The 277,339-nt window shown below is 41.1% G+C and overlaps 6 protein-coding genes and 1 long non-coding RNA gene across 9 annotated transcripts; 4 read left to right on the top strand and 3 right to left on the bottom strand.

Annotated features, from left to right (window-relative positions):
* Nucleotides 1–9,128: 9,128 nt before the first annotated feature.
* LOC149313381 (uncharacterized) lies at nucleotides 9,129–18,413 on the bottom strand. Of its 3 annotated transcripts, none has more exons than XR_016281068.1 (4): nucleotides 18,226–18,413; nucleotides 16,386–16,469; nucleotides 11,842–11,922; nucleotides 9,129–9,589 (listed from the first exon to the last, which is right to left on the bottom strand). It is a non-coding gene; the product is annotated as an uncharacterized LOC149313381 (long non-coding RNA). The 3 variants fall into 3 exon arrangements; XR_016281066.1 differs by lacking the exon at nucleotides 18,226–18,413 and adding an exon at nucleotides 17,850–18,212; XR_016281067.1 differs by lacking the exon at nucleotides 18,226–18,413 and adding an exon at nucleotides 17,875–18,211.
* Nucleotides 18,414–22,788: 4,375 nt separating this feature from the next.
* Nucleotides 22,789–28,385, top strand: LOC149313380 (frizzled-7). Its single transcript, XM_089519011.1, has one exon. The coding sequence runs from the start codon at nucleotides 22,789–22,791 to the stop codon at nucleotides 23,785–23,787; it is 999 nt and encodes a 332-aa protein (XP_089375137.1). The 3' UTR covers nucleotides 23,788–28,385.
* Nucleotides 28,386–63,366: 34,981 nt separating this feature from the next.
* LOC149313379 (double-stranded RNA-specific editase 1-like) lies at nucleotides 63,367–96,157 on the top strand. The gene is made up of 8 exons (XM_089521555.1): nucleotides 63,367–63,500; nucleotides 67,916–67,983; nucleotides 75,975–76,143; nucleotides 85,123–85,271; nucleotides 85,907–86,075; nucleotides 88,421–88,602; nucleotides 93,547–93,725; nucleotides 94,963–96,157. Exons 1-8 carry the CDS (start codon nucleotides 63,367–63,369, stop codon nucleotides 95,137–95,139), a joined length of 1,227 nt encoding a protein of 408 aa, XP_089377681.1. The 3' UTR covers nucleotides 95,140–96,157.
* Nucleotides 96,158–98,295: 2,138 nt separating this feature from the next.
* LOC149313378 (uncharacterized) lies at nucleotides 98,296–160,671 on the top strand. The gene is made up of 10 exons (XM_089521541.1): nucleotides 98,296–98,389; nucleotides 101,192–101,437; nucleotides 104,381–104,512; nucleotides 115,655–115,743; nucleotides 123,310–123,384; nucleotides 125,107–125,170; nucleotides 125,262–125,423; nucleotides 139,248–139,341; nucleotides 154,276–154,339; nucleotides 159,798–160,671. Exons 1-10 carry the CDS (start codon nucleotides 98,296–98,298, stop codon nucleotides 159,867–159,869), a joined length of 1,092 nt encoding a protein of 363 aa, XP_089377667.1. The 3' UTR covers nucleotides 159,870–160,671.
* Nucleotides 160,351–168,252, bottom strand: LOC149313377 (MAGUK p55 subfamily member 4-like). Its single transcript, XM_089519010.1, has 5 exons — nucleotides 168,146–168,252; nucleotides 167,258–167,351; nucleotides 164,215–164,323; nucleotides 163,359–163,493; nucleotides 160,351–161,662 (listed from the first exon to the last, which is right to left on the bottom strand). The coding sequence occupies exons 1-5, from the start codon at nucleotides 168,231–168,233 to the stop codon at nucleotides 161,471–161,473; spliced, it is 618 nt and encodes a 205-aa protein (XP_089375136.1). The 5' UTR covers nucleotides 168,234–168,252; the 3' UTR covers nucleotides 160,351–161,470.
* Nucleotides 168,253–168,487: 235 nt separating this feature from the next.
* Nucleotides 168,488–219,260, bottom strand: LOC149313376 (uncharacterized). Its single transcript, XM_089519009.1, has 18 exons — nucleotides 219,243–219,260; nucleotides 217,780–217,863; nucleotides 211,712–211,792; nucleotides 209,817–209,868; nucleotides 208,240–208,388; nucleotides 206,591–206,713; nucleotides 205,009–205,053; nucleotides 202,806–202,874; nucleotides 196,723–196,814; nucleotides 195,736–195,888; nucleotides 192,611–192,725; nucleotides 181,645–181,711; nucleotides 178,854–179,074; nucleotides 177,470–177,874; nucleotides 176,019–176,091; nucleotides 175,395–175,441; nucleotides 171,210–173,858; nucleotides 168,488–168,913 (listed from the first exon to the last, which is right to left on the bottom strand). Exons 3-18 carry the CDS (start codon nucleotides 211,790–211,792, stop codon nucleotides 168,821–168,823), a joined length of 4,434 nt encoding a protein of 1,477 aa, XP_089375135.1. The 5' UTR covers nucleotides 217,780–217,863; nucleotides 219,243–219,260; the 3' UTR covers nucleotides 168,488–168,820.
* A 36,768-nt stretch (nucleotides 219,261–256,028) lies between these two features.
* LOC149313375 (double-stranded RNA-specific editase 1-like) lies at nucleotides 256,029–275,742 on the top strand. Its single transcript, XM_089521530.1, has 7 exons — nucleotides 256,029–256,041; nucleotides 256,196–256,364; nucleotides 265,333–265,481; nucleotides 266,117–266,285; nucleotides 268,628–268,809; nucleotides 273,800–273,978; nucleotides 275,216–275,742. The coding sequence occupies exons 1-7, from the start codon at nucleotides 256,029–256,031 to the stop codon at nucleotides 275,390–275,392; spliced, it is 1,038 nt and encodes a 345-aa protein (XP_089377656.1). The 3' UTR covers nucleotides 275,393–275,742.
* Nucleotides 275,743–277,339: the final 1,597 nt, after the last annotated feature.

Raw genomic sequence — 277,339 nt, 5'->3', positions numbered from 1 at the left:
GGGCATCGAGACCTCTGGTTCATGGAGTGAAGCCCAAGATGGAGGGGGGGGGGTAAAGTGCCTTGGGAGGGGGCTATGGGCAAAGGTGTTTGTTTGGTAGGTTGGCGGGGGGCAGAGTTTGACAGACGATCCGTTGATTCTTGTTAAAATATATGTAGTTTAAAATGGGTGGTGAGAATCAGCTCAAGCAGAAAATCAATGGAATAACTTTGCCCTTTGGTTCCCTGGATGCTGGCTCAAAAGCATAACAAAAAAAATAATAGTTGGGCTATTATTGATTGATAGCCCTAATTGTGAACCTTCCTATGATTCTCGCTGTCGTGGTTTAACAGGCAAAATGCACTGAAGTGTGAAAACAGCACAATATTGGACTGGATGGCCCTTGCAGTCTCTTCCAACTCTATGATTCTGTGAATGTGTAGCTTAGAACATGTTGCACGCTTTTATTAGAGTGGTCAGTTTAGGACATAATGCTGAACCATATTTTTGTGTGGTGTGAATCAGCAGAATCAAGCTGTGGGCTCACCACCTGCTCTCCTATGCATGGTTACAAGGAGATCAGAAGTATATGCTTGTCTCTTCACCTAACCAGAGTTTACTACAGGGGTGGGCAAATTGTAGTCCTCCAGATGTTCTTGGACTCCAGTTCCTATCACCCATAACCAGAATAGTTAATGGCATGAGAAGATGGACCTTGCAGTTCATGACATCTGGAGGGCCAGCCTTTGCCCACCCACTTTTTTATTGTTATATCAGAACTGAAGTAAACTGTGGTTAGTTTAAACTTTGTTTAAGGATCCTGGTTTGATAACAGATCATAGTTCAAACTACTCATTTTTTTAAAAAAAAAAAAATCTGGACACAGCAATGAATGTTTGGATCAAAATATTAGTTGAAATAAAATCGTTTTTTAAAAATGTTTTTAAAAAGGCATTTCGCCGATGTCTATGCCATTCACATTGCACTAAGAATAATTTGGTGGTAAATCCAAAACAGTTCCTTGCCTCCTCTCTGCCAGTGTTTGGTATTAAGTTCACAGCCCATTCCTGTACCTCACAGCCCTGTACTGTCATAGGCAATAAAAATGTGACATGACAAATTGAAATTTAATGAATGCATAATGCATTATGACTGATGCCACGGCCATGTCACAATAAATGTCCTACGTAGATCAAAGCATGACAGTGCATGGTAGAAATAAAAATTCCAAGATAGCAACAGCCAGCGTCAGTATTCCTGTTCCATACCAGTTATTAAATGTGTTGATTTAGGCTAGCCCATTGCTCTCATTTTATTTTGAGACAGTTTCTTCTTTTGCATGCTGATATTTCTAGCTGGGATAATGTGTTATGCTGCGGCCCAGTTTATATGAATAGTGTGAGCAAAATGTTAATTTATTGTATGGTTCACTGCAACAGGACTGGGAATTAAGCACCTATATTTGTAAAGAGAAGCCAGCATGGTTTGAATGTTGGATTACAGTGGAGACCAGGGTTTGAATCCATGCTCAGCCGTAGAAACCTTCTGGGGCAAGTAACACTATCTCAGCCTCAGAGGAAGGTAATGACAAACCAACTCTGAGTGAATTTACCCAAGAAAACCTGTGGTAGGATCAACTTGAAGGCATAGAACAGCAAACCTGTAAAGAAAGGAATTCAGGAGGTAATGTCTACTGAAAGGTCCTTTCAAATAGATTCTTATATAAGCCCAATGCCTTTGTGAATTGGTTGAATGACTCCTCTAAGTGTACCTGCTTTCTATTTTGATTTCCCTGTAACTGACAAGATAAATCTCAGTATCACTACGAGGTGCTTTTTACATCACAGGCAGAAGAGAACAGAATTCTTTTGCTTCTCTGCCCCTAAAATCCTAGTTCTTTCCTCCTACAATGAAGACTGAATGACTGGACATACTTAGTTAAGGATGTTGCTATAAAAGTGGAGGTTTATTTTTAGTTTATTTTTTTTAAAAAACTTCTCCAGATTTTGGAAAATCTCCGCCTTCCCTCAAGGGAAGCTCCTTTTATGTCTTTGCAGATTAAGCACAAATGGTTGGTTGTAAAAAAAGATAACAACAATCTCCTGATATTGTTTGAGAAGAAAGATATGTGGTTGAAATCCAAATGTTTCAATGAAGTGGGTCCTCCAATAAAATGGATACAACTATCCTTGGAGCCTGGCTATTGTGTTTTAAATATAAAAGGCATTCTAAAACATCAGCAGGATAATTGTAAGTGTGTGTGAGGCCACTAGCACTCCAGTGAGGTACTGTTATTGAAAGCAGCTTTGTAACTTTCCTCTTGTGCATTACAGTATTTGAGTTTTCAAAATGACTGGTGGCCGTTCAGCTTCTGCTTGACTGTCTCCAGTGAAGATAAGAGCTTCCCTTGCAACTTCAGAATGATTCTGTTCCATTTTTGTACTAACTTAGGACATCTGTGATAATGTCGAGTTGAAAATTGCTTCCCTGCAATTCCCACCCAAGTTCTATCCAGTGAAAAAGTCTGAAAGCTGAAATCAGAAAAGCTTCTTTGAGCTCTTCTGATCTGTGAAACCTGCTGTTATCTCTCCCCTTAATCTTCACGTCAGATCTAAACACCCCTCACATTTTCAACTGTTCATCAACGTTGTTTCCTCAACCCTCACCATCCTGATTTCCCTCACTGGCACATGTTCTGATTTATTAACATTTTCCTTGCCACCCAAAATTGGGCAGTACTCCACATACATCATGACCAGCATAGTACAGAATCGAAGGTATGCCATAATACCCCAGCCCCCAGGGGCAGAAAATACTTTCAAATGAACTGACAGACCTCTTTGCTGCTGCTGTTGGGATTAACCACCATAAATGCAATAGCTTTGGTAAGATCACTTTTATTCCTGTCTTTTTTCGTGTGCCCAACCCCCTCAACTGAATAACAAAAAACCCATTACATGGGACGTGGCTGAAGCTTGTTTATAACTTTTTAGAAGATCCTAATAAGTGCTATAGGAGAGTGCTTTACCCATGTGTCTCTGACTGGGTGTTCAAACTTTTAACATATAAAAGTTTGAGAAAGTCTCTGTCTCAGACACTCATTCAGCAGCACTGTTCTAATACATCTGAGGGCACCAGGTTGGAGAAGGCTTCTATCCATATTTACCCACTGAATTTACTGGGGCTGAACTTGGAGTAGATACACACAGAATTGCTCTACATGTGAAGTAAAGCAGTCTTCTCTTGTTTGGTGAGGTTTCAATAACAAGATTATCCACACAAGCTTCTGAAAAGGCCCTCTTTAGCCATTGTAGGAGAAGAAACTCTTTTCAGATGGAAAAAATGTTCATTAGTTAACTCATGTGATTTTTCTCGCTCACTTTTCAGGAACCTATTGTAATGAACCACAAACTGAGACTGATGCCTGTAATAAAGACTTGACCCCTTTGCCAAATGATCTCATTTTGGAATCAGACCATAAAAGGGAACAAGAACATGTGACCAGCAGTCGTACTACAGATTCTTCCCAAGTCAGTTTCTGCTTACCTCCAATAGGTAACCAAGAGTACGTTCTTAGTAGGAGGAAGACAAGGAAGGCAGAGGTGTGTGCTGAAAACAGCAAGTATGAAAGAGGTCAGTTACTCAAGATAGGCAAAATCCTTCTTTGAGGGAGGCCACAAGTTAGTAGTGGATGGAAAACTTGCCTCATGGGGAGCCAAGTCCCTGGGGCCCGTTACAGACGGGCCTAATAGTACGGCCTGGGTCCAAACTAGGGTTAGAAAGGGTCGTCACTTCTTGACACCCCTAACCCTAGTACGGACCTGGTCCGTACAAAATGGCGGCACCCGTTCTACACGGGGGCTGCCATTACGACGTCACCACTGTGCTGCCTCCAAACAAGGTGGTGCGGTTGTGATGTGCCGTGTGAGGGCACCTAGAGCGCCCTTGCTGCGGCATGGGAAGGAGCTCCGAAACGGAGCTCCTTCTGAGGTTTGCGTCCCTGGCACAACCTTTAGATGGCTGCACCAGGGACGCAAGGGAGACCTTTTCTCCTCCCTGCCGCCATCAGGTGTCCTTGGGGCATGAAGCCCCAAGGACACCCCTTTCCAGGCCGTGGGGAAGCGGCCTTTTGCTGCTTCCCCACAGCCTGGAAAGTGGCAGATCGGGGCCTCAGAGGCTGCCGTTCTGGCAGCTGAGGCCCCGATACAGCGGGGAAAGGGCCGCTTACAGGCCGCCCCAAACGGTCTGTAACGCTCCAGAATCACATGACCATTGGCCATTTTGGTTGGCACACTGTGGGAGCTATACTCAACCACAGATTTTTATCATTTTATGTAAAGGAAACCATTTTACTATGCCACTGTATATAATGGAACTTAAGCACCCACAGATTTTGGTATCCACAGCGGGTCCTGGAACCAAACCACAAACCCCAGCAGATTCCAAGGGCCTACTGTAATTTGTCCAAGCTCTGGAAGTAGAACACATGCTGTAGATGTTGGATGTCCCAGGTTCAGTCTTCTCCAGTGTCACAGGGATGGGAAAGATGTAGGGCTGGAAAGGACAGCTATAAGACTAAACTATTTAAGATGGTTTCCATAGGGGAGATGTAGTGTTCAGATCACCCTATATTTGGGGAGGGGGGAGGAAATTATTTCTTTCTATATAAATTGCAAAGAAAGTAGCAACATCGACTTGAATTTTTAGGAACTGAAGTGAAGTTTGTATATTTTATGATCTGTTGGTGAATAAACAATTAGCTTGGGTTCATAATGTAGATGTATTTAATTTTGCTGTGCAACATTATGAACAGGATAAAATCATGGCATGTTTTCTACAGGTACACAAAAGTATTTGCGAAAATACATATGTATTGTAAACTTAAAAATTGTTTTAATTATAATGGTATCTTTCTCCCCAAGGATCCATAGAAAGTATCATTTTGTCATAGCCTGAAACTTTCCGGTGTCAACAAACTAAAAAACTTGTGTCTTCAAGTCATTTCTTACTTACGGCAATCCAAAGGTGACCCTATCATGGGGTTTTCTTGGCAAGATTTATGCAGAGGGGGTTTACCCTTGCCTTCCTCTAATGGTTGTACCACATGAGCCCTGTAGCTGCAGCACTTGCACTTGCCAGTGAAACCAGAATTATACATGTTTGTACTCACCGTATCACCACACATTTTCATAGTCGTGTAACTGCCAGCATTGCACTCTCTTCCTGACTCCCACTTAACCTTGCCTCTCTTAACTTCACCTCTCTATGACCTATCCTGTGCCCTTTATTTTATTTTTATTTTCACCTTTTCACACAATTCCAGAGCTCTGCTACTGTGATTTAATTTGGTTTTTTTAATAGAAAAGAAAAGAAACAAGGGAAGGAAAAAGTAACCAGTAAGCTTGGGAATAGTGAGGAGCGGGCAAAGAGGAGAGGACACTGACCTGACATAACTGCCAATAACATGACTGCCCCAACTGTGACATTTCCCACCTAGGGACTTGTGCTATTGAGAGCTCATTGACAGGGTTTCCCTATCAATAAAAAGGGAGACCCAGCATGGTTGGGTGACACAGCAGGTCAGCTATAGGTTGGAGGCAGTATCGTGTGACAAGTATAAGCCAATTTTCCCAGACCTAATTACAGTTTAAAAGGGTGTAACTCACCCAAGATGACCCAATGAGTTTCCATGGCTGAGTCGGGATTCGAATCGTGGTCTCCAGAGTCATTGTGCAATGCTCAAACCACTACACTACACTGGCTCAAAAGCACAAACTGGAGGATGTGAGCATTGATGCCACTACCTGTCACATGCTAAGCAAGTGCTGTACCATTTGAGCTAATTTCCCTCCCCTACAATTCCAGAATTACCTAGAGAAAGCTGCAGATGTTAAAATTTATTTGTTGTGTGTGTGTGATGTATATATTTTATTTTATTTTATTTATTGAGAACCAGCTTGGTGTAGTGGTTTGAGTATTAGACTAAAGTTCTATGAGACTAGAATTCAGTTTTGCACTTAGCCATGGAACTCCATTGGGCAGCCTCAGCCACAGATGAAGGCAAAGGCAAACCCCTCTGAACAAATCTTGTCAAGGAAACTCCTGTGATAGTGTCACCTTAGGATCACCATAGGTCAGAAATGACTTGAAGGCACACAACAACAATATTTATTTATTACATCTATATTCCACCTTTTTTAAGGGGGTGGAGACCATGAATGTGGAGAATGAAGATAGTGCCGAAAGAAAGCTTGGAAAAGTTATTATGATTTTTAGACAGTTCCTTCTAGAATCTCCCAGCTAGCATGGCCTTGAGAGCTGTGTTCCAAACATTTGATTTTTCAAAGTTCAGCTATGAACATAAACACTAAATGCAAGTAAAATAATTTAAGTGGGTATTCATCAGAAAGAAGTAACAAGAGGTATAGAACCATTTTGGAGTTTGGAAAAGTTGCAGTTCCCATTTCATTAGTGAGATCGGAGACTGTCTCATAGGCAGAGAATTGTTTCTAGGCAGTACATTTTGATAACATTATTCTCTGTGTCCCCTCTTCCCTTTCCCCCCTTGTTCTAAAGAATGCCATAAAGGCACTTCACTCAGCAGTTTCATCAAGTGTCCTGATAGAGAAATAATCTGTCCATCGGTCTTGGGATCCATCCAAACTACTGATGATCCCCGGCAATTTGGACTGATTCCAGATGAAGAAGGTAAGGACAGAAAACTTACTGTAGTCTCTTGTCCAAAAGAAACAGATCACACGTATAACTTAAACATCAGACAGCCCAGATAAGTAGGTTGGCCAGATCAGTGTGCTTTGCTTAGACAATACTACTTGTGTTAATACAGACACAACTGCAAGAATGTGTGCGTTTGTATGTTTTGTTGGAACTTGCCCAATACAAGCAGTGTATTTTCATCTTCATTTTAGCAAGTCTCTAAAAGGAGAAAGCAGCTCATTTATAATCTGGTCAGGTCTTTCTACTGAGTTTCAGCCAGCCAATATGAGTCACCCAAGCTTCGGAGATGTGCTTTGATGCAATCCCCAGAATCTGACTGACATGTTTTTGGTTTATAAGCAGGAATGGCGCTCTGACTCTCCCTCCTCTCCCCTTGTACATGCATATACACACACAATGGACAGAGCATTTCTGTGCTTTGGCTGACAATGACAGGCACCAACACTGCCCTGCAGGAGCAAAGTGAACGGCAGAACACATGCCAAGAACTACAGATGCTCCCTGGGAACATATCAACTCCAATCATGGCATTGCTTGCTGGCAATTATCTCTCACTTTATCAATGTGCAGATGGAGCCAAACAATGTGGAATCACGGCAGAGTATCATATGGAGTCCTTTTATCCCGCACATAGACAGAACACTAGCCAGCAGATATGAATGCATCACAATGTCATTGCCTGTGCAAACCCAAACACAACAAGGAAACAAAAGTCTAACATCTGATGTGCCAAGATTTCTTGGAAACAAGAGATGAAGTTTTATTGTAGCACAAGCAGTAGTGCCATCAACAGTCACCTTCTGAATGGGGAAACAAATAGCCTGCACAAAAGAGACATTCCCATCACTACTCCCAGAGCTTGGAGGAGTTACTTTTCAGAGTATAATTCATCCAGATCCTCCTGGTGGATTCTGGAGCATATAGTCCAAAATGTAGCTTTTCCAAGCTCTGCTAACTACAGCCAGTTCTACAGTTTTGTCAGGCTGTGGGCATCCAATAAGAAGTGTTAGGATTCTCCCAAATAAGAAGTAAGATTACCAAACATAATAAGGGACGGGGCTGCTGTACCTTTAATGGTTGTGTAGAAGAGTGAATTTCAGTTGGTGCTGTTTGTAATGCAATGACACCCATATCATTAAAGAACCATTAAATGTGCAGGAGCCCTGTCCCTTATTTACCTGACAATCCTAATTAGGAAAAGAGGGGTATCACATTGGCTGTATAAACACATATTTTTATCATGGCAAAACTGCTCACGTAGTTAAATACATAGCATGCAACTGAGCTTTGTTTTCTTGCTTTACCAAAGGAAAAACCTGTGGCATTATTTAGAACGTGGTCACTGTACACAGTCTGCAGAGGCCTTGAACCTTTTCTCTGCAGGCATTTCACCTAAATTAGTCCTATTCCTGTGCAAGGGCTAAAAGAAGAAAAGAGGGAGGGGGGTAGTTTCTTATCCCAAAGATATGATGCTTTCAGGGATCCACAGCACAACTGGTAAAGGATAGTGTTGAGATGATTGCAGATCAGTAGAAGAAATCAGATGGAAGCCTGTCTCTGCTTTGACTCAGTTCCCATTCTTGGCAGTTATTGAACCACAATGTCCAGCATAGCTCACGGTGAGGAATGCTGGAGTGGCAGTACAACATCTGGGGGGCTGCATGGTTGACAGCCATGCTTTAAATTGAAGTTTTCATTAACTGTCAGTTCACAAATACTCCCTCTCCTATCTGCCATACTTTGGCTACAAAGTAGGTTGCCTACAGGCTAGGAGATAATTCAGCAGCACTGAATAAAGGTCTTGCTCCCTTTCCCCCAACTCCTTGGTTGTTTTCCTTTGTGCAGGAACTCAGGAGAAGAGGCAAGACTGAGAAAAGTGCTTCCATCTGCTAGCAGAGCTGATGGGCTTGGCTGGGAGGCCTAGTAGTGGGCTGAGGTTTCTTCATTGCTGCCTGAAAACATATCTACATTTTAGAAAAAAAGCTCTTCCATGTGGGACTTTTTGACAGCAGCAGACGTTTGTAAAACAAAGGTTGGGTGTGTCTACTGTACAATTTAAACACAAATTAAACAGCTTCGTACCTGTTTAATGGAAATGGAGCCCAACCAAGGGATGCACAAAACTAGAGTGTTGTGTGGGAGCCAACATTCAATTATCCATGAATGTTTTGTGCAGGAGCCAAAGGACTTTGTAGGCAAGGAGGCTACATATGCCTGCCACCACAAAACCTGAACTTCTAGAGGGCCCCAGGGGAAAGCAATGACAAACCAATGACTTTCAGACTCCTTGCGTCCTTGTTCTCTTCAGTTGTTCCACTTCACTCTATCTCATTTGCACATGTATTGCCTTGCATTCTTACAGCTACAGTGAAGTCTGTGTGGTGATACATTTGAGACATCTCTCTATCATCATTCTGCTAATTTTATTATTAGTATTTTAAAAACTGGCTTACATTTGTAATATAGATCCAGGATCAGAGTCAAGCTCTCTGGATGAGAAAAGATAAATTCCAGATCTTAATGTTCATATCATGGAGTTTCGCTTTTATTGTTGTTATGAGCCTTCAAGTAGATGTCAACTTAATAGGGAAGTTGAGTTTTTTTAAATACCTTAATATGTTTTATTTTACAAGATCATAAAACTGTTTGGAAATATATGGGCAGTTGGTTTTGGACCACAACTCCTGGTACCCCCCAGTCAACGTGGCCAATGGCTGTGTTAACTCCAGGATTCTGGGAGTAGTAGCCTTGGGCCTGGTTTCCATCTTAGCAACATAGAAAACTCCCTCATTCCAGGTTAACTATTAGTGCAGTCATATCTGACTGGCAGCAGCTGCCTGGCTTCTTGGGCAGAGAAGGGACTTCCCATCACCTGCATCAAAAAAACAAAGCAAAACTTAATTGAAGTAGATAGAACAGATAAAATATTCAAGTGATTAATGAGTGTGTTTTCATTGCAACAGACAAGGCATGTGGACAAACAATTCACCAAGACAGTGCTTTGCAATTGCCAGGAACATTTTTCCCCTTCATAAAACAAGTTTTTCTGGTATTTCAAGTATTGAGGATCATGGGTTGTTGTTTTTGTTGTTGTTGTTGTTTTGTTTTTGCAAGTAAATGTGATCAAAGGACACCGTGTAGCTTCACATTTATCTCTGTTACCATTGTCTTCTTCTTCCACACTACACAGATAGAACAATGTGATCCAACTTTGACCACCATGACTGAATGCTGTGGAAGCCTGGACTTTGTGGTTTGGTCAGAGGTATCAGATAAGCTCTCTAGGAGATCATTTTAAAGGCCCTTCACTCAGATGCCAATCCCAAGACTTCATAGATTGGGAAAATAATCATTATAGCAGAATCATGGTGCTATGGCTGTGCAGTATGTCAGTTTCTCTGAAACTGTCATTGGCCAGATCCTACTTAACCAGGGTCTGAGAGAAATATCTTCTGATACCTCCCATTTTTGGCAATTTCTGTTCATGTCACTTTGTAAGACACTGCAGGTTTTCTTAGAAATAAGCACCTGTGTCCAATGAGGTTTTCTTTCAGAATTGCAGTCTTCTGAGTGTGGTTATTCAAGAACACACACACATGAATCATTTTGTGCCTGTGCTGAACAGGTTCAGTATTAGGTACTGCAGAATAATGCCTGTTTTCAAGAGCTCTGCCCCTGTCAAATGTTTGTGCTGAAGCAGGGCTCCTGTCTTTTCTTCCAGTTCCATCAACGGACCCCATTACCAAAAGGAAAAAACAACCACCCATGACCCCATGAGAAAGAAGGTGGGTGGATTTTCTAAGTCCTCAAATAAATATTAAAAGAACCATAACTACATCTCTCTGCTAAATAGTCCCTCCAAGCTCTTAGCCAATACCTATATCAGTATACCAATACTGATATGTTGCCATTCACCAACAGACCAACACAGAGATTAACATATAAATCACTTCCTCTCAACCAAGGGTCACACAGTATATATACCCCACTCACTTCCATGCCAGCATTCTCTGAAGATGCCAACCACAGATGCTGACAAAACATCAGGAATAACAATTGCATAGCCTGAAAAACCCACAGAAAACTAACCATAACTACAGTTAGGTAGCCTGTCCTTCTCTTTGTGATCTCTCATACATATGGGTGATAAGGAAGCTAATTTTACCAGGAGGAGGTAAGCAGGGTCAATGTGTCCCAGAAGAAAGGACAACAAACCCAAGACAGTATCTTGTCAAGCCTGGACATCTAGTTATTTAACTATCATTATAAATGGAAGATTGGGCCTATGTGCTGCCCTGCATCCTGCAGTGAGCATCCACTTAAAAATGTACCGTAGTTGATGCCACCATTGCTTGACTGGAAGGAGCAAAAAGCTCCACGGGTAATAGCTTACAATCCACTTCCAATGCCGATTAGGTGGTTTCTATGACCTACTGAATAGAGCCTGGAAGGCTGGCCTCAATAATACTTTATTCCAATGGAACTGAAGGTAAATTGGATAGCAAACGGCATATAGTACACCTGCTATCCTTGGTGATAACACAGTATTGTAACTAGAAATGTAGTCTTAAAGGGCAAAGCCCAAGTTCAGATACTGCCATATGCTGAAATAGCTTTCCCATAAGACTAGCCAGTACCAGCAGAAGGCTTCTTGAAATTGTCAGTGGAACATGAGGTAGTTGGACATGCTAAGCCTTTGCAGAAATAAATTAAGACTGGGGTGTCTGCACCAAGAAGGAGCCCCTTTGGGGGGCAGCATATACTCAAACGAAAAATGCTGGGGATGGGAAGAGAGTGAAAGAGACCTAACTTCGGCAAAGGAAGGGAAGGACCTGGGGGCAGAGAATGGATCATGGTATTCTCTCTCTTATTTCCTATTATGTGACCTTTGCCTAGCCTGGCAGGAGATAACTGTCCCCTTCATTGCATACAAAGGCCTTGTAACCCAAGTGACTTCAGAAAATCAAGAACATAAAGATTAATAAAGACCAAGATAAAGTGTCTCAAAGTTAATCACATCCCCATCCTTCAACATTTCATTTGTTGTCCCATAGTACCTGTTTAACAACAAGTAAAACGCCTGGCATTGAAAAATAGCATTAAGAACATACTTAGTCTACATACCACATCACCGCAAGGAATTAAATTATGGATGTCACTGGACGCAAATGAATCTTCAGAGGTCTTCTGACTTCTCAACAACATCTATAAAAAGTGTGGGGGGGGGGAACAGGTTTTGCAACTGATTACAAATAATAAATATTGCAACCTGAAATAACCTAACCTCTGAAGAAAAAAAATACAGTAATGGAGCCAAAAAATCAAAAAAATAAACATAGTAACTGTTTCACGGGATTGGCCCCAAGTCCAGAATCCTGCTTCAGCATGGAAGGACAAGTGTGATGTTGCACTTTGTGCTGAGAGGGCTGGGCCAACTCCTTTATGAGTAAAATTATATCTGGGGCTAGTTTGTTTTTTTAAATTGCAAGTAAGAGGAGACACTACTTAAGTGCAAAAAAAGTATATCTGGTATAGGAAAAAGTGGACAATCTAGTGCCTTCCAGATGCAAGACACTAAAGGGCACACCATGCCCAGCCATCCACTCTGATGTATTTATTTACTGATTTTTAACCTTCTACCTTGACCTTCTGCCAACAAATTATTCCAATAGCAGAATACAATGTAAACCTTAAAAAAATAATTAAAACACTTCAGTGAAATTAAAATATCCAGCCTGTCCAAGTCCCAACCAGTTTCTGGAATTAATAAAAAAATATTAAAATTGATTATACATAACTTTAGTCTGACCTTCCCAGAATGGTGCTTTCCAGGTGTTTTGGATTACAAATCCCAGCACTCTTAACCAGTGGCTATGCTTGCTGGTACTAATGAGAGTCGCACAGTGCATGTATGTATTGTTAGAGAAGTGTTTTGAAGTTTTGATTGAAGAAGCAAATTAATTTTCATTTGAAACTATAGGATGTTGGTTTTGTTGGGTGAACAGATTCAGCACCAACATTATTATTATTATTATTATTATTATTATTATTATTATTTTATATCCCGTCTTTCTTCCAATATAGGGACTCAAGCCAGTGAAGATTTAAAACAATACAATTTAAAAACTGTACAACATTAAAATGTATAAATATAAAATTTTAAAAACAATTAAACCATTTTAAAAGTTAAAACAGATATGCATTAAAATTGAATGTTATAATACAACATAAAATTTAAAGAGCACAACATTCCCAGACCTTATCAATTTGTCAAGGCCTGCCAACACAAGAACGTCTTTACCTGCCGCCGAAAGGACACCAGGGATGGAGCCATACTCGCCTCCCTAGGGAGGGAGTTCCAAAGCTTGGGAGCAGCCACTGAGAAGGGAGATACAATCCTTCAAATAGCCTAGACCCAAGCCTGTTTGGTTGTACAGTGGGACCTCAGTATTCGCAGACTTGCCATCTACAGATTTAGGCACATGCACATTGTGGTGCTGCCATTAGGGACAGCCCCATTGTCCCCATTGGCGGTGCATGTATGTGGCTGTGCTGCCATTAGGCAATATTGGAAGTCCCATTGTCCCTAATGGCAGTGCGGTCACACGCACGCACTGCCATTGGGGAGAACAGAACTTGACAATCTGTGGATTTTGGTATCCATGGGGAGCGGGGGTGGAATGGATCCCCCATGGATGCTGAGGGCCCAATATAGGTAGACTACACTTCTCCTGTGTGTGCATAATGGCTGTGTAGGACTGGGGTTGATGCTAGCTGCTTCTGTGCTTTCAAAATTAAGGTTGAAAATATGCAGTAATATCAAATGGATAGCTGCTTTGATCCTGAGGTTCATAGCAGGTTTAGAAGCTCTGGGTTGACATTTTATTGCTTGCCAAATCCAGTTAAAAGGGAGGGGGGGGGGGGGAAATCAAGTTGGAAAGCTGCATTATGGATCTAGGGCCAAAATAAATGTTCCTGATGAGAAATCTACACGTAGGACAAGAGGCCACTGTCAGGTTGAAATATGGAGAAACAGAATGATGCCCATTTGGCAAGGGTGCAAGGCTGCATTCTGTCACCCTGTCTGTTCAACCTGTATGAAGAAAACATCATCTGAAGAGGCTTGGACACAGAAGAAGGAGAAGTAAAGATAGAAAGAAGGAATATAAAAACCCTAAGATATTTGGACAACACCACACTACTAACTAGCAGAAAACATTGCAGACCTAGAGCAACTCCTAAGGAAGATCAAGGGGGAAAAGTGTAAAGGCAGGCTTAATGCTGAACATAAAGAAAACAAAAATAATGACCAAAGAAGATCTACATAAATTCAATCTAGGCCTTACATTGCAGAATGAGACCAGTTCAGCATTTTTTATGCAGTTCTTCCCCATCTGAAACAGTGTCATACAAAAGGATGTAGCTGTCCAAAAACATTTTGCTATAGGGTTGCCTATTCAGATAAGGCAAGGCAGTCTAAACATGGCTTCAAAACCTGTCTTTTGCATGAAGATGGCATGATACTAGATTGGATATTGCTGCCTTTGAGCTAATTTTGGCCTAGGATGATCTCTCAGAAACACTCAGGAAAAACCAGAAAGATCAGAAGAACAGAATGTTAACAAGATGACACCAGAGTAAAGAAGCCGGAGAGGCAGGATGGGGAAGAGATGACTGTAGGGCCTGCCAACTGATTCCAGCCTCTTTGCCAGATGGAGAGAAAGCTTCCTACCATCATTTGCCTGACCAAGAACAGCTGTGCATTTATTGTATTGAAGGATACAGTAGGCAGATTCACTGAAAGACAGACATTGCTATGCTAGATGCAGATGCCAACAACATACTGCACTTAGAAGTCAGCATGACAGAACTCAGTGGGACTTCTTTTTGTGTCGGCATGTATCTAGTATAAGACTATACTGATAATATCATTTTCTTGTCTTCTGAAAAATCCTAATTGACTTGCCAATTTAACAGCTAAATTGTGAGTTGATCAGTCTTTCCCAGAGGTTGAAAAAAAAAGTTTAGGGACCACAACCTAGTGTGAACAATTCTAGCTGTTGTAGTCCAAAAAGTAGTTTTGCTAAGCTCTGCCCTTTTCTACCTCCACTGAATTTTAGCACATAGAGCATCAGTGGCAAGCCTCACAAAAACAGCTATATAAAGAAACTTACACAATATTTGCCATGTTCATATCCAGTGATTCAGCTAGGCTAGGCACTTTTATTTTACTCTTCACTCTGGAGTAAAAATAGTAAAGAGATACATGAGCTTGTCCCTCTTAACTATGGGGACTCAAATAGAGGAAGGAAGGAACCCCATGGTTTGCTCAGAGTGGAGTGAATCTATCTGTCTCTTGGCATAAGTTGTACTCAGGCTTTGAGATTGTATAAATGTGTCACAGAATCATCCTAGCCTGTGCATAGCAGCTGCAGGGGATGGGGAAACAATTTGAAACACAAAAGGGGTAGAAGTCAGAAAGGACTGTGTACATAACCAGCAGCGCTGCTGCAGTAGGTTTGTAATCACATGGCAGAGGTTGGAGAAAAGGAATCTGAAGCAGAGCAGTGGTAGTAGGTCATACCCTCCAACATTTCACAGATGAAAACCAAGGCACGTGTGGCCAAGTGTATATCAGAATGTGGTCAAGATGACAAATGTTCCTAATGAGGAAGAATACACAAACCAGGAGAGGCTGCAGCAGTTTGCTTTCACCTGACTCTACTAGAAAGGGCAAGATTCTGTTTTGCTCTCTCCCTCTGCTGAGTTAATTGAATGTAAATTACTTTTGTGCTTTGAAATAAGTATGCTGCAACTGAAATAAGCTGAGGCCAAATGGGGGAAAGTGGGAGGATGAGAGAGAAAGTGGGACATTTAAAAAGTGGAACCATTAAGGATTAATTGGGACTGTTCTTTCCAAACTGGGACAGTTGGAGGGTATTCAGCACCTCCTCCATCACCCTTTATACCCCTGCCCCTGCACACACACTTTTCTTAAGATAAAACAGTCTAACAGTTCTGGTACATAAACATTCACATGCACTGGAGCACTTTTTTGGTGTGCTCGTGTGGATTACCATTATCTAGGGACAACAAAGATGGTTCTTGAACTGAAACCCACTATTCACTTGAACTGGCAGTTAGTTACAACAAGAGTTCCTACCCATAATTTGATTCTTTGATTTTTTTTCCCCTTTGAAAACTACTTTTGCAAGGCATAGAAAGATAAAAGACAGTATTTGGTGCTTTATTTTCTCTTTGTTGTTGTTGTTGTTGTTGTTGTGTGCCTTCAAGTCATTTCCAACTTATGATGACTCTATGGCAAACTGATCATGGGGTTTTCTTGGCAAAATTCGTTCAGATGAGGTTTGTCATTGCATTCTCCTTCCTCTGAGGCTGAGAGAGTGTGATTTGCCCGAGGTCAAACCCTGATCTCCAGAGTCATAGTCTGATGATCAAACCACTACACCATGCTGGCTCTCTTTATTTTATCTAAAGGTAAAGGTAGTCCTTTGACATGAATGTCTAGTCGTAACCGACTGTAGGGAGCAGTGCTCATCTTCTTTACTAAGTCAAAGAGCCAGCGTTGTCTGAGGACTGCCCTGGTGGTCACGTGGCCAACATGACTGCACCAAATGCTGTTATCTTCCCACCAAAGTGGTACCTACCTATTTGCATTCCCATGCCTTTGAACTGCTACGTTCTAGTGATGTAGGGTTGCCATAAGTCAGGACCTCCAAACCGGGACAAATCTAGGACAAGAGTAGGACAAGATTTTCAAATGTAGGACAACATTTCTAAAATGGAGGACACGCAAAAAATTGGGTCGTTTTTTTTTTTTAATCTTAATCTAAATGCATGTTTCTTAGGCATGATCAAAATGGAGGACATTTTGACATTATTCCTGGACAGATGTCAGGAATGTAATTCCCTTTCTGGCCACATACACACCCAATTCTAAAACACACACACACATAGCACATTTACACTATCATTTTTTCTTTCTTGCTTGCTTGTGTTGGATTTTTAATACTTTTGCCTGATGAAGATGTCAGTGGAGCTTTGAAAGCTTGCATGATATATTTTGTGCATTTGGGTTGGTACTATACAGGTATCACTGCATAGTAGGTTTTGGCTGTTACTGTACTTGTGTGTCCAATCTGTTAGCATAGAATATTTTAATGTGTGTGAACATTCTTGATAAGCGTAATCCTGAAAGGTAGACCATGTGAAGAATCATAATGACAATACTAGAAGGTCCAAAAGGTTGGAGTTAACAAAGAGAGTATGGGCAAGTCCTACTCTCCACTCTCTCAGCCTCAAGGAGAGATGAGAGGTCTGGCAGCAAACCTCTTCAGAATACAATCTTGCCAAGAAACCCCAGGATAGCTTTGCCTTATTATGGTCTCAAAGTGCTTTTCAGTTCTAAGTCTCTGGTGCCACAGCCATTCTGCAAACTACAATTTCCACATCCTGGCAGGGCTGCCATAAGTCAGAAAGGAGTTGAAGGCACACAATAGCAATAACAATAACAACAGAAGAGGAGGAAGAGGAAAGAAAAGAAGGAGGAGGGAAGAAGAGGGGGCTGGCTTGGTGGCTAGAGAATTGGAGGAGCCAGAATGGCCCTGCAAACCCAGTGGGAGACCTTGGGCAAGTCACACTCTCTCAGCCTCTTCTTAGGAGAAAGTAAATGTAATCCTCTCCTCCTTTGAAGAAACTGTGCCAAGGGAACTCTACACAGTTACAACAGAAGAGGAGGAGGAAGAAGAGGAGGAAATAATAATAATAAGAAGAATAACTTTATTAGGGCCCTTTGGCCAGCACAATGACACAATCCCAATTTAAAACACATGATAGGTTCATGTAGAGGCAGATTGGAGAGTATAAACAAATGACAGTCTATCAAAAGCAAGGATAGGGCTGCAGGATCAGGCAAAGACACAACAAGCCCTGGGTCCTCCAGGGAAAAGAGGAGGAAAGGAAAGAAGAAGGGGGAAGAAAAGGAGGAATAAGAGGAGGCTGCCTTAGATGGAGGAGACAGACGCCTGGGGCTTTTTCTCCCTCCTCTCCCCAGAAGCCATAGCCACCCACAAAGCAGAGAGGAGCCCCAAAGGAAAGGCAAAGCAAGGAACCTTAAAGGGAGTCTCTAGTGCCTGCCTTTGTGCTGAGCTCTTGGTGACGGAGGAGGGAGGCTGCCAGACCAGGAAGCCCCTGCCATGCTCCTTCTCCTTCTCCCTGGAGGCATCCATCTTGGCTGAGGAGGAGGAGGAGGCGTTGCCATGGCAACCCCCGCCATTGGCAGGACGGAGTAGGCCCCACTGGAGGCCTACCCTGAGGAGGGAGCGGGCCTTCTCGCCCTTGAGCTTCTCGGCGGGGGTGACTGACGGGGGCCAAGCTGCTTTTGCTGGCCATGTGCTTCAGGCCTCGGGGGTAGGCCGCGGCGGGCGAAGAGAGGCCCTCAGACGGCCGCAGCCTCCACAGTTCTGTCTACGTATGAAGCCACCATACCTGAGGAGTATGAGTTTCGGTTTGGGCCCTGGATCGGTTGTAATTAAGTAGAACAATAATTAAAAATGCAAAGCAGAAAGCAAGGATGATGTTAATGGGCTCCATGGGATCATAGTGTCCTTGCACCTCCGGACTCCTTCAGCCCTCACAAGCTTATAAACTCACAAACGGGCAGGACGACTACATGGTAAGTTAGGTAAGCAGAGTAGCTCTATGACCGTTGAGAAAGGGGGCGTGGTCAAGAGCCACGCGCTCTCCCGCGTGATTGGGGGAGGGAGGGAGGGGCGTGGCCTGCTCTCGACCAATCAGATCCCTCGTCTCTGAACACACTCCCCAGAGGACTGGGATGCCAAGGAAAGAAATGGGGCAAGACTAGGCTACAGAAGCTGGTCCAACCGACGGGGTTTCAAACCGGCCCCCCCAGGGGCGCGAGCCCAACCGTCTTCTGGACAGTTGGCCTGGGGACCTAGGAGGGGTCAAGGGCTGGAAAAACAGGTTCATCCCTGCTCTACAGGTTGCTGGACTCAAACTCCCCCATCAGTGCCATGACTAGGGATCAGAGATGATGGGAGCAGACATCCAGCAGTATCTGGGAGCCCAAACATGCATTTGGAGGAAGGAAGCTCAAATCCGCTCATGATTCCAACTTCTGAGTCTCAAAGGTGCTGCAAGATCCCTTTGCAGACTGATTTTCCAGACTAACAGGGCTAGGTCTTTGAACATCTGGGAGAGTTATAGGTTCGCCTCGTCACCCCTGTTGCATTGGGCCAAAGAGGAACATCTCTGCTCTCTCCATAAGGAAGGACTTTTCCTCCAACCTAGAAAAGTGAATGGAGTATGTATGTGCCTTCATGTTGCCTGTTGACTTATGGCAACCCCATGGATTTCATAGGGTTTTCTTAAAGAAAAATCAGAGGTGGTTTTGCCAGTTCCTTCCTCTGCAATACAGAGCCTGTAGTACCTGGGACTCCTTGGTCTCCCATCCAAGGACTATCCAGGGCTGGGCCTGCTTAGCTTCCAAGATCAAACCGGATTTGGTGCCTTTATTTATGCTTTGCTATAAAAGGACCTTTCTAGAAGCTAGGATGCCTAAGGAGGTTAAGCATGTTTGTGTGAGCAATCCAGTTTTCTTTTTCTTTTTTTAAAGGAGCTGCTGCTCAAGGTTAACATTTATTTATCTATTTGACATTGAGAGCACAGCTCTGCGCTATGGATCAATGCGTTCTTCAAGGAATAATTGTTCTTCCAGACAAAATCCAATACATAATTTTTAAAAAACTGTTTTAAGCCTCACCCCATTCACTCTTCAGCATGCTTTTTTCTTGTTTGTTGTTGTTGTTGTTGTTGTTGTTGTGTGCCTTCAAGTAGTTTCTGACTTAAGTTGACCCGAAGGCGAACTTATCATGGGGCCTATTAATTCTTAATATTTTCCTTGCCCTTCTTCTTTCTACCTGTTCAAAGTGCATCCTATTCTTTTGCCTATACCCCAGTCTCAGGTCTGTTTCTGTCTCATTAACAATTTGTAAGCTGCCCTGAGAGCACTTCTAAACAGCATTGTATAAATACAACTGATGATGATGATGATGATGTGTAAGCCATAGGGAAGCATTTCTAAAGAGCAGAGTATAAAAACAATTAATAATAATAATAATAATAATAATGTGTAAGCCACAATGAGAGCATTTCTAAAGAGCAGGGTATAAATACAACAACAACAATAATAATAATTTCCTATCCGTGATGGGAGTGGGGAGGGCGAAACAGAATGACCAGGAACTTCATGGATGCATTTACCCAAGAGATGAATACAGGATCCACAGCCTTTTGGAAAGAGTGGCCAGATGATGCCCTCCCTGCAAAAGGAGGGACCAGGCCCCTGAAATGTAGGACAGTTAAAGAAAAATGGAGGACGTGACCGCATAAAACACTCCTAGAAATATATCATCATGCTTCTTGGTCATGCTAAAAAATGGAGGATGTTGTGGAATTCCTCCTGGGAGACAAAGAGTCTGGGAAAAGGAGGACACGCCTGGTCCCCCTGCTTTGGCATTCCCCTGAGTGTAGATCCAGATCAGCTGTTGCTGTGCCAAGTCCTTTCCCTCTCATTGCCCCTCTTCAGGGGCAGGGGAACCAGAGCCGTCCTCCTTTCCCAGGACATGTCCTCCATTCCAGCCTTGTGTCTGGGAGGACTTCCAAAAAAGTCCTCCATTTGGAGCAGTACTAAGAGAGGCATGAGTTGATATTAATTAGTGTTTGTTTGTTTAGCTTGCATTTGGCTATGTCCTCCATTTTGCTCTGAGTATCCTCCATTTTGGTCCTCTATGGCGATGAAGACATCTGGCCACAATACCCAGAGGAGGTCGGCCCTTGCCTTCTTGCTCTGACTTTTCTGTGGTTTGAGCGTTGGGATTGTGACTCTGGAGACTAGGGTTCGAATCCCCGCTCGGCTCCAAAATTGTGGAACGACCTGCCGGAAGAGATCTGCCTCATTACCATCTCAGACGCCTTTAAGAAAGCAGTCAAGATGGATCTCTTCCTCCCTCGATCTGCAGGGAGAGGCAGGAAATATAAATATATTATTATTATTATTGTTATTATTATTATCATCATCATCATCATATGAAACCCACTGGGTGACCTTGGGCCAGAAGTCACACTCTCTCAGCCTCAGAGGCAAAAATCTGAACAAATCTTGCCAAGAAAACCCCATGATAGGAGTGGCCATAAGTCAGAAACAGCTTGAAGGCACACAACAACAATAACAGCAACAACAAGTGTGTGGTTGTGTGTCTCCCTCCCTTCCCTGCCTTCACCAAAGTTTTCTAGTTTCAACTTTTCCAGCCTAGGAGTCCCACCTCCCCAAGCCCCGCCCACACTCCTCCCCCTCCCCTCCTTTCATCTCCGCAGCCAATCCCGAGCGGAGCTGCGGAGACAACAGAGCTCGCTATTGGCTGGAGCCCCGCGTTCTCCGCCACGCCCCCTGTTTGTTTTGTGAATGGGGCAGGGGCGAAGTGGGCGGGGTTTGTGGAACGCTCAGCCATAAAGGCGCCTTCCGCTGCGCCCTGGCCTCTCTTTCTCAATGGGGGGCACGTAATGCATGCGCCTTTTTTGCTGCAGACCCAGCGAAACCGGCTCCGCCGCCGCCGCCGCTGCTGCTGCTGCTGCCTCCTCCGCCGGCGCTTTTCTTGCCTTCCTATTTAACTGGGAGCCTCCTCGTCCAGCGGGGGAAGGACTAATTCTTTGGAGTTATATTTTCAAGCCATTTCCCTCCCACCTTTGGAAAGAGGCTGAGAGAGGCAGAGCCGGGGGAGTTTGCCCCAGAGGAGGAGGAGGAAGAGGAAGAGGAAGAGGAAGAGGAGGATTTCCGTCTGGCTGTGGATTTCCTGCGCACCCTGGAAACTTTTTTTGGAGGGGTGAGTTAAACTGCCCTCCTCTGCCTGGGTCAGAAGAGGAGGAAGGTCGGATCCCCATTTGGGGAGGAAGGGGCCCTGTGTGCCTGGAAGGAGACAGAGGAGGAGAGACACCCACCAACCCTCCCTCTCTCTGTGTGTGTCTGCCTGGGATCGCCCTTGAGCTGCTTCCCACCAGCCTCCCTCGGGCAGCCACCAAGTAGAGCTGCAGAAGAGCCAGCCAGCCAGCCACCGGAGGGTCCAGCAGCCCTTGAGCCGGCCCCTTTCCGCGGCCCCAGCCCGAGAGCAGCCAGCCAGCCAGCCAGCCAGCCAGCCGGGAGAGCCGGGGAGTCTGGCCTGGCCTTGCTGCCGGACCCTCGGCAAAGAAGAGAGCCCTCTCTCGCCTCCAGCATCGGCTGGGAAGGGGCTGAGAAGCCGCCGCTGGTCGCCTGCCTTGACCTACCTCCTCCTTTTCCTCCTCTTTTAATTCCTCTCCCCTTTTCTCCTCCTTTTCCTTCCTTCTTTCCACTCTCCTCCGCTTCCTCCCTTCTTCTTCTTCCTCCTCCTCCTCCTTTCTTCTTCATCCTACCCCTCCTCCTCCTCCTCTTCTTTTTCTCCCTCTTCTTCCATTGCCTCTTCTTCCTCCTCCTCTTCTTTTCCTTCCTCTTCCATTGCCTCCTCCTCCTCCTCGCTCTCTCTTCTTCCTCCCCTTCTTCTTCCAGGATGGGGCTGGGCCAGGTAGGCCCCCTGGCGGTGGTCTTTCTGTCCTGCCTGCTGGTATCTGGGCCTGGCATACAACCAGGCCATCCCTCCCTGCCGCTCCCTCTGCGCCAGGGCCAGGCAGGGCTGCGAGGCCCTCATGAACAAGTTTGGCTTCCAGTGGCCCGAGAGGCTCCGATGTGAGAACTTCCCCATCCATGGGGCCGGTGAGATCTGCGTGGGCCAGAACACCTCGGACAGCTCCAGTGGGGCAGGAGGGGGGCCAGGCGTCGGGGGTCCTGTGGCGGCCGCACCCACTGCTTCCCCGACAGCCCACCCTTGGCACCCTCTGCCCCCCACCGGCTACACCTTCACCTGCCCCCGCCAGCTCCAGGTGCCCCCTTACCTGGGCTACCGCTTCCTGGGCCAGCGCGACTGTGGGGCCCCCTGCCAGCCAGAGCTGCCCCAGGGGCTGATGTACTTCAAGGCGGCCGAGGTGCGCTTTGCCCGCCTTTTGGTGGGCATCTGGTCCATGCTGTGCTGTGCCTCCACCCTCTTCACCGTCCTGACCTACCTGGTGGACATGCGGCGCTTCAGCTACCCAGAGCGGCCCATCATCTTCCTCTCGGGCTGCTACTTCATGGTGGCCCTGGCCTATGTGGCCGGCTTCCTCCTGGAGGATCGGGTGGCCTGCGGGGAGCGCTTCTCCAATGAGGGCTACCGGACAGTGGTCCAGGGAACCAAGAAGGAAGGCTGTACCGTCCTCTTCATGGTCCTCTACTTCTTTGGCATGGCCAGCTCCATCTGGTGGGTCATCCTCTCGCTCACCTGGTTCCTGGCTGCGGGCATGAAGTGGGGCCATGAGGCCATCGAGGCCAACTCCCAGTACTTCCACCTGGCTGCCTGGGCCGTGCCAGCTGTCAAGACCATCACCGTCCTGGCCATGGGGCAGGTGGACGGGGATGTCCTCAGCGGGGTCTGTTATGTGGGTCTTTACAGCGTGGATGCCCTGCGGGGCTTCGTCCTGGCCCCGCTCTTCCTCTACCTCTTCCTGGGCACCTCCTTCCTCCTGGCCGGCTTTGTTTCCCTCTTCCGCATCAGGACCATCATGAAGCACGATGGCACCAAGACCGAGAAGCTGGAGAAGCTGATGGTGTGGATCGGGGTCTTCAGCGTCCTCTACACCGTGCCGGCCACCATTGTCTTGGCCTGCTACTTCTATGAGCAGGCCTTCCGGGACACCTGGGAGAAGACCTGGCTCCTGCAGAGCTGCAAGAGCTATGCCGTGGCCTGCCCCACTGCCAACTTTGCTCCCATGAGCCCCGACTTCACTGTCTTCCTCATCAAGTACCTCATGACCATGATTGTGGGCATCACCACCGGCTTCTGGATCTGGACTGGCAAGACCCTCCAGTCTTGGCGGCGCTTCTACCACAGACTCAGCACTGGGAGCAAAGGGGAGACAGCAGTATGAGGTTTAGGCCTGTCCACCTGACCCTGTCTGGGCCCTGTCCCACACTGCTGCTCTTCCTGCTCCTTGTGGAGAAGACATTACCTGAGGGAGGAGGGTGTCTGGGCAGTGGGTCTGTGGGCTTGCATGGAAGCGAAGGGATTGCTTCTTCCTTCAAACTCTTGCCTCTTCTTCTTTCCAAGGGATGGTGATTTTGTACATGCAGCAAGCATTCCAGCTTGGTTTCTCTCTCCCAACCACACACTCTCTATTTTTTTTTCTTTTTTACCTTGATAGCCAAGTTGAAGAGGGTTGAAGAAAGTGTCCTTAAGAATGATCAGTTTCTGATCCTGAGAGAAGTTCTTTACTTCTCTTTGCCTGTTCCCCACTGTACCCCAGCTGCTTTTAGGAAGGAAAGAAGAAAGAGAACTGTGGGATCTGTTCAAAGAGAAATGCTGGAATTGGGCCCAGGATGCAAAATGCAGGTGTGGGGATTAAAGTAGAGAATTATTATTATTTGTAAAATCCCTAAAACAGAAAGTCAGTCACATTTGTGTGCTTTGGGGTGGCAAGTTGAAACTCAAATAGGTCATTCCCTCTTCCTCCCAAAAATAAGTTCCAATTCACTATCTTTGTAGTCACATCCAAGAGGCACTGAGTCTCTCCCTCAACCCCTAGTACAGGCCAGAGTTGAGATGGCAAAATAGAACAGCAGTTCCCAGATTTTCCCAGTCAGCATGACCAGCACTATGATGGTTGGGATTGTGGATGTTACAGTGGGGACAGAGTGTGGAGTCATTTTTGGACTACAGCTCCCCGAATCCCATGATGGTTGGGGGACTCTGGGAGCTATAGCTAGAATAATTAGCTTTTTGGGTGGCAGTTTCCAGGATCCCCCAAACCAGTGGACATGGGATTCTGGGAATTCTCATCCAGTAAACCACTATTCCAAGCTCTGAGACAATCAAGGGGTAGCCAAGAGGCAGACAGAGAAACAGCTGAAAGTCACTTGCAGGACTACAGGGAGCAGCAAGAGTGGCCAATATCTCCAGAGAGCAAAAATGAGTAGATGTGAAACAGTGTTCCAGCAACCAAGAGGGAAGACTTTTAGGAGGAGCTGCCAGAGTCCCATGCAAGGGCCAGCCATGGTGCATTAGAGGCTTCTGGAATGAAATCCTCCTAGGGAAAAGATCTGCTTAAAGCTGAGGGATCCTTTCCTCCTAAGGAGAGGAGATGCATCTTCTGCTTGCAGCCATCCATTGTGGGCTTGATAGTTCTGGGCTACTATTTTAGGTGCCATACATTGCTGCCTGGGGTGCTTAGGATAGTTTTGCACATCTGTGTCTGTTACAAGAGCTCCAGCTTCCCCGAGGAAGGTGGACCCCTAGCCATCAGTCTTGAGGGCTCAGGCAATTTCTGTGATAGTCACTGTTGTGTGCCTTCAAGACATTTTGATTTCCGGGGAACCTAAGGTGAATTTATCATGGTTTTCTGGGCTGAGAATATTTGACTCACCTATAGTCACTCCATGGGTTTCCGTGGCTGAGTCGGGAATTGAATCCTGGTCTTTAAAGGCCCGATGCTCAAACCACTACATCATGCAGGTTCCTACAGTAGTCATTAGTTGCTGCCAGTTTGAGACTTTGACTCCTCCAGCAGACACAAAGTGACACATGGAGTGTTTCTCCTTTTTTTAGAAGATAGCATCATTGATAAAAATCTTATTTGAGTCTCCTGTAAAATTTGCCACAACAATTTTGCAAATATATAGATAGATAGACCTAGTTCCCTTTTCATCAAGTTCAGACTGCCATACATAAATGTGGGCAGTCTCTTGAGGTGCACCGCACTCTTGGTGCAAACAAGCCAACATGGCTACTGCTGCAAACATCCCATCTCCACATCTATGTTAGACCCACTGAATTTAATGGGATTTAGTCCCAAGTCGGTGCATAGGACTGCAAGCTAAGCACTCTTGCCTTGAGGGAGTAAAGACATGCAGTATTTGTTGAACTCAGTGTGGCTTAAACTTCCAAGTCAACATGCCTACTCAGGCTGCTGTGGCGGGGGAGTTTCCTCCATTCATTTTAGGGTTTCTTTTCTGTTTGAATCCTCCTTTGGCAAAAGGGTCTTGCTGGGGCTTTGGGGAGGGGAAGGGTGCAGGGCTAAGTAAGGAGCACTCTGAAAAAGAAGTGACATGTTGATTTTCTGGAGAATGCGTTTTACTCTCCTCTCTTTTGTTAGAAGGGACAAAAGAGAAACAAAAGTGTGTTTCTTTGAGGCAAGGCAGAAGCATGGGATCAGTTTTTATGGGGGGAAGGTAACAAAGCATTTGTTGAGGTCCAACTACGTGGCTGCTATATGAAAATGGAGGGAAAGGAAAGGAAATTTCGCTAAGGTCTCTTGTTTAACTCTGAGGAAATCTGAGAAACTACCCTCCTCCTCCTCTCTCTTTATTTGTAATGGAGTTTTAATTCAGAACATCTGACAAAACAGCCAGCACTGAAATATGTAAAACAGGCAAATATAATCTCTCTTTTCTTTCCCCCAAAGTTGTGATTTCCCCTGAGGAAAAAGACATCTATGTCTGTGTTCACCTTCGGAGGCTGTGTAAAGGGAAAGCTGTAGGAACTGACCAGTTTTCCCCTCCACGTCTGTAGCATTCTCAGTTCGATGGTGTTCACAGCAAGATTTTAAAATGTCTTGGGAAAGGAAGAGGTTGCTCGAGTGCTTCTAAGGCTGTCCAGGGTTGGGGCCATTCTTCTTTTTGAAACAAGAAGATAGTTCTGGCCATGTTTGCTCAGAGGAAGTGCATGGCATTTCTCGATCTTTTAGGAAAGGTGTATAAGATTGCAAGCTCTAGTTTTGTGTGCTTGACACAGTCGGTTGCAAAGTTGTCCCAATTAAATCTGCAAAAGTGGTATACCTGGAATATGTTCTGCTCAGGAATACTTTGGAACTAACATGCATAGGATCAGCTCTTGTATTCTATGGGGAATCAGTGGGATGATATGGGCACTCATTTAACATTTAATTGGTGGAGCATGGCCACACAACTCACATTTTATGCATTCTGCCCATATGTTGTGCAGTGGAGGTGTGTGTGTTTTCTCTGAAGTAGGATTTACTTCCCAGTTGTGTGTAAGGTTGCATTCTAAGAAGTGGAGAACTAATGTTACCTAGTATGCCTCGTTCCTAAAATGTGCACTTCTTTTTTTAAAAAATAATAATCCACCAATATCCAGCAAAGTTCTCCATCTTTTTTTGTACGGTTGTTTTATTAAACATGCCTCTGAAATGAAACCAAACAAAATGTTCTGCATCACCGTAGATAAAAATCTTCCTCAGCGAGGGGCCCCTGATTCAATGAAATGCCTTTTCGCTTCCAAGGGGTTTCATATTTCTTCCCGAAATTCCATTTCCCTTTCTCTTGGAATTGTTTTAAACTACTTTTTAAAAAAACTTTTTGAAAAAGGTTCTTTTAAGAAATGATGTGAACCTAAGGGGTTTGGCTTGCTTTGGCCTGAAAGATTATTTGGAGAACTGTGGGTTTTAATGAGTCCTTTTTTGTTCTTCCTTCCTTCCTTCTTTCCTAGACAATAATCATTCCCCCCTCTCTTTTTTTAAATGAATGGAGATGAAGTTCTTTAAAAACAAAACGCCATCTCTTCACAGAGGAGCATTGGTAAGGGAGAAAGAAAAGCCATCAAAGGGGAATGGTGTGGGTGTACTGTTTTGGGATAAAATGCAGAGAGAAGCACCCCACTCATTCTGCAGTGTATTTGATCTCCTTAGTGCTGAGGTCCTTAGTTTTAAAGTGTGCACCAGACAAGCTGAAAGTGCAGTGTGTGTATATTTTGTAAATCTGACATTTTTGTAAGAAATATATATGTATTTATGTTTTTACTGCCTTTTTTGGTTTTTGCTTTTGGAAGGTCTGTGTAAGACTCCATCTCTTTATGTACAGAACACAACAAATAAATGGATTTTTAATACAATGGGTTTTTCAAAAGAGCTATTTTAACAGTACATATTCTTTTCCCCTATACTGTTTTGTTGAATCACTGAGTTTCTTAAACATTTGTTAATTCTAGGTGGCCTCAAGCTAACTGTTCCCTTTGAAGATTTGCAACTATTCAACTGAATGGAACCTCTGAATAAATATGCATAGGATTATTATTTTGTGGAATAAGACCTGATCCTAAGTGTCTACCCAAAAGGAAGTCCAAATGAATTCCAAGAGGGCATGCTTCTAAGATAGTATTGTTAGAACTGCCTTGCTTACTGAGAATGATGGGGCTTGTAGAGACCAATGCATCTGGAGGTCACCAGGTTGAAGAAGAGTGGCTTAGTGCATAATAGTCATATGTTGCTTATACAAAGTAGGTCAGCCACCATCTTGGGGGGAGAGAGGCAGGCACGCTCCAACTGCCTGCCTGAAGAAGAAAAGCCCTCCCTTCAGCCACCATCTTGGGGGGGAGAGAGGCAGGCACGCTCCAACTGCCTGCCTGAAGAAGAAAAGCCCTCCCTTCAGCCACCATCTTGGGGGGAGAGAGGCAGGCAAGCTCCAACTGCCTGCCTGAAGAAGAAAAGCCCTCCCTTCAGCCACCATCTTGGGGGGAGAGAGGCAGGCACGCTCCAACTGCCTGCCTGAAGAAGAAAAGCCCTCCCTTCAGCCACCATCTTGGGGGGAGAGAGGCAGGCACGCTCCAACTGCCTGCCTGAAGAAGAAAAGCCCTCCCTTCAGCCACCATCTTGGGGGGAGAGAGGCAGGCAAGCTCCAACTGCCTGCCTGAAGAAGAAAAGCCCTCCCTTCAGCCACCATCTTGGGGGGAGAGAGGCAGGCAAGCTCCAACTGCCTGCCTGAAGAAGAAAAGCCCTCCCTTCAGCCACCATCTTGGGGGGAGAGAGGCAGGCAAGCTCCAACTGCCTGCCTGAAGAAGAAAAGCCCTCCCTTCAGCCACCATCTTGGGGGGAGAGAGGCAGGCAAGCTCCAACTGCCTGCCTGAAGAAGAAAAGCCCTCCCTTCAGCCACCATCTTGGGGGGAGAGAGGCAGGCAAGCTCCAACTGCCTGCCTGAAGAAGAAAAGCCCTCCCTTCAGCCACCATCTTGGGGGGAGAGGCAGGCTAGCTCCAACTGCCTGCCTGAAAGACTAAGAGCCCTCTTCCGACCACCATCTTGAGGGGGAGAGAGGCCTGTTATGTTTGTTTGTTTGTTTGTTTTACTTTGTATTGTACTTCCTGTTGTACACCGCTTTGATCTAATTTGGAAAAGCGGTATATAAATAAACATTATTATTATTATTATTGCTGAAACCATCCTTCCTTTTCGTAGGATTTCATGGTAGTCTTTCTGTTGGTGTCTGTATTTATTTACTGCATTTGAATCCTGTCTTTGGTCCATAACAGTGTTTTCCAAACATTGGTGCTCCAGATGTTTTGGACTCCAACTCACACAGTTCCCGTCTGTTGGCCAAACTGCTGAGGCTTCTGATGAGTTAAACACCTGAAGGACCAAATTTTGGGAGTCACAGGTCTATAAGAATACTGTATCTGTAGAAGTTTGCCGCATCAAACTAAAGGACTTTATACTGCAGTATTTTCTTCATGCAGTGGATAAGCAGGGGCTCTTTCATACTGCACAATTCTAGCACTATCATCCCACTTTAACTGCCATGGCAACATCTTATAGCATCTTGCAATTTTGTTAGATGCATCAAAGGAAGATATTCCAGCTGGTTATCCCAAAGGCCCCTCCCCTGTCAACCCCAGGATTATAATAGATGGAACCATGGCAGTTAAAGTGGAATCATAGTGCTATAATTGTGCTGTGTGAAAGGGCCCTAGAAGACTACAAGTGAACCCCTTGTAGTCCTGTTTCTGAGTAGCTGGTACTGAGAGGAAGCATAGAGTTATGACAAAGAGCCATAGGCAGCCTTCTCTCTGAATTTGTCTTATCCTCACCCAAGGAGTTCAAAATGGAGTGTGTGGCCCTTCCGTCTTTATTCTCAAACCAACCCTCTGAGGCAGATTGGGCTGAGAGGGAATGGGTCTGGTTTGTCTCTGAACCACAGCCTGGAGAAGGTGCTTTTTGGACTATGGCTCCCAAAATGCCCCAGATAACACTGCCATTGGGGATTTTGGGAACTGTGGTCTAAAGGAGAACCTTTTCTAGCCTGTCCTCTAACTTGGAAGTGCAGCCTTGCCCCACAACCACAGTTTGGAGCTTGAGGAGCACATGGCCTTTCAGATATAGTTGTCTCACATTACTGGGCATCCATATAAAAGGAAAGCAGATTTTCCAGAAACACTTGTTAAAATATGGCTATCTTGTTTTTCAACACTTTGTTCCATGCTTTGCTTTTCTGACTTTTAAGGAAGTTGCTCAATGCAGGGTTTTTTACTCCTCTCTCCAAGAGGGGAAGGTGGTGGTCATGTTATTACATCCTGACTCTTGTCTGCTAGTAATATTGTTAGCACATAGGATTAAGTGTGGGACTTAACTTTCGTATGGACGTAGAAGATTGTACTCTTAATCTCACTGAACGAGGGTGGGTTTTTGAGTAAACAGGCCTTAATTTGGGCTGCACCCACTTATTAAAGTTGACATTTCAAATACTTGTTATTCTTAGTAACAGTGGGCTTGTGACACTGGTTCTTAATTTCTTTTTAAACATTATAAACAGAACAATTAGCTTCAAGCAAAACGTTGTTTTACTGGGACTTGACAATTTTAACAGAGGGGTGTTAACATTATGAATCTTGCTCAGCAACAAACGTTAGAAGTCCAGTCCCAAAATGGACTATGACCGAGTAACATTTTGCAAATAGATTCTTCTGTTGCTCTTACTTGAATGTCCTTCAGAACAGAACTTCTTAAAGCAGGATAACAATAATCTTTAAACCAGAAGTGAGCAGCCTGTGGCCTCCCAAGTGTTATGGGACTGCAACTTCCATAGTTCCTCTCCTTGGCATCCACCTATAATGAGAGTTGGGAGTCAATATCTGGAGGGCCACATCCCCATCCTTGCTTCACATATTGGCGTACGGGGGTTGTGGCCCTGTAGAGGTTGCTAGACTCCAACATCCATCTACCCCCTTTAATTACTGTTAGTTTGGGCGGAAAGGAATTGCAGTCCCACAATCTGATCTAGATACATAAATACAGCTTTTGTCAAATAATTCAACATAGACGTTTTCTCCCCTCAAATATCTCTGGTTCTTTGCATTCATGTTTCTCTTTAAAGGTACTGTAGGAGGGAGATTATACAGCATATTAGATTTTAACCCCACTTTTTGAGTGCATTATCAGGATGTTTTGTCTGCCTTCAATTAGTTTCCAACTTAAGGTGATTCCAACTTACAGTGATCCTGAGGCACATCTATCTTGGGGTTTTCTTGGCAAGAATTGTTCAGATGGGGGGTGCTTTTGCCTTCCTTTGAGACTGGGAGAGTGTGACTTGACCAGAATCATCCAGCGTGTTTCCATGGCCGAGCAGGGATTCAGACCCTGGTTTCTAGAGTGCTAGTACAGTACAAAACTCAAACTACTACACCATACTGGCTGTATGTTTAAGCAACTATGAAAAGCAACTATGAAAAGCTGTGGAGATAAAAAGGCTGCAGGCCTGCACCATGAATTTGCTTCTGTTCATTGGGATGGATCCAAAATTTGTAATGCTTGGACTACAGAAGAGACAGAAGTAAGTCATGATTTCTGTTACATCCAGTTGATTTCTATAGGTTTACTCTAACAATAGGTAAGTCTGTATCCATCTTATCCCCAGGAATATCTAAATATGGTGGCATAGTGTTAAAATGCTGAACAGGAACTTGGGAAGCATACACCGTGGTTTGAGCTATGACTCTGGAGACCTGGGTTCGATTCTTGATGGTCATGAAACCCACTGCGTGACCTTGGGCAAGTCACATGCTCTCAACCTCAAAGGAAGGCAAGAGAAAACCTTTGAACAAATCTTGCAAAAAAAAAAAAAAATGACAGCTCACCCTGAGTTGGAAACACAACTTTCCTCACAAAACACACACACACATAGTCCCTACCCAGCCACAAAACTTGATGGGTAAATCTTGGACCACTTATTCTCTCTTTGACATGCTTCACAGGGCTGTTGTGAAGTTAAACTTGGGAGAAAAAGCCATCTGTGCTACTTTCAGCTCAGGCTAAAAATATAACAAATACTGAAAACTCTAGGTTTGGACTACACTACTACAGTGTTAACAGGAATAAGAAAATGTCCTACTGACCTCATTGGGACTGCTGGATGAATAATACAGTGGACCCTTGTTATATGCTGGGGTTTGGTTCCAAGATCCCCCGTGTATAACAAAATCCGTGTATGCTCAAGTCCCATTAAATATAATGACATAGCAAAATGGTGTCCCTTATAAAAAATGGAAAATCAAGGTAAATTTATACTTTTTTGGAACATTTTCAAACCGTGTATGCTTGAATCCGTGTATAAAAAATCCGTGTATAAGAAGGGCTGACTGTATATGCTTAGGATTGGGCTGCACATTTTATCAAATGCAGCTTTTTTAATGCTGAGTATGGTCTGGATAATGGGCACAGAAGGAATCTCTGCCAAAGGAATATCTCTGTCAGCGAAGTACCAAGCTAGTCTTCTGGATGGCAACACCCACAGTCCCATACTTGTTCCCTTTCTTATTTCATCTTGGAGAAGGCAATTTTATGGGCAGAAATCCAGCTTGTTTCCCTTCCTCTGGTGTAAATCATACCAGAGAACTGATTGTATTCATTTAATTATAGAAAGAAATCTGAGGTAGCTAGGGCCTAGAGCCTGGCTTTTGAGCAGCGTTGGCCAACCTGTTTTGGTATTAGGAAACTCTGACTTGCAACAACTTGTCCATGCAGGGTGCCAAAGCCATGCCACAACTTGGGTTGATTAGAAGTAAGCTTTTTATTTGGTATAGGCATGGCTTTAACATCCCACTTGTTGTAGAGTGGGAAAGTATAGCTTGCAAAATAAATCTTAGTTTAGCATATTTATGTAGAGACAATAGAGTGTCCCACCTCATTCTATGGACTGGTTGTAACCCGTTGTTCTTCCACAGATCCAAAACCACATGCTTACAAATAAGCAAAGGTGCTGAGCCACTTACTGCTGGTATAAAAGTGGGCAGAAAAATGGAAGACCTTAAATGTCCTACATTTTGGGCTAAATTTTATACTACAATTGTCCTATATTTTGGTCTACATTTTGTCCTACATTTTGTCCCAGTTTTTAGTAGAGAATTGTGGCAACCCTACTTGTGCCATGATTTATGGCTCCTCTTGAAAGCTATGCAGATGACTAAATAATATATACAAATGTGTTGTGGGCAGAATCCTCAGATTGGTTCCCCGGAATGGTGCCAAATTACCCAGAAAGAGGGCAGCAGGACTTCCGGTTTGGGGGTGCAAGGCACTATGGGAAGGTCTAAAGGGGATGGGACTGGTAGTTTTTCATCTGGACTTGCTGATCAGTTTCTATTGGCCACTGTTTGGGCAGGAAGGTTGAAATTCCCTGGAAACGCCCCAGAAATTTTGCAACCAAGGAAAGAAATTAAATCCCCCTGTTTCTGGGGAATTCCCAGGAAATTGGCAACCCTGCTCATGGCCACAAATTGCCATACAGCTAAAGAGCAAATTGTATCATCCACATAAAATGATTGCCCATTTACTGGGTAATTACATAATATTTTTTTGTTGTTGTGAACCTTCAAGTCCTTACTGATTTATGCCCACCCTAAGGGAAACCTATCATGGGGGTTTCTTGGCAAATTTCTTCTGAGGGGGTTTGGTATTGCAATGCCCTGAGGCTGAGAAAGTGTGACTTGCCCTAGGTCACCCAATGGGTTTCCATGGCCAAGCCAGGATTCAAACCCTGGTCTCCAGAGCCATAGTTAAACCACTACACCATGCTCGCTTCCTAAACCATGAAATCCAACATCTCGCAACTGTACTTATGACTAAGTTATGGGATTTCAACCTTGTTTCTTCCTCCCTGGAGCAGAATCTAAGGGCTGGTGGAAGTTTTAATGGGGCTTGGGACTAAGCCATCTGGACACAAGCCCATACATTCAGGATCAGTTCTTAAGAGACCTAATCTGTTCTCCAAGTGAACCATTGAAATATGGAATGTGATTAATTGAAGAAAGGAAGAAGACCAGCACTTGACAAATATCCAGCTTTGGGATGAAAACTTCCAGAAGGCCTCAGCCAATATAGCCAGGGGATGTTGTTGTTGGTGGTGGTGGTGGTGTTGTGTGCCTTCAAGTCATTTCTCATTTATGGCAACCCTAATAAGGAGAACCTATCATGGGGTTTTCTTGGCAAGATGTGATCAGAGGAGGTTTGCCATTGTCTTCCCCTGGGGCGGAGAGAGTGTGACATGTTCAAGGCCACCCCAGCGGGTTTCATGGCTAAGCTAGGAGCCAAACCCTAGTCTCTAGAATCATAATTCAAAACTCAAACCCACTACACCACACTGGCTCTTAGGCAGGGGCCATGTAGGCTGGGAATTCTGGGAAATGTAGTCCAGAAAAGTAACTTCTCCCAAGCTCTGGACATGCTCTGTGCACATGGTGACACTCTCTCATGAGGAAAAGCTTGCCTCACATACAATACAACTCCCAGGATTCCCTAGCACTGAGCCAGGGCAGTTAAAGCAGTCTCAAAACTGGATTATTTCAACAGTGTATTCTGGGTGATGGGCACAATCTGATAGATAGCAGACTGTCTTCTTAAGGGCCTGCCTTACCTTGTCACCTAGGCTGACAAAAAAAATGCATTTCAAGCCAAAGCAAACAAATTTGGGCCAATGTTCCATCACATCCAGCACTTTGCGTTGGATGGATACAGACTTATTGCATGCTTAGAGTAGACACATTAGTCATAACTGCATTCAGTTCTATGTAGATCGTCTCTCTCACCATGACATACCGTAAGTCTGAATACAATCCTTTCTCTCCAGCAGTAATAATTACAAATTCTAAGTCAGCTCAAAATATTTGAACCCAAACTTGAAATCATGGCACTTTGGACTACAGCTTTCAGAATCCCTCAGACAGCATGGCTAATGGTTAGGGGATTCTGGGGATTATAATCCAAAAAAGTAAAATTTCAACGTTCTGATTGGAACTCTCTGTGCTTTTAAAGCATGTTACAAACTCACACCACCTTGTGAAGTTGAAGGCTTTCATGGCCGGCATCCAGAGTTTTTTGTGGCTTTTTCGGGCTATGTAGCTGTGTTCTAGAAGAGTTTCTTCCTGACGTTTCGCCAGCATCTGTGGCTGGCATCAAGATGCCAGCCACAGATGCTGGCGAAACGTCAGGAAGAAACTCTTCTAGAACATGGCCACATAGCCCCAAAAACCCACAAAAAACTACTCACACCACCTTGATTCCATTATTATTATTATTCTACCTTGCAATGGACAAAAGTGTGTACTGCTAGCTATGTTAGCAGTACGCCTGTTGTCTCTGCTGTGGTTCAGAGAGTTTTCTTTTTCACTCAGGGATCCAGCCATGAAAGCGCTGTCTTAACACATTCTTTTACTCTGAGGTTATCCTGTGTGTGTATCTGAATGTTAGGATGAGCCCGATGAACACGAAGCTTGCGACATATAATAATAAATATGACTAAGCTGTCCAATGTAAAAATGTGCACATTCTTTTTGAAGCTTATGCCACCCACACTTCGCTAGACTTCTGTCAATAGTTCCCCCTCGCCTTTTTTTTCTCTTTTTCCATACACATCAAAGCATGTTCCTGGCCCAAAATCATCATCTTGTTTTTAATAGCGTCTGTACTGGAGACAGTCAAATTGAACAGCTTCCCAAATGTTTATCTAAACTATGAACCAGATCGAGTGTCTTCCATGGCCTCTTTCCAAGAATGTCTTGCACACCCTGTTTCCCCACCCACCCACCTACAAACATGGCTGTGCTTGGGAACAGGTTTTTAAAGAAAATCAAGAACGCATAGCAAAGGCATGGATTTAAAATGCCCCTTCCACAGTGTAGCTGGCCACTAATTAAACACTGGCGCTAATTGCCATCAGTTATTTGCATCTCGCTGTTTTGAGCCCACTTTTGAGTGCCTGGCTTTCCTCAGAACCTTTTCATGTTCTCTCTCCAAATGAAAAGAAAAGAAACTGTCTCTGAAAGAAATAAAAGACAATGTGTGTGTATGTGTGTGTGTGTGTGTGTGCAGTTATTTTTTAAAAGGAAAAAAGTGTTTGCATGCACGCATACACGCACACACATTCAAAGACAGCTTTGATTATCTCAAGAAAAAGTCAGACTTCAGAAAACAAACCCTCCTAAATGCAAAGACAGATTTTTTTTAAAAATCGTATCCATTATGAAAACGGATTTTTCAAGTTTTAATTTTTAAAAGGTTTGGTAATACTTTAAATACTGATTCTTTCTTTCTTTCTTTCTTTCTTTCTTTCTTTCTTTCTTTCGGCAACAACCCATAGAAATTTCAACCAGCGTTTCCTGTTCTTGTTTTATGAGCTGTGCATAGCAGTATTCCATTGGGAATGGCAGCCAGTAAAATCAATGCCATTTGACACCCTTCCACATGAACACATAACAGTCTGGAACCGAACAGCGTTATGTGGGTGGATGGAAAAACCACTTTAGAACTCATTTTTCTTTGTGCTTCCTCTCATTTCAGTGTACACCTGGAATTCTCCCTAAGGTTAGACAATAAACTATGTCCCTCCGTGTTCATAACTTGGACATACTCAGAAGCAGAGAACACAAACACAGGCCAGCACTCAGCAACGGTATAGCTGCTGCAAGGAGACCAATCTAGACCCAACTGTTGCTTTTTCCATCCTTTCATCCTAACTCCCAGATGCATTTCAGGAGCACTGGGATAAAGGATTGACTGCACCAAACCTTGCTGCATTTGAAGGGCCATCCACCGGCCCTACAAAAGTATAGAATGTATAGATTTTACAGTCGTGTGTGTCTTGGCAGAAAGGTCATTATCACACAAGCCCCATTCTCACTGCAATCGCATCAGTTTAAAAAAATTCGGAAACATATAGGATTCAGAGCAGCCACTGCTGCATGTCTTCACAGTTGCGCCACTGGGGCTGCTGCTGCCATTGTACACTCTTTCTGACTCCTCCTTAACCCCATCTTCCTACTTAACCAGCATGCCTTTCATTTATTTTATTTTTATTTATTATTATTTTAACTTTTTCAAGCAATACCAGAGCTCTGCTACTGCGATGTATATTAAAAAGAAAGAAAGGAAAGAAATAGAAAAAAAAAATAAAGGCAATCAAGCTGCTTGGGAATAGCGAGGAGGTGGAGGGACAGGAGGAGAGGAGGACACTATGATACCATGTGCCTGGCATTATTGCAACTGCCCCAACAGTGGCATTTTGCACCTGGGGACCAGCATGATTGGGAGGCCATTAATGGGTTTCCCCCATCAATTAAAAGGGATGCCCTAACCCCACATCAGGGACACACCAGCTATGGGCTGGAGGTGGTGTTGTGAAGGAGGATTTTCTGGTTGAGGATCATAAAGGTCCCACCCCCCTCAAGTGCCAATCTCAGGATTTCATAGGATGTTGCCATGGCAATTACAGAGGAATCATAGTGGTATAATTGTCTAGTGTGAAAGGGCCCTTGGAATCAACAGTCAAACAACATCTCGGAGTCCACGCACACCTCATCTACTAAACACTATTTTTAACCTCAATTAGACTCACCCAGAAAAAAACAGTGAGTAGTTATCTCTAAAGATGAAGTATGCGTGGACTCCAAGATGTTATTCAACAGCAGATTCCAAAGACCCTATCACATTATCACACTAGACAACTGCAGCACTATGATTCCTCTGTAACTGCCATGGCAAGCAAGATCCTATGAAATCCTGGGGTTGGCAGTTGAACGGAGGGACCTTTATGATCCTCAGCCATAAAATTCTCCTCTGGTGTCTTCAGGAGGATTGCATTGTATATTTCCATTATAGTTAACGGATGATGACAATGATGAACTGTAATGGAAATACAGTTTATGTCTTGAAATGGCAGCAAAATGTTCCTTATGGTATGAGGTCACTGAGGTACCCTTGGCTTAGAAACCTAAATTCAGTTCCTAGTCCTCAGCTATTGGAGATTGAGTTGCAAGTCAACATTATGTAATACTCTAGTTGCACTAGCAACAAACAAAAATACCAGGAGCGTGGTGTAGTGATTTGAGTGTGACTGTGGCTCCAAACACCAGGATATGAATCCCTACCTTTATGCCGGCTGCATGGAAGACTTTGGTCCAAAACCCACTGCAGAAATAATTCAATTTGAGACTACTTTAACTGCCCAGGTTCAATGCTAGGGAATTCTGGGATCTGTAGTTTTGTCAGACATTTAGCCTTCTTTGTCAGAGAATTTTGGTACCACAATAAATTACCCTGGGCTTGGGCCCAGGGTATCTGATGGACCGCCTCTCCCCATATATTCCGCCCCGCACCCTCAGATCATCGGGGCAGCAACTTCTAAGAGTTCCGGAGGCTAGATTAGTTTCTACCTCCAGGAGGGCCTTTACGATCTCGGCCCCCAGCCTCTGGAACTCGCTGCCAATGGAGCTCCGCGCAACCACCTCCCTACCCCAATTTAAGAAGGGGTTGAAAACTTATTTATTCAAACAAGCCTACCTGAATCCTTCCCCCTGAATATGTACTCTCCTCCCCCCTTCCCTCTGCCAGTATTAGACTGGCATGAGGCCTGTAATACGTTTTTTGTTTTTTTGTTTACTATGTTAGGTCTTATTGTGACATGGTTTTAATATTGTATTTGTATTGCTGACCTTGTTGTACACCGCCTTGATTGAAGAAGGGCGGTATAAAAACAAAACTTTATTTATTATTTATTACAATTCCCAGGATCCCCTAGCACTGAGCCAGAGCAGTTAAAGCAGTCTTGAACTGTTTGCTTGTTTGCTCCAAATGGCCAATTACACTGTCTAGGCGTGCAAATGGCCATTTCTCTCACTCCTCCTGATCTATTTTAAGACCATTCAGTTATTTAACAAATGTCTGACTTCTTCTGAGTACAATTCAGAGGTATTTCACTGTGTTTTCCCTGAGTAATCTGAGAAAATAGGCTCACATCTATGAAAGCTCATGCTGCCAACTTCTTTCTTTTAGTTAGTCTCAAAAGGTGCTAAAAGTATGCTTTGCATACTGATTTTCCTGACTAACATGGCTATAGTTTTGAATAACCAAGTCAAGTTAAAGGCCCACTGGGAGAAAAAATGTCTCTGGACATTGGGATTCCAGATTATCACTCCAAAATGCTGTAACCTGGCACCAGGACCCTTTCATCCAACCCATTTATAACACTGTGATTCCACTTTAAATACTGTGGCAACATCCAATAGAGTTCTGGAGACTGGCAGTTTGCTCAGAGGCACCAGTATGGCATAATGTTTTGAGTGCTGGACTATGACTCTGGCAATCAGGGTTCAATTCACAGCTTGGCCATGAAATCCACTGGATGATCTAGGGCAAGTCACAGGCTCTCAGCCTCAGGGGAAGGCAATGGCAAACCTCCTCTGAACAACTCTTAACCAAGAAAATTTCATGATAGATTTGTCTTAGGTTCACCACAAATCAGAAACGACTTAAAGGCACACAACAACAACAAACCAGGGAAGCTCCCTCAGTGGGCCCTTTCCTCCGCTGCTAATCCCAAGATCCCATAAGATGTTGCCTTGGAGGTTGAAGTGGAATCATTGTGCTTCACTTTTGTGTTGTGAAAGGACCCTTAATTGTTGCAAAAGGTGATGCATTCAGAATGTGAAATGTCTTCACACTTGCACATATGGCCAGGAAAGGCCCTGCTCCCACTGCTCCAGAGAGCCTCAGAGGTTGCTCTTGAGTCTTGAGCTATTTCTCCTTGCATTGTAAAGCAAAGGTGACCCTAGGTAGCACTTCCCTTTCTCCACATGCAGACATACGTGACCATCAACAGGGCAGACAGGAGCAGTGTGGGCGGCTGGGGATGGGGAAGGACAGTTTGGTTGCAGACAGAAATCTGTGGGGAAACAGTGGGAAAGACTGAGTGGGATGGGGTGAGGAGGGTTTGAGCAAGAGAGCAGATGGAAGAGCAAGAGGGCAGACAAGACAGGCTTTTAAAACTAGGTGAGGTGTGAGAGGTAGCCGATATCTCGGGATGGCTAATGCCTGAGGTGAGAAGAGGAAATTACTGAGGAGGATGTTGGCTCTGCCATTTTCCAACACTTTCCCAGAGCTGCAGCTGGATCCTGGCAGGCAAGGGGGGACTCGCTCAACCCCTCCACATTCCCTGGATCGCCCTTTCTCTGGCCAAAAATGTGGAAGAGTAAATTAGCACTTTTAGGAGCCTTCAGGAAAGTTACCTTTTAAATGGGTTGCAGGACCCCATTGCACTTTGTAACATTTAAAAAAGAATACAAGTTTTTCAGTACCAAAATGGACTGAACCACTTTTTGATTTTGGTTTGGGGGCCTGCTTTAGGTGCTCTATGCATTCCAGGGACAGAAAACCATGTCAGGGATGATGGGAGTTGTAGCTCTTCACCTCTGGCTCGAACTCACCACCTTGTTGTGCACCGCGCTGACCAGTTTTGGCCAGTGGTTAAAGCTTAGCAGAGTTACAGAGAATAGGCTGAAGACCCTGACAAACTCTCCAAGCCTTCTCACTCTTGCTTCCACAGAAGTCTTCACCCTTCTTCAGGATCCAGCTGGTTCTTGTAGCTTGACCCAAGACACCAGACAACTCAGTAGTCTTAAATAAAAGATCTACTTTATTCTACTATATACAGCACAAAACTATCCAACACAACAATACTCTACTCCTCACTACTACTACTACTACTACAACCCACTACTACAACCCACAAAATACATTGGGATCTATAGTCATTATTATAGTCAATGCATGGTACCACCCACTGTTGTCTGTTTCCACCCAGTAGGCGTGTACATCATTCTCATTGGTTCTCTCGGTTCATCCTACAATTAATGATTTCATCATCTCAGCCTTGACCACTTAACAATTGTCAGGTGTGTCCAATTATCCACTTTACATTTCTTGTCCTTGGCATTCAGGACTTGTTAATTGTATTACCATTTACACCTGTGTGGTTCTCAATTGGCTTCTGCTGAGTCACCCTGATTCTCACATACATGTTTTATTTCATTTACTGTATATCCCATGTTGCTTTTTTCTTAACAAACCAGACCATGGACCTGCTGCAGTTGCCCACTGGTTTTAGGCTTGGGATTTAATGGCCTGATGGGGCCCAGATAGTCAGGTTCAGTATATTATCTTGGTTGTGAACACTGTTTAGGCCGGGGGTTCCTCTGCCTTTAATGGTGGAGAATTAAGTAAGTAAAGCCCTACATGGCTTGGGCCCGGAGTACTTGAGGGAACGCCTTCTTCCCTATTGTCCGTCCCGCACACTAAGGTCCTCTGGAAGAAATCTACTACAGCCAAAAAAATCTAGGCTAATATCTGTCTCCCAGAGGGCCTTTTCTACTACTGCTCCTAAACTATGGAATGACCTGCCGGAGGAGATCCGTCACATTTCCACTCTGGTAGCTTTTAGGAAAGCACTCAAGGCGGATCTCTTCCGGCAGGCCTTTCCAACTTAGTTACCCTCCCCAGATAGGGTTGCCATAAGTCAGGACCTCCAAACTGGGACAAATATAGGACAAATGTAGGACAAAATTTTCAAATGGAGGACACATTTTGAAAAAATGGAGGACACTCAAAAAATGATGCTTTTTTAAAAAAAAATTCATATAAATGCATGTTTCTTAGCCATGATAAAAATGGAGGACATTTGGCATTATTCCTAGACAGATGCCAGAAATGTGCTTCCCTTTCTGGCCAAAAACCAGAAGAGGAGGAAGAGTGGAAGAAGCAGAGGAGGAGGAAGCAGAGAAGAAGAAAAGGAGGAAGAAGAAGAGGAGAAGGAGGGATAAAGGAGGAGGAGGAAGAAGAGGAAGTAGAGGAAGAAAAAGGGGAGGAAGAGGGGAAGGATGAGGTGGAGAAGAAGAGGAAGAGGAGGAAGAAGAGGAAAAAGAGGAGGAAGAAGAGGAGGAGGAGAAAGAAGAAGAAAGGCTCTTTCCCCTGCCTTGAAGCCTCCCTGGCCGGCGGAGGACGCTTCAAGGCAGAGAGGAAAGGGTCTCCCCTCGGGGAGAGACCCTTCCTCTCTGCCTTCAAGCTTCCCTGGCCGGCGGAGGAAGCTTCAAGGCAGGGAGAAAAGGGTCTCCCCTCACGGAGAGACCCTTCCTCCCTGCCTTCAAGCTTCCCTGGCCGGCGGAGGACGCTTCAAGGCAGGGAGAAAAGGGTCTCCCCGAGGCGAGACCCTTCGTCCCTGCCTTGAAGCCTCCGTGGCCGGCGGGGAAAGTGGCAAGGGAGGGGAAAAGGGCCTTGGCGAGGCGAGACCCTTTCCCGTGGCCCTCCCAGGCCGCCTCCCTGGCCGGCGGAGGAGGCCAAGCAGGGAACGAGCCTTGCTGAGGCGAGGCTCTTTTCCCTGCCTGGCGTCGGTGGGGGAGGGTGGGGGGTCCCGGGGGTGGGGCCAAACTGGGGCGGGACCGTGTGGCCACGCCCCAAACCGGGAAAGTCCCGCCCCCAGGCGGGATATGGCAAGCCTATCCCCAGATATAGAGATATTTGTCCCCTCATCTGTCTATTTTCCCCCGCCAATGTTTCTGCCTATTTTTGGGTTGTTCAATGTTTTTAATGTTTTAATATTATTACTGTTTAATTCTGTTTTAGTACTGGTAATGGGGGGTGTGTGGTAGGTCTAGGGTTTGGTTTTTTAACTCTATTGTAATTTGTTGTATTTTATTGTTGTAACCCGCCCGGATTCTTCGTGATTGGGCGGGCTAGAAATAAATCTATTATTATTATTATTATTATTATTATTAAATACTGGTGGTCATGCAACCAGGTAACAAGCAACATCTGTTGAAATTCCCTCCTTTATACCACAATAAAAAGGGCAGGAGCCCTCTCCAGTTTAGAGTCTGCCAGCCCTACATCAAAGAAAAAGACATCTCCTTAGACTACAATTCCCACAAACCTTCAGCCTGTATGATGGCCACTGGTCATGTTGTCTGGAGAGCTATGAATGCCATAATCCAAAAAGAAGAAGAAGACCTTTTCCAAGCCCTGTTTGTGAAGCAAATGACTAACATTTCTCCTTCACCCCATCCTACTCTCATTCCATGCTTCACAATTTCTTCTCCATTCCCAGTCTTCTTCTAGTCCAAAGACATGACTACCAACTCTGTGTGTGTGTATGTGCCATCAAGTTGCCTATCAACTTATGGAGACCCAATTGATTTTTCACAGGATTTTCTCAGACAAGGAATACTCAGAGGTGGTTCTGCCAGTTCCTTCCTCTGAAATAAAGCTTATAGCACCTGGCATGCGTTGGCACTCTCCAATCCAAATACTAACCAGGGCTGACCCTCTAATGAAAAGAAAAATAAATATTCTGAGCAGTTTTCAACACATTCAGATAGTTGCTCAGACACACACAATTACAGGAATAAAATGGAGTCTGCTTGTGCTGCCCTGATCCTCAAAATATTTATTTTGCAATAAGCACAATGCTGCTATAGAAAAGCATAACTTGTTTTTTGTAAAAATGATAAAAATGAAATTAGAAATCATAGCTAATAAGATGTAATATCTTATCTTACATAGATTGTGTAATTTTGCAGTGGTATTTATTGGCAGTTTGTTTTTGTTCCAGCATAAAGCCAAAGAAAACATATTTACTTACTAACTAGCATATATGAGCATTTTTCATGACTAGCAAGAACTTTGAAATAGTCAGAGTTCCCATACCTAGGATCAAGTATTGATCAGAAAAGTGACAGCAGTTAACAAAGCAGAAGACGACTAGGGTTGGAAAGGGCAGCTATGAAAGAACTGGACAGGATCCTAAAGTGTAAAGATATAACTCTGAACACCAAAGTGAGCATTATCCAAGCCACTGCATTCCGCATCATCGTGTACGGATGTGAGAGCTGGACTATAAAGAAAGGCGAAGGAAGGAAAATCAACTCATCTGAGATGTGGTGCTGGAGAAGAGTGAGAATATCGTGGACAGCCAAAAACACAAGCAAATAGGTTCTAGAACCTATCAAGCCTGAGCTCTCCTTGGAAGTCAAGATGAAGAAGCTGAGGCTGTTGTACTTTGGCCACATCATGAGAAGGCTTGACTCACTGGAAAATACAATGATGCTAGGAAAGGTAGAAGATAGTAAAAAGAGAGGAAGTCAATACTCCAGATGGTTAGACTAAGTCAGGAAATCCACAGATCTGAACCTGCAGGACCTGAGCAGGGAAGTAGAGGTCAGGGGATCTTGGAGATGTCTCATCCACAGGGTTGTCACGAGTCAAGATCACCTGAGGGCAGTTAACAACAATAAAGCAGTACTGAGCAGATCTACAAGGTTCTACTACTACCTGAAATGTGGATTTCCAGTACAATGAGGCCCATTCTCTAAGCACAAAAGAGTTTTCAGACAGACTCCTTATGGGCGATGGCTTCACCATGTACCACATTCACTACTGTAGGCCAGCATATATAGAATCATTATCACACGGGGACAATTGGAAGTGTAAACTGGGTTTATCTCATAAAAATTGTACATTTCCAATTAAGATTTTCACACAATATTGTGATTAAAGTACCATTACCCACATAATATCCTTTGAAAATTGCACAATTGTGCCCATTCACAATAAAACTTTTCACACAACATCACAATCAAAAGCGATTAAATTACCATTAACCTGGGAATAACTAGGCAATAGACAGCAACAAATCATTTATGGGAAAATCCTGTGAATGATTTGTTGCTGTTAATTGCCTGGTTATTGCCTATTCCAAGATAATAATGGCTTTAATAGTAATTGTGCAATTTTCACAGGATAAACCCTGTTTAAACTTCCAATTTTCCCCCATGTGATAAACTTTGAAAGATTCCCAGTAGTCATGCCAATAAATTGAACAAAGTGAGAATTATCCAAATCACTGTATTCCCCATCATTATGTACGGATGTAAGATTTGGACAGCGAGGAAAGCTGACAGAATATCCTCCTTGGATTGTCCAGTTTGGTTGTGAAGAAAACAGAGCAAGCTTTGTGCAGGAGGTGCTGAGTAGCCTTTAAATTTGAAACATGCTCAGCAAATGTCATGCGAGTCCACACAGCTATTTCCCCCAAGAAAAGTCCAAAAATTCAGGTTCCTGTATTGTTCCCTATCAATACCCAAGTTTTAGTGGTTTTCATCTTGACCAGGGGTCAATCTTTAACTGCCTATTCCAGGTCAAGCCACCATCAGATACTTGGCACAGCAACAGGGATAGCCCATGGAAGCTTGTGGCTTCCATGTCAGTGGAGCAGTGAATTTACTTCAGAATTTTAGCCCGTGCTTTAAAAAAGCTATTCAAGGTGCTGAAATTCTTTTCAGGCTAGGTTTAAGTACTCCAATAGCCACTTTAAAAGTTATACCAAAACCCGGAGAGGCTTGTCTCTGCTATTCAAAAAGCTGGATACCACTTTAAGTGCGGTTGCTGCATCTTATGGAATCCTGGAATTTGCAGTTTCACATGGTCTTTAGCCTGCTCTGCCAAAGAGTGCTGCATCTCACAAAACTACAAACCCCAAGATTAGGAAGGAACCATGGAAATTAAAGTGTAGATGCACCCTGAGTATACTACCTGTGGAGTTTTGGGTGATACAGCATAGACTGCGATTGTTGTTGTTGTGTGCCTTCAAGCAATCAACAGGCACCCAGTGTCTTCTTTCCACTCATGCAAGTGACGCTTTGGAACCAAATCAATATTAGCTGGACTATGCATGTGCCAGATTTCAGTATGGTGACCTGGGAAGATCTCAGCCTTTGGGGGTGTATTAACTAAAACATTGGCCCATTACAAACGGGCACCCTAGCACTGACTCAGTCTGTACTAGGGTTAGAAAGTATGGACTGAGTCCGTACGAAATAGCGGCGGCCGTTCCACACGGCCGCCGCCATCTTGATGTAGTGGATGCGCTGCGTCCGCACGTCGCGCCCCAGAAATGACGCTGCAAGTGCATGCTTCAGCCCTTGCGGCATCTCTTCTGGTGCGCAGGAAGGAGCGCGATTTTTGCGCTCCTTCTTTGCAGCGTCCGGGAACCGTGCAGTTTGGCTGTAACTCACCATAATTAACTATTTTGCTCCCCTGCCAAACAGTAACAACAACCAAATGCATTCTCCAAAGATGCCAGCCACAGATGCTGGTGAAACATCAGGAAGAAACTCTTCTAGAACATGGCCACATAGCCCAAAAAACCCACAAAAAACTATGGATGCCAGCCATGAAAGCCTTCAACTTCATAAAGCAAATGCTACTTTACTACTCAGGACTTTTGTTTTGCAAGTTCAGTCTGCAGAATTTTATGCTGACCATTGTTATTACACTTATATATACATGAAATCTACACTGCTTATTTAGCCAACAACCCCTTCCAGTCAGTAATGAATGAGAGGAGGGTTAGTCTAGTGCTTGGGGGTGCTCTCTTCCCTATTTGCTATGATAGTTGAGGCTGATGGGAATTAGAGTCCAACAATAGCTGGAAGACCCCAGATTTCCCAACTTTGCTCTAAAGACAAACAAAATTATTAGCAGACTTGGGTTGGTTGAAAGAGAGAGGGAGAGATTGAAAGATTTTGAAAATAAATGAATAAGTTGGCATCTACTAAAAGTAGCTATGATTTCAGGAGAGAATTAATTAAGTCTGATAAAAAAATTCTTAATAGGATTTACACTATCAGATCACTTAATTAGTTCTGGCTTTTAGTTACTAGTAATGAGCCTCTGGGAGTGGAGGCAAAGAAATTATTGTTTATTCAAATGGTAATAATTTGGGTTTCTTTAATTGACTCCCAGGGAGAGAAAGAAATGAGTCCTGCTGTTTTTTTTCTCAAACGCAGGATGGAAAAGTTCCAGAGCAACTATTCAGATAACAGGACTGGTCCATCTCTCACTGCCGCTTGCCTCTGGGGCGGGAAGTAGATGTCAGATCTGTGCCCCCTTTCAAGGTCTAGCAATGTGTGTGTGCATGTGAGCGCACCAAAGGAGGAGTGCGTGTCGATGTGCCGCAATGCTGGCACAAGGTCTCTGTTATTTTGATTTTAGTGCCAGAGGCTTTCTGAAATATTCCAGTACAGAACTGATGGTTTTCTCATAAATTATGCGGGTTAGATTTTGAAATATATTTTATGTTATTCCACAGTACAGGGAGACTGAACAAATTGGAGGTATTTTTAAACAAGAAAGGCAACTGAATTTTCTCTGGAGAGGAGGGAATCTTGCAGTGCTCAAAACCTTTGGGGGAGAGGAAAAAAGCCAAGCTTTACAGTATCAAAAATTATTATTATTATTTGCTCTGGGAAAGGTATGGAAATTAATTTTCTTCCTTCACAGGGGCCATGCCGAAATGGAGAGAAGGCGTATTCGCACTCCGACTGATTGCTAATTGGTGCGATACTTGAAGCCCTACCAAACTGATTCAGCAAAAACATGATGCAACATCTAGTAAGTGGAAAATAATGAGCACTGGAGGGAACAACGGGGAATCTTATTTCTGAATTTTGTTTCTCATGAAAACAAGACACACGCCTCGTTCAAATCAGAGCACCGCCAGAGTTTCTGTAACATGCAGGTCAAAGAACACGTGTGAAAATGTATAAACTGAACCACCCTGGGTCTGCTTAACAGTTTTGTGGCTATAATTGGCATGGCGTCACAAAGTTCTACAGAGGAACAGCTTGTTTTCTCTCTAAGGAAAGTCCTCTTTTCCCAGTACAAAAGTCCATGGTTTAATCAGAGGAGACTTTGGGGCAGAGGTTTAGAGCATGGTGCAGCAGAAGGGGAGCCCCAAATAAAAATTTCAGACTTATCACATCTTGAAGAAAGACATTTTATATATACATAAAAGAAAAGAAAAAGGCAATACAAGTCAGAAACCTGTAACATAACTGAAACATTTGATTAATTTATTACCAAACAATCTTTGACATCAGTTCGCACTACAGGTATTTGTAAAAGTAGCGATGTACGGTGGGCCTTTGCTATCCGCTGGGGTTTGGCTCCAGGGCTCTTCATGGATACCAAAATCCGTGGATGTTCAGGTCATTAAATATAATGGCAGAGTAAAATGGAGTTTCTTATATAAAAGGGCAAAATCAAAGTTTGCTTATGGGAATTTGCATATTTTAAAGTATTTTCAAGCCGGGGATGCTTGAATCTGTGGATAAAAAAATCCATGGATAAGGAGGGCTGCCTGTATTGCCTCCATCTGTGGCTTTTATATAGAAAGGGAAGAGGCCAACTGGTGCAAAGGAAGCCAATATACAATGAACAGTAAATGGCAGTTTATTTAACTCTGTCAGTTCTATCCACTCACTCATGCACCCATCCACTCATCCATCCTGCCTCTTTGGACGGTGCCCTACACAGCACTAGTCACAAAGGGGCAACCACCTCATTTGCTCTCATTTATTCAGCTGAATATATTTATTCACTTATTCAGGTCTCTGGGCAACACAGGGATAGGGCTTCCACCTGCCCAGTGAACAAATTCATCTCTGTTGAGAGGGTGAGCTGCCTACCTCCCTACACTCACACCTCACCCTCCCTCCTTTCATTTTGCCCATTCTTGTGGCCTTTTCACACTACATAGTTATAGTGCTATGGCTCCATCCTGAAGGATTCTGGGATTGGCAGTTTAGGGAGGGACATTCAGATTAAAATCCTCTGACCAAATTACAGCCATCTCTCCATATTCATGGATTCATTATCCATGGATTCAACCATCCATGGCTTGAAAATATTTTGTAAAATATATAAATCACCACAAGCAAACCTCGATTTTGCCATTTTATATAAGGGACATCATTTAACCATGCTATTGTATTTAACGAGACTTTGTTATCCATGGGAGGTCCTGGAACCAAACCCCAACAGATACCAAAACCCTACTGTCTAAAATTCCTCAGGATGCAGCCATGGAAGTGAAAATGGAAGAACAGCGTTATATTTGTGTAGTGTGAATGGGCTTTTGGTGTATAGCCCGCAGAACCTGAAAAAGTGGCCCTTATCAGATGAGTCTGGAACTGGGGCTCTTCAGCACTGGGCGGTTCGAATTCACGTTATTTCGCACAATACCATCATACCAGCATTCGAATGGCCCAATCCGAACTCACGTGAATGCGCGAGATGCCGAACTGAATGCGTACTGGCTCCTCTTTTTGGAGCGTGTTGGCCAGTGCGCTGAAAAGGGGATTGGCAATATCCTGGATTGGGGCTCTGTTCGATCTCAGTGCGAATGGCTCTGGTGTGACTACCCAGTCCTGAATTCCATCGCAAGACCCCCAGATTCCAAGTCTCCCATGATGCCCTGTTGCAGTTTGCCCCACTTTCCCTTCCGGTGGGTCTTTTCTCTTGCTGCCGGTTCCAGGGAAGCCGGGAGGAGAAGCGCTCTTGCAGGGATGGTAAGCTTGCACATTTCTTTGCAAAGCGGGCTTAAATTTAGCCGCTTGTTATGTGGGGTTGGGGGGGGGGAGGATTCTCCAATGACGTATCCAGGGGGGGGGTTTGGGGGGTCGCCCCCCCCCATCATGCCCTGGGGACGTTCAAGCTCCTTCCTCCCCCCTCCCCTCCATTAAAACCACAGCAGGGACATAGTTAACAAGCACCCTTTCCTCTCCTCCCGGCCCTGGCAAAGCCAGAAGGAGCGCAAGTGCCACCCCTAAACTTTTTGCGTGGCCTGAGGAGGAGGAACTATGGATTTCTGGGAGTATGTTCTGTGGTCCAGATATCACAGCTTGGCTCTATTCTGGCTCATTGCTGTGGAATTTTGGGAGTTGCAGTGTGTTCTGGGGTCCAGATATCACAGCTTGGCTCTATTCTGGCTCATTGCTATGGAATTCTGGGAGTTGCAGTGTGCTCTGTGGTCCAGATATCACAGCTTGGCTCTATTCTGGCTCATTGCTATGGAATTCTGGGAGTTGGAGTATGTTCTGTGGTCCAGATATCACAGCTTGGCTCTATTCTGGCTCATTGCTATGGAATTCTGGGAGTTGGAGTATGTTCTGTGGTCCAGATATCACAGCTTGGCTCTATTCTGGCTCTTGGCTATAGGACACATCCTACATTTTAGACTTCTGCCTTGAAGGAATTTCAAAAGTCCTCATTTTTTGTAAGATGAGCACATGTCCTCCTTTTATAGGACGTGTCCTATGTTTCAACCTTCGGGCCTGGAAGACTGTAAAAATGTCTTCCATTTTTGGTAGGATAACACACGTCCTCCTTTATCCAGGATACGGCACACATTTCAGCCCAGGAGCAATGTCGGAACATCCACCATATTATCAGGGTGACCAGACATCATCCTTTATCCAGGACATATCCTACATTTCTACCCAGGAGGAATTTCAAAACATCCTGCTTTGCCAGCCTTTCCATGAGGCTGAGAGTGTGTGACTTCCTTGGCTAGTGGTTCTTCTTGCTTTGTTCAAAGAGTTTGCCTTTCCCCGGGGGAACCCATGGGGATCAACAAATTTAGATGTGTGCATGTGTGTGTGTTGGGGTTCTCTCTGCTACCTCACCCATCATCCACAGACTGTTCCCAAGCACACACCTATCTTGGGGACTGTTTTTGGATGTGTTAACATATTTTCCTCTTTTCCTGTCTTTTCAGAACCTACAGCATGCTGAGGACGACCTTTCTGGTGCTGGCACTTGATTACATAAATAAGGAAGACAAGCAATAACAAAATAAATGATTGGCTCTATTCTGGCTCATTGCTATGGAATTCTTGGAGTTGCAGTGTGTTCTGGGGTCCAGATATCACAGCTTGGCTCTATTCTGGCTCATTGCTATGGAATTCTGGGAGTTGGAGTATGTTCTGTGGTCCAGATATCACAGCTTGGCTCTATTCTGGCTCATTGCTATGGAATTCTGGGAGTTGCAGTGTGTTCTGGGGTCCAGATATCACAGCTTGGCTCTATTCTGGCTCATTGCTATGGAATTCTGGGAGTTGCAGTGTGTTCTGGGGTCCAGATATCACAGCTTGGCTCTATTCTGGCTCATTGCTATGGAATTCTGGGAGTTGGAGTGTGGAGAGAGCAGATAGAAGGGTAGGCCCTCATGGGTGGGTGCTGGGAAGCAGTCTGTGGATGATGGGAGAGGAGGGAGCAGTTAGAAGGGGAGGCCCTCATGGATGGGTGCTGGGAAGCAGTCTGTGGATGATGGGAGAGGAGGCAGAGAGAAGGGGAGGCCCTCATGGGTGGGTGCTGGGAAGCAGTCTGTGGATGATGGCACAGAGAGCATGAGCCGGAGAGCCTCCATGGCGGGAGTCCCGGGCATCGTTCCTTCCTACCAAAGGGAAAGGAAAGCGAGAGAAGCAGAACAGTAGAGGCAGCGGTGACTCTCACGTTGTATCGCGCTGTGCTGTTCCCGCTGGGCAATGAAGATGTGCGCGAGAAACAGGAAAGGGAAGTGACCTCATTTCTCACCCCGGAAGCGTTTAAGGTCGCAACCCATGCAGGGCACCACTGAGCATGTGCGAGGGGGCCGATACGAATCGGCCAATCCTCATGTTGAGCACCGGTGTGACAAAACATTCTGCACTGAACGCACTTCGCGCGAATGCGTATTGGCCAATTTGAATCCTGCCAATTCGGAGGGGCTCCCAGGTATGATGGTATTGTGCGAAATAACGTGAATTCGAACCGCCCAGTGCTGAAGACCCCCAGTTCCAGACTCATCTGATAAGGGCCCATGATTGTTCTGCTCTACAGCTCCCATAATTCCCCAGCCAGCACAATCACTGGTCATGCCACAAATTCATGTGAAAGGGACAAGCAAAAACTGATGTTAGGGCTCAGCTTTCAACTAGCAACTGGTTTTAGGGCATAATCTCATGCTGAAGGATGCCATAAAAAGACAATAACAAGGGCCTCATCTCCTCCTTGGGAGATATAGCTTTCCTTTTATTAACTGTAAGCTTCTCTTACAGGTCATTGATATTGCAATATAATACCCATATTTTGTTTTTGATAAAGTGCAATTTTAATGAAGCACAGTGAAATCGTAAGCACATTTATTCAGAACTAATTCCTATTATGTTTAAAAGGAGGCTTAAATACCTTGAAGGTACCAGATCATGTCTGACCTTGGAAGCTAAGCAGGGTGAGCCCTAGTTAGTACTTGGATGGGACAGCACCAAGGAATACCAGGTGTTGTAGGCTTTATTTCAGAGGAAGGTGCTGGCAAAATCACCTCTCAGTATTCATTGCCAAAGAAAACCCTAGGAAATTAATGGGGTTGCCATTGATAGGAGGCATGAAGGCACATGCACACACAAAACACACAAACCCTGCACACTCCTAGTCTAGAGAGAAGGTGTTATTAATATTGAATGGAAAAGAGGGGATTTTTTAAAAAAACTGGACATTAATGGGGTTGCTCTAAATCTACAGGAGACTTGAAGTCACATACACACACTTGTTCAAAAGAGACCTAGTTAAACTGAGTCCCACTTATGGCAACCTTAACATAGGGTTTTCTTGGGAAGGAGGGCTTTTTCCAAATAGATGTGCCTAGTGCTGCATCCCCACAGCATAATCTCATGTATGGAGTTTAACACACGAAGATCGGGAGTTTAACCCATGATTATCCCGGGAAAATCATGTAATTACATGTAACAATTTGACACGACATTGCACAAAACCTGCCATTAAAGTGATCACAAAGAAGCATTAATGTCCATCTTTTTACTTTCGGGATTTCAGTGACAATGCATCTCCGATGTCACATTATTTGCAGAATTGCATGTAATAATCATTCACGCAATTACTCCCCATTTTTGCTTCATTTACAAGATGCTTTAAAGGTGCTTTAATCTCTCTTTAATGTCAAAATCAGCCCCAGTTTGATAAACTCCTATGTTTCTCTCAGCAAAATTTTTTATGAGGATAAAAGCGATTTTCTCCTAGGTAAGTGTGCATCAGATGGCACCTTGAATGCCTTTCAAGTAGAGTGAAATTTTGTCACCTTTTCAGTCACCGGTGATGACAATTAGGGATACTGGAAAGAAGTGTACAGACAGACAGCAAGGGAAGTTTCTATGGGTTTAATCATGAGTCTCTCTGTTGCACAAACACAGCCTCCTGAATACTTGGAAGAGCCAAATGCTACTTTTCACAACTTTGGTGGAAAGTTTTGGGTTTCCCCTCCCCATGGAGCCTTGTTGTGAAAGACGGCAAGGCGCCTCGTTGCTCAAATGTGATCAAATTAGAGGAGTCACATCCTGTGGAGTTTCTTCACCGAAATTTCGGGGGGGGGGGGCTCAGACAGACATCCCCCCTCTCCCCACAGAAGGCTCCTGCCAAGCTCTTTCTCCCCATTGCCTCACTCGCCTGGAATGTGTACCCTTTTACAAGTGTCACGTAGGATGAGGAGGCCCCTCTTGTCCTCATCTCCTTCCCCTCCCCTGACCCAGGGCTTGGGGAAGTTACTTTTATTAAAGACATCAAGTCCCACCAGAATCTCCCCTAGCCTAGGGTTGCCATAAGTCAGGACCTCCAAACCGGGACAAATCTAGGACAAGAGTAGGACAAGATTTTCAAATGTAGGACAACATTTCTAAAATGGAGGACACGCAAAAAATTGGGTCGTTTTTTTTTTTAATCTTAATCTAAATGCATGTTTCTTAGGCATGATCAAAATGGAGGACATTTTGACATTATTCCTGGACAGATGTCAGGAATGTAATTCCCTTTCTGGCCACATACACACCCAATTCTAAAACACACACACACATAGCACATTTACACTATCATTTTTTCTTTCTTGCTTGCTTGTGTTGGATTTTTAATACTTTTGCCTGATGAAGATGTCAGTGGAGCTTTGAAAGCTTGCATGATATATTTTGTGCATTTTGCTTGGTACTATACAGGTATCACTGCATAGTAGGTTTTGGCTGTTACTGTACTTGTGTGTCCAATCTGTTAGCATAGAATATTTTAATGTGTGTGAACATTCTTGATAAGCGTAATCCTGAAAGGTAGACCATGTGAAGAATCATAATGACAATACTAGAAGGTCCAAAAGGTTGGAGTTAACAAAGAGAGTATGGGCAAGTCCTACTCTCCACTCTCTCAGCCTCAAGGAGAGATGAGAGGTCTGGCAGCAAACCTCTTCAGAATACAATCTTGCCAAGAAACCCCAGGATAGCTTTGCCTTATTATGGTCTCAAAGTGCTTTTCAGTTCTAAGTCTCTGGTGCCACAGCCATTCTGCAAACTACAATTTCCACATCCTGGCAGGGCTGCCATAAGTCAGAAAGGAGTTGAAGGCACACAATAGCAATAACAATAACAACATAAGAGGAGGAAGAGGAAAGAAAAGAAGAAGGAGGGAAGAAGAGGGGGCTGGCTTGGTGGCTAGAGAATTGGAGGAGCCAGAATGGCCCTGCAAACCCAGTGGGAGACCTTGGGCAAGTCACACTCTCTCAGCCTCTTCTTAGGAGAAAGTAAATGTAATCCTCTCCTCCTTTGAAGAAACTATGCCAAGGGAACTCTACACAGTTACAACAGAAGAGGAGGAGGAAGAAGAGGAGGAAATAATAATAATAATAAGAATAACTTTATTAGGGCCCTTTGGCCAGCACAATGACAAAATCCCAATTTAAAACACATGATAGGTTCATGTAGAGGCAGATTGGAGAGTATAAACAAATGACAGTCTATCAAAAGCAAGGATAGGGCTGCAGGATCAGGCAAAGACACAACAAGCCCTGGGTCCTCCAGGGAAAAGAGGAGGAAAGGAAAGAAGAAGGGGGAAGAAAAGGAGGAGGAGGAGGGACCCCACCCCCTTTTGTAAAAAATTTTAGCCTTCTCAAAAGGTGCCACTCATGGTGCACCTGCTTTCAAACTGTTGTGTATAAAAGGTCTGGTAATAATGATAAAGTGTGGGCAACATTCTTGCCAGCTACTGCATGGAGCTGCTCTGCACACAAAACACACACCTGAGGGCACCTATGCCTAAAGGATAAAGAGCTAGTGGACAAGGCCAGCATTCACAGAGCTAGAATGAAACAGTTCTTAATTCATTCCCTTTTTAATTGCTAAGAAAACTGCTACCTTTGAAAACGTTACTTTCTTGGATTACAATACAATGGTGATGATAGCAGAGGGAGCCTTTGGAAGTCGGTAGCACCAAAACCCCAAAACCAAACCCTGAGTTTTAGGAGAAGAGCTCTGAAAGTCTTTTTGGAAATTATCAACCTATTGGCTTGACATCCTTTCCTTATCATGAGCAGGGACTAAAGATGCATCTGAGGAAGTAGGCTTTAGTCATCTCATGCTACCAATTTCTTTTTTAGTGAGTCTCAAAGGAGCTACAAGATCTCTGTGCATATTATTATTAGTATTATTATTAAAGTCTAGGAAAGCTCCTGCCACCAACTTCTTTCTTTCAGTGAGCCTCAAAGGGGCCACAAGATCTCTCTACATATTATTATTATTATTATTATTATTATTAAAGTCTAGGAAAGCTCCTTCTGCCCACTCCTTTCAGTGAGTCTCAAAGGGGCTACTAAAAGGCCTCTCTACCCATTATTATGATTATTATTGTCTAGGAAAGCTCCTGCTGCCAACTGCTTTCTTTCAGTGAGTCTCAAATCTCTCTCTACATAGTGATTCTACAGACTAACACGGCTATATCTTTGAATTCAGAATTATACTGGTTTTGTAGACCAAAAATATAAATAAATAAACATCTTGTGGGGACCCCACCCCCTTTTGTAAAAAATTTTAGCCTTCTCAAAAGGTGCCACTCATGGCTCCCTGGTTGGCTGCTTTTTTTGTTGAGGGACCACTGAGGGTTGTGCGTATGTGTGTTGTGTGTCTTCAAGTGCCACCATGGGCTTTTCTTGGCAAGATTTGTTCAGAGGAGGTTTGCCATGGCCTTCCCCTGAGGAGGCTGAGAGAGTGTGCCTTCTTGCCCAAGGTCACTCAATGGGTTTCATCATGGCTGAGGTGAGACTGGGACCCTGGTCTCCAGAGTGACATCACATAAGCACTGGCTGTGGGTAGGGTTGCCATAAGTGAGGACCTCCAAACCGGGACAAATTTAGGACAAATGTAGGACAACATTTTCAAATGTAGGGCACATTTTTTTAAATGGAGGACACGCAGAAAGTTTGATGCTTTTTTAAAAAAATGTTAATATAAATGCATCTTTCTTAGGCATGATCAAAATGGAGGACATTTTGGCATTATTCCTAGACAGGCAAACTTATATATTAATAATAAAATTAACCAAAAATAAAATAAAAAACAAAGGAAACATATATTTTTAGTAATAAAATTAACCAAAAATAAAATAAAAAACAAGGGAAACACATATATTATTAATAATAAAATTAACCAAAAATAAAATGAAAAACAAGGGAAACACATATATTATTAATAATAAAATTAGCCAAAAATAAAATGAAAAACAAGGGAAACACATATATTATTAATAATAAAATTAGCCAAAAATAAAATAAAGAACAAGGGAAACACATATATTATTAATAATAAAATTAGCCAAAAATAAAATAAAAAACAAGGGAAACACATATATTATTAATAATAAAATTAGCCAAAAATAAAATAAAGAACAAGGGAAACACATATATTATTAATAATAAAATTAGCCAAAAATAAAATAAAAAACAAGGGAAACACATATATTATTAATAATAAAATTAGCCAAAAATAAAATAAAAAACAAGGGAAACACATATATTATTAATAATAAAATTAGCCAAAAATAAAATAAAAAACAAGGGAAACACATATATTATTAATAATAAAATTAGCCAAAAATAAAATAAAAAACAAGGGAAACACATATATTATTAATAATAAAATTAACCAAAAATAAAATAAAAAACAAGGGAAACACATATATTATTAATAATAAAATTAGCCAAAAATAAAATAAAAAACAAGGGAAACACATATATTATTAATAATAAAATTAACCAAAAATAAAATAAAAAACAAGGGAAACACATATATTATTAATAATAAAATTAACCAAAAATAAAATAAAAAACAAGGGAAACACATATATTATTAATAATAAAATTAACCAAAAATAAAATAAAAAACAAGGGAAACACATATATTATTAATAATAAAATTAACCAAAAATAAAATAAAAAACAAGGGAAACACATATATTATTAATAATAAAATTAACCAAAAATAAAATAAAAAACAAGGGAAACACATATATTATTAATAATAAAATTAACCAAAAATAAAATAAAAAACAAGGGAAACACATATATTATTAATAATAAAATTAACCAAAAATAAAATAAAAAACAAGGGAAACACATATATTATTAATAATAAAATTAACCAAAAATAAAATAAAGAACAAGGGAAACACATATATTATTAATAATAAAATTAACCAAAAATAAAATAAAGAACAAGGGAAACACATATATTATTAATAATAAAATTAACCAAAAATAAAATAAAAAACAAGGGAAACACATATATTATTAATAATAAAATTAACCAAAAATAAAATAAAAAACAAGGGAAACACATATATTATTAATAATAAAATTAACCAAAAATAAAATAAAAAACAAGGGAAACACATATATTATTAATAATAAAATTAACCAAAAATAAAATAAAAAACAAGGGAAACACATATATTATTAATAATAAAATTAACCAAAAATAAAATAAAAAACAAGGGAAACACATATATTATTAATAATAAAATTAACCAAAAATAAAATAAAAAACAAGGGAAACACATATATTATTAATAATAAAATTAGCCAAAAATAAAATAAAAAACAAGGGAAACACATATATTATTAATAATAAAATTAGCCAAAAATAAAATAAAAAACAAGGGAAACACATATATTATTAATAATAAAATTAGCCAAAAATAAAATAAAGAACAAGGGAAACACATATATTATTAATAATAAAATTAGCCAAAAATAAAATAAAGAACAAGGGAAACACATATATTATTAATAATAAAATTAGCCAAAAATAAAATAAAGAACAAGGGAAACACATATATTATTAATAATAAAATTAGCCAAAAATAAAATAAAGAACAAGGGAAACACATATATTATTAATAATAAAATTAGCCAAAAATAAAATAAAGAACAAGGGAAACACATATATTATTAATAATAAAATTAGCCAAAAATAAAATAAAGAACAAGGGAAACACATATATTATTAATAATAAAATTAGCCAAAAATAAAATAAAGAACAAGGGAAACACATATATTATTAATAATAAAATTAGCCAAAAATAAAATAAAGAACAAGGGAAACACATATATTATTAATAATAAAATTAGCCAAAAATAAAATGAAAAACAAGGGAAACACATATATTATTAATAATAAAATTAGCCAAAAATAAAATGAAAAACAAGGGAAACACATATATTATTAATAATAAAATTAGCCAAAAATAAAATGAAAAACAAGGGAAACACATATATTATTAATAATAAAATTAGCCAAAAATAAAATGAAAAACAAGGGAAACACATATATTATTAATAATAAAATTAGCCAAAAATAAAATGAAAAACAAGGGAAACACATATATTATTAATAATAAAATTAGCCAAAAATAAAATAAAAAACAAGGGAAACACATATATTATTAATAATAAAATTAGCCAAAAATAAAATGAAAAACAAGGGAAACACATATATTATTAATAATAAAATTAGCCAAAAATAAAATGAAAAACAAGGGAAACACATATATTATTAATAATAAAATTAGCCAAAAATAAAATGAAAAACAAGGGAAACACATATATTATTAATAATAAAATTAGCCAAAAATAAAATGAAAAACAAGGGAAACACATATATTATTAATAATAAAATTAGCCAAAAATAAAATGAAAAACAAGGGAAACACATATATTATTAATAATAAAATTAGCCAAAAATAAAATGAAAAACAAGGGAAACACATATATTATTAATAATAAAATTAGCCAAAAATAAAATGAAAAACAAGGGAAACACATATATTATTAATAATAAAATTAGCCAAAAATAAAATAAAGAACAAGGGAAACACATATATTATTAATAATAAAATTAGCCAAAAATAAAATAAAGAACAAGGGAAACACATATATTATTAATAATAAAATTAGCCAAAAATAAAATAAAGAACAAGGGAAACACATATATTATTAATAATAAAATTAGCCAAAAATAAAATGAAGAACAAGGGAAACACATATATTATTAATAATAAAATTAGCCAAAAATAAAATGAAAAACAAGGGAAACACATATATTATTAATAATAAAATTAGCCAAAAATAAAATGAAAAACAAGGGAAACACATATATTATTAATAATAAAATTAGCCAAAAATAAAATGAAAAACAAGGGAAACACATATATTATTAATAATAAAATTAGCCAAAAATAAAATGAAAAACAAGGGAAACACATATATTATTAATAATAAAATTAGCCAAAAATAAAATGAAAAACAAGGGAAACACATATATTATTAATAATAAAATTAGCCAAAAATAAAATGAAAAACAAGGGAAACACATATATTATTAATAATAAAATTAGCCAAAAATAAAATGAAAAACAAGGGAAACACATATATTATTAATAATAAAATTAGCCAAAAATAAAATGAAGAACAAGGGAAACACATATATTATTAATAATAAAATTAGCCAAAAATAAAATGAAAAACAAGGGAAACACATATATTATTAATAATAAAATTAGCCAAAAATAAAATAAAAAACAGGGGAAACACATATATTATTAATAATAAAATTAGCCAAAAATAAAATAAAGAACAGGGGAAACACATATATTATTAATAATAAAATTAGCCAAAAATAAAATAAAGAACAAGGGAAACACATATATTATTAATAATAAAATTAGCCAAAAATAAAATAAAGAACAAGGGAAACACATATATTATTAATAATAAAATTAACCAAAAATAAAATAAAGAACAAGGGAAACACATATATTATTAATAATAAAATTAACCAAAAATAAAATAAAGAACAAGGGAAACACATATATTATTAATAATAAAATTAACCAAAAATAAAATAAAGAACAAGGGAAACACATATATTATTAATAATAAAATTAACCAAAAATAAAATAAAGAACAAGGGAAACACATATATTATTAATAATAAAATTAACCAAAAATAAAATAAAGAACAAGGGAAACACATATATTATTAATAATAAAATTAGCCAAAAATAAAATAAAGAACAAGGGAAACACATATATTATTAATAATAAAATTAACCAAAAATAAAATAAAGAACAAGGGAAACACATATATTATTAATAATAAAATTAACCAAAAATAAAATAAAGAACAAGGGAAACACATATATTATTAATAATAAAATTAACCAAAAATAAAATAAAGAACAAGGGAAACACATATATTATTAATAATAAAATTAGCCAAAAATAAAATGAAAAACAAGGGAAACACATATATTATTAATAATAAAATTAGCCAAAAATAAAATGAAAAACAAGGGAAACACATATATTATTAATAATAAAATTAGCCAAAAATAAAATGAAAAACAAGGGAAACACATATATTATTAATAATAAAATTAGCCAAAAATAAAATGAAAAACAAGGGAAACACATATATTATTAATAATAAAATTAGCCAAAAATAAAATAAAGAACAAGGGAAACACATATATTATTAATAATAAAATTAGCCAAAAATAAAATAAAGAACAAGGGAAACACATATATTATTAATAATAAAATTAGCCAAAAATAAAATAAAGAACAAGGGAAACACATATATTATTAATAATAAAATTAGCCAAAAATAAAATAAAGAACAAGGGAAACACATATATTATTAATAATAAAATTAGCCAAAAATAAAATAAAGAACAAGGGAAACACATATATTATTAATAATAAAATTAGCCAAAAATAAAATAAAGAACAAGGGAAACACATATATTATTAATAATAAAATTAGCCAAAAATAAAATAAAGAACAAGGGAAACACATATATTATTAATAATAAAATTAGCCAAAAATAAAATAAAGAACAAGGGAAACACATATATTATTAATAATAAAATTAGCCAAAAATAAAATAAAGAACAAGGGAAACACATATATTATTAATAATAAAATTAGCCAAAAATAAAATAAAGAACAAGGGAAACACATATATTATTAATAATAAAATTAACCAAAAATAAAATAAAAAACAAGGGAAACACATATATTATTAATAATAAAATTAGCCAAAAATAAAATAAAGAACAAGGGAAACACATATATTATTAATAATAAAATTAGCCAAAAATAAAATAAAAAACAAGGGAAACACATATATTATTAATAATAAAATTAGCCAAAAATAAAATAAAAAACAAGGGAAACACATATATTATTAATAATAAAATTAACCAAAAATAAAATAAAAAACAAGGGAAACACATATATTATTAATAATAAAATTAACCAAAAATAAAATAAAAAACAAGGGAAACACATATATTATTAATAATAAAATTAACCAAAAATAAAATAAAAAACAAGGGAAACACATATATTATTAATAATAAAATTAACCAAAAATAAAATAAAGAACAAGGGAAACACATATATTATTAATAATAAAATTAACCAAAAATAAAATAAAGAACAAGGGAAACACATATATTATTAATAATAAAATTAACCAAAAATAAAATAAAGAACAAGGGAAACACATATATTATTAATAATAAAATTAACCAAAAATAAAATAAAGAACAGGGGAAACACATATATTATTAATAATAAAATTAACCAAAAATAAAATAAAAAACAGGGGAAACACATATATTATTAATAATAAAATTAGCCAAAAATAAAATAAAAAACAAGGGAAACACATATATTATTAATAATAAAATTAGCCAAAAATAAAATAAAAAACAAGGGAAACACATATATTATTAATAATAAAATTAGCCAAAAATAAAATAAAAAACAAGGGAAACACATATATTATTAATAATAAAATTAGCCAAAAATAAAATAAAAAACAAGGGAAACACATATATTATTAATAATAAAATTAGCCAAAAATAAAATAAAAAACAAGGGAAACACATATATTATTAATAATAAAATTAGCCAAAAATAAAATAAAAAACAAGGGAAACACATATATTATTAATAATAAAATTAGCCAAAAATAAAATAAAAAACAAGGGAAACACATATATTATTAATAATAAAATTAGCCAAAAATAAAATAAAAAACAAGGGAAACACATATATTATTAATAATAAAATTAATCAAAAATAAAATAAAAAACAGGGGAAACACATATATTATTAATAATAAAATTAACCAAAAATAAAATAAAAAACAGGGGAAACACATATATTATTAATAATAAAATTAACCAAAAATAAAATAAAAAACAGGGGAAACACATATATTATTAATAATAAAATTAACCAAAAATAAAATAAAAAACAGGGGAAACACATATATTATTAATAATAAAATTAACCAAAAATAAAATAAAAAACAGGGGAAACACATATATTATTAATAATAAAATTAACCAAAAATAAAATAAAGAACAAGGGAAACACATATATTATTAATAATAAAATTAACCAAAAATAAAATAAAGAACAAGGGAAACACATATATTATTAATAATAAAATTAACCAAAAATAAAATAAAAAACAAGGGAAACACATATATTATTAATAATAAAATTAACCAAAAATAAAATAAAAATAAAGACACTGAATCCAGACTGACTCTTTTACACAACCCTGCCCTGAAAAAAGAAATAAAGAAAGAAGGCCGACTGGAAAAGGCCACTCTCCTCCTCCTGCTTTTCGTCTTGTCAGTGATTCCCAAACTTGGGCTCTCCAGGTGTTTTAGACTACAGCTCCCAGAAACCCTGCCAGCTGGCTAAACTGGCTGAGGCTTCTGGGAGTTGAAGTCCTAAAAACAAAAAAGTAGAGTTTGGGAAAGAAGCACTCTCTTGCTGCTTGGAGCCATATGGGGCCAGGAAAGAGCCCTTTCCCCTCGCCCAGAGTCCTCCTCCTTCGCGGCTCTGCCTCCTTAAGGGGACAAGCTCCCTTTTTAGGTCGGCGCGCAATGCATGGAAAGAAGCGCACAGAGGAGGAGGACGAGGAGGGTAGCCGGCCATCTGCATGAGCAGCCGCAGCCATGGAAAGGGAGGAGGAGGAGGTAGAGGCGAGTGGTCGGCTGTTTCTGCTGCTGCTGCTGCGGCTGCTTCTCGCTGCCCACCTCTGCCCGCTGCCTCAGTCCCTCAGCGGCCCATGTGGCCAGCCTGCCAGCCATAGGACCAGCTCCAGCCTCTGATAGAGCCCTGCTCGCATGGGGCACAGGGCCCGGGCGGATGCCAAAGGCTGCGATGGTGGCGGCGGCAGCCAGAGGGGCCACATCAACAGCCGCATTGGCGGCGGCGGCAAGAGCCGCTGCACAAACAAAAACAGCCACAGCGGCGGCAAGTAAGAGCGGCGGCGCTCTAACCCGGGGGGGGGGCATCCCGGGAGAGAGGCAAAACCGGACCGTGACCGTGCAGCATGGTCCAACACTGGGAAAGTCACGCCCCCCACCGGGATATGGCAAGCCTACCTGCAGAGAGTAGAAGAAGCCCCAGTCTCTAGTAGTCTGAGCCTGAGAGAGGAAGGCCCTGTGAGGAGGAGGAGGAGGCGTTGCCATGGCAACCCCCGCCATTGGCAGGACGGAGTAGGCCCCACTGGAGGCCTACCCTGAGGAGGGAGCGGGCCTTCTCGCCCTTGAGCTTCTCGGCGGGGGTGACTGACGGGGGCCAAGCTGCTTTTGCTGGCCATGTGCTTCAGGCCTCGGGGGTAGGCCGCGGCGGGCGAAGAGAGCCTCCACAGTTCTGTCTACGTATGAAGTCACCATACCTGAGGAGTATGAGTTTCGGTTTGGGCTCTGGATCGGTTGTAATTAAGTACAACAATAATTAAAAATGCAAAGCAGAGGGCAAGGATGATGTTAATGGGCTCAATGGGATCATAGTGTCCTTGCACCTCCGGGATTCTTCACCTTCACAAGAATCAGCTTGTCTTGTAGAACTGACGGAGGCTTTGCCGATGAAGTCAACCGATTCTAAAGTATGAGTTTCGGTTTGGGCTCTGGATCGGTTGTAATTAAGTAGAACAATAATTAAAAATGCAAAGCAGAAAGCAAGGATGATGTTAATGGGCTCCATGGGATCATAGTGTCCTTGCACCTCCGGGATTCTTCACCTTCACAAGAATCAGCTTGTCTTGTAGAACTGACGGAGGCTTTGCCGATGAAGTCAACCGATTCTAAAGTATGAGTTTCGGTTTGGGCCCTGGATCGGTTGTAATTAAGTAGAACAATAATTAAAAATGCAAAGCAGAAAGCAAGGATGATGTTAATCGGCTCCATGGGATCATAGTGTCCTTGCACCTCCGGGATTCTTCACCTTCACAAGAATCAGCTTGTCTTGTAGAACTGACGGAGGCTTTGCCGATGAAGTCAACCGATTCTAAAGTATGAGTTTCGGTTTGGGCCCTGGATCGGTTGTAATTAAGTAGAACAATAATTAAAAATGCAAAGCAGAAAGCAAGGATGATGTTAATGGGCTCCATGGGATCATAGTGTCCTTGCACCTCCGGGATTCTTCACCTTCACAAGAATCAGCTTGTCTTGTAGAACTGACGGAGGCTTTGCCGATGAAGTCAACCGATTCTAAAGTATGAGTTTCGGTTTGGGCTCTGGATCGGTTGTAATTAAGTAGAACAATAATTAAAAATGCAAAGCAGAAAGCAAGGATGATGTTAATGGGCTCCATGGGATCATAGTGTCCTTGCACCTCCGGGATTCTTCACCTTCACAAGAATCAGCTTGTCTTGTAGAACTGACGGAGGCTTTGCCGATGAAGTCAACCGATTCTAAAGTATGAGTTTCGGTTTGGGCCCTGGATCGGTTGTAATTAAGTAGAACAATAATTAAAAATGCAAAGCAGAAAGCAAGGATGATGTTAATGGGCTCCATGGGATCATAGTGTCCTTGCACCTCCGGGATTCTTCACCTTCACAAGAATCAGCTTGTCTTGTAGAACTGACGGAGGCTTTGCCGATGAAGTCAACCGATTCTAAAGTATGAGTTTCGGTTTGGGCCCTGGATCGGTTGTAATTAAGTAGAACAATAATTAAAAATGCAAAGCAGAAAGCAAGGATGATGTTAATCGGCTCCATGGGATCATAGTGTCCTTGCACCTCCGGGATTCTTCACCTTCACAAGAATCAGCTTGTCTTGTAGAACTGACGGAGGCTTTGCCGATGAAGTCAACCGATTCTAAAGTATGAGTTTCGGTTTGGGCTCTGGATCGGTTGTAATTAAGTAGAACAATAATTAAAAATGCAAAGCAGAAAGCAAGGATGATGTTAATGGGCTCCATGGGATCATAGTGTCCTTGCACCTCTGGGATTCTTCACCTTCACAAGAATCAGCTTGTCTTGTAGAACTGACGGAGGCTTTGCCGATGAAGTCAACCGATTCTAAAGTATGAGTTTCGGTTTGGGCCCTGGATCGGTTGTAATTAAGTAGAACAATAATTAAAAATGCAAAGCAGAAAGCAAGGATGATGTTAATGGGCTCCATGGGATCATACTGTCCTTGCACGTCCAGACTCCTTCAGCCCTCAAGCTTATAAACTCACAAACGGGCAGGACGACTACGTGGTAAGTTACGTAAGCAGTGAAGATGTTCTAATCATTTCTTAGTTTGTGTGCTTGCAAGTGGACAATAAGCTACCAATTCACATGTTAATGTTCAACACTGTATGATGTATCATAGTCATACACACTGCATCACGGATGAAAACATGTTCCTCACCCCTGCAGTACATTAATGACAATTACTTTCACAAAAGCCTCATACAACTTCTCAGATGAATTAATGGATATTGCACGTCCACTATTCCTCATGTACACACACACATATATGAATAAGTTGTAAATTGAGTCTCAACCACATATCCATTCCCTCATTCCTGTTTTAGATTTGTACACATTATACCAATTTAGTATTCAGCATGCTTTGTAAGCTTCTCACACTCATAACTGATGTAATTAATTCTCAAACCTCTCTGGAAATAATTTTACTTAAAGTATATTTAATAAAGTTCTGTATCTTCTGCAGTGTAGCATGTAAGGTCACGAATGATAAACATGCTTACTCCTAAATAATTACCAATGCAGACAAAAGGTGTAGGCAGCCACACAACAGAAGTAAAGCAATTTGGCACCACTTTAATGGCCATGATTCTATCCTATAGAATCCTGGGATTTACAGTTTGGTGAAGCATCAGAGCTCTCTGACAGACCAAACAAATACCACACCAAACCAGAAATCCCACGATTCTGTAGGGATACATCATGGCAGTTCAAGTGGTGTCAAACTATTTTAATTCTGCTGTGTGACTACACCCAAAGACTTTGTGTTAGGCTATGCAGCTGACAATTGTAACATTTTGTCCACTGTCTTTAAAGAATGAGAATGGCATCATTTGTTATCCATAGAGCAGCAGTATACTGTTCAAAATGCATTGATTAGTTGTTCTGAATGCAAAATTCAGCTGTCTTCTCTGGCAAAAGCTAAGAACAAGGTCTTGGAAAACTATACTTATGACTTCATGCTTTTCAAATTAGTTAAACCCAACCAATATTAACCTAATATTACATAAATTAATATGGTTTAACTCCCAAAGAAATGTTACCAGCATTTAGTTACTAGGGCGATTTAGTTTAGCGGCAGCACATGTGCTTTACCTGCTAAATATCCTGAGCTCATTCCTCAAATCTCCAGACAGAGCAAAGGAAAGGTAACTTTTGGAGAGCAGCTGCCAACCAGTATTGATAATATTGTGCTAGATGAATCCATTTAATCCCTGCCTTTCCTCTAAAACCTCTAACAATAAGGAGGCTAATAGTAATGAAATAACATGAGAATGAATTCATAATTAAATCTTAATCTAAAAATATTTGCATTAAAAACACAGTTAAAAATGCCAAAATAAAAAGACCTCTGGTTATTCTGCTTACAGCTACAGGGTAGCTTGTTGTTGTTGTTGTTGTTGTTGTGTGCCTTCAAGCCATTTCTGATTTATTTCACAGGGTTTTCTTCACAAGATATGTTCAGAGGAGGTTCACCACTGCCTTCCCCTTTGGCTGAGAGCATGTGACTTGCCCAAGGTCACCCAATGGACTTCATGACCAAGTGGGGAATCAAACCCTGGTCTCCAGAGTCGTAGTCCGATACTCAAACAACTACACCACAGTGGCTCTCACAAGGTATTTTACATGCATGCCAAAGGCTTGCCTGAGTTTTGTCTGCTGGCAGAAAGACAGCAAAGGAGAAACAAGTCTAGCTTCTGTATGTAAGAAGTTCCAAACTCTGGAAGTGACCCTTGGGGGCCCTAGTTGTGACTGATGGTGACAAAATTAAATTCCTTGAAGATTTAAAAACATGAGCACCTGATTTTGGAGCATACAGGCATATATTCCACAGTCATTAGTATTTGGTTTTGTTCTAAAATATAGACACTTTGTGAGAAGTAGGGTGGGATGGGTTGCACAAATATGTGCAGTTATCATAGTCAATGCCTGCTTAACCTTGTAAGCAGCAATAGCGTTTCAGATCCCATGTGTCCATAGTGCTGAAAATAACCCCCCAAGCCCCATCCTGCTATCTCTGGTGCTAATTGGCTTCCATGTTGACAGCCTCAGAAGAAGTGCTTTGACACAAGCAGAGCAATTCATCTACTCTACCTTCTTCCCTCACCCCCTTGACAAATGTGGCTCAGACAGGTTGACTGGAAACGCTGCACTGTGACTGTGTTTTGCTAAACCTAATTTGTGTACAGAGCTGGAGCCATCGCCTCCAAGGATATCAACTCAGCAACTTTCACAAAAACTAATATTCACTTGAAAGGTGGGGGGAAACTGTTACAAGAGAAGCAATTTACACTTGTGGTGTGTTAAGGTGCCAAGTAAACATGTTCAGGGGTAGGGTGGGAAAGCGCAGGTGTATATGTACTTTGTGGCTGCACTGGATTTTTTACCTTTATTTTTTACCTATCTCTACATAAGTAAAGATAGACAATCGCTGTTGTGTGCTGTGGCCATTGCCAAGGCAAATGCAATCACGGTTGGCTGTTTTGTGTAAATGTGCCTTCAAGTTGTCTGTTGACTTGTGGCAACCCCATGAAATTCATAGAGTTTTCTCAAGCAAGGAAAAACCAGATGTGGTTTGCCAGTTCCCTCTTCTGAAATATAGCCTACAACAACTGGCAATCGTTGGCAGTCTTCCAACCAGGTATTAACCAGGGCTGATCCTGCTTAGTTTACATGATGCAAAGGCAAATTAAAAAAAAATTAGGCTAGATTCCCCTCCCCAAAGAAATTACAAGAGAAGCATCAACACTCATTATGAGACTCAATGCAAGTCTTGTTTTCCATCTTGGCCCTCCATGTTTTGGAGGTAGGTGATTCAAACTGAAAGAAATGAAAACCATAGTAATGGGGGACTAACTGGCCACTACCTGATCATTTCATTTACTGTATATACTCATGTATAAGTCTTGAAATTTTAGTCACTAAATTAACCCCCCAAAAAACTGGGTCAACTTACCCATAGGTTGATGTAAGTACTGTACTTTAACTCTTATATATCTAAAAAAGGAACCATCTCCTTTCTCTGAACAGAGTGGTAAAAGGCAATAGCTTAGTCTATCCTGTAAGCACCAAAATGAAGCATGGATCCCCTCTACTCTCTTATCTATCCAGCCTTTAGGGTGACTATAAACAATTATGCCTGCCAGAATTTTGTAAGTTCTTTGGCATCATTTTCCTTTGTGTCATCCTTTACGTGCTTTGTTACAAGAACCTAAGTTTTACCCTCGACTTATCCATAAGTCTTATCAAAATCCATAATTTTGGTCCCAAAACCTGCCTTTGACTTATACATGAGGTAAATTTATAGTCGAGTATATACAGTATTTCAACCCATTAACATTTAAACATATTTTAAATGTTTATAATTATTTTATTTTTAATTTATATGTAATTGTGTATATGTGTGTTATGTGCATTCAAGTCCTATCCTCAACTTATGGTGATCCTATCATAGGGTTTTCTTGGCAACATTTGTTCAGAGGTGGCTTGTCATTGCCTTCCCCTGAGGCTGAGATCATATGACTCCCAGTGGGGTTCCATGGCTGAGTTGGGAAGCGAACCCTGGTCACCAGAGTCACAGTTCAACACTCAAACCACTATGTCACACTGGCTTTCCTTATATGTGATTAGCTTACCTTTTTTGATGGACTTTAAACATTAGATGATTTCCCCCCATTATTAAATCTAATTGATTTATTGTTGATGCTTGCTGCCTTTTTTAGTTGACATGTTGTTGTTGAATTTTATTATTTGTATGTTATTCTTTTGTAATAAGAAATTATATGAAATTACTTTTTTCTTTTCTTTTTTGCTCGATCAAATGTAGTTTTAGATCTAAAGAGATTTCATAAAGAGTGCTGCATGAACAGGTTGTTATAGATCAAAAGTTCCTGGTCCTGCAACTTGTGAGAGGAGTCAAAGCAAGGATTCTCCTTTAGACATTCAGTCTTAGGCCAACTGTGCAGAGTCACAAGCTTTAGCATTTTATAACATTAATTTCAAAATCTCACTTGCAAATGCTAATTATGAAATTAATTTATTATGATAATTGTTAATAACACGCCACTGCAATGTTTCACTCCAATTAAAGAAATAATTAAAATTACCAAAAGGTGACCAGCCCCACAAAATTACCATGACAAGCTGTTAAATAAAATAATGTGAAGTACTGTTACTTAGCCCATTAACATCATTGTCATTTAATTATTAAAATAACACCTTTTAAGATTTAAAATAGGAATACAAGCCACCTTACCACAGTGAGGAGGCTTTGTAAAAGTTAGTCTGCTTTCTTGCTTTTTCTACTGGTTTCCAGGCGCTCCAGGTGTGGATGGACAACTTCAAGGCTCCTGTTGATCTCCTTTTTATGGGCTTCTTTGTCTCCAAACTGGACTTGCACTGGACAGCCGTTCAAGCACAGGGGATTCCTCTGTAAGGTAGAACACATGAACATACAACATATATGTGATTTTAAGGAGCTAATGTGTTCAGAGGTTACACATGCCATAGAATTGCTCCTAGGCAATGATCAGTAATGGTCACCTTTCAGTCTCTACATATAGGAAACCAGTGCGGCTCCCTATCCAAATGTTCTCCCCCTTCAAGGATATAAAGCAACAGATGTCTAAGTCTCTTCTAATGCCCAGTGTAAGAAGCTGTTTCTATCTGCTTGTGAAACTCTTATCTTGTACTTGAAGGTGTATTTGTTTTTGTACATTTTTTGTTGACGTTTGTATTTTGTAAAGCACTTTGAGGACATGTTGTGTGAAAGGCAGTCTACAAAATCCAACTGAAGGTAGCCTGCTGTATAACTTTGTACATGGCAGCAGGGGGGCACTTTTAGAAGACTGATGCTCAAGTGCACTTGACAGACTGTACCAGCTTCTGCAGTGAATACAAGGCTGCCGTCACAGTATCAATGGAATGCTTTCCCCTCTAAAGCCAGATTAATACTCCCTCTCCCTGCCAGTTCAATTGAATTCTCAAGACAAATTAGCTTTTGCTGTAAAAGCAAGTTTGGGAGGAAAGGATTCTCTCTGATCCTGCCCTAAAATGAGGATTCTGCTTCTACAAAGTGAGGGGAGGGGAGAAACAATAAAATTGCAGCAATACAAAATGAAAATAACACCTCTATTTTTTTCAGAATCTACAGTGCAGATTATACTTCCAAGCTGAACGACATTCTAGGTCCCAATGATTTTCATATCTTTTGACACACTCATGTCCTATTGACCACATTGTGCTTAGAATGGCAATTATTGACTTGATTGAATAATGTGCTGTGCTGATGCAGTAAATCGTAAGGTGAGTTGCTGCCAAAATAATTCCCTTGTGCTGACACTTTGACACCTGCAGTGGTAGAAGAAAAAAAAGTAACTACATCAGTACTTCTTCTTACCTTTATCTATGTTCTGCTGCCTTTGTTCTATGCTTTCCTCTATCTGTGTTCTGCTGCCTTCTGTTCTATGCTTTCCTCTATCTCTGTTCTGCTGCCTTCTGTTCTATGCTTTCCTCTATCTCTGTTCTGCTGCTTTCTGTTCTATGCTTTCCTCTATCTGTGTTCTGCTGCTTTCTGTTCTATCCTTTCCTCTATCTATGTTCTGCTGCCTTCTGTTCTATCCTTTCCTCTATGTATGTTCTGCTGCCTTCCATTCTATCCTTTCCTCTATCTCTGTTCTGCTGCCTTCTGTTCTATGCTTTCCTCTATCTGTGTTCTGCTGCTTTCTGTTCTATGCTTTCCTTTATCTGTGTTCTGAGGCTTTCCTCTATCTGTGTTGTGCTGCCTTCTGTTCTATGCTTTCCTCTATCTATGTTCTGCTGCCTTCTGTTCTATGCTTTCCTCTATCTCTGTTCTGCTGCTTTCTGTTCTATGCTTTCCTCTATCTAAGTTCTGCTGCCTTCTGTTCTATGCATTCCTCTATCTATGTTCTGCTGCCTTCTGTTCTATGCTTTCCTCTATCTATGTTCTGCTGCCTTCTGTTCTATGCTTTCCTCTATCTGTGTTCTGCTGCTTTCTGTTCTAGACTTTCCTCTATCTGTGTTCTGCTGCTTTCTGTTCTATGCTTTCCTCTATCTATGTTCTGCTGCCTTCTGTTCTATACTTTCCTCTATCTCTGTTCTGCTGCCTTCTGTTCTATGCTTTCCTCTATCTGTGTTCTGCTGCTTTCTGTTCTATGCTTTCCTTTATCTGTGTTCTGAGGATTTCCTCTATCTGTGTTGTGCTGCCTTCTGTTCTATGCTTTCCTCTATCTATGTTCTGCTGCTTTCCTCTATCTGTGTTCTGCTGCCTTCTGTTCTAAACTTTCCTTTATCTATGTTCTGCTGCTTTCTGTTCTATGCATTCCTCTATCTATGTTCTGCTGCCTTCTGTTCTATGCTTTCCTCTATCTCTGTTTTGCTGCCTTCTGTTCTATGCTTTCCTCTATCTCTGTTCTGCTGCCTTCTGTTCTATTCTTTCCTCTATCTATGTTCTGCTGCCTTCTGTTCTATTCTTTCCTCTATCTATGTTCTGCTGCCTTCTGTTCTATTCTTTCCTCTATCTATGTTCTGCTGCCTTCTGTTCTATTCTTTCCTCTATCTATGTTCTGCTGCTTTCTGTTCTATGCTTTCCTCTATCTATGTTCTGCTGCTTTCTGTTCTATTCTTTCCTCTATCTGTGTTCTGCTGCTTTCTGTTCTGTCCTTTCCTCTATCTGTTTTCTGCTGCTTGCCTCTATCTATGTTCTGCTGCCTTCTGTTCTATGCTTTCCTCTATCTATGTTCTGCTGCCTTCTATTCTATCCTTTCCTCTATCTATGTTCTGCTGCTTTCTGTTCTATGCTTTCCTCTATCTATGTTCTGCTGCCTTCTGTTCTATGCTTTCCTCTATCTGTGTTCTGCTGCCTTCTGTTCTATGCTTTCCTTTATCTGTGTTCTGCTGCTTTCCTCTATCTGTGTTCTGCTGCCTTCTTTTCTATCCTTTCCTTTATGTATGTTCTGCTGCTTTCTGTTCTATGCTTTCCTCTATCTGTGTTTTGCTGCCTTCTGTTCTATCCTTTCCTCTATCTGTGTTCTGCTCCTTTCTGTTCTATGCTTTCCTCTATCTATGTTCTGCTGCCTTCTATTCTATCCTTTCCTCTATCTATGTTCTGCTGCCTTCTGTTCTATTCTTTCCTCTATCTATGTTCTGCTGCTTTCTGTTCTATGTTTTCCTCTATCTATGTTCTGCTGCTTTCTGTTCTATCCTTTCCTCTATCTGTGTTCTGCTGCTTTCAGTTCTATGCTTTCCTCTATCTATGTTCTGCTGCTTTCTGTTCTATCCTTTCCTCTATCTGTTTTCTGCTGCTTGCCTCTATCTATGTTCTGCTGCCTTCTGTTCTATGCTTTCCTTTATCTGTGTTCTGCTGCTTTCCTCTATCTGTGTTCTGCTGCCTTCTGTTCTATCCTTTCCTTTATCTATGTTCTGCTGCTTTCTGTTCTATGCTTTCCTCTATCTGTGTTTTGCTGCCTTCTGTTCTATGCTTTCCTCTATCTGTGTTCTGCTCCTTTCTGTTCTATGCTTTCCTCTATCTATGTTCTGCTGCCTTCTATTCTATCCTTTCCTCTATCTATGTTCTGCTGCCTTCTGTTCTATGCTTTCCTTTATCTGTGTTCTGCTGCTTTCCTCTATCTGTGTTCTGCTGCCTTCTCTTATATCCTTTCCTTTATCTTTGTTTTGCTCTGTTCTGTCCTATGCTTTCCTCTATCTGTGTTCTGCTGCTTTCTGTTCTATGCTTTCCTCTATCTCTGTTTTGCTGCCTTCTGTTCTATGCTTTCCTCTATCTCTGTTTTGCTGCCTTCTGTTCTATGCTTTCCTCTATCTATGTTCTGCTGCTTTCTGTTCTAGCTTTCCTCTATCTGATGTGGTGTATTGTCTCTTATGGGTATACAAAATAAAACTGTAAAGATATATGCATATTTCCCTTTTGTATGTAGTTTTCTTTGATTTAAAACAGTGAAATCTCTACATATGATGAACAACTCTTATTTTTATTTATTTTATGTATCCCACTTTCCTCACAAACATGGGACTCAAGATAGTTTACAATATAGGTTAAAACACCACAGTTCGAAGAGGATGCTTACAAGCTACAGCACATCCAGAAGAGGGTGTCCAAAATTGTGAAAGGTCTGGAAACCATGCGAGCAACGTAGGATGCTGGGCATGTTTAGCCTGGAGAAGAGAAGTTAAGGGGTGATATGATGTCCCTGTTTAAATATTTTAAAGAATGTCATATTGAGGATGGAGTAAGCTTTTTTTCTGCAACTCCAGAGACTTGGACATGGAGCATCCTAAGTTGCTCCTCATAGGGCATTATTTCCAGACATTTAACCATTTTGGTTGCCCTCTTCTGGATGTGTTGTAGCTTGTAAGCATCCTCTTATTCCAGGTGAGGTCTGACCAAAGCAGAATAGAGTGGTACTATTGCTTCCCTCAGTTTAGACACCATACTCCTATTGATGCAGCCTAGAATTGCATTGGCTTTCTAAGCTGCTGCATCACATTACAGACTCCTGTTTAGCCTGTGGTCCACCGATACTCCTAGATCCCTTTTACATGTACTGCTGTCAAGCCAGGTGTAACCCATCCTATATCAGTGCATTCTGCCCACATGTAGTATCCTACATTTCTCCCTGTTCATTTTATTTGTTAGTTTTGGCCCAACTTTCTAATCTTTTAAGGCCATTTTGAATTTTGACCCTGTCCTCTGGGGTATTTGTTTGCTGTTGTTGTGTGCCTTCAAATCGTATCTGACTTATGATGACCCTATTGTGAAGTTTTCTTTGCAGATTTCTTCGGGGGGGGGGGGGGTTACCTTTGCCAGCCTCTGAGGCCAAGGGAGTGTGACCTGCCCAAGGTCATTCAGTGGGTTTCCATGGCTGAATGGGGATTCAAACTCTGTTTTCCAGAGTCATAGTCCAACACTCAAACCACTGCACTAAACTGGCTCCTAATTTAGTGTCATCTACAAATTTGATTAACATCCTTTCTATCCCATCATCCAAGTCCATTGATAAAGATTTTGAATAGCATTGGGCCTAGGACCTAATCATTTCTCTCCAGAATGAAGAGGAGCCATTGGTGAGCACCCTTTGGGTTTAATAAGTCAGCCAATTACAAATCCATTTAATGGTCACATTGTCTAGCCCACATCTTAGTAGCTTTTTTGGAAGGATGTCATGGGAGACCTTATCAAAGGTCTTACTGAAATCAAGATACACTACATCCACTGTATTCCCTTCATCTACCAAGTTTGTGACTCTATAAAAAAAAGAGATAAGATTAGTCTGACATGACTTGCTTTTGAGAATCCCATGCTGACTTTTAGTAATCACAGAATTCATTTCTAAGTGCTTCTAGACTGTCCATTTAATGATCTGCTCTAGATCTTTCCTGGTATTGGTCTCAGTCTGACCAGGCAATAATTATTTGGGCCCTCTTTTTTCCCTTTTTTGAAGATGGGTACAACATTTGCTGCCAGTCTGCTGTGACATCTCCTATTTTCCAGGAATTCTCGAAAGATTATTGACAGTGGTTCTGAGATTATTTCTGTCAGTTCTTTTAATACCCATGGATGTAGTTCAGATAGATGAAACTCTTCAAACCATAAAGGACAGAAATAGAACCAGAACCCTGAGGGTAGGGATGCTCTGTGTCTACCAGGGGAACACAATATGCAACTAAGATGAAATAAAAAGGTGATGAAAACAATACATGGAAGAGTTATATAAAAAAGATGACAGTCTTAATAAGATCTGCTTACACAATTTGTATTACTTTTCAAATTCCAATACTGTGAACTATTAAAACTATAGTTTCAGTTCATATGTGATGTAGTCCAAACCTCAGTTAAGAAGTGACTGTGAGAGGCCAAATATCCAAGGGTGGCATTTTTCATCTACTGAAACAAATGAATGTGTCCTGGCAAGACTCAATGTTTCTCTTTCATTCAAAGCATAGATGGCCAGAATTTAGCAATATTAGTTTGAATTAAACGTCCAGAATTTCCCAGCCTGCGTGGATTCTGGAAGTTGTGTAGTAAAAAGTAATTTCTCCAAGTTCTATGTCTGACAAGGGTAAAACTGAAGTTCATCTGGGTCAATATTTTCTTAGGCAAAATCTTCTAAGCCATGTTTTCAAGCAAATCATCTCATACAATTGTATTTTAGGAAATGAGGCCTCTGAAAAAATGGTATTTATTTGCTTTTTGTCCTGAAATTTATTTTCTAGGTACTGATGTGAAAGATGCTCAGGTTATAAGTGTTTCTACAGGAACAAAATGTATCAACGGAGAATATATGAGTGATTGCGGTCTTGCACTGAATGACTGCCATGCAGAAATTATAGCTCGGAGATGCCTACTTAAATTTCTCTACACACAACTTGAACTGCTCTTGAGGTACGTTTAAAGGCCAGTTGTCTCAGATCAAGGTTTTCAGCACAGAATCATGTCCTATTGACCACATTGTGCTTAGAATGGCAATTATTGACTTGATTGAATAATGTGCTGTGCTGATGCAGTAAATCGTAAGGTGAGTTGCTGCCAAAATAATTCCCTTGTGCTGACACTTTGACACCTGCAGTGGTAGAAGAAAAAAAAGTAACTACATCAGTACTTCTTCTTACCTTTGGCTTAGCATTTGTATTGTACAAATGCTGCCACTAGATTCACATGTATTAGTACAATCTTGTACTGTTACTTTCCTAGGATTCATAGTATAGGATACACATGTTTACCTAAAGTTGGATGGACTATTGGAAGGATACAATTTGTTTTATATTGAACTGTATGTATTTTATTGAACTTTGGAAACATTACTTTTTTGAGAGACTTTAACTCCGAGAATGGGACTGGTAGTCAAAAAGGTAACTTCCCAAACTTTGGCCTGGTCCAGACGGGCACGATAAGACACCCTCATCACATGCGAGGGGCAGATCTTCTAGTGAAGATCCTTGCACGTGATGAGGGTGTCAAAATGGCGATGCCCTGTACTGATGGGCGCTGTCATCATTACGTGACGGACGCCTAACGTCCGCACATCATGGTGCCATTATGATGTCGCAAGTGCGCCACTGGCGCACTGTGGCGTCATAATTGCGCCACAAGAAGAACCCGCTTTTTGCGGGTTCTTTTTGGTCTGCAGGGAAGTCCCGCGGTCTGGAAGCTGCAGCTTCCCCGCAGACCAAAGCTAGGCGCCAGGAGACCGTCCTTTTTGGATGGTTCGTCCCGCACCTTTGCTTCAAATTTATAGATAGTGACCTGAAATCTATGTGGGGGGCAGAGAATGCCTTCATCAAAGGGTCATATTTTGTTTCAGATGCATTCTGGGGGTGGCATCCAAAGGCAAAAAGGCAGGACCAAAAATACCAGCATATTTTAATATAAAGCTCTAGTAACTGAGGCCCAGTACAGACTGGTGCTATGCACCGCCCTGGGGCCGATTTTAGGGCTTGGGAGAGCGAAGCGTCCGCATGTTTCTGAGCCCTACCATTTTGTTCAGGTGCCATTTTGGTGCGCGGATGTTCACACACCGTGCATGCTGATGATGTGCCTCGTGCGCCGCATCCAAATGGCACGGTGCACAAGGGACGTCACCGCGCCGCTCCAGGGTGCTAATGGCACTTCAGCAGTGGCAGAGAAAGGAGCAGTGTTTTGCGGCTCCTTTTTCCGGGCGCATCATTGTCGCGACATGTGGTTGCCACAGCAACATTCCGCAGGAGAAAGGGTTGGTGTCTCGCCACCCCTTTCTGCCCAACTGTATCCCCCCTAAGTCTTTCAAACTTTTAGAATAGGGAAAAACCCATACAGAAACTGGGAAATAACCAAATGATGATGTCAAGGGTAATGGTGTGTGGCCATTTGGAGAACCGCAAAGGACTGGAGTAGGATCCTTGGGTGATGAACCCCAGATCCTGAGATTTCTTGCCTCTAATGTAAACCTGCAAGCTTACCTGAATTTCCCCAACTGTTTACTTTCAAGTGACTCCCCTGTATATCCCAGAAATAGCCTTTAAACATGTACACTTTTACTGAAATTTTTACTGAAGTCAAAGGGACTGATTACCTGTAATGGAGATAGCAAAAATAATAGTCTTATACAAACTGGAAAGGGATAGCACTCTAGCTGAGACTTTCTAAAATCTCAAAGGTAAAAATATTTACATCCGTAATACCCTTTATGATGCTCAAAAGTAGAAGGAACTGGAAACAACCAGTGAAAATGTGTGCAAGAAAGTGACTCACAGGATGTATAAAATGGTTTTATTCTTCCAGTTAGCCAAATGTGTTTTGGCCTAGAAATATTTTCTGGCCTTCTTTGGGGGCTGTTAAAAGAAAGGAAATGGAATGTGAGCAATACATATGTATTCATAATTAAAAGCAAAGCATATACTGAAGAAGTAAAAACATATCAGTGCTTTTATGGCCCATACTAAACTGCATATATAGTCATCCCTCTGTTTCCATGGATTCCGCATCCCCAAATTCAACCAACCATAGTTCAAAAAAATTAACTTAAGAAACTCCCAACTACCATATATACCCATGTATAAGTCGGCCTCATGTATAAGTCAACTGAAGGTTTTAGGGTCAAAATCATGGATTTTGATAAGACCTGTGGATAAGTCAAGGGTAAATCATAGGGGCATGTAACAAAGGATGTAAAGGGGGAAACACCATGTCCCTCCCTCCTTCTCCGGACCTCTCCTGACCATCTAACACCCCTTCCTTGGTACTGGAGAAGAAGATGTTAACATCGGATTGAAAAGGAAAGGAAGTGGAGTTAAATGGGGTATTTGTCTGGTGGTGAGAGAAGAGTTTAACATCAGATTCTGAAGGGAAGGAAGTAGAGTTAAATAGGATTTTTTTTGGTGGGAAGAGAAGGGTTTAACGTTGGATTGGGAAGTGGAGGGAAATGGGGTGTTAGGTGGGCAGAGAGAGCCAGAGGAGGAGGAGGGGGAGGGGGAGGAGGAGGGGGAGAGAAGTTTTAACATCGGATTGAGAAGGGAATCAACTCTTTCACACACAGACACACACACACTCCTGCCTATGCAGCTCTTTCAGAAATCACTGCCAAGGTACATAGGGTGGTGCTTCTTTCAGGACCTTTCTAAACTATGCTACTGTATTGACTGGTATATAAGTCAACCCAGGATTTTAGGGTTAATTTTTGGACATACATTTTTCGACTTATAGTTGACTATATACAGTAATAGTTATCTGAGTAGGTGGCAAGGCATCATATTTTTGCAATTTTTTTCTTCCTGTTTGACTTAGGGCTCAAACAGACAGGCCAAAATAAAGCTGCTTCGGGCCTCTTTGGAGGTATGCCGTTTAAATTACACACACATCTTAAAAGACCAGAAGCTGTACCAAAGCTGTGATCTAGCCTTTCTTAAGCATATAGTGAACTTTAGTCTATAAAACCTTAGGCCATCATACATTTGCTCAAGTGAAATCCAGTCTCCCATTCCACTTGTAAATGGTTTTTGAGAAAGCAGATGTGTGTACTAATATTAGAGAAGGAAAAGTGATTTTGTCCAGTTTTCTCTGTCATTCCCATTCACTTGTAACTGGTGCCCATTTATTGTGGAGCAAGAGGTTCAGGGCAGAGCCACAGACTTGGACTAGGTGCAGACACAAACTGAATCTTGTATGTTAATGGCAAAGTCAGCATGGAAAGTTCAAAGCAGAAGGCTCTGTGTGTGTGTGTATGCACACATGCATCTCATTTGCACCAAGACAAGAGGGCACACACTGTAGTTAGAAGTTGGCCACAACTTCACTACAAAACACAGTCACAAGTCATATACATTCATAACCAATATCTTACATGTGAGTACAATGGATAGTCACAGTAACATAGAGGGGACATGGGGCCCAATGCTTTTCAAGACCAGCTAAAGCTCAAGCATGACTGCAGGCCCCAGGCATATCTGACCAGGGATCTTTGTATCAGCCATTCTGTGTGACATCTCCTAAGGTTGGATGGAAGAAAGGTCACCTGCATCTGCTTCTACTACAGGTTTCCCCTCCCCTGTCTTTGTCCCACTGTCCATCCCGGGCTTTCCTCCCCCCTCCCCCAATTCTAACTCTACCCTGATGCTCCCTCTTCCTTTCCATATCTGCCACAGGAGGGGGCCAGCCCTGCTTGGCATCCACACACCCCCCCCCCCCCCCCCCATATTATAGCACAAAATAACTAATTTGAGCTCACAAAATACAAACAGCAGTCCTTTGAAATCACAGTTGTCTACTTCAGCAGCAACCCATTAATCGAAAGAACAACTTAGGCAACTTAGTCTCAACGTCATGAGTGCAAACCAGAAGGTTAGGACAGTGTCTCCCACACATACAGCTCTAAAAAAGTCCATTAAAACTGTTTATATCTCTCACACATGTTTTCTTCATGCATTCCTGTATCTCTCCCCCCCTCCACATGTGCAGAGGTGCGTAGCACACCTTTGTTTTCTGAGTTGCGAGACACCTACACAGACAGCACATCGTCCCCAGCATGTGCTGTCTGTGTTGCTGTCTGGTATATACTCCAACACATATATGCACTTTCCAGGGCATCCCCTTCACCTTCGAGAGTGAGGACTGAAGAAGTTTCAGCAGGGAAAGGAAGGGGAAATTTGGAAATCATCAAATGATCTGTCCTAAACTGTGATAAAATAATCATATAGGGTGATGTTGGTAGCCAACTGTCAGTTAGATGGTTAGGTTAACAAAGAATTCTTTACTTCCACATAAATTGTCCATGGGTGTCCAAGTGCCACATCTTTGAAGATTGGATATACTTCTTGGAGTTTTAACACATTGTTTTATACAGTCGGCCCTTCTTATACACGGATTTTTTATACACGGATTCAAGCATACACGGTTTGAAAATGTTCCAAAAAAGTATAAAGTTACCTTGATTTTCCATTTTTTATAAGGGACACCATTTTGCTATGCCATTACATTTAATGGGACTTGAGCATACACGGATTTTGTTATACACGAGGGATCTTGGAACTAAACCCCAGCGTATAACAAGGGTCCACTGTACTTCACTTTCATACCCAAGAAATTGACCAAATCCATAATACGTTAATGCTTGAGCCCCAGCTGTTAGAGAGAGCCTCTCCCTCCTTCCGTTTTCTAACTGCCATTGCTCTGGCCTCTGAGGGAGAGAAGAGCAGACAGGCACAGTTCCTTTGTGCCTGTATGCCAGAAGCTGTTGACGTCCCTCCCTGACCCATGGTGACCCTGTGGATGAGACATCTTCGAAACTCCCTGTCCTCCACTTTTCTCCTTAGTTCCTCTAAGCTCATACCCGTGGCCTCTTTAATAGAGTCCATCCATCTAGCATGTGGCCTTCCTCTCTTTCTACTTCCCTCCACCTTTCCCAGCATTATTTTTTCCCCCCAATAAATCATGCCTTCTCATATGTGGCCAAAATATGACAATCTCAGTTTAGTCATCTTGACTTCCAGGGAGATTTCTGGCTTGATCTGTTCTGGGACCCATTTGTTTGTCTTTTTGACTGCCCATGGTATCCTCAGCACTCTTCTCCAGCACTACATCTCGCTTTTTTTTAATTAAAATCTTCATAAAACATAGATACTTATACATAAAACAACTAAAATACATATCTCAAATGACTTGATTTACTTCCTATTTTCCTTCTTAACTATCCAGCTCTCGTATCCATTTTGGGATCATGCAGCCAACAGGAGAACAGCTTAACCCCCATTCCCTACTGCTATCCCTTTTTCTCGTGTGTTCTGTCTTATTTCAGTTGTAATCCTGAAGGATGGGGTCTGGCAAATTAGCTATTTGTAAGGCCATCAAAACTTTTTGGCTGAAGGGCAGGGTATAAATATTCTAAATAAATATTATTAAAGGTCATGAAAAACATGGAGAAAAGATACAATATGAATGGTTAAGAAAATGTTTATTTGCTTTCTGAAGACTAAGACGATTGTAAGGTTACTTTAAAAAAATAGAGCTGGTTGGCTCTGGGCATCTACCATAGATGTTTTGCATTACTAGTAAAAATATGGATCTTCCTGATTGGTGGTGGCAGTTGTTGTGTGCCTTCAGATTGTTTCTGACTTATGATGACCCTATCATGGAGTTTTCTTGGCAAGTTTCTTCAGATGGGGTTTGCCATTGCCATGCTTTGAGGCTGAGAAAGTGTAATTTGTCCAAAGTGACTCAATGAGTTTCCATGGCTGAGCCAGGAGTCCAGAATCATAGTCCTGTGCTCAAACCACTCCACCACACTGGTCAATTCTGATTGGTAGGGGACATGCAAAATCCTCATGTCATTACTTACAGGCAAAGTAGCCCATTGGGATGTCTTTCCTGGAAGCCTTTCCCCATGTCTTTGCAGGGGAACATGCCATAGGTATGCAGTGGACAGGAATATGCACTTAAACCAGCTAGCATTGAGGTACTGGATTCCTTACTGGGAGAAAACAGAACAAGGCTGTGTGTTGCTATACAAATCAAGAGGTGTATCAGGGTGGTAATCATCAGTACTAATATAGCCTCTGTGTGTGTGTCCCATTGTCTTTCTCGCCCATTCATTAAATTTGCTGCTGCCTTCATCCCCTGAAAATCTATTCCAGGGAATTGAAGGACTTTTTGGAATACTTTACTTTAGAAGGCGTTGCGGAGTAGGGGGCCTTAGAAGGAAAGGGCTGTTGAAAGAAAATAGCTTCCCTTTCTTTTACCTTAGCAGAGGCATCTGCTGAACCACAGACCGTTCCATGAATGGAACAGCAGCACTGGATTCCCCCGTTACTTCTTAAGGTACCACAAGAATCTTTGCTGTTTTTGCTACATTAAACATAATAGGACTGTCCCTCAGGAAACTGTCTGAAGCATGTTACCCCCGTTGCTTTGTAAGATCATAGATTCCCATATTTGGGAAAAGTACCCTTCATAGTAATCTGAAGACAGATCCTATCTTGCTTAGAAGATGTTGCCTCTTGTAATTATAGCCTTTCTATTGTTTTTAACTGTCTTATCTAAATGTTAAAGAAAGATAGTATGAACTACTTTTAAGATGATAATACGTTGCAAAATAAATTCTGACTTATCAAGAAACATTGCTTCGGTAATACACAGTATGGTAAGCATTATGGGAAAATCTTTGTGTTCTTCTGTTGAACCATCCAGAGGAACTGTGCAAGAGTTTTTGATTAGGCTGATTTGGCTTTTTATTGATAATTGATCATTGATTAAAATTACTTCCAGATAAAAAATTGGAAAGTCCCCATATTTTAGAAACAAATTACAACAAAAAGTTAGAAATTGAAGGACATGAGGTAAAAATTTTAAGGCAATTCCAACTGAAATACTGAAGAAAAGAAAAAAAAACTATCTAATCTTGACAGAACATTTAAGACAAAATTTTTTTAATACAAATGGGAAAAGGCAGAAAGAATCTCTTTCACAATAAGGAAAAAGAGCTATTTGATAAACACAGAGAAGATAAAAAAGATTTTCTAATTAACCATAAAGATGAACAAGGATCACAAAAAAGAAAAGAAAAGAAAGATGGAGTCAGAGAAAGGGAAAGGGAAAGTAAGATTACAAGGATGAAAACAAGATCAGAAAGAAAAAAATAAACCTGATAAAATGGGTGTAGAAAAAGAAAGTCCAGAGGTCCAGAAAGTACAGACGTCTGAAGAAGAAGAAAGAGAGTGGTGAAGGTATAAAGCCTACTCTTCCTTACCAAAACAACGCCAAGGCAGCCTCAGTGGAGAAAGACCTCCTGGCTCCAGCTGTGTGTGAGAGAGAACGGTGAAGGGCAGGACCCAATGTGACTTCCAAAAACAACAAAAATGTTTACATTTTTAAAAAAAAGACCACCTGAAGCCCAGTGGACCTGAGGCAGCTAATTGGGAGACGCCCTCGGAGAGTGGCACCTTTAAAATGCCGGCTCCTGGGCCCCCTCCCCAGACCACCTGGCTACATTGCCCCAGAGAAGGATGTGGAGGAGAGCAGCAGAATATTTTATGCCAGATCCAATGCACCTGACACCTGGCTGCACCAGCCTAGAGAATAACTATTTTAGACATGTAATTGTTAATAGATTGTTGTTAGGAGAGAGTTGGGGATTGTTGTTTAGATTATTATGCTATATTATGTTTGATTATTATGCTATGTCATGTATTTTGGATTTTTTGTACTTTGTACTTTTCTATGTATTGACTTCTTATATAATTTATTGCATTATGTTTGCTGTGATGTAATTGGTGTGGTGTACTTTGTATTTTGCTCCCTTTGCTTTGCAATCCGCCATGATTCTGCAAGGAAAAGGCGGAATATAAATAAATCATATTATTATTATTATTATTAAAGATAAGGGTTAAAATAAGGTAAGGGACTGGAATGGTGTCTGGGACCCAGATATAGGTAAATCAACTAAAAAGGGGGGAGGGGGGGTGGAGGGAAACTTCCTGTGGTAGCATTTGATTTATTGGAAAACCTTAATTTGTTAGATATATGGATATCACTACACGGGTCAACTATACATTCTACTCAGAAAGATTTAAATCCTGATCAAGGATTGACATGTGTATATCAAAATCTCTATGCAGAAATATTATCTGACCATAACCCAATCACCTTGATATTTAATCCAAGAAAAAAGAAAAAAAAAGAATATTCATGGAAATTGAAAGCTTCCATCAGTTAATAGTGGTATCACAACATACGTAGTTCATTAAAAATGAAAAATTTAAGATAGTTTGAATACTCATGTGTTTCAATTTCTTAAATAGGTATCTTCATTTTGTATATTTTAATAAATCTGAAAATGTTATTTGTAGGCTGTCATTTAGATTATGCACTCTTGTTGTTGTTGAGCCTGTGAAGATCATAATGAGATGGTACCTTAGTCCAATATTAAAACGTCCTTCTGTTGAAAATGAAAATGTCATCCAGTTGATGTCTTACTCTATTTTCTGTGTTCATTCGCTTTGATCTCCTTTGGAAAAGCGGGCTATAAATAAACAGTATTATTATTATTATTATCATTATTATTATTCATCAAGCCTTTCACTATCTTGTGTACTTAATTCTTGCTTTTTGTTTTTTTTGTCCTTTTCTTCTTCGTTGAGGATGGTTGCTAAGTGCTGTACAGTATTTAGAATTACTTCAGAAAAAAATATCTGCACAAACGTCCAACTATGTGGAAGGGAAGGTGATCATTAGGTCTCTAAATTAATTAGGACTTTTAATAGGCTCACAACAATAAAGCAGATAACACTTGGTCTCAGCATCTTAAATCCTGTTGTGCTAATTATTGGTTCTTGCTTTATATATTTTTTTCTTTTTAAAAAAGCTCCCTGTCAAATAATATTTCTCTCTTTGTTCCAGTAATAAGGAAGATCAACAAAAACTTATTTTTATCAAGTCAGAACAAGGTGGCTTTAAATTGAAGGAAAATGTACAGTTTCATCTCTATATCAGCACCTCTCCTTGTGGCGATGCTCGGATTTTTTCACCACACGAAGCAGCCCAAGAGGGTAGGACCCATTTTCCTTACCAGTGAAGATGTCTGAGATATAAAAATGATAGTGATCACTTCAGTAGTTTTTACAAATCTGCTTTTCCTTTTTTTAAACAAACCTTAAATGAGAGCCGGACTTTATAGAAAGATAGGTATCACTTATAGTCCTTTAATGGGTGATAAAAATTGTGTAGGAATGAATGTGTTATGCATATGTAGATCATAATCTGTAGCCATGTACACTATGTACATGGCAACTTGTGCTGGTGTATTCATTCCTGCATGACAGTGATTTCTTGTAGCTCTATCTTTGCTTATAGGCCTCTTTGGACAAATTTAAAGTGCAATTTTCTTTTAAACAAGTTAGAGTTTTTCTCAGAGAGGAATTATAGAATGTGTAAAGGAAGAATTAGCAAACAAGTCTCAGATGTGAATTTGTATGGATGAGATGTTTGTGAAGTTTCTTAATGCACACGACTGCTCTCCTAATTCCTCTCACCTCTCTGTTATTTCTGCCGCTCTTGTGTGCCTATCTCCTGTGAGTAGCAGAAAACAGTAATAAACTTTCATAGAAAGCATAGTCACCACCATTGCCATTAGTACTCATCTTCCATTTTATGATCAGTAATGTTGGCCACTTCTGTCACTTAGATCAGGGAGACAGACATCCCAATCGAAAAGCAAGGGGGCAGCTACGGACGAAAATTGAATCTGGGGAAGGAACAATCCCTGTCAGATCTACAGCTACTATCCAGACTTGGGATGGAGTACTGCAGGGAGAGAGATTGCTTACTATGTCATGCAGTGATAAGATAGCCCGGTAAGCTGTTTCTCTTCTGCTGAACTGACAGCTTTTGCACACTGCTGGATCCTAGATGATTGAGATTCTCAATTAATTCTGTTTGTACTGGTTTCTGTTGAATGGTTTACCCCTGGTAAGTTGAATGGCATAGTGCATTGGTTCATTTGAACATATTATTTCCTTTTTGTAATGCAGGTGGCAGCGAGTGTAATATTTTTCAGTTATACATATGCTAATTAGGAAAATTCAATTTAAAAAACCAAACTAAACCAAATACCCAGTTTTAGTGCTAGTGTTCATAATAACTTTTTAGCAGGAAATGTGAGACTTGCATGCAAAACACATTGTCCACCACTGTATACCATCTGTTTCAGCAAATCTTAAACTATTAGTAATCCCCAAGCTGCTGTATAAATTCAGGAGGGTTTATAGAGCCGTTCTTGGGTGTGAATGGAATGGAGACATTCAGAAGCTGCTTCTTTCTCTAAGATGTAAAAAGCTAGCTGCATGTACAGTCCTTTCTAGCTTTAAAAATGACATATATTTTTTTATAATATGAGGCTGGTAAGCCATCCAAACCCAGAGTTTTTCCATTTTTCATTCTTCTTATACTTTCGGATATTTCCAATGGTGTTATTGGTCCATTCAATACTTCCTTCTGTATCTTTGATATTTTCTCCAATTCCAATTTTTGTAAGTATTTCTTTACTTCCTCGTGATGTTTTTCTTTTTCTGTTTTTTCTTTATAAAGATTCCCATAATATTCACCAAATATTCTTTTTAGGTCCTGTTGATTATTATATATTTTCCCTTTGTATTTAATTTCAGTTATTATTTTCCTTTCTCTTTCTCTCTTTAATTTTTGAGCTAACCGTTTACCTGATTTGTTAGCACATTCAAAAAAGTTTTGTCTCCCAGCTCTTAATTTTCTCTCTATTTCTTTAGTTGTTTCCAAATCTAATTCTTTTTGTAGTAATTTGATTTCTAATTTGATTTTTTTATTCGCTGGTTCCTTTCTTAACCTTTCTTCCTTCTCTTTATTTCCTTCAGTATATTATTATTTTTTTCCTCTGCCATTTTTTTCTTTTCTTATTCCCATTTTCATAAACAGTCCCCTTACTACTGCCATACATGTATCCCATACAATGTTCATTTTCATTATCCCATCGTCATTCTCTTTAAAAAAATACTTCAATTCTTCCTTAATTTTATTCACCTTATCTTCCTCTTTTAACAATTCCTCATTTAGTCTCCATTGAAATTCTTTTTTTCTGTTCATTATTTTTAATACTATGGGATTATGGTCTGATCTAATTCTTGGTAGAATATCCATTTCTTGTATTTTAGGTAATAGGGTGTTACTTACCATAAACATATCAATCCTTGACATGGTTTTGTGGCATTCCGAATAGTACGTATACCCCTTAGAGGTTTTTTAAAATGTATTTTTCTCCCCCTTCTTTTTGCTACTGCACTTTCAAAATTTGGTTACAGTGGCAGATGCACTTTGTAACGGTGTGTGTGTATGTTTCCAGCTTTGATCCCTCTTTCAGTCTTGGGAAAAGGAATGCGAATGTTCAGTTGCCTTTGTTGCATGTGCTGTGCTGAAGCCAGAGACAGGGTTATAAATCTTTCATAACCATATTGAAGTACACACAGCTGGAGAGTTCAGAGTTGTACAAAAACAACTTGGAGAAGGGCATATGTGCAACGTATTTGTCCATGGCGCTGTCTCCTAAAATTTCTTCAACCTGTACCTGCCTATCCAGTAGGAGTATACATCAATAGATCTCAACACATGCAGTATACCTAGATAAATTTCACTTCGAAATGCATGCAAAAAATAATAAGAGCCGTGGAGGAATTCTTTGTTTTCTGATGGTAGGCATGTAAACTGGCTATGTTTGCAAGTCCTTAGGTAAAGCAGTGTAAGAGCAGGGAAACACAATCTTTTGGCCTAAATTGTTTGGCACAGTTTGAACTGCAGGAAAAACTGAAATGACAGAGACCTCTTTTAAATCAAAATTGGGTGTCATATGTTCTCTCCAGGTCACTGCACTCATTGTGCAGTGTAGCAGTGGCATGCACCTTGTTTTGAAGTCAGATTACTTTCCTGCAAAAAAATGAGCAGGGAGCATTTTGCTGCTGGCTGTTGAAGTTTGGTAGTGGGCTTAGGAGTGTGGCGCGAAAGCAACCTTCTCACTCCTGCTTTAAACATACTATAACGAATGAGCAGGTGGAGCCAAAAGAGTCCATCATAGAAACAAGTTCTGTTCTCTCTGTCTTATATAAATTCATCTGTTTGTCTTGTCTGCTGGCAAAAATTATGTATCTAATTCAAATGGTCATTTGTTTCACTTTAGATGGAATGTGCTTGGTATTCAAGGAGCATTGCTTAGCCTCTTTGTGGAGCCAATTTATTTCTCTAGCATCATCTTGGGGAGCTTATACCATGGAGATCACCTATCCAGAGCAGTGTATCAGCGGATAGCAGAGATAGAGGACCTACCACATCTCTACATACTTAACAGACCTTTACTCAGTGGTAAGTATGGTGTGAAAAAAAATTGAATTTTTTTTGCTGACGTATTTTCAAAGTACTGCAGATTGATAGGTTGACTTTAGCAGCATTCAGGCTTTGTTACATTCAGCTATGACATCTGAATAGGAATGTCCTATAGCCACATTCTCTTAAATATAAGCAGAACCCTCCACTCGATTATGGACAGTTATAAGGCAGGATTGCATACTACACTGGTCTTCTTGTGGTCAAGTAAATATGTGCTCAGCATAGCAAGTCCTGAATGGGGATACAGTGTGCCTGAGGCTGGCAAATAAATAATTTAAGAAATTTAGGTAAAAAAAACTGACCCAAAAACCTGGGTCAACTTATACATGGGTCAATAAGGTATTTCGCCCTCAGCCAGGCTCCCTCCGTGGGGGAAAGCCCAGCTGGGGGCACACTGGAAAGGGAGACCGATCGCCCCAGGCGCCCTTCATGGGGGAAGGCCCAGCTGGGGGCACACTGGAAAGGGAGGCCGATCGCCCCACAGCCTGTCCCCAGCCAGGCTTCCTCTCCAGGGGAAAGCCCAGCTGGGCACACGCTGCAAAGGGCGATTAATTGCCCCACAGCCTCTCCTCAGCTGGACTGCCTCCTTAAGTCTGATCCTTGATTTATCCATGGGTCATATAAAAATGTATCATTTTGCCCCCCAAAACTGACTACGACTTATACACGAGGTCAACTTATAGTCAAGTATATATGGTAAATGATGATGTTCACATAGGCCATAGTCCAGGGCCATGTCAGGCAAGTTTTAGGCCTGTTGAAATTCCTAGGCATAAGATTCCTTAATACAGTCTACCCTCCCCATACACAGGGATCCGTTCCGCCCCCCCCCCCGCCCCCCACATATGGGGAAAAGAGCATATGCTCAAGCTCCATAGGAAATAATGGGGCTCATGTTTGTGGCAGCGCATAGGGCGTGCAGAGCGAGTACGTGTCCCATTATTTCTGCCTGGGCTTGCCTTCCGCATGAGCCCAAAGCAGCGGAAGGCAAGCCTGCCTATAAGGACGGCCAAATGTACTGCCCTTGCCTATAGCTAGTAATCTTAGTACATTTTAAAGTGAAACTTCAATATTAGAATTCAAAGTTTAGATTTGTTTGATAACTGTGGGCAGCATTAGACATTATGTGTAATTTTCTGATTCTTTTTAAGAGTCTTTCTAAAAATAACACCAAGGCTCCAGTTGAAAAGAAAGACTAGCATAATAGGGGATTCTTCTTCTGCTTCTTTCCTGTTGAAAAATAATGTCTCCCAATTGTTTGTACCCTTGGTGCCCAAAAGGTATGGGTATCTATAGGTGGGATGAGCTACGCTAGGGGTTTTGTTTGTTATTTTTATTGTGCTTTGATGATTTTATTATTTTTCTTTGTAACCAGCCTTATTTTTGGATTGTTTAATAACATTTTAATTTAAACATTTTGTGAATGTGGTTTTAATCATCATCATCATCATCATTGTTGTTGTTATTATTATTATTATTACAGTGTTGGTGGCAACAGCAGCCTGGGTGAGCCAGTGTTTACCAGACAAAAAGCATAATGGGTAGAAAGGCCATATAAATATATACCAGACTTACCTTTTAGATTGTCAGCCTCAGTACCTACAGAGTATACATTTTTTAAAAACTTCAAAGAAAAAAACAATTACAATTATACAAACACTACCTGTCAATACATAGATTCATATGTCTTTAACAATTATTAGAACTTTAAATATTAAAGATTTCATGAAATACATCAGTTTCAAATTTATTTTTCTGTCTTCCTTATGATTCTCTGAGTTGTATACTGTTGAAGTTACATCTTTTTTTTGTACTTCTATAACCATATATGCATTTTAAAAAAAGGTTTCCAATAGAATCTTGGAACTACAGTTAACATGTACATGTATACCTCAATTAATGAAGATGTGTTCTCGGGCATTACTTGTTGAACAGAAAATGTGTTGCCAGAAGCGGAAACATGGAAAGAATAGGGATAGATTTCTACACCACAAAAGAAGAAGAGCAGTTCAGTGTTTTTTTAGTACATTTTTATTCACAATTAACAGTGTGCACATATGAAATGAAATGACCTGATCAGATGAAACTTGCATAAGTAAACAAAACCACATAATTTAGCATTGTGACAGCTGGTTCACAATTTCTGTATCAGTAATCAACTAAAATGGATGGAGAGAACTACCCTGCTGCCATTGGTTGCCTTTTCTTCTTGTCACCTGACTCTTGTATTCAGCTTTGGATTCAATTAGCATGGCAGGCAGTTAGCCTGCATGACTTAAATACCCAGCCCTCAAAAATCATTCATCATGGTTTGCATGATAAAAGCTCTAAGGGAGGATTGGCTCCCTTCCTGATGTCTCTATGCCCCTTTTAAACAAACACATTTCTAGAGACTGAAACTGCCACAGAAGCTGAGCCAAGTCTCACAAGAAATAAGATTCTAGGGGTGTGGGTTTCCATAGACAGTAGTTTATGCCCTTGGTAAGTGCAGCAGGTAACTCTGTTTTTAAAGCCTGATGACAACATTGTCCTTGTTCAGGTGACTGCTTTGAGAACCTCTCAACACACTGTTAGAATATTTTAGTCAGACTGTGAAACTGATCTGGCTTACATCTGAAACATTTTTATTTATTTTTGTTTATTTCAAGGATTTATATCCTACCTATCTCCCACAGTTGGATTCAAGGCGGGTTGAAAACTGAAATAAATTTTTAATTTATTCTAGCTAGCCTATAACCATTGCAGCTGCCTTTTGGGAGTTCAACTTGCTGAATCAGGAGGCTTACGTTAAAAAGAGAAGTTGTTCTGTTTGCCAAGAAATGGAACCTCAGTCCTGCCAAACCATCCCGTCCTGCAAGGTGCTGAGCTGGAATAAATCCTGAAGCTACCAGGAGGAATGGTCCCAGTTTATTGAGAGCAGCTACATTTTATAGAGAAACAAAAAGTCATACAGCAGCTTTTTTAACTGTGCATGCCCCAAACTACACAATACACTATAAGTCCTTCAGCTTGTACAAGCTAGTGCTTTATCTTTGTCTACATCTTTAAAGCTTGCCATGGCTGTCTAAAAAGGAAAGGGAATGCAATATCAAGACATCCTTGGTTCTCACAGGCATCTGGCTACAATTCCTTAAGGCTAATCAGCATCTTCCCCCTTTTTAGGGTTCAGTGATCTCAGCAGTTAACACATTCTCAAAGCATGTGAGCCAAAGAAGTGGTTTCCTAAAAATAAAATATGATTGTATACAGACTTAAGGCTTACAGTTCAAGTGATGGAATAAATGGTTAAATGGAATGAGTTGATGCAAATTTAAACAATTTACAAATGGAATATATATTAAGGGTCATTTGAGTGCCAGATTCGTTTCTTTAAAAATGAAATAGCCCTGCATACATTTATCTGTTTTGGACTTCTGTCTAGACATGGGTATCAAGATGAGGTGTGGGTTTTTGATGAGTGAGTAGTATAATTTATTTTAACTAGGGCTTCGTCTACACTGTAGAAATAATGCAATTTGACATCATGTTAACTCCCATATCTCCATCTTACGGTATGTAGGGATTTTTAGTTTGTGAAGCATGAAGGAATATACTGATAAAACACTCCTAAGAGAGACTCATCCAACCTCTGCTTGAAAAGGAAAGTCGACCACTTTCTGATGCAGTCTGTTCCACTCCCAAACAGCTCTTTCAAACGTTTATCTGGAATCTTATTTCTTGTAGTTTGATTCCATTGATTTGCTGTGTATATCTTCTTTCCATAAGTTCAATATAAATAGTTTTATTTTGAAGAATATTAGTTACCCTATGTAACATCATTTTTCTTCATCTAGTTATTTAACTACACTCAAATATCAGATTTGTAATAAGTGATAAAGATATAATAAGATACACTTTCCAAATTGTTTTTATTTATGTGTGACTTTTGTGTTAACGTATTTTTGTATTCTTTTTTCTGTTGTGGATCTGCACATACATAGCACATATATTTCAATGATGCTGAAATACATTAGAAACACATTCTTCAGGAATGGAAAGTAGAATATTTATGACTTAATATCTTTGTCTCAGAACAGGAGCACTGAAGGGGAATGGGTTAGTTTTTCAACAATACTTTTTAAGGACTGTAAGACAACATTATTATTATTATTATTAACCTTTATTTATAAAGTGCTGTAAATTTACACAGCGCTGTACATACAATCTTTTAGTCAGACGGTTCCCTGCCTTCAGGCTTACAATCTAAAAAAAATGTAGAGACAACAATGTGTCAGGTTCCACAGCAGAAATGACAGGAGAGCATTCCCCCCCACAATGTACCAAAACAGGCTGGATCCTATCACTTACTGCATCTGAGTAATTTCTATTATTTATGCAGCTTATCTGATATCAAGCCAGCATTTGCACAACATCCAGCATAAACAGTATTGAGATTATTACGTATATAAATTGCCAGTACAATTGTATCATTAGCATGCTGATGCAACCACTCTGATTTCATGTAAAGCTGCAACTGAAGTAGTAAATGGAGCAGTAGAAGCAATGAGTTTCACTATGAATACTTTCTTTTCCCCACAACCCCACCAGTTCCTTTTAGGAAACGTTTATTAAGAATACTTTATTAGGAAATTTGCACTTTCATTCTTTAAAATAGGTTTCCAGTTGCTCCAATGAGCTATAATTTAAGGAGGCAACTGCTTAAAAAAGGAATCCAAAGTCCTGACTGTGTCTTGCCTTGGCCATTTGGCACTAGAGGCTGCATGTGCCCTAGATTTGCTTTAGATCTTTGCTGAAGGGCTGCCAAAAGGTGTGTGTGGCCCAAAAGAGCAACACTCTAATTTATCTGGGGATGCAGCCTTTAAAACAGTGAAAAAGTTTTCTTATTCTTTGAGAATGTTCTTTCTTTTTTTGTTTGTTCAGGTATCAGCAATGCTGAAGCGCGCCAGCCAGGTAAAGCACCTAATTTCAGTGTGAACTGGACAGTAGGAGATGTTGGTCTTGAAGTTATTAATGCTACAACTGGCAAAGATGAGATGGGCCGTGCATCACGTCTTTGTAAGCATGCCCTGTATAGCCGCTGGATGCGCATTTATGCAAAGGTATGTTTTCAAAAGTGGATGGTCCAGCACTATATGTACTAAGCATAGCCACTGGGGCTTTGATTCTGTCTTTTACTGGGCAAGCAATTCTCTCCAGAGTTGAATGCAGAAGGACTTTGAAATCCAAGAAAGACTAGATATAGAATTGTACACTCAGAGTAGGAAGGGAGCAACAAGGGCTATCTAATATTCTAGTCCAAGCCTCTGCCATGTAGGAGTAGTACACAATTAAAACACGCCTGAAAGATCCCAATGCAACCTCTGTTTAAAGACTGCCAAAGATGTAGCATCCACCATGCACCAAGATGGAGAATCCACCATCCACTGTCAACTCACTCTTACGATGAAAGAGTAGATGATCAAACTGAATCTGTCGTACTTGGGCCACATTGTGAGAAGGCATGACTCATGAGAAAAAACAATAATGCTAGGAAAGGTAGAAAGTTGTAGAAAGAGAGGAAGATTGCATACTAGATGGCTAGACTCCATTAGGTAGGTCATGGGCTTGAGTCTGCAAGACCTGAGCAGAGCAGTAGAGGATCAGAGGCTGCTTGGAGATCTCATATACAGGGTTGCCATGTGTCAAGGTAGACTTGAGGGCCACTAACAACAACAAACAATGTTTAGGTAGTGTCTCTTGTAATTTGAATCTTGTAATTTCTGTTGTTGCAACTGTGAATTACACAATATCTGTGAACCTGTTGCTGTGAATCTGTTCCCTTGTTTCAGACCAAATGTTCTCATACTTCAGCCTGGGATATAGCTATGCTGTATCCCTTTCAGGGGAAGCATATGGGATGGTAGACTTGAAAACTCCTTTCTTTCCAAACCCACCTTTGTGTGCTTAAGCATAATTCAAGTAACCCCTTTGAAATTGTTCTGTTCTCAACAGCTGTCTCTAAAAGGATTCTGATTCCTTCTAGGCTCTGAATTGAGAGATACCTTGAGGGTTGTCTTTTAGCCCAGATTACTTTTGTGTATGATTTTTTTAGGCTTCAGAGCCCTACAGTTTCATCTTAAAAATGCAACTGGGAAGAGAGGAGATGGGAAATTGAGATTTTGATTGCTTTGGGCAGGTGATAAAACACAGGAAAAGAATGAAACAGCATTTTGTTTTTGTTTTTTCTTGGCAATGGTTGTATAGTTGGACAATATAAGAAATCATATACTGGAATAATAATGAATTTGCTGTGGATAACAGAAACTCTCCTTTTTCTCCTCTCTTTGCTTTTTCCAGCTTTCCGCCAACCTACGTTCACAAGTCAGTAAACCAAACATGTACCATGAAACTAAGCAGGTAGCTGCTGAATATCAAACTGCCAAAGAATGTTTGTTTAAAGCATTTTTGAAGGCGGGGCTTGGAGCCTGGGTGGAGAAACCCATTGAACAGGATCAGTTTTCCCTCACAGTCTGATCTCTGGATTGCATTTCACTTGGACAAGGGACTATAGTGGAAACAACAATGTCCAGCATCAGCACTTCACCTATACAACTATAACAGCAGCTTTTAAACCTTCTTTTTTGGTGGGGGGACTTTTGACCAATTTTTTTCTGTTGTTGTTTCACAGAAGTATTAAAACTAATAGAAATATGAAGATACAAAAATTAGTTTGGAATCAAACAAGGTTGATTACCTTCTCAAGAATTGACGTCTGCAGGGGAAAACACAGTGCAACTCTCTTAAAGTGATTCATCTGGAGAGTTTACAAATTATTTTAATACATTGTTGCCAGGTGCATGATTAATGTAAATCACATAGGATGTTACACTACAGTTTGACTATGTGGTTTGAATTTGTGTTCTTTTAGAGCAGGGGTAGGCAACCTGGGGCCCGCGGGCCGGATGCGGCCCAGCGAGGCCTTGGCACCGGCCCCAGCCCAGTCCTGCCGCCGATTGCCGCCAGGGCCTTTGGGGAGCAATTGTCTATAGAAGCCTCAGAAACATGCATTTATATTAACATTTTTTTAAAAATCAGCAAATTTTTTCACGTGTCCTCCATTTTTTTTTAAAAAAGTGTCTTCCATTTGAAAATTTTGTCCTACATTTGTCCTGGTTTACTTATATATTTATTTTTTTTTTTTTAATTATTTAATTATTTATTTTTTGGCTTCGGCCCCCCAGTTGTCTGAGTGACAGCAACCCGGCCCCCGGCTCAAAAAGATTGCCTACCCCTGTTTTAGAGTCTAAAAGACAGCTAATTTATGTGCTTCTTTTAGATGTTTATTTTTTAAATTGATTAAAAATATAGGAAGGATACAGAATAGAAAACAAGCCTGGAGACTGGATAGCTAGTGTTCTCTGCTTCCTTGCTCTTTAAAAACAGCTGCTGAAAACTTTGTGTCTTTGATGTATGTACTGTATTTATTAATCTGTGATCCAATTTTTAACATGCTACTTTTTATTCTAAAGTACCTGTCGTCTCTTCCCACTTACACACATTGTGTAGTTATTTTTTTACCATTGTAAACTGGAAACAAAAAATATTTGTAATCTAACACATTTTAGACTTCAGTGTACAAAAAACAACTTAGATATAGATGGTTTGTGTTTCACAGGAACTCTATGGAGTACAACAGTAATATTACCAGTGATGTGGCAATTTCAAACATTTGTTCATTTGTGAGGAAATACGCTGTCTTGCCAAAAAAACCAACACAAACACCACAACTCCTAAAGGTTATTCCACAGATAAAAGCAATTTTAAACCGTTAGCTCTTCTGAGTCTTAACATATTTTCAGCCAAACTGTTGTGTCCGTTTGAGGCGACATTGCTTGACATGAATTTAAAGTGTTTGAAGTTTAGTTTTGTTTGATCCTCTAGTAATAGGAGTAAATATTGAGACCATCATATTTGTTTGCATTACCTTTGATCCACAGGCATGTTTATACAGGTCTGGATCTCTCAGGGACATTGGTTTTGGCTGAAGGAATTAGTAATGAATGATCTGCATTAGGCCTAGATCTCTGCAGAGGATGCTCTGGTCATAGTCATGGCTACTGCATCCACTGCTTGTGTTGCACAGACCATTGGCTACAGAAGGGTTCACTCTAATGTGCAGTGTGTATAGGTCATAGTGTTGTAGCTAGCTAATCTACAAAGCCAGTACTCACACGTGGCTCTCCTGTACACTGCCAGTGTTTCAGACAGTATTATCTCCACTCACTTGGCATTCCTCTGGCTGGTAAGTAGGAGGTAGAGGATGACCACAGAGTTTATTAAGTGGGCAAGCATAATACCTCAGCTTCTATATAATGCCCCACCAGAGAAAGTTAGACATAAACATGAAATCTTATTAGGAAATTATTTGAGCAGTTAATCTAATTATAAACGAAAGAAGAAATTCATAGAAATTTGAGCCTGATCTTATCAGCTCCATTCCACAAAGCATGTTGTGTACGTTTAGCAAACTGAATAATTCTCATTTGCTTAGAGCTGAATAATGCTTACATTTTGCTAAGCCAGTGGCAGGAAGTAAAGTTGTAATACTAGATGTATATCACATATATATTGGGCTCTGCTTGATGTGATGTTCATACTGAAAATATCACATCAGCTAAAATATTTCAAATATCTGTGTGGCTATGTGTAGTAGATAGAAAAGGTAGCTAGCTCCTCACTTTTCGGTATTTTCTGGGTACTACTGCCTACATAGTATTGTGGTGATAGATGCAAAAACTATACAGAGTTATATGCATGTCCAAGAAAGTCCTATGTGTAATTGGTTTACATCTTTGTTAAAAAGGAAAGAAAAATACGTTCAGTTTTTTTTTAAAAAATGGCTAAAAGGCATGATAGCAATAAGTTAATTAATACAGACACTGATAGAATAAATCAGAGTTTTATTATATGAAAGCAAATGTATATGGCATTTTTAAACATTAATGAACAAATTCACACAGTTCTGTGGCTTAAAAGATATATGACACAAGAAACACACCCATAGTGTTGACCCCACAAATAGTCCCATTGAAGCATATTCTAGTATAGAGGATCAAGGGCAACTTATGGACCACTCTTAAGGTAAAATAGATTGTTGCTAGGACTGACAACAAACACTTATGGATTGAAACCAAATACTTCGGTAGCTGGGTATGACTTGGGCATCGAGACCTCTGGTTCATGGAGTGAAGCCCAAGATGGAGGGGGGGGGGGTAAAGTGCCTTGGGAGGGGGCTATGGGCAAAGGTGTTTGTTTGGTAGGTTGGCGGGGGGCAGAGTTTGACAGACGATCCGTTGATTCTTGTTAAAATATATGTAGTTTAAAATGGGTGGTGAGAATCAGCTCAAGCAGAAAATCAATGGAATAACTTTGCCCTTTGGTTCCCTGGATGCTGGCTCAAAAGCATAACAAAAAAAATAATAGTTGGGCTATTATTGATTGATAGCCCTAATTGTGAACCTTCCTATGATTCTCGCTGTCGTGGTTTAACAGGCAAAATGCACTGAAGTGTGAAAACAGCACAATATTGGACTGGATGGCCCTTGCAGTCTCTTCCAACTCTATGATTCTGTGAATGTGTAGCTTAGAACATGTTGCACGCTTTTATTAGAGTGGTCAGTTTAGGACATAATGCTGAACCATATTTTTGTGTGGTGTGAATCAGCAGAATCAAGCTGTGGGCTCACCACCTGCTCTCCTATGCATGGTTACAAGGAGATCAGAAGTATATGCTTGTCTCTTCACCTAACCAGAGTTTACTACAGGGGTGGGCAAATTGTAGTCCTCCAGATGTTCTTGGACTCCAGTTCCTATCACCCATAACCAGAATAGTTAATGGCATGAGAAGATGGACCTTGCAGTTCATGACATCTGGAGGGCCAGCCTTTGCCCACCCACTTTTTTATTGTTATATCAGAACTGAAGTAAACTGTGGTTAGTTTAAACTTTGTTTAAGGATCCTGGTTTGATAACAGATCATAGTTCAAACTACTCATTTTTTTAAAAAAAAAAAAAATCTGGACACAGCAATGAATGTTTGGATCAAAATATTAGTTGAAATAAAATCGTTTTTTAAAAATGTTTTTAAAAAGGCATTTCGCCGATGTCTATGCCATTCACATTGCACTAAGAATAATTTGGTGGTAAATCCAAAACAGTTCCTTGCCTCCTCTCTGCCAGTGTTTGGTATTAAGTTCACAGCCCATTCCTGTACCTCACAGCCCTGTACTGTCATAGGCAATAAAAATGTGACATGACAAATTGAAATTTAATGAATGCATAATGCATTATGACTGATGCCACGGCCATGTCACAATAAATGTCCTACGTAGATCAAAGCATGACAGTGCATGGTAGAAATAAAAATTCCAAGATAGCAACAGCCAGCGTCAGTATTCCTGTTCCATACCAGTTATTAAATGTGTTGAATTAGGCTAGCCCATTGCTCTCATTTTATTTTGAGACAGTTTCTTCTTTTGCATGCTGATATTTCTAGCTGGGATAATGTGTTATGCTGCGGCCCAGTTTATATGAATAGTGTGAGCAAAATGTTAATTTATTGTATGGTTCACTGCAACAGGACTGGGAATTAAGCACCTATATTTGTAAAGAGAAGCCAGCATGGTTTGAATGTTGGATTACAGTGGAGACCAGGGTTTGAATCCATGCTCAGCCGTAGAAACCTTCTGGGGCAAGTAACACTATCTCAGCCTCAGAGGAAGGTAATGACAAACCAACTCTGAGTGAATTTACCCAAGAAAACCTGTGGTAGGATCAACTTGAAGGCATAGAACAGCAAACCTGTAAAGAAAGGAATTCAGGAGGTAATGTCTACTGAAAGGTCCTTTCAAATAGATTCTTATATAAGCCCAATGCCTTTGTGAATTGGTTGAATGACTCCTCTAAGTGTACCTGCTTTCTATTTTGATTTCCCTGTAACTGACAAGATAAATCTCAGTATCACGACGAGGTGCTTTTTACATCACAGGCAGAAGAGAACAGAATTCTTTTGCTTCTCTGCCCCTAAAATCCTAGTTCTTTCCTCCTACAATGAAGACTGAATGACTGGACATACTTAGTTAAGGATGTTGCTATAAAAGTGGAGGTTTATTTTTAGTTTATTTTTTTTAAAAAACTTCTCCAGATTTTGGAAAATCTCCGCCTTCCCTCAAGGGAAGCTCCTTTTATGTCTTTGCAGATTAAGCACAAATGGTTGGTTGTAAAAAATATAACAACAATCTCCTGATATTGTTTGAGAAGAAAGATATGTGGTTGAAATCCAAATGTTTCAATGAAGTGGGTCCTCCAATAAAATGGATACAACTACCCTTGGAGCCTGGCTATTGTGTTTTAAATATAAAAGGCATTCTAAAACATCAGCAGGATAATTGTAAGTGTGTGTGAGGCCACTAGCACTCCAGTGAGGTACTGTTATTGAAAGCAGCTTTGTAACTTTCCTCTTGTGCATTACAGTATTTGAGTTTTCAAAATGACTGGTGGCCGTTCAGCTTCTGCTTGACTGTCTCCAGTGAAGATAAGAGCTTCCCTTGCAACTTCAGAATGATTCTGTTCCATTTTTGTACTAACTTAGGACATCTGTGATAATGTCGAGTTGAAAATTGCTTCCCTGCAATTCCCACCCAAGTTCTATCCAGTGAAAAAGTCTGAAAGCTGAAATCAGAAAAGCTTCTTTGAGCTCTTCTGATCTGTGAAACCTGCTGTTATCTCTCCCCTTAATCTTCACATCAGATCTAAACACCCCTCACATTTTCAACTGTTCATCAACGTTGTTTCCTCAACCCTCACCATCCTGATTTCCCTCACTGGCACATGTTCTGATTTATTAACATTTTCCTTGCCACCCAAAATTGGGCAGTACTCCACATACATCATGACCAGCATAGTACAGAATCGAAGGTATGCCATAATACCCCAGCCCCCAGGGGCAGAAAATACTTTCAAATGAACTGACAGACCTCTTTGCTGCTGCTGTTGGGATTAACCACCATAAATGCAATAGCTTTGGTAAGATCACTTTTATTCCTGTCTTTTTTCGTGTGCCCAACCCCCTCAACTGAATAACAAAAAACCCATTACATGGGACGTGGCTGAAGCTTGTTTATAACTTTTTAGAAGATCCTAATAAGTGCTATAGGAGAGTGCTTTACCCATGTGTCTCTGACTGGGTGTTCAAACTTTTAACATATAAAAGTTTGAGAAAGTCTCTGTCTCAGACACTCATTCAGCAGCACTGTTCTAATACATCTGAGGGCACCAGGTTGGAGAAGGCTACTATCCATATTTACCCACTGAATTTACTGGGGCTGAACTTGGAGTAGATACACACAGAATTGCTCTACATGTGAAGTAAAGCAGTCTTCTCTTGTTTGGTGAGGTTTCAATAACAAGATTATCCACACAAGCTTCTGAAAAGGCCCTCTTTAGCCATTGTAGGAGAAGAAACTCTTTTCAGATGGAAAAAATGTTCATTAGTTAACTCATGTGATTTTTCTCGCTCACTTTTCAGGAACCTATTGTAATGAACCACAAACTGAGACTGATGCCTGTAATAAAGACTTGACCCCTTTGCCAAATGATCTCATTTTGGAATCAGACCATAAAAGGGAACAAGAACATGTGACCAGCAGTCGTACTACAGATTCTTCCCAAGTCAGTTTCTGCTTACCTCCAATAGGTAACCAAGAGTACGTTCTTAGTAGGAGGGAGACAAGGAAGGCAGAGGTGTGTGCTGAAAACAGCAAGTATGAAAGAGGTCAGTTACTCAAGATAGGCAAAATCCTTCTTTGAGGGAGGCCACAAGTTAGTAGTGGATGGAAAACTTGCCTCATGGGGAGCCAAGTCCCTGGGGCCCGTTACAGACGGGCCTAATAGTACGGCCTGGGTCCATACTAGGGTTAGAAAGGGTCGTCACTTCTTGACACCCCTAACCCTAGTACGGACCTGGTCCGTACAAAATGGCGGCACCCGTTCTACACGGGGGCTGCCATTACGACGTCACCACTGTGCTGCCTCCAAACAAGGTGGTGCGGTTGTGATGTGCCGTGTGAGGGCACCTAGAGCGCCCTTGCTGCGGCATGGGAAGGAGCTCCGAAACGGAGCTCCTTCTGAGGTTTGCGTCCCTGGCACAACCTTTAGATGGCTGCACCAGGGACGCAAGGGAGACCTTTTCTCCTCCCTGCCGCCATCAGGTGTCCTTGGGGCATGAAGCCCCAAGGACACCCCTTTCCAGGCCGTGGGGAAGCGGCCTTTTGCTGCTTCCCCACAGCCTGGAAAGTGGCAGATCGGGGCCTCAGAGGCTGCCGTTCTGGCAGCTGAGGCCCCGATACAGCGGGGAAAGGGCCGCTTACAGGCCGCCCCAAACGGTCTGTAACGCTCCAGAATCACATGACCATTGGCCATTTTGGTTGGCACACTGTGGGAGCTATACTCAACCACAGATTTTTATCATTTTATGTAAAGGAAACCATTTTACTATGCCACTGTATATAATGGAACTTAAGCACCCACAGATTTTGGTATCCACAGCGGGTCCTGGAACCAAACCACAAACCCCAGCAGATTCCAAGGGCCTACTGTAATTTGTCCAAGCTCTGGTAGTAGAACACATGCTGTAGATGTTGGATGTCCCAGGTTCAGTCTTCTCCAGTGTCACAGGGATGGGAAAGATGTAGGGCTGGAAAGGACAGCTATAAGACTAAACTATTTAAGATGGTTTCCATAGGGGAGATGTAGTGTTCAGATCACCCTATATTTGGGGAGGGGGGAGGAAATTATTTCTTTCTATATAAATTGCAAAGAAAGTAGCAACATCGACTTGAATTTTTAGGAACTGAAGTGAAGTTTGTATATTTTATGATCTGTTGGTGAATAAACAATTAGCTTGGGTTCATAATGTAGATGTATTTAATTTTGCTGTGCAACATTATGAACAGGATAAAATCATGGCATGTTTTCTACAGGTACACAAAAGTATTTGCGAAAATACATATGTATTGTAAACTTAAAAATTGTTTTAATTATAATGGTATCTTTCTCCCCAAGGATCCATAGAAAGTATCATTTTGTCATAGCCTGAAACTTTCCGGTGTCAACAAACTAAAAAACTTGTGTCTTCAAGTCATTTCTTACTTACGGCAATCCAAAGGTGACCCTATCATGGGGTTTTCTTGGCAAGATTTATGCAGAGGGGGTTTCCCCTTGCCTTCCTCTAATGGTTGTACCACATGAGCCCTGTAGCTGCAGCACTTGCACTTGCCAGTGAAACCAGAATTATACATGTTTGTACTCACCGTATCACCACACATTTTCATAGTCGTGTAACTGCCAGCATTGCACTCTCTTCCTGACTCCCACTTAACCTTGCCTCTCTTAACTTCACCTCTCTATGACCTATCCTGTGCCCTTTATTTTATTTTTATTTTCACCTTTTCACACAATTCCAGAGCTCTGCTACTGTGATTTAATTTGGTTTTTTTAATAGAAAAGAAAAGAAACAAGGGAAGGAAAAAGTAACCAGTAAGCTTGGGAATAGTGAGGAGCGGGCAAAGAGGAGAGGACACTGACCTGACATAACTGCCAATAACATGACTGCCCCAACTGTGACATTTCCCACCTAGGGACTTGTGCTATTGAGAGCTCATTGACAGGGTTTCCCTATCAATAAAAAGGGAGACCCAGCATGGTTGGGTGACACAGCAGGTCAGCTATAGGTTGGAGGCAGTATCGTGTGACAAGTATAAGCCAATTTTCCCAGACCTAATTACAGTTTAAAAGGGTGTAACTCACCCAAGATGACCCAATGAGTTTCCATGGCTGAGTGGGGATTCGAATCGTGGTCTCCAGAGTCATTGTGCAATGCTCAAACCACTACACTACACTGGCTCAAAAGCACAAACTGGAGGATGTGAGCATTGATGCCACTACCTGTCACATGCTAAGCAAGTGCTGTACCATTTGAGCTAATTTCCCTCCCCTACAATTCCAGAATTACCTAGAGAAAGCTGCAGATGTTAAAATTTATTTGTTGTGTGTGTGTGATGTATATATTTTATTTTATTTTATTTATTGAGAACCAGCTTGGTGTAGTGGTTTGAGTATTAGACTAAAGTTCTATGAGACTAGAATTCAGTTTTGCACTTAGCCATGGAACTCCATTGGGCAGCCTCAGCCACAGATGAAGGCAAAGGCAAACCCCTCTGAACAAATCTTGTCAAGGAAACTCCTGTGATAGTGTCACCTTAGGATCACCATAGGTCAGAAATGACTTGAAGGCACACAACAACAATATTTATTTATTACATCTATATTCCACCTTTTTTAAGGGGGTGGAGACCATGAATGTGGAGAATGAAGATAGTGCCGAAAGAAAGCTTGGAAAAGTTATTATGATTTTTAGACAGTTCCTTCTAGAATCTCCCAGCTAGCATGGCCTTGAGAGCTGTGTTCCAAACATTTGATTTTTCAAAGTTCAGCTATGAACATAAACACTAAATGCAAGTAAAATAATTTAAGTGGGTATTCATCAGAAAGAAGTAACAAGAGGTATAGAACCATTTTGGAGTTTGGAAAAGTTGCAGTTCCCATTTCATTAGTGAGATCGGAGACTGTCTCATAGGCAGAGAATTGTTTCTAGGCAGTACATTTTGATAACATTATTCTCTGTGTCCCCTCTTCCCTTTCCCCCCTTGTTCTAAAGAATGCCATAAAGGCACTTCACTCAGCAGTTTCATCAAGTGTCCTGATAGAGAAATAATCTGTCCATCGGTCTTGGGATCCATCCAAACTACTGATGATCCCCGGCAATTTGGACTGATTCCAGATGAAGAAGGTAAGGACAGAAAACTTACTGTAGTCTCTTGTCCAAAAGAAACAGATCACACGTATAACTTAAACATCAGACAGCCCAGATAAGTAGGTTGGCCAGATCAGTGTGCTTTGCTTAGACAATACTACTTGTGTTAATACAGACACAACTGCAAGAATGTGTGCGTTTGTATGTTTTGTTGGAACTTGCCCAATACAAGCAGTGTATTTTCATCTTCATTTTAGCAAGTCTCTAAAAGGAGAAAGCAGCTCATTTATAATCTGGTCAGGTCTTTCTACTGAGTTTCAGCCAGCCAATATGAGTCACCCAAGCTTCGGAGATGTGCTTTGATGCAATCCCCAGAATCTGACTGACATGTTTTTGGTTTATAAGCAGGAATGGCGCTCTGACTCTCCCTCCTCTCCCCTTGTACATGCATATACACACACAATGGACAGAGCATTTCTGTGCTTTGGCTGACAATGACAGGCACCAACACTGCCCTGCAGGAGCAAAGTGAACGGCAGAACACATGCCAAGAACTACAGATGCTCCCTGGGAACATATCAACTCCAATCATGGCATTGCTTGCTGGCAATTATCTCTCACTTTATCAATGTGCAGATGGAGCCAAACAATGTGGAATCACGGCAGAGTATCATATGGAGTCCTTTTATCCCGCACATAGACAGAACACTAGCCAGCAGATATGAATGCATCACAATGTCATTGCCTGTGCAAACCCAAACACAACAAGGAAACAAAAGTCTAACATCTGATGTGCCAAGATTTCTTGGAAACAAGAGATGAAGTTTTATTGTAGCACAAGCAGTAGTGCCATCAACAGTCACCTTCTGAATGGGGAAACAAATAGCCTGCACAAAAGAGACATTCCCATCACTACTCCCAGAGCTTGGAAGAGTTACTTTTCAGAGTATAATTCATCCAGATCCTCCTGGTGGATTCTGGAGCATATAGTCCAAAATGTAGCTTTTCCAAGCTCTGCTAACTACAGCCAGTTCTACAGTTTTGTCAGGCTGTGGGCATCCAATAAGAAGTGTTAGGATTCTCCCAAATAAGAAGTAAGATTACCAAACATAATAAGGGACGGGGCTGCTGTACCTTTAATGGTTGTGTAGAAGAGTGAATTTCAGTTGGTGCTGTTTGTAATGCAATGACACCCATATCATTAAAGAACCATTAAATGTGCAGGAGCCCTGTCCCTTATTTACCTGACAATCCTAATTAGGAAAAGAGGGGTATCACATTGGCTGTATAAACACATATTTTTATCATGGCAAAACTGCTCACGTAGTTAAATACATAGCATGCAACTGAGCTTTGTTTTCTTGCTTTACCAAAGGAAAAACCTGTGGCATTATTTAGAACGTGGTCACTGTACACAGTCTGCAGAGGCCTTGAACCTTTTCTCTGCAGGCATTTCACCCCCTAAATTAGTCCTATTCCTGTGCAAGGGCTAAAAGAAGAAAAGAGGGAGGGGGGTAGTTTCTTATCCCAAAGATATGATGCTTTCAGGGATCCACAGCACAACTGGTAAAGGATAGTGTTGAGATGATTGCAGATCAGTAGAAGAAATCAGATGGAAGCCTGTCTCTGCTTTGACTCAGTTCCCATTCTTGGCAGCAAGGATGACAGACTACAACTCCCAGAGTCCCCCATGCTGAGCAGAGGGAACAGTATGAGTTTCGCTATTCTCCAGTTAGAAAAAAGCTACAGGTTGAGTCTCTCTTAAATAATATGCTTCAGACCAGTGATATTTTGGATTTTAGATGGGGGGGGGGGTTTCACATGTATTTGCATATAATCTTGGCGATGGAACTCACATTTAAACACAAAATTCATTTATGTTTTGTATACACCTTATACACATAGCCTGAAGGTAATTTTGTACAATATTTTTAATAACTTTGTTCATGAAACATATATGTGTACATTGAACTATCAGAAAACAAAGCATACCTCCAAGGTGACCCGAAGTAGCTTTATTTTGGCTTGTCTGTTCGGGCCCTTAGTCTATAGCAAAAGTGATCAACATAGGTTTTTAAATGCACCACATAGGTTTTTTTAAAAAACCATTCATGCCCCCCAAGTATCTTCCAGAGAGCACAGAAGGACATTCTGGCGTGGCCTTTGCCCCCACCCTCAGCTGGTTTAAGCCCAGGAAGGTAATTTCCTGTAGTAAAGAAGAGCCCAGAAAGGACCACAAACATGGCAAAAATGCATCCCCCCACCCCCTTAAGGTTTCTCAGGTCAAAAAAGTGATTTTTTTTTTTTTTGCAGGGGGCGGTAGCCTTCCAGAGTGTTCTGGGGGTCCATGAAGCTCCCTAACTCCAACGGTTGTCCACCCCTAGAGCAAGTGTGGGTCACTACAGACCTTGTTCTGCAACTACCAGAATTCCTTTTCATTGGCTATGCTGGTTTGGGTTGATGGAGTTGTATTCCAACAGTATCTAGAGGGTTACACTTTGAAGCAGGTCCCGTCTGATCTTGGAAGTTAAGCAGGGGTTAGCCATGATTAGTACTTAGATAGGAGACTACCCACAAATATCAGGCACTGTAGACTATATTGCTAGGAAGCAATTGATGCAGTGGCTTAGTGGTTTAGATGCCAATTCTGATGATTGGAAGATTGCTGCATGATAAGGTGAGCTCCTGTCACTAATCCCAGCTTCTCCCAACCTAGAAGTTCAAAAGCATGCACATTCAAGTAGATAGTTAGGTACCACTTCTCAGTGGGAAGTTAACAGAGGTTGGTGCAGTCATGCTGGCCACATGACCGCCAGAGCAGTCCTTGGCCAATGCTGGCTCTTTGGCTTAGAAATGGAGATGAGCACCACCCCCTACAGTCGGTTACGACTAGACGTTCATGTCAAGGGACTACCTTTACCTTAACTGAGAAAAACCACCTCTGAGTATTCCTTGCCTAAGAAAACGCTATGAAATTCTTGGGGTCACCATATGTCAATAGGTGCATGCAGGTGCATTCATAAATACACACTATGAAATACTCACACACAAACACACATACTTTGCACACTCCTAGTCTAGAAGCAAGGTGTTAAGAATATTGAATGGAAAAGGAGGTTAGCTTGTTTTTTGAAAAAATGGGATTTGGGACTGATTTGAATGGGGTCATGATAGGACAGAGTTTTTAAAATGTGGTTTCCTTTCTCCAGATCTTTAGCTTGATTTGTTAAGATCCTGTTCAGGGAGCACTTAACTATAGTCATTAGGGAATCGAGAGGCCTGGGGCTTTGATCAGTGCCCATAATGCTGCCACCCTGGATCTATTATGCTTCCTGGCTCAAGCAGTGAGATTGCACAGCTTGAGCAATTAAATTCTCAATACTTTGGCTATGTTTGATGGATTATAGTAATGGCTTGGTTCATTAATGCTTGAGTTTGCCTTTGTACTGCTCTTCCTGGGGGAAATTTTAAAAATATATTTTATATATTTAAGCAGCTCCCAGTCCCCAGAAGCTGCCTTGCTTGGCAGTCAAACCAAAACAAGAGACATTCTCAAAATGCTCCTGTACTCCAGGTAGTTCCATGAATAGCCTGCAACTGCCATACTTTATTTGCCCTACTTGTTTTTCACCTGGTTTTAAATTTTCCCCTCTCAATTCTAAGCTTTTATTTCTAAAAAAACAAAACAAATGCAAGGAGCATAGTCATGGGGCAAAATGTCTATAGTATAACCAATATGAGTAAAGGCACAATCTTGCCAAGTGAAGGAAGCAGCAAATCAAAAGCCAATGCAGTTGAGCAAGGCAAGTGGCACTGGTTTCAAGACTACATAAAAAAACAATCTAGCCATCATGTTTTCACTAGATGTAGGTTTGAACATTTTTTAAAGGTAGCCGCATGTAGAGCACATTACGTCTGAGCTGGACGTAATTAAAGTGTGAAGCCTTGTTGCCAGATCTGCCCACCCTAGAAAAGGGCACAACTGGTGCACCAGCCAAAGCGGAGCAAGGCACTACTACTTCAGTGGACTTGGCCATCCGGGAGCAGTGAAGGATCTATGAGCAGCTCCAAACTACAAAACTGCTTGTTCAGTCCGATCCCGAACAGACTGTAATCCCAGCACCAAACTAGTTTTTTTTTTACTGACCAATATATAAAGTGAAGAGGAGGGAAAGTATGGTCAGTTCTATGCAGGATTTTTTTTGGATTTTTTGGTCAAAACCCACTATGAGAAGTATAAAGCAACCAACAATAAATACGAACACTGAATGAATGGGAAAAAAATCATGTTATCCACTTGTGTGGAGTCAACTTTTACCTACTGCATATACTCATGTATAAGTCTAGAAATTTTAGTCAAAAAGTTGACCCAAAAAACTGAGTCAACTTATCCATGGGTCAGTGTAAGTTCTGTACTTTAACTCTTATAAGAAGGGAACCATCCCTTGGTGAAAGGCAAAAGTGTAATCTCTCCTGAAAGCACTGCCCTCTCTCTGCTCACTCATCCATCCAGCCTTTAGTGGGAGCACTAAAGTGGGAGTTATGCCTGCTGGAATTTTGTTAAGTTCTTTTGCATCATTTTCCTTTGCTTCATCCTGTAGATCTTTTGTTACATGCTCTTTTATATCTTTTTATATCTTTTAGATCTTTTATACATGGGTCATATAAAAATCCATACTTTTAGCCCCAAAGGCTGCCTTCAACTTATACATGAGGCCAACTTATAGTTGAGTATATATGGTATTTAATGTTCCACTAAACATAAATGGCTATCTGCTTATATCCTAGAACCATTATAGATTTAAACATTCATAGAATAACCACAGGAAGCAATAGAGCCATGTGTCAATGTGCTCAATACAGTGGATCCTTGTTATACGCTGGGGTTTGGTTCCAAGATCCCCCGTGTATAACAAAATCCGTGTATGCTCAAGTCCCATTAAGTATAATGACATAGCAAAATGGTGTCCCTAATAAAAAATGGAACATCAAGGTAAATTTATACTTTTTTGGAACATTTTCAAACCGTGTATGCTTAAATCCGTGTATAAAAAATCCGTGTATAAGAAGGGCCGACTGTACATGGCTGCTTTCTTTATTATAGAGATAGGCCAATGGGTTTCAGCCTATGTATTTTTAAATGACTTTCTTCAGGGGCTATATAAAACACATAAAAATGATTATATGCTAAAACATAATACTGTGTTATATAAAAATATAGAAGCAATATGTATTAATAACATATTCTCTTATTTGCACATATTGAGTAATGAATGTGTCACTGATAAAATTTAGTGACTAATGAGTAATACAGTATGTTTTAAACTTAAAGTAACAAGTCTAACTCTGCAGAAAAGAAGTGTCTGCAGAGAGCATAAGCTGGCTAAGTGCTAGATTGATTGAATGATTGATTATATCTAAATCTGGGAAGCACGTTGGGAAGCAAGGGGGGAAAGGAAGCAATTGCAGTTACCGGAGAAGTGCTGTGTATTTAAAGATATCTGTTCTGTCTTTCATAGTAAAATTCCAGTGTTGTACAATATATCTGTCTTCACTTTGTGAAACAGCACACTACACTAGCAAATGTACATTTGCTGACTAACGTTAGCATGGGAGGTTGGAAGTGCAGCATTATCAAGGGGAGAATCAGTTAATATGGGACTCCCTCCCACCAACTGCTATCCTGGCCTCTTCCGTTCATTTGTCTGGCATCCTTTAATTTGGGGGGGGCTGAGGGCTAGCTGGAAGGAATTAGCCAAAGAGGAAGGGCTGAGGTAGCAGTGGAGAATTGTCCACAGAGAAAAGTGTTAGAAACCCCACAGAGCTACTAACATTAGCACTCAGAAATGAAGGACAATTGTATGGGCCAGTAGGTCCTGCAGAAGACCCATCTTTGCTGACACATTGGCTTTCTTTTAAAGTATTTCTGTGTTTTAAAAAAATTACAGGCTGAAGCTCTGAAGAGAATACTGGGCCATATGCCATCTTACTTTCTCTAGAATACCTGCAGACCCTGATGCAGTGGAAAACTGATCTCAATTAAGAGATAGATGGGCAGACTTTGGGCCACTTCCAGCAATTCTGGAGGTGTGCATCTGCCGCTGTACTCAGGAGCTGAAGTTCTGATAGGGCTGATTCCAGAGCACTGTCTCTCCCAATTTCTCTCCCACATTTCGTCTGTATAGCCACCGACCTCTAGCCTTAATGCAACAGAATGGATCCTACAGAGCCATTTTTTAAATGTTATCTCTTAAAGATAGTTCTTCCTTCACATTATTGGAATTTCATTGGTGGCTGCGGCTCTACAGTCAGTGAAACTAAAAATAAAATGTATTATGCTTTTTCCCCTCTGCATTTTTCAGCTGGAATATACTTCAAGCTCAACATTCATTAATGAATGTCTTCTGATTTTTCATGCTCCAGAGCATCTACCCTTGAACTCATGGCAAACAATTAACATTTAATTAAGTATTCACAGCAGGGTATTAGTTCCCTTAAAATCCAGTGGTAGCATGTTTACACAAAATCCTTCCTTCTCTGCTTCATTCTATTTAATCATGGTTATCTTTATCTACACTCCTAGGGTTGCAAATATTTCCACTAAGATTAACAGGATCTGGCTCAACAATATAATCTTGAGACTGATAAAGCAGACACTGTGGTATTTAATGACTTGGTTTTTCGGATAACTTATTTAGCTAAATTTGAGGACAATAGTGGTTCTTTGCAGCATGTTCATATGTCACTTTAATCATAATGAGATTTCAGATATGCTATCTTTTTTTGCAATGATATGTTCAAAGCCTTGAGGTGTTCCCTGTTCTATATTGGGAAGTCACAGCTGGGCAACTCAAATCATTTTTAAGATATAGAGGACCGTCTTCTGCTTTGCTTCACAGCTGCACTGAACATAGGGCCAAGTAAAGTCCTCTGCTCCAAGTAGAAGTGGAGAGATTCCTCTCATGTCCTGGTGCTCTGAGCTAGCCTTGACCCCAGCAGTACCCTTTGCTGTGAATGGCAGCAGCAAGTTCTTTCCCAACCCTGTTATCTGAAAACCCTTTTAACTGGAGAAGCCAGGAACTACAGCTGAGACCTTCTGACCTGCATACAAAGTGTGTGCTAAGCCACCAAGAGATCAGTCCTCCCCTTGGGGCAGGAGTCAGAAATTTGGATGGGTCCAAAGCCCTATTTTCTTCCTCCACTGGGATGCACACAGAGTTCAGCGGAAGCCAAACAAAGGCTTAGAACAGTGGTCCCCAAACTGTGCTCTTTAAGGGATTTTGGACTTCAGCTCCCAGAATTTCAGACTATTGCCCAACATGGCTGAGGCTTCTGGGAGCTGAAGTCCAAAATCCCTTAAAGGGCACAGTTTGGGGACCACTGGCTTAGAATGATAAACTCTAGAGTTGGAAGGGACCCCAAGGGCTATCCAGTCCAACTTCCTTCTGCTATGCAGGAAGACACCATCCAAGTCCTCCCTGTGACAGATGAACATCCAGCCTCTGCTTAAAGCCCTCCGAAGGAGACTTCACCACACTCCGAGGGAGTGTCTTGCACTGTTGAAATCCAGGCCAGTTGCTCCTCTCTCTCATCAGTCCTGGAAAGGCTGGACTCAGCTCCAGGCAAGGAGAACAAGACGATGGGAGAAGGTGACACTAGCAGTTGTTGCCACAAGCTGCATCTGCACTGCAGAAATAATCCAGTTTGACACCACTTTAACTGTCATGGCTGATGGAATTCTAGGAATTGTAGTTTTGTGATACATTTAGCCTTTTCTGTCAGAGAGCTCTGGTGCCACAACAAAGTGCAGTTCCCAGAATTCTGTAGCACTTAGCCGTGGCAGTTAAAGTGGTGTCAAAGTGGATTATTTCTGTAAGATAGATGCAGCCCAAACTACCAAACAACCCCCACCCCCAAACTGGAAGGATGTAGAAGTCCACCTCTTGTTTTGAAAAAACAGAATTTGGGGTTTTAACTAGTGGATGAGGCCGCTATTTGAAAGGTGAATTACCACTCCTCGAAGTAAAAAAGTTCACCCTTTTTTGCCCCACATAAGGCCTTCTGGGAAAAAACAGAACAGTGCTGGGGCTATTTTGGGCTCCCAGTTTGCACTTCAGCCACCACACCTTAGATCAACAAATGTCAGACAGCAAAGAACTTCAACAGGACTTAGGATGGATGGTCTGATTTGTGGTGCAGTGTTTTTGTTCCAGGCCTGGAGGAGCTTATTGCTTGGTGTTTTAAATCAGCTCCAGCCTGCCGGGCTGCAGCCAGGACCAGGGCTGGCTCATCTATAAAGGTGAACTAGGCAGCTGCCTAGGGCAGCAAAATTTAGGGGCGGCTTGGCAGCTTTTTTTTTTTTTTTTTTTGGTATATTGTTTTTTTGCATAAATCAAGGGGTGAAAATAATTATGAGAGGTGACAGGGGGTGCCAAAATATTTATTGCCTAGGGTGGCCAAATACCTAGAGCCAGTCCTGACCAGGACAGGATGGAGGCAGGGATTATAACACACTAAATTGCTGCCAAATCGCCAGCTGCCATCAGCCCTGGTCCAAGCCATGCTCCACCAGCACTTTTTAGAAGTCAGAAAGCTTTCTGGCTTCTAAAAAGTGCTAGCGTAGGACAGCTTGGACCTGGCTGGGATCCAGGCTGATGGCGGCCAGCGATTCGGTGGTGATTTAGTGTGCAATAATCCCAGCCTCCATCCTGCATCCCGGCTGCAGCCTGGGAGCCTGGAGCTGATTTAAAATGCCAAGTGATAAGCTCCTAAGAAGGGGTAGGGAAAGTGTACTTCCAAAGGGAGTGTGGGGGACCACTTTTCACAGAAAAATAATTTGAAATGTATTCAGGATAGGGTTCTTCAGAATCCCTGACTATTGCCTATGCTTCCTTGGGCTTATCCCAGAGTTAGGGAGAGAGCAAAGGTTGAGAGTTACAGCCCTAGAGGAATTGCCTTGTCTCACTTTCTTACATTATCTTCTTCCTCCTCTTCCTTATTACTGTCACTTCTATTAAATTGTGCAGGTATTTCTTGTACAAGACTTTGCTCTCTGCCATGCTTGGCTTTTAAACTGAATTATTTTCCCCTCTGATTTATTTGTTTGGTGAGTGCTATTTCCTGCTTTTATATGCCTGCCCTGGTTTTGGACAACCCCCTCCTCCCGGAATCTTTCATTTGGTATAGGAAGGAACAATTTGGAACATGGAGAAGAGGAGCAGAAGCCAGTGAGTCTTGCCTTGTCTTTCAAAAGCCCTTCTTGGATTTTTCCTATTCTTGTAGGCCATTTTAGCAGAACAAATACAAGTCTTAAATCTGTTCCATTTTTTTTTACTACTTAACAGTGGAATCCATTATCTTTGGAGGGCTGTTAGACTAATCTTGAGCCTCTATTAATCTTGTTTAAGGCACTGTAGTGAAGGAAAGAAAGGTATTTTCCAAATAATCCTTCCCCCACTCCATGCTAAACATACAGCTGTTGCTTCAATCACGTCCAGACAAAGCTTTTGTCATGTAGTCACCTTGTCTCCTTCACATAATTTTAGGAGGGGTCATATAACATCATCTTCCATTTGTAACCCACTCCTGTGTCTTCCCACAATTTCTTTTACTTTATTTCTTAGCACACAAAAATATATATTTCAGAAGAGAAAGATAGAATGGCTGCATAAAGTCTTTTGATTCGTACAAGTAGAGTCCTATGGAAACACCAGTTCAAGGTGTCACACATGCCTCTCTTATGGGAAACTGCACTTCTCAGTGGACAAAGATAATTATTTTTCATCTGGGAAAAAGCAACTTTCCTCCTGCTTCCTCCACATAGCATGCCTGTTGTAACCATTGACTGTGTTGGGTCTTCTTGGCTAGTTCCTGTAACTTTGAAGCACTGAACTGCGTGATCATGCTACATGATCACTGACCTACATGATCATGCAATACAGTCGGCCTTTCTTAAACACTGATTTTTTAATACACGGATTCAAGCATCCACAGTTTGAAAATGTTTTTAAAAAGTATAAATTCCAAGTATCAAACCTTGATTTTCCCATTTTATATAAGGGACACTATTTTGCTATGCTATTGTATTTAATGGGACTTGAGCATCCATGGATTTTGTTATCCACGGGGGATCTTGGAACCAAACCCCAGCGGATAACAAGGGTCCACTGTATATGTGGGATGTGGATGTGAGTGGGTATGGATCTTTGTTTTTCTTTAATTTATTTTGTGTCTTTCTCCAATATTTTCAAGGATGAGGTGCTTCTTTTTTCTGCCCATGACCACAGTTCTTCCTCTTTTTAGTTAGAAGAAAGGGTTGTGTGTCATATCCACAGCATTTAGTCTTCAGCACAAATTTTCTTAGTGAAAGGTTGATGGTCAGACCAGATCCCATTGGATCTGAAGAAAAAAAGATACAGTCATGCTGTTAACAGAATTCCTTGATACCAACTGTGTGGGGGACCAATTTTCACAGCTGTTGTGGTCTAGAAAAATAAACATCCAACCAATCTCTGGCAAAGTTCATCATCCTTTATTAATTATTGGGATAAAGATAACTCTGCTGAACTGCTTAATTTAGAAATTCTGAATATCAAATAGTGCTAAGTAATGAAATTTGTTCATGAAATTTGTTCTGGTGCTGCATGTTTGTTTGTTATATATGTATGTCTATTGGAATAAACCATGAAGGGATGGATGGTTGGATGGATAGATAGATAGATAGATAGATAGATAGATAGATAGATAGATAGTACTAGGATAGGAGATATTAAAAGAAAAAAGTAAAAAGATTTTTAAACTAAAAAAACACTTTGTAAGAGTGGTTCAAAATTTCAAGCAAAATTTCTTCAAGAAGTGAAATTTGTATGTTTGTTAATTCACAAAACAAGGACTATGTTGCTTTTTTGTTAACTCAGTTATGTCTCTGCCAAATAAATGAAAACTAGCAATTATTGAATGTCTCTGTCTAACACATAAAAGGCTCTGCTTGTGTGATGTTTTAGGTGTTGTCATTTTTCAGAGTGAGATAGAGACTTTGCAGTTTAAAGTGTGAAGCTGGGGATTTCCTTATTCTGAAATGTCATTAAACAAAGAGCTATGGGATTTCTGGAATTAAGCAACTGATTAATGTTGTGAATTCTGCAGTTTTAACTATTTTAATATTTTTGATTCTTATAGCAAGGGAGACTGAAGTACCAGCTGAAACAGGAATGGTTTCCAGAAATCTCCCTGAGACCTCCTTGGATGTTCAAGAACTAGATGGGAAGGTGCCAGCTATGACATTGTTTAATAGGATTCATGCCAGGATGTGGTATAAATATTGCACATAAAATATGTATGCTGTTATCTTTACCCTTTTATGTATGAAGATAGTTCCCATGGAGCTGGTGAGTCCACTTTCTAGGACTAAATACATTTCTGTGTGTGCCTTTTAAACTGCAATTACACCAGGAAAGAAGTAGCTTTGGAGATACTTATCACACAATGCCTCTGACCTGTAGCTGGTCTGTCCCCAACTTGCCACTTTTCATTGACGGGGAAAACCCATCAACAACAAATTTGCAATTTCACAAATCCCCAGGGGCAAAATGTTGCTCCCAGGGCAATTGTGCTATTGCCAGTAATATCCACTTCCCCTTGAACCCCTCTGCTTTCCCCACGCACCCTAATTACCATTATTTCTTCTATTTTATTCATTGATTTATTTATTTTAACTTCAATCATGGTGGCAGAGCTCCAGAATTGTGTGATAAAATGGGGGGGGGGGGGTAACCTAAAGACATGCTGGATAGGCATAAGGCAAGATTAAGGGAGAGTCATCAGGAAGAGAATGCAATGGGGGCAGCAGCCCTGGCCGCGTGATTGAGAGGAGATGCAGTGCTTTTTCTACATGCGGTATGTTCCCATTTTATTTTTACTAGCATGGCTGCTACAAGAAAGGGGCGCCTGCAGTAAAGCCTTACTTCCCTAGAAAAAGCTCAGTGGGATTCACCGCTGGGTAAACACAGTTAGAATTACACTGAATAGCACCCAGTCAGGAAGACCAGTCCTGACAAAAGGTGGCTTTTGACCATTGCAAATGAGCACAGTATCCTCTGGTGAGGTTGTTTATTTGTATTACCCTGACTTTCTCCTGTAGTAAGGAGAAACTGAAGTGTGGTAAAATTTGTGATAGAAAGAATGCATGGTGAAATACAGTGGACCCTTGTTATACACTGAGGTTTGGTTCCAAGTTCCCCCGTGGATAACAAAATACGTGGATGTTCAAGTCCCATTAAATATGACATAGCAAAATGGTGTCCCTTACAAAAAATGGAAAATCAAGGTTTGATATTTGAAATTTATACTTTTTTGGATCATTTTCAAACCATGGATGCTTGAATCTGTATATAAAAAAGCCGTGTATAAGAAGGGCCAACTGTAGTTACCTGTATGAGCTCATTCCTTGAATGCACTTGGGCTGCTTTACTGGGAAAGGCAATGCCAGCCCCTCAGTTATGTCCAGCAGTAGCTGCTAGGAGGCAGCAAGCAATCTGTTGGAGGCAAGTTTTGTGCTCCTTTATCCTCTTAAGACTACCTACTCCCTTTAAGTGCAAAGGAGGAGGAGAAGAAGATGTCCCATGGCCAGTGTTAAAGAAAAACGTAATTGCCAGTCCAACCTATTTGTGTACATAGGAAAGAAGAGGGTCAGCAACCAAACATCTTAGGTTGTTCCTGGGGGTAGGGGACATGGAGGGAGGGAAATAAGTAAGTACAGTTTTTACTAGAGTTCAGTTGTCCCTCACATACCCCCAAAAAACATCCCTACAATGTGCCAAGAAAGAAGCAAATTCATACTTTGCATATCTAACATCATGTTAAAGGGCTTCCTTGTATACTTTTGATGTATCTCTGCTTCTGTGCAAGTGGTTCCCTCTGAGCAGTGCTTTTTTGTCTCGGCATGAGGGAGAGAGCCCTTTTTGCTAGCTCCTGCTGCCAGAGATGCGGGTAGAGACACTCAAGCAGCATACTGTAGTCAGCAAAGATGTAGACATGTTAATATCGTACCCTTCACTTTGGCACATCCCTTGTGACTGTTCATTACACCATGTGCTGTGGAAACTGCATTGCTTGCACAATGGTGATAGCTGGGACATTTTCAGTTGCAAGAGGGTTCTGGAAGCACCCTTACTCCTTACAGTGTAAGTGATGTGCCTGTTCCTCTCTAAGGTAAAGCTTAGGAAAAAGCAGTTTATGCATAAAGGCCTGCTGTGGATTGGGTGGCCCTCTAGACTCACAGGACCATCAGGATGCCTCCCTCCCCAATTCCTGCAGCTGTTTTGATACTGAATATTATATGTTTCTTTTCGATTAAAACAAAATTAAGGCAAAGAAAGAAGAAGTGCTAAAGGAATAAAAGGTGAATTACTTTTTAAAAATTAAATATATGCAGAGATGGGTAGCCCACTGAAAACATTTGAAAAGGCTGCTGTCTGACAATTCACACCGTACATTTATAGCGGTTTGATACTACTTCATCTGTCTTGGCTATTTCTGTGGAATTCAAGGATTTGTAGTGTGATGATGGGTTTAGGCTTCTATGCCAGAAAGTTCTAATCTAATGCTATAGTTCAAGAGAGTTATGAGAAATTCCCACTTCTGATTTAAGGTTTGCAACAAATGAGCCACACTTGTGAGAGGAAAGCTGTATATCCCCCATTGTCATGTCTTTTTACCACACAAGAGGGGAGCAAGGGGAAGATGTCCCTGGTATAGCTGTATTGTCCATCCTCACCCCATTCTCACAGTTCCTGAAGGTCTTGCTTTTCTTTTCAGGCAGGGCCTACATGTGTTTGCTTCATCCTTTTTAAGAAAAGTGTGCAGTTTCAGTAGTACAATACTGTATTCTTGAAGATGGATCTGTAATGTTACAGGAGAGAATGGAGAGTGATATGAGGTAGTGAGCAGAACATGAATAGGAATGTTGTTGGACAGCCACTGCTGTGATACTTCATCACTCCAGGAGTAGAATGAACTCCGTACTACTTGGAGCTTCTTGGATGCAGTAACAGAGCACTAGCAGTGTGACCTACTTAGTAACTAAGGCCCGTGACACACCAGCCAAAAGCGGTGTGCCAGCGCCAAAACTAGGGTTCCAGAGTGCATGGCAACCACACGTTCTGGAACCCTAGTCTGTACAGGTGACCACATTATGGCAGCATCCTGTCCACATGGGTGCCACCATGATGATGCCAACACCTCACAGTGTCTGCATGTCGCTGCGCGTTGCGTACACCATGAGTGCACCAATGGTGCAGCATGACGTATGCAACATGCCACAAAAAGAACCTGGAAGAACCGGATTCTTTTTACTGTGGAGGGATGTTGTGTGGTTTGGTGGCTGCGGTGTCCTTCCTCAGTTAAAACGGGCAACCCCAGCCCGCCATTTCGAGGCGGTCTGTACTGCCCCATAATAAATAAATAGGATACAACTACTCAAGCCTATGACATAATTTTCAGGCATGGTGAAATAGATATATATGAGTTATTTACATCTCAAAAAGCAAGGAGCATGCCCATGGTTGTATTTATCATTCTAGGAAGCTATCCGAGCCTTTTCTACACTGAAGAGTGAAGGTTCTGGCTGATGTGCAGATAAAAGGCTGATATATTCAAACAGGATACGGTTAAACAGAAGTTTAGATGCAAAGACAAAAAGAAACATATATGAAAATAACATACATTATTGACATGGTCAAAGACAGGTACATAGTGCGTTCTACCAATACCTTATTGGCTAGAATCATAGAATCATAGAATCATAGAATCGTAGAGTTGGAAGAGACCACTAGGACCATCCAGTCCAACCCCCTGCCATGCAGGAAATCCAAATCAAAGCATCCCTGACAGATGGCCATCCAGCCTCTGTTTAAAGACCTCCAAGGAAGGAGACTCTATCACCCTCCGAGGGACTGCATTCCACTGTCAAACAGCCCTTACTGTCAGGAAGTTCCTCCTAATGTTCAGGTGGAATCTCTAAAAGCCATTGACGATATAAATTATTTGCCTTATAAAAACTGACTTTAATTGAATCAACAAGCCCTGAAATCTTAAGCCAGTGCATGGAGAGTGTTCTACTCTCAGTGGGCCACATTGCCACAGAGAAATGTGGTCAGGAGTTGGAGTCTTGTAACTAGCTTTCTTTTTTAGGCATGGAAACCACACTTTCAGGTGGGGGATCTGAGGCAGGAAATTTGTATTGCCAGCCGGTACTTCACCCAACGCTACTCATAGAGAAGAGATAAGGGCCAAGAAGGGAAGGACTGTGTCTCCCTCTTACTCATCCTTCACGTAGAGAATACATTAATGTACGGGCTATGTAAAGGCCAGATTAACAGAAAATTTAGTATGAGCACCAGGAATTAAATGACAAGGCTACTTTGTGTTTTATAAGGGGGAAAGGGTTTTAAGGACACGGTGAATAAAGGTATACAACAAGGGATATAATTACTAAATTTATGTTACCTAAGAAATTAAAACTAGCATACAGTTTGTTTTCAAAATTTCCCTACGTCCTGCTTTCTCTCTATAAGGATATCATGGACATCAAAGTGCAGAAAAGTCCAAAACTAACAAAATTGTTTGTGCTATGACTAAGAAGTTTAACGTTAGGGTATGCTTATTCTATTTTAATCTTTTAGTACAATTTTATTGTTTGTATGTACTGCACTGTGCAAATCTACAGCACTATATAAATAAAGCATAATAATAATAATAACAATAACAACAACAACACCAATACAACCAACACTAACCAGTATAGACACAGAATAAGAGTAGATTACCATGCAAAACTAAGCATTTGGAGAGAGAAGTATTCAGAACAATATGCAGACCTGCCTTGATTAATGTGATTTAATCTTTTGGCTGTGTAAAATAATTTACTACATAATAGTATTCCTTTCTTAAGATTAGGTTTGGGGAACATTTAAACTACAGTGGCCCCTCCCAATTCGTGGGGGATCTGTTCCAGACCCCTCCCTGCAAAAATGGCAAATCGCAAATGTTCGAGTCCCACTGAAAATAATAGCATGCACAGGTGTGTGCCGCTATTTTGTCCTTCCTTGCTTGTCCCTCTTGCGAAGAGCAAGACTGCAAACTCCAAGTGTGTGAAAAGGGAGGGGCAACTGTAGTTGGAATGATTAAATAATTAGAAACTAATTGTGGAAAGCAATTAGGTTTTTTAAAACTAGTGGCTGGGTTTCTTTTTCTGCCTAGAAATCCCTGAAAGGCCTTATGCTAAACTGCACACATTGAGAAATAGGCTTCAGATACCTAATTTTCAGTCAGCCAAGTATATGCAGCACTATTCCTATTCTTCTAGGACTGTTTCATTCTTTCCCATCAAGCACTCCAGAAAAAGAATTAAAAATAGCCAGATAGACTGCAGAGACAGTGAAGGTGCTAGAAAGAAAAGGGTAACTTAGGGCAGATTTTCTTCTTTCTTTTTTTTAAACAGATCACTTTGTATTCTCTCATTTAACCCTTTAGCAATAATCACTCAGTGCTGCTTTACTTTCATAAGAAGTTCATAATAAAATAATACCTTTTTCCTACTGCTCTTTTTACTGCAAACAAACATGCTTTATATAGCTGTATGTATAGGGAAAACAGAAGATGAAAAACAAGGGAAAGTTCAAGGAGGAAACTCTAGCCTATAATGAAAAGTAATCATACTTAGGTATTTCAAGGGTCATGCTACTATGGAGGCTATTTTGTTTCAGGTTTACCTAAAACAATGAAGCATGATTGTGATCATAAAAAATCCACCCTCTATCCAGGAAAGTTTAGAAAAGACTTCTGGGGCCTCTTCCAGATAAGTCTTTTGTGGTTCTCTTGGTTCCTGTTGTTCTTATTGTTGTCTTCAAGTCATATTTGACTGTCTTATGGCAACCTAAAGGGGTTTTCTTGGCAAAATTTGTTCAGATGAGATTTGCCATTGCTTTCCTCAGAGGCTGAGTGAGTGTGATTTGCCCAAAGTCACCCAGTGGGTTTCCATGTCCAAATGGGAATTCAAACCTTGGTCCCCAGAGCTGTAGTCCAACTCTCAAATTACTGCACCATGTTGGCTATTCTTAGCCTGCCTGGTCCCTTGAATTTTTGAGAGCTTTCTATTCTTAAATTGTCCCTGTTCTTAAAACAGGTTTTCATTCTTTAAGTCAGGTGTGGGAGTCATGCAGCCTTCCAGATGTTATTGAACCACAATGTCCAGCATAGCTCATGGTGAGGAATGCTGGAGTGGCAGTACAACATCTGGGGGGCTGCATGGTTGACAGCCATGCTTTAAATTGAAGTTTTCATTAACTGTCAGTTCACAAATACTCCCTCTCCTATCTGCCATACTTTGGCTACAAAGTAGGTTGCCTACAGGCTAGGAGATAATTCAGCAGCACTGAATAAAGGTCTTGCTCCCTTTCCCCCAACTCCTTGGTTGTTTTCCTTTGTGCAGGAACTCAGGAGAAGAGGCAAGACTGAGAAAAGTGCTTCCATCTGCTAGCAGAGCTGATGGGCTTGGCTGGGAGGCCTAGTAGTGGGCTGAGGTTTCTTCATTGCTGCCTGAAAACATATCTACATTTTAGAAAAAAAGCTCTTCCATGTGGGACTTTTTGACAGCAGCAGACGTTTGTAAAACAAAGGTTGGGTGTGTCTACTGTACAATTTAAACACAAATTAAACAGCTTCGTACCTGTTTAATGGAAATGGAGCCCAACCAAGGGATGCACAAAACTAGAGTGTTGTGTGGGAGCCAACATTCAATTATCCATGAATGTTTTGTGCAGGAGCCAAAGGACTTTGTAGGCAAGGAGGCTACATATGCCTGCCACCACAAAACCTGAACTTCTAGAGGGCCCCAGGGGAAAGCAATGACAAACCAATGACTTTCAGACTCCTTGCATCCTTGTTCTCTTCAGTTGTTCCACTTCACTCTATCTCATTTGCACATGTATTGCCTTGCATTCTTACAGCTACAGTGAAGTCTGTGTGGTGATACATTTGAGACATCTCTCTATCATCATTCTGCTAATTTTATTATTAGTATTTTAAAAACTGGCTTACATTTGTAATATAGATCCAGGATCAGAGTCAAGCTCTCTGGATGAGAAAAGATAAATTCCAGATCTTAATGTTCATATCATGGAGTTTCGCTTTTATTGTTGTTATGAGCCTTCAAGTAGATGTCAACTTAATAGGGAAGTTGAGTTTTTTTAAATACCTTAATATGTTTTATTTTACAAGATCATAAAACTGTTTGGAAATATATGGGCAGTTGGTTTTGGACCACAACTCCTGGTACCCCCCAGTCAACGTGGCCAATGGCTGTGTTAACTCCAGGATTCTGGGAGTAGTAGCCTTGGGCCTGGTTTCCATCTTAGCAACATAGAAAACTCCCTCATTCCAGGTTAACTATTAGTGCAGTCATATCTGACTGGCAGCAGCTGCCTGGCTTCTTGGGCAGAGAAGGGACTTCCCATCACCTGCATCAAAAAAACAAAGCAAAACTTAATTGAAGTAGATAGAACAGATAAAATATTCAAGTGATTAATGAGTGTGTTTTCATTGCAACAGACAAGGCATGTGGACAAACAATTCACCAAGACAGTGCTTTGCAATTGCCAGGAACATTTTTCCCCTTCATAAAACAAGTTTTTCTGGTATTTCAAGTATTGAGGATCATGGGTTGTTGTTTCTGTTGTTGTTGTTGTTTTGTTTTTGCAAGTAAATGTGATCAAAGGACACCGTGTAGCTTCACATTTATCTCTGTTACCATTGTCTTCTTCTTCCACACTACACAGATAGAACAATGTGATCCAACTTTGACCACCATGACTGAATGCTGTGGAAGCCTGGACTTTGTGGTTTGGTCAGAGGTATCAGATAAGCTCTCTAGGAGATCATTTTAAAGGCCCTTCACTCAGATGCCAATCCCAAGACTTCATAGATTGGGAAAATAATCATTATAGCAGAATCATGGTGCTATGGCTGTGCAGTATGTCAGTTTCTCTGAAACTGTCATTGGCCAGATCCTACTTAACCAGGGTCTGAGAGAAATATCTTCTGATACCTCCCATTTTTGGCAATTTCTGTTCATGTCACTTTGTAAGACACTGTGAAAAAGAGAATTATTTTCACCTTTCAGTACTGAGAGAAGCCAGAGGCCAACCACTGAATGGCACCTTTTGGTTGGATCAGTTTGACCAAAGTCAACTGTTCCACACCTAAACCTTCTAATCCTTGAGCAAAAAATAAAATAAAAATCTGTATCTTTGTGCCCTACTTCCCATAACCTCTCCCAACTGACTGAGACAAATCCTTGTTTATATGGGAATGTTTAGCCAGTGTTAAATACCACCTAAACTGTTCCCCCTGACCCAGGAAGTGTTCAAAAGATTGAACTTGGGACCATCAACATGGCATCACTATAAAGCCCCACAGTCCCTCTCCTAACTATCATGTTTCTTCATAAGATCCAACCAGTGAAGACTGACTAAAGACCTGATTTAGGAAAAGTCCACTCTTAGCAACCACTGTATCCCCCCCCCCCTTTCCACTTCAGGCTTACTTTTAGGAGCATTTTGCTCTGGAACAGTGAATTTGGAAGCTGTTGCCCCCAGTTGCTTCTGTCATCACTATTCAATTATGTCTTTCCCTCCTTCATCTGTCACTACCTCATTTGCTCATTTCCCTTTCACTACAGCTTATTACCAGCGGCAGAAAGTGTTATGCAATAATGAGACAGCAGGAACAGAGAGAGGAGGAGACAGTCTAGCGGCTCTTGTACTTAGGATTGGGAGCTGACAAGTCCTAAGATTTAATCAGATGCAGCTCTCCCCTGGAGCCATGTCTTCTCCCCATGCAGTGCTTTTACTAGATCAGCTGGTTCTACAGAAAGTTCTAGACAGGATAGTTTCTCCCTAAACATGCACTTACTCCAACAAGGCAATTAAAATGGGAGCTGTGATGTGAGTTTCTTATAGATAAGCTGGGCTAAATTGGAATTAATGTTTCCTTAACCAAAGCGTCAGCCTAACTGAAATGCATAAGGTATAAAATGCACATGAGAGGATGAGGAAAGTGAAAAGGAAACAGCCTTTTGTTTGGTAATGGAATGAAAGAGCATGTGGTGAAATTGAACACCCGACAGGATTAAAACAAAGTACTTGCTTGACCTGTGGAACTCTTTTCCACAATAAACAGCAAATGGTATGAATGAGCATATTCTCTAACAATAATGATGTGAACATCTTGCAGTTCTACAACTTAGTGTGAAGGCATGAGATGACTTATTCAATGGCTATCTACACTTTATGTCATGAGTGGGCAACTCACACTGCTTCAGGTGTTAGACTTCAGCTCCCAGCAGACCTAGCCAACAATGTGGGATGATGAAATCTGCAGTTCAATAACACCTAAATGTAATGTCTGACACAACAAGCTGCTGCTTTTTGTGTCAGACTCCACATCTAGGCACTGTTGGATACAAGATAGTGGGCTAGGTAGTCTTTGTCCACTAAAACAATTTTGAAAGAGATTGAATGTTGCTTTAATCTGAGCCTATAAAGACTGACAGAGTTGCTTTTCTTTTTTAAAAGGAGGTCTCCCAGACTCAACAAATTGGGAACAGGAATGGCTTCCAAATTGAACAAAATACCACAGGTAAATTTTCACATATTTTATCTGCAAGTATTAATATTTGCTCTGTGGACAGAAGCTATGACTAATGGACCTTTCATGTTTTGTATACTAGGAATTGAGAACATTTCTGTTGAATTCAGAAAAGGCAATCGGCAAAGCCAAGGTGGTCTCTCCAAAAACAGCAACCTGCTGCAAAATGAGGAGGAAACCAAGTCTTTCACCTTGCCACAGACACAGAGCCTAAAGCAGCAGAACATGGATAACTTTGTGCAAGGTATTTGGGTACAAGGTTTTTTAAGCTGTTTTGATACTAAGATTCTGTCTGGCCCAACTCTTTTTGTATGTGGATTTCCTCTCCTCAAAGCTGCTCCAGAAAGTAACTTGAATGGTGATTTGCTTGGGCCCTGAACACCATAAGAAAATCACCAGTACAGTGCTCCTGCGCGGGCACGCTATACACGGCTTTCAGTTTACGCAGAAAGCTGCACAACAGAACAGGTAATGGCGTTCGCACCCATGGCGCATATGCTGCACTGTGCTGTGCTGCATGCACGAGCCCCATTGTTTTCAATGGGGCTCAAGCATACATGGTATTTGCCTTACGCAGGGGGGGGCGGAATGGATCCCCCATGTAAGGAAAGGGAGCACTGTATTCATGTCCTGTTCCTTCTAAGTTAAACTTTCTCCTATGTCCTGGGTGTGTTGTGTGCTGAAAGGCCCACCAAGTATTGGAACAACCACTGGTACCATGCGCAATCCATGTTGCCTTAACAGCTTCCCCAATCATTGCCACTGGAAACACCATTTTGTGTAACTGTGTGGACTAGATGCACTACAATGGGCCACACTTCAGTCCCTGAAATAAGTACTACATAAAGATGTGGACTGCCTGTGGAACATTATTGTTGCTGTTAATTATCCTCATCATCCTCATCGTTATCTTTATCAATGTCCCAATTTCCCCCCAAAACCAGGACTCAAGACATGGTGAGATTTATAATGCATCCTCAAATCTCCTGAAAATCCCATTCTGTTGCCTATTCTGCCTATTCCCCAAGTAGAAGGAAAACAGAAGGAAAATTGAGCATGGCTCCTGTGTTTCTCATGCTCCCACATCCTCCAAAATGTTCTCAAGCAGGATTCCAGGTTGACCTCCTCCTGCTATAATCTCCACCAGTAGCCTACACATCATCATTTTCTTCCAGACATTGGCTCTTCCTGGACTTCGTTACTACTGCACTATGTAATCTCCTGTGTGTTTATATACTGTGTGCTCTGCTTTGGTGCTGTTTGTTTCAGATTTTTATTTATTTGTTTGGTTTTATAGTTTGGTTAAAAATTCTTAAAACTGATTTTAGGTGCAAGGGGAACACATGAGAATATTAAAAAAATAGGATGAGATGCCACCTGGTGAAAAAAAAAGGTCAAGTGGGAAAAAAAGTAAAACAACAACAACAACAACAACAACAACATAGAATATTTTTGCCAGCATTCCAAGGTGTAGTGACTAACAAAAATGTGTTCTGATGGCCTGGAATGCCAGCTTCTCTGTTGCTGTTGTTGCCCTAACCATCGGAAAGTGAGAGGACATTTATTTCTTATTGAGCAGCTGCACAGAAGAGTGCTTGCACTTTTTGCTATCCAACCTGGATTCCTCAAATCATGGTGCCTTACAGATGTGGTTAGACCAAGTGAAACTTATTGTATCACTTTCACTGTACTAGAAAAGTCAATTTACACTTGTTAGAATTTTGATTTGGATTATGCCCCAGATTGGACCTGAACCCTCTTGTCAGTTCCCACTCAGGTTGGCCCATTTAATCAATTGCTGAATGGTGAGAGTCTGTCTATGTGTAATTACTATTACTTCAACAGGTCTACTGGCTTTGGAACTACTTATACAGTATATACTTTTGAAACAACTTATATATACTTGGCTATAAGTTGATCACATGTATAAGTTGGGGGCAGGTTTTACATGCTTAGAGGCATGTAACGAAGTATCTAAAGGATGAAGCAAAGGAAAACAACGTTCAAAGAACTTACAAAGTTCCAATAGACATAACTGTTTATACTCATTTAGCGGCCTCAGAAGGATGCAAGATTGAGTTGAGCCTGAGCCCCTGGCTTGTACTGAACTCACAATCTTGTGGTTTGTGAGTGAGTGGCTGCAGTACAGGCATTTAACCAATGTGCCACCAGAACTCGTAGTAAACATTTGAAATCCTTCATTCCTGCATGCTAGAATGAAATAAATGAAGGTTTACATCCCTACTGTATATATGTGCCCCTTTCATATTGAGCTGAGTATCCATAATCAGATTTCATCAAGAGTCCTTTATACAGGTTCACTAACAAGCAAGAGTGAATGTAGTGTTTAAATCACTTAGAGAGATATCTTTGTCTTTATGCCAATGGGGAGAAAGATGTTATTCTGCTCTTGTAATGATTCTTCCCCTTTGCCTTCATAGTGCTTGTATAACGTCTGCAGAGACTAGTGCTATAATGCTTGAATTGTTTCCTCTCTCCCCACCACCTAGTTTTCAGATCTTGGTAGTAATGTGGTATAATTTTGTTCTTTTTTGCTTATGACTTTTCCAGAGCAGTGTCCTCTAGTTGTCTCTCATATTCTTTCTCAGAGGCCTTACATTTGACAAAAACAGGATGAAATTTCAGGTTGAGAGCCAGTGGGTTTTTCTAGGACTACCTGGATCCACACCCCTCCTTTCTCCATTTGTAGCAAATGTCCTCTGTGGGCTGATGGATATGTTAACAAATTTGACATAGGTGCAGACTGTTTGGATGACAAAACTGACATGTTCACAAACCCATGGAACAGGTGCATACCGCCTTATTGGTAGACGCATGAAGTAGCCGCTCTTTCCCAGCCCATGTTCATATGATGTAACATGTGCATGTATGAAATGGCTCTTGATTGACTTCTAAAAAATTCTATCAATTATACAATTTATTTTCAGGTTTAAACTGAAATCTTAGCGTACCTACTCCAAAATCCTTCCCTAATTAAACAGAGGGGAGTTTGTTTGTTTTCTGCTTTCACAAAAAGGTATTCCAGTTAGCTTCAAGGAAGATAACTCAGTTAAGGGCATGAGCATGTACCCCTAGGAAATTACTTTGATCATAATTTAGTTGCTGAAAGTTTAAACAGCCTGAGCAAAGGGAAATCAATCACAATACAGCCCTTGATGATTTCCACTTTGAGGATGGGAAATGCCTGGGACAGAATTATCAGAAAACTGGTCGGTAGAAGCAAGAAGGAGAAAACAAAGGCACAGTGCAGCTTCTGCAGAAGAACTCAGTGTATATGTATCCATATCTGCAATATCTAGAGAGTTCAGTCCAGGGCCATTAAAGGTCTCCCATTTTTGCAAGAGCAACAGTGCCGCTCAGCTTTTTCAGTTGCTTCATGAAAATTTTATCCAAGAAGGAAGAGAAAACCTATGAAGTGTTTCTTTCCCCACTACAGAGCCATAAAGAGTAACTGTGTCACTCCAGTGTTCTCAAAGAATGACAGTTGCAGGAGTCTTTTAGGGGAGACATGACTGGCAGCTTTACTGCTGTCAGGCTGCAGTCCTGTAAACAATTACTGGGGAGTAAATGTAATTGAATCAAATGGGACTTACTTCTTCACTAGGGTTACCAAATCGAAAACTGAAAAGGGCTCCTGTACATCTTTGATGGTTGTGTAGAGCATGGCGTTTCAACAAATGCTGCTTGTCATGCAACTAGACAATGAGCAACACCTGTTGAAATTTCTTCTATACGTTTAATGGTTGTTTAGAAGAGGAAATTTAATCAGGAATTGTTACCTGGTTGTGTGATAATGAAAACCTGCTGAAAATCCTCTTTCTGTATAACAATAAGAGCCAGCATGGCATAGTAATTTGAGTGTTGAGACCAGGATTTGATTCCCATGGAAAGAGAACTTAAGTGCTACAATGTCATGTAGTAAATCATGGAGAAATTTGCTACTGTCCAGCTCTGTTTCTGTTTTGTTTTCTTGTATGATAAGGCTCTGAGTTAATAGACATCAGATTTATTTTATTTTATTTTGGAAATGTTAAAGAAATCTTGAGAAATGATGTGCTAAGTGCATTGAACTTCAGTGTGAATATGTCAAATAGTTTATAAATTCATCTTGTTCAGGGTGAGAATTTTTTTAGCACCCCCTCATATTTATGTTATGTACAGAGAGGTTAGAAATAGTGAAAATCTGGAAAATGCTAGTATATAATTTATCAATATAGAACTGGATAAACAGGATATAGCCACAGCTTTGTCAGACGAATTAGCATATGAAGTTAGATTAGCAAGAGGAGATATAGAAGAACACTTATTTCACAATATATGGAAGCCATCTGTAGATTTTATGTGTCAGAGAAATACTGGATTTAAACCTCCTAATGAACACATGAAATTTTGAATTAATAGCCAGGAAACATAAAGAGCATTAATAGTAATGTATATTGGTATAAAAGGAAAATGGTAATGGTAAGAGGATTTACAGGAAAGCAATTTCCTTCTGTATTACAATTTGGGAAGGGGGATGAAGGGTAATTTAGAAGGAATAATTGATTTTAAATGTAAATATACTGATAAATTGTATATTTTGTCAAAATTAATAAAATGGGGAGAGAACTGAGGGAAACCCTGTTCTAAATTATCTTTATCTAAACTTCCAACTTTATTAGGTTAAGGCCTTTATATGTGCATCAGACTATAGCCAAGCAATGAGAATTTTCTTCTCTCGGCAGTGTTAACGGAATGGTGTAGTGCATTAGCAGGCGAGTTTTATTCTCGTAATCTGTGAGTCTCTGGCATTTGTTAGCTAAACTGCTTAACTCCCCCAGCTACCCATTGCTCACACCAGGGAAGTTCCTAAAGCACACCTTTTCGCACAGCATGGGTTTTATCTTCCAGTTGATTTCTACTTCTGAACTCCACACACATAGAAATTCTTGTGAGTAAGCCTGTAACAAGTAGGCAATTTCAGTTCTGAAAACTCCCTCCAGAGTTGTATCCAAAGAGCTCATTTTATGTTAGTATTTCCCCCGTTTCCTTTGCTTCTTCCTACAACAGCTCACCAAAAGGATCATGAGGGAAATCCTAAAGATCTTAACAGTGTAAATTGACTTTTCTAGTGCCATGGATGTGCAGGCAAGGGCTGGCTTTGCTAGAGGCTTATACTCTGTGTGTGTGTGTGTGTGTGTGTGTTTTAAAAAAACACCTCACAGCAGTCCCATAGCAGGATATTGTGATGTTTTCAAAGGCTGGGAATGACCTTGGCCTGTTCCATTTTGGCCTGAAGGCAATATATACAGTTGAGTGGGCAGCTAGGGAAGTGTTGACTCTGGACTGAATGACCTTGCTGGGATGGGAGGAAGGGTTTAGACACTACTGTACATCATTGCTTCCGTTGTGAAACAAGTCCCCTGTCCCACTGCCATTCTACATTTTCCAGTTACTTTCCTATTTCTCATATGTTAGACTGGGGGGGGGGGGACCATAACTCACTCAAAAGACCAGTTTGACAACACCCCTTTTAAAAACAAAAACAAAAATATACTCTGAGAATTTGCATTTTCAATGGAAGTGGCCAGAAGTTCAATTCTGAATTTGCAAAAAAAATCCATTTCAGGGGCAGCAAGGGACAAGCCTGTGATTCATTTTAATTGCAGCTCCTGGAGACTTAAAAACTTTCTAGTCTGATGATAATGGTGGTGGTGGTGGTGGTCAATGATCAGGAAGCTGGAGAGGGCCATCTGGAAGAATCCCTCATGCAGGTAGGGCTGCCAGATTGAAAATTGGAGAGAGTTCCTGTACTTTTAATTGTAGTGTGGAAGAAGGAATTTCAGCTGGTGGTGTTACCTGGTTGTCTGACAATGAACACCTGCTGAAAATCCCTCACCTACACAACTGTTAAAGGTACTGGAGCCCTCTCCAGTTTTCAGTCTGGTAACCTTGGGCCACAGGATTCTCATCCCTGGTCTGGAAAGGAGTGCCTCAGCAGGAAGCTATGGACAAAATATCTTCTCTGACATTAAGCACCTTAGAGACCTAAATCACCATTGGAAGCTATTTCTTCAAGAGTCTCTGGGCAAAACCTCTTTGGGTGTAGATAGGCAGGAATTCTAGAAAGCAACAAGGATGATTCCAAAGTGCCCTCTTCCTCACCATATTCAGTCTAAATATACTGGGCCCAGTACAAAATGAATCTATTGGAGCAACTAGGATCCATTTAAATGTCAGGGGTGGGTTCCTCATGTGTACTGAGCTCTCAAAAGGAGGGCCAGAAAATAAAAGTATCAATTGGTGTCACCAACAGACACATGGCTCAGCCATATTCCTGGATCCGAAGCAATTTTGCAAGTTTTTCAAAATGCTTGCAATAAGCTTGTTTTTGACCTTTTCACATGGTGAAGAATGACAGTATGAGTGAATAAACATGTATATTGCTCAGACATTTTATTTATGTACATTGCGGTCTGTCCTTGTGTACTACTAAAGAGGAAGAACTACAACTTCCAGTTTATACAACTATAATCAGATTTCCCCCATCTCTTCCTGATTTTAGCAACAAAGTGAAGCTGTATTTTTAAAACCAGCCTTTTAAGATTTTCTGATTCTTACTGTAGTTAATTTAACACCTTATGTTTATATTTAGTGTTCTTTGCTAGCCACCTTGAGTGCTATGTTTTTTTGTAGAGTTAAGCAATTCAGTAACTGGGTTTCTTAGCACCGCTGCTACTTAATTAAGTGCATGCAAATTTACATTAAGCAAAAGATTATACAGCTCTCAGCCAACAACGTTATTGTTGTGAATAATATGGATTTATTGCAGTGGATAACAACCTTTTCTATGCCCTACACCCCTAGGAAACATTTGGTTAATGTTCACACCCTCTACAAAACTAGTATCACATTTGAAGATGAAGAAGTCTAATTTTTAATTTTTAAACCGCAAGTTGAACTACATATAATACTGCGGGTGAACAAATTGAACTTTAAAAAAGAAGCTTTAACCTCAGTGCATAAAATGGCAATCTAAATTGAGAAATTAGATTCTAATTGATTCGGAAAAAATCTTAAACTATTGTAAATTAGGTAATTCTCCCCTTTTTGAGTAAATAAACAATGAGACTACTATCTATGCAACACAATCACATATTACCACTTCTCAAGGCAGACTGGGAGCTGACTGAGTGATGACTCATGACTCGTCACTCAAGGACGCAAACCTCTCTGTTGCACCCCCTGAAATTTGGGCATCCCATGTTGGGAACCCCTGGTTTATTGTATATGTGTTCACTGATACAGTAGTATGTTTTTTCCACCCAGAAAGTTTACATCAGGAATAAGGGAACATGTAGTCTTCCAGATATTGTCAACCTAGACCTATCATCGTCACATACCACAGGAGTGGCAGCTAGGGCTGATGAGCATTGCAGTTTGACAACATCTGAAGGGCTGTATATACCCACTGCCTAGTTGGAACCCAATTTGAAGCTAAGACTGGACTGGAGCTCCAGTTGGCTTGCAGAGTTTCTGATATAAAGCAAAGTGTATTAAAATGTTTCAAATTCATTATTGCTTTATTGCAGAGAGCCAGCATGGTGTAGTGGATTGAGCGTTAGACTACAACTCCTGAAACCAGGGTCTGAATGGCCGACCATGGAAACTCACTAGGTGATTTTAGGCAAGTCACACACTCTCAGCCTCAGAGGACGGCAAAAGCAAGCCCCCTTGGGACAGATCTTGCCAAGAAAATCCTGTGATAAGATGGCCTTCAGTGTCGCCATAAATTGGAAACAACTTAAAGCACACAACAATTGTTACTGCAGTATTTGTCATTTGTTACCTCTTTGACATGTTAGGGTATCCTTCCCAAGACAAGCCTCTTACGTCATTGTTGTTTTAAACAGATGCAAGCTATATAAAACCTGCCTTATGTTTCTTCTGTCATTTCTAAAACTTTCCATGCCTCATTTTCAAGACAGGGTCCTGAATCCTATTGTTAATCTCTACTATAATAGACTCGCTGAATCTGTGAGGAATTTCCCATGTATTGACTTACCACGAAACAATGACTCAAAAGGTCTACTCTAGTTGAGACTAACCAACTGTATTCAAGCCAGGGAAGTTATAAGAATTGGCTTACCATTGTTAAAAGAGCAGAGACAGGATAGATGGAAGCAAAGGCATTTGGAATCTAATGGACAAAACTCTCACGGGACTCTTTCTCAAAACAGTGTGGTTGTTAAGTTATAGTTGGGTGCAAATTGATTCTTGGACTGATGTCACCAAAAACTCTCCAAAGTGTAGCTAGCAGTGATTTAGTACTTAGTGGGTGGTCAGAATGGGTAACCGCCATGCTGAGAAGGTGCAAGGAAAGGTGTGAAGGAAAGCCAAGTGTCAGGATGTTATAAAGAAGCCAATTTCCTTGCTTTGATACATGACAGTCTCATCTCCAGCATTCCTAAGAATACCAGAAGTAGAGTAGTATTTGTTATATGTGGAGTGTGTGTGACATATGTGATGAATATTCTCCCTCTATAGGATTCTGAATTACTGTGAATTATATAGTTCTTTGTTTTGAATATTGAGAGTGCTGAGGTCTGTTCTGTTCTAGTGATGGCTCTTTGATTAGTAAAAAAAGAGAGTAGTTAATTTCCCCCACAACTCCTTCACTATTTCAGCATTTTGATGTCCCAGTGAGATTGCTACTTCCATGTGCCCGCTTTCCATGCTGTGCCAATAATGTAGGAAATAGGGGGACCTTGTGGAAATTATGTGGGACATTGTGTCTGTCCTCATGTACCAAATGCTAGCATGAGACATCACAATATCATATGCTCCTCCTATGTGATTTCTTCCTTTTCTAGATGGTGTGAGAAGCAGCCACATGGAAGCGTAAACCACATAGCTGAGGGTAGCATGGAATGATCCTTCCACGTTTGCCTCAAATGAGCAAATGTGCATTTAGGTGTCTCATTGTTGCACTATCAGTTAAATCCAAGAAAAGAGTGTGGGAAAGCTACTTTTGAATGCAGCTCCCAGAATCCGTCAACCAGTACCATCACTGGTCACTGCTAAAAGTAGCTTTTATGCAATTACAAGATCACATCTCCTAGTTTGGGTGCTACACTCATCAGCAACTAATCTTTAGGGGATGCCTTAGATATCAGTCATATAAGGAGAGAGACATCCCAGAGGTGTCAGTAGCATTCAGGAAAGGAAGAGGCACTAGGGACCAGATTGCAAATGTACAATGATTAAGAAAACTAGCCTCTGCTTTATAGACTATAGCAAAGTCTTTGACTGCATAGATCACAGAAAGCTATGGAACGCTCTTAAAGACATGAGAGTGCCACTACATTTGATAGTCATGATGAGAAATCTCTACTTAGGACATGAGGCTACTGTTAGAACAGAATATGGAGAAACAAAATGTTTCCCAATTGGCAAAGGGACCAGGCAAGGATGCATTTTATCACCCTACTTGTTCAACTTGTATGCAGAAAATATCATACAAAGAGCAAGTTTGGACACACAAGGAGGAGTGAAGATAGGAGAAAGGAATATCAACAATCTAAAATATGTGGATTACATCATATTATTAGCAGAAAACTTCACAGGCTTGGAACAATGAGTAAGGGAGGTCAAAGAAGAAAATGCAAAGGCAGGCTTACTGCTGAACATTAAGAAAACAAAAATAATGATCACAGAGGATCTGCATAAATTCAACCTAGCTAATGAGGAAGACAGAAGAGGTGAAAATTTCCTGTAACTTGGCTCAAACATTGATCAGAAAAGCAATTGCAGTCAAGAAATAAGCAGAAGACTAAGAATGGGAAGGACAACCCTGAAAGAGCTAGACAAGATCATAAAGTTTAAAGATATACAACAGAGCACTAAAATCAGAATCATACCAGCCCTTGTTTTCCTCATCATCATGTATGGATAACATTCAGGGGGTAGCTGTGATGGATTTTTGTTTGTTTGTATGGATGTGGGAGCTGGGCAGTGATGAAAGAAAATAAATTCATTCAAGATGTGATCCTGGAGAAGAGTTCTGAGGATACTATGGACAGCCAAAAAAACAAACAAATGGGTCTTTGAACAGATCAATCTTGGGTTCTCCCTGGAAGCCAAGATGATGAAACTGAAGCTGTCATCTTTTGGCTACATCATGAGAAGGCATGATTTCTTGGAAAAGACAATAATGCCAGGAAATGTGGAAAGTAGTAGAAAGAGAGGAAGGCCACATGCCAGAAAGATAGACTCAATCTGGTAGGTCACAGACATGAATTTACAGACCCTAAACAGGGCAGTGGAGGACAGAAAGTCATGGAGATGTCTAATCCACCATGAGTCAAGAGCAACTTGAGGGCAGTTAACAACAACACGAGCCTCATTTGAACAAATGTGCTTTACTTCTAATTAGACATGTGTAGGGTTACATTGTCAGTGGTTACAATCCAGCACAGAGTTGGGAAACCCATGTGTTAGATTGCAGTTGGCATCTGCTTCAAAGGGTATTAATATTTTTCTGCATTAGATACTTGGCAAAAGAGAGAGAAAGAATCTGGTAAAAAATTCAATGCCTAGAAATATATTTCTTGGCTTTTTAAGTTGCACTTTTATTCCTTTTAGTGGCATACAGGGACTTTGTATCAGTTGGGTTTTCACAGTTGTTGGAACAAGAGTGCCCTCTATTGACAGTAAGGAATTGCTGATGTTCAAACTGAAAAAGTTCATAATTTCAAGTTTTGGTTTGATTTGGAATGTGGAAATAAGATTACAGAATGTTAAAAATAAATGCACAGAAAAGAAACTCTAAATACAGAAGATGACTGTAAAACTGTATGTTGCCTTTCTGTATTTGTCTAAATATGACTAGAATAATGTATGTGAAGTTCCTTCAGCATTCACATAAACATTAAACCCTTAAACTGTTGAATGTGAAGTCTGGCTTCAAGAAAACAACAGCTGCCCCATACCTGATGAGCATGCTGGCCTGGCTTGTGTCAGACCACTGGCTGGATGAAGGTATGGGGGAGAAGGAGGAAATTAATCTCTCCGTTTGGCCTACCAGGATTTTCTGTACATCTGCAGGTGAAACCTAGAGACAAGGGAATGTATTTGCAGTGTTCCTCCATGATTCTATCCCCATCCCCAGATGGCCAGTCCCACATTTGCTAGGTTCAAGTGTCTCTGTTTAAGTGTTGGTGTCAGAGGATATAACTCACTCAGTTGCACAACAATCTCCCATCCACAGCTAGCCAGGGCAGTCCCTTCAGCTCATTTTGCTGGGGAATATCAACATTCATGCTGAGATCACTCTGTGAGGAACAGCTCAGGACTTCATGTCTGTCGTGAATCCAAAGTGGTGTCTGCCCTTACTCAGGTTGTGGTTTCGTGATAGCTGTTGGGGTCTTTGCTGTCTGTTTGGCAGGCAGTTCTGTCAAAATCCTGATTGATGTCTGAGGAATCAGGGGGGAAATGGAAGACTTACAACCATTCCTGAGGTTCCCCTCTCACAGAGAGGAGCCAAACCAGCTTTCCAGGGAGCTAGCAGTGATAAAATTGGTGAGACGGCAACTAGAAAAATGTTGGCTGAGAACAATGTTTGACTCAACATGGGCTAGAACCTATTTGAAGACCTACTCTGTGGCAGTATGCACAGCTATATATATATATATCTTTTCTGCCACCATTGTGTCTGCAAAAAGCCATCCTGCAGAGCTGTTTAAAGTAGATAGAGGACTATTATATCTTTGCTATGTGGAGGAAAATGCAGACTGCTGTGAAGGATTTGCACAGCACTTTGCAGATAAAATCACTCTGATCTGTTCTGGCTTGGATGCTATAATAGCTAGAGTTCCAGTAGATGTCAATTTGTCCCTTGCTTGTACAAGGATGGTGGATAATTTTACATTTCTTCAGCTCAAGGATGTGGCTTGGATTCTCAGAGGTGAGAGCCACACCATGTCTGTCATATACTTGTACTTTCTGTCTTATTTAAATGAGGGCTGGCAATAGAGGAAAACTGGTCACATGGGTGACAAAGTGGTCATCTTACTCATTTTTACAGTAATACTGGGTTTTATCTCTCTCCCTGAACCCCCACATCCTGGATAACTATCACCCATTGTCTAATATGATGCAAGAATGTGTGGGGGCCTCCCAAATCTAGGGGTTCATTGATTAGATTTATTGTTGTAATCTATTTCAGACCACTTCCATATGGATAAAAGGCTTCTGGAAGTCACAGATTTCATTCATGTACAAACCAGAGCCAATGCGGTGTAGTGGGTTTGAGCATTGGACTCCAGATCTGGAGATCAGGGTTTGAATTCCACACTCAGCCATTGAAACAAACTAGGAGGGTGCAGGGGATTCAGACTGCACTGAGTGACACTGCCAAAGGGGGGTTACAGCCAGTGAGCCCTCCTCCCATCCTTGCCCTGTGAGGCTTGGCTTTAATTTCAGGGCAGAGAGGGAAGGGGGCTGGTGCCCTCTTGTCCTTGCCCTGCAAGGCTTGGTTTTAATTTCAGGGCAGAGAGGGAAAGGGCTTGGTGCCCCTTTGTCCCTGCCCCACATGGCTTTACTTTAGAGTAAAGCTGCATGGAGCAGGGATGGGGTGCCAGGCCTTCCCTGCCACATGTGGCTTTAATCTAAAGTAAAGACACATGGGGCAGGGAGGGAGGGGCTTGATACGTGATACTTTATGGCAATCTGGTTGAGTCCCTAGTCTGATTTTGAATCTGATTATGGCCCAGAGGTAGCCTTAGTGGATGATCTATAGTGAGAACTGGACAGGGGGATTGTGTCCCTGTTGGTTCTGTTAGACCCAACATCATTAGTCTGTATTATTGAGCACCATATCCTTCTGGGAACCCTTGGTGCAATAGGACATGGAAGCACCATAAAATTCCTTCTTGGAGGGACCTGCTCTGAAGGAGGTGTTAGGATTCCCGTTCAATGGTTTGAGAACTGGCCTACGCAGTTGCTCACTGCTGTGCCTTGGCCTCCATGTCATACATCATATCCATGAAACCACTAGAAGAGGCTGTCTGCATGTGTGCAGTTCAATGTCACCAATAGCTTAATGACATTACGTCTGGTTGTCATAGAATCCCAAGGAAGATGATTTCATTCTAAAACAGTATCTAGCATCAATAATTGGTTAGATGAAGGTAAACACATTGAAGATTAACCAATATAAGAAGGCTGTGCTTAGCGTCACTTTAAAGGCAGATCATGGAAGAGAGATGCAGCCTGTACTGAGTTTGGGTATACTCTTCCACTCCTTATCTTGGATGCCCTGATTTCTGTGGCTGCCAGTTAAAATTAGTGCACCAATTGTGCTCATTCCTTGAGTTGTTAGATCTGGCCCCATGGGTGTATGCCTTCATTACATCCGGTATGGATTACTGTAATATTCTATTCATAAAGCTGCTTTGGAAGAGCATTCAGAATTTTTGTTTGGATCAAAGAGTTGCTCCCTAACTGTTAACTTGGGCTTCTTGCAAGAAGCACAAAACTTTCTTGTTGCAACAGTTCCACTGGCCACCAGTCTGTTTATAAAACCTTATATGACTGAGGTCCAGGCTATCTGATGGACTGTATGACACTGCCCAGGCCTCAAGATCTTTGGGAAATGACCTCCTTTCAGACACATCTGGTGGCAGCGCAAGAAAGGGCCTTCTTTGTGGCTGCTTCTAAATCCTGAAACCACCTTCCTAAGGAGGCTAGAACGACCTTGCTGTGGGTAGGTAAAGATGTTTTTATTCCAACCATCTTTCGAGAAATTACTTTTTAAAGGGGGGAAGGGGCTTTAATAGGGTGCTGTACCTTTTTAAATGGCTCTTTATTTTTTAAAAATGTACATTTAAATTGTGTTTTAAATTATTGGTAAATTACATTGGAATGCTCATTTTGTGTGTTTTTATCTGTAATGTGTCAGATCTAATTTGTAAGCTGCCTTGAGTCCCAGTTCTGAGGGGAAAGTGGAATAAAGTGAATTACTGTTATTTCTGTAAAGATATATTTCTCTGTTTTACTCCCTTTTCAGATACAAGGAGACAGCTGGAGACCCTTCCTCAACCACACAGCCTCTTGCACCTGAAACCACACCTTGCCCATTCACTGATCTTGGCATCAGAGATGTAAGTATATAAAATGAATGGCCACTGACCTTTCCAAGGGCATGGCCACATATTATGTTTTGCAGGTCCAAGAAAATGAAAACTATCAGTTTTAAACTTGCTGTAATCATCAGCAGATCTATGAAAGGCCAGCCATATCCACAAGCAGATATCTCTGTGTGTTGTGTTGTTGTGTAATGTGGATGTTGCAATTTCAGTAGTTCAAGCTAGGGGTATGACTGTGAGCTGGCAATACTGGGAGTGAAGTGTAGCAGGCCAATGGCTCTGTTCAGGTAGCCTAGCAGGCAGCCACATTCTCAGATCTTCGATCAGACAGGACCAGTTTAAAAGCTTCATATTATATCTTCCAATCACAAAGGCTGATGCTGAACATATACTTCTGTTTGCTTCTCTTTCTTTATAAACTTGGAGAGCATGAAATAAATACTTTGTATTTCACCAGGCAGGGCCCCAACTATGGACCACAAGGCTGAACACCCTTCCTAATTATACAACCACTTAACTGGAGTGACTACACTGAGGACTTTATCACATGTGGCTTTTAAACTATAAAAGTTTGATAATAGACTTTGGTGATATGTCTCCTTGTTGCTGCCTGTTCTACCAATCATGGGTAGCCTCCCCCTTGCCAATGATGGGGAAAACCCATCAATAAGCCCCTTGTCGTGCTTGTATAGTGCTAGAGCACAAACAGTTCCTGTGGCAGTTCTGGGATTGCACAGTCAGGTAGTGTCAGTGTCTCCTCTTCTCCCCCTTCCCTTCGTTATTCCAAAACCACCATGTTGTCGTTGTTCTACTTTATTTTTTCTTCTTTTAATTTTTTTAAACTACATTAGTACAACTCTGGAATTGCATCTAAAAAAACCACACAGACACTCATGCACACATTTATACAAAAATGAAAGACATGCAGGGCAGGGAGATAGGGTTAAGGATGAGACTGGAGGAGAGAATGCAGGACCAGCAATAGCCTGTTTGTTCTAATGAAGGAACAGGAGGTATGGAGTGCTCCTGGTCTGGTAAGTTATGTGATAAAGTCCTGAATGTTCTGCCTAGCCAGCCATCCAACAAGCTCTTAAACAGTAAGCGTTATTGACAGGAAGAGGTAGGTTTTGGGCACTGATACATAAATAAGCACACATCAATTCATGCTCTTAAAACACATCTGAAAATGTTAGAATATCTTGTAAAACTAAGTCTGATGGCAGCCAGTGGAGTGATTTTAATATAGGTGTGATATGGTCAGTTGTTCCTGTAATCAATCTGGCTGCCATATTCTGCACCAGTTGAAGTTTCTGGACTAGGCACAAGGGTAGCCTCATGTAGAGCGCATTGCAAAAATCAAGTCTTGAGGTTACCAGCGCATGTACTACAGTTTCGAGGTCACCCCGTTCCAGGAAAGGGCGCAGCTGACATATCAGCCGGAGCTGATAACAGGCACTCTTGACCATCGCATTCACCTGATTCCTCATCTGAAGCGACAAGTCAAGAAGCACCCCTAAGCTGCAAACACAGTCCTTTGAGGGGAGCGTGAACCCCTCTAAGACTGGAGGTTGCGGCCCGATGCCTGGTTTGGGGGCTCCTACCGTAAGTACTTCTGTTTTGTCTGAATTCAGCTTGAGCTTGTTTTCCCTCATCCAGTCCATTACTGCTGCAAGACATTGATTGAGGGGAGAAATGCCATCTGTCATCACTGCTGATGACCGAGACATGGAGAAGTATGTTTGGGTGTCATCAGCATACTGATAACACCCCGCTCCATGTCTACGGATGATTTCTCCCAGCGGCTTCATATAGATGTTGAATAACATCGGGGACAGGATGGCGCCCTGAGGGACGCCACAATTAAGCTCTGTTTTTGAAAAGCAACTGTCCCTGAGCATCACCCTCTGGAATCTACCTGAGAGGAAGGAACGGAACCACTGCAAAGCAGTGCCCCCAATTCCTAGCTCTCTCAGGCATTCCAAGAGGATGTTGTGGTCTATTGTGTCAAATGCCGCTGAGAGGTCTAATAGCACCAACAGGGTCATGCTTCCTCTGTCGATGCTTAGACGAAGGTCATCAGTTAAGGCGACCATGGCAGTCTCCACCCCATATCCTGTCCTGAAGCCAGTTTGAAATGGATCTAGAACAGGGGTAGGCAACCTTTTGGAGCCGGGGGCCGGGTTGGTGTCCCTCAGACAAGTCGGGGGGCCGAAGCCGGGGGGTGGAGCTTCCACCCTCCGGGGCGGAGCCACCCTCTGTGGCGGAGCCACCCTCTGGGGAGGAGCCACCCTCCGGGGCAGAGCCTCCACCGAAGCCCTGCAAGGAGGAGGAGGCGTGTGCCCGCCCTCTCCTCCTCGGTCCCTTTCTGGGCAAACACCCCCAACCTGCATTCCAAAACACACACAACAGCAGAGTTGTGCATTTCACATGGCTTTACTTAACATGGCCTCTTGCATATTTCAGAGGCTTATTCCATAACCAAACCCCTTGGGTTTAACATGGCTATGCATATTGAACATGTCAAGGTGGTTTCACTGTTCTTGGACCAAGTGTACTTCTCAGAAGTGTGTACTTGGTCAAGGGACTTTGGTTTTTCTTCACTGCGCATGAGTTTGTAAAAATCACAGCAACTTACATTGGCCTTGCCTCAGAGGCTTTCTGATATCAATATCACCATTAAAGAATCAAAAACACACAGAAAAGGCACTTTGGAAAGTCACACTCTCTTGGCTTCTGAAACAGTGCGTCCATGCCTCTCAAGCTGACTCATATCATTATCATCATCATCAACAACAACATCATCATCATCACCACACTATCATTGTCAAAGCAAGGGAGACTTGTTAGCATTAAAAGCACACAAAACACACTTTGGAAGGTGACACTCTCTTGGCTTCAGAAACAGTGCCTCCATGCCTCTCAAGCTGGCTTATATCATCATTGTCATCATCAATATCATCATCATCATCACACTATCATTGTCAAAGCAGGGAGACTTGTTAGCAGTTAAAAAGAATGCAAAATAAAACAAACAAAAAACAAAACCCATGTGGCCTCTGGCCACTCACCACCTTCTCCTCTTCCTCCTCCTGCTGCCCCCATCTCCTCTTCCTCTCTCCTCTTCCTCCTCCTGCTGCCCCCATCTCCTCTTCCTCCTGCTGCTGCCTCCTCCTGCTCTTCCTCCCTCCTCTTCCTCCTCCTGCTGCCCCCATCTCCTCTTCCTCCTCCTGCTCTTCCTCCCTCCTCTTCCTCCTGCTGCTGCCCCATCTCCTCTTCCTCCTCCTGCTGCCTCCATCTTCTCTTCCTCCTCCTGCTGCCTCCATCTCCTCTTCCTCCTCTTCCTCCTCCTGCTGCCTCCTCCTGCTCTTCCTCCCTCCTCTTCCTCCTGCTGCTGCCCCATCTCCTCTTCCTCCTCTTCCTGCTGCCCCATCTCCTCTTCCTCCTCCTGCTGCCTCCATCTCCTCTTCCTCCTCCTGCTGCCTCCTTCTGCTCTTCTTCCCTCCTCTTCCTCCTCCTCCTCCTCCTCCTCCTCCTCTTCTTTCTTCTCCTCCCCCTCCTCCATGCACCGCACGGCCTGGGGGCAGGACGGAGGAGACAGAGGAGGAGGTGGGCAGCGCGGAGCCCCGAGGGGAGGCGGGGATGGCCGCGCAGGGCCATGCAGAGCCCCGCCGGGAGGTGAGGATGGCCGCGCGGGGCCGCGCAGAGCCAGGCAGGGAGGGCCACGCGGGGGCGTGCAGAGCCCCGCGGGGAGGCGGGGAGGGCCGCACCGGTCTTCATCCTTTGCCTCCTCCACCCCAGGCCGCGTGGCCTTCCTCTTCCTCCTCCCCTGCCATTTTGGTTTTTAAAATGGCGGCGAAGTCTCGCACGACCTTTCCCGTCCTGGGAAAGGTCACTCGAGACTTCGGCCGCCATTTTGAAAAATAAAATGTCGCCCGGAGCGGCGCGGAAACGGCGGCAATCGGCGGCAGGACTGCGCGGGGGCCGGCAGAAAGGCCTCGGCGGGCTGGATCCGGCCCGCGGGCCGTAGGTTGCCGACCCCTGATCTAGAAAATCGGCTTCATCCAAGACCACTTGGAGCTGAAGAGCGACAGCCCTCTCGATCACCTTACTCAAGAATGGCAGATAGGAAACAGGCCTATAATTTTTCATGTCCAGGGGTCCAGGGAAGGTTTTTTCAGAAGCGGTCTAACAACCGCTTCCTTTAAGGCAGGTGGTACACAGCCTACCCTAAGGGATGCATTGATGACATGTCTAAGAAATGCCATCAAGGCATCACCCCCCCCTGGATGGCCAGCCATGATGGGCAGGGGTCAAGAGGGCATGTCATCTTCCTCACCTTTCCAGGGATCTTGTCCACGTCATCAGTACTCACAAGCTCAAATTGATCCAGTCTAGTCTCATAAACGGATTGACTGGACACCTCATCAGTTGATTTTGCCCCAACATTGGCTTCCAGGTGGGCTCTTATCTGAGAGATTTTACCTGCAAAGTAGTTGTTAAATGCATCACAGCAGACTCTTGTCGGGTTAAGTAGAGGGTTCTGGGTAGATGGCATCACCGTCAGTTCCCTCACCACCCTAAACAGTTCTGCCGGACGAGACTTTGCAGATGCAATGCGAACAGACAAGAATGATCTCCTCGTTGCTTTTATTGCCTCTCTATAAGAATAAAGAAATTTCTTATGATGAGTTCTGTTAGCTAAGAGTCCAGCTGAATGCCATTTACGCTCTAGTCGTTGTTCCACCCACTTCACATTCTTCAGCTCTCTGGTATACCAGGGCTTTCGATTCAAAGCGGGTGGGAAAGGACACTTGGAAGTGATTGTGTCAATAGCCCCGGCAAGATCAGTGTTCCATGTGTTCACCAGAGCTTCAACAGAATCACCGGCATTATCAACGAACAAACCCTCTAGGGCTTTCTGGAATCCAATTGGTTCCATTAGCCTTCGAGGGCGAACCATTCTAGTAGGTCCTCCACCCCCGGGGAGACAGACAATGGCTCTTAGTTCAGCCCTGACCAGGAAATGATCCGTCCATGACAGTGCAGAGATACTGACTACCTCTGCCCACGGATATTCCTGTTCCGTACTGAAGACCGCATTGAGAGTATGATCCGCAGAATGTGTTGGCCCGGTAACCAATTGGGAGAGGCCCTGGCTGTCATGGCTTCCATGAACTCCCGAGCCGCACCTATTAAACTGGTCTCGAGTGGGATGTTGAAGTCGCCCAGAACTAAAAGCCTAGGCGACTCCAACAACAACTCCGAGACCAGCTGTGTCAGCTCGGATAGGGAGTCTGTTAAGCAACGGGGTGGACGGTATACCAACAGAATCCCTATACTATCCCTGGTCTTCAGGTGCAGGTATAAATAACAGTGTAATTTTGGATTGTTTATAATGTACAAAACCATGCCTTCCTTTGGATTCACTTTCCTAGAGTACACATGAGAGGGGAAATAAGAGCTGAGAAGACAATGTTTCCACAGCTTCTCTTCAAAGACTTCTTGAAATGCTGCTTCAGCTCACTGTATGGGAGCTGTTCTGGAATTGTAGACAATTCTCACTGGCTAGTTGGCTACATCTGTGCCACATTATGGATTGACAGAATGACTGACAAATCGGGAAGAGCAGAATTATACTTTAACTATAGATTCAGCATAAAGTGAAGACCCTCTCTCAAAGCTTAATCCATCACTCATACAGCCAATTCATCTTGCTTTTGTCAGTTTATAACCAGTTGGGAGTGGGTCATTACAGATTTTTAAAATATCTGGCTATTTAAATACATTAAAGAATACGACACACAAGAAGGAGGTTGAATTACATTTAGGTGTAAAAAGTGAGAAGTATGCAAGGAGAGCCAGTGTGGTGCAGTGGTTTGAGTGTGGAACTAGGACTCTGGAAACCAGGGTTTGATTACCTGCTCAGATGTGAAACCCACTGGCTGACCTTGGGCAACTCACATGCTCTCAGCTTCAGGGGAAAGCAATGAAAAACTTAATCTGAACAAATCTTGCCAAGAAAACCCCATGATAGGTTCTCCTTAGGATCGCCATTAGTCAGAAACAACTTGAAGGCACACAGCAACAACAACAATGTATACAAGATGTAATGGATATAAACCAGCCAGATAAATTACAGCTGAAAATAATATTTCTACTAGAAGTGGAAAAAAGTGGCGTAGTCCACTGTTCACACACAGAATGACAGCAGGAGCAAACCCTCTTTTTGACTTCATGAATTTGCACTGAAGAGTTTTGATTGTAGCTCAGTGAAGTTACCAAATCCTTATGATCTTGGGTGTCATTTCCACCATTCTATTTTAGTTATAATTAATATAATTACAGAATGTCACTAAAATGCATTCAGAGACATAGCTGTGTTAGTCTGAACTATCAGTATGCAAAGGGATCTTTGAAACTAACTATGTGAAAGAAGTTGTAGTATAAGCTTTTGTAAACTTGGTTTAGTTTCTCAGGTACTTGGAGTGGACTGGTGCCTCCATGCATCTGAGGAAGCAAACCAAGTATATGAAAGCTTATGCTACAACATTTTCACATAGTTTAATTAATTAATTAATTAATTTCATTAGTTAGTCTCAAAAGTGCTACAAGATTCCTTTGCATACTAAAATGTACATCAGGGGAAGAGACTCGTTGTCTGAAGGGTGGAATCAGCTCTAGGCAAATGTGTCAGGAGTCATACAGCAGCTGTGGGTGGCTACAGCCCAAAGTGGGTGAGCCCATATCCAAAGTTAACATGTGGCCCTGATATGCTTGTTCCCACACATATACACACTACTTATTGTCTCTGATGCACAGGCACACACACATATCCTTTTCTCCCCTTCCCCTAACTAATCCTTCTAGGGTAGGCAAAGAGTTCTGAGCAGCTGAGAAAAGACTGTTTCTGTTCCTTAGTCACCAAGATATGCTGTGTGCTGCCTCCTGAAAACAATTTTCTTAAACAAAATCTCTCAGCGACTTCATTGACGGATATGTCAATGAAAATCAATCTTCCCCAAGTTTAGAAAGCCAAGGCCCCATTCTCACTAGCCCATTTGCTCTGGATATTTGCCTCCATACCAAATCTGCCCGGAAAGAAGTTCATACTACCCTTTACCTTGATTGATGCAATTTGCCCCTCTGAAGTTCACATTTGCAGTAACACTTTAAAATGCACCCTCCTTTGTTGTCAATCAAATTCACTTCTGCTTTCGTTAAAGGTGGCATATCCTACAATCATTGGCCAACGGAATTGGTTCTTTCCCCTCTCCTTTTTTAAAAAAAAAACTGGTGGCAGTGTGCGCATATTCTGTCAACTTGTCATATTTAAAAACCTCCAGGTGTGTGAGTGTGTGTTGTGTGTATTTGGGTCATTACACATTATGGCAACCCTAAAACGACCCCATCCTAGCAAGATTGGTTCCGAGGAGATTTGCCAGTGCCTTTCTCCTGAGGCTGAGAGAGTGTGACTCTCCTAAAGTCATGGGTTTCCACAGCCTTGCCTCTGAATGCCAGCCTCTAGCTTCCCCTTTGCTTCCAGCCCAGCATTTCCTCCACTTTGGAACCTCTTCTCTTCTCTTCTCTTCAAGCCCAATGCCACCTCCGAAGCCCTTGCCTCCCTCCCCATGCCATCCTCTTCCCTTCCCTTCCATCCCAAAGCATGTGCATAATCTGTCACAATAATAATAATAATAATACCTCACCTCAGAATGCCATCTCTGCATCCTCTTTCTTTGCTTTCCCTCCTATTGCCACCCCAGAATGCCTTGCATACACATACACGTATGTAGCAAAAGCATTCACACATTGTATCAATTTGCCAAATTTAAAAGGAAACACAAGCATTCGCATATTCTGTCACACACACACACACACTAAATAATTTTTTTTAAAACTTTATTAATACATACCAAACACACAAACTAAATAATTTTTTTTTAAAATGCCACTTGCAAAGTGAAGTGCTGTGCCGGCAGCAAGCAGACGAAAGGGAAATGTAGCACAAGCAGACCCATTCTATCAATATGTATCAACCTGTAGAAAAAGCATTCACATAATCTGTCAAAAATAAAATTACAAAAAGAGAGAGAGCAAGCTGCCTGTGAGAGGGGAGGCATATTCTGCCCTCTGCCCTCCCTCTGACCTAAATCCCTTCCCTGAACTTGACCCAATCATGACCACGGCCAAGTTCACATTTACCAGCAGCAGGGAAGAAACGGTTTTTCCTAAAGGACATGGGAAATAATCCACTTTCAGGAAAAAAACACTCTAAAGGGGATTTTCCCTGGCTCAGGTGTGCAAAACCCTAATTCTGATGTGTTTAAACTGGTGCCAATGGGAACTTCCGACTTTTAATCCAGGTTACAATTTGGTACAAAAGGTAGTCTGAATATCCCCCTATAGAATCATCTGGAGCTAGTTCATATGCAGTACTCTTCATTACAATCTGCACTGTTTGCTCATTCTCTTTGCTTATAGAATACTATTTTCTGAGTTGGCTTGTAGACTGGGGAGTGATTTGCAGTTCATGGGGTGGACCTTGAAGTCTCTTTCAGCCTCATGATTCAAATTAAAAATATCTAGTGCAACAAGGAAAAAATAGTAACCTGATGTGAATACCCATATCCAAGACATCCATAGCAGAACATGAATTCCACCTCAACTGTGCAGAAAACCTAAAAAAATAAAAATTCAATTTTTAGTTAATCATTTTACACTGCAAATTAAAATTTAAAAGCTGTTATAAAGGCAAGTAACTCCAGCTATACACTTTTTCTACTCTTTTTCTGAGTTCATATGTATAATAAATACCAAGCTTTGAAATGTCATACTCTTGCCCATAAAGACAGGAAAATAAAACCCAGGAAAACTGCCTAGAAATACTAATACTAATTGATTGCTGCACCCTATGGCTTGATCCACAGCAGAACTTTGAGCAATAGAAGAAAATTTACCAAGTCAATTTTAAACCATTTCACAAGCACCAACAGAAAATCTTTTCAACAGCAATGTTACAATATATCAGTGTTTGTACAGTACAGTATGAGAAATCTGTTCGCTAAAGAACATGCAACCATTTCAGATTGCATTGACTCTAGAGGGTTGCAAATGGGTTTTGAAAATTGCTGTGCATTGTCTATGCAATAGAGCTTCTCTAGATATGAGCTTCTCTTTGTCATTAAATGCTTTTCAGAGGTCTGGGTACCAATCTGTGCTGAATCTGAAGAAGTGGGTTTATATCCACAAAAGCTCATCTAAAATAAAAACCAGTTGGTCTTAAAGGTGCCGCTACATTCTTTTCCTCCCTCCCCCCCTCCTTTCTTTTTATTCCTTCTATGCGCAGAAAATGCTTTCCATTTTCAGAAGAGCACTTTGGGATAGTCTACAATGAGAATTCAGTATTGTGTCAAGGATACACATAAATAATCCAGATGCTGGGCAAGTCACATGCTCTCAGCCTTGGGGGATGGCAACAGCAAATCTCCTCTGAACAAATCTTGTTTGGAAAACCCACGATAGGTTGGTTTCAGGATATTTTCACACAGCCATAGCAGGATGCTCCTGTCACTATTGTGCAATTGTACAAAGACGATCAAACGATGCCACATGGCACTGCGATAATTGCACCATTATCCCGCAAATAAATGAATGAAAAGTGGCACTAGAGTTCCTATTTGTGGGATAATGGTGCGATTATCACAACACAATTATTTTTTCTGCCCCCCCCCCCCGGCCCCAAATTCACATCTCTAGTCTCAAAGAGAGGAGACCCACTGAATCAAAATTATGAGATCAGCAGTTGAATTTAGTGCAATATAAGTAAATATAAATGTCTATATGGAACGACTTAGACAATTTATACCTATAGAACCTTCGCTATGAAAAGAAATTTATTATAAGGCCCATTATTAACTTTAGTTCCCCACCACCACCACCACCACCATTTAGAGGATAAAACATTCTCCAAGAATTTAGATGTTGGTCATCTTTACTATAGTCATAATGAATTAAATTAAACCTGACAATCCATGAATAAGAATCTTAATCTTTGAGAAAGGGCAGACATTTTAATCTTCTTTCACGGTATCTCAATACAGATTTTTTTATTTTTATTTTTGGTAAACCACCTGTGTAAGATACAGTGTAGAAAATTAGAGTAACATTTTTTAGGAAAAATGAATTCATTAAAACAAACACTTTCAGCTTTCAATTATTCCATTAGAACCGTGCTAATTCAAAGTTTTAGGAGAAGCACTCGTCCTAGTCTACAAATGACAAACAAATACATCCAGAATGGGAAAATGTTCAATAATTTGGCTGAAAATGTATGGTGAAAGACTGAGATATTAGTCCTTTTAAAAACAAATAGGCTGTGGCTGTAAGATTGTTCTTTTAAAAAAAACTTCCCCGACATAGTAGCTTCTGTTGCTTGTATCTGCAGATCATACATCGGGATAAACACGGGGATTAATTAACAGTGACCTTCTGAATCTACCACTCTAGGCCCATTTAGAAGCCTCTAATCTAATAAATTTCATTGCTATACAACAGAAAAAGGGCTTAGAGGTTACTGTTTCAGGATTAAAGCAGGATGGGCTGAAAGATATTTTCTAATTTCTAATTTCAGTTTACCTATGTTGTTCTATAACATGACTCTATAAACAAGTTTATATATATTGTTAACTTTTCCCTCACCCATAACTCAAAACATTTAAAAATGTCCCTGTGCTGCAACGCTTAAATTCAGATTAAAAATCTATTACAGTAATTTAGACAGATTGTTTACAGTAGTTCTGCAATATGCATTTTTCATTTTTTAAAAAGATACCTTACCATATTTCGAATTCTCATAGCACATATTTCAGTGAAGGACTGCTTCTGAATGGGGAGAAATAGCAACATTTAGAGAGCTCCTTCACTGCCCAAAGATTTGCTCACTTCAGTCATTTCATTCAATTCCAAACAAAAGCCTAGAGGTTTGAAAAAGGCCAAGCTATTTCAGACTATTCATAACACTGTAATCAATCACCAGGTCTAATTCCATCCCTCTTTAATCGATAGCTCTTAGCTGATTATAAATCCATACCCATAACAAATGGTTATACAGGAAAGATAGCTGTGGTGTCCATTACAACAATCGTGAAGTTCATTGTGAAGTATGTAATAACTACTAGGACAACCAGAAGGGCATAAAAAGTCTATCAGTTTTCAAAATCTCTAGGGCTCTTCCTCAGGCAAGATGTTACTGAAAATATGTTGAGAGAGAGGACTGATGAGGTTGTGATTATGAAGTCTCCACAATGTCTTGAGATGGAGGAGGGGATCTGAAGACTTTCAAATGAGGCCCTAGCAGGCTTTAGGTTTTAGCTCAAGGAACCTCTAAGAATATTTGGAAAAGGAAAGACAGAAAAGTTTGGGTCCTTCATATATGAAAATATAAAATCCAATTATATGACTGGCTTCCCCAAATGTGGTACATATGCCCAATTATGAAAAACCCATTTACTCCCCTTTCTCATCATAAAGCTACACATCTATCCATTCTGCCCTTTGCACAGTCACTAAATTATCAATTTAATTATCAAATTAGCTGCTTGCTCATAGGTCTCTTAAAACCCACATTATAATAATAATAATATTTATTTATATCCCGCCTCTCCCTGTATTGGATCGAGGTGGGTAACAAGATATCAAAGACAATAAAATCAAGTAAAACAAATAAACAAACAAACACGGGAACAATAGTTAAAAGACATATTACATTTCAAGTTCCCAAACTCCCTCCCACCCTACAAAACAATAAAACAATTCCCAGCCGATGGCCAATAAAATCAATCAAGATCATTCAATCCAATGGGAATAATTAGGTAAGTGGAAAAATTGGAAGTCAGTTCGGGAAGGCTCGTCGGAAAAGATGTTTTTATTGCCTTCTTGAAGGCGCCTAAAGATGTTATTTGGCGGATCTCGTCCGGTAAATCGTTCCAGATTTTTGGAGTGGCAACAGAAAATGTCCTCTGGAAAGTGGAAACTAGTCTAGTTCTCCCTGACTGCAATACATTCATCCCAGAGGACCTGAGAGTGTGGGAAGGATTATATGGGAGGAGGCGTTCCCTCAGGTATGTTGGACCCAAGCCATTTAGGGCTTTATAGGTAATAACCAATACCTTATATTGAGCCCGGAAGCAAATGGGGAACCAGCATAGGGATTTTAAAATAGGTGTAATGGATTCAAATTTTGAACTTATTTGGACATCATAATTCAGTGATGGTGAACCTTTTAGAGGCCAAGTGCCCAAACTGCAACCCAAAACCCACTTATTTGTTGCAAAGTGCCATGTCCCTCTGGCTTTCTAGTAACAAACTGTGGCAAATTCTGTGCTGGGGCAACGGCACATGTGCCCACAGAGAGGGCTCTGAGTGCCACCCCTGGCACGCGTGCCATAGGTTCACCATCACTGTGTAATTCATCACCTCTGTCTTTGCTTACTCCATTATGATATTTGTCAAGGGTAGCTCAAATCCAAACAGATCCACAGATATGGGCTTCTGGTAGTCACCAGAAAGCGTTTGCTGGTCCAAAGCTAGAGAAAAATTCTTCTCCTTATATAAAGTTAGTGATAAATCAGAAGTTTATATTTATTCTTAATCTCTGTAAATGAACTAATATCCTTGACCTTATCTGAGCACCCCATGTTGTCTTTCATGGGAACATTTCCCCTCTACAGAAGAATAAAACACTTCTTGATTCTCTGGTATATGGCTGTGCATACATCTTTTTACAAATGTGAACAAGGACACTGACCACTCTCAGAAATATAATAGCTAATAAGGAGTCTTTAGCCTAATTTATGAAGACCATATATGAACAGAAAAAAATTTACCTTTACTGAAAAACATCTCACATCTCCAAAGTTGATTGTTATGGGCTTTCTGCTATTCTTATTTGCTTTGTAAACTTGAGGATTTGTGCATTTCATGATTTTATCAATACTAATACGGACCAGTAAATAAGTGTCACGGTTAACAGTGACTTTTTAACAGGGTCTTCTGTTAAGGAAGCATAAATCTTTCTGGTAAGAGAAAAGAAGATGATCATGGAGTAAAATACCACAAAAACTGAAAAATGATCAATTCTGTTTAGCATCCTGTATGTACAAAACCCATTCACAGCACTTGTAACAAGGGCTAAAACTGACAACACAAAAACGTTTGTCATCATATTTCCCAATATTTTCACATTTTTGTGTGTGTAAAACCCATGTATGTCTGTGGGGGGTATGTGTCCTTATGTGATTAAAGTAGTAATGATGGGGGAAGGATTAATCCTTTTGCCTGTATGATTTCTCTCTGCTAAATAGTCCCTCCAGTCTCTTAACCCAATACCTATATCAGTATATACCAATACTGATACCAAGAGACACCATCAGATGTGGGGGTGAATAGGTTGTAAGTATGCAGTTATACTTATGTCCTTCCATGGCAAGCCCCAGTTGAGTTATGTAATCTCTGAATCATCTCTAGATTTAAAATTCTCTGTATTCAGATGCATGCATGGTTCTGAGGGAGCTCAAGCCTATGAAAGCTCATACTACAAACGTCTTTCAGTTAGTCTCAAAGATGCTACATTGCATACTAAATTCACTAAATGCTAAATCTGCAGTTGTACATATTCCTGCAAATTAGTTCTGCTGTATCCATTGGAATTTGATTCTGACTAAATTTGCACAGGACTGCACTGCAATTGAAACATGTTCTGCCATATTGACTGCGTAATTTACTAAAAGTTTCCAGACTGGTTATCTGTCACACTCAATTTTATAGGCAGCAGAAATTGGTTTTACTACTATCATACTCTGGGTATTTATTTACTTTGGGTAAAGGTTTGAAAAAGGATCAGTAAATACATAGAAATAGAAAGAAAAGCAAAATAGCAGTCAGAGTAATAAGTAAGCAAAAGTTGCACATTTGTTACATCTAAATTAAGGCTGGGTGATTTATGGCTTTCCAGATGTTGCTTGACTTACCACTGGCCATGCTGGCTGGCAGAAACCCCAGTCCAAGAAACTCTGGAGGTTCACAACTTGCCCAACCCAGATGTAAAGCAACATGCAAAACAAATTTAGAGGCACACAGAAGAAGTTCTATGTTTAGAGTCTCATTTGTTTTTGAAAAATATTAAGAGCAGCTGCAATAAGGGGGATCAGAGAGCAATGACAACACAGAAAGAGAGATTTAATTCCCATTGTATCAGATCCCTGAACTGGGTTCTCTCCTTCAAACCCTGCCTTTTGCCCACTGGAAGAAATTGACAGGCACATGTGTGATAGTGACTTTGAAATTAGTATTTTTTTTAAACACAAGCACATAGAAATCATAGTCACAGCTCTCTCACTACATAGCTGTACTCTGAGAAAGTACAGTTGTTGGTATACTTCAATAACTAAGAGAAAAGGATACACTTGGGGGTGAAATCTTTGCACTGCTTCACAATAACTGCCAACAAGCCAACCTGTAAGAATATGAAATGTCAAATTAGAACCATTATAAAGTCGCATTACAGTCAAGGACAAGATTTACTAAAAACATTTAGTAGCCATGTACAAGTTTTGCAGTTATTGGGCAAAGTCCTGGAATTCTATACTCAATTCCCCTGCAAATTTAAACAAGGCAAAGCTTAATGTATAAAGGTTATCCGTTTACTAAGCCTATCAAATCAGGTTTGCACTACTGCAGGTTTTCTTAGAAATAAGCACCTGTGTCCAATGAGGTTTTCTTTCAGAATTGCAGTCTTCTGAGTGTGGTTATTCAAGAACACACACACATGAATCATTTTGTGCCTGTGCTGAACAGGTTCAGTATTAGGTACTGCAGAATAATGCCTGTTTTCAAGAGCTCTGCCCCTGTCAAATGTTTGTGCTGAAGCAGGGCTCCTGTCTTTTCTTCCAGTTCCATCAACGTACCCCATTACCAAAAGGAAAAAACAACCACCCATGACCCCATGAGAAAGAAGGTGGGTGGATTTTCTAAGTCCTCAAATAAATATTAAAAGAACCATAACTACATCTCTCTGCTAAATAGTCCCTCCAAGCTCTTAGCCAATACCTATATCAGTATACCAATACTGATATGTTGCCATTCACCAACAGACCAACACAGAGATTAACATATAAATCACTTCCTCTCAACCAAGGGTCACACAGTATATATACCCCACTCACTTCCATGCCAGCATTCTCTGAAGATGCCAACCACAGATGCTGACAAAACATCAGGAATAACAATTGCATAGCCTGAAAAACCCACAGAAAACTAACCATAACTACAGTTAGGTAGCCTGTCCTTCTCTTTGTGATCTCTCATACATATGGGTGATAAGGAAGCTAATTTTACCAGGAGGAGGTAAGCAGGGTCAATGTGTCCCAGAAGAAAGGACAACAAACCCAAGACAGTATCTTGTCAAGCCTGGACATCTAGTTATTTAACTATCATTATAAATGGAAGATTGGGCCTATGTGCTGCCCTGCATCCTGCAGTGAGCATCCACTTAAAAATGTACCGTAGTTGATGCCACCATTGCTTGACTGGAAGGAGCAAAAAGCTCCACGGGTAATAGCTTACAATCCACTTCCAATGCCGATTAGGTGGTTTCTATGACCTACTGAATAGAGCCTGGAAGGCTGGCCTCAATAATACTTTATTCCAATGGAACTGAAGGTAAATTGGATAGCAAACGGCATATAGTACACCTGCTATCCTTGGTGATAACACAGTATTGTAACTAGAAATGTAGTCTTAAAGGGCAAAGCCCAAGTTCAGATACTGCCATATGCTGAAATAGCTTTCCCATAAGACTAGCCAGTACCAGCAGAAGGCTTCTTGAAATTGTCAGTGGAACATGAGGTAGTTGGACATGCTAAGCCTTTGCAGAAATAAATTAAGACTGGGGTGTCTGCACCAAGAAGGAGCCCCTTTGGGGGGCAGCATATACTCAAACGAAAAATGCTGGGGATGGGAAGAGAGTGAAAGAGACCTAACTTCGGCAAAGGAAGGGAAGGACCTGGGGGCAGAGAATGGATCATGGTATTCTCTCTCTTATTTCCTATTATGTGACCTTTGCCTAGCCTGGCAGGAGATAACTGTCCCCTTCATTGCATACAAAGGCCTTGTAACCCAAGTGACTTCAGAAAATCAAGAACATAAAGATTAATAAAGACCAAGATAAAGTGTCTCAAAGTTAATCACATCCCCATCCTTCAACATTTTATTTGTTGTCCCATAGTACCTGTTTAACAACAAGTAAAACGCCTGGCATTGAAAAATAGCATTAAGAACATACTTAGTCTACATACCACATCACCGCAAGGAATTAAATTATGGATGTCACTGGACGCAAATGAATCTTCAGAGGTCTTCTGACTTCTCAACAACATCTATAAAAAGTGTGGGGGGGGGGGAACAGGTTTTGCAACTGATTACAAATAATAAATATTGCAACCTGAAATAACCTAACCTCTGAAGAAAAAAAATACGGTAATGGAGCCAAAAAATCAAAAAAATAAACATAGTAACTGTTTCACGGGATTGGCCCCAAGTCCAGAATCCTGCTTCAGCATGGAAGGACAAGTGTGATGTTGCACTTTGTGCTGAGAGGGCTGGGCCAACTCCTTTATGAGTAAAATTATATCTGGGGCTAGTTTGTTTTTTTAAATTGCAAGTAAGAGGAGACACTACTTAAGTGCAAAAAAAGTATATCTGGTATAGGAAAAAGTGGACAGAGAGAAGATTTTCTCCCTTTCTCATAAAACTACTCATCAATAGTCACCCCATGAAGATGAACAAGGATGATTCAGGACATACAAAAGCAAACACTTTTTCACACAGTGCATAAAGCTATGGGATTCACTTCCACAAGATGTGGCGATTACTTGCATGACACTAAAAGATTAGTCAAATTCATGGAAGATAATGTTTTAGTGACCGCAAGGCATGATGGCTATATGGTACTTCCAGTATACCCCTGAATGCTCACTGCTGGAAAGCCCCAAATGGATTTTCCATAGGAACTCAGCTGAAGATTGTGGAGAAACAGGACAGCCTCTTCTTACCTTCCCTTAAATAGCTTGGTCATGAGCCCTGCGGATGTCACGGCATGACAGAGATCAATACTGTATATTGGCAGTCTCTTATTGTAGAGGCAGCCCTTTTAATGACCATTTCCCATAAATGGTCTAAATCCTACTTAAAAGCTAATCCTCCTAATGATTAACTGGTTCTTATACTAGAAGTTGAAATTTGGTTCAAACATAGCCCAAGACAAAGAAGATGCATTCAGTTTTCTGACTACATGAGAAAACTGAAGCAGGAGGACAGAGGGGCATTTGTAATCTTGTTCCTAGATTGTAGATACACAGTATAGATAAAATCTAGATAATTTAATTTAAAAATCTACATAATTTAATTAAGTTAATTTAATAGCCATGTAACCCAAGGCATGCTGATTGTCGGAAAACTCTGAGAATTGAGGCATGAACTCAACCTCATAATAGAAGCCAACATTCTAGCTCTGAGGAAGCCAAGCCTCAGATGAACTGGAATATTGACCAATGGAAATTCTGCTTCCGCTTTGCATGAGCCTCGCGGCTGTTGTTGCTGTTATTATTCCTGTGGGCCTGTTCCCATTGCCCGCCTCGCCCGGACGCTCCCTCGGGGCCAGAGGTCTTGGGGCAGCCCTCCCTTCTGCCTCCGCCTCTCTGGACGTCGCCCCGCTTCCCCGCTCAGGCCGCGTCACAATTTACCCCGAAAGCCTCCACATTTCGGTCTATGTATGAAGTCATACCTGGTCCATATTATATTCTGCTCCGCTGAACAAATACCCTTTTGTACCGCAGATTCTGCTTCGTGCTTTCCCTAAATTCTCCTTCTCCACAAGACTTGGGTGGAATTGTATTAAGCGTGGAGCTTCTACAGCAAAAGCCAACGGACACCAAGTCGTCAGTTTCCGTTTGGGATCTAGACCTCAAATAAATAAGTAATGCAGTAATTAGAGTTCCCAAGCACAAAGCCAGGAGGATGTTTAAATACTCCATAAGGGCATGCTGTTTTGACAGGTCTTGCCTACTCAACCGCTGACAACCATATGCGAGCAGAACAACTAGCTGGTGTATTTTACGTAGGCAGTAGCACTCTGTGACGGTTGAGAAAGGGGGCGTGGTCAAGAGCCACGCGCTCTCCCCCGCGTGATTATTATTATTATTATTATTATTATTTTAATACCAGCAATATTGTTGGCTTACTCAGAAAAAAAAATGCCTAAAATTTCCAACTCAAGGAGTACAACCCTGAAAATCAGTAGACCCAAGATCCACCCAGCCTTATTATGGAGCTCCTTCAGAAAGTAAGGGTGCATCTACACTCAGAAACAGTGCAGTTTGACACCACTTTAAGTGCTGCAGCTCCATCCTACAGAATACTGGGATCTGTAGTTTTACAAAGCCAGTGCAGGGTAATGGTTTGAGTGCTGGAATATGACCAGGGTTAACTCTCAGCTCATCCATGGAAACCCATTGGGTGACCTTGGGCAAGAAGTCACACTCTCTCAGCCTTTGCTCCCAGACTATGGAAGCCCCCCTTTGAAGAAACCTTGCCAAGAGCCCCATGATAAGCCTGCCTTAGGGCCACTATAAGACAGGAAGGACTTGAAGGCACACAACAACTCCTTCTCTGGTGCCTGACAAAACTACAGGACTGTAGAGGAATAGGAGCCAGGGGGCAGTTTAAAGTGGTGCCAAAGTGTGTTATTCCCACAGTGTAGAGCAGTGGGTTTCCCAAACTGTGCTCTTTAAAGGCATTTTGGACTTCATCTCCCAGAATCCCAGACTGTTGGGCAATATGGCTGAGGCTTCTGGGAGCTGGAGTCCAAAATCCCTTAAAGAAGAGCACCGTTTGGGGACCACTATCTTAAAGGGATTTTGGACTTCATCTCCCAGAAGCCTCGGCCATGTTGTCTAATGGAGTGGGATTCTGGGAGCTGGAGTCCAAAGCTCCTTAAAGAAGAGCGCCGTTTGGGGACCACTGCAGCGTAGCTGCCACAAGGCCTCAAAGCAGCCAGCCCTCAGGGGTCGCCCAAAGCCCTTCCTTCTTCTTCTTACCGGGCGGAGGCCCTCCTCCATCCCGAGCCTCACTCGTCGTCTCCAAGGGCGCTGAGGGAGGCGACGGCGACGCGGAGGGAAGCGGAGGAGGGACGCCTGGAAGACATTTCCGGGCGGGAAAACAAGGGGAGGCAGCAGGAACGATGCTCCTCCTCAGGAGGCGCCTCTCGGGGAGACGCCATTTTGAGCCCCTCCATCCATCCCTCCTCAAAAATGATATTTATTTTATCTATAACAACAACAACAACAACAACAACAACAACAATATATTGATAATTATTCCATCTGCTCTCATTTGCTACAACTCTTTGCTACAGTGCAGATGCTGTACTACTACTACTACTAATAATAATAATTCACTCTATTACTGTTTTCTTTGTGGCAGTGTAGAGGCAGTAATAATTCATTTATTATTATTATTTATTTATTTTTATCCCGCCCCTCTGTACACAATGCAACTGGGGAGGCTTACAGTATTAAAATATACGTTCCATAACATAACAGCCCCCCCATCTTACCCCCCCTTAAAATACAATTAAACCAATTACAATTAAAACATAGTTAAAAACAGTAACAATAATAGCAGGTAACAGATAGTAACTGTAGCCAGTCAGAGGTCAACTAGTTGGGTCTCCTTTTGGTGGCCAAGTATCTATTCAGAGAAGGCCTGCCAGAAGAGATCCATCTTGACAGCTGTTTAAGGTACTGTATTAATAAGATGGATCTCATCCGGCAGGCCCTTCCATAGTCTGGGAGCAATGGCTGAAAAGGTCCTCTGGGCGGTTGCAGGGTGTTTAAGAAGACCATACTGATTTACAGGGTTGTCCTCCTTGAGTTGATAATTTTACATTGTTTTTCTTTTCTGAGTAAGCCAACAATATTGCCGGTATTAAAATCAATGCTGCAAAGTGATGCTTGCAAATCTTTTACCTTTGCTTTGTTTTTGTTGTTGTTAACTGCCCTAAAGTCAGCCCCGAATCATGAGACTCTCCCAGACTCCTTGTTCTCCACTGCTCTGCTCAGGTCCTGCAAATTCAGACCCGCGACCTCCCTGGTTGAATCCATCCATCTCACAAACAGCCTTCCTCTCTTTCTACTACCCTCTACCTTTCCTAGCCTTATTGTATTTTCTAATAACTTGTGCCTTCTCGTGATGTGGCCAGAGTAGGATAGCCTCAGTGTGGTCATTTTGCTTTAGGTGGTCAGAAACAGAGCAGTGTGAGTATTCTGCATAAATGTTATTCCTCAAGGGGAATGTTTTTCATGGATGTGTTATTGATGCTTTTTTAAAAAATCTTCTTTGTCGTCCCTCCCCTCCAGGTGTGTGAACCATCTCAAGGGGGCCTCAGAAGCATGGGAAAAGAGCCTGCCATTTCCCAGAGCTGTGTATGAAAAGGCTCATGGGGAGAACACCTTACAGTTTGGTGCTTGGAATTCTAGATAAAAGTGTGCATTTCATAGAGGACCTGGCCCTTCACAGAGCCATAGAGAGCTTTGATCAGCACAAGGCAATTTGAGCTGATCAAAACTCATAGCAGGGAACAAAGATGACTTAGGAGGAGGTAAGCTCAACATCACAAAACATTAGAACCAGCAGTAGATCCTTCTGAAAAGGATAAAATCATTCCTCAGGTCTCTGCAAAAGCAGCACAAAGGCAAGACTAACAAAAGCCTGACCATTTTAAAAGTACTTTGCAGCAAAGGAGGCTTACCCTTTCAGAGAGCATGCACAAGATGTGGAAAAGAGAGGTTTGCCTTGGTATAGAAACACAGTGGAGCAGAAGGTGTTCCAAGAAAGGATATTGTAAGAAAGCACTGCAGCAATGACCGGCCTACCTTTTAAGATCCTGTATTTTGTAAAGACCCTGACCCTCCCAAGCAAATAAACATTATCATATGTGTGACAACTTTTCATTTAAAAATAGATTTAGAAGCTAGTTCGTGTCAAAAGTATTTCAGAGGAGGCATACACAGGATTCCAGAACTGGATGAGGCAGAGGCCATGAATCATCCAGGAGGTACCATTTTTCATGGCACACTGCCTTTCAATCCAATGGGCTTGCATATAGGTGAATTTCCATTTTCACGGTGTGTGTGTGTGTGTGTGTGTCCCAAAATGGTTCCTCCACGAAAATGGAGGAGCAAATGTACTTGCTATTGCTGTTACTACTATGTTTAATTCAAGTGGCACAAATAAATGCAACAAAATAGATTCTTTTATTCTTTTCCATAACAGTTAAATTATATTCTGGCCCTACAGCCCAACAATTTTTGGTACAAAATTATTGTTGCTGAATATACAGTTTTTAAGAACATCACACAAGACAGTAGCTTCATTTCACAACACTTTAAGCCATGAGCTATGGTTTAATAAATCAGACTGTAAGACAAGGTTTGCTATTGCCTTATGAATCTTGGTATACACACTACACAATACATTTGGTATCAGTTCAATGGCCATGGCTCCATCCTACAGGGTTTGGGATTCATAGTTTGGTGAGGTACTTAGGATTATCTAATGGAGTCTCCTGAACTCCAGCACCAGAGATATCACAGATAATTCTAAATATCTCATCAAACCACAAATCCCAGGATCCTGTAGGATGGAGCCATGGCAATTAAAGTGGTATAACAGTGCTATAATTGTATAGTGTAGGAGCACTCCTGGTTTGTTTGGACAAAATAAATCATAACTCCATGTTTAATATTACACAAATCTCTCTAATTTTGTTTATCTCCCTGACCCAAGAAAAAGCAAAATGGTGTCAGCAAATTGCTTGTTTATACTGTAGTTTATTAAGCTTTAGTTCCTGGCTTAAAAGAAATATGGACCATGTTAAGATTTTTTATACCGTGAAAAAGCTTCTTGTCTAATCGTCACCAAAGTCCTTTTAAACAAATATATATATATATTTTCCTTGGTAGTCCCAGTATTACGATTAATGTAGTGAAGCGTGAACTATAATCTGTGTAAAACTGTCTAGTCCTGGGTTTTATGGCTGATTCTCTGAGCATATCCATGTTGCTGGGACCCACTGAGGTTCATCCTGCGCTCGACGTACAGCAGAGAGTAGCTGCATACAGGCTTCCTGTAGATTGTCATTCACAATCACTTGATCAAAGAACTGGCCAAACTGAGTTTCCATTTTTTTAGCTGACTCTTCCATCTCCTGCAGGTCTTCTTCCTGCAGACAGCAGAGAAACAAAAGGCTAAAGGCATCCACATAAATGAAAAGGAAACTGCTGAAATCATTTGATTGACATTTACATCAAAATTAACACACTATTCTCACAAACCTTTAATTTACATTTCTCGAGGTTAACAGTCACTTTGAAAAAAGTTTTTTTTGTTTCAGTTCAGATCAAAATAAATTGTAAATGTGTAATTGCATTTCTGCGTCATGTATGATACCATGACTTTGGTTCCATTACTCTCCACTTTTGTTGTTGTGTGCTTTCAAATCATTTCCAACTTATGGTGAGCCTAAAGAGACCTATCACAGATTTTCTTGGCAAGGTTTGTTGAAAGGAGGTTTGCCATTGCCTTCCCTCTGAGTCTCAGACAGTGTGACTTGTCCATGGTCACCGTGTGGGTTTCCATGGCTTAGTAGGGATATGAACCCCCAGTGTCCTGGAGTCCTAGGCCAACACTCAAGCTTCTTTGCACTATCACTTAAGAATTACAAGTACAACAGGATGTCAGTCTAAAGTCCATTTTGGAAGTTGTTCTGCTTGTGAATGTTCATCTAATAACTACTGAGTAATACAGAATAAGTGTTCATGCTAATGCAGAGTCTGTGGTAACTTCATGTGAAGACTGTTTACTTGGTCGCCAAGATACATGAAACTGAGCCACTGAGATCACGGCACAACTGCTGAAAACTTGCACATGGAGGAGATGGTTCCCCTAAATGACATCTTAGTATGATCATGGAAACCCCCATCTTCCATAATCCAAAAAAGTTCTGCTGTTATACTTCAACCAGTCACAAGAAAAAAAGAGAGAACAAGTTCAGTATTTGGAGCTTGGAAAGGCTACATTTTGGAGTACAACTTCCAGATTCCCTCCTCCAGTATGGCTAGTGACTATGATGGGTGGGGAGTTCTGAGAGCTGTGGATTTTAAAAAGTAATTTCCCAAACTCTGTCGGCCGGTGGAATAAAGCTTCTCAAATGGGTGCAGAAGAGGGCTTGTGTTGTGTATGTATCTAAAATTTAAAAAATAAGGCAAAGCTATTGCTCTAGTTCTGAAGTTAAAAACAATTTGCTAGCTCAAGTCATGCCCCAAGCAAGGACAATATCTTGGTTTTGATGTGTTCTAGCCAGTGTGGTGTAGTGGTTTGAGTGCTGGACTATGACTCTGGAGATCAGGGTCCCAGCTGAGCCATGATGAAACCCACTGGGTGGCATTGGCATGTCACAAGCTCTCAGCCTCAGGGGAAGGCAATGGCAAGCTTCCTCTGAACAAATCTTGCCAAGAAAATCACATGATAGAGTCACCTTAGGGTTACCATAAGTGGGAATAGAGTTGAACGCACACAACATACACACACACACACACACACAAACTAAATGCAGGCTGAAATTTGTAATTAAACAAATATCACTGCCCAGAAGAATGTGTGTCTATAACTTGCGTTCTGGTCTAGCTCCATGACATTTATCCTCATTATGTGAAACATGGCACTGTTTCACCCTTACATGTAAAGCATTGAAATGATGAATATGACCAACCAGCTCAGAGACGTTCTCACAGAATTTTTATAATCAGGATTTCAATACTTTTTTTTCTTTTCAAAAGGGAAGAAATTCCAAACTGGGTGCTGTAAGTCACATAATGCCATACATATCAGACAGCCTTTCCCTTCCTCTCAAATCTCACCTTAAATTTCATGTTCACATAATAGTCTGTAATCATCCTAGCATTTTTCCGGGACTGCTTCATGCAGCTGATACTTGATGGCTTAATGAATATAATGTAGGGCTTAAGTTCATGAGTACGGGCCAGCTGAATACTCTGCAGGACAAAGGAAAAAAGACATTAAAAATGCAAATCAAAATCCTGCCATTTGAGTTCAAGGTAGTAAACATGCAATAGACTTTTCACGTAAAGGTTTTGCTCCTATTTTTAATATATATATATATATATATATGCGCGAATGATGTAGGTTACACATATTTGAATCTAAAAATTTCAAAAGGACTGAATCTATATTTATATTACAGTTCATATTATAGGGTATTGCATTTGTGACAAAGATGGTATTGTTTGATCATTCAGGGATAAGTTTGGTAACAGTGACATAATAATTCAACTCTGAAATATTTAGTACTGAATCTTAATTAACTGCACATAACATTGGCAAACCAAACATGGATATTAATTACTACCAGTTTTGACATATTTGTATTTTTTAAAACTTGCCCAGCTCACCTTACTTGAATTGCTTACAACCAAACTTTGATTCAGGTTTTGTTCAAGATGGTGCCATACCCAGGGCTTATAAGAGGAGACTTCAGCCAATACATTGGACCAGGCCCCAGAGACCCAAGTGAGGGCCCAGAGAGGGGCCCATGACTTTCTGGAATACTGGGACATTCTAAAAGTAGCTGAAAAATTGGGATGCTAGAGAATCAACCAGGACTGTCCCTGACAAATTGGGACAGTTGGAGGGTATGTGATGCTAACATTTTAGTCCGTGAAATGTACACATTAGAAGTTTCCCTTTATGACTCACCTGAGGTTCTAAATCAACTATACAGATCTTCCCGGCATCATGTACTGCACGCACTGAATCAATGCTTGTGCCATAGAGGTTGCCCTTGTACTCTCCATACTCCAGCATTCTGCAAATGTAGTAAACACCAGAGGACCAAAATAAGAAAGCCTGCTTCAAATAAAATAATATCTAAAATGCAATGGCTAGTTGCAACTACATTTTTAGATTGTAAGCCTGAGGGCAGGGAACCGTCTGACTGAAAAATTTATGTACAGCGCTGTGTAAACTTACAGTGCTTTATAAATAAAGGTTAATAATAATAATAATAATAATAATAATAATAATAACTACTAAATCAACAGGATTTATGCAATTGTTGATTTGCCATTCAGCAATTGCTTCAGTTTGTCTACTCTTCTTGGGAGAAGCAAGTAGATTTAGGTATGAGAGAGATCTATTTAATGCCAAACATTCTGAGATAAGTCATATGTTTAAAACTGTTGTAAATAATACCAAAATGGGACTTAGATTCATTAATAAGTAATACTTTTATTAAGAATCAACCAAAATATCACAAAATTATACAAGGTTTTGAGTTCTCCAGAGCTCTTAATTGGACTAAGTAGTATAAAAATATTTGAGGGGGGGGGAATTAGCCAGAGGTTGTGGCTATGTGGACTGTAATATTAGCCCAGACTCCAAATAGAGATTTGGAGGCTGAATGGGTCACTAATTAAGTATTGCAGGTATCAAGCAGTATGCCTCAAACCATACATTCTGGGATGCAGAAGCAATACTGATCTCTGTTTCTGAATACATCAGGCCTGAATGCAACTCAGATCTGCCACTGTCCCTGGGCTAAACTCATACATTCCTAAATTGACACAGTGCAGAGAAAGATGAGAGTCTTTATATTTGTAAAACTTGTGGTTAATTTTTAAGTGTCACACCAGCTTAAGAAGTCAACTGAGGCCAAACAGCATTATCTACTGGTTGGCATTGCAAAGCCCTCTTCAGGTGACAGATTCTGCCCTGAATGCTAAGATGTGGTATTTTTGAAAGACAGCTTGTATTTCTGGGACAAAAGATTTATGAAGTGATAGCTATCAACATGTTTGTTGATTTACATATACAGTGGACCCTTGTTATATGCTGGGGTTTGGTTCCAAGATCTCCTGTGGATAACAAAATCCGTGGATGCTCAAGTCCTATTAAATATAATGACATAGCAAAACGGTGTCCCTTATAAAAAATGGAAAATCAAGGTTTGATATTTGAAATTTATACTTTTTCGGAACATTTTCCAACCATGGATGCTTGAATCCATGTATAAAAATCCGTGTATAAGAAGAGCCGACTGAGAAGAAGCATGTACAGTGGGAGAGCAATCCCTTTCCCTCCTCTCCTTTCATTTCTCACTGGATTCCATTGCTTTAAGTCAAAGATGGAAACACGCAACCCAAGCTCTGCATGCAGCTCCCAGTCCATTTGTGGACAGAAGAGAACAACTACTCACCCCCGCCCCCTTTTTTTTGGCTTTACTTTGCTGTGCTCTATAGCTCAACAGGCTTGTGTGACACCACTGATCCCCAATCATTGCCTTTTGGCAGAAATGGACTGTGGTGTTTGCCAGTGTCCCTTTAAAACACTGAAGAGATGGTGAAAGTGGGGAGAGGCTCAGTGAGAGAAGAAAGGAGAGTCTCTAGATTTTGTAAAAATAATTTTTTTTAATTTTAATTAATTTTTTTAAAAAATATTCTTATAATTTTTTCTTTAAAAACATCACATCTTTCCAAATTTTCATTTTAACCACATGAAACTAATTGTACATGTAAATACATTTAGGTTGTCGGTATGGTATTGTAATTTAAAGGTATAATTTTAATTTTACTAGTTGTCTATGTCACAACTATTATGATTACATTCAGTGATATATGGGAATTATGATTTATGAGTAACATTAGTGCCAAAATCCATTACTGAGGATTTTGTATGGTGTGGTATGGGAGGTGACATTACAAATAACCACACTGGGTGATGCCAACCCTAGTGACACCGCTGGTGAAGATTTCGAGTGGGGTTGAGATCTCTGGAGGGGAAAAAACAGTCTTTTCCCAGAAGAAATGTCTGTGGCTATGATGGACTGTGCAATTAAAAAAAGGAAAGAATGATTAACAAAATGTTACAAACTAGGTGTTTGGCAAGTATTCCCCCCTCCTCTGGCGCCAATTATTTCTAACATGTACAGTATATAAAAGCAAGACTTTTGTATAAGACAATGTATAATATCACATCATGGCAATTCCTAGTCCTGATCTCCTTTCCTCTGCTCTTTTTATGGGAATCAGTGCTTCATGTTTGCTTGCCACTTTGGAAGACTAGAGAATTGTTTGGATCTAGTTTCAAGGATTCCATGTCTCACAGGTTGATTTGTGTTTGTCAAAGAATTATTGACACTGGTAGTAAACTAATCAATTTCAGTTAAAATAAAACTATATTATAGCACATCACATATACTGAGAATCCTAAGATGCTTTAAACCCAATAAAATTCTTTCAAATATACACTTATTCTCCCCCACCCCCATTTTTTAAAAATAGAGTTAAATAGTTGGTTGAAGTTCTTTGTATTGCCATGGCATATTTGAAGGCACTCATTTTTCAATGGTATTTTACATTAGCCAATATTAAGGACCAGATGTAAATATGACATAGTTTCTATATGCAAATAGGAAAGTTTTAATGTTTGACTACAGGATTGTGAGACATATGGAAAAATGGAAAACAGTCTTCTCTAGGACTGGTGGTGCAGTGGTTAAATGCCTGTACTGCAGCCATTCACTCAAAACCACAAGTTGCGAGTTCAAGACCAGCAAAAGGGCCCAAGCTCGACTCAGGCTTGCATCCTTCCGAGGTCGCTAAAATGAGTACCCAGATTGTTGGGGGCAAATTAACTTACTTGCTAATTAGCTTACTTGCTGTTCACCGCTATGATCTTTGGAATAGCGGTATATAAATAAAACAAATTATTATTATTATTATTATTATTATTATTATTATACCTGTGACTGTACACCATATTTTCAAAAGTTTCCTTTGATACATAATGATACTCTCGGCCATTCACTTCATAGCTCTTCTGAGCACGGGTTGTATCTGTTTAAAAAGAATAAACATGGCAGTCCTGTTAAAGATGTGTTCATATGTCTCTAACTACTAGGATAGAATGATTTGCCAATATTCAGTACTTTACTTGCCTGAATGCATCTGGAAATAGTCTACATTAAACATCCTTGCCTATACTGTGTAGAGAGTTTTCAGATGTGCATCACAAATTTTTCTTTCCTATCTCAACCCTGGACACGACCTGCAAAACTGAGAAATAATCCTGGCCCATGGTTAAGTATAGTAGAGGCCAAGTGAGCGCATTGTTCCTTCACATAAGAATTCTGCTCCACCAAAGCAAAATAATTCCTTCAGTTCCCCCAGTTCTTAGTATTGCAGAGGGAGAGACACAATTCACACTTAGAACTCTTATATTTGCTTTGTTTGCATTCCTTTGGTAAATTTGCCAGCCCCCATTTTTCTTTTCTTTTCTTTTCTTTTCCTTTTTTGGAGGCCCAAACTGTATTACTAAATGCTCAGCTGAAGTTTCAGAAATTTGTGGGCTGAAGGAAAATTTCATTTGGGATGATAGAATTCATATTCGAATGGACAATGCCCTCATTTCGCCTCTCCTGTATCTACATACCTGTGACCTCTTGCACATTCTCTAGAATATTTCTAAATAAAAGCTAAAACGTTATATTTTAGCTGGCTTTATCTCAGCAGGTTTTATAAGTTCAAGCTATACAGTCAGAAGTAAGCACCACTATGTTTAATGTTATGTTTATTTTGGATATTATAGAGCTTTGCCTCTTTTGAATATCAATAATATAAAAGCCATTTACATATGTAAAGCATCCATGGGACATAACACCTCAGGAACACAGCTATGTGGACAAACATGGTCAGCTCCTCCACTTCAAACTTTAACATGATCCCATTGACCACAGATCACAGCAGGCTAGCAAGCAAAGATTTGCAGACCTCTCCTTCCACTGCTAGAACTAAAAGTACAAATGTAAACGGTCACATACGTGGCACAGCACTTTGAAAGTGATGAGGATTTATACCAATAAGCCTCCGTCGTAGTTCATTTACTCCAACACCTGAAGGACCTGCATATTTCAAGAAAAGCAGTTAAAGGACTGAAAGAAGACAACTACATCCCCTAGTATAAATATGTTGGATTTGTTACAAAAGAAGAGTCATTTATTTCCTGAATGATGGTAAAGAACTCAGGGCTGTTGAGACATCTGAGAAGACTGAAAAGGTTTTTTCTCTGAAACGTTCCAATAAAGTGGTAAATTTCCCAGCTACTATGAAAAGATATACTTCTTGAGAATGAACACAAGACCCTCCAACGTTTTCACTGAGCTTGGGCCTACCACAATTGCATTCCACAATTGCATTCTTATACACTAGGGTACTGATAAGCTATTGCTACTTACCCACTAGGACAATTAATCGGTTTCTATCACCGGGGAGTCTCTGGTATCTCACTACTTCTTCATATGGTGCAGCTACAGCACTATAGCATCCACCAGGACATCGGGCATAACATGGCAGATTGCGGGATTTCCTGCGGCACAAGCGCATACTTCTACGGAAGCCAGCTGAGGAAAGCAGAAAGGTAAAAGGTAGATAAAGGTTTCCCCTTTGACATATTTGTCTAGTTGTGTCTGCCTGTAGGGAGTGGTGCTCATCTCCATTACTAAGCTGAAGGAGCCAATGTTGTCAAAGATGACCCCATGGTCATGTGGCCACCATGACTGCATAGAACACTGTTACCTTCCCACCAAAGTGATGCCTATTTATTTACTTGCACTTTTACATGCTAGGTTGGTAGAAGCGGCGAGTGAACTCACTCCGTCATGTGGCACTTGGGTCTCTCGAATTGCCAACTTGGTGACCTTGTTGGTTGTCAGAGTTGGCATCTTAACCACTAAGCCACCACGTCCCTCTAAGCAGAAAGGTATAGACCATGAAATACCAGTAACTGACTCAAAATGATGGTTGCACTGACAACTTAGCCAGGGCTAGGAAATGTGTGTCCCTCCAGTTGTTGTTGGGCAACAATGCCTATCATCACTCAGCACTGGCTATGTTGACTAAGGCTGCTTGGAACTGCATCTGGAGAGTCACACACATTCTAATATAAGCAGGGATATCCTACAATGTCCTGCCATGCCAGGTGTTCTTTCCCTTCTGCATCAGATCCTGATGCAGAATATTGTGTTATCATTGTAGAGCTACAATTCTAATCATCCCTCATCTTCAGCTATGTGGGAATGGGGTGCTGGGAGTTGAAGTCCAATAACATCTGGAGGATCAGAATTTGCTTTTGTTAAGTCCTTGAACCATAGACAAAGTCACCCTCTTTATCCTACATTTCCACAGTTGTCCCTGCTCTATTCAGTCCCATGCACACTAGTGAATGCTGGAGGTTGGTAGATAGCTTTCTGTTAGAGCAAAATAAAAGATTAACTGGAATAGACCATGCACCCTCTTCCTTGCTATTCTGTTTCCAGTGGTTGCCGGCAAACTCAGTGTGCAGACACACAAGTTCTTACAAGCCTCTGGCATTCAAAGATTTGCTTAGGGCCAGTTAAGATATGCTAAAGTCTTATCCTGTGTCCAGTTGTAGAGGTCTCCAAAATGTGCTTTATTATAACAGAAACAAAAATTTAGAGATCACGATGAAGAAGATTATTTTGTATTTAGAGGCAGCTCACAATCTGAAGCCCTAAACTGCAGTGTACTTAGTTTGTGTATACATCCAATATTTGGTATGCTGTATCTGAATGGAGAGTTGAGCTACTGGTTCATTCTCAATGAGGTGACAAAGCTCATGTCTGGACTGCATCATGATTTATTTATTTATATTGGTATGGGCAACCATTTAGCCATATGAGTCCATGCATGCATTTCTCATGTGCTGGTGGATTTTGTCTTTTATTTAGACAATCACAGGAGGGTTTAACATTTTTCTAAAACACAGAACTGTAGCTGAAAGAAAAATGCCTCCCAGGGGATTTTCCAACTTCCTTGATGAGGTTTTGGGTGTATGGGGGCTCTTAGGCTGTCACATTGTCCTCTTTTAGGATTAACTCTGTAGTCTGAATTGGGGAGGGGGGATTTCTGTCAATTCCATCCAACACTGATGGAAGCAGTCTTTTGCAAAAATTTTATTTGACCCAGGGAGAGACCAGACCTTCCCCAACATGGTTAAAAATGCCCTCCACACCCCTTAGAGAGCTTTTGAAGTCATTCTGGAGAAAAACATTTTTTTTGTCCCATTGGCAGGCATAAAATGGCTCAGAAAGGGGATGCACCGTGTCCAGCCCTGGTTTATAGGGATATATATGTGTGTGTATACACACACACCATGGATTTCGTAGGGTTTTCTTAGGCAAGGAATATTCAGAAGTTTTGATCTCAAGCAGAAGCTTCCAGTTTCTCCCACATTCACATGCACTACAGGGACTCTACTCTGAAGTCTGACATGTTTCTCCAATATGTTTAGTTTAAATTTCAATCTACTACAGCAGTCCACAGCCTTAGTTATAATAAATTTGAAAAACTTAAATACATTTAAGTCATAACGTGGGCCCTACACATTCGTGGATTCTTTAGCCACAGATTCAACCATCTACAGCTTGCAAATATCCAAAAAAATATAAATTTTAAAAAACTTTTGATGTTGCCTTTTATATAAGGAACACCATTTTACTACAGCACTGTACTTAATGGGACCTGAGTATCCATGGATTTTGGTCCTTGGTCCTGGAACCAAATCCCAGTATCCGGGGTGTGTGTGTGTGTCCTGGAACCAAACCTCAGTGGATACCAAGGGCCCACTGTATAGACTGTATTTTTATTCTTCAAGCAGAATTTTAATAACGTACTTACCAATGTATTTCCTTTTGTACGCCCAGAAGCTGGAAGATTTTTTGATAGATGTGGATCAGATAGGGCAGCAGTTTTGTGAGTTGCTTTTTTGGACTTAACTTCATTTTCACGTTTTCTCTCTTCTTTCAGCTTCTGGCTTTCCTTTCTCATATTACTAGGAGAGGCTGTTGTTTTTAAGTCCTTCCTGTATTCTGCCATGGTTGGTCTGGAGGGAGATGGTTCACCATGTCTTTTGCCTTTTTCTTTTAAAACCTCCTTAGATGAACTTCCACTACTTGACTTTTCCTTCTTGGTTTGTGCATTGGTCCCTGCTTGGTGTGAATGGTGTGACACCAAGTCCCTCTTTCTCTCATACTTCCTCTTGCTGTGAGGTTTTTGGTGGTATTTACATGACGTCTTTGCTTCATCCTCAGACTCTGAATGTAAAAGAATAAATGTCTGAGGGTTTACTGGAAAGGAAGGCTTGGCAGGGTAATTTGGCTTGGTAAGATAATTTCTTAGCACAGTTTGGACGCCAATATCATGTGCACTCAAGAATGATGAAGAAGTAAATGGTTCAGATACTGTTTTCAAAATTTCATCGGATGATTTGCTTTTCAATTCTGCTTCACACAACCCTTTCTTTAAATCTGACATCTCTGGATTATTAGGACTGGATGGCCACCTGTGACTTTCTTTCTTAGAACTATGTTTTACCCTTTTACGAGGAAGCACAGTTTGTGTTTCTTGGTTCCTTTTTTCTACTTCAAAAATACCGTTTACAGAAAGGTCTACCGTTTCTCTTCTTATACCATATTTTTCATCAAGTGCTGAAATTTTATGAAGACTTTCCTTTGAATGATCTTTTCTTCTCTCCAATACAATTACATTACTACCTTTCAATTCATCTTCTGCATTTGTTGAAGATATCTTACAACTTTTGTCCTTTATTTCCACACCTTCCTTTATTTCACTTTTAGAACTGCTTTGTATGGGCAGATCCTCACAGCTTTTCTGTAAAACTGATGTTAAGCCTTTTACTTCTGATTCTGAAAGTGCATCTCTGTGACCTTCTTTTAGCAGTTTGCTTAAGAGAGACTTTAGATTTTGTAGTTCTTCTTCTGAAAACCTTTCATGCAGATTTTGGGTTAAAGGAGGTGTTGTTTGCTCTTCTTTGAGTAATTCTGATTCTTTAATTCCTGTTGGTGATGTTTCTTTGGCCACAACCGGAAGCAGGTTTTCAAGTATTTCCCTTAACTCTTCCTCTGTAATCAGCCCTATTTCTGCGAGTCTCTCCGAAATATGGTCTTGGATCTTTTTATTCAATGCAGACTTTAAATTGGTGACTTCTCTTTTTGAAAGTGCTTGTAAGATATTTTGAACACTTTCACTTAACACAGGTGTTTCTTCAACAAGGTCTTCATCAGATGGAACCTGATCTTCTTGCAGCACCTCTTCTGGGGTCATCATATGCTTCCCTTTCCTGGTAAAGGACAACTTACTGCATACTGTTTTCAAATCTTTGGGTGTTACTCCAATTTCTGCAAGTTTATCTTTAAGGTGATCCTGGAGGTTTTTGCTTAAAAATGATTTTAAGCTTGTAATTTCTGCTTTTAAAACTTTTTCTAGGAGAATGTCATAATTGGAAAGTTGTTGGTTATTACTATCTGTTTCTGTGCTCAATGGTACAGTTATTCTAATTATCTCCAATGATTGTGTAGAGGGTTCCTTTTTTAAATCTGCCTTTGAAAGTGCTCTTTTTATTAAACTATCTTGAATTTTGAAAGGCCAAGTGGGTTCTCTGTCATCTTCATGTCTGCTTGCAGATAAGCCTGTCTCTTTAACATCCTGTTCAATTTCAGAAATGTCTCCTGAATGACTGTCACTTAATGGTTTTATCGTTACTATTTCATTCTGTGTAATTCTTTCCTTGGACAAACTTTTCCCCCGCTTCAGCAAATCAGTAGCACTTGGAAAATAAACTTTCTGGTCTTTCTCAGCTACTTTCATGTCTGGAATTATCCCCTGTTGAGAGAGTTTCCCAACAAGACGGGTTTGCAAGTTTTGACTCACTTCTTTCAACGTTTCTATGTCTGGCTCTGAAAACTTTTCTCGAGAACTAGCTTTTCTTTCCTCGGGTGATTGCTTCTCGCTGTCACTGTCTTCTCGTTCTCGGGATAGCCTCTCTGCAACTAGGTTTTCAAGGTTTTTGCTTAAAACTGATTCCAGTACTGAAACTTTTACAAGTTTATCAACAAGAAACTCTTCAAGAGAGTCCTTAAGAGACATCTGGGCCTGTTTTATTTCTGCCTCTGATAGTTTATTTCTAAGGGATTTCTTAGGAATACTAGATGTTATACCCAGTGATGTTGGTTCTTCAGTTTGTGTGGCAATATTTTGGCCTTCTTCTTCTAAACCCATTTTTCTTTCTATGAGTCGTAGAATAGACAGTTGTTCACCACTCCTATTAGTGTCTAGATTGCTATCTTTCTTTGTGAAAGGAACCCCATGAGGTGGATCTTGGTCTTCTACTTCTTTCATATCATCAGGTGTTTCTTCTAGTTGACTGAAAATATCTGTTTTACCTATACTGAGTGGAGGCGGTTGTACTTTACAGACGCGTCTCAAGAATGGTTCAAACTTGCTTCCACTAAAAACTGCTTTTTGGAACTGTGGTTTTAGAGAAAAGAGGACATAATTATGATACTCCAAATGGTGAGTGAAAGAGATATGTGAACTACAGTTAGAATTGTCTAACTAAAAGATTGTATGTACAGCGCTGTGTAAATTTACAGCGCTTCATAAATAAAGGTTAATAATAATAATAATAATACAGGGATCCTGTGGGCATGCCACAAAAGATAGCCCCAAACGATTTTAGAAGGGATTTACAAATCATCTCATTTCCTTAGCCAAATTATCAAGATGACCAAAACAGGGGGAAAAACCACAAATACTTAAAGGTCAATATTAATAGTCCCCCAATTGTAAATATTTGTTAAGTGACAGTGGGAGATAAAGTCCAAAACAACTGGAATGACAAAGGTCCCCCATCTCTGACCAAATATATAGTTAAGAAGCACAAGTGCAATTATACAGCTATGCATATAACTACAGCTGGAATGCATTTCCCATGAAAGGGCAGGGGGGGGGGGTTAGGCAACATCACCCAAGACATCTCTATCAGACTGAGAAGCAGAAAGGTCAGAAACAGAAGCTCACTTTCCCACCAAAGATAAAAATAAATTACATAAAACTTTTTTTAAATTAAATTAAATAAGCTATGTGTTAATGATTGCTCATGAACAGACAAACCCCCAAATTCCTATTGCTCACAGGTCAATATAAAAATGTGCCTGGTCTCTAAAGACTTGTGCAGGTGAAGCAAATTTTGGGAGGTTGTGGTATTTGTTGCTAGTGCTCAGAGAAATTTTTTTTTTAATATCCAAAGAACATTTCTATTGTCCTCAACTATTTTCTGGCAATCTCTGTCTCCAGCTGCAGCATTTCTTTTCTTTTTAATTCTGTAGGCATTTTAGAACAAACACAGTTTCTTCCTCCCATTTTCCTTTTTTCATTTCCCTCCCTGCTGTAATGCATCAGTAAACAGCACTTTGTAAAATGGCACTTCTGCATGATTATTCCAAGAATTAAAATAAATAAAGGAGGAGAAAAATTGCCCTTCAATCCATAGCATCACACCATCATATTAGGATTCAGTTTTTAAAAACTGAAAGGCCCCGAATGGCATCACTACAAACAAATAATTGAATGAGTGGATGAAGAGGTGACAACAGCCAGCAAAACCCAAAGAACTATATTGTGAGATTTCACATATATTGTTAAAACTCGCATGGACCAATCTGGAAGAGCCCAGAGGTAAAACAAACAACTTCTAATGATTAAGGAGAAAGGCAAGAGAGTGTCAAAGATGTAGGACAATTCATTTTTGAAATGAACTGTAGGAAGGCTTGTACCTTTTACAGAGGGAATAATTTTCACACAAAACATCCAAGACGTGGCTTGTTAACCAGGCACAGAAAATGGGACAAAGCCAGATCATGCTGACTCCTTGCCCTCTTTTCTGTGTCGGGTCACAAACAATTGACCTCGACAAGAAATGCTGTATATTGCTGCCTCCACTACATACTGCCAATTTCAGCTATATTGTGCAACTATAATAGTGCTTAACCAGTTATTCCTTACCCCATTGTCTTTCAACAACCACTTCTGTTCTGATTTAACAACTGACTCTAGAAAGAATTGACCAGGATGAAAAATTAATACATCAACTGTAATTGAGTACCGTATTATATAATCATTATTTTTTTCCATATACATAAGTTTTATTTCATCTGTTCCCAATGTTATCACAGTTTCTACATTTCACATGATATGTATTATATATTCCATGATAAAATCATTTATTAACTAAGTGGGAACTAAATTCCAGTATCTCACTTACATATACTTTTTAAATTTAATGCTACCCACCTCTCCCCCCTGTGCAGGGAACAGTCTAATTTAGGTATTATAATTTTGTTTAGCTTTTGTATGGAGTATTGCTTTAATAATCCTATTGACATCCTTGTACCCCTCTCTCTCTTTTATATTCTCAATCATTCTAACCTAATTTCTGAACCAAACTTCTACCTTCTTTGTTGTTTAATCATGACATATTAACAGTGTTAGATTTGAAACCATATATATATCTATCTGTGAAAAATATTTTCTTCTGTTACTCTTTACTATATTTCATTTCATTTCATTTCATACAGAATTCAAATTGCTGGAAACAGATCTTTACTATTAAAAAGTGATGCTGTTTACCTGATGATTTAGGAGTTACACATTCATCCAAGACAGGCAGAGGGAAATCAGACCTGGGAAGTGATTCCTTTGACTGTTGGGAGACAATATATTTGGGGGGGGGGAGTTGTTTATTTTGACAAACATTTGAAAATTAGAATGACATAATAATATACAGAATAATGAACTAAAGTTAACACAATTATGCAAAACAGAAGACACAGAAGAAGCAGCCCTCTGTTTTTATCATACTTGCAATTATTCTTTATGAAGGGACAATGTTAATAAATTCAACTTAATTGTGCCTGTTTTACTCAGAATTATAATTATCAAGTGCAACTTAATGTTCTGCAAATGGAAGTCGATATTGTTCAGGAAAAACGTCTGGTAACTGGCTACAAAAGGCTATGCTGTGATAAACATGTTAGCCTTTAAGCTGCAGCAAGTTTCTTTGTGCCTTTTGCCACGATGGACTAACAGGGATATCCCCCATAGAAACCAATTCAGATTTGCGTTTCTAATTCTGGAAAGTACGTACTGTGGTTATTTATACTGGCCCAGGGATGCTCAGGGTACTGGATGAGATTTGCCTCTGGCAGGCCCAGCCAAGAAGTTTAGTAGGCTAGTGGCAACCCATATAGCATGTGTTTGCTGCATGTTTCTATGATAGGTGGAGAAGAGACGAAGTGTTCCCCTGGCATTAAGTATAGCAATGCTGGGGCCTGCAGAGGAAGGAGCCAAAGATCAAGCGCCATGAGTAAAGACAGCCCTTTACTCACTTGGTTGAGATCCCTACTTCCCTGGCAGTGGGTTAAAAATCAAGACTCGTATAACCATTCTATAAATATATCTAGTATGTTTTTCCTCTAAAGTACCTACTGAACTGTTATAGCTTTTCCCAAAGATTTCTAGGGCTTGTGATGGGAATTTTCAATGAACAGTCCCCAACCAACTTCACAGAACAGCATCTATAAGGCTCCCTTGGTTAAGGAAAAGAGCATGTTAAAGGGGGCAGTTAAAGATCTGACACAGTGCAAGAGTATTATCTTTAAAAAAATTGGCCCACTCCATCTTTTAACATATCTGTGAATAGGGCTGCTGCCACACTGCAAATTAATGCAGTCTGACAGCACTTTAACTGTTATGGCACCATCCTATGGAGTCCTGGGATTCGTAGGTTTTTGTTTTGTTTTGTTTTGTGGCACCAGAGCCTTCTGACAGAGAACGCTAAATATCTCACAAAACTACAAATCCCAGGATTCCATAGCACAAAGTCATGGCAGTTAAAGAGGTAACAAACTGCATGACTTCTCCAGTGTAGATGCAGCCTTATATGCTACTACTTCAAAAGAGAAAGAATGGGAATGTAAAAAATTCAAATAGCTTGTCCATTAGAAAAGGACAAATGGAATAACCTTATTTCTGTTTAAAGCAGGGTGGGCAGGGGGACAGGCAGTGAGATAATATGTCACCTGTACTGGTTCTGGCATATATTCTATGGTAGCTGGTTTTTTCACTGTGGCAGGTAGTTCCTCTTGTCCCATAGGACCTGTAAAAATAAAGCTTTCAGAATCTCCTGTTTCAGAAAATTCTGCTGGTACTTCACTGGAACTTGATAGTGAGGTTTCAGATTCATGGGAAAATTTTCTTCTTCTGACTTTATCTTCCACAACATCTCCACTTGAAGATCTTGAAGGATAGGTAGTGCTAGAAGTTACAGCCAGCGTTGGAATAAGCTGGGTAGTTTCAGTGGATCCATTCAGAAAATTTGTCACTCCCACTAGTTCACCTTCTGATTCCAGTTCTTCACCAGATGGCTCAAGTTCACGAGGTTGAAAATATAAGTTAGATACATCATGTGGAACACTTGCCCACTCCTGGAAAATAAATAAACAACACCAACAACAGTAGTAAGCCATATTTAAAATAAGTACTAAAATGTAACCTGGAATGAATCCACTCATAAAAATATTCCAACTTTAATTAAATATATACTACTTGAAACATGTTAAAGAGCAGCCCTGAACTAATCTAGTATTTTCAAGGGAACTCAGAGTCAAACAAGACGCTGGGGGACTGTGCATTTCTTTTGATTAATATGTTTTCCCTCTCACAATTTTTTATTAGTATATGCACCAGCAATTAGACTTGCATATTAAGCTTGTGTTTACTTTCCAATGAACAATCACAAAACAAAACATGTTAAATAAAAATATGCAACTGGGGACAATCACATAGTTTGACAAAGAGAAATCTTTCACCACTCAAAGGAACACCTCTTCTAAATAAATACTAAACACATAAACTCATGTGATTTTTAGTAATCCTTCACTAAAGAGAGGAATTTAAGAACATTTCATTTAAGAATTTGAGAATTTAAGAACATTTTCATTCCAAAAATCCATTGTTAGTCTCTTGATGTGTATGAAAGGAGAAAGATGAAGTCAGAATTGTTTTTTTGTTCTGAATGCATAGCTGGGTTACTTATTGGACATTCACTCAGTCTTGAAATCTTTAGACTAACTGCAAATTTCACAGTCAAAATACCTGGCATTTTTGGACTTTTCTGTTCCTTATCCATCACTTAATTTTTTGTACCACATAGCTTGATTAAATTTTCTGATGCATACATCTTTGGTATTTGAGTTAACCTTTAAAAAGTATTGCTCAACTTTGGATTTTGTTTTTAAATAACCAGTAAGGTCTCTTTTCAGAACTTTTTTTCCATTACAAGAATTGTGTTATCCCTGCACTCCCTGAAACATTTGGGAGAGGGACTCACACTAGCCTCTTTATCTGTAGTATTATCACAGTTTTTATTGTATAATGCAATTTACCAACACTGTACATCCATACCAGAATTTCAGGTGGTTGCATTTCATCTGGTTGTAATTCATCTGTCTGAATCTCATCTGATTGATTCTCATCTGGTTGAATCCTATCTGGTTGAATCTCATCTGCTTGCATTCCATCTGGTTGCATTTCATCCGATTGCATTTCATCTGGTTGTAATTCATCTGGCTGAACCTCATCTGGTGGAATGTCAGGTATTTTTTCTTCTTCCACAACTCCTACTACTACAGATATAGAAAAAAATGTCAGAACTTTTTTATAAACAGAAAACATGAGCTACTAATAACATAGCAGAACTTTTAAGGTGCTTTTCCTGCTTTTTGGATGTTTAAAATTCTCATTCCTATTCTTGTTTTTTGCATACAAAGCACAACTGATAACACTGTGCATTGCAGCTATGGACAACAATTCCCGCTGCATAAAATTTTTTGAAGGGGATCCCTAATTAAAACAAACAACAAACTCCTTTTCACTCATTGAATGAATAATTTATTATGGCACATGGCCAGCACAAAATAATAAAATGTTTTGCAGAAATTACATTGCATTGCATCCATCAGAAACATCGTATTCTAGTGTTTCGTATGGATACATATATACCTATAAATGTCAAGAATAAAATCCAGAGACATGCATCTAAATGGATTTAACAGTATACTAAAAATAAGGGTATAACAGAGATAATTGACTATTTAGCTATCAAAATATCTCCGGAAGAAGTTACATAGTAGTTTCCTGCATCTGTTTTAAAAAGTTTTTGCGGCAAATAATAGCAGCTGCAAAGAATTTAGCAACTCTGATAGTTACATATTCACTGCTGTCTGCAAGAAGATAGTCCACATAAAATTTCTCCTGCCTGCCAGGAAATTTATAAGCCGGGCACGCTGTTCAGAATAAAGGGAGCAACAGAGGAGAATATGACTAATAGATTCAATTTCTTCAGAGCCACAAGGGCAGAGCCGGTATTGGTATGGTATCCTTTTAAATCTGCCTTCCAATACACCAGACGGAAGGATATTTAATCTTGCAAGCATAAAACAATAAACATTCCTTATTGTCAGGGATGTCAGTAAGGCCGGTGCAGGTGCCTGGAAAAGGCTCCTGAGGATGCTGGGGGTCTTTCTATGAAGTCTGGGAAGTTTTGGGGTGGATTGTAGGCAAAATAAACCAGTCTAACATCAACCCCCACAAAATTTAAATTATTTTGAGGGGGGTCTGGTGGATTTCAGGAGTTTCCCAAGTGGGGGGGGGGGGTTCTTGCAGGATGTACTTTCTCCACCCTGGGTATATGGAGATCCAATCTTTCAAATATCGGTAGTCTGGAGTTAAGCTGTATTTATTGTTGAAGGGCTAGAAGTTTCTAAATGAGTGTTGTCTGCTTTTTTTGGGGCGGGGGGTATTCTAGAGGGTTTTGTATCTCTCTGCTTTGTGTGATGGGTGTTTCCTGGGTGTGTTTATTGGAATAGTATTTCTCTGAGTATTCCTGATTTGCTTCTCAAAACAAGTATTTTGAGAATATGAAATATAGGTTGGTGTTTGGTTCTCAACCCAGCCTCTGAATTGTACTCAGTTTTTTGGACAAGTTACTTTTATTGGAATCTTTAGTTTCCTTTTGGGCAAGTACAATAACATCCAAAATCCACAGTGATAGCTTTATTGGGAGAACCAAAATAAACAATCTACATGCTGCAAGTTTTCAAAGCTCCACCGGATTTTTCATCAGGCAACGGTGTTAAAAATTATACAACAGAAAGAAAGATTTTTTTTTACTATGTTAGTCATAGCCCTCCATTTGGTCAAGATGTTGTGGTCGCTGTTCTCTGCTGTTGGGGGGGGGGGTACTCATGCAGGCAGACCCCTCCTCCATCTGGCCATGTGTGCATTGGAGGCAGCAGCATTTTGTCTTGCTAATGGGATTTGAAATTTACTTCCTGGACTTTGTCTCTCACAATCCACATGGCCAGGAGGAGGAGGGGCCTGTCTGCATTAATACCCCTCCATACCATCTAAAATGACGACACCACAACATCTCGACAAAATGCAGACCCATGACTAACACCGTCAATTTTTTCTTTCTCCTGTATTATTTTTAACACCTTTGCCTGATGAAGATGCTACTGAAGCTTTGAAAGCTTGCAACATGTATGTCCCCAATAAAGATATTACTGTTTTGTGGATTTTGGATATTTTTGTACTTTGCTGTATGGACAACACAGCTACCCCTGGATATGCCTTTTGGGAAAGTTAGTGTTTCAGTACAGTACGTGATGTAAAGCATGCAAATTGGCATTTGGGGCTCAAAATCCCACCCTTTATTTTCTGGGCAAATAACCTGCCCCCCCCCCCCCCGTTTTTTTTGGTACTACCAGGTTTCTACAGCAATCATTTTATGAGGATTCTTTTCGAGAAGAGTTTAGAAAATCTAGAAATGTGCCTAAAAATTTGGAGACTGCTGGCAATATTCTTTCACTGGGCCATTTCTTTCAAGTGACTGCCAAGTTTTTAAGGGGCTGATCCGTTTTGTTATCCACCACATATGTAAACCTCTAACAAGTGGGAGGGCCAGTGACATTAGCTGGATGTTATATGGCTCCCCTATCAACTAGTTAAAACTCAAAAGAAATTCCACATTTCTTTTCATTTTAACTCATACTTCTCATTTGCAAAGAAGGTAATATTAAACACTGGAATTGCACATGCAAATACATGGTAAAAATTAGGTAATTGACCCACTGAACTCTCAGCTCTTGCTTTAAGAAATGAATATAAAAAAATATATGAATGACTACTAAACCTATGGAAGGAGCAACTTTGTGTCCAGGCATATGAATCTTCCCAACGATTTCCCTGAAGCGAGACATCTGGTGGGGAGGAAAAAGTGTTGAAATATTAAGTACGTGCTCCCCAGCATACAAAATTCTCCCTGCTGTGATAATCAGTGCTAGAACATTGCACTAAATTTTTAAACTTTTATCCTCTCCCTGGGATTACTACTTTAAAGACTTTAACAATTAAATACAATTTATTCTCTCATACTTAATAGCTATTAAAATGTAATGGGACAGGGCAGTGAGCAGAACAGAATTGCTTCATATATGTGTTGGCAGGGAAGCTTGTTAATTCCTAATTATACAACCACTTAACTGGAGCGACTACACTGAGGACTTTATCACATGTGGCTTTTAAACTATAAAAGTTTGATAATAGACTTTGGTGATATGTCCTTGTTGCTGCCTGTTCTACCAATCATGGGTAGCCTCCCCCTTGCCAGTGATGGGGAAAACCCATCAATAAGCCCCTCGATGTGCTTGTATAGTGCTAGAGCACAAACAGTTCCTGTGGCAGTTCTGGGATTGCACAGTCAGGTAATGTCAGTGTTTCCTCTTCTCCCCCTTCCCTTCGTTATTCCAAAACCACCATGTTGTCGTTGTTCTACTTTATTTTTTCTTCTTTTAATTTTTTAAAACTACATTAGTACAACTCTGGAATTGCATCTAAAAAAACCACACAGACACTCATGCACACATTTATACAAAAATGAAAGACATGCAGGGTAGGGCATAGGGCAGGGAGGTAGGGTTAAGGATGAGACTGGAGGAGAGAATGCAGGACCAGCAATAGCCTGTTTGTTCTAATGAAGGAACAGGAGGTATGGAGTGCTCCTGGTCTGGTAAGTTATGTGATAAAGTCCTGAATGTTCTGCCTAGCGAGCCATCCAACAAGCTCTTAAACAGTAAGCGTTATTGACAGGAAGAGGTAGGTTTTGGGCACTGATACATAAATAAGCACACATCAATTCATGCTCTTAAAACACATCTGAAAATGTTAGAATATCTTGTAAAACTAATTCTGATGTGATTGTGGAGAACATGTTACTTATTCATAGTAGGCTGCATTACATACCCATAATCACATTTGAGCATCTTAAAGATGCTTAACAACTTTCCTCTAATGTTCAAAACAATTTACAGTATATTGCACAGATAAATAAAACAGAGCTCCTGATAAAATTACTGATAGAATAATTGAAAACTTCACTGGAGAACCAGTGCGGTATAGTGATTAGTGTGAGGGAATGGGACTTGTGAGAGACAGATCTAAGTCTCTACTGAACTGTTAAATTCAACCAGCCTGGAACAGTCTCTCAGCCTCACTTACTTTACAGGATAGTATTTACAGGGCCAGCATGGTGTAGTGTTTTGAGTGTATGCTCAGTCATGTAAACCCACTGGGTGACCTTGGGTAAGTCACACTCTCTCAGCCACAGAGGAGAAACCTGCCAAGAAAACCCCCATGATAGTCCCTTGGGGCTGCTGTAAATCAGAAATGACTTAAAGCACACCACAACAATAACAATATGTGGTGAGAGGATGAAGTGGGCAGGACAAAAGCCATGTAGGTTGCCTTGAGCTCACTCAAGGAAAGGTAGGATACAAATGTAACTAATTAACTATCTATCTAACTAGCAAATATATAAATAAACAGGTCGAAAAACATTCACAAACCTTTACTATGCATAAACGCCAGACTATAAATATGTCCTTTGTTGTTGTTAACTGCGACCCTATGAATGTGGCCTTACATTCCTCTTTAATGAAGGAATCAGGACAATCTACTAGCAAATTTATTTAAAGAGTTTATTCTACCACTTAAAGGCTGAAACAGAAAAGAGCCTACTCTGGCACCCACTGATGATCTAACTTCCTTGTTTGAAGAGACTTGGTGCAGAATCTTCCTTGCAAATCTTTAAAATGTTATACAGGGGATGTTATCAAACAAGGGGAATTGGAAGCATAATCCAATGGCAATCGGAATGCAATCATGGGGTTTAACGTTATTGAGTGATAGACTACCACACACAATTTCGGGCAATGAGACGTCAGTCCGAACACAATCATGGGGTTTTGCGTGAGAGGTGATCACATGCAATTTTGGGCAATGGCAAGCTATTTTTGAGCAATGGGAAGTCAGTTCGAATGCAATTCGAATTCACGTATACACTGGTACCCCGGGATACGAAAGGACCGGGTTACGAAATATTCGGGATACGAAAAAAGCGGCTGGTAAAAAGCTGTCCCGGGTTACGAAAGATTCTTCGGGTTACGCAATCCTTTTCGGCGCGAAATTCAAAAGATGCAAACTGCAGCGATAGGCTTTCCAGGGATTTAAAGGGCTAACGGCTAACCCAGGGGGCTGGGTTAGGGGTTAGCTTGGGCGCGAATTTTGAATTTCGTTAGCAGCAGTGATTGGCTTGCGAAATCAAGCTGATCAACTGTATTGGCTAACGAAATTGGGGGGGGTGGCCTGGCTTGAGGTACAAAAGCCGGCTTCCATCGATCTGCTCCTTTGTCTGGCCCTGTGGACTGTGTGAGGAAGAGTTGATATTTTGAGCTCTGACTCTTGGGTTCACTTGCGGTTCGGACTTTGCCTGGCTTTGGACTTTTGCTGCCTTTGCCAGGTGTATCTTCGGATCAAGACCGGCCATCAGGAATTTCTCTACAGGTAGGTCGATGGATTTTTACCTTCTTCTTGTGGGGTGGGGTGGGCTGAGACAGTGTGACCATGCTTTTGCTCTGGGGTGCTGGGGTGCTGTTTTTTTTTTTTTAATTTTTTTAATTTTTTTTTAATTTTTATTTTTTTTTTTATTTTTTTGGTGTTTTCAAAGTGTGGATTGTGGGTTTTGCTACACTACTGGCATGTTCAGATTTGTGGATGATGGGCTAGAGCTGCTGGGTTGCATTTTTGGGGTTTTTTTGCTGTTTGGGTAACATGCTCTGATGTGTGGATGATGGGTTAGAGCTGCTGGGTTGCATTTTTGGGGGTTTTTTGCTGTTTGGGTAACATGCTCTGATGTGTGGATGATGGGTTAGAGCTGCTGGGTTGCTTTTTTGGGGGTTTTTTGCTGTTTGGGTAACATGCTCTGATGTGTGGATGATGGGTTAGAGCTGCTGGGTTGCATTTTTGGGGGTTTTTTGCTGTTTGGGTAACATGCTCTGATGTGTGGATGATGGGTTAGAGCTGCTGGGTTGCTTTTTTGGGGGGTTTTTGCTGTTTGGGTAACATGCTCTCATGTGTGGATGATGGGTTAGAGCTGCTGGGTTGCATTTTTGGGGGTTTTTTGCTGTTTGGGTAACATGCTCTCATGTGTGGATGATGGGTTAGAGCTGCTGGGTTGCTTTTTTGGGGGGTTTTTGCTGTTTGGGTAACATGCTCTGATGTGTGGATGATGGGTTAGAGCTGCTGGGTTGCATTTTTGGGGGTTTTTTGCTGTTTGGGTAACATGCTCTGATGTGTGGATGATGGGTTAGAGCTGCTGGGTTGCTTTTTTGGGGGGTTTTTGCTGTTTGGGTAACATGCTCTCATGTGTGGATGATGGGTTAGAGCTGCTGGGTTGCTTTTTTGGGGGTTTTTTGCTGTTTGGGTAACATGCTCTCATGTGTGGATGATGGGTTAGAGCTGCTGGGTTGCATTTTTGGGGTTTTTTTGCTGTTTGGGTAACATGCTCTGATGTGTGGATGATGGGTTAGAGCTGCTGGGTTGCTTTTTTGGGGGTTTTTTGCTGTTTGGGTAACATGCTCTCATGTGTGGATGATGGGTTAGAGCTGCTGGGTTGCTTTTTTGGGGGGTTTTTGCTGTTTGGGTAACATGCTCTCATGTGTGGATGATGGGTTAGAGCTGCTGGGTTGCTTTTTTGGGGGTTTTTTGCTGTTTGGGTAACATGCTCTGATGTGTGGATGATGGGTTAGAGCTGCTGGGTTGCTTTTTTGGGGGGTTTTTGCTGTTAGTGTGGCATGCTCTGATGTGTGGATGATGGGTTAGAGCTGCTGGGTTGCTTTTTTGGGGGGTTTTTGCTGTTAGTGTGGCATGCTCTGATGTGTGGATGATGGGTTAGAGCTGCTGGGTTGCTTTTTTGGGGGGTTTTTGCTGTTAGTGTGGCATGCTCTGATGTGTGGATGATGGGTTAGAGCTGCTGGGTTGCTTTTTTGGGGGGTTTTTGCTGTTTGGGTAACATGCTCTCATGTGTGGATGATGGGTTAGAGCTGCTGGGTTGCTTTTTTGGGGGGTTTTTGCTGTTTGGGTAACATGCTCTGATGTGTGGATGATGGGTTAGAGCTGCTGGGTTGCTTTTTTGGGGGGTTTTTGCTGTTAGTGTGGCATGCTCTGATGTGTGGATGATGGGTTAGAGCTGCTGGGTTGCTTTTTTGGGGGGTTTTTGCTGTTAGTGTGGCATGCTCTGATGTGTGGATGATGGGTTAGAGCTGCTGGGTTGCTTTTTTGGGGGGTTTTTGCTGTTAGTGTGGCATGCTCTGATGTGTGGATGATGGGTTAGAGCTGCTGGGTTGCTTTTTTGGGGGGTTTTTGCTGTTTGGGTAACATGCTCTGATGTGTGGATGATGGGTTAGAGCTGCTGGGTTGCTTTTTTGGGGGGTTTTTGCTGTTAGTGTGGCATGCTCTGATGTGTGGATGATGGGTTAGAGCTGCTGGGTTGCTTTTTTGGGGGGTTTTTGCTGTTAGTGTGGCATGCTCTGATGTGTGGATGATGGGTTAGAGCTGCTGGGTTGCTTTTTTGGGGGGTTTTTGCTGTTAGTGTGGCATGCTCTGATGTGTGGATGATGGGTTAGAGCTGCTGGGTTGCTTTTTTGGGGTTTTTTTGCTGTTTGGGTAACATGCTCTCATGTGTGGATGATGGGCTTCATTTGCTGCTTTGATTTCTTCATGGCTGTGCTGTTTTCAAAGTGTGGTGTGAGACTTTTAACACTTTGGCTATGGTCACATGTGGCCAGAGACTCTCACCATAGGGTTGCATTTTCAGATTTTGGGTTTCTGGCCTATGGGCTTGTGTTCTTGTGTGCTTTGGCCATGGCTGTGATGATTTGAGAGTGTGGGGTGGGACTTTTGCAAGTTTGGGCCAGAGAGTGTGACCATGGGGGTGGGGGTGGTTTCCAATTGTGGCTTTTGCTCAGTGCCTGTTCCTTTTGTCCTTTTTAGGCTTGAGCTACAGTATGGCTCCCAAGCCAAGCGGTGAGAAGAAGAAGAGGGCTCCCTTGTCCTTGGAGGACAAGAAGGACATCATTGCCAAGCACGAGAGGGGCGTGCGCTTGGTGGACATTGCCAAGGAGTATGGACGCAACCCATCGACGATTGGCACTGTCCTCAAGCAGAAGGAGGCCATCAGAGCTGTTGTGGCTCCAGCGAAAGGCGTGACGACCATCGCCAAGCAGAGGACACCGAAGCATGAGGAGATGGAGCGCCTGCTTCTCCTCTGGATCAAGGAAAAGGAGCGAGTCGGGGACACTGTGACCACCTCGGTCATCTGCGAGAAGGCCACCGCCATCTACGAAGACCTGGCCAGCAAGGAGGCAGGCGAAGGAACTTCTTCGCAGGAGGAGCCAGCCACCCCGGACTTCAAAGCATCACGTGGCTGGTTCGACAGGTTCAAGAGGAGGACCGGGATCCACTCTGTCGTCCGTCACGGCGAGGCGTCCAGCGCAGACCACCAGGCCGCTGAAGCATTCGTCGTCGCGTTCAAGGCCATGGTGGAGGAGGAAGGCTACGTCCCGCAGCAAGTCTTCAACTGCGACGAGACGGGCCTCTTCTGGAAGAAGATGCCTCGCCGCACCTACATCACCCAGGAGGAGAGGAGACAGCCAGGCCACAAGCCAATGAAGGACCGCTTCACACTTGCGTTGTGTGCCAATGCCAGCGGGGACTGTAAGGTCAAGCCCCTGTTGGTGTACCACTCCGAGAATCCCAGGGCGTTCAAGGCACACAACATCCAGAAGGACAGGTTGCCAGTGATGTGGCGCTCCAATGGCCGCGCATGGGTGACACGCCTCCTTTTCGTCGAGTGGATCAACAGTGTCTTCGCCCCGACAGTGAAGCGGTACCTGGAGGAAGAAGATTTGCCCCTGAAGTGCCTCCTCCTCTTGGACAATGCTCCTGCGCACCCGCATGGCCTGGAGAAGGACATCCTCGCGGAGTTCTCCTTCATCAAGGTCCAGTTTCTGCCACCCAACACGACCTCCCTCTTGCAACCCATGGACCAGCAGGTGATCGCCAACTTCAAGAAGCTGTACACCAAGCACCTCTTCAAGCGTTGCTTCGATGTGACCGAGAGCACACAGCTGACCCTTCGTGAGTTCTGGAAGCAGCATTTTGACATCGTGGTGTGCTTAAAGATGGTGGACTTGGCCTGGCAGGCGATCACCAGGCGCAACCTGATTGCTGCGTGGAGGAAGCTGTGGCCTGATGCTTCTTCCTTGGAAGGGTCACAGTCCGAGGGTGCTGAGCCAGGTGAAGAGGAAGAGGTGCACGAGATCGTCTCCATCGCGAGGTCCCTGGGACTCGACGTGGACAACGAGGACGTGGAGGAACTCATCGAGGAGCACAACGAGGACCTGACAACAGAGGACCTGAAGGCCTTGGCGGCGATGCAACACTCGGCCGTGGATGAAGACGTGCTCCATTTCGACAGGGGCCAGGAGGAGGAGGCTGCGGGGGCATCTCTGCCAACGGCAGAAATTAAAGACATTTTGCGGCAATTCCACAATGTGGCTTCCTTTGTGGAGAAGCACCACCCTGAGCAGGTGCTCACCAGCCATGCCATTGCCCATTTTGATAATGTCTGCCTTAGCCATTTTAAGAACCTGCTTAAGGGCCGGCAAAAGCAGACATCCTTGGACCAGTTCTTCCCTAGAGCGGGAGAACCGTCTTCCAAGAAGGCAAAAGGTGACCCTTAAAAAAAAGGTGACCCTTAAAAAAAACACCAAATTCTTTTTAAAAAAATGGTTAACTTTGTTAAATTGGTGGCATTGGCTAAATTGGCTGAATTGGTTAAATTGCTTGAATTGGCTAAATTGGCTGAATTGGTTAAATTGCTTGAATTGGCTAAATTGGCTGAAGTGGTGAAATTGCTTGAATTGGCTGAAGTGGTTAAATTGCTTGAATTGGTTTAAATTTGGCTTTTTGGGCTGCCCCTCTCCTCCTCCTCCTCCTCCTGCCTCACTCCGAGATGCCAGGACCAGATGCCAAGACCAGCAAAGATAAGAAAAACACTTTTGTACTGTATGGTCATGGGTGTGATGATTTGAGAGTGTGGGATGTGAGGTTTGCATGTTTGGCCTTGATTTGATGTGGGCCAGAGAGTGTGACCATGGGGTGGCATGTTCAGATTTGGGGTTTCTGGCCTTTGGGTTTGGGTTCTGGGGTGGCATGGTCATGGGTGTGATGATTTGAGAGTGTGGGATGTGTTTGGCCTTGATTTGATGTGGGCCAGAGAGTGTGACCATGGGGTTCCTTTTTTAGATTTGTGGTTGCTTTGGTCATGGCTGTGATGATTTGAGAGCAGCTCCTCCTCCTCCTTCCCCTGCCTCACTCTGAGATGCCAAGACCAGCAACACTTTTTTTCTTTATCCTTTAGAATGGGCCTTACCATGGGGATGCATGTTCAGATTTGGGGTTTCTGGCCTTTGAGTTTGGGTTCTGGGGTGGCATGGTCATGGGTGTGATGATTTCAAAGTGTGAGATGTGAGGTTTGCATGTTTGGCCCTGATTTGATGTGGGCCAGAGAGTGTGACCTTGGGGTGGCATGTTCAGATTTGGGGTTTCTGGCCTTTGAGTTTGGGTTCTGGGGTGGCATGGTCATGGGTGTGATGATTTCAAAGTGTGAGATGTGAGGTTTGCATGTTTGGCCCTGATTTGATGTGGGCCAGAGAGTGTGACCTTGGGGTGGCATGTTCAGATTTGGGGTTTCTGGCCTTTGAGTTTGGGTTCTGGGGTGGCATGGTCATGGGTGTGATGATTTCAAAGTGTGAGATGTGAGGTTTGCATGTTTGGCCCTGATTTGATGTGGGCCAGAGAGTGTGACCTTGGGGTGGCATGTTCAGATTTGGGGTTTCTGGCCTTTGAGTTTGGGTTCTGGGGTGGCATGGTTATGGGTGTGATGATTTCAAAGTGTGAGATGTGAGGTTTGCATGTTTGGCCCTGATTTGATGTGGGCCAGAGAGTGTGACCTTGGGGTGGCATGTTCAGATTTGGGGTTTCTGGCCTTTGAGTTTGGGTTCTGGGGTGGCATGGTCATGGGTGTGATGATTTCAAAGTGTGAGATGTGTTTGGCCTTGATTTGATGTGGGCCAGAGAGTGTGACCTTGGGGTGGCATGTTCAGATTTGGGGTTTCTGGCCTTTGAGTTTGGGTTCTGGGGTGGCATGGTTATGGGTGTGATGATTTCAAAGTGTGAGATGTGAGGTTTGCATGTTTGGCCCTGATTTGATGTGGGCCAGAGAGTGTGACCTTGGGGTGGCATGTTCAGATTTGGGGTTTCTGGCCTTTGAGTTTGGGTTCTGGGGTGGCATGGTCATGGGTGTGATGTTTTCAAAGTGTGAGATGTGTTTGGCCTTGATTTGATGTGGGCCAGAGAGTGTGACCTTGGGGTGGCATGTTCAGATTTGGGGTTTCTGGCCTTTGAGTTTGGGTTCTGGGGTGGTTTGGTCATGGCTGTGATGTTTTCAAAGTGTGGGCATCGATTTTTGCAAGTTTGGCCTTGATTTGATGTGGGCCAGAGAGTGTGACTTTGGGGTGGCATGTTCAGATTTGGGGTTTCTGGCCTTTGAGTTTGGGTTCTGGGGTGGTTTGGTCATGGCTGTGATGTTTTCAAAGTGTGGGCATCGATTTTTGCAAGTTTGGCCTTGATTTGATGTGGGCCAGAGAGTGTGACTTTGGGGTGGCATGTTCAGATTTGGGGTTTCTGGCCTTTGAGTTTGGGTTCTGGGGTGGTTTGGTCATGGCTGTGATGTTTTCAAAGTGTGGGCATCGATTTTTGCAAGTTTGGCCTTGATTTGATGTGGGCCAGAGAGTGTGACTTTGGGGTGGCATGTTCAGATTTGGGGTTTCTGGCCTTTGAGTTTGGGTTCTGGGGTGGTTTGGTCATGGCTGTGATGTTTTCAAAGTGTGGGCATCGATTTTTGCAAGTTTGGCCTTGATTTGATGTGGGCCAGAGAGTGTGACTTTGGGGTGGCATTTTCAGATTTGGGGGTTCTGGCCTTTGAGTTTGGGTTCTGGGGTGGTTTGGTCATGGCTGTGATGTTTTCAAAGTGTGGGGTGGGACTTTTGCAAGTTTGGGCCAGAGAGTGTGACCATGGGGTTGCTTTTTTAGATTTGGGGTGCTTTGGTCATGGGTGTGATGATTTGAGAGCTCATCCTCCTCCTCCTGCCTGACTCTGAGATGCCAGAACCATCAAAGAGAGAAAAAAACTTTTTTTCTTTATCCTTTAGAAAGTTTAGAATGGACCTGTCAGTCATTGTTAAGATCATTAGAAAGTTTAGAATGGACCTGTCAGTCATTGTTAAGATCATTAGAAAGTTTAGAATGGACCTGCCAGTCATTGTTAAGATCCTTAGAAAGTTTAGAATGGACCTGCCAGTCATTGTTAAGCTCTTTAGTGCCTCAGGCAACTTTGTATTACATTGTATTGTAGGGTACTTAGCTTAATAGGCCTCTATTGTGACTTTGTTTTGACTTGCAGGTTCAGTCTGAGGTCATGGAACGCATTAGTTATTTTCAATGGGAAAAGCGCTTCGGGTTACGAAATTTTCGGCTTACGAAAGGAATAGCGGAACGAATTAATTTCGTAACCCGGGGTACCAGTGTATTTGCTGAACTAGCAAATTCATGTGAATGCGTTCTGGCTCCACTTTCTTTTCATTCAAAATTAAGAGAAATTTCTCCCATGTGATAACGTCCAGGTGAGACACTTCCTGAAAGAAATTGGTCACAATCTGTATCAAGGTTTTGATATCAAAACCACCATCTTTGCTAGTTTCAGTCCAAAGAACACCTATCACACAAATGCCATTTGTGCTGTTATGATTCAGTTTGAGTATTTAGTAAAAACTACCTGAAAAACCGTAAGGAATGGAGGTAAATTCAGATGTAACACTTCTAGCTCTGAAATATGTATAAAAAAGAGGGAGGGGGGGGGGGAAAGAAACATGGCAGCAGTTTTAAGATCAACTGATTTTGGTTTTAGCCTGAGCTAACTTCCCTGACTATTAATGAACTGATGAATTGTTATTTTAGAGAACTAATAGGAATGTCTGTTGATTCAGTATTAGTGTTTTATTGATCTTATTTTGTATTATTTTATCATTTTTACTGATGTAATCCTGCCTTAATCCTTGGGAGAGGTGGGAAATATAAATAAATTATTATTATTATTATTATTATTATTATTATTATTTGGCTATAAATCTACTTCCTATAATCCTCAGGTCAATAAAGTGTATCTATACAGTTGTGGGAGTGGAATGGAATGTAATAAGATCCAGAAAGATGCAATTCATGTGCCTTGCCCGAAATTTTCAAAGGGCTAGGAGAGACCTTACAGATCTTTCAGATCAGTTAGTATTTCTGGATCCTATTATATTCTGTCCCACTCTCACAACTGTATAAATATACTTTATACACGATGCCTTAATATCACTGTGTACTGCAACTGAAGAAGTGGCTTGATATCCACAAAAGCTCATCCAAAAATAAAAACAAAAATAAAAAAGTCTTAGAGGTGCTGCCACATTTCTTTTCACCCTGTCATCTCCCTTACTTCTTTTTATGCTACAAGGGACAATAGTTGTCCAATCCCTGCAGCTACATTTGGGGAATATATATATATTTAAAAACTTAGGAGGAAGAAGTATGTAACTGTTATTCACATGTTGTGTAGCTCTCAGTCATTAGTTTTCTCCCTTTTAATAAAAAATTACCTTTGGTTGTGGAGTTCCTGTTTTTGGTCCTTTTTTTAAGATCAGTTGGTCTAAATATTCAGCCTTCTCAGGCCACGTTGGCAAACTCCGATATTCTTTTTTCATTCTCTCCAACCTAAAGAGCAAATCCATCCAAACCACATATTTTACAAGTACTGAAATATCTAGATATGCACATTTCCTTGTCATTAGGACAAAATTATATTCTGATCCAATATATGATACTATTAAATAGGAATACTTGGAACTAACAGCCTTATTGCACGAGTCCCTTCTAGCGTTAAAATAGTATTTTTTCCTAAAACAGCTATGCCTTCCTTATTATTTCACCTGAGGCATAATAGCATCATAGTGCGATTAGTCTATAATAGTGCTGTATAATGTGCTGTACAGCACTATAACAAATGGGACTGGAAAAGTAGGAGAGGTGGGGGGGCAGTGAGCAAAGTTTTATCTTCACTGACAAAGCTGATGGGAGAAGGGAGCAGTCATTTGGCAATGGGTTTTTCTATAAAGGAAGAAGAAGTAGAAAGATTTAGGGAATCGCTGCAGCCTTTCCTATCTGTCTGTCCTTCCTAACTTTTGCCATTTTGACAACACTCTGATGTTCCTTGACTGCATGTGTCCTGTTTATCATCTGTGAAATATTGGAGGATATGGGACTTGGTCTATCAAAGAAGGCACCTGAACTTTGCATTGTGGTCCTTCCATGGTGGAAGCAGTACTGGAGGAGAGAGCTTCCACTGGCATACAGTATCAAACTGAAAATCCTGTCCCTTCTTTTTCTCCCATGATCACTGGAGGTGGACTGGTGTTCCCCCATTCACAGCACACCCACTGACCAACTCTGACAACTCCAAATTGTCATACAATCACTACTGAACTTTTGCAAGATAAAACATAGCACAACAGAAGAAAGAAAGGGTGTCATTAATGTATTTTTTATGTTATTAAAAAGGAAAGTGTTTTAAATGAGAGAGAATGGGAGAACAGCACAACATCATAAGGTAACCCCCTTCCGGAAGCACTATTATTTTATTGTAATTCCAGCTTATTTGCACATGTGATAAGGTTCTAAACCCTTTCAAAGATTCTAGAATTACCAGTCCATAATTCCATAATCCTGGAATAAATAGAGGCAAGCTATACTGTCTTCTGCTGGTTCACCATCAGCTTCATTGGCTATTCATCAGTTTCTGAACAAAGTTCAAAATTTTCTCAAAGATGGTGGCACAGGTTTCCCCCACAGCTTTTCAGCATCACCATAGTAAACCTGCGACCAGGCCAGAGGACGACTGCACTTTCTTACTTACCACCTGAAGGCATTCCTACCTAATCTGGGAGTTTCCTCCACCCTGGAAGTGTTTGGATTGAGGATTCTCCTAATTCACATGGCCACCCATAAAGAGGGGCACGGTCAAGGCAAGGGGACCAGCTCTCCTGAAACACACCACTGCTACAGAAATAATTGAAGATGGTATCAGTGGACTGAAAAAGGCACCATTCACAGTCAGGCTTGGGAAGAATTTCTTGCTTCAGGGTCCTCACTATCAATATAAGAGACTGTCCCCCAGCACTGGAGTACTTATTCATCTGCTTGTTGCTGTCTCAGCCCTCAAAATATTTCTCCAACATATCAGTGGACTACATTGGGTTCTTTTTGGTATCTGTCCTCTTCCATCCTCCACCCTCATTGTATCCCTAGACTAAGGGGAGGTGGGGGGTGAAATCTGCTGGAGGTTGAGGACTTTAGGGACAGTCCCAAAGCCACAGAGTTCTCCAAGAGCATGGCACTGGCAAGGCTTTTCCTCCCACACTGGGTAGATATTGTGATCTATTTGTGTAGCCCCTGTCCTTAGTAGAGTAAAAGTCTCTATTTCATTTTCCCAGGCTTTTAAAAGATTTTAATATATACGTTGAGTCTTCCTTTCTGGAATTCTGAAATCTGAAATACTTCGAAAACCAAACAAATTTTCATGGGTGGCTGAGATAGTAGCATCTTTGTTTTTTGATGGTTCAGTGTACGCAGACATTGTTTCATCCACAAAATTATTAAAAATATTGTATAATTTTACCTTCAGGCTATGTGTATAATGTATATATGAAACATAAATGAATTTTGTGTTTAGACTTGGGTCCCATCACCAAGATATCTTATTCTGTATGTATATGTAAATACAGGCATTGCAAATTGGGGGAAAAAATCAGAATCCAAACCACCCCTGGTTCCAAGCATATTTCCAAATATGTCTACTGTGTTTTATGTGGTTATTTCATATGGTTATTTTGCTATTTGTTGATTTAATTGTTCAGTTTGTTAATTGGCCTGAAGACCAGGATCTACATTGCTTAAAATAAGCAAACAAATTACACCAAACTGAGACTTTTTAAAAGCCTATTTGTAATGTGGGAAAAGGCATTTGAGGGGTGGTCACAGCTTTGGAGGGAAAACTAACTGATTCTTTCCTGAGCACAGTAATTTCCCTTTTACAAAGCTAATAACCTATGCTGTACTTAAGTGTTTTGACAAAGAAATTGGTGTCAGTGGAAGCTTTTTAAAATCCTAATTTGCAGCACAAGGAACATAGGCCTGTTACAGACTGCCATAATAAAGCTGCTTCAGGTCTCTTTGGAGTTATGCTGTTTAAATTATGCATGGGTCCTAAGAGTCCGGAGGTCACGCCAAAGCCACACTCTGTTCCTAAGCACTGGAGTGCAGCTTTGGTGCAGCTTCTGGATTCTTTGGATGCATGTATCATTTAAACAGCGTACCTCCAAAGAGACCCGAAGCAGCTTTATTTTGGCTGTCTGTAACAGTCCATAGATTCTGGACTGGAGGCAGGTCACTACTGGATAAGTAAAGATTTAATTCATCCTGAATGCTAGGTGGGGGAGGAGGGGAGAGAAGAAAATATCCCTCTAAAAAAGCCTTTGAATAGCACCCATTTGTGTCAGGTGCTAACAAACAATCCCTGATGTAATCCCTGAAGTCAATGAGGACCTGAGGCTCAAAAAGGTTCCCCATGCCCTAGTCTAAAGGAATACTTCTGAGGCTCAATTCCCATTATCAGAAATCAGAATTCATTGATTTAGAAAAAAAAATCCCATTCTTTCTGATTCCTTGCCTTTCTCGAGGTGGTTCTTTCAAAGCCTTCTGAAGACTTTGGTAGTGCTCTGAAATTTCTGCAGGAGGGTCCAGCTCAACATTCGCAATGGTAACATTTAGATCTGGGGATAAGAATGCAGGGTAGTCCATGTGCTGGGGCTTGATTACATTACTGCAAAGTGAGAAAAAAGTAGGGATTTCAAATGTTTGCAATTATTAGCCATCATAAAGAAGATTCCTTCCCCCATATGTAGCCCACAAAGGTTCAGTAAAAGAAAAAAATATGTTCAGGCTAAAGATAGCCAATCATGTCCCCAGAAATCTCCAGAAACACAAATGTCTGTTTTAAGGCTATTTCTTTCCCCCTACCTGTTTTAGACCAGCAATATATTCCTGCCCCAAAATTGGAAGTGATCTGTCCCCAAAGATTTCATAGTTTGTTCATTTGTTTATTTATTTTGCAGAGTTAAAGTCCTACAATTGATAAGGGCAAAGGCAACCATTCAGTTCCATTTGTATCTGCTTGCTATATTTTGCACTTCCTTTAGGACCATCTAATTCTTGGCATGGCCCAAGGACTGTTGTCTTCCATGTTTCACACATGCAGTCAGAGGAACAAGCAAAGATACAGATGTCATACCAGTGGATATCAATTGTCTCAAATGGAAACTTATTTCATATGCAGATGAGAAGCTCTGATGAATGACAGCACTGGTGCTATTTTAAACTATTTTCAAATACTTCTAAAATACTAATCCAGAGAAATGGGTTTGGTACTGCATTTGAAGAAGTGGATTTATATCCACAAGAGCCCATGCAAAACTAAAAACCAGGTGCTGCCACACCATTTTTCTTCTTTTGTCCCCCTTCCTTCCTGTTACTGTAGTTGTATCTGACAAGGCAGGATCTTGAACATCATGCCTGATATATACATATGGTATTATAAGCCAGGATTCCATTTAATCAATTTAAATTTAATCTAATATTTCATGTCAAGAGTAGTTACCTGGAATGATCTTTTCTTTCTTCTGGTGGTGGAACCCGCAGAAACATGGAATATGCCACGGCCTGGGCAGGATCTGTACCTGGCAGCTTCAGCTGCAGAAGAAAACCATACATTAAAATATAATAAATAATAATAATAAAAATAAAACTTTAATTTATATCCCGCTTTTTGTTTCCACAATCAAAGCGGCGTACAACCTTTAAAAAATGCAATATATACAATTCCCCCCCCTTAAAAAAAGATTAAACAATTCCATCTATTAAAATTACAGACAATAAAAATCTAAAAACAATACTACAATAAAATAATGGTGGGCAGAGTCTTCGCTTGTATATGACTGTGGGGGGAGCGTTACATGGCCGGGATCTATTCCGGGAAGGCCTGCCGGAAGAGGTAAGTCTTGACAGCTTTCTTGAAGCTCTCAAGGTTGGCAATTTGACGGATCTCGTCTGGCAGGCCATTCCATAAAGTGGGAGCGATCGCAGAAAAAGTCCTCTGAGAGGTTGCCATCAATCTGGTCTTTGTGGACTGCAACAAATTCCTCCCAAAGGATCTGAGGGTACGGGGCAAATTGTACGGAAGGAGGCAATCCCTTAAGTAGGTTGGGCCCAAGCCATGGAGGGCTTTAAAGGTAATGACCAGCACCTTGTACTGTGCCCGGAAATGAATAGGCAGCCAGTGGAGTGATTTTAATATAGGTGTGATATGGTCACTCTTAGTTGTTCCTGTAATCAATCTGGCTGCCATATTCTGCACCAGTTGAAGTTTCCGGACTAGGCACAAGGGTAGCCCCATGTAGAGCACATTGCAAAAATCAAGTCTTGAGGTTACCAGCGCATGTACTACAGTTTCGAGGTCACCCCGTTCCAGGAAAGGGCGCAGCTGACGTATCAGCCAGAACTGATAACAGGCACTTTTGACCGTCGCATTCACCTGATTCCTCATCTGAAGCGACAAGTCAAGAAGCACCCCTAAACTGCAAACACAGTCCTTTGAGGGGAGCGTGAACCCCTCTAAGACTGGAGGTTGCTGCCCGATACCTGGTTTGGGGGCTTCTACCATAAGTACTTCCGTTTTGTCTGGATTCAGCTTGAGCTTGTTTTCCCTCATCCAGTTCATTACTGCTGCAAGACATTGATTGAGAGGAGAAATGCCATCTGTCGTCACTGCTGATGACCGAGACATGGAGAAGTATGTTTGGGTGTCATCAGCATACTGATAACACCCCGCTCCATGTCTCCAGATGATTTCTCCCAGCGGCTTCATATAGATGTTGAACAACATCGGGGACAGGATGGCGCCCTGAGGGACGCCACAATTAAGCTCTGTTTTTGAAAAGCAACTGTCCCTGAGCATCACCCTCTGGAATCTACCTGAGAGGAAGGAACGGAACCACTGCAAAGCAGTGCCTCCAATTCCTAGCTCTCTCAGGCATTCCAAGAGGATGCTGTGGTCTATTGTGTCAAATGCCGCTGAGAGGTCTAATAGCACCAACAGGGTCATGCTTCCTCTGTCGATGCTTAGACGAAGGTCATCAGTTAAGGCGACCATGGCAGTCTCCACCCCATATCCTGTCCTGAAGCCAGTTTGAAATGGATCTAGAAAATCGGCTTCATCCAAGACCACTTGGAGCTGAAGAGCGACAGCCCTCTTGATCATCTTACTCAAGAATGGCAGATAGGAAACAGGCCTATAATTTTTCATGTCCAGGGGTCCAGGGAAGGTTTTTTCAGAAGTGGTCTAACAACCGCTTCCTTTAAGGCAGGTGGTACACAGCCTACCCTAAGGGATGCATTGATGACATGTCTAAGAAATGCCATCAAGGCATCACCCCCCCGGATGGCCAGCCATGATGGGCAGGGGTCAAGAGGGCATGTCATCTTCCTCACCTTTCCAAGGATCTTGTCCACATCATCAGTACTCACAAGCTCAAATTGATCCAGTCTAGTCTCATAAACGGACTGACTGGACACCTCATCAATTGATTTTGCCCCAACACTGGCATCCAGGTGGGCTCTTATCTGAGAGATTTTACCTGCAAAGTAGTTGTCAAATGCATCACAGCAGACTCTTGTCGGGTTAAGTAGAGGGTTCTGGGTAGATGGCATCACCATCAGTTCCCTCACCACCCTAAACAGTTCTGCCGGACAAGACTTTGCAGATGCAATGCGAACAGGCGAGAATGATCTCCTCATTGCTTTTATTGCCTCTCTATAAGAATAAAGAAATTTCTTATGACGAGTTCTGTTAGCTAAGAGTCCAGTTGAGTGCCATTTACGCTCTAGTCGTTGTTCCACCCACTTCACATTCTTCAGCTCTCTGGTATACCAGGGCTTTCGATTCAAAGCGGGTGGGAAAGGACACTTGGAAGTGATTGTGTCAATAGCCCCGGCAAGATCAGTGTTCCATGTGTTCACCAGAGCTTCAACAGAATCACCGGCATTATCAACGAACAAACCCTCTAGGGCTTTCTGGAATCCAATTGGTTCCATTAGCCTTCGAGGGCGAACCATTCTAGTAGGTCCTCCACCCCCAGGGAGACAGACAATGGCTCTTAGTTCAGCCTTGACCAGGAAATGATCCATCCATGACAGTGCAGAGATACTGACTACCTCTGCCCACGGATATTCCTGTTCCGTACTGAAGACCGCATTGAGAGTATGATACGCAGAATGTGTTGGCCCGGTAACCAATTGGGAGAGGCCCATGGCTGTCATGGCTTCCATGAACTCCCGAGCCGCACCTGTTAAACTGGTCTCGAGTGGGATGTTGAAGTCGCCCAGAACTAAAAGCCTAGGCGACTCCAACAACAACTCCGAGACCAGCTATGTCAGCTCGGATAGGGAGTCTGTTAAGCAACGGGGTGGACGGTATACCAACAAAATCCCTATACTATCCCTGGTCTTCAGGTGCAGGGATAAATAACAATGTAATTTTGGATTGTTTATAATGTACAAAACCATGCCTCCCTTTGGATTCACTTTCCTAGAGTACACATGAGAGGGGAAATAAGAGCTGAGAAGACAATGTTTCCACAGCTTCTCTTCAAAGACTTCTTGAAATGCTGCTTCAGCTCACTGTATGGGAGCTGTTCTGGAATTGTAGACAATTCTCACTGGACTGACAGAATGAATGACAAATCGGGAAGAGCAGAATTATACTTTAACATAGATTCAGCATAAAGTAAAGACCCTCTCTCAAAGCTTAATCCATCACTCATACAGCCAATTCATCTTGCTTTTGCCAGTTTATAACCAGTTGGGAGTGGGTCATTACAGATTTTTAAAATATCTGGCTATTTAAATACATTAAAGAATACGACACACAAGAAGGAGGTTGAATTACATTTAGGTGTAAAAACTGAGAAGTATGCAAGGAGAGTCAGTGTGGTGCAGTGGTTTGAGTGTGGAACTAGGACTCTGGAAACCAGGGTTTGATTACCTGCTCAGATGTGAAACCCACTGGCTGACCTTGGGCAAGTCACATGCTCTCAGCTTCAGGGGAAAGCAATGAAAAACTTAATCTGAACAAATCTTACCAAGAAAACCCCATGATAGGTTCTCCTTAGGATCGCCATTAGTCAGAAACAACTTGAAGGCACACAGCAACAACAACAATGTATACAAGATGTAATAGATATAAACCAGTCAGATAAATTACAGCTGAAAATATTATTTCTACTAGAAGTGGAAAAATGTGGCGTAGTCCACTGTTCACACACAGAATGACAGCAGGAGCAAACCCTCTTTTTGACTTCACGAATTTGCATTGAAGAGTTTTGATTGTAGCTCAGTGAAGTTACCAAACCCAATGATCTTGGGTGTCATTTCCACCATTCTATTTTAGCTATAATTAATATAATTACAGAATGTCACTAAAATGCATTCAGAGACATAGCTGTGTTAGTCTGGACTATCAGTATGCAAAGGGATCTTGTAACACTTTTGAAACTAACTATGTGAAAGAAGTTGTAGTATAAGCTTTTGTAAACTTGGTTTAGTTTCTCAGGTACTTGGAGTGGACTGGTGCCTCCATGCATCTGAGGAAGCAAACCAAGTATATGAAAGCTTATGCTACAACATTTTCACATAGTTTAATTAATTAATTAATTTCATTAGTTAGTCTCAAAAGTGCTACAAGATTCCTTTGCATACTAAAATGTATATCAGGGGAAGAGACTCGTTGTCTGAAGGGTGGAATCAGCTCTAGGCAAATGTGTCAGGAGTCATACAGCAGCTGTGGGTGGCTACAGCCCAAAGTGGGTGAGCCCATATCCAAAGTTAACATGTGGCCCTGATATGCTTGTTCCCACACATATACACACTACTTATTGTCTCTGATGCACAGGCACACACACATATCCTTTTCTCCCCTTCCCCTAACTAATCCTTCTAGGGTAGGCAAAGAGTTCTGAGCAGCTGAGAAAAGACTGTTTCTGTTCCTTAGTCACCAAGATATGCTGTGTGCTGGCTCCTGAAAACAATTTTCTTAAACAAAATCTCTCAGCGACTTCATTGACTGATATGTCAATGAAAATCAATCTTCCCCAAGTTTAGAAAGCCAAGGCCCCATTCTCACTAGCCCATTTGCTCTGGATATTTGCCTCCATACCGAATCTGCCCGGAAAGAAGTTCATACTACCCTTTACCTTGATTGATGCAATTTGCCCTCTGAAGTTCACATTTGCAGTACCACTTTAAAATGCACCCTCCTTTGTTGTCAATCAAATTCACTTCTGCTTTCGTTAAAGGTGGCATATCCTACAATCATTGGCCAACGGAATTGGTTCTTTCCCCCCTCCTTTTTTAAAAAAAACTGGTGGCAGTGTGCGCATATTCTGTCAACTTGTCATATTTAAAAACCTCTAGGTGTGTGAGTGTGTGTTGTGTGTATTTGGGTCATTACACATTATGGCAACCCTAAAACGACCCCATCCTGGCAAGATTGGTTACGAGGAGATTTGCCAGTGCCTTTCCCCTGAGGCTGAGAGAGTGTGACTCTCCTAAAGTCATGGGATTCCAAAGCCTTGCCTCTGAATGCCAGCCTCTAGCTTCCTCTTTGCTTCCAGCCCAGCATTTCCTCCTCTTTGGAACCTCTTCCCTTCCCTTCCCTTCAAGCCCAATGCCACCTCTGAAGCCCTTACCTCCCTCCCCATGCCATCCTCTTCCCTTCCCTTCCATCCCAAAGCATGTGCATAATCTGTCACAATAATAATAATAATAATACCTCACCTCAGAATGCCATCTCTGCATCTTCTTTCTTTGCTTTCCCTCCTATTGCCACCCCAGAATGCCTTGCATACACATATACGTATGTAGCAAAAGCATTCACACATTGTATCAATTTGCCAAATTTAAAAGGAAACACAAGCATTCACATATTCTGTCACACACACAAAATTTTTTTAAAAAAATGCCACTTGCAGCGTGAAGTGCCGTGCCGGCAGCAAGCAGACGAAAGGGAAATGTAGCACAAGCTAACACATTCTATCAATATGTATCAACCTGTAGAACAAGCATTTGCATAATCTGTCAAAAATAAAATTACAAAAAAAAAAAGAGAGAGAGAGAAATCTGGCTTTGAGAGGGGAGGCATATTCTGCCCTCTGCCCTCCCTCTGACCTAAATCCCTCCCCTGAACTTGACCCAATCATGACCACGGCCAAGTTCACATTTACCAGCAGCAGGGAAGAAACGGTTTTTCCTAAAGGACATGGGAAATAATCCACTTTCAGGAAAAAACACTCTAAAGGGGATTTTCCCTGGATCGGGTGTGCAAAACCCTAATTCTGATGTGTTTAAACTGGTGCCAATGGGAACTTCCGACTTTTAATCTGGGTTACAATTTGGTACAAAAGGTAGTCTGAATGCCCCCCTATAGAGTCATCTGGAGCTAGTTCATATGCAGTACTCTTCATTACAATCTGCACAGTTTGCTCATTCTCTTTGCTTATAGAATACTATTTTCTGAGTTGGCTTGTAGACTGGGGAGTGATTTGCAGTTCATGGGATGGACCTTGAAGTCTCTTTCAGCCTCATGCTTCAAATTAAAAATATCTAGTGCAACAAGGAAAAAATAGTAACCTGATGTGAATACCCATATCCAAGACATCCATAGCAGAACATGAATTCCACCTCAACTGTGCAGAAAACCTAAAAAAAATAAAAATTCAATTTTAGTTAATCATTTTACACTGCAAATTAAAATTTAAAAGCTGTTGTAAAGGCAAGTAACTCCAGCTATACACTTTTCCTACTCTTTTTCTGAGTTCATATGTATAATAAATACTAAACTTTGAAATGTCATACTCTTGCCCATAAAGACAGGAAAATAAAACCCAGGAAAACTGCCTAGAAATACTAATACTAATTGATTCCTGCACCCTATGGCTTGATCCACAGCAGAACTTTGAGCAATAGAAGAAAATTTACCAAGTCAATTTTAAACCATTTCGCAAGCACCAACAGAAAATCTTTTCAACAGCAATGTTACAATATATCAGTGTTTGTACAGTACAGTATGAGAAATCTGTTCGCTAAAGAACATGCAACCATTTCAGACTGCATTGACTCTAGAGGGTTGCAAATGGGTTTTGAAAATTGCTGTGCATTGTCTATGCAATAGAGCTTCTGTTTGTCATTAATGCTTTTCAGAGGTCTGGGTACCAATCTGTGCTGCATCTGAAGAAGTGGATTTATATCCACAAAAGCTCATCTAAAATAAAAACCAGTTGGTCTTAAAGGTGCTGCTACATTCTTTTCCTCCCCCCCCCCTCCTTTCTTTTTATTCCTTCTATGAGCAGAAAATGCTTTCCATTTTCAGAAGAGCACTTTGAGATAGCCTACAATGAGAATTCAGTATTGTGTCAAGGATACACATAAATAATCCAGATGCTGGGCAAGTCACATGCTCTCAGCCTTGGGAGATGGCAACAGCAAATCTCCTCTGAACAAATCTTGCTTGGAAAACCCACGATAGGTTGGTTTCAGGATATTTTCATACAGCCATAGCAGGATGCTCCTGTCACTATTGTGCAATTGTACAAAGACAATCAAACGATGCCACGTGGCACTGCGATAATTGCACCATTATCCTGCAAATAAATGAGTGAAAAGCGGCACTAGAGTTCCTATTTGTGGGATAATGGTGCGGTTATCGCAACACAATTCTTTTTTCTGCCCCCCCCCCCCCGGGCCCCAACTTCACATCTCTAGTCTCAAAGAGAGGAGACCCACTGAATCAAAATTATGAGATCAGCAGTTGAATTTAGTGCAATATAAGTAAATATAAATGTCTATATGGAATGACTAAGACAATTTATACCTATAGAACCTTCACTATGAAAAGAAATTTATTATAAGGCCCATTATTAACTTTAGTTCCCCACCACCACCACCATTTAGAGGATAAAACATTCTCCAAGAATTTAGATGTTGGTCATCTTTACTATAGTCATAATGAATTAAATTAAACCTGACAATCCATGAATAAGAATCTTAATCTTTGAGAAAGGGCAGACATTTTAATCTTCTTTCACGGTATCTCAATACAGATTTTTTTATTTTTATTTTTGGTAAACCACCTGTGTAAGATACAGTGTAGAAAATTAGAGTAACATTTTTTTAGGAAAAATGAATTCATTAAAACAAACACTTTCAGCTTTCAATTATTCCATTAGAACCGTGCTAATTCAAAGCTTTAGAAGAAGCACTTGTCCCAGTTTACAAATGACAAACAAATACATCCAGAATGGGAAAATGTTCAATAATTTGGCTAAAAATGTATGGTGAAAGACTTGTTTTAAAAACAAATAGGCTGTGGCCGTAAGATTGTTCTTTTAAAAAAAAACTTCCCCTGACATAGTAGCTTCTGTTGCTGTTGCTTGTATCTGCAGATCATACATAGGGATAAACACGGGGATTAATTAACAGTGACCTTCTGAATCTACCACTCTAGGCCCATTTAGAAGCCTCTAATCTAATAAATTTCATTGCTATACAACAGAAAAAGGGCTTAGAGGTTACTGTTTCAGGATTAAAGCAGGATGGGCTGAAAGATATTTTCTAATTTCTAATTTCAGTATACCTATGTTGTTCTATAACATGACTCTATAAACAAGTTTATATATTATGTTAACTTTTCCCTCATCCATAACTCAAAACATTTAAAAATGTCCCTGTGCTGCAATGCTTAAATTCAGATTAAATATCTATTACAGTAATTTAGACAGATTGTTTACAGTAGTTCTGCAATATGCATTTTTCATTTTTTAAAAAGATACCTTACCATATTTCGAATTCTCATAGCACATATTTCAGTGAAGGACTGCTTCTGAATGGGGAGAAATAGCAACATTTAGAGAGCTCCTTCACTGCCCACAGATTTGCTCACTTCAGTCATTTCATTAAATTCCAAACTAAAGCCTAGAGGTTTGAAAAAGGCCAAGCTATTTCAGACCATTCATAACACTGTAATCAATCACCAGGTCTAATTCCATCCCTCTTTAATCGATAGCTCTTAGCTGATTATAAATCCATACTCATAACAAATGGTTATACAGGAAAGATAGCTGTGGTGTCCATTACAACAATCGTGAAGTTCATTGTGAAGTACGTAATAACTACTAGGACAACCAGAAGGGCATAAAAAGTCTATCAGTTTTCAAAATCTCTAGGGCTCTTCCTCAGGCAAGATGTTACTGAAAATATGTTGAGAGAGAGGACTGATGAGGTTGTGATTATGAAGTCTCCACAATGTCTTGAGATGGAGGAGGGGATCTGAAGACTTTCAAATGAGGCCCTAGCAGGCTTTAGGTTTTAGCTCAAGGAACCTCTAAGAATATTTGGAAAAGGAAAGACAGAAAAGTTTGGGTCCTTCATATATGAAAATATAAAATCCAATTATATGACTGGCTTCCCCAAATGTGGTACATATGCCCAATTATGAAAAACCCAAGAGTTTGTTAAAAATACAATCATAGCCTTGACTGATCAAAGGTCACAGTCTAGCATTTTGTTCCCAAGAGAGGCCAACCAAATGTTGTCTGGGAAGCCCACAAGTGGGCTTCATCTATTATTTGTCCCCAGCATCTTATATTCAGAGGTATAATACTCCTGAAGATAAAACTCACAAATACGGTACATTTTGATATCTTGGCTAAAATTTAACTGAGTTAAATCTTTGTACCAAATGAAGCGGGGGGATGTGTGTGTCAGAATATCCATGGGATTGGTATCCATGGTTTCACTCACCTGCATCCGGAAAAATGGTCTCTCTAGGCATCTGGAGTCCTCCAATACAACTCTATGGTCATGTCCATCCATAGCATGCGGTGCTAATCTCCATTACGAAGCCAAAGAGCCAACATTGTCAGAGACTACTCTGTGATCATGTGGCCAGCATGATTGCACAGAATGCTGTTTAGCTTCCCACCGGAATGGTACCTATTTATTTACTTGCATTTGCATGCTTTCTAATTGCTAGATTGGCAGAAGCTGGGACTTGTGATGGGAGCTCACCCCATCATGCAGCACCTGAGCCTCAAACTGCCAACCTGACGATCTTGCAATCAACAAAGTCAGCATCTTAACCACCTGAGCCACTGCATCCATTGACTAGGAAAATAAAGACTATTGGAATCAGGGTGGTAGACCTGTGCAAGGACCATAATACTTCACTATTGGCTAGGGCTGATGGGAGCTGGTCCAACAAAATACTGAGGGTAAAATAGTAAAATGTTATTTAGCTATCATTATAAATACCTACTACATACTTTCTACAAAACTGAGTAACATATATCTACACATTTGAAGAACAAATAATAATTACAATAATTATAAATAATGACATCTCTTTTCATTATACTTACTTGAATAACATCATAGAGGTGCATAGTCACATTCCCAAACAGCCTTGGAAAGTCCTTTGGTCCTTCAAAGCCCACCAGTTCTAATGTAATCCTATTCCTAGGATCACTTTTCTGCTTTGGAACCTGAAAATCAAAATATGGAGCAAATACATTTACTGAAGGAAGAAATTCAGGAAATGTTCCTTACTTGCAACAGACTTCATAGGAAAATCTTGCCTCAATCCTTTGTGTTCTTACACCGATAAAGACAAATATACCTGTTGTGACTCCATTTACTCCCCTTTCTCATCATAAAGCTACACATCTATCCATTCTGCCCTTTGCACAGTCACTAAATTATCAATTTAATTATCAAATTAGCTGCTTGCTCATAGGTCTCTTAAAACCCACATAATAATAATAATAATAATAATAATAATATTTATTTATATCCCGCCTCTCCCTGTATTGGATCGAGGTGGGTAACAAGATATCAAAGACAATAAAATCAAGTAAAACAAATAAACAAACAAACACGGAAACAATAGTTAAAAGACATATTACATTTCAAGTTCCCAAACTCCCTCCCACCCTACAAAACAATAAAACAATTCCCAACCGATGGCCAATAAAATCAATCAAGATCATTCAATCCAATGGGAATAATTAGGTAAGTGGAAAAATTGGAAGTCAGTTCGGGAAGGCTCGTCGGAAAAGATCTGCTTTTATTGCCTTCTTGAAGGCACCTAAAGATGTTATTTGGCGGATCTCATCCGGTAAATCGTTCCAGATTTTTGGAGTGGCAACAGAAAATGTCCTCAGTTCTCCCTGACTGCAATACATTCATCCCAGAGGACCTGAGAGTGTGGGAAGGATTATATGGGAGGAGGCGTTCCCTCAGGTATGTTGGACCCAAGCCATTTAGGGCTTTATAGGTACTGTAATAACCAATACCTTATATTGTGCCCGGAAGCAAATGGGGAGCCAGCATAGGGATTTTAAAATAGGTGTAATGGATTCAAATTTTGAACTTATTTGGACACCATAATTCAGTGATGGTGAACCTTTTAGAGGCCAAGTGCCCAAAATGCAACCCAAAACCCACTTATTTGTTGCAAAGTGCCGTGTCCCTCTGGCTTTCTAGTAACAAACTCTGGCAAATTCTGTGCTAGGGCAACGGCACATGTGCCCACAGAGAGGGCTCTGAGTGCCACCCCTGGCACGCGTGCCATAGGTTCACCATCACTGTATAATTCACCACCTCTGTCTTTGCTTACTCCATTATGATATTTGTCAAGGGTAGCTCAAATCCAAACAGATCCACAGATATGGGCTTCTGGTAGTCACCAGAAAGCGTTTGCTGGTCCAAAGCTAGAGAAAAATTCTTCTCCTTATATAAAGTTAGTGATAAATCAGAAGTTTATATTTATTCTTAATCTCTGTAAATGAACTAATATCCTTGACCTTATCTGAGCACCCCATGTTGTCTTTCATGGGAACATTTCCCCTCTACAGAAGAATAAAACACTTCTTGATTCTCTGGTATATGGCTGTGCATACATCTTTTTACAAATGTGAACAAGGACACTGACCACTCTCAGAAATATAATAGCTAATAAGGAGTCTTTAGCCTAATTTATGAAGACTATATATGAACAGAAAAAATGTACCTTTACTGAAAAATATCTCACATCTCCAAAGTTGATTGTTATGGGCTTTCTGCTATTCTTATTTGCTTTGAAAACTTGAGGATTTGTGCATTTCATGATTTTATCAATACTAATACGGACCAGTAAATAAGTGTCACGGTTAACAGTGACTTTTTAACAGGGTCTTCTGTTAAGGAAGCATAAATCTTTCTGGTAAGAGAAAAGAAGATGATCATGGAGTAAAATACCACAAAAACTGAAAAATGATCAATTCTGTTTAGCATCCTGTATGTATAAAACCCATTCACAGCACTTGTAACAAGGGCTAAAACTGACAACACAAAAACGTCTGTCATCATATTTCCCAATATTTTCACATTTTTGTGTGTGTAAAATTCATGTATGTCTGTGGGGGGTATGTGTCCTTATGTGATTAAAGTAGTAATGATGGGGGAAGGATTAATCCTTTTGCCTGTATGATTTCTCTCTGCTAAATAGTCCCTCCAGTCTCTTAACCCAATACCTATATCAGTATATACCAATACTGATACCAAGAGACACCATCAGATGTGGGGGTAAATAGGTTGTAAGTATGCAGTTATACTTATGTCCTTCCATGGCAAGCCCCAGTTGAGTTATGTAATCTCTGAATCATCTCTAGATTTAAAATTCTCTGTATTCAGATGTATGCATGGTTCTGAGGGAGCTCAAGCCTATGAAAGCTCATACTACAAACGTCTTTCAGTTAGTCTCAAAGATGCTACATTGCATACTAAATTCACTAAATGCTAAATCTGCAGTTTTATATATTCCTGCAAATTAGTTCTGCTGTATCCATTGGAATCTGATTCTGACTAAATTTGCACAGGACTGCACTGCAATTGAAACATGTTCTGCCATATTGACTGCGTAATTTACTAAAAGTTTCCAGACTGGTTAACTGTCACACTCAATTTTATAGGCAGCAGAAATTGGTTTTACTACTATTATTCTCTGGGTATTTATTTACTTTGGGTAAAGGTTTGAAAAAGGATCAGTAAATACACTGAAATAGAAAGAAAAGCAAAATAGCAGTCAGAGTAATAAGTAAGCAAAAGTTGCACATTTGTTACATCTAAATTAAGGCTGGGTGATTTATGGCTTTCCAGATGTTGCTTGACTTACCACTGGCCATGCTGGCTGGCAGAAACCCCAGTCCAAGAAACTCTGGAGGTTCACAACTTGCCCAACCCAGATGTAAAGCAACATGCAAAACAAATTTAGAGGCACACAGAAGAAATTCTATGTTTAGTGTCTCATTTGTTTTTGAAAAATATTAAGAGCAGCTGCAATAAGGGGGATCAGAGAGCAATGACAACAAAGGAAGAGAGATTTAATTCCCATTGTATCAGATCCCTGAACTGGGTTCTCTCCTTCAAACCCTGCCTTTTGCCCACTGGAGGAAATTGACAGGCACATGTGTGATAGTGACTTTGAAATTAGTATTTTTTTTTAAACACAAGCACATAGAAATCATAGTCACAGCTCTCTCGCTACATAGCTGTACTCTGAGAAAGTACAGTTGTCGGTATACTTCAATAACTAAGAGAAAAGGATACACTTGGGGGTGAAATCTTTGCACTGCTTCACAATAACTGCCATCAAGCCAACCTATAAGAATATGAAATGTCAAATTAGAACCATTATAAAGTCGCATTACAGTCAAGGACAAGATTTACTAAAAACATTTAGTAGCCATGTACAAGTTTTGCAGTTATTGGGCAAAGTCCTGGAATTCTATACTCAATTCTGCTGCAAATTTAAATAAGGCAAAGCTTAATGTATAAAGGTTATCCGTTTACTAAGCCTATCAAATCAGGTTTGCACTACTGCAGGTTTTCTTAGAAATAAGCACCTGTGTCCAATGAGGTTTTCTTTCAGAATTGCAGTCTTCTGAGTGTGGTTATTCAAGAACACACACACATGAATCATTTTGTGCCTGTGCTGAACAGGTTCAGTATTAGGTACTGCAGAATAATGTCTGTTTTCAAGAGCTCTGCCCCTGTCAAATGTTTGTGCTGAAGCAGGGCTCCTGTCTTTTCTTCCAGTTCCATCAACGTACCCCATTACCAAAAGGAAAAAACAACCACCCATGACCCCATGAGAAAGAAGGCGGGTGGATTTTCTAAGTCCTCAAATAAATATTAAAAGAACCATAACTACATCTCTCTGCTAAATAGTCCCTCCAAGCTCTTAGCCAATACCTATATCAGTATACCAATACTGATACGTTGCCATTCACCAACAGACCAACACAGAGATTAACATATAAATCACTTCCTCTCAACCAAGGGTCACACAGTATATATACCCCACTCACTTCCATGCCAGCATTCTCTGAAGATGCCAACCACAGATGCTGACAAAACATCAGGAATAACAATTGCATAGCCTGAAAAACCCACAGAAAACTAACCATAACTACAGTTAGGTAGCCTGTCCTCCTCTTTGTGATCTCTCATACATATGGGTGATAAGGAAGCTAATTTTACCAGGAGGAGGTAAGCAGGGTCAATGTGTCCCAGAAGAAAGGACAACAAACCCAAGACAGTATCTTGTCAAGCCTGGACATCTAGTTATTTAACTATCATTATAAATGGAAGATTGGGCCTATGTGCTGCCCTGCATCCTGCAGTGAGCATCCACTTAAAAATGTACCGTAGTTGATGCCACCATTGCTTGACTGGAAGGAGCAAAAAGCTCAACGGGTAATAGCTTACAATCCACTTCCAATGCCGATTAGGTGGTTTCTATGACCTACTGAATAGAGCCTGGAAGGCTGACCTCAATAATACTTTGTTCCAATGGAACTGAAGGTAAATTGGATAGCAAACGGCATATAGTACACCTGCTATCCTTGGTGATATTGTATTAGTATTGTAACTAGAAATGTAGTCTTAAAGGGCAAAGCCCAAGTTCACATACTGCCATATGCTGAAATGGCTTTCCCATAAGACTAGCCAGTACTAGCAGAAGGCTTCTTGAAATTGTCAGTGGAACATGAGGTAGCTGGACATGCTAAGCCTTTGCAGAAATAAATTAAGACTGGGGTGTCTGCACAAAGAAGGAGCCCCTTTGGGGGGCAGCATATACTCAAACGAAAAATGCTGGGGATGGGAAGAGAGTGAAAGAGACCTAACTTTGGCAAAGGAAGGGAAGGACCTGGGGGCAGAGAATGGATCATGGTATTCTCTCTCTTATTTCCTATCATGTGACCTTTGCCTAGCCTGGCAGGAGATAACTGTCCCCTTCATTGCATACAAAGGCCTTGTAACCCAAGTGACTTCAGAAAATCAAGAACATAAAGATTAATAAAGACCAAGATAAAGTGTCTCAAAGTTAATCACATCCCCATCCTTCAGCATTTTATTTGTTGTCCCATAGTACCTGTTTAACAACAAGTAAAATGCCTGGCATTGAAAAATAGCATTAAGAACATACTTAGTCTACATACCACATCACCGCAAGGAATTAAATTATGGATGTCACTGGACGCAAAAGAATCTTCAGAGGTCTTCTGACTTCTCAACAACATCTATAAAAAGTGTGGGGGGGGGGAACAGGTTTTGCAACTGATTACAAATAATAAATATTGCAACCTGAAATAACCTAACCTCTGAAGAAAAAAAATACGGTAATGGAGCCAAAAAATCAAAAAAATAAACATAGTAACTGTTTCACGGGATTGGCCCCAAGTCCAGAATCCTGCTTCAGCATGGAAGGACAAGTGTGATGTTGCACTTTGTGCTGAGAGGGCTGGGCCAACTCCTTTATGAGTAAAATTATATCTGGGGCTAGTTTGTTTTTTTAAATTGCAAGTAAGAGGAGACACTACTTAAGTGCAAAAAAAGTATATCTGGTATAGGAAAAAGTGGACAATCTAGTGCCTTCCAGATGCAAGACACTAAAGGGCACACCATGCCCAGCCATCCACTCTGATGTATTTATTTACTGATTTTTAACCTTCTACCTTGACCTTCTGCCAACAAATTATTCCAATAGCAGAATACAATGTAAACCTTAAAAAAATAATTAAAACACTTCAGTGAAATTAAAATGTCCAGCCTGTCCAAGTCCCAACCAGTTTCTGGAATTAATAAAAAAAATATTAAAATTGATTATACATAACTTTAGTCTGACCTTCCCAGAATGGTGCTTTCCAGGTGTTTTGGATTACAAATCCCAGCACTCCTAACCAGTGGCTATGCTTGCTGGTACTAATGAGAGTCGCACAGTGCATGTATGTATTGTTAGAGAAGTGTTTTGAAGTTTTGATTGAAGAAGCAAATTAATTTTCATTTGAAACTATAGGATGTTGGTTTTGTTGGGTGAACAGATTCAGCACCAACATTATTATTATTATTATTATTATTATTATTTTATATCCCGTCTTTCTTCCAATATAGGGACTCAAGCCAGTGAAGATTTAAAACAATACAATTTAAAAACTGTACAACATTAAAATGTATAAATATAAAATTTTAAAAACAATTAAACCATTTTAAAAGTTAAAACAGATATGCATTAAAATTGAATGTTATAATACAACATAAAATTTAAAGAGCACAACATTCCCAGACCTTATCAATTTGTCAAGGCCTGCCAACACAAGAACGTCTTTACCTGCCGCCGAAAGGACACCAGGGATGGAGCCATACTCGCCTCCCTAGGGAGGGAGTTCCAAAGCTTGGGAGCAGCCACTGAGAAGGGAGATACAATCCTTCAAATAGCCTAGACCCAAGCCTGTTTGGTTGTACAGTGGGACCTCAGTATTCGCAGACTTGCCATCTACAGATTTAGGCACATGCACATTGTGGTGCTGCCATTAGGGACAGCCCCATTGTCCCCAGTGGCGGTGCATGTATGTGGCTGTGCTGCCATTAGGCAATATTGGAAGTCCCATTGTCCCTAATGGCAGTGCGGTCACACGCACGCACTGCCATTGGGGAGAACAGAACTTGACAATCTGTGGATTTTGGTATCCATGGGGAGCGGAGGTGGAATGGATCCCCCATGGATGCTGAGGGCCCAATATAGGTAGACTACACTTCTCCTGTGTGTGCATAATGGCTGTGTAGGACTGCGGTTGATGCTAGCTGCTTCTGTGCTTTCAAAATTAAGGTTGAAAATATGCAGTAATATCAAATGGATAGCTGCTTTGATCCTGAGGTTCATAGCAGGTTTAGAAGCTCTGGGTTGACATTTTATTGCTTGCCAAATCCAGTTAAAAGGGAGGGGGGGGGAAAATCAAGTTGGAAAGCTGCATTATGGATCTAGGGCCAAAATAAATGTTCCTGATGAGAAATCTACACGTAGGACAAGAGGCCACTGTCAGGTTGAAATATGGAGAAACAGAATGATGCCCATTTGGCAAGGGTGCAAGGCTGCATTCTGTCACCCTGTCTGTTCAACCTGTATGAAGAAAACATCATCTGAAGAGGCTTGGACACAGAAGAAGGAGAAGTAAAGATAGAAAGAAGGAATATAAAAACCCTAAGATATTTGGACAACACCACACTACTAACTAGCAGAAAACATTGCAGACCTAGAGCAACTCCTAAGGAAGATCAAGGGGGAAAAGTGTAAAGGCAGGCTTAATGCTGAACATAAAGAAAACAAAAATAATGACCAAAGAAGATCTACATAAATTCAATCTAGGCCTTACATTGCAGAATGAGACCAGTTCAGCATTTTTTATGCAGTTCTTCCCCATCTGAAACAGTGTCATACAAAAGGATGTAGCTGTCCAAAAACACTTTGCTATAGGGTTGCCTATTCAGATAAGGCAAGGCAGTCTAAACATGGCTTCAAAACCTGTCTTTTGCATGAAGATGGCATGATACTAGATTGGATATTGCTGCCTTTGAGCTAATTTTGGCCTAGGATGATCTCTCAGGAACACTCAGGAAAAACCAGAAAGATCAGAAGAACAGAATGTTAACAAGATGACACCAGAGTAAAGAAGCCGGAGAGGCAGGATGGGGAAGAGATGACTGTAGGGCCTGCCAACTGATTCCAGCCTCTTTGCCAGATGGAGAGAAAGCTTCCTACCATCATTTGCTTGACCAAGAACAGCTGTGCATTTATTGTATTGAAGGATACAGTAGGCAGATTCACTGAAAGACAGACATTGCTATGCTAGATAATAATAATATATGAGCCATCAGGCAGACCAGCAACATCGGCGACTGCCTGAAGGAAGAGGCCCCTCCCTCCTCAACTGTCATCTCGGCCTCAGAGGGAGCCATCACGCAGACCAGCAACATCTTGGACTGCCTGAAGGAAGAGGCCCCTCCCTCCTCAACTGTCATCTCGGCCTCAGAGGGAGCCATCAGGCAGACCCAGCAACATCTTGGACTGCCTGAAGGAAGAGGCCCCTCCCTCCTCAACTGTCATCTCGGCCTCAGAGGGAGCCATCAGGCAGACCCAGCAACATCTTGGACTGCCTGAAGGAAGAGGCCCCTCCCTCCTCAACTGTCATCTCGGCCTCAGAGGGAGCCATCAGGCAGACCCAGCAACATCTTGGACTGCCTGAAGGAAGAGGCCCCTCCCTCCTCAACTGTCATCTCGGCCTCAGAGGGAGCCATCACGCAGACCAGCAACATCTTGGACTGCCTGAAGGAAGAGGCCCCTCCCTCCTCAACTGTCATCTCGGCCTCAGAGGGAGCCAGCAGGCAGACCAGCAACGATCAAGTTTCATACAAAGGATTCATATAAAGGTTCAGTCTTAGGATTGAGATCAACGTAGAGACCAAGGATTCAGATCAAGCTTCATGTCTTCAGATCAAGCTTCATTAGAAGAATTCAGATAATGTTAACACCAAGGATTCAGATCAAGGTTCAGAGCAAGGATTCAGATCAAGTTCCATAAAAAGGATTCATGAAAATGTTCATACATAGGATTCAGATCCATGTTCATTAGACGGATTCAGATCAAGCTTCATTAAAAGATTCAGATAATGTTAACACCAAGGATTCAGATCAAGTTTCATTCAAAGGATTCATATAAAGGTTCAGTCTTAGGATTCAGATCAAGGTAGAGACCAAGGAATCAGATCAAGCTTCATGCCTTCAGATCAAGCTTCATTCAGATAATGAAAGGATTCAGATAATTGAACACCAAGGATTCAGATCAAGGTTCAGAGCAAGGATTCAGATCAAGTTCCATACAAAGGATTCATGAAAATGTTCATACATAGGATTCAGATCAAGGTTCATTCCAAGGATTTAGATCACGTTTCAGAACAAGGATTCAGATCAAGTTTCATACAAAGGATTCATATAAAGGTTTAAACCTAGGATTCATATTGTGCAGACCTAGGATTCAGATCACGTTTCAGAACAAGGATTCAAATCAAGTTTCATAAAAAGGATTCATATAAAGGTTCAGTCTTAGGATTCAGATCAAGGTAGAGACCAAGGAATCAGATCAAGCTTCATGCCTTCAGATCAAGCTTCATTCAGATAATGAAAGGATTCAGATAATGTTAACACCAAGGATTCAGATCAAGGTTCAGAGGAAGGATTCAGATCAAGTTCCAAACAAAGGATTCATGAAAATGTTCATACATAGGATTCAGATCAAGGTTCATTAGACGGATTCAGATCAAGCTTCATTAGAAGGATTCACATAATGTTAACACCAAGGATTCAGATCAAGGTTCAGAACAAGGATTCAAGCAATATGCCAACAACATACTGCACTTAGAAGTCAGCATGACAGAACTCAGTGGGACTTCTTTTTGTGTCGGCATGTATCTAGTATAAGACTATACTGATAATATCATTTTCTTGTCTTCTGAAAAATCCTAATTGACTTGCCAATTTAACAGCTAAATTGTGAGTTGATCAGTCTTTCCCAGAGGTTGAAAAAAAAAGTTTAGGGACCACAACCTAGTGTGAACAATTCTAGCTGTTGTAGTCCAAAAAGTAGTTTTTCTAAGCTCTGCCCTTTTCTACCTCCACTGAATTTTAGCACATAGAGCATCAGTGGCAAGCCTCACAAAAACAGCTATATAAAGAAACTTACGCAATATTTGCCATGTTCATATCCAGTGATTCAGCTAGGCTAGGCACTTTTATTTTACTCTTCACTCTGGAGTAAAAATAGTAAAGAGATACATGAGCTTGTCCCTCTTAACTATGGGGACTCAAATAGAGGAAGGAAGGAACCCCATGGTTTGCTCAGAGTGGAGTGAATCTATCTGTCTCTTGGCATAAGTTGTACTCAGGCTTTGAGATTGTATAAATGTGTCACAGAATCATCCTAGCCTGTGCATAGCAGCTGCAGGGGATGGGGAAACAATTTGAAACACAAAAGGGGTAGAAGTCAGAAAGGACTGTGTACATAACCAGCAGCGCTGCTGCAGTAGGTTTGTAATCACATGGCAGAGGTTGGAGAAAAGGAATCTGAAGCAGAGCAGTGGTAGTAGGTCATACCCTCCAACATTTCACAGATGAAAACCAAGGCACATGTGGCCAAGTGTATATCAGAATGTGGTCAAGATGACAAATGTTCCTAATGAGGAAGAATACACAAACCAGGAGAGGCTGCAGCAGTTTGCTTTCACCTGACTCTACTAGAAAGGGCAAGATTCTGTTTTGCTCTCTCCCTCTGCTGAGTTAATTGAATGTAAATTACTTTTGTGCTTTGAAATAAGTATGCTGCAGCTGAAATAAGCTGAGGCCAAATGGGGGAAAGTGGGAGGATGAGAGAGAAAGTGGGACATTTAAAAAGTGGAACCATTAAGGATTAATTGGGACTGTTCTTTCCAAACTGGGACAGTTGGAGGGTATTCAGCACCTCCTCCATCACCCTTTATACCCCTGCCCCTGCACACACACTTTTCTTAAGATAAAACAGTCTAACAGTTCTGGTACATAAACATTCACATGCACTGGAGCACTTTTTTGGTGTGCTCGTGTGGATTACCATTATCTAGGGACAACAAAGATGGTTCTTGAACTGAAACCCACTATTCACTTGAACTGGCAGTTAGTTACAACAAGAGTTCCTACCCATAATTTGATTCTTTGATTTTTTTCCCCTTTGAAAACTACTTTTGCAAGGCATAGAAAGATAAAAGACAGTATTTGGTGCTTTATTTTCTCTTTGTTGTTGTTGTTGTTGTTGTTGTGTGCCTTCAAGTCATTTCCAACTTATGATGACTCTATGGCAAACTGATCATGGGGTTTTCTTGGCAAAATTCGTTCAGATGAGGTTTGTCATTGCATTCTCCTTCCTCTGAGGCTGAGAGAGTGTGATTTGCCCGAGGTCAAACCCTGATCTCCAGAGTCATAGTCTGATGATCAAACCACTACACCATGCTGGCTCTCTTTATTTTATCTAAAGGTAAAGGTAGTCCTTTGACATGAATGTCTAGTCGTAACCGACTGTAGGGAGCAGTGCTCATCTTCTTTACTAAGTCAAAGAGCCAGCGTTGTCTGAGGACTGCCCTGGTGGTCACGTGGCCAACATGACTGCACCAAATGCTGTTATCTTCCCACCAAAGTGGTACCTACCTATTTGCATTCCCATGCCTTTGAACTGCTACGTTCTAGTGATGTAGGGTTGCCATAAGTCAGGACCTCCAAACCGGGACAAATCTAGGACAAGAGTAGGACAAGATTTTCAAATGTAGGACAACATTTCTAAAATGGAGGACACGCAAAAAATTGGGTCATTTTTTTTTTTAATCTTAATCTAAATGCATGTTTCTTAGGCATGATCAAAATGGAGGACATTTTGACATTATTCCTGGACAGATGTCAGGAATGTAATTCCCTTTCTGGCCACATACACACCCAATTCTAAAACACACACACACATAGCACATTTACACTATCATTTTTTCTTTCTTGCTTGCTTGTGTTGGATTTTTAATACTTTTGCCTGATGAAGATGTCAGTGGAGCTTTGAAAGCTTGCATGATATATTTTGTGCATTTTGGTTGGTACTATACAGGTATCACTGCATAGTAGGTTTGGGCTGTTACTGTACTTGTGTGTCCAATCTGTTAGCATAGAATATTTTAATGTGTGTGAACATTCTTGATAAGCGTAATCCTGAAAGGTAGACCATGTGAAGAATCATAATGACAATACTAGAAGGTCCAAAAGGTTGGAGTTAACAAAGAGAGTATGGGCAAGTCCTACTCTCCACTCTCTCAGCCTCAAGGAGAGATGAGAGGTCTGGCAGCAAACCTCTTCAGAATACAATCTTGCCAAGAAACCCCAGGATAGCTTTGCCTTATTATGGTCTCAAAGTGCTTTTCAGTTCTAAGTCTCTGGTGCCACAGCCATTCTGCAAACTACAATTTCCACATCCTGGCAGGGCTGCCATAAGTCAGAAAGGAGTTGAAGGCACACAATAGCAATAACAATAACAACAGAAGAGGAGGAAGAGGAAAGAAAAGAAGAAGGAGGGAAGAAGAGGGGGCTGGCTTGGTGGCTAGAGAATTGGAGGAGCCAGAATGGCCCTGCAAACCCAGTGGGAGACCTTGGGCAAGTCACACTCTCTCAGCCTCTTCTTAGGAGAAAGTAAATGTAATCCTCTCCTCCTTTGAAGAAACTGTGCCAAGGGAACTCTACACAGTTACAACAGAAGAGGAGGAGGAAGAAGAGGAGGAAATAATAATAATAAGAAGAATAACTTTATTAGGGCCCTTTGGCCAGCACAATGACACAATCCCAATTTAAAACACATGATAGGTTCATGTAGAGGCAGATTGGAGAGTATAAACAAATGACAGTCTATCAAAAGCAAGGATAGGGCTGCAGGATCAGGCAAAGACACAACAAGCCCTGGGTCCTCCAGGGAAAAGAGGAGGAAAGGAAAGAAGAAGGGGGAAGAAAAGGAGGAATAAGAGGAGGCTGCCTTAGATGGAGGAGACAGAGGCCTGGGGCTTTTTCTCCCTCCTCTCCCCAGAAGCCATAGCCACCCACAAAGCAGAGAGGAGCCCCAAAGGAAAGGCAAAGCAAGGAACCTTAAAGGGAGTCTCTAGTGCCTGCCTTTGTGCTGAGCAGCCCTTGGTGACGGAGGAGGGAGGCTGCCAGACCAGGAAGCCCCTGCCATGCTCCTTCTCCTTCTCCCTAGAGGCATCCATCTTGGCTGAGGAGAAGAAGGAGGCGTGACCAAGGGGGTCACATGGGGGGAAGGAGCCAATCCTGCCTTCTTCCAGGCAGGCAGAGCTGGAGGCCTACCCTGAGGAGGGAGCGGGCCTTCTCGCCCTTGAGCTTCTGGGCGGGGGTGACTGACGGGGGCCAAGCTGCTTTTGCTGGCCATGTGCTTCAGGCCTCGGGGGTAGGCCGCGGCGGGCGAAGAGAGCCCCTCAGACGGCCGCAGCCTCCACAGTTCTATCTATGTATGAAGCCACCATACCTGAGGAGTCCTAGATGAAATCCTCCTTATATTTTTCTATGCTGTAAAAACACCCTTTTGTATCGAAGCTCTTGCTCGGTGTTTCCCCTGAATTCTTCACCTTCACAAGAATCAGCTTGTCTTGTAGAACTGACGGAGGCTTTGCCGATGGGGTCCCAGATGAAATCCTCCTTATATTTTTCTATGCTGTAAAAACACCCTTTTGTATCGAAGCTCTTGCTCGGTGTTTCCCCTGAATTCTTCACCTTCACAAGAATCAGCTTGTCTTGTAGAACTGACGGAGGCTTTGCCGATGGGGTCCCAGATGAAATCCTCCTTATATTTTTCTATGCTGTAAAAACACCCTTTTGTATCGAAGCTCTTGCTCGGTGTTTCCCCTGAATTCTTCACCTTCACAAGAATCAGCTTGTCTTGTAGAACTGACGGAGGCTTTGCCGATGGGGTCCCAGATGAAATCCTCCTTATATTTTTCTATGCTGTAAAAACACCCTTTTGTATCGAAGCTCTTGCTCGGTGTTTCCCCTGAATTCTTCACCTTCACAAGAATCGGCTTGTCTTGTAGAACTGACGGAGGCTTTGCCGATGGGGTCCCAGATGAAATCCTCCTTATATTTTTCTATGCTGTAAAAACACCCTTTTGTATCGAAGCTCTTGCTCGGTGTTTCCCCTGAATTCTTCACCTTCACAAGAATCAGCTTGTCTTGTAGAACTGACGGAGGCTTTGCCGATGGGGTCCCAGATGAAATCCTCCTTATATTTTTCTATGCTGTAAAAACACCCTTTTGTATCGAAGCTCTTGCTCGGTGTTTCCCCTGAATTCTTCACCTTCACAAGAATCAGCTTGTCTTGTAGAACTGACGGAGGCTTTGCCGATGGGGTCCCAGATGAAATCCTCCTTATATTTTTCTATGCTGAAAAAACACCCTTTTGTATCGAAGCTCTTGCTCGGTGTTTCCCCTGAATTCTTCACCTTCACAAGAATCAGCTTGTCTTGTAGAACTGACGGAGGCTTTGCCGATGGGGTCCTAGATGAAATCCTCCTTATATTTTTCTATGCTGTAAAAACACCCTTTTGTATCGAAGCGCTTGCTCGGTGTTTCCCCTGAATTCTTCACCTTCACAAGAATCAGCTTGTCTTGTAGAACTGACGGAGGCTTTGCCGATGGGGTCCCAGATGAAATCCTCCTTATATTTTTCTATGCTGAAAAAACACCCTTTTGTATCGAAGCTCTTGCTCGGTGTTTCCCCTGAATTCTTCACCTTCACAAGAATCAGCTTGTCTTGTAGAACTGACGGAGGCTTTGCCGATGGGGTCCTAGATGAAATCCTCCTTATATTTTTCTATGCTGTAAAAACACCCTTTTGTATCGAAGCTCTTGCTCGGTGTTTCCCCTGAATTCTTCACCTTCACGAGAATCAGCTTGTCTTGTAGAACTGACGGAGGCTTTGCCGATGGGGTCCCAGATGAAATCCTCCTTATATTTTTCTATGCTGTAAAAACACCCTTTTGTATCGAAGCGCTTGCTCGGTGTTTCCCCTGAATTCTTCACCTTCACAAGAATCAGCTTGTCTTGTGGAACTGACGGAGGCTTTGCCGATGGGGTCCCAGATGAAATCCTCCTTATATTTTTCTATGCTGTAAAAACACCCTTTTGTATCGAAGCTCTTGCTCGGTGTTTCCCCTGAATTCTTCACCTTCACAAGAATCAGCTTGTCTTGTAGAACTGACGGAGGCTTTGCCGATGGGGTCCCAGATGAAATCCTCCTTATATTTTTCTATGCTGTAAAAACACCCTTTTGTATTGAAGCGCTTGCTCGGTGTTTCCCCTGAATTCTTCACCTTCACGAGAATCAGCTTGTCTTGTAGAACTGACGGAGGCTTTGCCGATGGGGTCCCAGATGAAATCCTCCTTATATTTTTCTATGCTGTAAAAACACCCTTTTGTATCGAAGCTCTTGCTCGGTGTTTCCCCTGAATTCTTCACCTTCACAAGAATCAGCTTGTCTTGTAGAACTGACGGAGGCTTTGCCGATGGGGTCCCAGATGAAATCCTCCTTATATTTTTCTATGCTGTAAAAACACCCTTTTGTATCGAAGCTCTTGCTCGGTGTTTCCCCTGAATTCTTCACCTTCACAAGAATCAGCTTGTCTTGTAGAACTGACGGAGGCTTTGCCGATGGGGTCCCAGATGAAATCCTCCTTATATTTTTCTATGCTGTAAAAACACCCTTTTGTATCGAAGCTCTTGCTCGGTGTTTCCCCTGAATTCTCCACCTTCACAAGAATCAGCTTGTCTTGTGGAACTGACGGAGGCTTTGCCGATGGGGTCCCAGATGAAATCCTCCTTATATTTTTCTATGCTGTAAAAACACCCTTTTGTATCGAAGCTCTTGCTCGGTGTTTCCCCTGAATTCTTCACCTTCACAAGAATCAGCTTGTCTTGTAGAACTGACAGAGGCTTTGCCGATGGGGTCCCAGATGAAATCCTCCTTATATTTTTCTATGCTGTAAAAACACCCTTTTGTATCGAAGCTCTTGCTCGGTGTTTCCCCTGAATTCTTCACCTTCACAAGAATCAGCTTGTCTTGTAGAACTGACGGAGGCTTTGCCGATGGGGTCCCAGATGAAATCCTCCTTATATTTTTCTATGCTGTAAAAACACCCTTTTGTATCGAAGCTCTTGCTCGGTGTTTCCCCTGAATTCTTCACCTTCACAAGAATCAGCTTGTCTTGTAGAACTGACGGAGGCTTTGCCGATGGGGTCCCAGATGAAATCCTCCTTATATTTTTCTATGCTGTAAAAACACCCTTTTGTATCGAAGCTCTTGCTCGGTGTTTCCCCTGAATTCTTCACCTTCACAAGAATCAGCTTGTCTTGTAGAACTGACGGAGGCTTTGCCGATGGGGTCCCAGATGAAATCCTCCTTATATTTTTCTATGCTGTAAAAACACCCTTTTGTATCGAAGCTCTTGCTCGGTGTTTCCCCTGAATTCTTCACCTTCACAAGAATCAGCTTGTCTTGTAGAACTGACGGAGGCTTTGCCGATGGGGTCCCAGATGAAATCCTCCTTATATTTTTCTATGCTGTAAAAACACCCTTTTGTATCGAAGCTCTTGCTCGGTGTTTCCCCTGAATTCTTCACCTTCACAAGAATCAGCTTGTCTTGTAGAACTGACGGAGGCTTTGCCGATGGGGTCCCAGATGAAATCCTCCTTATATTTTTCTATGCTGTAAAAACACCCTTTTGTATCGAAGCTCTTGCTCGGTGTTTCCCCTGAATTCTTCACCTTCACAAGAATCAGCTTGTCTTGTAGAACTGACGGAGGCTTTGCCGATGGGGTCCCAGATGAAATCCTGCTTATATTTTTCTATGCTGTAAAAACACCCTTTTGTATCGAAGCTCTTGCTCGGTGTTTCCCCTGAATTCTTCACCTTCACAAGAATCAGCTTGTCTTGTAGAACTGACGGAGGCTTTGCCGATGGGGTCCCAGATGAAATCCTCCTTATATTTTTCTATGCTGTAAAAACACCCTTTTGTATCGAAGCTCTTGCTCGGTGTTTCCCCTGAATTCTTCACCTTCACAAGAATCAGCTTGTCTTGTAGAACAGACGGAGGCTTTGCCGATGGGGTCCCTAGATGAAATCCTCCTTATATTTTTCTATGCTGTAAAAACACCCTTTTGTATCGAAGCTCTTGCTCGGTGTTTCCCCTGAATTCTTCACCTTCACAAGAATCAGCTTGTCTTGTAGAACTGACGGAGGCTTTGCCGATGGGGTCCCAGATGAAATCCTCCTTATATTTTTCTATGCTGTAAAAACACCCTTTTGTATCGAAGCTCTTGCTCGGTGTTTCCCCTGAATTCTTCACCTTCACAAGAATCAGCTTGTCTTGTAGAACTGACGGAGGCTTTGCCGATGGGGTCCCAGATGAAATCCTCCTTATATTTTTCTATGCTGTAAAAACACCCTTTTGTATCGAAGCTCTTGCTCGGTGTTTCCCCTGAATTCTTCACCTTCACAAGAATCAGCTTGTCTTGTAGAACTGACGGAGGCTTTGCCGATGGGGTCCCAGATGAAATCCTCCTTATATTTTTCTATGCTGTAAAAACAGCCCTTTTGTATCGAAGCTCTTGCTCGGTGTTTCCCCTGAATTCTTCACCTTCACAAGAATCAGCTTGTCTTGTAGAACTGACGGAGGCTTTGCCGATGGGGTCCCAGATGAAATCCTCCTTATATTTTTCTATGCTGTAAAAACACCCTTTTGTATCGAAGCTCTTGCTCGGTGTTTCCCCTGAATTCTTCACCTTCACAAGAATCAGCTTGTCTTGTAGAACTGACGGAGGCTTTGCCGATGGGGTCCCAGATGAAATCCTCCTTATATTTTTCTATGCTGTAAAAACACCCTTTTGTATCGAAGCTCTTGCTCGGTGTTTCCCCTGAATTCTTCACCTTCACAAGAATCAGCTTGTCTTGTAGAACTGACGGAGGCTTTGCCGATGGGGTCCCAGATGAAATCCTCCTTATATTTTTCTATGCTGTAAAAACACCCTTTTGTATCGAAGCTCTTGCTCGGTGTTTCCCCTGAATTCTTCACCTTCACAAGAATCAGCTTGTCTTGTAGAACTGACGGAGGCTTTGCCGATGGGGTCCCAGATGAAATCCTCCTTATATTTTTCTATGCTGTAAAAACACCCTTTTGTATCGAAGCTCTTGCTCGGTGTTTCCCCTGAATTCTTCACCTTCACAAGAATCAGCTTGTCTTGTAGAACTGACGGAGGCTTTGCCGATGGGGTCCCAGATGAAATCCTGCTTATATTTTTCTATGCTGTAAAAACACCCTTTTGTATCGAAGCTCTTGCTCGGTGTTTCCCCTGAATTCTTCACCTTCACAAGAATCAGCTTGTCTTGTAGAACTGACGGAGGCTTTGCCGATGGGGTCCCAGATGAAATCCTGCCTTATATTTTTCTATGCTGTAAAAACACCCTTTTGTATCGAAGCTCTTGCTCGGTGTTTCCCCTGAATTCTTCACCTTCACAAGAATCAGCTTGTCTTGTAGAACTGACGGAGGCTTTGCCGATGGGGTCCCAGATGAAATCCTGCTTATATTTTTCTATGCTGTAAAAACACCCTTTTGTATCGAAGCTCTTGCTCGGTGTTTCCCTGAATTCTTCACCTTCACAAGAATCAGCTTGTCTTGTAGAACTGACGGAGGCTTTGCCGATGGGGTCCCAGATGAAATCCTGCTTATATTTTTCTATGCTGTAAAAACACCCTTTTGTATCGAAGCTCTTGCTCGGTGTTTCCCCTGAATTCTTCACCTTCACAAGAATCAGCTTGTCTTGTAGAACTGACGGAGGCTTTGCCGATGGGGTCCCAGATGAAATCCTGCCTTATATTTTTCTATGCTGTAAAAACACCCTTTTGTATCGAAGCTCTTGCTCGGTGTTTCCCCTGAATTCTTCACCTTCACAAGAATCAGCTTGTCTTGTAGAACTGACGGAGGCTTTGCCGATGGGGTCCCAGATGAAATCCTGCTTATATTTTTCTATGCTGTAAAAACACCCTTTTGTATCGAAGCTCTTGCTCGGTGTTTCCCCTGAATTCTTCACCTTCACAAGAATCAGCTTGTCTTGTAGAACTGACGGAGGCTTTGCCGATGGGGTCCCAGATGAAATCCTCCTTATATTTTTCTATGCTGTAAAAACACCCTTTTGTATCGAAGCTCTTGCTCGGTGTTTCCCCTGAATTCTTCACCTTCACAAGAATCAGCTTGTCTTGTAGAACTGACGGAGGCTTTGCCGATGGGGTCCCAGATGAAATCCTCCTTATATTTTTCTATGCTGTAAAAACACCCTTTTGTATCGAAGCTCTTGCTCGGTGTTTCCCCTGAATTCTTCACCTTCACAAGAATCAGCTTGTCTTGTAGAACTGACGGAGGCTTTGCCGATGGGGTCCCAGATGAAATCCTCCTTATATTTTTCTATGCTGTAAAAACACCCTTTTGTATCGAAGCTCTTGCTCGGTGTTTCCCCTGAATTCTTCACCTTCACAAGAATCAGCTTGTCTTGTAGAAACTGACGGAGGCTTTGCCGATGGGGTCCCAGATGAAATCCTCCTTATATTTTTCTATGCTGTAAAAACACCCTTTTGTATCGAAGCTCTTGCTCGGTGTTTCCCCTGAATTCTTCACCTTCACAAGAATCAGCTTGTCTTGTAGAACTGACGGAGGCTTTGCCGATGGGGTCCCAGATGAAATCCTGCTTATATTTTTCTATGCTGTAAAAACACCCTTTTGTATCGAAGCTCTTGCTCGGTGTTTCCCCTGAATTCTTCACCTTCACAAGAATCAGCTTGTCTTGTAGAACTGACGGAGGCTTTGCCGATGGGGTCCCAGATGAAATCCTGCCTTATATTTTTCTATGCTGTAAAAACACCCTTTTGTATCGAAGCTCTTGCTCGGTGTTTCCCCTGAATTCTTCACCTTCACAAGAATCAGCTTGTCTTGTAGAACTGACGGAGGCTTTGCCGATGGGGTCCCAGATGAAATCCTGCTTATATTTTTCTATGCTGTAAAAACACCCTTTTGTATCGAAGCTCTTGCTCGGTGTTTCCCCTGAATTCTTCACCTTCACAAGAATCAGCTTGTCTTGTAGAACTGACGGAGGCTTTGCCGATGGGGTCCCAGATGAAATCCTGCTTATATTTTTCTATGCTGTAAAAACACCCTTTTGTATCGAAGCTCTTGCTCGGTGTTTCCCCTGAATTCTTCACCTTCACAAGAATCAGCTTGTCTTGTAGAACTGACGGAGGCTTTGCCGATGGGGTCCCAGATGAAATCCTGCCTTATATTTTTCTATGCTGTAAAAACACCCTTTTGTATCGAAGCTCTTGCTCGGTGTTTCCCCTGAATTCTTCACCTTCACAAGAATCAGCTTGTCTTGTAGAACTGACGGAGGCTTTGCCGATGGGGTGCCCAGATGAAATCCTGCTTATATTTTTCTATGCTGTAAAAACACCCTTTTGTATCGAAGCTCTTGCTCGGTGTTTCCCCTGAATTCTTCACCTTCACAAGAATCAGCTTGTCTTGTAGAACTGACGGAGGCTTTGCCGATGGGGTCCCAGATGAAATCCTGCTTATATTTTTCTATGCTGTAAAAACACCCTTTTGTATCGAAGCTCTTGCTCGGTGTTTCCCCTGAATTCTTCACCTTCACAAGAATCAGCTTGTCTTGTAGAACTGACGGAGGCTTTGCCGATGGGGTCCCAGATGAAATCCTGCTTATATTTTTCTATGCTGTAAAAACACCCTTTTGTATCGAAGCTCTTGCTCGGTGTTTCCCCTGAATTCTTCACCTTCACAAGAATCAGCTTGTCTTGTAGAACTGACGGAGGCTTTGCCGATGGGGTCCCAGATGAAATCCTGCTTATATTTTTCTATGCTGTAAAAACACCCTTTTGTATCGAAGCTCTTGCTCGGTGTTTCCCCTGAATTCTTCACCTTCACAAGAATCAGCTTGTCTTGTAGAACTGACGGAGGCTTTGCCGATGGGGTCCCAGATGAAATCCTGCTTATATTTTTCTATGCTGTAAAAACACCCTTTTGTATCGAAGCTCTTGCTCGGTGTTTCCCCTGAATTCTTCACCTTCACAAGAATCAGCTTGTCTTGTAGAACTGACGGAGGCTTTGCCGATGGGGTCCCAGATGAAATCCTGCTTATATTTTTCTATGCTGTAAAAACACCCTTTTGTATCGAAGCTCTTGCTCGGTGTTTCCCCTGAATTCTTCACCTTCACAAGAATCAGCTTGTCTTGTAGAACTGACGGAGGCTTTGCCGATGGGGTCCCAGATGAAATCCTGCCTTATATTTTTCTATGCTGTAAAAACACCCTTTTGTATCGAAGCTCTTGCTCGGTGTTTCCCCTGAATTCTTCACCTTCACAAGAATCAGCTTGTCTTGTAGAACTGACGGAGGCTTTGCCGATGGGGTCCCAGATGAAATCCTCCTTATATTTTTCTATGCTGTAAAAACACCCTTTTGTATCGAAGCTCTTGCTCGGTGTTTCCCCTGAATTCTTCACCTTCACAAGAATCAGCTTGTCTTGTAGAACTGACGGAGGCTTTGCCGATGGGGTCCCAGATGAAATCCTCCTTATATTTTTCTATGCTGTAAAAACACCCTTTTGTATCGAAGCTCTTGCTCGGTGTTTCCCCTGAATTCTTCACCTTCACAAGAATCAGCTTGTCTTGTAGAACTGACGGAGGCTTTGCCGATGGGGTCCCAGATGAAATCCTCCTTATATTTTTCTATGCTGTAAAAACACCCTTTTGTATCGAAGCTCTTGCTCGGTGTTTCCCCTGAATTCTTCACCTTCACAAGAATCAGCTTGTCTTGTAGAACTGACGGAGGCTTTGCCGATGGGGTCCCAGATGAAATCCTGCTTATATTTTTCTATGCTGTAAAAACACCCTTTTGTATCGAAGCTCTTGCTCGGTGTTTCCCCTGAATTCTTCACCTTCACAAGAATCAGCTTGTCTTGTAGAACTGACGGAGGCTTTGCCGATGGGGTCCCAGATGAAATCCTCCTTATATTTTTCTATGCTGTAAAAACACCCTTTTGTATCGAAGCTCTTGCTCGGTGTTTCCCCTGAATTCTTCACCTTCACAAGAATCAGCTTGTCTTGTAGAACTGACGGAGGCTTTGCCGATGGGGTCCCAGATGAAATCCTGCCTTATATTTTTCTATGCTGTAAAAACACCCTTTTGTATCGAAGCTCTTGCTCGGTGTTTCCCCTGAATTCTTCACCTTCACAAGAATCAGCTTGTCTTGTAGAACTGACGGAGGCTTTGCCGATGGGGTCCCAGATGAAATCCTCCTTATATTTTTCTATGCTGTAAAAACACCCTTTTGTATCGAAGCTCTTGCTCGGTGTTTCCCCTGAATTCTTCACCTTCACAAGAATCAGCTTGTCTTGTAGAACTGACGGAGGCTTTGCCGATGGGGTCCCAGATGAAATCCTCCTTATATTTTTCTATGCTGTAAAAACACCCTTTTGTATCGAAGCTCTTGCTCGGTGTTTCCCCTGAATTCTTCACCTTCACAAGAATCAGCTTGTCTTGTAGAACTGACGGAGGCTTTGCCGATGGGGTCCCAGATGAAATCCTGCTTATATTTTTCTATGCTGTAAAAACACCCTTTTGTATCGAAGCTCTTGCTCGGTGTTTCCCCTGAATTCTTCACCTTCACAAGAATCAGCTTGTCTTGTAGAACTGACGGAGGCTTTGCCGATGGGGTCCCAGATGAAATCCTCCTTATATTTTTCTATGCTGTAAAAACACCCTTTTGTATCGAAGCTCTTGCTCGGTGTTTCCCCTGAATTCTTCACCTTCACAAGAATCAGCTTGTCTTGTAGAACTGACGGAGGCTTTGCCGATGGGGTCCCAGATGAAATCCTCCTTATATTTTTCTATGCTGTAAAAACACCCTTTTGTATCGAAGCTCTTGCTCGGTGTTTCCCCTGAATTCTTCACCTTCACAAGAATCAGCTTGTCTTGTAGAACTGACGGAGGCTTTGCCGATGGGGTCCCAGATGAAATCCTCCTTATATTTTTCTATGCTGTAAAAACACCCTTTTGTATCGAAGCTCTTGCTCGGTGTTTCCCCTGAATTCTTCACCTTCACAAGAATCAGCTTGTCTTGTAGAACTGACGGAGGCTTTGCCGATGGGGTCCCAGATGAAATCCTCCTTATATTTTTCTATGCTGTAAAAACACCCTTTTGTATCGAAGCTCTTGCTCGGTGTTTCCCCTGAATTCTTCACCTTCACAAGAATCAGCTTGTCTTGTAGAACTGACGGAGGCTTTGCCGATGGGGTCCCAGATGAAATCCTCCTTATATTTTTCTATGCTGTAAAAACACCCTTTTGTATCGAAGCTCTTGCTCGGTGTTTCCCCTGAATTCTTCACCTTCACAAGAATCAGCTTGTCTTGTAGAACTGACGGAGGCTTTGCCGATGGGGTCCCAGATGAAATCCTCCTTATATTTTTCTATGCTGTAAAAACACCCTTTTGTATCGAAGCTCTTGCTCGGTGTTTCCCCTGAATTCTTCACCTTCACAAGAATCAGCTTGTCTTGTAGAACTGACGGAGGCTTTGCCGATGGGGTCCCAGATGAAATCCTCCTTATATTTTTCTATGCTGTAAAAACACCCTTTTGTATCGAAGCTCTTGCTCGGGTGTTTCCCCTGAATTCTTCACCTTCACAAGAATCAGCTTGTCTTGTAGAACTGACGGAGGCTTTGCCGATGGGGTCCCAGATGAAATCCTCCTTATATTTTTCTATGCTGTAAAAACACCCTTTTGTATCGAAGCTCTTGCTCGGTGTTTCCCCTGAATTCTTCACCTTCACAAGAATCAGCTTGTCTTGTAGAACTGACGGAGGCTTTGCCGATGGGGTCCCAGATGAAATCCTGCCTTATATTTTTCTATGCTGTAAAAACACCCTTTTGTATCGAAGCTCTTGCTCGGTGTTTCCCCTGAATTCTTCACCTTCACAAGAATCAGCTTGTCTTGTAGAACTGACGGAGGCTTTGCCGATGGGGTCCCAGATGAAATCCTGCTTATATTTTTCTATGCTGTAAAAACACCCTTTTGTATCGAAGCTCTTGCTCGGTGTTTCCCCTGAATTCTTCACCTTCACAAGAATCAGCTTGTCTTGTAGAACTGACGGAGGCTTTGCCGATGGGGTCCCAGATGAAATCCTCCTTATATTTTTCTATGCTGTAAAAACACCCTTTTGTATCGAAGCTCTTGCTCGGTGTTTCCCCTGAATTCTTCACCTTCACAAGAATCAGCTTGTCTTGTAGAACTGACGGAGGCTTTGCCGATGGGGTCCCAGATGAAATCCTCCTTATATTTTTCTATGCTGTAAAAACACCCTTTTGTATCGAAGCTCTTGCTCGGTGTTTCCCCTGAATTCTTCACCTTCACAAGAATCAGCTTGTCTTGTAGAACTGACGGAGGCTTTGCCGATGGGGTCCCAGATGAAATCCTGCTTATATTTTTCTATGCTGTAAAAACACCCTTTTGTATCGAAGCTCTTGCTCGGTGTTTCCCCTGAATTCTTCACCTTCACAAGAATCAGCTTGTCTTGTAGAACTGACGGAGGCTTTGCCGATGGGGTCCCAGATGAAATCCTCCTTATATTTTTCTATGCTGTAAAAACACCCTTTTGTATCGAAGCTCTTGCTCGGTGTTTCCCCTGAATTCTTCACCTTCACAAGAATCAGCTTGTCTTGTAGAACTGACGGAGGCTTTGCCGATGGGGTCCCAGATGAAATCCTCCTTATATTTTTCTATGCTGTAAAAACACCCTTTTGTATCGAAGCTCTTGCTCGGTGTTTCCCCTGAATTCTTCACCTTCACAAGAATCAGCTTGTCTTGTAGAACTGACGGAGGCTTTGCCGATGGGGTCCCAGATGAAATCCTGCCTTATATTTTTCTATGCTGTAAAAACACCCTTTTGTATCGAAGCTCTTGCTCGGTGTTTCCCCTGAATTCTTCACCTTCACAAGAATCAGCTTGTCTTGTAGAACTGACGGAGGCTTTGCCGATGGGGTCCCAGATGAAATCCTCCTTATATTTTTCTATGCTGTAAAAACACCCTTTTGTATCGAAGCTCTTGCTCGGTGTTTCCCCTGAATTCTTCACCTTCACAAGAATCAGCTTGTCTTGTAGAACTGACGGAGGCTTTGCCGATGGGGTCCCAGATGAAATCCTCCTTATATTTTTCTATGCTGTAAAAACACCCTTTTGTATCGAAGCTCTTGCTCGGTGTTTCCCCTGAATTCTTCACCTTCACAAGAATCAGCTTGTCTTGTAGAACTGACGGAGGCTTTGCCGATGGGGTCCCAGATGAAATCCTCCTTATATTTTTCTATGCTGTAAAAACACCCTTTTGTATCGAAGCTCTTGCTCGGTGTTTCCCCTGAATTCTTCACCTTCACAAGAATCAGCTTGTCTTGTAGAACTGACGGAGGCTTTGCCGATGGGGTCCCAGATGAAATCCTCCTTATATTTTTCTATGCTGTAAAAACACCCTTTTGTATCGAAGCTCTTGCTCGGTGTTTCCCCTGAATTCTTCACCTTCACAAGAATCAGCTTGTCTTGTAGAACTGACGGAGGCTTTGCCGATGGGGTCCCAGATGAAATCCTCCTTATATTTTTCTATGCTGTAAAAACACCCTTTTGTATCGAAGCTCTTGCTCGGTGTTTCCCCTGAATTCTTCACCTTCACAAGAATCAGCTTGTCTTGTAGAACTGACGGAGGCTTTGCCGATGGGGTCCCAGATGAAATCCTCCTTATATTTTTCTATGCTGTAAAAACACCCTTTTGTATCGAAGCTCTTGCTCGGTGTTTCCCCTGAATTCTTCACCTTCACAAGAATCAGCTTGTCTTGTAGAACTGACGGAGGCTTTGCCGATGGGGTCCCAGATGAAATCCTCCTTATATTTTTCTATGCTGTAAAAACACCCTTTTGTATCGAAGCTCTTGCTCGGTGTTTCCCCTGAATTCTTCACCTTCACAAGAATCAGCTTGTCTTGTAGAACTGACGGAGGCTTTGCCGATGGGGTCCCAGATGAAATCCTCCTTATATTTTTCTATGCTGTAAAAACACCCTTTTGTATCGAAGCTCTTGCTCGGTGTTTCCCCTGAATTCTTCACCTTCACAAGAATCAGCTTGTCTTGTAGAACTGACGGAGGCTTTGCCGATGGGGTCCCAGATGAAATCCTCCTTATATTTTTCTATGCTGTAAAAACACCCTTTTGTATCGAAGCTCTTGCTCGGTGTTTCCCCTGAATTCTTCACCTTCACAAGAATCAGCTTGTCTTGTAGAACTGACGGAGGCTTTGCCGATGGGGTCCCAGATGAAATCCTCCTTATATTTTTCTATGCTGTAAAAACACCCTTTTGTATCGAAGCTCTTGCTCGGTGTTTCCCCTGAATTCTTCACCTTCACAAGAATCAGCTTGTCTTGTAGAACTGACGGAGGCTTTGCCGATGGGGTCCCAGATGAAATCCTCCTTATATTTTTCTATGCTGTAAAAACACCCTTTTGTATCGAAGCTCTTGCTCGGTGTTTCCCCTGAATTCTTCACCTTCACAAGAATCAGCTTGTCTTGTAGAACAGACGGAGGCTTTGCCGATGGGGTCCCAGATGAAATCCTCCTTATATTTTTCTATGCTGTAAAAACACCCTTTTGTATCGAAGCTCTTGCTCGGTGTTTCCCCTGAATTCTTCACCTTCACAAGAATCAGCTTGTCTTGTAGAACAGACGGAGGCTTTGCCGATGGGGTCCCAGATGAAATCCTCCTTATATTTTTCTATGCTGTAAAAACACCCTTTTGTATCGAAGCTCTTGCTCGGTGTTTCCCCTGAATTCTTCACCTTCACAAGAATCAGCTTGTCTTGTAGAACAGACGGAGGCTTTGCCGATGGGGTCCCAGATGAAATCCTCCTTATATTTTTCTATGCTGTAAAAACACCCTTTTGTATCGAAGCTCTTGCTCGGTGTTTCCCCTGAATTCTTCACCTTCACAAGAATCGGCTTGTCTTGTAGAACAGACGGAGGCTTTGCCGATGGGGTCCCAGATGAAATCCTCCTTATATTTTTCTATGCTGTAAAAACACCCTTTTGTATCGAAGCTCTTGCTCGGTGTTTCCCCTGAATTCTTCACCTTCACAAGAATCGGCTTGTCTTGTAGAACAGACGGAGGCTTTGCCGATGGGGTCCCAGATGAAATCCTCCTTATATTTTTCTATGCTGTAAAAACACCCTTTTGTATCGAAGCTCTTGCTCGGTGTTTCCCCTGAATTCTTCACCTTCACAAGAATCGGCTTGTCTTGTAGAACAGACGGAGGCTTTGCCGATGGGGTCCTAGATGAAATCCTCCTTATATTTTTCTATGCTGTAAAAACACCCTTTTGTATCGAAGCTCTTGCTCGGTGTTTCCCCTGAATTCTTCACCTTCACAAGAATCGGCTTGTCTTGTAGAACAGACGGAGGCTTTGCCGATGGGGTCCTAGATGAAATCCTCCTTATATTTTTCTATGCTGTAAAAACGCCCTTTTGTATCGAAGCTCTTGCTCGGTGTTTCCCCTGAATTCTTCACCTTCACAAGAATCAGCTTGTCTTGTGGAACTGACGGAGGCTTTGCCGATGGGGTCCTAGATGAAATCCTCCTTATATTTTTCTATGCTGTAAAAACGCCCTTTTGTATCGAAGCCCTTGCTCGGTGTTTCCCCTGAATTCTTCACCTTCACAAGAATCGGCTTGTCTTGTAGAACTGACGGAGGCTTTGCCGATGGGGTCCTAGATGAAATCCTCCTTATATTTTTCTATGCTGTAAAAACGCCCTTTTGTATCGAAGCTCTTGCTCGGTGTTTCCCCTGAATTCTTCACCTTCACAAGAATCGGCTTGTCTTGTAGAACTGACGGAGGCTTTGCCGATGGGGTCCCAGATGAAATCCTCCTTATATTTTTCTATGCTGTAAAAACACCCTTTTGTATCGAAGCTCTTGCTCGGTGTTTCCCCTGAATTCTTCACCTTCACAAGAATCAGCTTGTCTTGTAGAACTGACGGAGGCTTTGCCGATGGGGTCCTAGATGAAATCCTCCTTATATTTTTCTATGCTGTAAAAACACCCTTTTGTATCGAAGCTCTTGCTCGGTGTTTCCCCTGAATTCTTCACCTTCACAAGAATCAGCTTGTCTTGTAGAACTGACGGAGGCTTTGCCGATGGGGTCCCAGATGAAATCCTCCTTATATTTTTCTATGCTGTAAAAACACCCTTTTGTATCGAAGCTCTTGCTCGGTGTTTCCCCTGAATTCTTCACCTTCACAAGAATCAGCTTGTCTTGTAGAACTGACGGAGGCTTTGCCGATGGGGTCCGAGATGAAATCCTCCTTATATTTTTCTATGCTGTAAAAACACCCTTTTGTATCGAAGCTCTTGCTCGGTGTTTCCCCTGAATTCTTCACCTTCACAAGAATCAGCTTGTCTTGTAGAACTGACGGAGGCTTTGCCGATGGGGTCCCAGATGAAATCCTCCTTATATTTTTCTATGCTGTAAAAACACCCTTTTGTATCGAAGCTCTTGCTCGGTGTTTCCCCTGAATTCTTCACCTTCACAAGAATCGGCTTGTCTTGTAGAACTGACGGAGGCTTTGCCGATGGGGTCCCAGATGAAATCCTCCTTATATTTTTCTATGCTGTAAAAACACCCTTTTGTATCGAAGCTCTTGCTCGGTGTTTCCCCTGAATTCTTCACCTTCACAAGAATCAGCTTGTCTTGTAGAACTGACGGAGGCTTTGCCGATGGGGTCCCAGATGAAATCCTCCTTATATTTTTCTATGCTGTAAAAACACCCTTTTGTATCGAAGCTCTTGCTCGGTGTTTCCCCTGAATTCTTCACCTTCACAAGAATCAGCTTGTCTTGTAGAACTGACGGAGGCTTTGCCGATGGGGTCCGAGATGAAATCCTCCTTATATTTTTCTATGCTGTAAAAACACCCTTTTGTATCGAAGCTCTTGCTCGGTGTTTCCCCTGAATTCTTCACCTTCACAAGAATCAGCTTGTCTTGTAGAACTGACGGAGGCTTTGCCGATGGGGTCCCAGATGAAATCCTCCTTATATTTTTCTATGCTGTAAAAACACCCTTTTGTATCGAAGCTCTTGCTCGGTGTTTCCCCTGAATTCTTCACCTTCACAAGAATCGGCTTGTCTTGTAGAACTGACGGAGGCTTTGCCGATGGGGTCCCAGATGAAATCCTCCTTATATTTTTCTATGCTGTAAAAACACCCTTTTGTATCGAAGCTCTTGCTCGGTGTTTCCCCTGAATTCTTCACCTTCACAAGAATCGGCTTGTCTTGTAGAACTGACGGAGGCTTTGCCGATGGGGTCCTAGATGAAATCCTCCTTATATTTTCCTATGCTGTAAAAACACCCTTTTGTATCGAAGCTCTTGCTCGGTGTTTCCCCTGAATTCTTCACCTTCACAAGAATCGGCTTGTCTTGTAGAACTGACGGAGGCTTTGCCGATGGGGTCCCAGATGAAATCCTCCTTATATTTTTCTATGCTGTAAAAACACCCTTTTGTATCGAAGCTCTTGCTCGGTGTTTCCCCTGAATTCTTCGCCTTCACAAGAATCGGCTTGTCTTGTAGAACTGACGGAGGCTTTGCCGATGGGGTCCCAGATGAAATCCTCCTTATATTTTTCTATGCTGTAAAAACACCCTTTTGTATCGAAGCTCTTGCTCGGTGTTTCCCCTGAATTCTTCGCCTTCACAAGAATCAGCTTGTCTTGTAGAACTGACGGAGGCTTTGCCGATGGGGTCCCAGATGAAATCCTCCTTATATTTTTCTATGCTGTAAAAACACCCTTTTGTATCGAAGCTCTTGCTCGGTGTTTCCCCTGAATTCTTCGCCTTCACAAGAATCAGCTTGTCTTGTAGAACTGACGGAGGCTTTGCCGATGGGGTCCCAGATGAAATCCTCCTTATATTTTTCTATGCTGTAAAAACACCCTTTTGTATCGAAGCTCTTGCTCGGTGTTTCCCCTGAATTCTTCACCTTCACAAGAATCAGCTTGTCTTGTAGAACTGACGGAGGCTTTGCCGATGGGGTCCCAGATGAAATCCTCCTTATATTTTTCTATGCTGTAAAAACACCCTTTTGTATCGAAGCTCTTGCTCGGTGTTTCCCCTGAATTCTTCACCTTCACAAGAATCAGCTTGTCTTGTAGAACTGACGGAGGCTTTGCCGATGGGGTCCCAGATGAAATCCTCCTTATATTTTTCTATGCTGTAAAAACACCCTTTTGTATCGAAGCTCTTGCTCGGTGTTTCCCCTGAATTCTTCACCTTCACAAGAATCAGCTTGTCTTGTAGAACTGACGGAGGCTTTGCCGATGGGGTCCCAGATGAAATCCTCCTTATATTTTTCTATGCTGTAAAAACGCCCTTTTGTATCGAAGCTCTTGCTCGGTGTTTCCCCTGAATTCTTCACCTTCACAAGAATCAGCTTGTCTTGTAGAACTGACGGAGGCTTTGCCGATGGGGTCCCAGATGAAATCCTCCTTATATTTTTCTATGCTGTAAAAACACCCTTTTGTATCGAAGCTCTTGCTCGGTGTTTCCCCTGAATTCTTCACCTTCACAAGAATCAGCTTGTCTTGTAGAACTGACGGAGGCTTTGCCGATGGGGTCCCAGATGAAATCCTGCTTATATTTTTCTATGCTGTAAAAACACCCTTTTGTATCGAAGCTCTTGCTCGGTGTTTCCCCTGAATTCTTCACCTTCACAAGAATCAGCTTGTCTTGTAGAACTGACGGAGGCTTTGCCGATGGGGTCCCAGATGAAATCCTCCTTATATTTTTCTATGCTGTAAAAACACCCTTTTGTATCGAAGCTCTTGCTCGGTGTTTCCCCTGAATTCTTCACCTTCACAAGAATCAGCTTGTCTTGTAGAACTGACGGAGGCTTTGCCGATGGGGTCCCAGATGAAATCCTCCTTATATTTTTCTATGCTGTAAAAACACCCTTTTGTATCGAAGCTCTTGCTCGGTGTTTCCCCTGAATTCTTCACCTTCACAAGAATCAGCTTGTCTTGTAGAACTGACGGAGGCTTTGCCGATGGGGTCCTAGATGAAATCCTCCTTATATTTTTCTATGCTGTAAAAACACCCTTTTGTATCGAAGCTCTTGCTCGGTGTTTCCCCTGAATTCTTCACCTTCACAAGAATCAGCTTGTCTTGTAGAACTGACGGAGGCTTTGCCGATGGGGTCCCAGATGAAATCCTCCTTATATTTTTCTATGCTGTAAAAACACCCTTTTGTATCGAAGCTCTTGCTCGGTGTTTCCCCTGAATTCTTCACCTTCACAAGAATCAGCTTGTCTTGTAGAACTGACGGAGGCTTTGCCGATGGGGTCCTAGATGAAATCCTCCTTATATTTTTCTATGCTGTAAAAACACCCTTTTGTATCGAAGCTCTTGCTCGGTGTTTCCCCTGAATTCTTCACCTTCACAAGAATCAGCTTGTCTTGTAGAACTGACGGAGGCTTTGCCGATGGGGTCCTAGATGAAATCCTCCTTATATTTTTCTATGCTGTAAAAACACCCTTTTGTATCGAAGCTCTTGCTCGGTGTTTCCCCTGAATTCTTCACCTTCACAAGAATCAGCTTGTCTTGTAGAACTGACGGAGGCTTTGCCGATGGGGTCCTAGATGAAATCCTCCTTATATTTTTCTATGCTGTAAAAACACCCTTTTGTATCGAAGCTCTTGCTCGGTGTTTCCCCTGAATTCTTCACCTTCACAAGAATCAGCTTGTCTTGTAGAACTGACGGAGGCTTTGCCGATGGGGTCCCAGATGAAATCCTCCTTATATTTTTCTATGCTGTAAAAACACCCTTTTGTATCGAAGCTCTTGCTCGGTGTTTCCCCTGAATTCTTCACCTTCACAAGAATCAGCTTGTCTTGTAGAACTGACGGAGGCTTTGCCGATGGGGTCCCAGATGAAATCCTCCTTATATTTTTCTATGCTGTAAAAACACCCTTTTGTATCGAAGCTCTTGCTCGGTGTTTCCCCTGAATTCTTCACCTTCACAAGAATCAGCTTGTCTTGTAGAACTGACGGAGGCTTTGCCGATGGGGTCCCAGATGAAATCCTCCTTATATTTTTCTATGCTGTAAAAACACCCTTTTGTATCGAAGCTCTTGCTCGGTGTTTCCCCTGAATTCTTCACCTTCACAAGAATCAGCTTGTCTTGTAGAACTGACGGAGGCTTTGCCGATGGGGTCCTAGATGAAATCCTCCTTATATTTTTCTATGCTGTAAAAACACCCTTTTGTATCAAAGCTCTTGCTCGGTGTTTCCCCTGAATTCTTCACCTTCACAAGAATCAGCTTGTCTTGTAGAACTGACGGAGGCTTTGCCGATGGGGTCCTAGATGAAATCCTCCTTATATTTTTCTATGCTGTAAAAACACCCTTTTGTATCGAAGCTCTTGCTCGGTGTTTCCCCTGAATTCTTCACCTTCACAAGAATCAGCTTGTCTTGTAGAACTGACGGAGGCTTTGCCGATGGGGTCCCAGATGAAATCCTCCTTATATTTTTCTATGCTGTAAAAACACCCTTTTGTATCGAAGCTCTTGCTCGGTGTTTCCCCTGAATTCTTCACCTTCACAAGAATCAGCTTGTCTTGTAGAACTGACGGAGGCTTTGCCGATGGGGTCCCAGATGAAATCCTCCTTATATTTTTCTATGCTGTAAAAACACCCTTTTGTATCGAAGCTCTTGCTCGGTGTTTCCCCTGAATTCTTCACCTTCACAAGAATCAGCTTGTCTTGTAGAACTGACGGAGGCTTTGCCGATGGGGTCCCAGATGAAATCCTCCTTATATTTTTCTATGCTGTAAAAACACCCTTTTGTATCGAAGCTCTTGCTCGGTGTTTCCCCTGAATTCTTCACCTTCACAAGAATCAGCTTGTCTTGTAGAACTGACGGAGGCTTTGCCGATGGGGTCCCAGATGAAATCCTCCTTATATTTTTCTATGCTGTAAAAACACCCTTTTGTATCGAAGCTCTTGCTCGGTGTTTCCCCTGAATTCTTTACCTTCACAAGAATCAGCTTGTCTTGTAGAACTGACGGAGGCTTTGCCGATGGGGTCCTAGATGAAATCCTCCTTATATTTTTCTATGCTGTAAAAACACCCTTTTGTATCGAAGCTCTTGCTCGGTGTTTTCCCTGAATTCTTCACCTTCACAAGAATCAGCTTGTCTTGTAGAACTGACGGAGTCTTTGCCGATGAAGTCAACCGATTCTAAAGTATGAGTTTCGGTTTGGGCTCTGGATCGGTTGTAATTAAGTAGAACAATAATTAAAAATGCAAAGCAGAAAGCAAGGATGATGTTAATGGGCTCCATGGGATCATACTGTCCTTGCACGTCCAGACTCCTTCAGCCCTTAAGCTTATAAACTCACAAACGGGCAGGACGACTACGTGGTAAGTTACATAAGCAGTGAAGATGTTCTAATCATTTCTTAGTTTGTGTGCTTGCAAGTGGACAATAAGCTACCAATTCACATGTTAATGTTCAACACTGTATGATGTATCATAGTCATACACACTGCATCACGGATGAAAACATGTTCCTCACCCCTGCAGTACATTAATGACAATTACTTTCACAAAAGCCTCATACAACTTCTCAGATGAATTAATGGATATTGCACGTCCACTATTCCTCATGTACACACACACATATATGAATAAGTTGTAAATTGAGTCTCAACCACATATCCATTCCCTCATTCCTGTTTTAGATTTGTACACATTATACCAATTTAGTATTCAGCATGCTTTGTAAGCTTCTCACACTCATAACTGATTTAATTAATTCTCAAACCTCTCTGGAAATAATTTTACTTAAAGTATATTTAATAAAGTTCTGTATCTTCTGCAGTGTAGCATGTAAGGTCACGAATGATAAACATGCTTACTCCTAAATAATTACCAATGCAGACAAAAGGTGTAGGCAGCCACACAACAGAAGTAAAGCAATTTGGCACCACTTTAATGGCCATGATTCTATCCTATAGAATCCTGGGATTTACAGTTTGGTGAAGCATCAGAGCTCTCTGACAGACCAAACAAATACCACACCAAACCAGAAATCCCACGATTCTGTAGGAATACATCATGGCAGTTCAAGTGGTGTCAAACTATTTTAATTCTGCTGTGTGACTACACCCAAAGACTTTGTGTTAGGCTATGCAGCTGACAATTGTAATATTTTGTCCACTGTCTTTAAAGAATGAGAATGGCATCATTTGTTATCCATAGAGCAGCAGTATACTGTTCAAAATGCATTGATTAGTTGTTCTGAATGCAAAATTCAGCTGTCTTCTCTGGCAAAAGCTAAGAACAAGGTCTTGGAAAACTATACTTATGACTTCAGGCTTTTCAAATTAGTTAAACCCAACCAATATTAACCTAATATTACATAAATTAATATGGTTTAACTCCCAAAGAAATGTTACCAGCATTTAGTTACTAGGGCGATTTAGTTTAGCGGCAGCACATGTGCTTTACCTGCTAAATATCCTGAGCTCATTCCTCAAATCTCCAGACAGAGCAAAGGAAAGGTAACTTTTGGAGAGCAGCTGCCAACCAGTATTGATAATATTGTGCTAGATGAATCCATTTAATCCCTGCCTTTCCTCTAAAACCTCTAACAATAAGGAGGCTAATAGTAATGAAATAACATGAGAATGAATTCATAATTAAATCTTAATCTAAAAATATTTGCATTAAAAACACAGTTAAAAATGCCAAAATAAAAAGACCTCTGGTTATTCTGCTTACAGCTACAGGGTAGCTTGTTGTTGTTGTTGTTGTTGTTGTTGTTGTTGTGTGCCTTCAAGCCATTTCTGATTTATTTCACAGGGTTTTCTTCACAAGATATGTTCAGAGGAGGTTCACCACTGCCTTCCCCTTTGGCTGAGAGCATGTGACTTGCCCAAGGTCACCCAATGGACTTCATGACCAAGTGGGGAATCAAACCCTGGTCTCCAGAGTCGTAGTCCGATACTCAAACAACTACACCACAGTGGCTCTCACAAGGTATTTTACATGCATGCCAAAGGCTTGCCTGAGTTTTGTCTGCTGGCAGAAAGACAGCAAAGGAGAAACAAGTCTAGCTTCTGTATGTAAGAAGTTCCAAACTCTGGAAGTGACCCTTGGGGGCCCTAGTTGTGACTGATGGTGACAAAATTAAATTCCTTGAAGATTTAAAAACATGAGCACCTGATTTTGGAGCATACAGGCATATATTCCACAGTCATTAGTATTTGGTTTTGTTCTAAAATATAGACACTTTGTGAGAAGTAGGGTGGGATGGGTTGCACAAATATGTGCAGTTATCATAGTCAATGCCTGCTTAACCTTGTAAGCAGCAATAGCGTTTCAGATCCCATGTGTCCATAGTGCTGAAAATAACCCCCCAAGCCCCATCCTGCTATCTCTGGTGCTAATTGGCTTCCATGTTGACAGCCTCAGAAGAAGTGCTTTGACACAAGCAGAGCAATTCATCTACTCTACCTTCTTCCCTCACCCCCTTGACAAATGTGGCTCAGACAGGTTGACTGGAAACGCTGCACTGTGACTGTGTTTTGCTAAACCTAATTTGTGTACAGAGCTGGAGCCATCGCCTCCAAGGATATCAACTCAGCAACTTTCACAAAAACTAATATTCACTTGAAAGGTGGGGGGAAACTGTTACAAGAGAAGCAATTTACACTTGTGGTGTGTTAAGGTGCCAAGTAAACATGTTCAGGGGTAGGGTGGGAAAGCGCAGGTGTATATGTACTTTGTGGCTGCACTGGATTTTTTACCTTTATTTTTTACCTATCTCTACATAAGTAAAGATAGACAATCGCTGTTGTGTGCTGTGGCCATTGCCAAGGCAAATGCAATCACGGTTGGCTGTTTTGTGTAAATGTGCCTTCAAGTTGTCTGTTGACTTGTGGCAACCCCATGAAATTCATAGAGTTTTCTCAAGCAAGGAAAAACCAGATGTGGTTTGCCAGTTCCCTCTTCTGAAATATAGCCTACAACAACTGGCAATCGTTGGCAGTCTTCCAACCAGGTATTAACCAGGGCTGATCCTGCTTAGTTTACATGATGCAAAGGCAAATTAAAAAAAAATTAGGCTAGATTCCCCTCCCCAAAGAAATTACAAGAGAAGCATCAACACTCATTATGAGACTCAATGCAAGTCTTGTTTTCCATCTTGGCCCTCCATGTTTTGGAGGTAGGTGATTCAAACTGAAAGAAATGAAAACCATAGTAATGGGGGACTAACTGGCCACTACCTGATCATTTCATTTACTGTATATACTCATGTATAAGTCTTGAAATTTTAGTCAATAAATTAACCCCCCAAAAAACTGGGTCAACTTACCCATAGGTTGATGTAAGTACTGTACTTTAACTCTTATATATCTAAAAAAGGAACCATCTCCTTTCTCTGAACAGAGTGGTAAAAGGCAATAGCTTAGTCCATCCTGTAAGCACCAAAATGAAGCATGGATCCCCTCTACTCTCTTATCTATCCAGCCTTTAGGGTGACTATAAACAATTATGCCTGCCAGAATTTTGTAAGTTCTTTGGCATCATTTTCCTTTGTGTCATCCTTTACGTGCTTTGTTACAAGAACCTAAGTTTTACCCTCGACTTATCCATAAGTCTTATCAAAATCCATAATTTTGGTCCCAAAACCTGCCTTTGACTTATACATGAGGTAAATTTATAGTCGAGTATATACAGTATTTCAACCCATTAACATTTAAACATATTTTAAATGTTTATAATTATTTTATTTTTAATTTATATGTAATTGTGTATATGTGTGTTATGTGCATTCAAGTCCTATCCTCAACTTATGGTGATCCTATCATAGGGTTTTCTTGGCAACATTTGTTCAGAGGTGGCTTGTCATTGCCTTCCCCTGAGGCTGAGATCATATGACTCCCAGTGGGGTTCCATGGCTGAGTTGGGAAGCGAACCCTGGTCACCAGAGTCACAGTTCAACACTCAAACCACTATGTCACACTGGCTTTCCTTATATGTGATTAGCTTACCTTTTTTGATGGACTTTAAACATTAGATGATTTCCCCCCATTATTAAATCTAATTGATTTATTGTTGATGCTTGCTGCCTTTTTTAGTTGACATGTTGTTGTTGAATTTTATTATTTGTATGTTATTCTTTTGTAATAAGAAATTATATGAAATTACTTTTTTCTTTTCTTTTTTGCTCGATCAAATGTAGTTTTAGATCTAAAGAGATTTCATAAAGAGTGCTGCATGAACAGGTTGTTATAGATCAAAAGTTCCTGGTCCTGCAACTTGTGAGAGGAGTCAAAGCAAGGATTCTCCTTTAGACATTCAGTCTTAGGCCAACTGTGCAGAGTCACAAGCTTTAGCATTTTATAACATTAATTTCAAAATCTCACTTGCAAATGCTAATTATAAAATTAATTTATTATGATAATTGTTAATAACACGCCACTGCAATGTTTCACTCCAATTAAAGAAATAATTAAAATTACCAAAAGGTGACCAGCCCCACAAAATTACCATGACAAGCTGTTAAATAAAATAATGTGAAGTACTGTTACTTAGCCCATTAACATCATTGTCATTTAATTATTAAAATAACACCTTTTAAGATTTAAAATAGGAATACAAGCCACCTTACCACAGTGAGGAGGCTTTGTAAAAGTTAGTCTGCTTTCTTGCTTTTTCTACTGGTTTCCAGGCGCTCCAGGTGTGGATGGACAACTTCAAGGCTCCTGTTGATCTCCTTTTTATGGGCTTCTTTGTCTCCAAACTGGACTTGCACTGGACAGCCGTTCAAGCACAGGGGATTCCTCTGTAAGGTAGAACACATGAACATACAACATATATGTGATTTTAAGGAGCTAATGTGTTCAGAGGTTACACATGCCATAGAATTGCTCCTAGGCAATGATCAGTAATGGTCACCTTTCAGTCTCTACATATAGGAAACCAGTGCGGCTCCCTATCCAAATGTTCTCCCCCTTCAAGGATATAAAGCAACAGATGTCTAAGTCTCTTCTAATGCCCAGTGTAAGAAGCTGTTTCTATCTGCTTGTGAAACTCTTATCTTGTACTTGAAGGTGTATTTGTTTTTGTACATTTTTTGTTGACGTTTGTATTTTGTAAAGCACTTTGAGGACATGTTGTGTGAAAGGCAGTCTACAAAATCCAACTGAAGGTAGCCTGCTGTATAACTTTGTACATGGCAGCAGGGGGGCACTTTTAGAAGACTGATGCTCAAGTGCACTTGACAGACTGTACCAGCTTCTGCAGTGAATACAAGGCTGCCGTCACAGTATCAATGGAATGCTTTCCCCTCTAAAGCCAGATTAATACTCCCTCTCCCTGCCAGTTCAATTGAATTCTCAAGACAAATTAGCTTTTGCTGTAAAAGCAAGTTTGGGAGGAAAGGATTCTCTCTGATCCTGCCCTAAAATGAGGATTCTACCTCTACAAAGTGAGGGGAGGGGAGAAACAATAAAATTGCAGCAATACAAAATGAAAATAACACCTCTATTTTTTTCAGAATCTACAGTGCAGATTATACTTCCAAGCTGAACGACATTCTAGGTCCCAATGATTTTCATATCTTTTGACACACTCATGTCCTATTGACCACATTGTGCTTAGAATGGCAATTATTGACTTGATTGAATAATGTGCTGTGCTGATGCAGTAAATCGTAAGGTGAGTTGCTGCCAAAATAATTCCCTTGTGCTGACACTTTGACACCTGCAGTGGTAGAAGAAAAAAAAGTAACTACATCAGTACTTCTTCTTACCTTTATCTATGTTCTGCTGCCTTTGTTCTATGCTTTCCTCTATCTGTATTCTGCTGCCTTCTGTTCTATGCTTTCCTCTATCTCTGTTCTGCTGCCTTCTGTTCTATGCTTTCCTCTATCTCTGTTCTGCTGCCTTCTGTTCTATGCTTTCCTCTATCTCTGTTCTGCTGCTTTCTGTTCTATCCTTTCCTCTATCTATGTTCTGCTGCCTTTGTTCTATGCTTTCCTCTATCTGTATTCTGCTGCCTTCTGTTCTATGCTTTCCTCTATCTATGTTCTGCTGCCTTCTGTTCTATGCTTTCCTCTATCTGTGTTCTGCTGCCTTCTGTTCTATGCTTTCCTCTATCTGTGTTCTGCTGCTTTCTGTTCTAGGCTTTCCTCTATCTGTGTTCTGCTGCTTTCTGTTCTATGCTTTCCTCTATCTATGTTCTGCTGCCTTCTGTTCTATGCTTTCCTCTATCTATGTTCTGCTGCCTTCTGTTCTATGCTTTCCTCTATCTGTGTTCTGCTGCTTTCTGTTCTATGCTTTCCTTTATCTGTGTTCTGAGGCTTTCCTCTATCTGTGTTGTGCTGCCTTCTGTTCTATGCTTTCCTCTATCTGTGTTCTGCTGCTTTCCTCTATCTGTGTTCTGCTGCCTTCTTTTCTATCCTTTCCTCTATCTGTGTTCTGCTCCTTTCTGTTCTTTGTCTTCCTCTATCTATGTTCTGCTGCTTTCTGTTCTATGCTTTCCTTTATCTGTGTTCTGCTGCTTTCCTCTATCTGTGTTCTGCTGCCTTCTGTTCTAAACTTTCCTTTATCTATGTTCTGCTGCCTTTGTTCTATGCTTTCCTCTATCTGTGTACTGCTGCCTTCTGTTCTAAACTTTCCTTTATCTATGTTCTGCTGCTTTCTGTTCTATGCATTCCTCTATCTATGTTCTGCTGCCTTCTGTTCTATTCTTTCCTCTATCTATGTTCTGCTGCTTTCTGTTCTAGCTTTCCTCTATCTATGTTCTGCTGCTTTCTGTTCTATTCTTTCCTCTATCTGTGTTCTGCTGCTTTCTGTTCTGTCCTTTCCTCTATCTGTTTTCTGCTGCTTTCCTCTATCTATGTTCTGCTGCCTTCTATTCTATCCTTTCCTCTATCTATGTTCTGCTGCTTTCTGTTCTATGCTTTCCTCTATCTATGTTCTGCTGCCTTCTGTTCTATGCTTTCCTCTATCTGTGTTCTGCTGCCTTCTGTTCTATGCTTTCCTTTATCTGTGTTCTGCTGCTTTCCTCTATCTGTGTTCTGCTGCCTTCTTTTCTATCCTTTCCTCTATCTGTGTTCTGCTCCTTTCTGTTCTATGCTTTCCTCTATCTATGTTCTGCTGCCTTCTATTCTATCCTTTCCTCTATCTATGTTCTGCTGCCTTCTGTTCTATTCTTTCCTCTATCTATGTTCTGCTGCTTTCTGTTCTATGCTTTCCTCTATCTATGTTCTGCTGCTTTCTGTTCTATGCTTTCCTCTATCTGTGTTCTGCTGCTTTCAGTTCTGTCCTTTCCTCTATCTATGTTCTGCTGCTTTCTGTTCTATACTTTCCTCTATCTGTTTTCTGCTGCTTGCCTCTATCTATGTTCTGCTGCCTTCTGTTCTATGCTTTCCTTTATCTGTGTTCTGCTGCTTTCCTCTATCTGTGTTCCGCTGCCTTCTGTTCTATCCTTTCCTTTATCTATGTTCTGCTGCTTTCTGTTCTATACTTTCCTCTATCTGTGTTTTGCTGCCTTCTGTTCTATGCTTTCCTCTATCTGTGTTCTGCTCCTTTCTGTTCTATGCTTTCCTCTATCTATGTTCTGCTGCCTTCTATTCTATCCTTTCCTCTATCTATGTTCTGCTGCCTTCTGTTCTATGCTTTCCTCTATCTATGTTCTGCTGCTTTCTGTTCTAGCTTTCCTCTATCTGTTTTCTGCTGCTTGCCTCTATCTATGTTCTGCTGCCTTCTGTTCTATGCTTTCCTCTATCTATGTTCTGCTGCCTTCTGTTCTATGCTTTCCTCTATCTGTGTTTTGCTGCCTTCTGTTCTATCCTTTCCTCTATCTGTGTTCTGCTCCTTTCTGTTCTATGCTTTCCTCTATCTATGTTCTGCTGCCTTCTATTCTATCCTTTCCTCTATCTATGTTCTGCTGCTTTCTGTTCTATGCTTTCCTCTATCTGTGTTCTGCTGCCTTCTGTTCTATGCTTTCCTCTATCTGTGTTCTGCTGCTTTCAGTTCTGTGCTTTCCTCTATCTATGTTCTGCTGCCTTCTATTCTATCCTTTCCTCTATCTATGTTCTGCTGCCTTCTGTTCTATGCTTTCCTTTATCTGTGTTCTGCTGCTTTCCTCCATCTGTGTTCTGCTGCCTTCTCTTATATCCTTTCCTTTATCTATGTTCTGCTGCTTTCTGTTCTATGCTTTCCTATATCTATGTTTTGCTCTGTTCTGTTCTATGCTTTCCTCTATCTGTGTTCTGCTCCTTTCTGTTCTATGCTTTCCTCTATCTATGTTTTGCTGCCTTCTGTTCTATGCTTTCCTCTATCTGTGTTTTGCTGCCTTCTGTTCTATCCTTTCCTCTATCTGTGTTCTGCTCCTTTCTGTTCTATGCTTTCCTCTATCTATGTTCTGCTGCCTTCTATTCTATCCTTTCCTCTATCTATGTTCTGCTGCCTTCTGTTCTATTCTTTCCTCTATCTATGTTCTGCTGCTTTCTGTTCTATGCTTTCCTCTATCTATGTTCTGCTGCTTTCTGTTCTATGCTTTCCTCTATCTGTGTTCTGCTGCTTTCAGTTCTGTCCTTTCCTCTATCTATGTTCTGCTGCTTTCTGTTCTATCCTTTCCTCTATCTGTTTTCTGCTGCTTGCCTCTATCTATGTTCTGCTGCCTTCTGTTCTATGCTTTCCTTTATCTGTGTTCTGCTGCTTTCCTCTATCTGTGTTCTGCTGCCTTCTGTTCTATCCTTTCCTTTATCTATGTTCTGCTGCTTTCTGTTCTATGCTTTCCTCTATCTGTGTTTTGCTCCTTTCTGTTCTATGCTTTCCTCTATCTATGTTCTGCTGCCTTCTATTCTATCCTTTCCTCTATCTATGTTCTGCTGCCTTCTGTTCTATGCTTTCCTTTATCTGTGTTCTGCTGCTTTCCTCTATCTGTGTTCTGCTGCCTTCTCTTATATCCTTTCCTTTATCTATGTTCTGCTGCTTTCTGTTCTATGCTTTCCTCTATCTGTGTTTTGCTGCCTTCTGTTCTATGCTTTCCTCTATCTATGTTCTGCTGCCTTCTGTTCTATGCTTTCCTCTATCTATGTTTTGCTGCCTTCTGTTCTATGCTTTCCTCTATCTCTGTTTTGCTGCCTTCTGTTCTATGCTTTCCTCTATCTATGTTCTGCTGCTTTCTGTTCTATGCTTTCCTCTATCTATGTTTTGCTGCCTTCTGTTCTATGCTTTCCTCTATCTCTGTTTTGCTGCCTTCTGTTCTATCCTTTCCTCTATCTGTGTTCTGCTCCTTTCTGTTCTATGCTTTCCTCTATCTATGTTCTGCTGCCTTCTATTCTAAGCTTTCCTCTATCTGTGTTCTGCTGCCTTCTGTTCTATGCTTTCCTTTATCTGTGTTCTGCTGCTTTCCTCTATCTTTGTTCTGCTGCCTTCTTTTCTATCCTTTCCTTTATCTATGTTCTGCTGCCTTCTGTTCTATGCTTTCCTCTATCTCTGTTTTGCTGCCTTCTGTTCTATCCTTTCCTCTATCTATGTTCTGCTGCTTTCTGTTCTATGCTTTCCTCTATCTGTGTTTTGCTGCCTTCTGTTCTATGCTTTCCTCTATCTGTGTTCTGCTCCTTTCTGTTCTATGCTTTCCTCTATCTATGTTCTGCTGCCTTCTATTCTATCCTTTCCTCTATCTATGTTCTGCTGCCTTCTGTTCTATGCTTTCCTTTATCTGTGTTCTGCTGCTTTCCTCTATCTGTGTTCTGCTGCCTTCTCTTATATCCTTTCCTTTATCTATGTTTTGCTGCCTTCTGTTCTATGCTTTCCTCTATCTCTGTTTTGCTGCCTTCTGTTCTATGCTTTCCTCTATCTATGTTCTGCTGCTTTCTGTTCTATGCTTTCCTCTATCTATGTTTTGCTGCCTTCTGTTCTATGCTTTCCTCTATCTCTGTTTTGCTGCCTTCTGTTCTATGCTTTCCTCTATCTATGTTCTGCTGCTTTCTGTTCTAGCTTTCCTCTATCTATGTTCTGCTGCTTTCTGTTCTAGCTTTCCTCTATCTATGTTCTGCTGCTTTCTGTTCTAGCTTTCCTCTATCTGTGTTCTGCTGCCTTCTGTTCTATGCTTTCCTCTATCTATGTTCTGCTGCTTTCTGTTCTAGCTTTCCTCTATCTGTGTTCTGCTGCCTTCTGTTCTATGCTTTCCTCTATCTATGTTCTGCTGCTTTCTGTTCTATGCTTTCCTCTATCTCTGTTTTGCTGCCTTCTGTTCTATGCTTTCCTCTATCTATGTTCTGCTGCTTTCTGTTCTATGCTTTCCTCTATCTATGTTTTGCTGCCTTCTGTTCTATGCTTTCCTCTATCTCTGTTTTGCTGCCTTCTGTTCTATGCTTTCCTCTATCTATGTTCTGCTGCTTTCTGTTCTAGCTTTCCTCTATCTATGTTCTGCTGCTTTCTGTTCTAGCTTTCCTCTATCTATGTTCTGCTGCTTTCTGTTCTAGCTTTCCTCTATCTGTGTTCTGCTGCCTTCTGTTCTATGCTTTCCTCTATCTATGTTCTGCTGCTTTCTGTTCTAGCTTTCCTCTATCTATGTTCTGCTGCTTTCTGTTCTAGCTTTCCTCTATCTGTGTTCTGCTGCTTTCTGTTCTAGCTTTCCTCTATCTATGTTCTGCTGCTTTCTGTTCTAGCTTTCCTCTATCTATGTTCTGCTGCTTTCTGTTCTAGCTTTCCTCTATCTATGTTCTGCTGCTTTCTGTTCTAGCTTTCCTCTATCTATGTTCTGCTGCTTTCTGTTCTAGCTTTCCTCTATCTGTGTTCTGCTGCCTTCTGTTCTATGCTTTCCTCTATCTATGTTCTGCTGCCTTCTATTGTATCCTTTCCTCTATCTATGTTCTGCTGCTTTCTGTTCTATGCTTTCCTCTATCTATGTTCTGCTGCCTTCTGTTCTATGCTTTCCTCTATCTGTGTTCTGCTGCCTTCTGTTCTATGCTTTCCTTTATCTGTGTTCTGCTGCTTTCCTCTATCTGTGTTCTGCTGCCTTCTTTTCTATCCTTTCCTTTATCTATGTTCTGCTGCTTTCTGTTCTATGCTTTCCTATATCTATGTTTTGCTCTGTTCTGTCCTATGCTTTCCTCTATCTGTGTTCTGCTGCTTTCTGTTCTATGCTTTCCTCTATCTCTGTTTTGCTGCCTTCTGTTCTATCCTTTCCTTTATCTATGTTCTGCTGCTTTCTGTTCTATGCTTTCCTCTATCTGTGTTTTGCTGCCTTCTGTTCTATGCTTTCCTCTATCTGTGTTCTGCTCCTTTCTGTTCTATGCTTTCCTCTATCTATGTTCTGCTGCCTTCTATTCTATCCTTTCCTCTATCTATGTTCTGCTGCCTTCTGTTCTATGCTTTCCTTTATCTGTGTTCTGCTGCTTTCCTCTATCTGTGTTCTGCTGCCTTCTCTTATATCCTTTCCTTTATCTATGTTCTGCTGCTTTCTGTTCTATGCTTTCCTATATCAATGTTTTGCTCTGTTCTGTCCTATCCTTTCCTCTATGTTCTGCTGCTTTCTGTTCTATGCTTTCCTCTATCTATGTTCTGCTGCCTTCTGTTCTATGCTTTCCTCTATCTGTGTTCTGCTGCCTTCTGTTCTATGCTTTCCTTTATCTGTGTTCTGCTGCTTTCCTCTATCTGTGTTCTGCTGCCTTCTGTTCTATCCTTTCCTTTATCTATGTTCTGCTGCTTTCTGTTCTATGCTTTCCTCTATCTGTGTTTTGCTGCCTTCTGTTCTATGCTTTCCTCTATCTGTGTTCTGCTCCTTTCTGTTCTATGCTTTCCTCTATCTATGTTCTGCTGCCTTCTATTCTATCCTTTCCTCTATCTATGTTCTGCTGCCTTCTGTTCTATGCTTTCCTTTATCTGTGTTCTGCTGCTTTCCTCTATCTGTGTTCTGCTGCCTTCTCTTATATCCTTTCCTTTATCTATGTTCTGCTGCTTTCTGTTCTATGCTTTCCTATATCTATGTTTTGCTCTGTTCTGTCCTATGCTTTCCTTTATCTATGTTCTGCTGCTTTCTGTTCTATGCATTCCTCTATCTATGTTCTGCTGCCTTCTGTTCTATGCTTTCCTCTATCTCTGTTTTGCTGCCTTCTGTTCTATGCTTTCCTCTATCTCTGTTCTGCTGCCTTCTGTTCTATGCTTTCCTCTATCTATGTTCTTCTGCCTTCTGTTCTATGCTTTCCTCTATCTATGTTCTGCTGCCTTCTGTTCTATTCTTTCCTCTATCTATGTTCTGCTGCTTTCTCTTCTAGCTTTCCTCTATCTGTGTTCTGCTGCTTTCTGTTCTGACCTTTCCTCTATCTGTTTTCTGCTGCTTGCCTCTATCTATGTTCTGCTGCCTTCTGTTCTATGCTTTCCTCTATCTATGTTCTGCTGCCTTCTATTCTATCCTTTCCTCTATGTATGTTCTGCTGCTTTCTGTTCTATGCTTTCCTCTATCTATGTTCTGCTGCCTTCTGTTCTATGCTTTCCTCTATCTGTGTTCTGCTGCCTTCTGTTCTATGCTTTCCATTATCTGTGTTCTGCTGCTTTCCTCTATCTGTGTTCTGCTGCCTTCTGTTCTATCCTTTCCTTTATCTATGTTCTGCTGCTTTCTGTTCTATGCTTTCCTCTATCTGTGTTTTGCTGCCTTCTGTTCTATGCTTTCCTCTATCTGTGTTCTGCTCCTTTCTGTTCTATGCTTTCCTCTATCCTTTCCTCTATCTATGTTCTGCTGCCTTCTGTTCTATGCTTTCCTTTATCTGTGTTCTGCTGCTTTCCTCTATCTGTGTTCTGCTGCCTTCTCTTATATCCTTTCCTTTATCTATGTTCTGCTGCTTTCTGTTCTATGCTTTCCTATATCTTTGTTTTGCTCTGTTCTGTCCTATGCTTTCCTCTATCTGTGTTCTGCTGCTTTCTGTTCTATGCTTTCCTCTATCTATGTTCTGCTGCCTTCTGTTCTATGCTTTCCTCTATCTGTGTTCTGCTCCTTTCTGTTCTATGCTTTCCTCTATCTATGTTCTGCTGCCTTCTATTCTATCCTTTCCTCTATCTATGTTCTGCTGCTTTCTGTTCTATGCTTTCCTCTATCTATGTTCTGCTGCCTTCTGTTCTATACTTTCCTCTATCTGTGTTCTGCTGCCTTCTGTTCTATGCTTTCCTTTATCTGTGTTCTGCTGCTTTCCTCTATCTGTGTTCTGCTGCCTTCTTTTCTATCCTTTCCTTTATCTATGTTCTGCTGCTTTCTGTTCTATGCTTTCCTCTATCTGTGTTTTGCTGCCTTCTGTTCTATCCTTTCCTCTATCTGTGTTCTGCTCCTTTCTGTTCTATGCTTTCCTCTATCTATGTTCTGCTGCCTTCTGTTCTATCCTTTCCTCTATCTATGTTCTGCTGCCTTCTGTTCTATTCTTTCCTCTATCTATGTTCTGCTGCTTTCTGTTCTATGCTTTCCTCTATCTATGTTCTGCTGCTTTCTGTTCTATGCTTTCCTCTATCTGTGTTCTGCTGCTTTCAGTTCTGTCCTTTCCTCTATCTATGTTCTGCTGCTTTCTGTTCTATCCTTTCCTCTATCTATTTTCTGCTGCTTGCCTCTATCTATGTTCTGCTGCCTTCTGTTCTATGCTTTCCTTTATCTGTGTTCTGCTGCTTTCCTCTATCTGTGTTCTGCTGCCTTCTGTTCTATCCTTTCCTTTATCTATGTTCTGCTGCTTTCTGTTCTATGCTTTCCTCTATCTGTGTTTTGCTGCCTTCTGTTCTATGCTTTCCTCTATCTGTGTTCTGCTCCTTTCTGTTCTATGCTTTCCTCTATCTATGTTCTGCTGCCTTCTATTCTATCCTTTATCTATGTTCTGCTGCCTTCTGTTCTATGCTTTCCTTTATCTGTGTTCTGCTGCTTTCCTCTATCTGTGTTCTGCTGCCTTCTTTTCTATCCTTTCCTTTATCTATGTTCTGCTGCTTTCTGTTCTATGCTTTCCTCTATCTCTGTTTTGCTGCCTTCTGTTTTATGCTTTCCTCTATCTATGTTCTGCTGCTTTCTGTTCTAGCTTTCCTCTATCTCTGTTTTGCTGCCTTCTGTTCTATGCTTTCCTCTATCTCTGTTTTGCTGCCTTCTGTTCTATGCTTTCCTCTATCTATGTTCTGCTCCTTTCTGTTCTATGCTTTCCTCTATCTATGTTCTGCTGCCTTCTATTCTATCCTTTCCTCTATCTATGTTCTGCTGCCTTCTGTTCTATGCTTTCCTTTATCTGTGTTCTGCTGCTTTCCTCTATCTGTGTTCTGCTGCCTTCTCTTATATCCTTTCCTTTATCTTTGTTTTGCTCTGTTCTGTCCTATGCTTTCCTCTATCTGTGTTCTGCTGCTTTCTGTTCTATGCTTTCCTCTATCTCTGTTTTGCTGCCTTCTGTTCTATGCTTTCCTCTATCTCTGTTTTGCTGCCTTCTGTTCTATGCTTTCCTCTATCTATGTTCTGCTGCTTTCTGTTCTAGCTTTCCTCTATCTGATGTGGTGTATTGTCTCTTATGGGTATACAAAATAAAACTGTAAAGATATATGCATATTTCCCTTTTGTATGTAGTTTTCTTTGATTTAAAACAGTGAAATCTCTACATATGATGAACAACTCTTATTTTTATTTATTTTATGTATCCCACTTTCCTCGCAAACATGGGACTCAAGATAGTTTACAATATAGGTTAAAACACCACAGTTCGAAGAGGATGCTTACAAGCTACAGCACATCCAGAAGAGGGTGTCCAAAATTGTGAAAGGTCTGGAAACCATGCGAGCAACATAGGATGCTGGGCATGTTTAGCCTGGAGAAGAGAAGTTAAGGGGTGATATGATGTCCCTGTTTAAATATTTTAAAGAATGTCATATTGAGGATGGAGTAAGCTTTTTTTCTGCAACTCCAGAGACTTGGACATGGAGCATCCTAAGTTGCTCCTCATAGGGCATTATTTCCAGACATTTAACCATTTTGGTTGCCCTCTTCTGGATGTGTTGTAGCTTGTAAGCATCCTCTTATTCCAGGTGAGGTCTGACCAAAGCAGAATAGAGTGGTACTATTGCTTCCCTCAGTTTAGACACCATACTCCTATTGATGCAGCCTAGAATTGCATTGGCTTTCTAAGCTGCTGCATCACATTACAGACTCCTGTTTAGCCTGTGGTCCACCGATACTCCTATATCCCTTTTACATGTGCTGCTGTCAAGCCAGGTGTAACCCATCCTATATCAGTGCATTCTGCCCACATGTAGTATCCTACATTTCTCCCTGTTCATTTTATTTGTTAGTTTTGGCCCAACTTTCTAATCTTTTAAGGCCATTTTGAATTTTGACCCTGTCCTCTGGGGTATTTGTTTGCTGTTGTTGTGTGCCTTCAAATCGTATCTGACTTATGATGACCCTATTGTGAAGTTTTCTTTGCAGATTTCTTCCGGGGGGGGGGGGGGTTACCTTTGCCAGCCTCTGAGGCCAAGGGAGTGTGACCTGCCCAAGGTCATTCAGTGGGTTTCCATGGCTGAATGGGGATTCAAACTCTGTTTTCCAGAGTCATAGTCCAACACTCAAACCACTGCACTAAACTGGCTCCTAATTTAGTGTCATCTACAAATTTGATTAACATCCTTTCTATCCCATCATCCAAGTCCATTGATAAAGATTTTGAATAGCATTGGGCCTAGGACCTAATCATTTCTCTCCAGAATGAAGAGGAGCCATTGGTGAGCACCCTTTGGGTTTAATCAGTCAGCCAATTACAAATCCATTTAATGGTCACATTGTCTAGCCCACATCTTAGTAGCTTTTTTGGAAGGATGTCATGGGAGACCTTATCAAAGGTCTTACTGAAATCAAGATACACTACATCCACTGTATTCCCTTCATCTACCAAGTTTGTGACTCTATAAAAAAAAGAGATAAGATTAGTCTGACATGACTTGCTTTTGAGAATCCCATGCTGACTTTTAGTAATCACAGAATTCATTTCTAAGTGCTTCTAGACTGTCCATTTAATGATCTGCTCTAGATCTTTCCTGGTATTGGTCTCAGTCTGACCAGGCAATAATTATTTGGGCCCTCTTTTTTCCCTTTTTTGAAGATGGGTACAACATTTGCTGCCAGTCTGCTGTGACATCTCCTATTTTCCAGGAATTCTCAAAAGATTATTGACAGTGGTTCTGAGATTATTTCTGTCAGTTCTTTTAATACCCATGGATGTAGTTCAGATAGATGAAACTCTTCAAACCATAAAGGACAGAAATAGAACCAGAACCCTGAGGGTAGGGATGCTCTGTGTCTACCAGGGGAACACAATATGCAACTAAGATGAAATAAAAAGGTGATGAAAACAATACATGGAAGAGTTATATAAAAAAGATGACAGTCTTAATAAGATCTGCTTACACAATTTGTATTACTTTTCAAATTCCAATACTGTGAACTATTAAAACTATAGTTTCAGTTCATATGTGATGTAGTCCAAACCTCAGTTAAGAAGTGACTGTGAGAGGCCAAATATCCAAGGGTGGCATTTTTCATCTACTGAAACAAATGAATGTGTCCTGGCAAGACTCAATGTTTCTCTTTCATTCAAAGCATAGATGACCAGAATTAGCAATATTAGTTTGAATTAAACGTCCAGAATTTCCCAGCCTGCGTGGATTCTGGAAGTTGTGTAGTAAAAAGTAATTTCTCCAAGTTCTATGTCTGACAAGGGTAAAACTGAAGTTCATCTGGGTCAATATTTTCTTAGGCAAAATCTTCTAAGCCATGTTTTCAAGCAAATCATCTCATACAATTGTATTTTAGGAAATGAGGCCTCTGAAAAAATGGTATTTATTTGCTTTTTGTCCTGAAATTTATTTTCTAGGTACTGATGTGAAAGATGCTCAGGTTATAAGTGTTTCTACAGGAACAAAATGTATCAACGGAGAATATATGAGTGATTGCGGTCTTGCACTGAATGACTGCCATGCAGAAATTATAGCTCGGAGATGCCTACTTAAATTTCTCTACACACAACTTGAACTGCTCTTGAGGTACGTTTAAAGGCCAGTTGTCTCAGATCAAGGTTTTCAGCACAGAATCATGTCCTATTGACCACATTGTGCTTAGAATGGCAATTATTGACTTGATTGAATAATGTGCTGTGCTGATGCAGTAAATCGTAAGGTGAGTTGCTGCCAAAATAATTCCCTTGTGCTGACACTTTGACACCTGCAGTGGTAGAAGAAAAAAAAGTAACTACATCAGTACTTCTTCTTACCTTTGGCTTAGCATTTGTATTGTACAAATGCTGCCACTAGATTCACATGTATTAGTACAATCTTGTACTGTTACTTTCCTAGGATTCATAGTATAGGATACACATGTTTACCTAAAGTTGGATGGACTATTGGAAGGATACAATTTGTTTTATATTGAACTGTATGTATTTTATTGAACTTTGGAAACATTACTTTTTTGAGAGACTTTAACTCCGAGAATGGGACTGGTAGTCAAAAAGGTAACTTCCCAAACTTTGGCCTGGTCCAGACGGGCACGATAAGACACCCTCATCACATGCGAGGGGCAGATCTTCTAGTGAAGATCCTTGCACGTGATGAGGGTGTCAAAATGGCGATGCCCTGTACTGATGGGCGCTGTCATCATTACGTGACGGACGCCTAACGTCCGCACATCATGGTGCCATTATGATGTCGCAAGTGCGCCACTGGCGCACTGTGGCGTCATAATTGCGCCACAAGAAGAACCCGCTTTTTGCGGGTTCTTTTTGGTCTGCAGGGAAGTCCCGCGGTCTGGAAGCTGCAGCTTCCCCGCAGACCAAAGCTAGGCACCAGGAGACCGTCCTTTTTGGATGGTTCGTCCCGCACCTTTGCTTCAAATTTATAGATAGTGACCTGAAATCTATGTGGAGGGCAGAGAATGCCTTCATCAAAGGGTCATATTTTGTTTCAGATACATTCTGGGGGTGGCATCCAAAGGCAAAAAGGCAGGACCAAAAATACCAGCATATTTTAATATAAAGCTCTAGTAACTGAGGCCCAGTACAGACTGGTGCTATGCACCGCCCTGGGGCCGATTTTAGGGCTTGGGAGAGCGAAGCGTCCGCATGTTCCTGAGCCCTACCATTTTGTTCAGGTGCCATTTTGGTGCGCGGATGTTCACACACCGTGCATGCTGATGATGTGCCTCGTGCGCCGCATCCAAATGGCACGGTGCACAAGGGACGTCACCGCGCCGCTCCAGGGTGCTAATGGCACTTCAGCAGTGGCAGAGAAAGGAGCAGTGTTTTGCGGCTCCTTTTTCCGGGCGCATCATTGTCGCGACATGTGGTTGCCACAGCAACATTCCGCAGGAGAAAGGGTTGGTGTCTCGCCACCCCTTTCTGCCCAACTGTATCCCCCCTAAGTCTTTCAAACTTTTAGAATAGGGAAAAACCCATACAGAAACTGGGAAATAACCAAATGATGATGTCAAGGGTAATGGTGTGTGGCCATTTGGAGAACCGCAAAGGACTGGAGTAGGATCCTTGGGTGATGAACCCCAGATCCTGAGATTTCTTGCCTCTAATGTAAACCTGCAAGCTTACCTGAATTTCCCCAACTGTTTACTTTCAAGTGACTCCCCTGTATATCCCAGAAATAGCCTTTAAACATGTACACTTTTACTGAAATTTTTACTGAAGTCAAAGGGACTGATTACCTGTAATGGAGATAGCAAAAATAATAGTCTTATACAAACTGGAAAGGGATAGCACTCTAGCTGAGACTTTCTAAAATCTCAAAGGTAAAAATATTTACATCCGTAATACCCTTTATGATGCTCAAAAGTAGAAGGAACTGGAAACAACCAGTGAAAATGTGTGCAAGAAAGTGACTCACAGGATGTATAAAATGGTTTTATTCTTCCAGTTAGCCAAATGTGTTTTGGCCTAGAAATATTTTCTGGCCTTCTTTGGGGGCTGTTAAAAGAAAGGAAATGGAATGTGAGCAATACATATGTATTCATAATTAAAAGCAAAGCATATACTGAAGAAGTAAAAACATATCAGTGCTTTTATGGCCCATACTAAACTGCATATATAGTCATCCCTCTGTTTCCATGGATTCCGCATCCCCAAATTCAACCAACCATAGTTCAAAAAAATTAACTTAAGAAACTCCCAACTACCATATATACCCATGTATAAGTCGGCCTCATGTATAAGTCAACTGAAGGTTTTAGGGTCAAAATCATGGATTTTGATAAGACCTGTGGATAAGTCAAGGGTAAATCATAGGGGCATGTAACAAAGGATGTAAAGGGGGAAACACCATGTCCCTCCCTCCTTCTCCGGACCTCTCCTGACCATCTAACACCCCTTCCTTGGTACTGGAGAAGAAGATGTTAACATCGGATTGAAAAGGAAAGGAAGTGGAGTTAAATGGGGTATTTGTCTGGTGGTGAGAGAAGAGTTTAACATCAGATTCTGAAGGGAAGGAAGTAGAGTTAAATAGGATTTTTTTTGGTGGGAAGAGAAGGGTTTAACGTTGGATTGGGAAGTGGAGGGAAATGGGGTGTTAGGTGGGCAGAGAGAGCCAGAGGAGGAGGAGGGGGAGGGGGAGGAGGAGGGGGAGAGAAGTTTTAACATCGGATTGAGAAGGGAATCAACTCTTTCACACACAGACACACACACACTCCTGCCTATGCAGCTCTTTCAGAAATCACTGCCAAGGTACATAGGGTGGTGCTTCTTTCAGGACCTTTCTAAACTATGCTACTGTATTGACTGGTATATAAGTCAACCCAGGATTTTAGGGTTAATTTTTGGACATAAATTTTTCGACTTATAGTTGACTATATACAGTAATAGTTATCTGAGTAGGTGGCAAGGCATCATATTTTTGCAATTTTTTTCTTCCTGTTTGACTTAGGGCTCAAACAGACAGGCCAAAATAAAGCTGCTTCGGGCCTCTTTGGAGGTATGCCGTTTAAATTACACACACATCTTAAAAGACCAGAAGCTGTACCAAAGCTGTGATCTAGCCTTTCTTAAGCATATAGTGAACTTTAGTCTATAAAACCTTAGGCCATCATACATTTGCTCAAGTGAAATCCAGTCTCCCATTCCACTTGTAAATGGTTTTTGAGAAAGCAGATGTGTGTACTAATATTAGAGAAGGAAAAGTGATTTTGTCCAGTTTTCTCTGTCATTCCCATTCACTTGTAACTGGTGCCCATTTGTTGTGGAGCAAGAGGTTCAGGCCAGAGCCACAGACTTGGACTAGGTGCAGACACAAACTGAATCTTGTATGTTAATGGCAAAGTCAGCATGGAAAGTTCAAAGCAGAAGGCTCTCTGTGTGTGTGTATGCACACATGCATCTCATTTGCACCAAGACAAGAGGGCACACACTGTAGTTAGAAGTTGGCCACAACTTCACTACAAAACACAGTCACAAGTCATATACATTCATAACCAATATCTTACATGTGAGTACAATGGATAGTCACAGTAACATAGAGGGGACATGGGGCCCAATGCTTTTCAAGACCAGCTAAAGCTTAAGCATGACTGCAGGCCCCAGGCATATCTGACCAGGGATCTTTGTATCAGCCATTCTGTGTGACATCTCCTAAGGTTGGATGGAAGAAAGGTCACCTGCATCTGCTTCTACTACAGGTTTCCCCTCCCCTGTCTTTGTCCCACTGTCCATCCCGGGCTTTCCTCCCCCCTCCCCCAATTCTAACTCTACCCTGATGCTCCCTCTTCCCTTCCATATCTGCCACAGGAGGGGGCCAGCCCTGCTTGGCATCCACCCCCCCCCCCCCCATATTATAGCACAAAATAACTAATTTGAGCTCACAAAATACAAACAGCAGTCCTTTGAAATCACAGTTGTCTACTTCAGCAGCAACCCATTAATCGAAAGAACAACTTAGGCAACTTAGTCTCAACGTCATGAGTGCAAACCAGAAGGTTAGGACAGTGTCTCCCACACATACAGCTCTAAAAAAGTCCATTAAAACTGTTTATATCTCTCACACATGTTTTCTTCATGCATTCCTGTATCTCTCCCCCCCTCCACATGTGCAGAGGTGCGTAGCACACCTTTGTTTTCTGAGTTGCGAGACACCTACACAGACAGCACATCGTCCCCAGCATGTGCTGTCTGTGTTGCTGTCTGGTATATACTCCAACACATATATGCACTTTCCAGGGCATCCCCTTCACCTTCGAGAGTGAGGACTGAAGAAGTTTCAGCAGGGAAAGGAAGGGGAAATTTGGAAATCATCAAATGATCTGTCCTAAACTGTGATAAAATAATCATATAGGGTGATGTTGGTAGCCAACTGTCAGTTAGATGGTTAGGTTAACAAAGAATTCTTTACTTCCACATAAATTGTCCATGGGTGTCCAAGTGCCACATCTTTGAAGATTGGATATACTTCTTGGAGTTTTAACACATTGTTTTATACAGTCGGCCCTTCTTATACACGGATTTTTTATACACGGATTCAAGCATACACGGTTTGAAAATGTTCCAAAAAAGTATAAAGTTACCTTGATTTTCCGTTTTTTATAAGGGACACCATTTTGCTATGCCATTACATTTAATGGGACTTGAGCATACACAGATTTTGTTATACACGAGGGATCTTGGAACTAAACCCCAGCGTATAACAAGGGTCCACTGTACTTCACTTTCATACCCAAGAAATTGATCAAATCCATAATACGTTAATGCTTGAGCCCCAGCTGTTAGAGAGAGCCTCTCCCTCCTTCCGTTTTCTAACTGCCATTGCTCTGGCCTCTGAGGGAGAGAAGAGCAGACAGGCACAGTTCCTTTGTGCCTGTATGCCAGCAGCTGTTGACTTCCCTCCCTGACCCATGGTGACCCTGTGGATGAGACATCTTCGAAACTCCCTGTCCTCCACTTTTCTCCTTAGTTCCTCTAAGCTCATACCCGTGGCCTCTTTAATAGAGTCCATCCATCTAGCATGTGGCCTTCCTCTCTTTCTACTTCCCTCCACCTTTCCCAGCATTATTTTTTCCCCCCAATAAATCATGCCTTCTCATATGTGGCCAAAATATGACAATCTCAGTTTAGTCATCTTGACTTCCAGGGAGATTTCTGGCTTGATCTGTTCTGGGACCCATTTGTTTGTCTTTTTGACTGCCCATGGTATCCTCAGCACTCTTCTCCAGCACTACATCTCGCTTTTTTTTAATTAAAATCTTCATAAAACATAGATACTTATACATAAAACAACTAAAATACATATCTCAAATGACTTGATTTACTTCCTATTTTCCTTCTTAACTATCCAGCTCTCGTATCCATTTTGGGATCATGCAGCCAACAGGAGAACAGCTTAACCCCCATTCCCTACTGCTATCCCTTTTTCTCGTGTGTTCTGTCTTATTTCAGTTGTAATCCTGAAGGATGGGGTCTGGCAAATTAGCTATTTGTAAGGCCATCAAAACTTTTTGGCTGAAAGGCAGGGTATAAATATTCTAAATAAATATTATTAAAGGTCATGAAAAACATGGAGAAAAGATACAATATGAATGGTTAAGAAAATGTTTATTTGCTTTCTGAAGACTAAGACGATTGTAAGGTTACTTTAAAAAAATAGAGCTGGTTGGCTCTGGGCATCTACCATAGATGTTTTGCATTACTAGTAAAAATATGGATCTTCCTGATTGGTGGTGGCAGTTGTTGTGTGCCTTCAGATTGTTTCTGACTTACGATGACCCAATCATGGAGTTTTCTTAGCAAGTTTCTTCAGATGGGGTTTGCCATTGCCATGCTTTGAGGCTGAGAAAGTGTAATTTGTCCAAAGTGACTCAATGAGTTTCCATGGCTGAGCCAGGAGTCCAGAATCATAGTCCTGTGCTCAAACCACTCCACCACACTGGTCAATTCTGATTGGTAGGGGACATGCAAAATCCTCATGTCATTACTTACAGGCAAAGTAGCCCATTGGGATGTCTTTCCTGGAAGCCTTTCCCCATGTCTTTGCAGGGGAACATGCCATAGGTATGCAGTGGACAGGAATATGCACTTAAACCAGCTAGCATTGAGGTACTGGATTCCTTACTGGGAGAAAACAGAACAAGGCTGTGTGTTGCTATACAAATCAAGAGGTGTATCAGGGTGGTAATCATCAGTACTAATATAGCCTCTGTGTGTGTGTCCCATTGTCTTTCTCGCCCATTCATTAAATTTGCTGCTGCCTTCATCCCCTGAAAATCTGTTCCAGGGAATTGAAGGACTTTTTGGAATACTTTACTTTAGAAGGCGTTGCGGAGTAGGGGGCCTTAGAAGGAAAGGGCTGTTGAAAGAAAATAGCTTCCCTTTCTTTTACCTTAGCAGAGGCATCTGCTGAACCACAGACCGTTCCATGAATGGAACAGCAGCACTGGATTCCCCCGTTACTTCTTAAGGTACCACAAGAATCTTTGCTGTTTTTGCTACATTAAACATAATAGGACTGTCCCTCAGGAAACTGTCTGAAGCATGTTACCCCGTTGCTTTGTAAGATCATAGATTCCCATATTTGGGAAAAGTACCCTTCATAGTAATCTGAAGACAGATCCTATCTTGCTTAGAAGATGTTGCCTCTTGTAATTATAGCCTTTCTATTGTTTTTAACTGTCTTATCTAAATGTTAAAGAAAGATAGTATGAACTACTTTTAAGATGATAATACGTTGCAAAATAAATTCTGACTTATCAAGAAACATTGCTTCGGTAATACACAGTATGGTAAGCATTATGGGAAAATCTTTGTGTTCTTCTGTTGAACCATCCAGAGGAACTGTGCAAGAGTTTTTGATTAGGCTGATTTGGCGTTTTATTGATAATTGATCATTGATTAAAATTACTTCCAGATAAAAAATTGGAAAGTCCCCATATTTTAGAAACAAATTACAACAAAAAGTTAGAAATTGAAGGACATGAGGTAAAAATTTTAAGGCAATTCCAACTGAAATACTGAAGAAAAGAAAAAAAACTATCTAATCTTGACAGAACATTTAAGACAAAAATTTTTTAATACAAATGGGAAAAGGCAGAAAGAATCTCTTTCACAATAAGGAAAAAGAGCTATTTGATAAACACAGAGAAGATAAAAAAGATTTTCTAATTAACCATAAAGATGAACAAGGATCACAAAAAAGAAAAGAAAAGAAAGATGGAGTCAGAGAAAGGGAAAGGGAAAGTAAGATTACAAGGATGAAAACAAGATCAGAAAGAAAAAAATAAACCTGATAAAATGGGTGTAGAAAAAGAAAGTCCAGAGGTCCAGAAAGTACAGACGTCTGAAGAAGAAGAAAGAGAGTGGTGAAGGTATAAAGCCTACTCTTCCTTACCAAAACAACGCCAAGGCAGCCCCAGTGGAGAAAGACCTCCTGGCTCCAGCTGTGTGTGAGAGAGAACGGTGAAGGGCAGGACCCAATGTGACTTCCAAAAACAACAAAAATGTTTACATTTTTTAAAAAAAGACCACCTGAAGCCCAGTGGACCTGAGGCAGCTAATTGGGAGACGCCCTCGGAGAGTGGCACCTTTAAAATGCCGGCTCCTGGGCCCCCTCCCCGGACCACCTGGCTACATTGCCCCAGAGAAGGATGTGGAGGAGAGCAGCAGAATATTTTATGCCAGATCCAATGCACCTGACACCTGGCTGCACCAGCCTAGAGAATAACTAGTTTAGACATGTAATTGTTAATAGATTGTTGTTAGGAGAGAGTTGGGGATTGTTGTTTAGATTATTATGCTATATTATGTTTGATTATTATGCTATGTCATGTATTTTGGATTTTTTGTACTTTGTACTTTTCTATGTATTGACTTCTTATATAATTTATTGCATTATGTTTGCTGTGATGTAATTGGTGTGGTGTACTTTGTATTTTGCTCCCTTTGCTTTGCAATCCGCCATGATTCTGCAAGGAAAAGGCGGAATATAAATAAATCATATTATTATTATTATTATTATTAAAGATAAGGGTTAAAATAAGGTAAGGGACTGGAATGGTGTCTGGGACCCAGATATAGGTAAATCAACTAAAAAGGGGGGAGGGGGGGTGGAGGGAAACTTCCTGTGGTAGCATTTGATTTATTGGAAAACCTTAATTTGTTAGATATATGGATATCACTACACGGGTCAACTATACATTCTACTCAGAAAGATTTAAATCCTGATCAAGGATTGACATGTGTATATCAAAATCTCTATGCAGAAATATTATCTGACCATAACCCAATCACCTTGATATTTAATCCAAGAAAAAAGAAAAAAAAAGAATATTCATGGAAATTGAAAGCTTCCATCAGTTAATAGTGGTATCACAACATACGTAGTTCATTAAAAATGAAAAATTTAAGATAGTTTGAATACTCATGTGTTTCAATTTCTTAAATAGGTATCTTCATTTTGTATATTTTAATAAATCTGAAAATTTTATTTGTAGGCTGTCATTTAGATTATGCACTCTTGTTGTTGTTGAGCCTGTGAAGATCATAATGAGATGGTACCTTAGTCCAATATTAAAACTTCCTTCTGTTGAAAATGAAAATGTCATCCAGTTGATGTCTTACTCTATTTTCTGTGTTCATTCGCTTTGATCTCCTTTGGAAAAGCGGGCTATAAATAAACAGTATTATTATTATTATCATTATTATTATTCATCAAGCCTTTCACTATCTTGTGTACTTAATTCTTGCTTTTTGTTTTTTTGTCCTTTTCTTCTTCGTTGAGGATGGTTGCTAAGTGCTGTACAGTATTTAGAATTACTTCAGAAAAAAATATCTGCACAAACGTCCAACTATGTGGAAGGGAAGGTGATCATTAGGTCTCTAAATTAATTAGGCCTTTTAATAGGCTCACAACAATAAAGCAGATAACACTTGGTCTCAGCATCTTAAATCCTGTTGTGCTAATTATTGGTTCTTGCTTTATATATTTTTTTCTTTTTAAAAAAGCTCCCTGTCAAATAATATTTCTCTCTTTGTTCCAGTAATAAGGAAGATCAACAAAAACTTATTTTTATCAAGTCAGAACAAGGTGGCTTTAAATTGAAGGAAAATGTACAGTTTCATCTCTATATCAGCACCTCTCCTTGTGGCGATGCTCGGATTTTTTCACCACACGAAGCAGCCCAAGAGGGTAGGACCCATTTTCCTTACCAGTGAAGATGTCTGAGATATAAAAATGATAGTGATCACTTCAGTAGTTTTTACAAATCTGCTTTTCCTTTTTTGAAAAAAACCTTAAATGAGAGCCGGACTTTATAGAAAGATAGGTATCACTTATAGTCCTTTAATGGGTGATAAAAATTGTGTAGGAATGAATGTGTTATGCATATGTAGATCATAATCTGTAGCCATGTACACTATGTACATGGCAACTTGTGCTGGTGTATTCATTCCTGCATGACAGTGATTTCTTGTAGCTCTATCTTTGCTCATAGGCCTCTTTGGACAAATTTAAAGTGCAATTTTCTTTTAAACAAGTTAGAGTTTTTCTCAGAGAGGAATTATAGAATGTGTAAAGGAAGAATTAGCAAACAAGTCTCAGATGTGAATTTGTATGGATGAGATGTTTGTGAAGTTTCTTAATGCACACGACTGCTCTCCTAATTCCTCTCACCTCTCTGTTATTTCTGCCGCTCTCGTGTGCCTATCTCCTGTGAGTAGCAGAAAACAGTAATAAACTTTCATAGAAAGCATAGTCACCACCATTGCCATTAGTACTCATCTTCCATTTTATGATCAGTAATGTTGGCCACTTCTGTCACTTAGATCAGGGAGACAGACATCCCAATCGAAAAGCAAGGGGGCAGCTACGGACGAAAATTGAATCTGGGGAAGGAACAATCCCTGTCAGATCTACAGCTACTATCCAGACTTGGGATGGAGTACTGCAGGGAGAGAGATTGCTTACTATGTCATGCAGTGATAAGATAGCCCGGTAAGCTGTTTCTCTTCTGCTGAACTGACAGCTTTTGCACACTGCTGGATCCTAGATGATTGAGATTCTCAATTAATTCTGTTTGTACTGGTTTCTGTTGAATGGTTTACCCCTGGTAAGTTGAATGGCATAGTGCATTGGTTCATTTGAACATATTATTTCCTTTTTGTAATGCAGGTGGCAGCGAGTGTAATATTTTTCAGTTATACATATGCTAATTAGGAAAATTCAATTTAAAAAACCAAACTAAACCAAATACCCAGTTTTAGTGCTAGTGTTCATAATAACTTTTTAGCAGGAAATGTGAGACTTGCATGCAAAACACATTGTCCACCACTGTATACCATCTGTTTCAGCAAATCTTAAACTATTACTCCCCAAGCTGCTGTATAAATTCAGGAGGGTTTATAGAGCCGTTCTTGGGTGTGAATGGAATGGAGACATTCAGAAGCTGCTTCTTTCTCTAAGATGTAAAAAGCTAGCTGCATGTACAGTCCTTTCTAGCTTTAAAAATGACATATATTTTTTTATAATATGAGGCTGGTAAGCCATCCAAACCCAGAGTTTTTCCATTTTTCATTGTTCTTATACTTTCGGATATTTCCAATGGTGTTATTGGTCCATTCAATACTTCCTTCTGTATCTTTGATATTTTCTCCAATTCCAATTTTTGTAAGTATTTCTTTACTTCCTCGTGATGTTTTTCTTTTTCTGTTTTTTCTTTATAAAGATTCCCATAATATTCACCAAATATTCTTTTTAGGTCCTGTTGATTATTATATATTTTCCCTTTGTATTTAATTTCAGTTATTATTTTCCTTTCTCTTTCTCTCTTTAATTTTTGAGCTAACCGTTTACCTGATTTGTTAGCACATTCAAAAAAGTTTTGTCTCCCAGCTCTTAATTTTCTCTCTATTTCTTTAGTTGTTTCCAAATCTAATTCTTTTTGTAGTAATTTGATTTCTAATTTGATTTTTTTATTCGCTGGTTCCTTTCTTAACCTTTCTTCCTTCTCTTTATTTCCTTCAGTATATTGTTATTTTTTTCCTCTGCCATTTTTTTCTTTTCTTATTCCCATTTTCATAAACAGTCCCCTTACTACTGCCATACATGTATCCCATACAATGTTCATTTTCATTATCCCATCGTCATTCTCTTTAAAAAAATACTTCAATTCTTCCTTAATTTTGTTCACCTTATCTTCCTCTTTTAACAATTCCTCATTTAGTCTTCATTGAAATTCTTTTTTTCTGTTCATTATTTTTAATACTATGGGATTATGGTCTGATCTAATTCTTGGTAGAATATCCATTTCTTGTATTTTAGGTAATAGGGTGTTACTTACCATAAACATATCAATCCTTGACATGGTTTTGTGGCATTCCGAATAGTACGTATACCCCTTAGAAGTTTTTTAAAATGTATTTTTCTCCCCCTTCTTTTTGCTACTGCACTTTCAAAATTTGGTTACAGTGGCAGATGCACTTTGTAACGGTGTGTGTGTATGTTTCCAGCTTTGATCCCTCTTTCAGTCTTGGGAAAAGGGATGCGAATGTTCAGTTGCCTTTGTTGCATGTGCTGTGCTGAAGCCAGAGACAGGGTTATAAATCTTTCATAACCATATTGAAGTACACACAGCTGGAGAGTTCAGAGTTGTACAAAAACAACTTGGAGAAGGGCATATGTGCAACGTATTTGTCCATGGCGCTGTCTCCTAAAATTTCTTCAACCTGTACCTGCCTATCCAGTAGGAGTATACATCAATAGATCTCAACACATGCAGTATACCTAGATAAATTTCACTTCGAAATGCATGCAAAAAATAATAAGAGCCGTGGAGGAATTCTTTGTTTTCTGATGGTAGGCATGTAAACTGGCTATGTTTGCAAGTCCTTAGGTAAAGCAGTGTAAGAGCAGGGAAACACAATCTTTTGGCCTAAATTGTTTGGCACAGTTTGAACTGCAGGAAAAACTGAAATGACAGAGACCTCTTTTAAATCAAAATTGGGTGTCATATGTTCTCTCCAGGTCACTGCACTCATTGTGCAGTGTAGCAGTGGCATGCACCTTGTTTTGAAGTCAGATTACTTTCCTGCAAAAAAATGAGCAGGGAGCATTTTGCTGCTGGCTGTTGAAGTTTGGTAGTGGGCTTAGGAGTGTGGCGCGAAAGCAACCTTCTCACTCCTGCTTTAAACATACTATAACGAATGAGCAGGTGGAGCCAAAAGAGTCCATCATAGAAACAAGTTCTGTTCTCTCTGTCTTATATAAATTCATCTGTTTGTCTTGTCTGCTGGCAAAAATTATGTATCTAATTCAAATGGTCATTTGTTTCACTTTAGATGGAATGTGCTTGGTATTCAAGGAGCATTGCTTAGCCTCTTTGTGGAGCCAATTTATTTCTCTAGCATCATCTTGGGGAGCTTATACCATGGAGATCACCTATCCAGAGCAGTGTATCAGCGGATAGCAGAGATAGAGGACCTACCACATCTCTACATACTTAACAGACCTTTACTCAGTGGTAAGTATGGTGTGAAAAAAAATTGAATTTTTTTTGCTGACGTATTTTCAAAGTACTGCAGATTGATAGGTTGACTTTAGCAGCATTCAGGCTTTGTTACATTCAGCTATGACATCTGAATAGGAATGTCCTATAGCCACATTCTCTTAAATATAAGCAGAACCCTCCACTCGATTATGGACAGTTATAAGGCAGGATTGCATACTACACTGGTCTTCTTGTGGTCAAGTAAATATGTGCTCAGCATAGCAAGTACTGAATGGGGATACAGTGTGCCTGAGGCTGGCAAATAAATAATTTAAGAAATTTAGGTAAAAAAAACTGACCCAAAAACCTGGGTCAACTTATACATGGGTCAATAAGGTATTTCGCCCTCAGCCAGGCTCCCTCCGTGGGGGAAAGCCCAGCTGGGGGCACACTGGAAAGGGAGACCGATCGCCCCAGGCGCCCTTCATGGGGGAAGGCCCAGCTGGGGGCACACTGGAAAGGGAGACCGATCGCCCCACAGCCTGTCCCCAGCCAGGCTTCCTCTCCAGGGGAAAGCCCAGCTGGGCACACGCTGCAAAGGGCGATTAATTGCCCCACAGCCTCTCCTCAGCTGGACTGCCTCCTTAAGTCTGATCCTTGATTTATCCATGGGTCATATAAAAATGTATCATTTTGCCCCCCAAAACTGACTACGACTTATACACGAGGTCAACTTATAGTCAAGTATATATGGTAAATGATGATGTTCACATAGGCCATAGTCCAGGGCCATGTCAGGCAAGTTTTAGGCCTGTTGAAATTCCTAGGCATAAGATTCCTTAATACAGTCTACCCTCCCCATACACAGGGATCCGTTCCGCCCCCCCCCCCCCCGCCCCCCACATATGGGGAAAAGAGCATATGCTCAAGCTCCATAGGAAATAATGGGGCTCATGTTTGTGGCAGCGCATAGGGCGTGCAGAGCGAGTACGTGTCCCATTATTTCTGCCTGGGCTTGCCTTCCGCATGAGCCCAAAGCAGCGGAAGGCAAGCCTGCCTATAAGGACGGCCAAATGTACTGCCCTTGCCTATAGCTAGTAATCTTAGTACATTTTAAAGTGAAAGTTCAATATTAGAATTCAAAGTTTAGATTTGTTTGATAACTGTGGGCAGCATTAGACATTATGTGTAATTTTCTGATTCTTTTTAAGAGTCTTTCTAAAAATAACACCAAGGCTCCAGTTGAAAAGAAAGACTAGCATAATAGGGGATTCTTCTTCTGCTTCTTTCCTGTTGAAAAATAATGTCTCCCAATTGTTTGTACCCTTGGTGCCCAAAAGGTATGGGTATCTATAGGTGGGATGAGCTACGCTAGGGGTTTTGTTTGTTATTTTTATTGTGCTTTGATGATTTTATTATTTTTCTTTGTAACCAGCCTTATTTTTGGATTGTTTAATAACATTTTAATTTAAACATTTTGTGAATGTTTAACTATGTGGTTTTAATCATCATCATCATCATCATCGTTGTTGTTGTTGTTGTTATTATTATTATTATTATTATTATTATTATTATTACAGTGTTGGTGGCAACAGCAGCCTGGGTGAGCCAGTGTTTACCAGACAAAAAGCATAATGGTTAAAAAGGCCATATAAATATATACCAGACTTACCTTTTAGATTGTCAGCCTCAGTAGCTACAGAGTATACATTTTTTAAAAACTTTAAAGAAAAAAACAATTACAATTATACAAACACTACCTGTCAATACATAGATTCATATGTCTTTAACAATTATTAGAACTTTAAATATTAAAGATTTCATGAAATACATCAGTTTCAAATTTATTTTTCTGTCTTCCTTATGATTCTCTGAGTTGTATACTGTTGAAGTTACATCTTTTTTTTGTACTTCTATAACCATATATGCATTTTAAAAAAAGGTTTCCAATAGAATCTTGGAACTACAGTTAACATGTACATGTATACCTCAATTAATGAAGATGTGTTCTCGGGCATTACTTGTTGAACAGAAAATGTGTTGCCAGAAGCGGAAACATGGAAAGAATAGGGATAGATTTCTACACCACAAAAGAAGAAGAGCAGTTCAGTGTTTTTTTAGTACATTTTTATTCACAATTAACAGTGTGCACATATGAAATGAAATGACCTGATCAGATGAAACTTGCATAAGTAAACAAAACCACATAATTTAGCAGTGTGACAGCTGGTTCACAATTTCTGTATCAGTAATCAACTAAAATGGATGGAGAGAACTACCCTGCTGCCATTGGTTGCCTTTTCTTCTTGTCACCTGACTCTTGTATTCAGCTTTGGATTCAATTAGCATGGCAGGCAGTTAGCCTGCATGACTTAAATACCCAGCCCTCAAAAATCATTCATCATGGTTTGCATGATAAAAGCTCTAAGGGAGGATTGGCTCCCTTCCTGATGTCTCTATGCCCCTTTTAAACAAACACATTTCTAGAGACTGAAAATGCCACAGAAGCTGAGCCAAGTCTCACAAGAAATAAGATTCTAGGGGTGTGGGTTTCCATAGACAGTAGTTTATGCCCTTGGTAAGTGCAGCAGGTAACTCTGTTTTTAAAGCCTGATGACAACATTGTCCTTGTTCAGGTGACTGCTTTGAGAACCTCTCAACACACTGTTAGAATATTTTAGTCAGACTGTGAAACTGATCTGGCTTACATCTGAAACATTTTTATTTATTTTTGTTTATTTCAAGGATTTATATCCTACCTATCTCCCACAGTTGGATTCAAGGCGGGTTGAAAACTGAAATAAATTTTTAATTTATTCTAGCTAGCCTATAACCATTGCAGCTGCCTTTTGGGAGTTCAACTTGCTGAATCAGGAGGCTTACGTTAAAAAGAGAAGTTGTTCTGTTTGCCAAGAAATGGAACCTCAGTCCTGCCAAACCATCCCGTCCTGCAAGGTGCTGAGCTGGAATAAATCCTGAAGCTACCAGGAGGAATGGTCCCAATTTATTGAGAGCAGCTACATTTTATAGAGAAACAAAAAGTCATACAGCAGCTTTTTTAACTGTGCATGCCCCAAACTACGCAATACACTATAAGTCCTTCAGCTTGTACAAGCTAGTGCTTTATCTTTGTCTACATCTTTAAAGCTTGCCATGGCTGTCTAAAAAGGAAAGGGAATGCAATATCAAGACATCCTTGGTTCTCACAGGCATCTGGCTACAATTCCTTAAGGCTAATCAGCATCTTCCCCCTTTTTAGGGTTCAGTGATCTCAGCAGTTAACACATTCTCAAAGCATGTGAGCCAAAGAAGTGGTTTCCTAAAAATAAAATATGATTGTATACAGACTTAAGCCTTACAGTTCAAGTGATGGAATAAATGGTTAAATGGAATGAGTTGATGCAAATTTAAACAATTTACAAATGGAATATATATTAAGGGTCATTTGAGTGCCAGATTCGTTTCTTTAAAAATGAAATAGCCCTGCATACATTTATCTGTTTTGGACTTCTGTCTAGACATGGGTATCAAGATGAGGTGTGGGTTTTTGATGAGTGAGTAGTATAATTTATTTTAACTAGGGCTTCGTCTACACTGTAGAAATAATGCAATTTGACATCATGTTAACTCCCATATCACCATCTTACGGTATGTAGGGATTTTTAGTTTGTGAAGCATGAAGGAATATACTGATAAAACACTCCTAAGAGATACTCATCCAACCTCTGCTTGAAAAGGAAAGTCGACCACTTTCTGATGCAGTCTGTTCCACTCCCAAACAGCTCTTTCAAACGTTTATCTGGAATCTTATTTCTTGTAGTTTGATTCCATTGATTTGCTGTGTATATCTTCTTTCCATAAGTTCAATATAAATAGTTTTATTTTGAAGAATATTAGTTACCCTATGTAACATCATTTTTCTTCATCTAGTTATTTAACTACACTCAAATATCAGATTTGTAATAAGTGATAAAGATGTAATAAGATACACTTTCCAAATTGTTTTTATTTATGTGTGACTTTTGTGTTAACGTATTTTTGTATTCTTTTTTCTGTTGTGGATCTGCACATACATAGCACATATATTTCAATGATGCTGAAATACATTAGAAACACATTCTTCAGGAATGGAAAGTAGAATATTTATGACTTAATATCTTTGTCTCAGAACAGGAGCACTGAAGGGGAATGGGTTAGTTTTTCAACAATACTTTTTAAGGACTGTAAGACAACATTATTATTATTATTATTAACCTTTATTTATAAAGTGCTGTAAATTTACACAGCGCTGTACATACAATCTTTTAGTCAGACGCTTCCCTGCCTTCAGGCTTACAATCTAAAAAAAATGTAGAGACAACACTTACAATGTGTCAGGTTCCACAGCAGAAATGACAGGAGAGCATTCCCCCCCACAATGTACCAAAACAGGCTGGATCCTATCACTTACTGCATCTGAGTAATTTCTATTATTTATGCAGCTTATCTGATATCAAGCCAGCATTTGCACAACATCCAGCACAAACAGTATTGAGATTATTACGTATATAAATTGCCAGTACAATTGTATCATTAGCATGCTGATGCAACCACTCTGATTTCATGTAAAGCTGCAACTGAAGTAGTAAATGGAGCAGTAGAAGCAATGAGTTTCACTATGAATACTTTCTTTTCCCCACAACCCCACCAGTTCCTTTTAGGAAACGTTTATTAAGAATACTTTATTAGGAAATTTGCACTTTCATTCTTTAAAATAGGTTTCCAGTTGCTCCAATGAGCTATAATTTAAGGAGGCAACTGCTTAAAAAAGGAATCCAAAGTCCTGACTGTGTCTTGCCTTGGCCATTTGGCACTAGAGGCTGCATGTGCCCTAGATTTGCTTTAGATCTTTGCTGAAGGGCTGCCAAAAGGTGTGTGAGGCCCAAAAGAGCAACACTCTAATTTATCTGGGGATGCAGCCTTTAAAACAGTGAAAAAGTTTTCTTATTCTTTGAGAATGTTCTTTCTTCTTTTGCTTGTTCAGGTATCAGCAATGCTGAAGCACGCCAGCCAGGTAAAGCACCTAATTTCAGTGTGAACTGGACAGTAGGAGATGTTGGTCTTGAAGTTATTAATGCTACAACTGGCAAAGATGAGATGGGCCGTGCATCACGTCTTTGTAAGCATGCCCTGTATAGCCGCTGGATGCGCATTTATGCAAAGGTATGTTTTCAAAAGTGGATGGTCCAGCACTATATGTACTAAGCATAGCCACTGGGGCTTTGATTCTGTCTTTTACTGGGCAAGCAATTCTCTCCAGAGTTGAATGCAGAAGGACTTTGAAATCCAAGAAAGACTAGATATAGAATTGTACACTCAGAGTAGGAAGGGAGCAACAAGGGCTATCTAATATTCTAGTCCAAGCCTCTGCCATGTAGGAGTAGTACACAATTAAAACACGCCTGAAAGATCCCAATGCAACCTCTGTTTAAAGACTGCCAAAGATGTAGCATCCACCATGCACCAAGATGGAGAATCCACCATCCACTGTCAACTCACTCTTACGATGAAAGAGTAGATGATCAAACTGAATCTGTCGTACTTGGGCCACATTGTGAGAAGGCATGACTCATGAGAAAAAACAATAATGCTAGGAAAGGTAGAATGTTGTAGAAAGAGAGGAAGATTGCATACTAGATGGCTAGACTCCATTAGGTAGGTCATGGGCTTGAGTCTGCAAGACCTGAGCAGAGCAGTAGAGGATCAGAGGCTGCTTGGAGATCTCATATACAGGGTTGCCATGTGTCAAGGTAGACTTGAGGGCCACTAACAACAACAAACAATGTTTAGGTAGTGTCTCTTGTAATTTGAATCTTGTAATTTCTGTTGTTGCAACTGTGAATTACACAATATCTGTGAACCTGTTGCTGTGAATCTGTTCCCTTGTTTCAGACCAAATGTTCTCATACTTCAGCCTGGGATATAGCTATGCTGTATCCCTTTCAGGGGAAGCATATGGGATGGTAGACTTGAAAACTCCTTTCTTTCCAAACCCACCTTTGTGTGCTTAAGCATAATTCAAGTAGCCCCTTTGAAATTGTTCTGTTCTCAACAGCTGTCTCTAAAAGGATTCTGATTCCTTCTAGGCTCTGAATTGAGAGATACCTTGAGGGTTGTCTTTTAGCCCAGATTACTTTTGTGTATGATTTTTTTAGGCTTCAGAGCCCTACAGTTTCATCTTAAAAATGCAACTGGGAAGAGAGGAGATGGGAAATTGAGATTTTGATTGCTTTGGGCAGGTGATAAAACACAGGAAAAGAATGAAACAGCGTTTTGTTTTTGTTTTTTCTTGGCAATGGTTGTATAGTTGGACAATATAAGAAATCATATACTGGAATAATAATGAATTTGCTGTGGATAACAGAAACTCTCCTTTTTCTCCTCTCTTTGCTTTTTCCAGCTTTCCGCCAACCTACGTTCACAAGTCAGTAAACCAAACATGTACCATGAAACTAAGCAGGTAGCTGCTGAATATCAAACTGCCAAAGAATGTTTGTTTAAAGCATTTTTGAAGGCGGGGCTTGGAGCCTGGGTGGAGAAACCCATTGAACAGGATCAGTTTTCCCTCACAGTCTGATCTCTGGATTGCATTTCACTTGGACAAGGGACTATAGTGGAAACAACAATCTCCAGCATCAGCACTTCACCTATACAACTATAACAGCAGCTTTTAAACCTTCTTTTTTGGTGGGGGGACTTTTGACCAATTTTTTTCTGTTGTTGTTTCACAGAAGTATTAAAACTAATAGAAATATGAAGATACAAAAATTAGTTTGGAATCAAACAAGGTTGATTACCTTCTCAAGAATTGACGTCTGCAGGGGAAAACACAGTGCAACTCTCTTAAAGTGATTCATCTGGAGAGTTTACAAATTATTTTAATACATTGTTGCCAGGTGCATGATTAATGTAAATCACATAGGATGTTACACTACAGTTGGACTATGTGGTTTGAATTTGTGTTCTTTTAGAGCAGGGGTAGGCAACCTGGGGCCCGCGGGCCGGATGCGGCCCAGCGAGGCCTTGGCACCGGCCCCAGCCCAGTCCTGCCGCCGATTGCCGCCAGGGCCTTTGGGGAGCAATTGTCTATAGAAGCCTCAGAAACATGCATTTATATTAACATTTTTTTAAAAATCAGCAAATTTTTTCACGTGTCCTCCATTTTTTTTAAAAAAAGTGTCTTCCATTTGAAAATTTTGTCCTACATTTGTCCTGGTTTACTTATATATTTATTTTTTTTAATTATTTAATTATTTATTTTTTGGCTTCGGCCCCCCAGTTGTCTGAGTGACAGCAACCCGGCCCCCGGCTCAAAAAGATTGCCTACCCCTGTTTTAGAGTCTAAAAGACAGCTAATTTATGTGCTTCTTTTAGATGTTTATTTTTTAAATTGATTAAAAATATAGGAAGGATACAGAATAGAAAACAAGCCTGGAGACTGGATAGCTAGTGTTCTCTGCTTCCTTGCTCTTTAAAAACAGCTGCTGAAAACTTTGTGTCTTTGATGTATGTACTGTATTTATTAATCTGTGATCCAATTTTTAACATGCTACTTTTTATTCTAAAGTACCTGTCGTCTCTTCCCACTTACACACATTGTGTAGTTATTTTTTTACCATTGTAAACTGGAAACAAAAAATATTTGTAATCTAACACATTTTAGACTTCAGTGTACAAAAAACAACTTAGATATAGATGGTTTGTGTTTCACAGGAACTCTATGGAGTACAACAGTAATATTACCAGTGATGTGGCAATTTCAAACATTTGTTCATTTGTGAGGAAATACGCTGTCCTGCCAAAAAAACCAACACAAACACCACAACTCCTAAAGGTTATTCCTCAGATAAAAGCAATTTTAAACCGTTAGCTCTTCTGAGTCTTAACATATTTTCAGCCAAACTGTTGTGTCCGTTTGAGGCGACATTGCTTGACATGAATTTAAAGTGTTTGAAGTTTAGTTTTGTTTGATCCTCTAGTAATAGGAGTAAATATTGAGACCATCATATTTGTTTGCATTACCTTTGATCCACAGGCATGTTTATACAGGTCTGGATCTCTCAGGGACATTGGTTTTGGCTGAAGGAATTAGTAATGAATGATCTGCATTAGGCCTAGATCTCTGCAGAGGATGCTCTGGTCATAGTCATGGCTACTGCATCCACTGCTTGTGTTGCACAGACCATTGGCTACAGAAGGGTTCACTCTAATGTGCAGTGTGTATAGGTCATAGTGTTGTAGCTAGCTAATCTACAAAGCCAGTACTCACACGTGTCTCTCCTGTACACTCCCAGTGTTTCAGACAGTATTATCTCCACTCACTTGGCATTCCTCTGGCTGGTAAGTAGGAGGTAGAGGATGACCACAGAGTTTATTAAGTGGGCAAGCATAATACCTCAGCTTCTATATAATGCCCCACCAGAGAAAGTTAGACATAAACATGAAATCTTATTAGGAAATTATTTGAGCAGTTAATCTAATTATAAACGAAAGAAGCAATTCATAGAAATTTGAGCCTGATCTT

This window comes from Sceloporus occidentalis, unplaced genomic scaffold, assembly GCF_023333645.1.
Source record: "Sceloporus occidentalis isolate IW3139 unplaced genomic scaffold, rSceOcc1.0.p SCAF_4, whole genome shotgun sequence".
In the NCBI taxonomy this organism is placed as follows: Eukaryota; Metazoa; Chordata; class Lepidosauria; order Squamata; family Phrynosomatidae; genus Sceloporus; species Sceloporus occidentalis.
The sequence above is the reverse complement of the archived record's forward strand: the minus strand, read 5'-3'. Positions and strand labels throughout refer to the sequence as shown.

Bases quoted from the DNA above. Each gene is read 5' to 3' on its own strand.
- LOC149313379 (XM_089521555.1), top strand. From the start codon at position 63,367: ATGGGGCACAGGGCCCGGGCGGATGCCAAAGGCTGCGATGGTGGCGGC. The intron at 63,501-67,915 runs GTAAGAGCGGCG...ATTTGTGTACAG, and splicing joins AACAGCCACAGCGGCGGCAA to AGCTGGAGCCATCGCCTCCA. The intron at 85,272-85,906 runs GTAGGACCCATT...TCTGTCACTTAG, and splicing joins ACACGAAGCAGCCCAAGAGG to ATCAGGGAGACAGACATCCC.
- LOC149313380 (XM_089519011.1), top strand. From the start codon at position 22,789: ATGTACTTCAAGGCGGCCGAGGTGCGCTTTGCCCGCCTTTTGGTGGGC.
- LOC149313377 (XM_089519010.1), bottom strand. From the start codon at position 168,233: ATGTTAAAGTTTGAAGTGGAGGAGCTGACCATGTTTGTCCACATAGCT. The intron at 163,494-164,214 runs GTGAGTCATAAA...TTTGTCCTGCAG, and splicing joins TAGTTGATTTAGAACCTCAG to AGTATTCAGCTGGCCCGTAC. The intron at 161,663-163,358 runs GTGAGATTTGAG...TGCTGTCTGCAG, and splicing joins ATGTGAACATGAAATTTAAG to GAAGAAGACCTGCAGGAGAT.
- LOC149313378 (XM_089521541.1), top strand. From the start codon at position 98,296: ATGCTGAACCATATTTTTGTGTGGTGTGAATCAGCAGAATCAAGCTGT. The intron at 123,385-125,106 runs GTATCAGATAAG...CTTTTTTAAAAG, and splicing joins ACTTTGTGGTTTGGTCAGAG to GAGGTCTCCCAGACTCAACA. The intron at 125,171-125,261 runs GTAAATTTTCAC...TTTGTATACTAG, and splicing joins AATTGAACAAAATACCACAG to GAATTGAGAACATTTCTGTT.
- LOC149313376 (XM_089519009.1), bottom strand. From the start codon at position 211,792: ATGTTGTTGAGAAGTCAGAAGACCTCTGAAGATTCTTTTGCGTCCAGT. The intron at 177,875-178,853 runs GTATGGATGTAC...TTTATTTTCCAG, and splicing joins TGCAACCACCTGAAATTCTG to GAGTGGGCAAGTGTTCCACA. The intron at 168,914-171,209 runs GTAAGTACGTTA...TGCTTTCCTCAG, and splicing joins GTACAAAAGGAAATACATTG to CTGGCTTCCGTAGAAGTATG.
- LOC149313375 (XM_089521530.1), top strand. The intron at 266,286-268,627 runs GTAAGCTGTTTC...GTTTCACTTTAG, and splicing joins TGCAGTGATAAGATAGCCCG to ATGGAATGTGCTTGGTATTC. The intron at 268,810-273,799 runs GTAAGTATGGTG...TTGCTTGTTCAG, and splicing joins TAACAGACCTTTACTCAGTG to GTATCAGCAATGCTGAAGCA.